The 261,292-nt window shown below is 50.4% G+C and overlaps 16 protein-coding genes and 1 long non-coding RNA gene across 32 annotated transcripts; 7 read left to right on the top strand and 10 right to left on the bottom strand.

The window, feature by feature from the left end:
• Positions 1-28,272: 28,272 nt before the first annotated feature.
• LOC122364555 (serine/threonine-protein kinase BRSK2-like) lies at positions 28,273-116,272 on the bottom strand. Its single transcript, XM_043335052.1, has 14 exons — positions 115,907-116,272; positions 88,309-88,403; positions 86,358-86,443; positions 85,893-86,033; positions 72,286-72,436; positions 56,217-56,432; positions 48,941-49,140; positions 45,776-45,871; positions 45,125-45,244; positions 43,888-44,129; positions 37,691-37,857; positions 32,328-32,502; positions 30,242-30,414; positions 28,273-29,733 (listed from the first exon to the last, which is right to left on the bottom strand). The coding sequence occupies exons 1-14, from the start codon at positions 116,016-116,018 to the stop codon at positions 29,509-29,511; spliced, it is 2,199 nt and encodes a 732-aa protein (XP_043190987.1). The 5' UTR covers positions 116,019-116,272; the 3' UTR covers positions 28,273-29,508.
• On the bottom strand, positions 60,244-62,134 carry LOC122364554 (MFS-type transporter SLC18B1-like). The gene has a single exon (XM_043335051.1). It carries the CDS (start codon positions 61,991-61,993, stop codon positions 60,539-60,541), a length of 1,455 nt encoding a protein of 484 aa, XP_043190986.1. The 5' UTR covers positions 61,994-62,134; the 3' UTR covers positions 60,244-60,538.
• LOC122364553 (vitellogenin-1-like) lies at positions 75,714-85,029 on the top strand. Of its 2 annotated transcripts, XM_043335050.1 has the most exons (3): positions 75,838-75,902; positions 79,877-80,447; positions 80,589-85,029. In XM_043335050.1, the coding sequence occupies exons 1-3, from the start codon at positions 75,866-75,868 to the stop codon at positions 84,880-84,882; spliced, it is 4,902 nt and encodes a 1,633-aa protein (XP_043190985.1). In that variant the 5' UTR covers positions 75,838-75,865; the 3' UTR covers positions 84,883-85,029. The 2 variants fall into 2 exon arrangements, with proteins under 2 accessions (XP_043190984.1, XP_043190985.1); XM_043335049.1 differs by having other exon boundaries at positions 75,714-75,902; positions 79,877-85,029.
• A 6,269-nt stretch (positions 116,273-122,541) lies between the features above and the next one.
• On the bottom strand, positions 122,542-147,308 carry LOC122364561 (tyrosine-protein kinase Btk29A-like). 5 transcript variants are annotated; one of them, XM_043335069.1, is made up of 17 exons: positions 147,123-147,302; positions 143,862-143,910; positions 142,541-142,739; positions 142,061-142,241; positions 140,753-140,941; positions 140,044-140,117; positions 139,310-139,405; positions 139,059-139,123; positions 138,647-138,712; positions 138,183-138,311; positions 136,349-136,548; positions 135,607-135,778; positions 131,863-132,031; positions 130,635-130,753; positions 130,165-130,283; positions 125,786-125,919; positions 122,542-123,811 (listed from the first exon to the last, which is right to left on the bottom strand). In XM_043335069.1, exons 3-17 carry the CDS (start codon positions 142,706-142,708, stop codon positions 123,710-123,712), a joined length of 1,983 nt encoding a protein of 660 aa, XP_043191004.1. In that variant the 5' UTR covers positions 142,709-142,739; positions 143,862-143,910; positions 147,123-147,302; the 3' UTR covers positions 122,542-123,709. The 5 variants fall into 5 exon arrangements, with proteins under 5 accessions (XP_043191004.1, XP_043191002.1, XP_043191000.1 ...); XM_043335067.1 differs by having other exon boundaries at positions 143,814-143,910; positions 147,123-147,263; XM_043335065.1 differs by lacking the exon at positions 147,123-147,302 and adding an exon at positions 146,866-146,999 and having other exon boundaries at positions 143,814-143,910.
• A 94-nt stretch (positions 147,309-147,402) lies between these two features.
• Positions 147,403-151,916, top strand: LOC122364560 (uncharacterized protein SYNPCC7002_A1628-like). 4 transcript variants are annotated; one of them, XM_043335060.1, is made up of 7 exons: positions 147,403-147,741; positions 148,040-148,207; positions 148,524-148,691; positions 148,948-149,107; positions 150,325-150,518; positions 150,849-151,116; positions 151,449-151,916. In XM_043335060.1, the coding sequence occupies exons 2-7, from the start codon at positions 148,046-148,048 to the stop codon at positions 151,616-151,618; spliced, it is 1,122 nt and encodes a 373-aa protein (XP_043190995.1). In that variant the 5' UTR covers positions 147,403-147,741; positions 148,040-148,045; the 3' UTR covers positions 151,619-151,916. The 4 variants fall into 4 exon arrangements, with proteins under 4 accessions (XP_043190995.1, XP_043190996.1, XP_043190998.1 ...); XM_043335061.1 differs by lacking the exon at positions 148,524-148,691; XM_043335063.1 differs by having other exon boundaries at positions 147,403-148,207.
• Positions 151,917-152,785: 869 nt separating this feature from the next.
• LOC122364559 (ethanolamine kinase 1-like) lies at positions 152,786-162,933 on the top strand. Of its 3 annotated transcripts, XM_043335057.1 has the most exons (10): positions 152,798-152,818; positions 152,932-153,005; positions 155,415-155,627; positions 155,934-156,053; positions 158,402-158,536; positions 159,166-159,446; positions 159,745-159,971; positions 160,639-160,805; positions 161,113-161,204; positions 161,568-162,933. In XM_043335057.1, the coding sequence occupies exons 3-10, from the start codon at positions 155,625-155,627 to the stop codon at positions 161,659-161,661; spliced, it is 1,119 nt and encodes a 372-aa protein (XP_043190992.1). In that variant the 5' UTR covers positions 152,798-152,818; positions 152,932-153,005; positions 155,415-155,624; the 3' UTR covers positions 161,662-162,933. The 3 variants fall into 3 exon arrangements, with proteins under 3 accessions (XP_043190994.1, XP_043190992.1, XP_043190993.1); XM_043335059.1 differs by lacking the exon at positions 158,402-158,536 and having other exon boundaries at positions 152,786-152,818; XM_043335058.1 differs by lacking the exon at positions 155,415-155,627.
• A 149-nt stretch (positions 162,934-163,082) lies between these two features.
• LOC122364558 lies at positions 163,083-164,858 on the bottom strand. Its single transcript, XM_043335056.1, has 2 exons — positions 163,553-164,858; positions 163,083-163,231 (listed from the first exon to the last, which is right to left on the bottom strand). Exons 1-2 carry the CDS (start codon positions 164,754-164,756, stop codon positions 163,083-163,085), a joined length of 1,353 nt encoding a protein of 450 aa, XP_043190991.1. The 5' UTR covers positions 164,757-164,858.
• Positions 164,859-165,381: 523 nt separating this feature from the next.
• Positions 165,382-171,979, bottom strand: LOC122364565 (ras-like GTP-binding protein Rho1). Of its 2 annotated transcripts, XM_043335076.1 has the most exons (6): positions 171,579-171,628; positions 171,073-171,354; positions 168,405-168,603; positions 167,939-168,139; positions 167,368-167,550; positions 165,382-165,898 (listed from the first exon to the last, which is right to left on the bottom strand). In XM_043335076.1, the coding sequence occupies exons 3-6, from the start codon at positions 168,558-168,560 to the stop codon at positions 165,860-165,862; spliced, it is 579 nt and encodes a 192-aa protein (XP_043191011.1). In that variant the 5' UTR covers positions 168,561-168,603; positions 171,073-171,354; positions 171,579-171,628; the 3' UTR covers positions 165,382-165,859. The 2 variants fall into 2 exon arrangements, with proteins under 2 accessions (XP_043191011.1, XP_043191010.1); XM_043335075.1 differs by lacking the exon at positions 171,073-171,354 and having other exon boundaries at positions 171,579-171,979.
• A 383-nt stretch (positions 171,980-172,362) lies between these two features.
• Positions 172,363-197,754, top strand: LOC122364566. Of its 2 annotated transcripts, XM_043335078.1 has the most exons (8): positions 172,363-172,397; positions 173,119-173,411; positions 183,865-184,061; positions 184,424-184,867; positions 185,400-185,560; positions 186,000-186,169; positions 194,225-194,359; positions 196,413-197,754. In XM_043335078.1, exons 2-8 carry the CDS (start codon positions 173,128-173,130, stop codon positions 197,167-197,169), a joined length of 2,148 nt encoding a protein of 715 aa, XP_043191013.1. In that variant the 5' UTR covers positions 172,363-172,397; positions 173,119-173,127; the 3' UTR covers positions 197,170-197,754. The 2 variants fall into 2 exon arrangements, with proteins under 2 accessions (XP_043191013.1, XP_043191012.1); XM_043335077.1 differs by lacking the exon at positions 172,363-172,397 and having other exon boundaries at positions 172,913-173,411.
• Positions 197,755-197,942: 188 nt separating this feature from the next.
• On the bottom strand, positions 197,943-200,180 carry LOC122364567 (juvenile hormone esterase-like). Its single transcript, XM_043335079.1, has one exon. It carries the CDS (start codon positions 199,872-199,874, stop codon positions 198,150-198,152), a length of 1,725 nt encoding a protein of 574 aa, XP_043191014.1. The 5' UTR covers positions 199,875-200,180; the 3' UTR covers positions 197,943-198,149.
• A 914-nt stretch (positions 200,181-201,094) lies between these two features.
• LOC122364557 (pyrethroid hydrolase Ces2a-like) lies at positions 201,095-202,855 on the top strand. The gene is made up of 2 exons (XM_043335055.1): positions 201,095-201,190; positions 201,443-202,855. Exons 1-2 carry the CDS (start codon positions 201,095-201,097, stop codon positions 202,853-202,855), a joined length of 1,509 nt encoding a protein of 502 aa, XP_043190990.1.
• Positions 202,856-216,647: 13,792 nt separating this feature from the next.
• Positions 216,648-233,764, bottom strand: LOC122364563 (protein AATF-like). 3 transcript variants are annotated; one of them, XM_043335072.1, is made up of 10 exons: positions 233,749-233,764; positions 233,483-233,644; positions 229,911-230,023; positions 229,639-229,780; positions 229,204-229,395; positions 228,618-228,904; positions 228,049-228,236; positions 227,279-227,680; positions 226,755-226,897; positions 216,648-217,041 (listed from the first exon to the last, which is right to left on the bottom strand). In XM_043335072.1, the coding sequence occupies exons 3-10, from the start codon at positions 229,996-229,998 to the stop codon at positions 216,756-216,758; spliced, it is 1,728 nt and encodes a 575-aa protein (XP_043191007.1). In that variant the 5' UTR covers positions 229,999-230,023; positions 233,483-233,644; positions 233,749-233,764; the 3' UTR covers positions 216,648-216,755. The 3 variants fall into 3 exon arrangements, with proteins under 3 accessions (XP_043191007.1, XP_043191006.1, XP_043191009.1); XM_043335071.1 differs by lacking the exon at positions 233,749-233,764 and having other exon boundaries at positions 233,483-233,698; XM_043335074.1 differs by lacking the exon at positions 233,749-233,764 and having other exon boundaries at positions 228,618-228,901; positions 233,483-233,698.
• Positions 233,765-238,167: 4,403 nt separating this feature from the next.
• On the top strand, positions 238,168-240,657 carry LOC122364564. Its single transcript, XR_006253572.1, has 2 exons — positions 238,168-239,143; positions 239,718-240,657. It is a non-coding gene; the product is annotated as an uncharacterized LOC122364564 (long non-coding RNA).
• A 2,030-nt stretch (positions 240,658-242,687) lies between these two features.
• On the bottom strand, positions 242,688-248,593 carry LOC122364573 (U3 small nucleolar RNA-associated protein 18 homolog). Of its 2 annotated transcripts, none has more exons than XM_043335090.1 (2): positions 248,516-248,593; positions 242,688-244,512 (listed from the first exon to the last, which is right to left on the bottom strand). In XM_043335090.1, the coding sequence occupies exon 2, from the start codon at positions 244,477-244,479 to the stop codon at positions 242,920-242,922; it is 1,560 nt and encodes a 519-aa protein (XP_043191025.1). In that variant the 5' UTR covers positions 244,480-244,512; positions 248,516-248,593; the 3' UTR covers positions 242,688-242,919. The 2 variants fall into 2 exon arrangements, with proteins under 2 accessions (XP_043191025.1, XP_043191026.1); XM_043335091.1 differs by lacking the exon at positions 248,516-248,593 and adding an exon at positions 244,966-244,981.
• Positions 248,594-248,877: 284 nt separating this feature from the next.
• LOC122364562 (mucin-5AC-like) lies at positions 248,878-252,206 on the top strand. Its single transcript, XM_043335070.1, has 2 exons — positions 248,878-248,957; positions 249,814-252,206. Exon 2 carries the CDS (start codon positions 249,848-249,850, stop codon positions 251,084-251,086), a length of 1,239 nt encoding a protein of 412 aa, XP_043191005.1. The 5' UTR covers positions 248,878-248,957; positions 249,814-249,847; the 3' UTR covers positions 251,087-252,206.
• A 1,153-nt stretch (positions 252,207-253,359) lies between these two features.
• LOC122364556 lies at positions 253,360-256,359 on the bottom strand. The gene has a single exon (XM_043335053.1). It carries the CDS (start codon positions 256,357-256,359, stop codon positions 253,360-253,362), a length of 3,000 nt encoding a protein of 999 aa, XP_043190988.1.
• A 118-nt stretch (positions 256,360-256,477) lies between these two features.
• On the bottom strand, positions 256,478-257,249 carry LOC122364570. Its single transcript, XM_043335082.1, has 2 exons — positions 256,578-257,249; positions 256,478-256,505 (listed from the first exon to the last, which is right to left on the bottom strand). The coding sequence occupies exons 1-2, from the start codon at positions 257,247-257,249 to the stop codon at positions 256,491-256,493; spliced, it is 687 nt and encodes a 228-aa protein (XP_043191017.1). The 3' UTR covers positions 256,478-256,490.
• Between the last annotated feature and the right edge of the window lie 4,043 nt (positions 257,250-261,292).

Genomic DNA, 261,292 nt, shown 5'->3' with positions numbered 1-261,292 from the left:
TTTTCTCCACGATACATTTTTTTAAAATTGTTTAAATTTAATCTACATTTGTTAAAATCGGGGCTTTGGTTTTGTGTAAACTAGATCATAAAGTTTACTATAGTTTTGTGTAACCTGATGGCTGAAGAAAATAGTAATTTTGCTAAAATGATGTGCGGAAACTTGTTGCTTTCCAAATCAAATTACTCATACCTATATTTCATTCAAAATTAGGAGGCATTATTACTGTTTTTTCTTGTAACATGAACTGAGTTTGGGTACGGTGCTCCGGAAACGTTGTGGAACTTTAAGCTAGCTAGAGCAGTTTCCATAAAAATTGTTTAGATAGTTGACATGGCTTGTTGACAACTCTTTTGCTGTTTCTAAAAAGTGAAAAAAATATTTTCCTGCATTAAGCACACAAGGCATGTTATTCTCATAAGCTATCGAATGTGTGTGTGTTTTTTTAAGCTGTTTTTTTTTAAGCTCAGGGCTGGTAAAAAAGCAAATTGCGTCCCCGACCAAAAAAATGAGAGCGAAAAATGACCCCGACCTTTTTACGATTCATGTATGCAGGCTGCATGCAACTACGATGCGCGTTTCCTTAGGTTTCATTTCTATAGGCCCGGGCAGCGCTTGTCGAACAGCTCTGCGGATCCGAAGGTTGGGACTTTAATTGTGAACAACCGCCCGCCCGCCGCCAAACGCAAACACCGCCAAACGCACGCCCAAAACGCAAACGCAAACTTCGCAAAAAACAATCAACCGCCCGCCGAAAACCGCAGAAAAAACGCAAAAACGCCGCAAAAAAACGCCCGTCCGCCGCAAAACGCAAACACCGCAAAAAACGCAAACACCGCCGCCACAAAAAACGCCCGCATCGCCCGCCGCCAACGGCGAAACGCCGCAAAAAAACAGCCGACCGCCGCAAACCGCAACAACGCAAATAACGCCCGGCCGCCGGCAACCGCAAAGCGCCGTAAAAAACGGCCGCCCGCCGCAAACCACAAAAAAAACGCTGCAAAAAACGGCCGCCCGCCGCAAACCGCAAAACGCCGCAAAAAACGACCGCTCGCCGCAAACCGCAAAACGCCGCAAAAAAAACGGCCGCCCACCGCAAACCGCCGCTAAAACGGCCGCCCGCCGCCAAACGCAAACACCGCAAAACACCCGCATCGCCCGCCCGCCCACCGCCAAACACAAAAACCGCAAAAAACGCAAATACCGCCGAAAAAACGCCCGCACCGCACGCCCGCCCGCCGCCAACCGCAAACCGCCGCAAAAAACGGCCGCCCGCCGCGAAACGCAAACACCACAAAAAAACGCAAAAACGGCCGCCCGCCGCCAAACGCAAACACAAAAAAACGCAAACACCGCCGCAAAAAAACGCACGCCGTCCGCAAAACGCAAACACTGACGCATTAAGACAAATATGGCGCCTTGCGGCAAGTGTGGTGCATTCATATCTGCTGTTTAAGCAACCAACCCTCCATCAGCGCATCCTAATCGTCCCATGTTCGACAAAGTTACGCACATTCTGCGCTTTGCGGCAAAAATGACGCTTTGAGACAAACGTGGCGCACTGCAACAAACTTGGCGCATTCGTCCCTGTCGCTTAACAATTCGTCCACCCATCAAATTCTAGCCCAATCGGACATAAACTGACAAAGTTATGTTTATTTGAATATTTCACTATAAAATATCTCCGCAGCGGAGGTGCCCATATTTGCACGTGTGCCACGTGACCACCGGTGGCGTAAACAGGACTTGTCCCCTCACCGACTGACCCAATTTAGTGTTCTTGGCTGGTTCTGTTTCCACGCTATACGGCCACAAGTTGGCCAAAACACCAATATGTGGGAGGTACTTGGCTCAAACACGTCGCCACGTGGCACGTGCCGGACCTCTGACAGCTTAACGGCTCACGCCACGTCATGACCAATACAAGTGGCCATCGGCATGTAAAAGATGACCCCGGCCGGTGTCACCGTCTCTGAACAGTGGACGGCTAAACTTGAAAAACGGGAAAATTGAGGGAAATTTTACCTTTCGAATATAAAATTTCCCCAGAATTTTAAATTTTCCATTTTACAAAAAATCCGAGATAGCAGTTTTTTAGCTCCCTTCATTTTGTGTCTTTACCCGTTTTCAGATCGATCCTACCATAAAAACTGACGGCCTGAAGGCTATTTCCCCCATTCCTTGCATTTCACAATGCTAGTATATTTAAGCACAAAAATTGACCCCGTGCCACGGCGCGTGCACTAGCACGTGCGCCACGTGACCAGCAGTGCGACAAGCTGGACTCATCTGCTCACCGGCTGCACTGATTTGGTGTCGCTAGTTGAAGTTGATTCCGCGCCATAGAATCCCGAGTAGGCCAATGTCGGATTTTCCCGGAGGTTCCCCCATCAAACACGTTTGCACGTGGCACGTGCTTTTCAATCGCCCCATATCTGACCCATACCATGTGGTAGCCGACACCCCGGGGCACAACATATTGGAACATTTTCAAAATCTAACGTGGAAATTCTTTGCAAAGTCGATTTGAAAATAATTTTTCGAATTCACCATAGGCTCAACATGGGGTAACTGTCCGTCACGATTACCCGAAATTTTGTCATTTATATTTTAAATGCTTACCACCATGAGGTGGGGTCCCGGCCCGGGAACCGACCGTAAAAATATAATTCATTTCTAACGTGGAGTTTTTGCGCAAATGGCATTTTAAATTTTCCCCCATGTTAACCCTATGGGAAAATGCACGTGCCGATTACCCCAAAACGGGCCCATTATATTTTATGCAACTTTGCCACAAGGTAGCTCCCCCATACGGGACCAAACGCTGAAAATGGCAAGAAAGTTGACCGTGCCGTTTTTGCGGGAGTCAAAATGTCCTAAATCGCGGCCGAAACGCTAAACACCCCCCTAGAGAGGTAGCTCAGGTTGGGATTTTCAATAGAAAATCACAATTCTAAAGAATAGTGATTGTCTAATTGAAAAGTCCCAACCTTCGGATAGGCCCGGGCAGCGCTTGTCGAAGAGCACTGCGGATCCGAAGGTTGGGACTTTAATTGTGAAAAACCGCCTGCCCGCCGCCAAACGCAAACACCGCCAAACGCGCAAAACGCACGCCTAAAACGCCAACGCAAACTTCGCAAAAAACAATCGCCCGCCCGCCGAAAACCGCAGAAAAAAAACGCACAAAATGCCGCAAAAAAACGCGCGTCCGCCGCAAAACACAAACACCGCAAAAAACGCAAACACCGCCGCCGAAAAAAACGCCCGCATCGCCCGCCGCCAACGGCGAAACGCCGTAAAAAAACGGCCGCACGCCGCGAACCGCAAAACGCCGCAAAAGCGGCCGCCCGCCGCAAACCGCTAAACGCCGCAAAAAACGACCGCCCGCCACCCGCCGCTAACCGCAAATAACGGCCGGCCGCCGGCAACCGCAAAACGCCGTAAAAAACGGCCGCCCGCCGCAAAAAACGGCCGCCTGCCGCAAACCTCAAAACGCCGCAAAAAACGGGCGCCCGCCGCAAACCGCAAAATGCCGCAAAAAGCGGCCGCCTGCCGCAAACCGCCGCTAAAACGCCCGCCGCCGCCAAACGCAAACAGCAAAAACACCCGCATCGCCCGCCCGCTCGCCGCCAAACACAAAAACGCAAACACCGCCGCAAAAAACGCCCGCACCGCACGCACGCCCGCCGCCAACCGCAAAACGCCGCAAAAAACGGCCGCCCGCCACCAAACGCAAACACCGCCAAAAACACAAAAACGGCCGCCCGCCACCAAACGCAAACACCGCCAAAAACACAAAAATGGCCGCCCGCCGTCAAACGCAAACCCCGAAAAACGCAAACACCGCCGCAAAAAACGCCCGCCGTAGGCAAAACGCTTACACTGACTCATTAAGACAAATATGGCGCCCTGCGGCAAATGTGGTGCATTCATATCTGCCGTTTAAGCAGCCATCCTTAATTACAGCGCATCCTAATCGTCCAATGTTCGGCAAAGTTACGCACATTCTGCGCTTTGCGGCAAAAATGACGCTTTGAGACAAAGGTGGCGCACTGCAACAAACATGGCGCATTCGTTCATGTCGCTTAACAATTCATCCACCCACCAAATTCTAGCCCAATCGGACTTAAATTGAAAAACGTTATGTACATTTGAATATTTCACTATAAAATATCTCCGCAACGGAGGTGCCCAGATTTGCACGTGTGCCAAGTGACCACCGGTGGTGCAAGCAGGACTTGTCCCCTCACTGATTGCACCATTTCAGTGTTCCTGGCATGTGCTGTTTTCGTGCTATAAGGCCACAAATCGGCAAACACACGATAATCTGGGAGGTACGCGACTTAAACACGTGGCCACGTGGCACGTGCCGGACCTTTGATAGCTTCACCGTTCACGCCACGTGATGACCCATCGACGTGGCCATCAGCATATAAAAGATGACCCCGGCCGGTGTCACCATCCCTGAACAGTGGACGGCTAAACTCGAAAAACGGGAAAATTTAGGGAAATTTCACCTTTCGAATATATAATCTCCCCAGAATTTTAAATTTTTCGTTTTACAAAAAATCCGAGATAGCAGTTGTTTAGCCCCCTTCATTCTGTGCCTACACCCGTTTTCAGGTCGACCCTATCATAAAATCTGACGGCCTGACGGCTATTTCCCCCATTCCTTGCATTTCACAATGCTAGTATATTTAAGCACCAAAATTGACCCCGTGCCACGGCACGTGCAATAGCACGTGCGCCACGTGACCACTAGTGCGACAAGCTGGACTCATCTGCTCACCGGCTGCGTTGATTTGGTGTCAGTAGGTGGAGTGGTTTCCACGCCATAGGACCCCCAGTTGGCCAATGTTGGATTTTCCCGGAGGTTACCCCATCAAACACGTTTGCACGTGGCACGTGCTTTTCAATCGCCCCATATCTGACCCATACCACGTGGTAGCCGACACCCCGGTGCACAACATATTGGAACTTTTTCAAAATCTAACGTGGAAATTTTTTGCAAAATCGATTTGAAAATAATTTTTCGAAATCGCCATAGGCTTAGCATGGGGTAACTGTCCGTCCCGATTACCCGAAATTTTGTCATTTATATTTTAAATAATTACCACCATAAGGTGGGGTCCCGGCCCGAGATTCGACCCTAAAAATATAATCCATTTCTAACGTGGAGTTTTTGCGCAAATCGCATTTTAAATTTTCCCCCATGTTAACCCTATGGGAAAATGCACGTGCCGATTACCCCAAAACGGGCCCATTATATTTTATGCAACTTTGCCACAAGGTAGCTCCCCCATACGGGACCAAACGGCACTGGCGGATCCAGACTTGCGTTTTGGGGGGGCCAACTCATGCAGGAGCCAAACCTAGGGTACCCCCAAATCCTGTTTTCTCATCGGATTTAGGCCACGTATTTTTCGTCACAGCCCTGACACTATGAATATTTTTTTTTTAACTAAAAATAAAAATATATAAATGGTAGCCCACCCGACCCATGCCTTTATATTACTTTGTAAACACTTACCATTGCTTTTGTCGACCAGTTAACCCGCTTCGAGTCAGTGCTTGGGTCCCTTTGCGGGCCGGGAGGTGGTAAAACGGGAGGTGGTCTAACTCGGCTCCTGGGCCAGGCACTGATTGAATTGTGCTTCATTATCGCTTGGGGGAGGGGGCAAACGGGCCACTTTAGGCCTCTGGGAAGGGGGCATGGCCCTAACCTAAATGCCCCCTCCCTGGATCCGCCAGTGTAAGAGACCATTGGAGCTGCAGTTGAGTATCTCAGACGTCAGGGTACGTCCTCAGATGTATAGGACTCGCATGGAGACCTCTTATGCTATAGTGGACTGAAAGGACCCAAAGGAGCCTGTCTAGGGCTCCCGGAGATAGACGTGGGCCCTCAGAAGCCCGCCAGAGCCCCCAATGAGGGATAAGTGAGGGATACCAAGTGCCTGCAATTGCATATTGCATAAGCCATAACGCCATTACAAATCAATATAATATGTACCAGTGGCAGATCCAAGGGGGGCCACATGGGTCATGACCCCCCTTGGTGCCCGGGGGCACCACAGGCCTGTCAGGGGCACCACCGGCCTAGCAGGGGCACCACCAGCCCGCCAGGGGCACCACCAGCCCGCCAGGGGCACCACCAGCCCGCCAGGGGCACCACAGGCCTAACAAGGGCACCACGGGCCTGTGAGGGGCCCCACAGGCTTGTCAGGGGCACTCCAGGTCTGTCAGGGACACCAGAGACCTGCCAGGGGCGCCGCCGGCCTCGCAGGGGCACCATGGGCCTGTCAGGGGCACCACAGTCCTGTCAGGGCCCAGGGGCACCAGCGGCCTAGCAGGGGCACCACAGGCCTGCCAGGGGCACCACCGGTCTAGCAGGGGCACCACCGGCCTCGCAGGGGCACCATGGGCCTCTCAGGGGCCCCACCGACCTCGCAGGGGTACCACCGGCCTCGCAGGCATCACGGCATCACGCAGGGGCACCTTGGGCCTGTCGGGGGCATCACGGGCCTGTTGGGGGCACTTTAGGCTTGTCAGGGGCACCACAGTCCTGCCAGGTCCCAGGGGCATCAGCAGCCTAGCAGGGGCACCCTAGGCCCGCCAGAGGCACCACAGGCCTGCCAGGGTCCAGGGGCACCACAGACCTACCAAGCCCCAAGGGCACCACGGGTCTGTCAGGGGCACCTCAGGCTCCCGTGCCCCCCCCCCCCCCCCCGGATCCGCCAGTGATGCCACACCACGCGAAACACCGCCAACTCCCAGCTACCACGCCTTAAACACGTGCCAACAAGTCTTTTTTGAAGGTCGACTCCACTCGCGCAACTTTTGACTGACCCTCACTGCTACCATATTGCTTCCATATACTGCTGTGGAAAGCTTTACTTCACCAAGTGGCTAAAAACCTCCATCAAGGTATATTTTCTTAGCAATTTTTCTTACGTTTTGGGGGGGGGCCAAACAGGCCACTTTAGGCCTTTGGGGGGGGGGGGGGCCATGGCCCCCGTGACCCCCCCCCCCCTGGATCCGCCAGTGCCAAACGGTGAAAATGGCAAGAAAGTTGACCGTGCCGTTTTTGCGGGAGTCAAAATGACCAAAATCGCGGCCGAAACGCTAAACACCCCCCTAAAGAGGTAGCTCAGGTTGGGATTTTCAATAGAAAATCACAATTCTAAAGAATAGTGATTGTTCTTAATTGAAAAGTCCCAACCTTCGGATATTATTTTTTTGCGAGCAGTCATATGTACTAAATTGCTTATCAGACTCGCGCTTCGAAATTTCCAGTTTGTTAATTAAATGTCACGGCATCACTCGGTCAGCGGGTAGCGTAACAGACGAAGAACCCGGAAGGGGTAGGGGGCGCTACGATCGTCGAACAGATGCAGTAGGTGTCGCTATTGTATCGGTAGCTCACAACGACGACGGCTAGAAACTATCGACCCCGCATGAATTTACCATGTCCAACCGGTCCGACCCCCGGTTCCGAATCTAGTCGTTTGTCTAGTCGTATAGCTGGCTACAACTGGTCGTCAATCAACCCCGCTTGAAATAGCACAGCCGACAGCGGGGTCGGTGTCTAAGCGTCTGTTAGTTTGTGTTTGATCATCTAGTTTCATCTAGTTTTCGTTAGCAACTGTCGACGGTAGTTTTGCTGTTAATGGAACGGAAGTGAGTTGTGGCTACTAATTGTTCATAACCATGTTGTAGGTATGTATTAGGTATAGGGTTTTTTATGTCCTTGTTAAAGGGGATATACGTTGTGGATTCAATGATATCTTTTACTTGCGTTTAGTTTCTGCTTCATTTGAAAGTTATTTACTACTGTAAAAGTTTACTAAATGTGGTAATTTTGACCCCGGGTACTTGAACTTTTACTGGTACTGTGTCCCCGACGACGTCAATAGGACATAACACTTTACCAGCCCTGTTTAAGCTTTTAAGCTGTAACTTCAGTTACTTCACTTTAGAACATATTGCCCAGAATGCGTCACTGATCATGAGCTGGTATATCATATCATATGTAGCAAATACATAAATGAGAATAGTGTGTCATGAATTTTTGTGCATGCTTCTGGATCATCTGTAATTACATCAAAGGCTCGGCTCAAGAGTGTCCTGCCGACCAGCTTATACCCAACCCTTTCTGTCCGCAGAACGTCGCCTGCGACTCCCGCACGCCGTTTGCCCCGGCCGTCCGTACTGGTCTTCGCGCTGCGAGCCGCGCTGGAGTTCGCGGCGGCGTCGTGGAGCTCCCATCGGGACGGCGTGTGATGCCCGCGTCGAGCTTATAAGCCGTGAGCTTCGATTGGCGGCTCACGCGGTCACCAGCTGTATGTACAGCCTCGGCCCCGACGACCCCGCTAATGGCCGAGACCGGCATACCCCCGGCATGGGTCCGCTGTCCGGCGCAGCGCTGGCCGCCCGCATGCTACTTTTGGCTGTATCGCTGCCCAGCGGGAGCGCGCTCCACGCTGCGGAAGAGGTACACGTTGCGACCCGACTGAGGACCGCAACCGGATGGTGATACGTCGGCCTCTGCGCCCTGGCCGGGGCAGGCGTGACCGACGTCACAGTGGAGGAACGCCCAAACAAGACCAGCCCACCGTCGGAGCAGCATGGAAATATCATGTTCTGCCTGGACGTCGGACCCGGCGGCCGCAGTGCACCTGCACACGTGCGGAGAGGGGCGCTGGAGGCTACTCTGGAGCTTCTGCCATTCCGCGGCGCGACTGCTGGCAAAACGGCGGCGATTGAGGCGGTTGGGAACAGCTGCAGCAATGGTGATGGCGGTGATGGCGACATGGCGGTTTGGGACTTCATCTCAGCGCGGCCGCCGCCCAGGCGCCGCTGCGCCCGGCTGCTCAGCCACCTACCGGATGGCGGGTGGCCCTTACGGCCCTCACGCCCGTTCGGTCTGCGGCCACGTTGTGGGGTGGCGGTCGCGGGGTTAGCGGCGTTGGACTTCGTCCTTTATCCAGACTGCACCGTACCATCTGAACGGATGGATCTGCCAAGAAAGATGACATCCAAGGCGGCTATGAGGCGATCACAAAGCTTCACCAAGAGCTTCTCCTTCATGGAGCCGGCCGGCCGTTAAGTCGCAACACCGGCTGCCGAGTGCCAACAGCTGCGTGCGCTGGCGCCGACGCGTTGTGGGCCGCGCTGCTGACGCCCAAGCTGCGATATCAACCATCTATGAATAAGTGGCAGCGGTGGCGGCAGGGTTGTATACCAATCAAGTCGATTGAATTGATTGATTTGATTCAACGCGTATTTTGAGTTGATTGGATTGAGTCGATTGACTTTTCGAGATGACTGGTTGACTGACTCGTTTGACTTTAGCGACTGGTTGACTGATTTGATTCCCGAAAATTAGAGTGACTCGTATGATTGAGTCGATTGAATGGAAAGTTCAAATAAGTTTTAGTTGACGAAAAATAATGACACCAATTGATGACATCAAAGATCACAAAACTACACTGAAAACTGCTTGTCATCACAACTGCAATATGGGGTAGATGGCCCAATAAAGAACAGGGCCTAAACATGAACAGCCAACTTTGACTTTCAACTGCAATAACTGCTCCAATCCTGGTGATAGAACCTGGCGATGCACCTACCTACCTTTCTGTACTCAGCAGGAAACGTTTTTTTAATCCAGATGATAAAGTGCAAGGCCCTATATACTAATAAAGTGTGATTAATTAATAATTCACATCTCCACATCTCCTCAGAAACAACCCACTGAACTCTATAAATATCTGAAACCCCTACAAAAATAACTGAAACAAAAGCGTCGTTTTCGTCTCGCTAAATTTGCTGCATTGTTTAATTTACAGCAGAACGTTTGTTGATCCTTTTCTCTTGAAAGCCTAAGCATAACATATTTAATATATTTCATTTTCCTTAAAATATTTTACCGAATATTATAAAGTGGTTTTATTTCAAATGAAATAATAATTAAAACGAAATTGGTGTTTTACAACCGATTTATTTCATGATAATCTACCATAGGTACTACATGATTATCAATGACGTCATCTTACCAAAAAATCAAAGACGTAGAATAAGCATTTATAAAAGCTTAGCATACTTGTTGGCAAAACGTTTTCTTTGTTTTTTCGCACTCGCACCGTGCAGTTTTCGCGTTTTAATTTTCCAATTGTTCCTACTTCCTTTGTCCTTAACTTATCCTGTGGTCCCAGAGTCCCTGTCCTCTCCATTTCCTTTTAAACATATTTTTAATCCTCATCCCTATCCCCCAGTCCTAACAGTTTCAAATTGTATTGCAATAAAATGTTTTGAATTCTTCACATATAACCTATCTTGATCTACCTTCGTTGGTAATGTTGGTAGCCAGTGACACATCTAGGCAGGTAAGTAGGTACCTACCTGCTTTCCTGCTGTCTTCATAAAGCATACCTAATGAAGTTGTCAAATTTGTAGCACATTTTCAACACTTTCATATTGATATGGTGTCAGTGTGGCATGAAACCTAGCTAGGTTCATTATGTTTAGGGTTCATTTCAGAAGAGCTCCGCATAACACACATAAGAGACAGACAGGGGCTTTACATGGGGTAGATGGCCTGATGACTTAGCTGGAATATGGCCAAAATTAAAATGACAACTTTTAGGTGAAAGGTGGTGATTTGGGTTAAGGGGCGAGTCAACTACTGGGTTATTTTGCACCCATTAAATGAAATTTCTGCTCCAATTCTACCCATTGAACCTCAATATCATGATCCACCTGTCCATCACTAGGTATCCTTCCTTATTACATAGAATCTTTGAATGGCATGGCAATTTATAATTTTAAATGACAATATTTTTATGTTTCTTCTGTAGGTAGGTAGGTAGGTAGGTAGGTAGGTACACCAGACTGCTATGGACACTTTTCCAAGTTGGTGGGGCAAAAAACCTAATGTATGTCTTGGTTTGAGTCGTTTGATTGAGTTGATTGATTCCTTTCATTGTCGCGTTTGAGTCGATTGAATCAATTCCCGAAAACTGCTCTGACTTGATTGATTTGATTGGTTTCCCAAATTTGTCGTGATTGAATTGATTGCTATTGATTGAGTCGTATACAACCCTGGGTGGCGGCTTGTCAGTTGTTAACGTGCCTTAACAGACGTTGCGAATAGCCCGCGTTGGAATCGCATGGTTGGCAACACAACGCAAGTAAAAATGGGCTTCCTTGATGAACCTACTTTTTAAGCATTGTAGCCTTTGTAATTTTGGATGTTTTGCTGTAGATATTATTTTCTACATATATACTATATAGGCACTCACGTGCTTTAAATCGCGCAATGCAATTGAACCATGGTAAAGACAATGATAAATGAACTGAGAGCTGACATGCCCCATGCTTTGTGTGTGTATGTGTGTGTGTTTTTTTGTTTTTTGTTTTTGGCGAGTCGATAAAAGTGGTTTTGGACACTGGATGAGTTTTTAGGGGTGTGGTGAGGGGGGATGTAATTCCACAGACCTTCTGTCAGATTCACTAATGCAGTAGGTCTGTGCGGTGTTTAGTTATCGGAGCATTCTTTGAAAGTCGTGAATAGGGCCACCGAGTACCTAAAGCCGTGATATTCCCCCACAAAAACTTCTTTTAAATAACAGGGGATAGGTACATGAGCAGAGTGAATGCTATTACGAACGCCTATCACAATGCTGAGCGAATAGGAAAATCCATAGATGGAGAATTGTGCCGCGTTACGGGTGCTCGGGCGCAGCCAATCCACCGTTACCCCAGCGGTGACCTTGACCCGCATCGTCTGTCTCGGCTCCAAAGCCAAACCGGCGTGGAATTGGGAGCGTTCGAGCACTCATGGTCCAGCGCAATTCTCCACCTAAATCCATTCCTGATACACATTTGCTTGCTCATAGTCATGTAACCCCGGTAAATTCACCCAACTTTCATATTGGTCGCTCCATAGACAGATGGCCACAGAGATCAACTTAAAAGGTCATTGTTGCATTCATTTAGTGTAGATTATTAAAGAGCCGTGACAGGCCACAAGTCGCGTGACATCATACGTGTAACGACCAATGACGTCGGCGTGCAAAACCCAATGGAAGCGGCTAGCAGCGTGCAATAAAACAGGGCGCTGCTTTCTAAATGTCTGTCGTGCGCCATAAATGAATATATTCTTTGCAGCCTGGCAACTCAGTATCTTTTTTAACTATTGTACTAGTATTTAATAATTTCATAATTTTATAATTGTGCTTACGCTTTATGTTGATACATAGACCACTATATATCTGGACTGTGCACGGATTTTGCCGACTGCCATTAGGGCCCTGCTGGGAAATTCGACGTGCGTTCTCCATCCGACTGTCATGCCTTATGTGTCTTATTGCGCCTGAAAGGCGCCGCGTAGCGACGTGAAATTTGGCATGCCGAATCGGTGGGTTGATGTGACCTCTGTAATAAAATTTGGGCGTGATCGGACCAGGGGTGCGCCGTCAGCACGCGCTCGCGTGCGCCATAGGGTTAACACAGGAAACGGTCGAAACGAACATCGGACGAAAACCGGCCTGCGGCGCCCGCTTCCCGGCTGTATAAATCGGCAACGGAGGGTCGCAGCGAGAAGCGGTTTACACCACTCGATAGAGGAGAGATGGGCCTAGCGTATTGACATGGTTTCATAGTATAGCACGCGTCACGTGCAAGACAGCACCCCCAGTTGTGAAAAAATGACCGATTTCGTGCATTGTGACGGGAAAATCGATGCCGTTGGAAAACGGCTTGACGGAATGAAATCGGTGTTGTCTTGTATCATTTTGCAGAAAAATGTACGTGTAATCAGAGGAAAGCAAATAAAAAGTGATGAACCGTACCAGTTCTTAAAAAATGAAAAAATAATTTGAAAATTTGATTCGCGCGGAGCGCGATGTCGTTTACAACATCAAAACGTATTGAAAACGCTGATCAATCGCTATGAAACCTACATATTCGGAAAGCGCACTCTTTTCTGACCAATATCCAACCAAAATATTATCGAAAAGTCAATACACTTTCGTGAAAATGACTCAAACATACAACCGTGTTTTGTTAACGTTACAGGTATTTTTCGACAAAATCCGATCGATGGCTTCGGCGGCCATGCCATTGAGCCTTTGACAACAAGCACTGACGGAAATTAGGGCCCTAATGGCAGGGCCCTAATTTCCGTGCACAGTCCAGATATATAGTGGTCTATGGTTGATATTAGTGATAAATCCTTAGATAAAGTAAATCGATGTGATATTTAATAGAAAAATAGCAAACTAACGCACCATTCTTTCGAAAGCTGGGGAACCTACTAAAAAGAACTACTAAAATTCCTGAGGAACCAAAGGATCAAATGGGGATTAAATAGATGCCTGCTATTCCGTCGTGAAAACGGCCCTCATGGCTCACTCGTGGAAGATCGGATATCTTTTCCTCGCGTGTTGCAGAAAAAACCTCTCTCCTTCGTCGCTCGGTTTTTCAGTAACCCGCTTGGAAAAGATATCCTTATCTTCCACTCGGAGCCATGAAGAATCCTCTGTCTCTTGTCCTTGGCCCTTTTAAAACGCCCTGACTAAGATGATGGCTAAGGTTTTTCATCGTGAATATTAATTTTGAGTTGAGATCTATCAGCAAATTCAGTCCTTCACATAGGTCTTCTACGCATTAAACATGCGCCAAGAGTGAGCCCCCTCCCCTCTTTCCCTTCCCACAAAAAAAAAAAATGTTGCGCTGGTTAGTTGGATCAACCTTAGATATTTGATTAAGCGATACATCAATAAAAAGCATCCATCACTTTTCTATTGCAATCGAGAAAACATAAGTTTACCTGCGCCTATCCAAACAAAAACCAACAACATTTAACCAAGTAGAATGTACCAAGCGCTCTGGCAGCAAGACCACGTTATGACTATGCAGTATGCATACCTTACCTTGTGATTTGGATGGAGTGTGACCTGGACCACGTCATACTCCTGGCTCTGACAGTCCAAATAGGTGGTTGTGTCAAACTCGCCCAGTCGCACCGACATGTCCTCCCTGTAATCACAGACAGACACACAGACACACACATCTTGGATGAAATAGCAGTTAGACACACTGAAGGAGGGTCCCGCATGCACTATATCCCGCGAGTTGCTGGGGGGGGGGGCGTTAAACGCCCCCACTTTTTTCGCCGGGCCATAGCATAAAAACGGCGCGCCGCAGGCGCGCCAAATTTTTAGGTACCTGTAGGGGATTGATTGAAGTTTATTGTGACAAAATTTCAAAAAAATCGGTCGGAAATTTTTTGAGATATCGAGGTTTTAGTGACGTCATGATTTCTGAGTTTTCGACCAAAAACGGCATATGTTAAAAAAAAATCATATAAAATCACAGAATAGACATACAGACATGCCGTAAACGCCATTAGACTGCCAATACCATGAACAATCAAATGGTTATCTTCGATTATTGATTATCGTTCCGCATTTCCCAAAATCTGGAACTGAACCTTGGCAATTTCTCGTGACTAGGTACTTCACGACCTTGATACATGCATTTTTTAAATTGAACTTTTTGAGCCAAACACGTACACATATGATAAAATGAATGTCACCATCGTGTTCTACGCCCCAAATTACCTATAAAACATGTGTCACAGGCTGCGAATATCAGTTTTGATTTTCGGGGATATGTGCCTACCCAGTTGACCTGACCTTGACCCTGACCTATGCTTTACTGACTCCTACATGGAGCTGACACTCTTGTAGGTCTTATATGATGGATTGTGCACCATTTTGACAGAGTTTATGACGAGAGGTGCCCATTGCGAAGTCCTGAAGTCCATGCTACTGAAAGCCCGATTTCAGGTGTTTGACCTGACCTTGACCCGACCTGTGACCTCAAAATTCAACTTTAAAGTACTCATCTGAACCGTCTCGTCGCGTTCTTTCGTTTGCCGCCTAGTGCGTTTCGCTGCGCCTATTGGTTCTCGAGTTATGGGCTGGGTACGTTTAACGCCCCCTCCCCCCCCCCCCAGCAAACGGTGGGTGGCGAAATACCCCAGCAACTGCCGGGATATATAGAAAATAGGCAACACTTATATTTAAAATGTTTGGAAGTGTCAGCACTAGTGACTAAGCATCAATATTTTTATCAGAAAGTCATAAAAGTTTGCATTTTGTCCTTAATATTTTTGATAGTACTGTCATGTTGGTACAAAGCAAACGATTTTCTAACTTCATAATTGACATAAAAGTGAAGCGTCAGAGTCAGACAGCACTCTTATTTTCACGTCACATTGACGCATAAAATGAAAAAAGCAGCAAGTTTTGGATAGTTCATCTTCAGTTCATTTATATTCAGTTTTTTTATATGATAATCGTTAGGCCTGATCTCTCGAATGCCCCACACATGTCTTCGCTTTTTCGTTCTTATTACGGAGCGAGCGAAGCGAGCGTAGTCTTTCCTTAGATTAAAGGTAGTGTGCCAGCTTTCCTGGACCGTATGGAGTTAATGGCCCAGATAAGGAGAACCGGATTTTTAGAACTTATCCATACCTTCAAAACTCATGGAAACGTCTTAAATTCTTCAAATTTTGAGTACCCCAGTGCGAAATTCGCCCCGACGGGTTGTCGGTCGTACCCCAACCGCATTTCACACCACTATGAACAATAAATGCACACACTGAAATCGCTATTACCGATATGCTCATCCAATCAAGTTTCGATAAACCCGTTCATCATCAGCTCCTGCGGTTTCGAACACGCCTGTTAGGTGGTGCGGTAGACCGCGCCCAAAGCCAGGGCCCCGGTAACGTGAGGTAGCCGAGTCAGGGCAGCGTGCGCTGACCCAAGCCGGAGCCGCGCGTCCTCCCGGTGTCATGTGATAGCCCGGGGCTGCCCGCGGGGATGCGGTAGACCGCGCCCAAAGCTGCGGCCCCGGCTTGGGTCAGCGCACGCTGCCCCGACTCGGCTACCTCACGTTACCGGGGCCCTGGCTTTGGACGCGGCTTCTGCTCATACTTTGTGGTGCGGTGGTGGTGCGTCGGGCTGCGCGCTCTGACTTCGGCCAAGAAAAATGCGTCAGCTGATCATTGTCATTTCTGCCACTTGCGTGTGGTGAAATGGGGTCATAACTTATGAGACGGCTTTTTCATATCAATTATTTTACATAAAATCATATTTCAAACCATAAATAATGTTCGACAGCCAAATATCAGAAACAATACCAATACAGGCTTACAGTTTAAGGCTCGACATTGTGTTGTCTACGATTAGACAGCTGATAACTCATTCCCGTACGTCGTATGGTCGTAACACTATAATGACCTTTGCTTATTGTCACATGTGCGCCGCATTCGCGATTGTTGCCGACGCCTGTTTGCAGGTGAGCCCACTACAGTTGTTATACATATCTAAAAACCGATAAACTTTTAGGCGAAAAAGGCACTATTCCAGGCCCATTTTTGATTTTTTTTTGCGATATTAGGTAAAAACAGAAGCTTCTTATCCTAGGAAAAATAAAATGGGAAATCTTTCAAAGGTGGCACACTACCTTTAACGGAAATTTCTGAGTATGAGCGGCCGGCCGGCCGGCCGGCCGTGGTCACGCTTTTGCGAGGCTTATATCTCAGCAACCACTTGACCGATTTACACGCGGTAATTTTTGTAGGGTAGCTTCATTCCTTCTACCAAGTATTAGACTATTCCTGATGCATGTGGGTGACCCCTTATGCACGTGCCACGTGCAAAACGAAGAGGTGTCCGTTTTGTAATTGTTGCAATATCTCGGTAACTACTTGGCCGATTGCGCTGAAAGTTGGCATGTAGGTAGGCACCCACTAGGCACTGCATATCCATGTGCCAGAGTTGGGGTGCTGCTGCACGTGCGCACGTGCAGGGGTCGATTCCAGATCTCGAGAACGGCTGGACCGATGGCGCTCAAATTTGGCACATGGGTAGGGACCGGTTAGTAGGGTGCCGTGCAAAAGTCAGTTGGGACCCATTTTGCACGTGCGCACGTGCAGGGTGCCGCTTCCAGATCTCGAGAACGGCTGGGCCGATTGTGCTCAAATTTGGCACATCGCTAGAGACCGGTTAGTAGGGTGCCGTGCATAAGTCAGCTGGAGGTACCCCCTCGAAATGTCTCACGTGCAAGGCTCACCCTCTCGCTCGCTCCGTTAGTCGCCCCAAAAGGCGTCATACTGGTAGGTACATTGCACACAATGTATGCATTTTCTTCAGTAGCATTTGAAGGAGTAGCTTACTTTTTGAACCGGTCGACGCAGTGGGCCGCGGTCAGCACGTGCCGAGGGCTGATTAGGGAGCCTCCACACTTGGCTTCTTTCCATACGAATCTTTGACGAATCAGCAAAAGCACCTGAAATATATCACCACCAACGATGTCATTTAATGAATACCTAGTACCTACTGTGATAAAAATAACAGTTGAATGGAATAAAAATGGCCAATATAACCTGGGCAACAGCAGAGCAAGTTGCGTGTAGGCGTGTTCATAATAAGAACACAGGAGCAAGAGCTTGACTTTTGTACGCCCCACCTCTATCCCCTCCCCGGAGGTTTTGCGCTGGGCTGGGATTCGTCTCTGAATAGATGGAAACAAAGTCATAGCGAATGATGGTGAGGGTTTCTTTGAAAATGAGCCCCATTATTATTAAAAGATAAGCAAGTAATAGCCTTTGGCTCATTGTATAATAGACAAAAGAAATGGAAAAGAATATATGTGCGATATTTCGTGTTCGACACTTTTTCATGCACTCAAAATGAAAAACTCAGTGCATGAAAAGGTGTCGAACACGAAATATCGCACATATATTCTTTTCCATTTCTTTTGTCTATTATACAATGAGCCAAAGGCTATTACTTGCTTATCTTTTAAAGTCATAGCGAGTACTAAAGTGAGAGGTCAAAGGTTATTTGTTTCCTTCTAAATAGTTCACGAGCGACTAATTCCCTGTTGTGTGTGCAAACTTACAATCCAATGCCATTTCTTTGGTTTTGATATGGTTCCACCAACAATGGAAACTACCAAATCCTTGTCTGGTGGTGGGGCGTGTCTGGTAGAATCTCCAGCCGCTGGAACGATCACGTCACTGTTAATTAATGAAAAAAGTGTGAAAGGGCTTCGCGGTGAAGGTCACATTCTTTCATAAGTGAAGTATAGGGTTCTAAAGATCTAGATATGCATGGTAGATATTAGTGATGTCCGTTACAGAAAATCAGAATACCGATACCAAACCAAATACCAACTAAAACCATCGACAAATACCGAAACCAAACCAACTTCGGAATACCAAGAAAATACCAACTTTTTACCAAATTCACAGCCTCTCATACATAAGTAAGGATTCATAATCATAATCGTGCCCGCTTCTGGCTTCACCTCTGGGATAGCTGCGGCCGACCCTCGCTGTCAGTTGTGACCTGAGGGGTGTTCACGGGCACCGCACACTGCTGCGTGCGCTGTGTGCGGTGCGTCCAGCAGGCGTGGGGGTAGGGGATGGGTAGGCGGTTCTGACGTCACGGCTGCGTGCGGTGGACGGTCCGCTGTGGCCAGTCCCGACCGGCCACAGCGATCGCTGTGTGCGGTGACGGAAGGCTGACGTAGGGACGCAGTGGGCGGAGCTTGGAGGCTATGTGCGGTCCGACCGCACACAGGGCCCGTGAACAGCCCTCCGGTGCTACCAGTCAGCCAGATCCGAGTACCGACGGGCCCGCAGGCGGGCAGCGAGTTACCTAAGTGTGGAACTACAAGTCGATTCTAGGGCTCTGATTGGTGACTTTGGTCGGGGGATGACGCTTATAGCATGACGTCACTTGCGTACTTGGCCGGACCAACGGCGCAGCGCAGGCGCGCCGAGCCAACCCAGAGGCTCTCAAACTCAATTGTACAGATCCTGCGCATTGAATGGCGAAACTTCGGCGAGTTCGCTTGAGTTTGGAAGCCCCTGCCAGAGGACTGGAGACGGCCGGATTATTTGCTGGACAGTGGGCAGCGCAGATGGCGATTGACGGTGCCAAAAAGATGATAGGGGAAAAGGAGTTGAGACTTTAGCAGTGAATTATAAGCCTGTGGCATAGCTGAGTGGTAAATTGTAAAATACTTAGGGTTTGAAGAGACGCAGTGTAGTTTAGCCGACTCAGGGGCATTCTGCCGAGTTATGTAAGGCGGAAGGGTCGCAACTCGCAAGTCGTTTGTTTCCATGATTGCCTGATTAAAATGTAAAGCGTATCTAATGTTTAGTTGATAATACAGCGAGGTTGGGCATCTGCTCAATCCATTTTTTCTCTGCAATAGGGCATTCGCCACTGTAATTCATTGTAAGAGGCACTGGGCTGCGCCGCCTGTTAATTATTCCGAAACCACCAGTGAATTCATTTGCTGTCGTCACAGTCACTCGCAACAATACGAATCGTTCAGTCGTGCGCTGGGGGTCCGCCAAGTTTAATTGTGCTGCAGAATGCAGACTGGACCGCCGAGAATATAACACTTCCGTCTCCCTGGGCGAGCGGCGCATTGGAGCCGAAGGAAACTGCTTCAGTTTTTTTGTGGGGAGGATACCCATGTTTGAAAATTATGTTATGGAATGGTGTGAAAGGAAAAGGACGGTTTCTTGAATTGAGGGCTGTGGAGAAGAGGCAGACTTTCTCATTTGCTACCCGATGCAACGCGAAAAGACGCAAATGTTGCACATTGGGCTTAATAAGTCTAATAAAAGATAAGGGACTTCGTGAATCATGCCTAATTGACCGCGAGTCGCGACCAAGTTATTTGCCAATGCAGGTAGGCACTAGGTAGGTAGATACTCATTTGTGAACAGAACGTTCCACCACCCCTCGCCAGAAATTCAATCAGCAGTTGCTTATTAAAACGTTTGAGTGCACCTGACAACCTTTAAAAATGACGTCCTCCCTTTCAATGGTTCGTGCGAAGACACAAAGCCAGAATCAGCCAAGCAATATCGGAATCCATTGCGCAGTGTGTTGGATGTGCCCCCAGTTTTCAATCCACATAGCATAGCACACACTGCTAAATGCAGGTACGCTCACTTACACATTAGGTATTCGAAGGACTTAATAGCTCATACACATGGAAGAAACACATGAAATGTGATTTATAGCTGCAGCAGAAGTTTGGCGTTCGATGCCTCTTCGCCAAGTTAATACCATGCCAATCTCGGCCAGTCTGCCGCTGCGCCGGCACTGGCCGGGGTGTGACGTCATCCGGCCGGCTCGGCGCTGGGTAGTTCCACACTTAGGTAACTCGCAGGCGGGCAGCAGTATCTAAGATTGAGAGCGAGGCCAATGCCCTCAGATTGCTGCGACGCGACAAGAATTTGTCGGCGTTTTGGCGGCGCGTCCAGTGCATTCGTCGGGGCGGTTTGAAGATGGCCTTGGAGTGTCACAGCTCCGAGTTCCGTGAACACTTCCTCGCCGTTCACCAAGACAGCTCCAGCCAACTGACTCCTGGTCAAATTCGGATACGTGAGTTTGTAGAGTCACGCTTAAGAGAAGCTCGCGACGATTCCCGCACCATAACAGTCACAGCCGACCAGGTGGCCGGCTTCATCTCACGGTTACACCGGGGGAAGGCGCCAGGGATAGACGGCATTTCGGTGGAGCATCTGGTCTTTGGACAGTCACCTGAACTTCTGGCTGCCTTAGCACACCTCCTATCAGCCTGCCTATCAACCTGCAGTGTGCCCGCCACCTTTGCAGACAGCATCGTGGTGCCACTGCTGTAGAAATCACAGCTAGACCCCAACTGTATGGATAATTACCGGCCAATATCAATCACGACTACCGCTTCTAAACTATTGGAGCTTGCGATACTGGATGAGCTGCATGCCTCCTTTTCACCGCACCAGCTGCAGTTCGGGTTCATCTCTCACCGAGGTACCATGCAGGCATCGTTACTGGCCGGTGAGACCATACAGCAAAGCAGAAGTAAAAGTCTTCCCGTCTTTGCCGCCAATTTAGACGCTCGCAAGTGCTTTAACAGGATCTGGCACGACGGCCTCTTCTTTCGGCTGTTGAGTTATTTGGGCGCAAACTGCTGGCAAACCATTGTCAATTGGTATCGCCAATTATCTGCCAGAGTAACTTTTGGTGGTAACACGTCCGCGCCGTTCAACATTTGTAGAGGCACAAGGCAAGGTGCAATTTTATCGCCGACTCTGGCCAATGTCTTCCTCTTCCCTCTAGTTGAAGCTCTTGACGATAGCGGCCGCGGGGCCTATCTGCACGGACAGCATGTGCCTGCCGTCTGCTACGCTGACGACCTCCAATATCAATATCAATTTTTTTTTTTCTACTGTCAACCAACGCGCGTAACCTGGATGGTTTATTACAGTTAGTGGGAGAATTTGCCGCCAGTTGGCGTCTCGACTTTACACATCACGACCCAGACAGGACCAAAAGCCACTGCATCATATTCGGACGTCATCTCCTCGCAAGTACACCATCGTGGACTCTATCAGGACAGGTACTGCAAGTCCGGCAGACGTCCGAGCACCTTGGTGTAGTGCTTGACGAGAAGTTCCGCGCGGAGCACCACGTAGCTCAACGGGTCAGGCGCGCTGGCGTTGCTTTTTATGGCCTCACTCCATTAGGGCTACTGACCAACCGTCTGTCTGCCGCCGACAAGGTCTTCCTCTGGAAGTCGGTCGTGCTTCCAGCCAAGGCCCTATATACCAGGTAGGGTCGTCCGGCGATTCTACCTTTTCGTGACGTCAGCTCGTGACGTCATTTGGAGTCAAGTCTCGAAGCCCCGTTCAATCCCCATGTAAATGAGCGATTTTCGAAGCACTGTAGAATGAAGTCTGCACAAGATATATCAAACCTAAGTATCTTATCTGAAAGAGCAGACAATTTTCTGCAAGTTATCTCTTACGTGTTTTTCGCTAAATCTTTTGCTATTTTCACAAAAGCGTAAAATGTCCCCCATGTCTCCGCAGCCTCCCTGCCGCCGGCCGCCGCGCGGTCGCGGTAGTGTAGTGGTTAGCGTGCCCGCGCAGTATTCCAAAGGTCCCGAGTTCGAATCTATGCGGTGCGGAACTTTAATTGCAATTCCAAGCTGAATATACGCACATCCATAATAAATTATTATTCGTATAGCTAAACTGTCACCAAGCTATCCATATAAATTGACTTCACCCAAAATATCGGCAAGATTCTATTAAAATATAAATTCAAATATGGCGGCTTGGACTGCCGCGTGCGTTAGGCTCCGCCCATAGCTCCGCCCACATGCGTGACGTCATTCGTGTTAGTGGACACACGCGGAGATAGGGGACGACATGGGCCTGCTTCCAGCACTGGTGTTCGGATGTGAGACCGCCCCTCTCAGCCCCTCGGACATTGACCGTCTAGATGCACGACAGACAGCGTGGATCAAAGCAGCGCTTGGTTTGCCCCGTTCCTCGCACCACACTGCTCTTCTACGTGCCACTGGTACTCCTCGGATCGCGGAAGTGCTCCGCCGCAAGGCGTTCCATGCATTTTCAAGCATTTTCCGCTCGGATCACCGTCTCCATCTTGCCTATATCTCAGGCCTGGCTAAGTTGGCTGTGTTCCCAAACGAACTGGATGGCTCATTCCTGGCCCAGCTGTTCGCTATGTGCGGGGGCGACTTTGGGGCTCTTATGAGGATTGCTGCAGGAGAGCTGAATGAGGACATGGTGACGGCACCGCTCGTGGATGATGGCCTTGTTGACAGCATACGGCTAGTGTTAGCTGGAAACTGCCAAGCCTCAAGGCGTCTGTTGAGACTACTTGTTTGTTGATTGTGGGTATTGTGGGATGTTCTCTGCATGCATTGTCGCTTGTCGATGCTTAATACATTGATTGATTGATTGATAATACCAACAAAATACCGAAAATATCAAGATTGAAATACATAATACCGATACCTGAAAATACCTAAAAAATTATCAGGTATCGGTATACCAAAAAGTCGGTATCCGATTGACATCTCTAGTAGATATTAGCCGTTTTCACGGCGGCCATCTTGTACACGGTTGGTGCAGATTAGGTGCAGATTTGGTGCAGATTTGTTCAAATTAGGTTCGCTGTGTTTCGTAGAAGTCATTAGTTTGGGTTGTACAGATGCTTAAATTTCTCATTTTTTCAAATTATCAGGCATTATTTTTTATCAAAACACTGAACTAAATTTATGATATGAAGATATTTGTTGTAAAAGAGATTTGGTGCAGATTTCGTCAAATTAGGTGCAATCGCCAGATAGCCCGTCCTGAAAACGGCTAAGCCGCTTTCACGACGGGTTATCTAGCTTATGGACCAAGCTTGATCAAACATAACCAAATTTTTACAGAAAATATCTTCATATCATGAATTCTGAACGTTTTAACCCGCGCCCTGGTGGTGGGGAGCTTTTTTGTCCCCCCCCCCTCCCCTCCAGACTTTTCGATATATGATTGGTCAACGCGTAATGACCTTCCGCGTCAAACAATATTTTGTATAGAATATAGTTCCTCCTATATTAAGATATAGAAAATAATATGTTTTATAAAAATGTTTTATATTCTTTGCTGATCATTTTGAGCATAAAAATCATAAATCCACTGCAAAAAAAAAACAATTTCGGCCTTCGGGAAAGTGAACTTTTTCCTTCAATATCCCTCAAGGGGTTGGGCCCTCTCCCCTGATAATCGTTTATTTCTACCTGTACTTACCTGCGGCCGTGACCTGATCCGTCGGTGACGCGGCATGTGCTGCCCGGTTCGCCGGAGGGGCAGCGTTGACCGTCGCTATCAGAAGCAGCAGCAGCTGCAGCAGGCTCATGAGCCGGGAGTTGACCATCGCTGCACAGACGGCCGGCGGAGCACGGCCACAGCTCCGGTCAGAGGGGTGTCGGGCGACAGACTGACAGTCGCCCTGATAGACTGACTGACAGACGCCCCCGCCGGTGACAGGTGCCGCTGTCTGTGACGCTGACACTGACACTGACACTCTGACACCCTGACACTGACACTCTGAAACACCCTCCCTCACATCGTAATCCCATAGTATTGTCATCTGGGCAGCTCTTTCACCGAAGTCCTCCGGATTCTGATCAGACATTTGACCACGACAGTCACCTCGTGTGATCGACGATATTCGGCCGACGACGACCACAGGTACCCGCTATCATATCCTGGCAGTGACATTGACGGAGACATTTGACATATGTCGGAGCTCGCGATTGTGAATGAGCGGAATGGCGTTTGACGGGTAATCCCAGCACATCGGGTAAGTATTAGGGCGATGGTCACCTCGACAGGGGCATGGGGTGTTATGTATGTAACTGCATCCGTTCCCGGATGTTTTCTTGGTCAGCTAAACTCACAATTTTTAGGGGACACTGAGCTGCGATATATCTACGAAGGAATACAATAGGCGTCATTAGCCGACACTGGTAGCACTGCATTATTGCGATGACAGGAACTCCGCCAGAACCTTAATCAGGAGAGGTCAAATCACATATTGTCATGACAACCAAATACATGTTATTTAAAAGCTACATTATAAGCTAAACTTCACGCATAGGGGAAGCCGGGGGAAGCCCGGCATAGTAAGCTCTTTTTCATTTTTATTACACACCATACGTGCTGTATAAAATGTTGATATCCTGTTAGCTAGCTAAGCTCATTGGTCGTGTCTTCCCAAAAATTCGGTTTCGTGGAATAAGTATAGGTTTGAGAAAATCGAGTTTTAAAAAAGTGTTGATTTTTCTGGGGTAAGCCCGGCATAGGGGTAACGCCGGCCACCTCCCCAGCGCTTTACAACGAGTTGATGAAACCATTATGTGTCTTCCAAATATTAACGGAAAGTGAAACATTAACCCGCGCCCCGTAGGGCTACCGGCGGACCCTACCACCCGTAGGGGGGGGGGCCGTTTCGGCCCCCCCCTAAGATCTCAGAAAGTTACCGGCCGATTTTTAAAATTCAAACGGCGTTCGATAGCCCCACCCGGGAACTACCTTGTGACCAAATTTCATTGACCTAGGTCAAACCGATGACGTCACAGGTCAGGTCAAAGGTCAGATTTTCACCGTTCACAGGCAATTCAAGAAATGTGCTGTGAAAGCGAGTAAATTGGTAATTTATTGAAAACCATCGATGGTATATTGTTCGTCAAACACATACTTTGCTATCTGAGGTCACTGATACCAGGTCAGGTCACAGCGAGGTCAGGTCACCGGGGGTCACAATATGAATGTGTCGTGTGATGCATGTTTTATGGTCCATTTTACATGACAAATGCGATTATGTGGGTTAGGCAGCCTTTGGGGCCAGCCTAGGTCACGTTTTTGTGAAGGTCAGGTCAAGGTCAGGTCAAATTAGGTCAAATTTCAAAGTTGATATTTTTGCATAAAATGGGTATCGATTCGATGCAGCTCGTCACGGGGAGTCTAATGGTGGTCTTTGTTTTGCTCTACGAGTTCTAGAATTGCCAAAAATTGAGTTTGAAAATTTGACGTCATCATTTTTGAACAGTTTTTTTCGCTATAACTTGGCCAAAAAACGAGGTATCGATCTGAAATTTGGTATATAGATAGAAGACGGTAGGCACTATCACATATATTCCGGTTTTTTCGAAACTAAAAAAACTTTTTGGATTTTTTGGCGAATATATCCAAAAAATGCTTTTTTGATTTTTGGGGGTCAAAACTCAAATATTTCAAAAATTCGAGATAGCAGTTTTGTAGCCCTGTCAATTCTACACCTTTTATGTCTTGATCATTTTTCTGTATCTTCAAAGCTGTAGTCCTGACAGGTCTTCTAGCGAAGGTCTTTTTTCGATCGAAAATGACAGAACATGACGTCACTCTGACGTCATTTGTGGCCAACCTATCATAGCCTCTGAAAAAAAAATTTTGGTCACAATGTGTAAAATTGATGCCCGGAGGGGTCCTGAAAGTTTGGTGGCGATATCTCCAGCCGCTTAGGAGATATCGACCGAAAAGGACAGGGGGGGCCGTTTCGGCCCCCCCCTACGGGGCGCGGGTTAAGGTACTGATTAGCTCTGGACATACACCTTTTTGCACTCAAAATAGGCATCTTTTCATTCAATTTCGGCGAATTGCATTCAATTTTAGCGATCTCTCTATTCGAAGCAAATGAGAGATCGCTAAAATTGAATGCAATTTGCCGAAATTGAATGAAAAGATGCCTATTTTGAGTGCAAAAAGGTGTATTAGAGTTTATGTCACTACTGGTATTTTAGCTAGCGTGTACCACATACAGTACAGAGGCCTCTTGCACCAAAATCCTCTTGCACCAATGCTTGGATTATTTTGCATCGTATACCCAGTCCAAGTCTCAAATGTAACAATTTGCGTGCAAAATTTAGCAAGCACTTGCAGGATTATGTATTGGGCTATTGCAAACAAATTTACCACCTTTAGATTCGCTTATTCTGAAACCGGTTTTTCGATTTTACCTAGCTAGGTAGTTTGGTTCAAGAGGCCTCAGGTCGATGAAAATCGTGATGCAAAATTGACAAAAAATGTGTATTTCAAAATTCCTTAAAATTTATTTTTCTTTTTACCTTATCTTAATGCATCATATTGCATATCATTCGACTCGGCTGATGAAGAAGAACACAACGACACCATTTTTGAAGCTCTAGCTTCATTGTCTGTCGCGTTATCTGCAAAAACGTAGTTTGACCCTTGTTGACCTTAAGTGACATGACTGGCTTTGTCTATGATAAACATGTTTATTTTCGAAATTTATCTTTGATCTAGGTGTAAACCAATCCTGCTCAGTACCTATTATCTCATGGAAAACAGTGGTTTAGTGGCATTGCTCTCGGTTGGGGGTAAGCTTGGCCACTCGCCCGGGTTTACCCCAATGTGCTAATTTTCATTTTAGAACAGCGATATTCGAAAAAATGTCATACTTAAGCCAGCCTGCCTCGTCACCCCTCACTACAAACACTTAAACGGTCCTTACATAACATTCGTATAAATATTAGTACTGTATGGTTTAACATTAATCAGTGCAACATATCTCACTTTTTAGCTAAAAACCCTTAAAATATCATTTTTGCGCTATAACTTTAACAATATGCAATTTTTGTTAGCCTTAACTTTTTGCTGGCGTTACCTTAGCTGCCACGCTGAAAGGACAAACAGTTGAGCATTTTATTGTGAATAATTTAGCCGGAAACGGGGTGGCCGGGCTTCCCCCGCGCCCGGGCTTCCCCCGGCTTCCCCTACCTCTACAAAAGCACAGTTAAAAAGACGAACTGAGGCCTGAAGTGAAACGGACGGTAATTTGGCAAATAAGAAATACGAGATTATCTTGGAATTGACGTTTAAAATTAAACGGTGTTTTTGTGTCAGAGCCCTCAGGAGGAGCCATGAATTCGAGGCACTCCCCATGGTTGTGTCCCACGTCCCTCTGAGCTGTCACTCCCTGATCCTTCATCCAGTTTGGTCACCGTCGACAGACCTCAGACGCATCATTCTGCTGCAGTTGTCTATTTTCACCCCGATCCGGTCTCCGATAGCGCCGCATCACTTAGAAAATAGTACACGGTCGTACACAAGGGCGGACGAATCGCTCGCCCGAAACAACGAGTCAGAAACGAATTCCGCTGTTGAGATCTCATAGCGCTGGGATAATCAAATCTTTCGGCTCAGTAACACAGCATAACAGATGAGCAGCAGACAACAGTTCAACATGTTGACAGTGGGTGCAAATTTATCAGGACAAAACAAATAACAAAAAGAGTATTATTTTTGATCGTGTTATTTGGAAGTCATCGCAATGTTTTGGTATCGGACTTTATCGACCACGGGATAACCAAGAAAAAAAGTAGTTTCTTATGCTCCAATTGAGCTCAGAGGATTGAGAAAAAAAGATGATGACGCTGGATCAAAACTACAGGAGCAAAACTAAGAACAGTTCGGCGTTGGCTTTTGTCTGAATTCATGAGCTGTTGAGAGGCGATAAGTTGGCCAGGTCAGACGGAAAGCAGCTTGCGTGGAGCGTGAGATTGCGTCAACGAATTGATAAAGACGCGCATGACAGCGCCCGGAAGTTGACAGAGCTGGTCAAATGGTTGTGAAGAGTTCTTAGAGAGAGGACATTATCAGAGAGATCGTCGAACAGCTGGGGAGTCGGGACGTCACGTTCAAGAGATAAGCTGCGTTTGAAGGCGAGTTGTCATGACTACCTGTTCTGACGTTCTGTTTTCTCCAGCGCAACAGTTTGCACATGCTCGCCAGTCACCACTCTAGCTCGGAAAGCTACAATCTCTGAAAGATGAGTATATAGAAACAGTGTACGGTACAGTACAGAAAAGGACATCGAACCACATTGAGACAGAAAAGATTATCACAAGACACGCGTCTCAAGCATATCGGTCAATCCAAAGATGATGGTAGATCAGTAATACTGAAGCAGACGCCAGACTGGCAGGTAAGATCGAGCAACGTTTGGCCGCCGCGGCTGAAGCTAAACTTTTCTGTCTTTCGGACCCTTCCCGTCGTATTCCTTTCTTGAGATTACGCATTACGCATCCAGCCAACGATCGCAATCACCCGATGAAAATAATGTGCTCTGTTTTATCTCTGACCATGAAATTCAGGCCCTTCTGTAACGATTGACGACACAAAGAAGAGAGCAGCTTCTTTGAGGAAAATCGAAGGGACACGAAAACGGGCGTCGGGCTTAGTGACTAGAGAAGACGTCTATCTCAGCTTTAGAAAGGTACGAGATATAGATGAATGCCAGACGAGAGCATGGATTATTCGTCTATAAAGTATAAGCTGTTGACAACAGTTACAGTGGAGTCAAGTAGATAGAGCCATCAAATAAAAATGTAAACAAAGATTAAGCAGCAAACAGTCGAACACGCCAACAAAGATCGATATTTTGATGTTGATGTTTTTATGAGATCTAATCCAGGGACACAGCAGCACATACACAGCAGAACGGCGGCCGGATTTCGGCGGGCCGTGCGGACCCCAGCCGGAATACTGAACGCGCCCGGTGGGACGGGCGGACCCTGCGTCGACGAGCGCGGCGCGCTGGTTTCGGACGGACGGCCACCGCGGCCGGCAGACAGCGGGTCGCTAGCAGAATACTGGACTGGCTCCACCGACAACACACCCCGCATACACAAGCAACAAGACGGACACAGAGACAGCGGCCGCTGCCGGGCGGCCGCGCCACCGCCGGGCGCCGGCCTACCAGCCGACCCCGAATATATAGAGATTTACCTATATACCCGGCAACACTGTTTGGCGCCAACTACACTGGGAATGTCGCGATCTTCAGAGGCGGGAGGCGGCTCGACGGCCGGCCGGCGAGACCCACCGCCCGGGCCACAGGCGGGTCGGGTCAGGTCAGGTCAGGCCAGCCACCCTGCGCCGCTCCGCCCTCACTCATTGCACGGTCCCTGGCAGGTCATTTCGACACCAGCCGGCCTCTTTTCACCCCTCCGGCCACTGTCCCCCTCACTGGCGGCGGAACACTAGCGCCGCGGAGATCATAGCGCCGACACGGCGCAGCTCGAGTTCGGTTCCGAGTCGCTAGGTGTCACTGTTGCAGTGGCTGTGGCCGAGTCGTCGCTGGCTGCTGGCGAGCCGCTGTCGGAGCGGGGTGGCTCCGTGGCCGCCGGCGGCTCCTGCTCCGAAATGAGCGGCGGGTCAGCCGTCTCGTTGGTCGGAGTTTTCATGTCGAGGATGTTGTCTACCTCAGACTCGGCGTCCACCTGTCGATCGAGGTCAGCGGAGGTCAACAAAGTTCACCGGGGTTCAGCAGAGGTTATCAGATATCAGCACCGGTCAGCAGTGTAAGCAGAGGTCTGCGAGGTCAGAAAGAGTCGGTAGTCTGTAGCAGAGGTCATCTATGATCAGCAAAGGTTAGCAGAGGTACGAAAAGGTCAGTTGAGTCCTCAGAGAGAGGTACAAACTCGTTCGTAATCACCAGAGGTCAGCGAGGTCAGACAAGGTCAGTAGGCTTAGCGGAGGTCAGTGGGGCCATGACAGGTTGCCCGAGGCTAGCCTGGTCTCTTACCTACACGTTTTCTCTGGCCCTGGTGCTCCTGCTCTATGAATGTACCCCTGAACCTCCCGGACCAGACTCTTACATATCCCTTTTTTTCTGGCTTGGATGCCCTGTCATATGAATCTACCCCTGACCTCCCAGTTCCCCTATATTTACCCCTGACCTTCCGGCTCCCCTATACGCACCCCTGCCCTCCCAGCTCGCTCGCTCACCTGCCGGGGCGGTACGACCGTCTGCAGCCGCTCTGACGAGTCGGAGCCGGCCGAGGAGCTCTCCGACAGGTCGGCCGTGAACTTCCGGCCCACCCTGGGTGACGGCGGTGGTCGGCGGGAGCATACCTGACAGTGGATGTGCTCACAGATCCGGCGGAACCGGCGGATGTTACCTGTTGGGCGGACGGGGGGGGGCGGGATATGTCATCAGTAAGGGTTTAAACAGCGTTGCAAGGTTGGTTCTGACGGACGGCGTCTTTCGTAGACCAGCTAAGTGCTGATCAACTTTTGTCGCTGTCATTCGGTAGCCCATGGCTTCACCAATACATTAGCTATCACTTGTTGAAGAAGGCCCTGCATTCCGCAATCAGCATTACGGAATATCCACGGTGGAGTGATACACATAGACAAGCCACAGCGATTTTGTATAATGAAGTTGGCACTGTTTTAGATGGAAATCCAAATCGTCCCGTCCAGAGGAGAAGTGAAATTGGAGCTCAGAACGGTTTCTCATCACACGCTGCAGTAATCCGATTAAAGGGGTGGGAGGAAAACGAATTTAACCCGCGCCCGGCTGGGGGTCCTGGATTTCCACGCCCTGCTGGGGGGGGGTGTTTGAACACCCCCCCTTGTAACTCGGCTCCTGGGCCACGTAGCGATACGCGGAAGGCGGCGTTCGAAAGAGCGTCAAAAATAATGAGGAAATCACTTCAGTCAATTTTTTGGTCAGGTCAAAGGTCAGGTCACCAGAGGTCATGAAAGGCAAAATTTCGCCGATTTCCAGGTCGAATGTCGAAAATTTCCAAGAAGCCAACGCATAACTCGAGAACCAATAGAGCTACAGCGCCGCAGAAAAGCGCATTCGATAGCCCTATTAAAGCCCTTTCTGTGTAATTCTCTCAGATTTGACCTAACTTCAACGGTTTTGCCTGTAGAGGGCAAAAATTGCAAAAATAGCCGAATTTTTCGGAAACAGTTTTTCTGCAATAACTTTTGACCCAAGCCTTATACGAGCTTACTTTTACCAGCATTGTGTTCCTCTCGTCAAGACGCATCGAATGAACTATAAGTTGACCTTGAAAGGTCAACTTGAAAATTTGACCTCAGGTCAAGGTCATGACCTGACCGGAAAGGGTCATGTTGCATATCAGTCGATCCGTATCGTCAAGCTGAACACATCTAAGGCATTTTCATCGCTCTAGTATGCCTCTATCAAAAGTTATTTGCGAAAAACTGTTAGATACCATTCGTGACCTAAGATGACCTCAGGGCATAAACAAGGGTCACGGACACCATTTTCATGTTCAGTGTGTCTAAACCACTTGTAATTCGGTGTTTGGGAGTGTTTATAATGTCTTTTGTCCAAAAGAGGCGCATTTCAATTTTCTCCCATTGACTTATAATGGGGAGGTCGCAAAATTGACCTGACCTTAGGTCATCGATATCAAAATTCTGAGATAAACATTTTGTACATGCTATTGCTCTTAGCAATCGCTGAAAGTTTCAAAGCGTTCGGTCACTCGGTGTAGCTATGACAGACATTGAAAGTTTTTTATGAGGTGAGGTCACTTCAAGTGACCTGGTGACCTGACCTTGAATGACCTTGGTCTGAAATTTTCACAACATGTGTAGAATTGATGTATGATAAGGTGTACCAAAAACGGCGGCGCGGAGCGCCGCCGTTTTTGAGATATTTGCGAAAAACCACAAGGGGGGGTGTTCAAACACCCCCCCCCCCCCAGCAGGGCGCGGGTTAATTTAGAATGATTATGCCACCAGCTGCATTAAATTGAAACATCCGTGACACCACCTCCTCTATGGTGTGGATACCAGTAGGAAAGTGGGAAAATTATATCATACCAGCGATACTCTATATTAAAGTTGCTAGTTACTTAGCATATGTTTCGCTTTTTTCATCCCACTGCAGACGAATGGTCAGCAGACTGCAGACGAATGGTAAGCAGACTTTGAGTACAAGGGACAATGAGGACAAGGGACGATCCAAATTGAGTATCTCACCGCAGACTGGAAATTAAATTACGTTATCTTACCGTCAACAGGCATCTCACTCCGTTATCTCACTCACCGGAGACGAGTGAGAAGTTGATGGCGTAGAGGCACTCGTCGTCGCCCTGTGTGACAGGCGTGATGTCCACCTGGAACCGGACCTGGCGCTGGAAGACGGCCGGTCCGGCGGCGCCGCGCCGGTACTCGACTCGAAACGACATCGGAGACGTGACGCTGTGGCTAAGATCGGCGATCTGAACGCAGAGACGGGAGGCAGGTCAGATGGAGGAGATCATAGGCTAGATGGAGCAGGTAACAAGGTCAGAGGGAACCTGCCACAGGTCAGATCGAGTACGTCAAAGGTCAGACAGTACAGCGCTTAGAGATGGAGGAGGTCACAGATCAGACATGGAACCGTTATGGTCTGACGTTCAAGAGCAAAAGTCAGACAGAGCAGATTCTCGACAAAACAGTACATATATGTCACAGTCCAGACAGCAAGGGTGGTCAGACACCCGACCGGCCAGTGCAGTGGCGAGACACGGGCATACGTATAAGACGGCACGTGTCTGCAATTTGCCTTGAAGAGACGCTCTTAGGCCCGGTTGAAGGTCGACGATCCGCGCTCAGTGTTTTATTAAGGAAAACTAGCCGAACCAGATCGATCTAATTCCGCTGAATCGGGTCCGTCTCGGTCGTAAAGTTCGACTGGAGGCTGCCATCCTCCAAGTTGGATCGGCCGGTCGCGGAGCATGGGGTTTGATCGTAGTCTTCATGCAGAAGGAAGGGGCCGATACCATGTGAATCTTCACCTGCACAAGCCCGGGACGAGCAGGAGAGCGTATAATGGGCTTATTTATAAATATCTATTCGAGCATATCACTTATCACTGGTCACTGATCAATCACGAGACAAGTATTTGGCGCTCTGCCTAGCTCCTGGAGCAGTACTTTAGCTTCATCGTCTGCCAACTTCAGCAGAAAGGAGAGCCAGCCAGCCAGCCATTTAACTGACCAAGTTCGCAAGCACCGAAAGAAAGTCTCACAGGCCGTTGGGAACTCGTTTCCCTCAAGCAACTGGCAAGCTTTCAATCTGCACAGACGCTTTTAATGCAAAATGCACGAACAGTTGAGTCGAGCTTACGTAATAGGTACTTGGAGGGTCATCGGAAACAGTTGCGGTTTAATTTAATAAGTGTCGCAAACGTCTGCGGTAAGTTTTGGCATCACTTTAGGAATGCCTAGTTAGGGCCGAAGAAGACAGCTTGGTTTGAATGCCCGGAGAGCGCCAGCAGCGGTCTGGTCTGCGGCGTCCGGAAGGAGCTGTTAAACTGATTCTACATAATGCCCGGAGGAAAACGATGCGGCTTGATGAGAATATGCCAAGGGAGGTAGCGCTCTAGTCCGGACGACCAGAAGAATACAGCAGCCTTGTCGACACACCTTTCTGTATGCATATTGTACACGAATGCCAAATTCTTCAGGAGTGAATGGGCTCTTTACCATCAGATTTATTTGATATACGGATCTCACCCGGCTAACACGTCAAATCCGGGTCATAGCTGATGATGTTTATGGCAGGGCCGTTTGGCACACAGATCGTGTGTCGGTGTCGGTACTGCTTACATGCCCATCTATATGAGCGCAGAGCACCACGTTTCACTGACAGGAATTCACCAGCAAAACGGATGTCTGCCAAATATAGCAGCGAGCTGTGCGACCGGTGAATCAATAAAACAGCGAATCAGGCGACTGATTAAACTATGTAAATGCGAATATGTTACCGCGCTGTTACGTTTTGAAGCGATGAAACTTTCATAGATAATACTTATATATTCTTATCCGATCCATTGCAAACGAATCCTAGAAATTATTAATCAATAGGTATCATATTGCATTGGCAGCTTATCGCTGAATGGCTGAACACCAAAGAGTAAGATATTTGATAACGGAGCCATCTATTCACATATTTTGATAGCAAAAAGAAAAGATACCTATAGGAAAACAACCAGACAAGGGCTCATCCGAGCGGGGCTGATTTGTTGTAAGCTGAAACTGGTGCTTCCTGTGTTGAGATATTTATCTTTTCGGAGACGATGCTGTGCTGATAAATTGCTCTGTCGGCCTCAATCTCGAGTTTGATGGACATCAGTTACACTGGAACCCTGTCTCTGACAAATGGTGGCGGTGTCGGTGTCAGACTTTTATATTCCACAACATTTTTCATTCATCGCTGTCCATCAAAACGTTGCACAAGGAAATATTGGTCTTCCTTTTAGATCAACATTCAGCGCTGCTCAGCATGTCATAGTTTTATCTCCATCCGAGGCTCATCTCTCCTTGATAAATCCATGTGAGCTCAGATCTTATTTTGTCTCGGCCCTACTACCATCATTTCAGCCCACCTACCGATGATTGACTGATGATCGATGGGCCAGATAAGCATTAACTACCTTCTTCAAAGCTAGCTCATGCAGTCATGCTATAGTACGTCTCCTTGCTACCATCTGCCTTCGGATGCCCTGGCCCATCTGCAGTCTCGCGTATCGAACCCCAGATTGGCTGTATGTTGCTGACGCCACCACCGCCTGGGACCCATCGCCATCCGCCATTGGTCCAGCCTCCAGTCCGTGTTCCGGAAGTGACGTCATCACTTCCGGGCGGCCGCCGGATGACCGCCGGAAGACCCGGGATCCGGGATCGGTCGTTGTTGGGTTGCAGGGAGACTGCTCGGGTGTGCGTTCTCGCTAGGACTGGGACGGGAGCGCCGCGACGGTGTGGTGGTGCTTTTAGTTGAGATCGTCTTACTTGATGGGTGGTTTCGGCGTAGTCTATTCGTTTTGTCTGAGAGTGTGCTCGTCAACATGTGTCTCCGCGTGACAATTCGTTTCTCTGTTGTCTGACTGTCCATCTGTCAGACTGCTCGTCTCCCCGTCTGTCCGTCTGTCCGTCTGTCCGTCTGTCCGTCTGTCCGTCTGTTCGTCTGTCCGTCTGTCCGTCTGTCCGTCTGTCCGTCTGTCCGTCTGTCTGTCTGTAGATCTGCCCGTCTATTAATCTGCCCGTCAGTTGTCTGCTCGTCTAATCTGTCCACCCATTGAGCCTTGCGTCAGCCTCATGCGGCCCACATTGCTCACTCAGCCCATCCACCCAGCCCCTATACAGTCTCAGTCAGCCCTCTGACAGCCCGGATCCACCGGAGCGCTCGCTGCGTGACTGCTCTGTTTCCAGTTCCGGGAGGACCGTCACTGTCACTCCTATAAACTGATGTCGACAGTGTGGAATGGGATGGCCATCACCAGAGTCGGTACACATCAGGTTACATCAGGCAAACGTCCAGGCGCTGACCGGCGGGCGCCGCCCTCTACCTCCGGATGACCCCTACGCATTAGTGGGATCGAACTGGACTGAACTGTGATCACTTTAGTGATCGCAACGGACCAATCCGGATAGTACAGGGTAAACCAGGGTGAGTTGACTGTATCGGTACTTTGGATACTTCTGCAACGGGGTACAGCGCACTGTGCAGCGCGCCTTGGACAGTGAACTCTGGAGCATTCTCGTCGTTCTACGGTCCACCACATGATCGAAGTTTGCACTACGCCCTTATACAATTTACTAAGCATCGTTTCGATACCGTGCTGTCCTACCACCACCATTTAGGTGTGTCATGCCACTGTGCTGCCGTTGTACCGTACCAAAACGGCTCGCCGCGGTCGGAGAAGGTAACCACGAGTATACCGGCCAGTCGACCGACGGACCGCCGCCGCCTCTCCATCGTCAACGAAACACGAAGCCAATCGGCGCCTACATCATCAGCGACGCAGTGCCGGCTCCCGTCCCAACGACCCGAGACCCCCGGAACGGACCGAGACTAGCGCACCAGCGCAGTCCTAGCGACCACTTCCCTGCGAACCGACTGTACCGAGGCCGTCCAATCTGACCTCACGGGAGCGATACAGCGCAGCAGCATTACCGTAATGACGCGACATGGATATAAATGGCGCCGAAACCGACTGTATTAGATTGGCTTCTTATTTATGAACGCCAGCGGCGCGCAGCGTAGCACATAGTGGGTAGTGGGTACGCTGATGGTATCTACTTACGCAGCAGACCGGGGAAAAAGATATGATGTGACAAAGTTAGTGGATCTTTAGCTAGAAATCATATGTCTTTATGCAAGCATACGTGCGAGGGAGTACATCTGGCATTCTGGCAGCTCTTCCTGGAACAAACGGCCTGCATCCAAATAGCAAGCAGAAATAATTGTTAATCAATCCTGCCATCCAGTGAAGGAAAGCATGAAAAGGTCATCCTTTCATCCTACATCAAATGGGTTTATTACACCGAACCAGTTCATCCTCTGGAATAAATAGAATTGAGAAGTGCCAGCTCACGTCGGGACTCGGGCTATTTGAATGAAACATTTTTCCTAGCTTGAGTCATAGATAACAGTAGAACTACTGTTATCTTTGCTTGAGTCAACAATTGCATGAGATACGGTATATGCTCTCTCATCGCCCACCTAGCTAACGCCCTCACTGACACGTTGGAACCGCCCATCGATTGCTGATTTGAGGTGTCCGGCGGACGATTGCACCAGTGTAGCTGGCAACGCCTAAATCACACATCCGGAATTCAGAATTCAGTAGGTCCGGGTCTGGATCCGGTCGTATCAAATACGGTCGTCGGGTTCCTTCTTTGCTGACCTAATTAGTAACCTTACAGTACACACGCTTTTTGGGACACATCTCCATGGTAGACCATCCAAAGTCCTAGCTATCTCATTACCAACAAACGCACCATTTTGCGTAGTTAAATGCATTGATACCGTCCCCGTAGACGCATGCCTGCACTAACCGTTTTCAATGAATTTGCTAATAATACCCACGACTTTATCATAAAATAATTACCCGACAGTACAGCATTAACTGTGCGACTCGGCAGCCTGATCAAAGGGTTCAGTTGTGTGGGTGTTCACTTCTCCGTGGCGACGTATCACATCCGTGTGACCTAAATACGTTTACACGTATGTGCGTTTCCTCACCCTACGCGAGAGGGCACACTGGAGTACTAATTACATTTATCCGGTAATCGCCAACGGGTAAACACTTTGATTGTGCTGAGAGCTACAAATACATGCATAACAGCACACAAAAGTATGTGCTGCATCGTGGGTATGAGCGTAAACTGGCAAGAAAGTCGTCCTCCCAAGGGCAAAATGCATGTCACATCCCAATTAAGCATTTTTAAAAGCGTATGTGAGACACTTATCTAATTATTCAGAGGTGATAGGAAGAGGGCTACTCACATGCTGAAAAGAGCATCCCTTGCCTCTCCGCGACCACGCCGCAACTTACCGAGAGGAACGAGTAAATGAGGTCGGCATTGACATCACTCACCGAGAGGAACGAGAGGATGAGGTCCGGGCCCCGCAGTATCTCACCGAGAGGAACGAGTGGATGAGGTCGGCCTTGACGATGGCCAGCGGCTTGTTGCGCATGATGACCGTGTAGCTCTCGTCGCGCTCCGAGCCCATCAGCGTGCCGAACCACGAACGTTTAGTTAGCTCCGGCGACGACTCCGGCGTCAGACGCGTCTCGTCGGACGGTACTGAAACGATCGCGAAACGGTCAGACCGAGTGCCACGTTTCTTCGGACGGTACTGAAACGGTCAGACAGTGGTCAGACCAATTGTTGCGTGTCGTCGGACGGTATACTGAAACGGTCGAGGAATGGTCAGACGCGTCTCGTCGGACGGTACTGGAACGGTCAGACAATGGTCAGACCGAGTGTCGTGTCTTATCAGATGGTAATTGAACGGTCACACAATGGTCAGACCAATTGTTGCGTCTCGTCGGACGGTACTGAAACGGTCGAGGAATGGTCAGACGCGTCTCGTCAGACGGTATACTGGAACGGTCAGACGATGGTCAGGCGCGTCTTGTCGGACGGTACTGGAACGGTCAGACAATGGTCAGACCGAGCGTCGAGTCTCAGATGGTAATGAGATGGTCGCGAAATGGTCAGACCAATCGTCGCGTCTCAGACCGTACTGGAACGGTCACACAGTGGTCAGGCCAATTGTTGCGTGTCGTCGGACGGTTCTGGGATGGTCGCGAAATGGTCAGACCGATGTCGCGTCTCCTCAGATGGCACTGGGATGGTCACAAAATGCCCAAGGAAATGGCCACCACTACGGTCAGACGGGTCTGTTGCGATTAAACTGAAATCATGATTGGTTAAATTGAAAGATTAAAAGAAAATGCACACACAGAAGGTGCCCTTTGTAATTGGTTTATTTTCTGGCATAATCATCTGTTTTATCTTTATTTGTATTGCAACACATCCGAAAATAACGCCACCCTTAATTTCAATTCGAGGAACATGTGACGCTTCAGACTAATATGGCAGGATGTGATGACAATAAGACAACTTTCCTAAAAACTGCTGCACAAATATTATTCTGGCGAAACGGAAATTGTCGGAGATGCTGCGGGATTCTGGCATCATGTAACACAAAGTTCCAGATATCCGCTAGACATCGCATCTAATATGTCCCCGCATCAGCCGCGGTCGTCCGAACATATTCAGACCCGGTGGTGCATTCGGTAACACGACTCCGACCCACCCAGATGTGGTGTCAGTTCCGACGACCGCCCACACGGATCTGACGGCGCAAATCCGACAGTGTAAGTAACAGCGTGGGCTGGCGACATTGCGAGGGTCGGGGCTAGTGATATTACGAGTGTGGGCTCGTCACATTACCAGTGTGGGCTAGTGGCATTACCAGTGTGGGCTAGTGACGTTACCACTGTGGGCTAGTGGCGTTACAGAACAGGCGGAGGATGGTCAGATGACGACACATTATAACAGCAATCGGCGACACACGTCTCTCAGTGAGACAGCAGCTACACCTGTGTCGCCATTCATCCCCAATAAGAGCGACGAACTAGCACAGAGGTTCTGTCATGACCGTGCCGGTGGACGCGCAGATACTTATTACTGACCTCAGATGAAATGATTTTGGCCGGGTCTGACGAAAGCTTGGCTATTGCTGATGAAAACCGGCCGCCGAATTCAGCGGCCCACTCGGCCAGAGATGTAAGGCCGTGATCTGTTCTACTTACGGCGGCGTCCGCTCGACAAAAACAGTTCGCTCGGGAGACACAAATGAAGATGGAACGAGGCTACCAGAACACTTACAATTTCACAGAGAGGCTTTCTGCCGTGGACACCCCAGAAAACACAACAGCTCACAACAGCTTATTAATGGTGAGCACACATGTTTTACATACAGCTACATGGATGTTCACTATTCAGTAAAGCATGACCGGAGCATTTCATCCACCGAGACAAATTGCTAATTCTCGGGTATTCCGAAGTTGCTGACAGCAGTCATAAAAACTCGCCTGAACGGTCATCAGTCATGGCTTTCAGCTGGGCCATGAATAATGGCAGCCCGGGTCCATCAGCATAAGATCTGCATCAAAATTCCATCGTGTTCGAGCACCGTCTCTCGATTTTCGTCTGGCCGGCGCGGTGCCAGGCGGGTCACTTGGTCAGGGGCGGGGCAGCGGTCTGATGGGCGGGGCAGTCCACCGGACCGGAAAGCCTCTGAGGGCGACGTTTCCTCCACTATTGTCTTCGTTTGTCCAGAGCTGGTTCCGCCAGAACGGACAGAACAGAAGTGAGCATGGGACCGTCATCGCGGTTCAGAGTCAGATAGAGGCTGGGCTCCGCCCTACCATCAGTACCAGCCGCTGCTGGCGGGGGCGGCGGCGGCGGCGGGGGTGGGGGCGGGGGCGGCGCAGAGCGACCCGGCAGGACCGGCGGGCGGGGGCGGGGGCGGGGGCGGCCGTGACCGCGGCGGAGGGCGGCCCGTTTTGGGCGGTGGCCAGCCGAGTGGGTCAGGATCAATAGCAGCAGCAGCGCCGGGACAGCGGCCCCATCGGAGGACAAACGGTCTGCCGGCCTGTCCCCTGCGACCGACACACGGGATGCTGTGACCGACGGCACTGATAGGACAGTACGGAGAACAGCGCAAAAGACGGCGAGTCTCCGAACAGTGCCGGCCCGGCCGACGTCGGCCTCCAGGTATATTAGACACAAAAAGGCAGCCAATACCGCTTTTTATGAGCTAAAAGCAGTAAGCACCATGCAATAAAAACGCTGAACGATTGAGGATGTAAGTGCAGCAAGAAAAATAGCATTTTATCTTGCAGATGTATATAGGATCAGGGAATTGTAACAAAGCAAACACGAAAGCACTCCGAATGTTGCTTACCAGAACATTAACTAATATTCATTCCTAGCAAGTTCCCTCTGTCTGTTTACGACAGGGCAAATGTCCAACGAACCGAAACGGCGATTAATAAGCCCTTGTGGCTGTCATATTAATGCCCTCTGGGCGGCACAACAACAGACGGTCTTTGTCGTCACTCTGAGTGGATGAAGAATTGAGCCGTTTCCCAGGCCAGCTCATAGGCCATAACTGAGGCGGAATCTCAGCGACACTAGTGTAACTCTGGTCGCTTGGCTGTTCTCTCTCTCTCTCTCTCTCTCTCTCTCTCTCTCTCTCTCTCTCTCTCTCTCTCTCTCTCTCTCTCTCTCTCTCTCTCTCTCTCTCTCTCTCTCTCTCTCTCTCTCTCTCTCTCTCTCTCTCTCTCACTCTCTCTCTCTCTCTCTCTCTCTCTCTCTCTCTCTCTCTCTCTCTCTCTCTCTCTCTCTCTCTCTCTCTCTCTCTCTCTTTCTCTCTCTCTCTCTCTCTCTCTCTCTCTCTCTCTCTCTCTCTCTCTCTCTCTCTCTCTCTCTCTCTCTCTCTCTCTCTCTCTCTCTCTCTCTCTCTCTCTCTCTCTCTCTCTCTCTCTCTCTCTCTCTCTCTCTCTCTCTCTCTCTCTCTCTCTCTCTCTCTCTCTCTCTCTCTCTCTCTCTCTCTCTCTCTCTCTCTCTCTCTCTCTCTCTCTCTCTCTCTCTCTCTCTCTCTCTCTCTCTCTCTCTCTCTCTCTCTCTCTCTCTCTCTCTCTCTCTCTCTCTCTCTCTCTCTCTCTCTCTCTCTCTCTCTCTCTCTCTCTCTCTCTCTCTCTCTCTCTCTCTGCTCTTTATCTTTCTCTTTCCTATTCTGTCTCTGTTTCCTTCTCTGTTTCTTTGTCTGCCTCTGTACGGCTCTGTCTGCCTCTGTCTCTGTCTCTTTTCACCTCTCCTGTCACAGTCAGCCGCTCCATGTCAACTACAGAGGACTGCTTCTCTCTGGACCATCCCATTTGAGACCCGCCCGCGCTATAGCTCCCTCGTACAGGCGCAGTGACACATGGCGCCAGACCCAACCAACAGAATCAGCATCACTAGACTTGTTCCTTAGCTCGTCCAGCTATGAGCTGGTCAACCATACATGTGACGACTAACCTCACTCCGGCAATTTAACATGCTTCATTACAAAAGCGTCCGGAAATCTGAGCACAGTTGAAATCTGAGCACAAAAAATAGCTCGGGATATCCGTTCGGTGTAATTTTTAAGTTATCTATGGCCAAATGCATATCAAACCACTTAAAGGGACTATCCCACCTTTAACATGGGTTTTGAGTTGAGATAGCCAAGTTTGCGGCGAGGTTCAGAAACCACTATCTATCTAGGTTGCAACCCCCGCGGCCTCTTGGTGTTGAAGAAATTCGTTCCCTTCATTTGAAAATGGGCCTTGCGCAAGGCCCTATCTTCAACATGGAGCGACCGTTAGTGTGACGTCACCTCGTTTAGTCATTCTGATTTAAATGGTTTTGTTCGTTGAAAAATCGCTTAAAACTTGGTCTGAACTTTGTTGTGGTGCCTACAGAGTAAAAAGAATCAGCTTTATGACAGTAATGTGGCCTGGGGAAGGAGGTAATTTTGGGCTGTGACGTCACATGTTTGAAAGTTTGTGTTTGGAATATGGGAAGCCTAAGATGTTTAATGAAAAATAAATATCAGAACCGTGTTCCTGGTCATCCAATCTATAAAGTCGGGCACAATTTAACTGGTTTTAACAACATTTTAGAAGGTGGGATAGTTCCTTTAAGGAGCTCGGCACATGGCTCAATCGTGCTCGCCCCAGTGATAACTTCCTTGATGAATAAAAGACAACTTAATTGATTCAGCTGAGTATGGTCTGTGGTTCAAAGCACAGCCATAACATACATTAACGTTACCATTGTTGCATCGTGAATGGTCCATCCATCATAGTTAGTTCATGGCATTCAGTAAGCAAAGCCCGAGCTTTAGGTGGTCCATTTACGATGCTTCTGCGCAATAACCATCTATATAACTGTGGACGGTGTGTGAGCCTTCTTATTACCAGATACGGTTCATCACATTCGGCGCCATTCGAACGGCCGCGGCTCTCAACTGACGCCATGGAGGGCCATTGCCGTCCGGCCCCAGTCCTCACCACTCATTCCGAAGAGGCTCAACGCCAGCATCACAAACCAGCGTGGCTTCAGACGGGTAAGGCTGTCGGTAGGCACCTCGCCAGGCTCAGCTCCAGCCACCGGCAAATATTTCGTGAAATATGTCCCGTCTACTGAAGGAAATGAGCATGTGAGTTCATTGGGTGGTGTGGAGAATTATGGCACTCATGACGCCTTAATCAGAATGCGGCCGACGTCATCTAGCGTTGGGTTGAAAATCCAATTACTGGCCGAGAGGAAAGCCGGGGCAATGCCCTTGTGGTGAATTGTTATCACATCGGTTTAGTGTAATAACTTGTAGATCGTCCCTAAATGAACGTAGACATACTTGTGTCGCTCAGAATATGAACTTTACATTACATACGGGCTGACAGCAGGGGCCTGAATCACCCGCTACAGGCACGCCGCCTTGCTACGGGTTGCCGTATCACCGTATCACCAAGGTATCGCTTTGTCGAGTATCGCTGTATCATATCACACCAGCAGCGCGCTATGAATTTCATACCTGTCTTACAGACTACCTAGCTCAGTCAAAGCTGTCGGCTTTCTCGATTGCGATCACTCCTGCCCTATGAGGGCAGAACGATCACAAGTTTTCAACTATTCCAAGAAACTTTTTTATTCATTGCCTGCGATGTAAAACTGCATATGAGCCCTCTGGGTGATCTTTGCATACCGTTCGCCGAGGTTGGGGCCATTTAGAGGCACAACAGCATCATCGCAGCGCACGCCGGGTGAATATTGCCCGATATGATAAGGGCCAGAATCCTCCTGAGAGCGGAGATGTTACACGCCCCGCTGGTGTAGCACGGTGGCAAATATTTACACATGTGTGCCCGGATATTGTGGACATGAGGCAGACAGGCCCACTAAGCCTAATCAGCGACAGACTCACGGCAAAGAAATGTTTGTACAACGGTAGAGTATGTATTGGGTCTGGAGCTGAGAGCAAAAAAGAAGAGACAAGGAGGAAGAAAGAAGACAAGAGAGATGTGCTCCTACGCTCCGGATACTGCGGCGCAGATCAGTGGGTTTCTCGTTTAGCAGATTTATCGAAGATCGGTTTCCTTTGATGTCAATCTCTTTCGCCAAAACAAAAAACTGTCTAGGCAATGAGTGCCATCAAATCTCTCCATAATTACCTAAGTTGATTGGTACTGAATGATATAAAGATGACTTGACAGAACGCTCTCTCGGACTGACCTTGCAGTTTGCGCCGGTGGAAGCGCGGAGATCCCATCAGCGAGTTCTTGATGGTGTTGAGTCGCGACCGCCAGTAGGCGGGCGCGCCGTAGGGCGAGGCCGGCGGCGTGGCCAGGTCGTCCGAGGCCGGCCCCGGCGACGGGCGCGTCAGCAGCTTGGGCGACGGCAGCGGCGACACGGTCGGTGTCACCGTCGATGACGACAGCGGGCTGAGGCCGGAAGAGCTGCTGGGCCGCCGCCGTCTGCGGGTGAGGCGGGGACGGTGCGGTCAGGTGCCGGTGGGTATAGTTGTGTGTGAGCCACCGTAGATCACCTCACCCTTTCTCATTACCCCTTTACCAGCCTCCAGAGACACAGCCGGTGGGGAGCGATCATTGAGTGGTCCCCGGGCTCGTCCAATCATATAGAACAGGCCCTATAACCCAAATGGATTCAAAACTGCATCCTGGATGATGGAAAATAAAGCCAACCCCAATCCTTCATAAGTGAGCATGATGTCAGCCAAACATCAATAACAAAGCAATCGTAAATGAGAGCACAATAAAAACAGGACATATATGGCTCTCAATCAGCTAATGGATAAGCTAGCATCAAATGAAAAACCACTGCTTACATTCGAGATGAATGTCGTCAAAACTACTCGTATAACTCCGATGAATTTGGTTGTGCTCTACATTTATCTACATGACGTAGTTACGAGAAATTGTTTAACGAGATTCGGCAAAGTAAAACTGACAATATGATTTTCCCAAAGAAGTGGCTTGTCAATGAGTTAACATTCTAAAAGTCATAAGCGCAATCATATTTTCTTATTTTTTACACATTTGCAACGCAATTAAACCGTTTTACTAACGTTTTAATAACATTCGCCAAGGTAACTTAGATTCACCATAAGGTACTTCATTACCGTCCGAAGCAACTGTCTGCCAGAAATGATTAATTACAGCCATTAAAAGCCCTCCAATCAAACCGGTTGGCGATTCGGTGAGAAACGGGTAATGAGCACTGAACTTGACTGCTTCGGGCGCTATTGGAGAATGGAAAGTATTGGAAAGAAGATCAAATAGGCTCCGTATTGCACTTGATAGGAAGTAAGGCCGTGAAAGTGATCAACGTATGTAAGGTATCGAAACACCAGTGAGTTCAATGCACATGCAATGATGAAAATATAACTATGCGTGAGTCCGGTATGGATAATTGGGAAGCGTAGCAGTGTCTGTATGCGCTCGGTACGTACTGGTGGAAGTGTCGTCGTGGTATCACCGGCGAGCCCTCGCTCAGCTGTTCGTACTGGTGCGTGGAGCCGTTCAGTTTGTACGAGTCGACCCTCTTCCGCGGCGGATCGGCCGACTCAGACCTGTTAGTATAAATCAGGGTCAGGTCGGGTCAGTTGGCGTATCACCTCACATAGGCGCACGAACTTCAGACGGCACGTGAAGGAAACAGCAAGACAGGCTGCAGCGAGTATATAAGTAAACTATAACGCGATAGTCTGTGATTGGTTCGGGGCGATAGCGACCGACTAGTCCACCAAAGCTCACGTCCACTCCGAGCAAACGCCAGCTTAAAAGGACTAGGCAAAACCGTCCGTTCTTACTTATTTTACAAGCTATTGGCGAGAGAAATAATTGGAGCATAGGCTCCAGTTATAGGCCCGTTGTCTGATTGCCCAGTTCCCGCAGCCGCACGGGGGTAGTCGCGCAGAGGCGGATCCAGCTCAGAGGTTTGGGGGGAGGGGGCAAACCATAAAAATTTATCGATTCTTTCCATGCATCGTCCATAGGCGTAATGTTAAAATCATGCCGTTTGGGGGGGGGCAAATGCCCATTTTGCCCCCCCCCCCTGGATCCGCCACTGTAGTCGCGAATCCCACCGGACGCACACCCACCTGGCTCTCATCAGCGCCTCTGCGTCATCCTCGTAGGCTGGTTTGCGCCGTTTCCGCTCCAGCAACAGGAAGTAGATGACCTTTTCGGTGTTGTGGCTGCAACGAGAGATGGAGTGGTTCCCTTAACATTCGCTACAGTACCGCCGCCAATCAAAGCATGAGTGCACTGGGGGCAGAAACAACAGTAGCCCTGCTTCGGCGAAGTTGAAATGTCAGTAACCATTTATCAAATAGAAGCCATACTGCTGGCTCACATGCTGAGTGCAGAACTACAGACAAAAGCTAGAGCACAATGAAAGTAATGGAAGTAAGTCCGGCATCGCCAATTTTTTCAGTCATCTACGCAGGTATAACAGCCGAAATATCGATGTTTTTAGCGGCGCTATGCAGTACCTTTGAGTAGCTTAGCCTCTGGTATAGCATACTGCACAGACGGGATGTGTGGTATGTTTCTCCCGGAAATAACACTAATGGAATCGCGACCGACTGATCCACCTCAGTAGCCCTGATGGTTCGTCTCCAGGATCTGACCAGCTCAGCCAACCATCAGTTGCTATTTATCTGTTGTGAAACTCGAACCCGGATTTAGTCCAATACACCCAATGTCAACAGGAACATAGTCGACTGCTGCCTTCACCGTGATTTAACAATATGGACGTCGGCACTGAGTTGTGTTCTGAAAACAGTGTAGAGTAGTTCAGTTTTGAGGCTTGTATTGAGATGTGTCCTGTTGTAGAACGGAGCTATTAGAACCTTTACTGGAAAGTGGAAAATTTCATATATTCAGTCATCGGAATACTTGTATATGTTCCCGAGACTGCAGCACGCAGGACTGAAGAAACCTCCCAAGTTTAACTTTGGATACGCAATGCAACTTCTCAGTGAGACAGTCAGGAATGCGAAACAATTTCCAGCGTATATTTGTTAAATCTGTTTTATGGCAAGAATCTGTAAAGTTCTCTGTTCATGAGGCAGGCGTGGACCATCTTCACAATTGTGTGGAAAGCCGAAAGTTTGAGATCAAGCGACACGCACGCTATCAAAACGCACGCAACGGCACTATTATATAATTAAATAAGAACCAGTGGCACTCTTTCCTCCGTTCTGAAGACACTCAGCCTCAGAACTTGGTCAACTTCCAGAGGATTCAGCTGCCCTCTCTCCCGTACCAGGAGGACAAAGAGGCACTCTCCCTACGCTACCATGATGATTTTGCGACTCCGCGACACACGGCCGCCGCCGTAGTGCCAAGTTTGTGATAACACGGACCGCGTTCGAGAGGCGCTACCAGTATTTACACAGAACACAGTGTCCCGCCAGTCCCGTCCTTCTATTTATCTGGCATACGGGAGAGAATTGTCCTGAATTGCCCCATACGCAGCGCGTCAGCCATCGCCTGCTTTATTGCAAAAAGGTTGCCGATACGTGCGTGGTTAATTTTGATCCAGTGTCCTCCTCGAGAGAAGTTCAGAAGAGAGCCTTCCCACGTCGCGGTCGATGCTGACGCCTGAAGAGGGTGGAAATTGAACGATGAGAGGTGGCAAGTGTCGTTGCGGCTGGCAGTTTCCCAGAAAGCTGCTCATTTCCCCTGATATTCCATGAACATCTCGGGGCCGACCGGCTGGGGAGGCCAGAGGGGTGGCCGGGATGGAGACGTAGGGGAGGGGAAGAACTAGCTAACGATGGCGACGTGATGATGTCGGGTCGACGATCTTTCTGACCGGCCATCGCCGTATGATTGCCGATCGGTGGTCGGAGGAGGGGCCGAGCAGGCAGAGGGAGGGATGAGGGCAGGGGAGGCGGGGAGAGCGCTGGGGAGGCCGGCAGGGGAGCGCTGGGCGGCAGGAAGGGGAGCGCTGGGCGGCAGGAAGGGGAGCGCTGGGCGGCAGGAAGGGGAGCGCTGGGCGGCAGGAAGGGCCAGTGCGTCAAGGATGGTGGAGCGCGCAGACTCAATATCCGGACCGAGCCGCGCCATTTCCCGCGAGACCCGCCGAGAGGGAGAGAGCGGTAGTGAGAGAGTGAGAGGAGAGAGAGAGGGGCCGAATTGAGAGAGTAGGCGGAGAGCCTGAGGCTGTATCGAGCCCCCGTGGCGCTAAATGGCAAACTTTGCTCATTAACCCGCGGCCGACGTCCGAGATACATCGGCAGACCGGGGCGCCGCCCAGAGAGCCGACAGAATGGAGCGAAGTTATATCATTGACGACACTCGAGTTGAGCCAGCCCAAACTGGTAGAAGTGCCCCTATTCAGCACACTATGCTGAGCTCACGTTAGCACACTTCTTATTTAAGCAATTGAATTAATTAGGACAACTTCGGCGTCCTATCCTGGTGTCATCCAAGGTAAAAAAAAAAAAAACAGAAGAGTTAACATAGCATTAAACAAGACAATAATTGTCGCATCTAAGCTTTCTCTTGAAAAAAAAAACGCTCGTTAATCTTCGCTCTATCACATCATTATCTCACTATTTGCGCCCCATTCGTGCCCGCTAAACCCGGCACCGTTCGTGGGCGTCGCACGGGAATCTCGTGACCAGCTCGGCCCGAATCGGACGGCCCTCAGAGACTGGCGGGATGATCAGGTTAGATGACGCCCTGAATGCAGCGCCAGAGTTCTCTCTTCAAAGTGCCCAACAAAGAAAATGGCCGCCCACATTCAGCACAGCTGGCGGCACCATTCAGCACGGAGAAATTCGCCACTGTTGACTCGTCCAAAAGGAAAGAGGCTTCATCTTTTGTCCAAGTAAAAGGATTTTTAAGCCGTCGAGCTGCCCCAAATTCTTTCTTCAAAAGGAATTCACAAAGAAGACGGCACATTCGTATAAATGTCTTGACACTGAGCTTTCTGGCGTATTCATTTCAGGTATTCATTACAGTAGGCATGCACCACAACCAACATGAGATAAGACATTGTTCGTAAATGGGTCTCTAAAACAAAATCAGCTAATGATGTCTTATCCTAGTCCTAGCTTGAGCTCGTTCCCTTCGTGCCAATACCTAGAGCAATGCTGATGTTCAATGACTTTTTCTATACTTTTTTAGAGAGTCGTTACAAGCCCGTTGGCAGTCGGTATAGGTACTGAAAACCCGTCCGGCACGCAATCGACCCCATGACACACGTAACAGTCACACCAAACTGATAAATCTCTGAATCACATGCCACTCACGTGGGGCTGAGCAGTTTCTGGACGAGGACCTCCTTGTCTTTGAAGCAGCCTAAGTGGGACATTGCTCGCAGTACGTCCGTGTCCAGCCGCTCCGAGCCGGGAATCACGTGCGTCTGCACCACCTCCATCATCGGCGGCTCGAGCTCCAGCTCGCCCTTGGAGCCGGCTATCACCCACGGATGTCGGTTGATCTCCCGCAGCTGGCAACAGACAGGTGCGAACACAGTCACATCAGAGGCGTTACAACTGTGCAGCAACATCGGTGTGCAAGGAGTCAATGCCAGTAGCAAGTTCAAGTATGTAAATGTTGCACGTTAGGCGGCACGGGCGGACATCGATAGCAGCGCCTCTATCGGTCACTAGGGAAAGCTGGGCTGTAGGCGACGATATACCGGCTGAGTTGTCACACGTTGAATAGGTTTATAGCCATCCGTCTTGTGAAAAAGTTGAACTTTTGCCTTTAATATTTCTACAGGCAATTTTAGAAGTGTCTTCACATGGATTACAAAACCGTTTAGGTTATTGTATTCACTTCAAGCCTTCCCTATTGTTCTTGATGATGCGGGAACTATTTCTAATTAGTGTTTCTAGCTTAGTAAAAGAACATACTGTGCAAACGATGAAAAAAGCATAAATGGAAGATTTTAAATGCAATTTTCTCTAACAATTAATGGTAAATTCTCTACATATCAAGGAAAAGGTGCATGCTATTTGATAATTTAAAGTTCTTGGGGCCAGTTGTTTTCTTCTTTTCTTACGTCGCCCCAATGGCCGCGAATACACTTGTGATAACGCCTATCGAACCCAACTGTAAGCTACCAATGTCCTAAATGTGCGTGACGTCGACGAGTGACGACTTGGATTCACGCTCCAGAGTGAATTTCCAGCGCGCAGTTCGGCAGCCCGCCAATGCGCGCTATGCGGCACAGCCTACCTGCAGGCGTAACTACTACTCTGCCATCTATCGGCGGGGATTACAAGCGACTCAGGGCTGGACCGGAGAATTGCAAGGCAGAGCGCTGCCAATGTTCAACACACTTTGATCACTAGAATTTTTCAGAATACTTATATAGCAGCAAATAAAGAAGATTTTCGTTGCTCACTGACATGCCCCCACTCATACACATTACAAACATCCAGCCAACGATGCTTCACAGCGCTTATCAAAGATCAATATTCAATCAAGAAAACTTAACGATGTGATGATACGCGCTCGATTAAAAAATAAAATAGACGTGTTTATATAAAAACACTTTCAGTTGAAAGTAAATGACATTTAATTGGTAACTGTTCCTAGTACTTCGAAAAATGCGTTTCCTTTCCGAAAACTCCGTCGATTAAAGAATCGAAATTGCTCGATTTGTTGACGTTGTCATTTCCATCGCTGCTAAAGCCGCCGACATCAGATCAATACCCCTGGACGCCTCCTGAGCCAGCAGGCTTAACTTGGATTTCCGCAGATGCCTATCAATGCGAGGGAGAGGCAAAACAACAGTCCCGCTCCAACTGATCAACACCGCATCGTGAAACTTTTACTGCGTCCGGAAACTCACGTAAGATGCAATATTCTAAACATGAAAATCACTGAGAAAAGAGCAATGAATATTTTAGACATTTTGAATTTTTTAAAGTCATCAACCAAAAGATGTTATGTTATGTACCTTGGAGTCAAGCAGCCATGTCAGGAAATTGTAAACATTTATCTTAACCAAAAACTCTGCTTACCTTGTATGAAAGTTTTTCATGTCAACAACAGAAGTATGATTTGAACAGCTGATGTGTGGGGACGTGTTCAAAGCCAGATGTCGCCAGTGCTATCACAAGAAGTTATAAACAATGTCCATAGCATAGCCCTCCCGACCATTGGACTTTCTGCCACTCTCTATCGCACAAAGGAGTGCCACTCCTCGCGCGCTCGACCATAAAGGACAAATTGCCAAACATAGGGCAGCTGTCCGTATTGTAGACACAAAGCGTTGTGAAAAAGCACGAAAAATCGAGTTCCCTGAACGCTTTTCTTTTCCCTTAAAACCAGAAAATACCAAGTTTGCATTGATTTGAATGTTTGCATACAAAAGGCATCGATGCTTTTTTGTGTCTACATACATATAATTGCTTGAAATGAAAAGACACCTTCAGGCTTCGAGCAAGATTGTCACCAACGAGTGTCTGAGACTGATGCCATCCCTAAACAAATATCACCTTTCATAAATAGGTGGTCACTTTCCCTTATCACGTCGCACCTGAGCAGCTAGGACGCCGAGACACCTCGATCGACACCGTTGCTAGCCGGAAGTGGGTCAGTTCCGTCCGCGTCGCGGCGGGTCGTTGGTTTAGGGCGCCGCCAATCAGCATCACGGGAGGCGGTATCACTGTGTCTGACACTAACTGAGGCGGGGCGCCGACGATAGCCGGCTGAAGTCGTCTGTCACCACAGCGAACACCGTCGAACCCGTGCCGACGAGCGCGACGAAACGACACCCATTTGTGGAGCAGGCGTGATGGGCCGAGACCTGTGCTTCAAAGCCACTTATGTATACCATAGCAGTTACTGGTGCAAGAGCTTTACAATCACATTTGTATCCAGCTTAACCCTCGCCCGCACATGCCATTTTCCCATCCTAGAACGCACATGGGGGGGGGGGGGTTGCCACCCCCCCGCGCCATTTCGCTCCTGTTGGAGATAGAGCTTCGCGGTAAGGACCAGAAAGATTCTTTGGGAAGAGACGAATCCAATGATACCCAGTTTTACCTTCTCAGGTCAGTCATTGACCTTCCAGGTCAGGCAAATTAAAAAATGTTGCTGTTTTGGGTCACCGTTGGATATCAAGTGCGCTGCTTAGCATTTGCCGATGACGATGCCGTTTTCTGGTGCCAAGCCAGCTAGAACCTCTTTGTAACACTACCCGACCAGATTTTTGCTGCTGAGGTCATTTCAGGTCAAGTTAGGTCAAGGTCAATTATATGTGTTTGTATGTCTGTGTGTGTCTGTGTGTATACTGATGTATGCACCGAGTGTTTATGTGTCCATATTACATGAAACCATGATCTGAGAAGCTTTTACCAAAAATGCAGTCAAAAAAATTCACGAAAAGTAAATTACGCTTGCCTAAAACGCAATTATTTTAGATGACCTAGGCTGACCTTGACCCTGACCTTGACATCAGTACATCGTCGAACAACATGTTCCATGATAGGTGGGAGGTAAGACTGGCAAAAAAGGCCGAAATCAAGGTGTCACAAGCTCACAAGGCCCATAGCCAACGCAAGATGTTGAGAATTGGTCATTTGGGTCATGAGTTCATGACATGACCTGAAAAATAAGGTCATATCTCCGAAACCAAAAACCACAAAAACTTGAGACTTTCAGTGGAAATCAAGAAAAGGTTAGAGGAGCAGCTATACGAAAATCAGCCCTCTAGCTCTAAAAATGTTGAGTGCAGAGCAGAAAGACTACCTGGGGGGGGGTGGCAACCCCCCCCCCCATGTGCGGGCGAGGGTTAACCCTCGCATGTGTAGGGGGGGGGGTCGGATGGACCCCCCCCCCATGGTTTTTCGCGAATAACTCGCGTAAAAAGCGGCCGATCGCGACGAAACTTTCAGTACCCTCGCATTGATCAATTTTACACCTACCCTGAAAATTTCATGACCCTGACCCAAATGACCTTTGACCTGTGACCTCTTTTCCGAGACCATGTTTGGCCGGAATCGCGATTTCGCGTATGTCGGCTCGCACTAGCCGCGTGTTTGCAAGCTTTTCGTGGTTTCAAACGTTCCAACATGTGATTTGATGTTACTCCCGTGTGTGTCAAGGTCACCTGAAGGTCAGGTCAGGTCATTGACCTTTGGTGACCTCGGGTGACCTCGGGTCACTTTTTCGAGTTTTACATGTTTCTAGGCTAGTTTTTGGAGCTGAATTCGAATTTAGCAACCATTTGAACATTTACGAAGTAGTTTTGGTGACTTCGTAACATGTTACGAAGCTGTCAGAGGCGGTTGACACGTACTACGAATACCCGTCACGACGCCTACTGGTTGACCTGACCTGACCTGACCTGACCCGACCTGGTCTAAATGCTTCAAGACATCATCTGTGATCAAAACTAACACGATATTCGTGATCAGCACCCCGAAAAACCCCTTAGCAGCCACACTTTACGACTTTCTAACAGGTCCCGATTTTCCCGACTTTGGGTCATTGACCTGACCTGGAAGGTCAACCAATGACCTAGGACCTTAAAATTGGGTATCATCGGCTTCCTCTCGTCACGGGCAACACGCTCGTTTTTTCCGCGAAGCTCTAGCTCGATCAGGGGCCAAACGGCAAGGGGGGGGGTCCAACCGACCCCCCCCCCCCTACACATTAGAAGCTGGCAAACGCCGCACACATGCGAGGGTTAAGCAAGCGGTGACTTATGATTTATGAATTACATATTATGTCCACCGGGCACTTAATTTTCCATAAGCCAATATGCATCTTTCAATAAGGAAAACGCGCATCCTTGTACAATTATTGTCTTTGACGAGACACCCATATTTGTAATTATATCATGACTTTTCCAATTCCGACGAAAAAGGAGCCTCACCATTCTGTCCTTGCGTGTAGACATATGGATTGTAAACCTACCACATCATCTATCATTTCAACTAACACTATCAAAGAGGAATCGGAGTTACTGGTTCTTTGGCGGCCTTTATGTCTATCGAAAAATGTAGCATCGAGCTCAGCCATCTCAACACTCAACAGGGAGATTTTTATGAGTGCAGCTGAATGAAATAATGATAGGAGTGCCGTTAAGCACATCAGCACCTCTCTGAAGCAATGGCAGTGATCGTTCTTTGTGTGTTTTCGAACAGTGTTTTCAAACGAGAAAGAAGAAAAAACAGTCTTCATCTGTAAAGGATTGAATCTTGGATTGATGACCTAGTTTAGGTCTCGATTGTATGGGAGGCAACGCAAATTTCGTCGATTTACAACGCTTCAGCCGCCAGGGACAGAAGTCATTCGTTTCAATTCGTTTTAGAAGGCCTATCGAGGAGTTTCGGAATACCAGCCAATTTGTAGGAGATCTGTGCGCCGTGAAATGGAGCGAAAATTTAGCTTCGTGTTCAGCTGCTCACTTCCTGCTCACACAAACCGCTGGGCATGGAGTACAACAAATTAAATGATCTTTTAACACCACCATTTAGTAATTGTATTATGACGAAATTAGCATTCTGGCACCAGTGACAGCTAAGGGTGCGTGAGTTACCACTTCAATTTGAAAACGTGGCCGCACCCGTTGACATTTTTAACCTACATTCTGTGGTAACACACCACATGAGCCGAAATTGGCGCCTATCGTCTGCGCCCGAGCTGCCATTGACCACGACTCTGAGTATTATCCCATGCTCATGTAACCGAAATACATAGACCAGCTATGTAGCAATTACCGCGGTCAGTCAGCGGACGTCCGCGGTCGCACTTCGGGGAATACTGATCCCGAGGGCACAGTTGGTTTAGCTAGTCAGATTTGAGTTCGCAGTGATCGCTGTGGGCATTAAACGCTTCCTGGAACTTGATTCTATGCGTCGGTCACTACGGAAATTATTGCATTCCACGACGGACCAGTTCCGCGCAGAGCCTACAGCGGCGACTTCGTCTCCGCTGAGCCGCTGAGCGACTGAGCGGAGCAGAGCCACGGCTTCCGGTCCCACGACGGCTGTAATACCAGCTCAGACGGGCGGCGCGACAGGGCGGAAATCGGACAAGCGCCGCCCGGCCGGCCGCCCAGTCAGACGCGTACGCCTCTTCGCCGTCGCACGCCAGTAATGAGCTCATTCAGTTTAATGCGGCTCTGAATCGGTGGCGCGCCGGCCGCCGCCCACTAATTGATGTGACGCCTGGTCTCCGGCGGGTCCCCGCCTCCCCCAGTGGCATTGATTCTGGCCGGCCAGCGGCGGCCCAACCAGGCTAAATCCATTACTGCAGCGGCGCGCCGCCTTCAGAGCTGACTGGCGCGGAGGAAAAACTCGCTGAAGATCGGAGCTAATGTTTGTTTTCGGGATGCCGAGTCAGGGCAGGTTAGCGCTGAAAACTCCGCCAAAGGCTTTAGAAAGCGAAAATAGATGAGTTGAAAACTAAAACGTTTTATGATCAGTTGCTCGTAATAAGCATTTACTTCAAGAAATGAGACACCAAAATTTTCGTTTTACTGACTCTGATTACTTTAACTTCCTTCTTACGATTTCAAGAAATGCACTTAAATATTCATAGCAATATAATTATGGAGTTATCTAAGGCTTCATAAAATGATTGAGCTTTTATAGGACAGCATTATGTCAAGTATTCGCAAGCAATACAACCCATACCAGTGTATCCTCTCGGGGCTCGCCGTTACAGTATCTCAACTGCTGCACTACATGTAACTAAGTCCGCCCGCCCGACACAATCCTGTTTTTGCATGGGTACTGGACAGGGATCCTGACACATCCAGAAAAGAAAAATATTCAGAGGTGCTGTTATATCTCACATACTCTAGCTTACGGTAAAAAATCTTCAGAGTATATTATGATGAAAGAGAACAGGCTTCATGCAAAACACAAAAGTCCCAGTGCTATGGCATTTCAGCATTCTTATGTTCAAATAATGAGAGCGTTTATATAATGGCCTCGTAGTTTATATGAACCAATAAAAGCAGTCCCATCTTCGTGACCTAATCGAAAATTTGTCCGACCCTTTCATTGAAAACTCGATTACCTTTCGAATAGTTACTACGCGACCACTTCGCTTTCATCCTCGAGGCTTTGATCTTCAGCTATTTATGTGAGTCATGTCTTCTGCCGACTTATAATTACGTCTCGATTGTCAGGATACTCTTACTCCTTTAAATTTCTAACTATGTGCACTGTTCAGCATCCAACTGTCCAGCGCATGGCTTATTAGTTGTTGATGTGTTCATTTGTTGCTACATGATTACAATACAAACTACTTCTTACTTGTCGCTACCTTGAACCTCAACCGACCACCAAGTACCGGACTGCCTTCCTATACGACCTACGCAAGGTGATCCACAACCTGCTGTAGGTGGCCGTCGACCTACGACAGATAATCTACGACTCACTATGATGATCGTTGACCAATGGCAGCGACCAGTAAGACCTACAGGAGACCGTCACCGGCTCGCGAACCTTGGTCGCGTGCATGTATGTATGTAATATGTATGTATGTATGCGTGTCTGCATCGACATCACAAGTCTTCCACAAACAGCGTGGCGATCACGGCTTGTCACTCACCTTCAGCCGGGTCTCGGGATTGACGTCGATCATCCCCCGCAGCAGGTTCTGGCAGTCGGGCGGCACAAAGTGCGGGATGTGGAACGTGCCGCGCTTCACCTTCTCCAGCAACTGCCGCAGGTTGTCGTCGTCGAAGGGCAGCGCTCCGACCAGCAGCGCGTAGAGGATGACGCCGCACGACCACACGTCCGCCCGCCGGCCGTCGTACTTTTCGCCCTGTAGAAGGGAGGAGTGACAGTGAGAGGTGGGCTTCTTTGTTTTCATCCTGTGGGGAACGAGGGTTGAAGACACAGTGAGACATTGAAGGAAAACTTTTTACCCTGTGGGGGTAAGAAGAGTGAAATGTGAGCTTCCTCATCTCAGTGGGAGCAAGGAGCGATATCGCAGTGAGAGGTCTGAATCTCCTATCTTTCGATGTCACAGACAGCGACTGTAAGACGTGAGTTTCTCGCAGTGAGCACACACACATGGCACAAGTAGAGCTGCATTGCCAGCATAGATCCTACCTAACATCTAGAAACACATGTCATTAGCAGTGGTGAGCAGAGGTAAAAAAAAACTTCCTACTCGCTTACATTGTAGGCGACAGAAGCTGACAGGCACCAGAGACATTTGGTGACAAAGTCACGAAAATGGTGAACGCACTGCATCGCATTTGTTGACGGCGTTTTCGCGCACTGCTAGCGAACAGACTAACCAGCCAATCCGCGGCGAGAATAACCCTGAGCGAACCAATCGGATGCTGGTGACACGAGGGGACAACGCTGAGCTAACGCCCCAGCCGCAAGGGAGCCTTCACTGTGGATTTTGTAGGCCCCAGGAGCCAACGCATCAAAGATTTTGAGCGGGCCTTTTCGGCGCACGTCTATGAGAGGTATGCCGTGATCATGAACACGTAGCAAAACAGGAGTGGACTCTCGCGAGTAGCGCTCAGTGCTGTCCGGTCCAATTTTCAAACAAGTTTGAATGCTTTCAAGAAAGGGACTGGCGCTGTGATGAAAGCTGCGTTGTTGTATTGTGGTTTGATTGTGGTTATGATTTTTTTTTCTGTTTTAAGCAAGGCAGGACATAACACTGGAAGTAAGGAATCTTGGGTTGTCTAATTTTGCTGATTTAGGTACTTGTAAGTTGGATATAACAACGCTAGCCCGGTGGGCATCAAAAGCAAGGCTGTGTGGATTTGTTGCCTGATTTTGAAACACTTGCCAAAGTTGTCAATGAATAGATGTTTTTACTGTAAATATTGACACAACTTTCATTTTGATTTTAATTTGTTGAGCCCTAGAAGAGCACAAATTTCAATTTTCATGAGCTGGTAAAAGTATACCAGTCCAAGGACTCCGAAAAAATGTAGGGTGGTATGTAGATTGTAAGCTGGGAGGTTGTAGGCTGGTAGGTTTTCTGCTTTGTGTTGGTATGTTGTAGGTAGGTTGTAGGTTAGTAGTTATGTGAGTTTGGCTCAGGCTTAATTGTTTTTACTTCATTCCGACTTCTACTCTTTTACTCTTGCGTAAGTGTTAAAGAAGTCTGAATGAAAGAAAAACATCATTACCTAACCTAATCTTACTTTCTACCCTACCACCTATTACCTACCAGCCTACAGCCTATCTATACCTTCTACCTTATACCTGTACCTACAAGTTACAACTTCCTTCCTTAAACCTGCCAACCGACAAGCAGCTCCGAAGCATACAAAGCATACTACCTAGCACCTACACCTATTTTATTTTGACTTATTGTATACTAGTACCAAAAATCTAATGATTAGAATTTTGGTTTAACAATATTAGTGGCCTTGATGTGGAAAAGGAACCTTTTGCAACATGTTGCATAGGTAGGATATTGTATTATACATAGGCACCTATTATTTGTTATGTCATAACAGGTGTGAAATCCGACCATATAGAACACAAATGTAAATGTATTATGGAAAAATGTAAAATAGAATGTCAGCAATTCTTAAATGCATCTGCACAAGATTAGTTACACATGCATTCAGTGTCCCAAAGTTGAGTTTTGGCTGGGGTGTCAGAGGGGGATATTATCCACCAAAAAGGGGTAGAGGGTGGAAACTGCTGGTTAGAATAGATACAAAAATAGTGAGAAAAGATCAATAGCATTTATTTTTATCCATGAGTATCTATGATCATAAACCAACTCCAAGTATCCACACAACTCAGTCCACCACACCTGTCCACTTGTCCAAGTCCACCACACCTGAACTGCCTTTTGAGGTAACAAGGTGTTTTTGGCTGAGAGTGGTTAATTGCTCTTAGAAATTGGTGGTGAGAGTGGCAAATGAATCTCAGTATTTCCCACCCAAATCAACAAATTTGGGACACTGTAATACATTATCCAGGTTTAGGGCCACACTAACATTGGTGACGCTAACATTAACATTGGCCTTATGAATCCTAGAATTTTTCCAATTTTACCACCCTATTGCAACACTTATCTGGCCTCCGGGGGCAGGGGACACAAAGGGGGTTGAAAAATTTTGTAGGTGACACAAAATAAGTTTTTTTGACCTCTGGTGGTGAGATGCATCATTTTCAACAGACTTTCGATGCCGAATCGGGAAAACTTCGATACTCACCTGAGCTAAGCGAAAATTATCTCACTGATCGAAATATACGAACCGGAAATTATGCAGGTAGTTTGAGAACCTTGAATTGATCGGGCATACAAACCAGTGACAGTGGCAGTGACCTGTAACCGTTAGCAATCCAAGGTGCTGTGTCACCAGCCAGGTCAGGTCGCCGGCAGTGGCTCCTGTCACCAGCGCCCGCGGGTGGCTGCCCGTCTGGCCGCTGTCACTGCCACACCGATTAGCCCCATACCGCCACTACGTGTCATTTAGCGGGCAAACAATTAGCCGCAATGCAGGCCGCTGCCGATCTCCGGCGGGCGGCTGGGACGGGCGAGATGGGGCTGGGTGGTGAGAGCGGACATAACATTCTACATAGAGCGGTGTTTATTACTGGGAGCAGAAGACAGGATCAACCACTTCTGGTCGCCGGGCATAGAGGCAGGTAATGCGTTTATAGTTGGGAAAGCTTTGCTTTATTCGTTATATCGCTCAAAACAATCCGATAATTCTGAAGCTGTTGTTTGGCGCAGTTACACTAAACAAAACAACTAAAGAAGCCGTGCGTCGTGGTGCTTTGACCCTGACCTTGGTGAAACGAGAGTCTCCATAACAACCACACTGCCTCACCCAGTAATGGCACTCCTACCCCATACACACAAACACACAGTCTCACTCAGCGATCGGGTTGTGGCGTGACCGAGGACTTGTTTACAGAGCCGGGACCGGCCAGCGGGAGGGAGGGCAGGGGAGGGGAGGGAGGGGAGAGATCACGGTCACACGCGGACCACACACCGGTCGGCTCCCAGACTGTTTTCCGATTTGGTGGCCGCGTATTGATTGCAGTCGGGCCGCCCGCGTCGGTGGTGGCAGGGCGGATGTCAGCCGCGCTTTGTCAGCGACAGGCGGGAAGTATCGTGTCCCTGACCGAAAAATTTATCTACGATATGTAATTATTGCACGATATCGTTATACGGTAATTCATTATTCCATTAACAGCACAGCCATCATGAATATAAGTACCTCACGTTGTTTCGAATTGACCGGACTAAAGAAGCAAAGCTGGAACTATCCAGCATGGTACAGGCTGGTAGGCCCAAACACATATGCCAGAACTACAAGGACTATCAAAACAGAAAGAAGGCTCGTATCAAGCGCAGATGTCAGACGCTATGGAAAGAAAGCAGGTTCAGGAAATGGTGCGTTTGGTCGGCCGTGCGCAGGTGGGTACTGGGTATGTTTGTTTAGACAAATAAAACAGACAACCACTTGCTTTTCGATATGTTCTTTTTTACATATGCAGCCTATGTGTATGTACAAAGGACGTTATAACATGCAAATGTGTTTTTTAAATCAATTAAAACCTGCAAAGAAATCGCGACAGATCGGAAAAGCCTTCTCTTTCAGCCGTGTACATACAGTGAACAAAATGACAGTCTCCGCCAGCCAAGGCGACGAGAGATGAGTTTCATGTATTAGCATCCAGTCGTGATTTAACCCACTGGGATCCATTCCGAGGGCTGCAGGTCAGAGAATATAGCGCGAGGGAGTCAGTATACGGGCGCAGTCAGACAACAGAACAGGAGATGCAGAAAGCGCAACAATGACGCAGACAGTATGATAGCAGCAACTACGAAGGGCTCATTGATATTTTCCCACGAAGGTTACCGATGCGGTAACTAAAAGTGTGCGCTTTGCGTGCCGTTAGCCGTCCCGTCGAAGTCTTCTATGGCTACTACACCAGCGGGGTGCGATCTGTCAGCTCTGCACTCTCGTCCACTGCAGACTTCTCCCCCTCAGTGTCTGCTGGTGTCTCCTTCAGACTGATGGCCCGCCGGCCCTGCGCGCAGGCCATCGCAAGCGCCGGCAGTGCCATCAGCAGCACCAGAGCGCTGAACACGTCCACTGCCGCTGAGAAGCCGGCGGCGTCCGTGAGCAGGCCACCGGCCAGCGGGCCGACGACACTGCCCACGGAGAACGATGCCGCCCAGACGGCAGACACCAGCGCCTGCGTGGCCACGGTGTCGGCAAGGCCGGCGGTCAGCGCCGCGTGAAGGAGGTTACCGAACGTCGGGATGAGCGCGCCGCCGAGGAACAGCTCTCGGACCGTCATACCGGTGACGAGCAGCGGCCGGCTGGGCGGCAGACCCGGCGGACAGAACAGCGCCAGGCCTACCGCCGCCAGCGCCAGCGCCACCGCCATCAGAGGGTAGGTGCTGCCCAGTCGGTCACAGAGCTTCCCGACCAGAGGACCGGTTAGAGTGTACATGCCGCCGGCTAGCAGGAAGTAGAGACTCAGCTGCTCGGCCGAGACGCCGAGCCGGGCGGCGGCGAACGGCGCCAGACCGGGACGCAGCGCCGTGTAGCCCGCAGACACGGTGATAACAGTGGCCACGTTCAGAGCCACCTCGGGACAGCGCAGCAGGCGCAGCAGCTGCGCGCCGCCGGCCGGCTGCTGGGGGGCGCCGCTCAGCGCCGGCAGCGAGCACCAGCTCAGCACAGCAGCCGCTACCGTGACGCCGCCCAGCGCGTAGAACGGCGCGCTGTAGCCGCCGGCGGCGTACAGGAGGCCCCCCAGCGCCGGACCGGCAGCCATCCCCACGCCCACCATGGTCTCCCCGAGTCCGAACAGAAAGTGCACCCGCTGCGGGAACTGGTTGGCGATGATGGTGCAGCCGGCTGTGTACGCAGCTGCCGTGCCGAGCGCCTCCGCTACGCGTGCCGCCGTGCTGGCTGCAATGAACCCTGTCTGGGAATCAATCCGGTCAACCAGGCCGAACCCTACAGTAGCCACGCCGGTCAGTGCCAGTCCGAGCTGAAACACGCGCGCCACGCCGAGCGCTGGGACAGCTCGACCGGCCAGCGGCGCCGTCACCAGCATGGTTACGGCGTGTGCCGAGAACACGGCGCCCACCCAGGTCTGCGGCACGTCCCGCCGCTCGGCCTCGGTCGGGAAGAACGGCACAATCATGGAGGCCACGCTGCTGAACAGCAGGTTGCCCGTGACGACGTTGGCGATGACGATGACGTCACGCCAGCTGAGCCGCGAGGTGGCGCGGCCGGCCGGCTGGGTGACGTCAGGCTTGGAGTCGGCGCGGTGTGGTGCACTGTTATCGGGGCCGTGGCGCGGGTCGGAGCGGGCGGCGCCACTCGTCTCGACCGGCCCGGGCCCGTCGGATGCGCCGTCCATGGTCACTGACAGCACCGGGTCTCACTGACAGTCCGTGTCAATCTGCTGACCAGTCAGGCACTCCACTGCAGACACAGAGCGCACCGGTCTCTCACTCTGTCCACTTTCTCTCTGGCACACAGAGACCCCTCACTGCCCGGGCCGTCACTGGCCGCCTCTCCCCGCCCCGGCGGTATCTGGGTGAGGCTGGCGCGCCGCCCGGGGGCGGTGACTCGTGATCTGTTCCCGTGCAGACTTTGACCTTGTGAGCGGCGCCACTAAGAGGCTCTGGTGTCAGTGGCGGAGCCAGCAGGCAACATGGGAGGGTCATTCCGTCAAGTACTTTTTCACTTCTAGTCTGGGTATCAATGGCGTATCCAACATGAATTGGATAGTCAATTGCCCCTTTCTCTCAAAGGAGTGTAGAAAATATCCGCCATTGTTACCGGAAGTGGGGGACGACCGCCACGGTCACCGGAAGAAGACCTCCCTATCCCTGGCCTCCATGGGTGTATGGAATGGATCAGCGAGGGACACCTCCGCCCAAATGCGCAGCCCCGCTTGGAATGGCTCAGCCGGGGGCAGGCTGCACTATTTCTGGCCAGATTAAATTCGTCGGAACGTCGGACATCAGCCATCTCTCTCCGTTGAACAAATGATGAGAAATGCCACTGACAGCCGGCACGCCCTGTGGGCTGCCGTCATCGTCGTGGGATTTCGGTTGCGATCGAGCCGCTCGCGCTTTGGGTGGGGGGTGAGGAAGGGGCTAGCAGCAGTTCCTTGCAACGTTCAGGCGTCACAGACGCACTCATTATCATTTGCTCTCTGCACACGTCACGCGGCCAGACTCGCCGCTCCGTACTGATTATTGAGGCAGCTATCGCGGTGCTCCGACACATCCGCCATGTTTGTTATCTGAGGAACACAGCAAAGAGGGGTTCCGCCAACTAAGTCACCCCATCACCGTCTTGTCGGTCGCTTCTCGTTACCCCAACCGCCGTCGTCGTCGCGCGTCGCCTCGACTCCGCAATCACCTACAGTATCGGGAAGCCCCGCTCACGTCGTCGTTATTAGAGGCACACGCGAGCGGCGCCGTCGCTGCCGTCGCTACCGTCGTCGGCGGCGACGCGGGGTGCTGTTTACCATCCGTGAAGACGGCGGCGGCCAGCCTCGGGGGAGGCACCGGCCGAGTTGGGCCTTATCGAGCCGCTCGGAGCCGACCGGAGTGCCGGCCGAGACGGCGCCGTCATCAGTCATGTGACGACGTGAGGGCGCCGGCGGAGCGCACCGCGTCACACCGGACGAGCGGCGGCCGCGCAGCGCGTGAAACGAGCCGCACGTGCCCGAACGGGAGTGCCGCGCGCGGCCGCTCTTCCCGAGAGGAGGGAGAGCGTGGGAGGAGAACAGTGGTGTTATTCAGGAGAGAGACGGGGGGAGGTTATCGATCAATAACATATTGCTGGTAGTACCCCTCTGATACCTGTCTAAGTGTCTAGCCAAGACAGACCGCCAAGAGGCACAAGCATCCCACACCATCTCGTGCTTGGTAACTCTGCAGAGAGTTTCCTAGTCGATTGATTTTCTCGGCAGAGTCGGCCCCTCGGAGCCCAGTCAGCTTTGAGATGACTCATCGGGAGGCCAGCCGAGACGCTGTGCGCGGCACGGCAGGGGAAGCGGACCAGCTGCAGACGCCGAGACCCGTCCGAGGGTGGGGAGAAGGCTACTTTTCAGACTGAATGTTGAGAGTTACTTATAGAGCCGGTGACTTATAAATGGTTAAGTGAGGTGGAATGCTGGAATACTTTGTCGCTTTCTTCATTGGAAGCAGCAGAATTCTACGCACTGAACTGTGAGCGGCAGACCTGACTGAACGTCGAAAGGCTTGCGTTGATGCACGGAACGAGGAGCGTAGCATCGATATTAGCGCACGGATTTCCATAATCTATTCGTGGGGCGCCGAACGTCGGCACCATTTGTGAAGGTCACGAGGGAAAATCAGTTACACCAGGTGCGGGAACAATGAATTATGACTTCAACTATGCCTTATAAATAGGACGCTGCAAATGAATGGATCAGAAAATGTAAATATCACTTAAGATGTACATAGACAATGCGCATATAAATAAAATTCGTCATGTTACAGACAGACCTTCAGACAATGATAATAAAATAATCGAATAATTGGCCAAAGAATGCATCCACACACAGAAAAATATTAACACCGTTAGCGGTGTAATTGCACAGTACATATCTGAGCACTTGAGGAAAGTTAATTTAGTCCCTTCCCGCTTAAATTACTCGCGCTTCCAAATGAACACCAGGAAGAAGGTAATAGAACACTGTTAGGAGGGTTGGGTGTTTTGCTACATGTAGTAAAACACCCAACCCTCCTAACAGTGTTCTATTACCTTCTTCCTGGTGTTCATTTGGAAGCGCGAGTAATTTAAGCGGGGAAGGGACTTTCCTCAAGTGCTCAGATATGTACTGTGCAATTACACCGCTAACGGTGTCAATATTTTTCTGTGTGCACAACTAGTCAGCACTGGGGCACATCACCAGCCACAAATTGGCTGCGTCTGCCCCTCAGCTCTCTGCAGGCAGACCCGTCACAGAGGCGGCAATGCCTACCAGCGGCAGCAGCCCTCCTCCTCTCCCCATCCCCCCCCCCCCCAACACCTCCATCCCGACCCCGCGCAATCAACCCGCGCCCAGCGCTGTCCTAAGTAGATACGGGCGTGCCATAAGCGCCCGGCGCAGGGGAGCAATCCGGCCCCCATTTGGCGCAGAGTTGGCCACAAAGCGGCCACCGACCCGTGCCACCAGACAAAGCCAATTTCCGGCGCGAGCCAATGGTCTACCGGATTCAAAGACCACGCCACATCCGGTGGTCGCCGTAAATGACGTCATCAGTCACCCACGTCAGTCCACGGCCTTTGGTGACTTAACTTGGTCCGACCACCAGCCGTGCCCGCCTCGGCCGCCCCGGACAGTGTGGTACGGTGTCCCGCCCTTCCGGAGTCGGTCATTTTGCCAAGCCGGAAAATTATCTCCTCCATTTGACTCACAGTGGCACTTCAGCTTGACTGACGGCTCCTTCACACGTGGTGGATCATTTCGCATAAGACAGACCGACAGGCAACAGCGGAACGATCTCCCTTTCCCCTCTCTCTCTCTCTCTCTCTCTCTCTCTCTCTCTCTCTCTCTCTCTCTCTCTCTCTTTCTCTCTCTCTCTCTCTCTCTCTCTCTCTTTCTCTCTCTCTCTCTCTCTCTCTCTCTCTCTCTCTCTCTCTCTCTCTCTCTCTCTCTCTCTCTCTCTCTCTCTCTCTCTCTCTCTCTCTCTCTCTCTCTCTCTCTCTCTCTCTCTCTCTCTCTCTCTCTCTCTCTATCTCTCACACTCTTTTGCTATTGGCAAACTCCCCGGAGTGGTAAAGCAGCATACTCTCAACACTGTTCCAGCCGCATGAGGATGCCTTGTAGTTGCAGAGAAAATAATGGTGTTGGGATATGAAAAGTGAAATAAGACACCCCGACGCAACCGCAGTCCGCAGCACAGCACCAAAAAGGCAGACTCAATCAAATATCGAGCCAGTCGCCGCATCTAAAAGCGCCACTTAGGGGCTCTACCGGTGCCTAATGACGCGTCACAAGCAGTGCGTCTGAGTTTGGCGTCTCTCCTTTCACTAGATTCCGTTCGTCAACGCGGCACAGCCTTCAGAAGGCGTGGAAAGGCGTCTCGACGGCCAACTCGGGAGCCCTTTCGCGCGGGGCCCGTCCTTCCCTTCCTCTGTCCGGCTCACTCGTCTCCTTTTCGTTCTCTTTCTCTCTTCTATTTTCTTCCTGCCTCCCTCTTCTATTATTTCTCTCCCTCTCCTTCTCGTTATTGACGAACTCCCCGGAGTCACGCTGCACAGGACGGGCCATGGAAGGATGGTTGTTCCTTGCCGACGGTCGCCCCGCCATGTCACTCCCTATTCTCAGCAGTGACGCAGGCGGTCGTCGAGATGGCCATGGCTCGACAGCTGCTCATCTGCCATGCCGCAGCGGACACCCTTCATAACAGCTCATGAATAAACCCTGCCGCATTATTGGCGATAACAGTGCGGCGGGGTATGCATGTGGCGGCGGCTGAGTGCCGTCCAAACCGCGCCGTGTCGCCGAGTGAGCCGTCACTGGGCTCAGTCCAACTGCTGGCAGTACAGAGTCATCTCGGACAGAATAGGTTTGGTCTGAGGTACCCGGTCAGGGTCGCGCGCGGTGCAGTCCGCTGCGGCACGGGCCAGCAGTGGGCGGCGGCTCGCCGGCTTCCGTCCGGCTCCGGCCGCGACTCCGGACTGAAAAATGATGGCGGCCGGGCATGAATAATTCAGGCGGTGTCGCCGCCAGCGATTGTGTTTCCGTCGCTGCTGTGTGGAAGGGCTGGCGACCACGTTCCGCAAGACGTTAGTGGCCAATGTATTGTTCTGTTAAGGTCTGTATGAGAGTAGATTTCGTCGTAATGTTGGTGCCTTTGTTTCCAGGCTTAGAGATAAGCTTGGAACTTGCAGCAACGACGGCGCTATTGCTTCAGTTCATTAAGATTTTGCTTCAGCGATATTTGAGACTTTTTGTTCAAGAAAATAGTTAGGGAGCAAACCTTCATTAGTGAGCAGACCCACTCGCATCTCTGGCAATTTGAGATTAAAAGCAGAGCCCCTCACTGGGCACATGGAGAACCAAAACATCGCCAGTCTCTGAGCAAAAACAACACCACGCGACACTGGCGTGACGGTGTCCGAGCAGATGCTGCTGCTCCTATCACCACGGTGCATGCCGAGTGTTGTGCGATCGTAGCACTGGCAGGCTACTGTGGGCATCAGCGATTCTGGTCACCAGTCGGAGACAGGGGGCCACCCTGCCAACCACCAGCCCACCGGAGATAGAAAACGTGCTCCCCCTCCCTCCCCCCGGAGAGAGGGGCCTGTTGTTGCCCACCGCCCCTGGCCCTTCCCCTCCCGCCGAAGCTGTGCTGCTGCTCACTGGCCATCCCCACCGGAGACAGACCTCGCGCTGCTCACCGCCACTGCATTGGAGACAAACCACCGCGACCGGGGGAGGGCGGACGCGACTGTCGTCACTCGGAGACCGCGGCAGCGGCCGGTGTCAACATGGGCCTCCTGTAAACAAGCGGCCAAGCACACCTCGCCAGCGCACTCACGCTTGTTATGATCCTGACTCACCTTATATCGGATTTGTTTATCGGCACTCGACTCGCATTGCAACATCACAGATTGAACATGGTGACCGTTTCAGCACCAAAACACGTGTGTTGTCATCGTAATGAAACATTCCATGAAATGTTGGTTACATAATGACAGTATCCGAGAAAATGCGGCCAAACGAGCTGTAAACTTATCAGTTTTATATCATAGGAGTATAAGTCGTCCCTGATTAAAACACTCCATTACGGATCATAAACAAGTGATCTACTATTCCCCAATGAGGAAACTCTAGAAGAAAAGTCTCCTCTCTAGAAGCATCTTTAGGATGGAGTCTAAGACCTCACTGGAACACCGTGTTCCAGGCCACCGCGCCGCTCGCTCGGGCAGACAGGTGACTGGAGTGGTAGACTAGCCCGCACAGCACGGCCGCCCTGCGGCACAGCCTAACCAATCCCCGAGGCCCGACGCCGTCGCTACCGCAGCCTGGCTGACGGTCGCTCCTCGCACGACGCACATCCAAAGGTCGGGCGGGAGCGACATTTACCGACTCCTATCCAGACTGGTGACTGTCTAGTGTCTAAAGTCACCAGTCGAGCCCGCCTAGTAACCAGTTCGGTCGACGACACCATCGCGATGGTGCCAGTCAGCCGGCGCCGGAGAAAAACCGACCTCCAGCGCCGCTGGCGGGCGCAAAAACCGCGCAGAGCACCGCCGAAAAACGCGTCCAGCTGAGAGCAGAACGAGCAGCGAGCAAACGATGAGGTAGTTCTGGTCCGGGCAGAGATGGGACGGCCTCCGGCAGCCGAACAGAGGACTGGGATTTATCTAGTCATTACAAAGCACACGAGAGAGAGAGAGAGAGAGAGAGAGAGAGAGAGAGAGAGAGAGAGAGAGAGAGAGAGGGGGGGGGGAGAGGAAGGGAGGGAGAGGGGAGAGAGAATATAGTAAGGCCTTTTGAAAATAATAATTGAGAACGAAAAAACATAAGGCAAGCGGATGTAAACATTGCGGGCAGAAAATAGTTGATGTTTTAAAATAGTAGAAAATTAATTATGTTCACTGAACAACTTAAACACCAATCGATTTCACTCGATTGTTTACTCATGAGAAACAAAATATTTTGACGGGATCGTGAAAATCAAAGACACCTTTAACTGAATATTATGCGTCTAACCAGTCCAATAAACATTTTGATGCTGCTGACTTTTTCCCACAAAAAAGGTATATTTATGAATTATGTGCTTTCAGCGTCAAAAGAGATAGGGATTCACCGAAATAAGCCATTTACAATAAATAATTACGAGCGAGCGAGCGCAGCGAGCGAAGTGAGTCTTTTCAATATAACGGAAAAATCTCAGTATGAGCGGCCCGGCCCGGCCCGGCCCGGCCTGTAACGCTTTTGAGAGGCTTATATCTCAGCAACCGCTGGACCGATTGGCCTGCGGTCTTTTTTGTTGGGTAGCCCCATCCTTTCTACCCCGTAATTGACTACTTTTGATACATCTCAGTGACCGTCGTGGCACGTGCCACGTGAAAAGTCAAGGGTGTTCAAGCTGTTTTGCAAAAGTAGTGATTTTGAGAGGCTCATATCTCAGCAGCCGCTTGGGCGATTGACATGCGGTAATTTTTTTAGGGTAGCGGCATCCCTTCTACCCAAAATAGGATACTCTCAATGCATGTGGGTCACCCTCAGTGCACGTGCAAAATACAACAATAAGAGGTGCCAAATTTGTTCCCATTTCAGTAACTCGGTAATTACTGGGGCGATTTCGCTAAAACTTGGCATACAGGTAGGCACCCACCAGGCAATGCATTCCCATGTGTTGCGGTTAGGGTGCTACTGCACGTGCGCACGTGCAGGGGGCGTTTCCAGATCTCGAGAACGGCTGGGCCGATTGCGCTCAAATTTTGTACACGGTTGGGGACCAGTTAGTAGGGTGCCGTGCAAAAGTCATTTTGGACCCCGTTTGCACGTGCGCACGTGCAGAATGCCGCTTCCAGATCTCAGGAACGGCTGGGCCGATTGCGCTCAAATTTGGCACACCGCTAGCGACCGGTTAGAAGGGTGCTTTGCGCAAGCCCGTTGGAAGCACCCTCTCGCCCTTCCGCAGGGCTCACTATCTCGCTCGCTCGTTCTTCGCCCAAAAGGCGTTTTACTGGTTTAGGAAAAATTCAGACATTTTCCCTAGACTCCATGCCATGGGCCTCTGAAAAGCACCGCTTCTTATTAAATCAGATAGATAGGGTTCATCTTTTGTGTGTAATAATTTCGTTCGTTTTATTATTCTTCCCTGATCGTGAAAACACAACGCCCAAAACGATACATTGCACTGTGTCGCTGTGGACCTCAGTAAAATATGTATTGTGCACAATGAAAAATTTAGTGACAAGAGAGACTTGAACCTATGTAAATATACTGATGGTTTGTATCTGGTGGAAATGAATGAATACGTCAATATCATGACTTCCTGGAAGCCATTATATACCTAAACTTATCTGATTGGAACACTTATAAATTCGCAATGCTTAACAACAAAACGTTATTGAAGAAAGTGTAATTACACTGTAACTGTAATTTAACAAAAAAACAAGCACAAAAATACATCCTACACAAAATAATAAACAAAATGGTAGCCACCAATAGGTATGTAAACGCACTGATGACATGTCCAGTTAAAGGTGATTCAGGGGCGTTCAACCGAGACGGTCATTACCTAACCACGAACACTGTTATCAGATGTAATATACCCCAAAAGAAAAAGAAAAAACACAAAGACCTCTGCATACCGAGGCCTCACCAAAAGCCTTCGCCTCAGGACAAAAGTCTCGCCCCGCGAACCAGTGCACTTTCACCTTGTACTAAGGTCCTTTGGTCCGATGTGACCTCTGTTGGCAGGACAAGCAGCACGTAACCAGTTGGTTACAAGTCACCCAGACCACAGCAAAAAGTTAATATCCAATTCAACGCCCCGCGACGTCACCTTGACAGCATCAGTGAAAACGGCCCCGGCCCATGTAACAGCGCTATGCAACGCGGTTTCTCCTCACGGCATATCACCACTCAGTGCTACTTACATCATCCTATGACCTGACAAAGTGAGCGTCTGATAAACAATATCAAAATAATGTCACAAAAAGCTCCGCGCGGGGTGGCGTGGCTCCATCTGTGTAGGATCTCTGACCCGAGCCCGGCTCTGGAGAGGGTCACCAGCCGTCACGGAGGGTCAGTTCTCTGCGCCAGCTGCCCTGTCACGATGTGCCGAGGGACGACCAGCGTCGCCGCCCACTCTCTGCCCTGGACGCCGCCCACTCCCTGCCGTCAGTTTTTCAGCCGTCCGGCGCCGTCTGCCAGGTTTTTGCAGCCGTGGCGCTACGTTTCTACGCGGACCGACCGACCAGTCTGGACGGGTTATGTGCGTGCTACTGTCTCCCTGTGTACTAAAGGCAAACAAAGGTGCGGCGGTGGCGGACATTTAAAGGTCACGGCACGTCAAACTCACCCACGCTGCGCTGACCGATACAACAGCGTCAGACGGGTAGCTTGATGAACTGATCGGCAGCTGAGTTATCAGCTAAAGTTATGATATATCATAATTTTAGTTCATGTCAGCGTGAGCATTCTGGTTCAGGTTATGTAAGTAAGCAATGTAAGCAGACAGGCTTACTCATCACAGGACGCAGTTCTCTGTGATTTAATTTCATATGGTTGAAAGTAATTCAAAATATTATTGTATTTACCAATTTCAGGCAAAGAGGGTCGAACCGAAGCTTGTGCAATGTGCAGGCAAATCTGCCTGTCGCTGGAGCGAGGTATGATGAGATCAAAGGCAGAGAAGGATGCCTGCATCAGGCGTATCAGATGAACATCCTGGCGAATGCGGAATGTGGATTGCATGAGGACCACATCAACGTGCTGCAACCATATTGGATGACAGATGCCAATATATAATCATCTGTACTACAAGTATGCAATATGGTAAAGTCCAGACTGAATCAGATGTGATTTACTGGACAGTCGACAGTAACCGAATACATCCTCAGTACTTAGTATCTTCACGCTCCCCGTACCCAACGATTGTTTGTGACGAGTGCAGTAGGTGCCAGGTGGCATAGTTTCAGGCCCGTAAACGACTAATGTCGGCCCTACAGATGAAAAAGCGCATCACGATGTCATTATCAAGCACGCGAAGTGCACCTGTGATTTTAGAAACCTCTGCTCCGCATCACATCCAGTGCATCTTGCACTGTTGACTGTTTCAGCTTTGAACTTTGTTTAATATCCAAAAAAATTTAAGAAAATATGAGCTATTCATTCATGGAATAATTGTTAATAATTCGTTTAACACAATTATCATTTATAATTGTCACGCTTCCAGGTTAACTGAGACAAATGGCTGGTGTGGGCTGGCAGACAATCAGCCACTGGACATTAGTCAGCGTGTGTGCTTGCGTCTCAGAAATCACGCACCATTTGCCCGTCTCATTTCCATTTTTGCTGCCGCCGCGGCCGGCCGCCGCTGCCAGCGGTCGTTTGGACAAGGCTGAACCGACGCCTACCGAGGGTTGGACCTCGCCTGAATGCTGATCATACGCGCACACTGAGGATGACCGCGGCACGATGGACGACCCGGACCGCGGCCGTCAGTGAAATGTGCTCCCAAATGATAGCTGGGAGATTGCCTAGACTACTGTGATGACCAGGAAAGATATGTGGCTACAGACCTGACAGGCTTCAAAGAGAGGATAGCATGCTCACCTCTAGAAAATTATTGGTCAATGTGACATGAGTATGCCTTCCGCACTTGAAACCGGAGAATGAGACTTAATCTTGATTGGTTAGCGTCCAGGATAACTCAACATATTTAGCAGTCGATATGTAAGACGAGAAAGGTAGCTAGGTTGTCCCGTCGGTACTCTGATGACCTCTGTACAGTCGTTTGGTGACCTCTGGATGTCAAAATCTAATCGCAATGACCTCTGCTTACCCTGCTAGCCTCTGCACCTATGTGTGACCTCGGATGACCTCTGGACAGTCAGTTTTCACCCGGATGACCTCTGGACAGGCGTTTGGTGACCTCCGGATATGTCGGTACACATGATAACCTCTGTACTCACCCGGATCACCTCTGGACAGGCGTAGTGCGGGCTCCCGCAGCTCGTCTCCAGCGTATGACCGTCCGGCTGCAGCGAGGCCATGCCGAAATCGGCCACCCGAATGTTGTTCTTCTCGTCCAGAAGCAGGTTTTCCGGCTTTAGGTCGCGATGGCTGAAACAATAGGTAAAAGGGCTTCACCGTGGCTGCAATGGGAAGGCTCACGGCGGATGCATTAGCAGACAAAAGGGTTCACAGTGACTGAAATGGGGGATCACAGCGGCTGTAATGGGAGATAAAGGGAGTCATGCTAGTTCCAACGGGAGATTGAGAGGTCCGTGGTAGCTGCAATGGGGGAAGAAAGCAGGGCTCTCGATGGCTGAAGTAGGAGGAGAAGAGCTCACGGTCGTGGAGACGGGAAGCGAAAGGGTTCGCAGTGGCTAGCTGGAATCGGGACGGCTCAACGAGAGGTAATGTTGAGCTATTAGATACCGAAACATTATGCATCAGTCAGGTGTAAGAAAAACGGAAACAAGAGTATTCAATGCACCAGCTGAGAGCAAGGTCTCCCTCCAGTACCTACCGCACTGAAAAGTACACACTACACAGTACATAGGTTTAAATAAAAAATGAAAGGCTTCAGCTCCATAGTTCCTGCTCAGGCTTGGCAATCACCAAAGTACAAATGAAGGGCACTAATCAAGAGGCAAGATCATAGTTAAATGTGCCTCCCATCCTGACAGTTTATCCATTCGGCCAGTCAACCAGGTCAATCAATATAGGTCGGTTCGTTCGTGCCGTCGCCATCGATTTTCAGCAGGATTCTGTGAGGCCGGTGCTATTCTGGGCCTACGCCCCGACCACGAGCAGCCTACTCGTACGAGCACATTGTTCCACATGGGTTTTAGATGAGGCAAGAAGCACGCACAGTGCACAGTGCACGCCGACGCATTGCTGTGGTCTGGTGTGGTAAGGATATTGGTTCGTAAGCACTGTCAGTTCCCGTCTAGTGTGGTTACATATATTTAACGGATATGAGCAGTGCCAACGTCGGATGAACCTTCAGTGATTCGTGCTCCCGCCTACAACCACCTATTGGTATTAAATGCATATAGGGCCGTGGAAATTCATGCCTTTGTCTACCAGCGACAACTACAAGGAAGTCTGTCAGCTCCAATCTTGTACCTATGTAGTTCCAGGCGGAAAATTTGGCCTTTCTGCACCACTTTGAATACGTGAGTAGTTCATGTGAGCACCATTACCTCGCGTGGGTGGATGGACGTGGGTAGCAATATCTCCATCTGGGTCGGTCTTACATCCGCGTCCGCTCACTCCGTTAAACACAGCGCTGCCTCGGGTGTGACGGGGTAGCATTGACCCCGTGGACCCCCTCCCTGCCGTCTTTGTGTGTCGCCGACCACGTGCTCGGTCGGTGAGGTGACACGAGCCTCTGTCGTAGGGGGAGGGAGCGCCGTCACACTGCCCATCCCAGCCGAGTAGCCCTGATGGATGCCCTAATATAGCGCGCCGACGCCGACGGCGACGGGGACGGGGAGGCGCGGGTCGCGGCAATCGGCAGCGACGGCCGGCGTAACGTTTTCTACTGACGGAAGGGTAAACCAATCTAGACCAAAACGCTGGGGGGGGGGGGGGGGCAGGTTTTTCCTGAATAGCAAGACAAATTTTCAGTACCTTACCGGGCACCAATCTGACACCTCCACACCAAAATTTCAAGTCTTAGGTCACCTTAGGTCAGGAGTAATTGAGGTCAAACTGAGGTCATGTTCGAGCAAAAATGAGCAAAAAACATGAAATTTTTGAAACGCTCACCAAAGCTACAGTTACTTAGCAATTTCAAAGTTCTGTATATGGTCATGTAAAGAAAAAAACGGTGCTACAAAACTGCTATCTCGTATTTTCATTTTTTCCTATTTTGACCCGAAAAAAATCAAAAAATTGATTTTTTTAGAAAAACGCAAAAAAAACAAAAGTTTTTGAATTTCGAAAAAGCCGGAATATATGTGATAGTCCCTGCGCTCTTCTATCTACATACCAATTTTTAGATCGATACCTCTTTTTTGGCCAAGTTAAAGCGATAAAAACTGTTCGAAAATTGATGACGTCAAATTTTTGAACTCACTTTTTGGCAATGCTACAGCACGTAGCGCAAAACAAAGACCACTATTAAACTCCCCCGTGACGAGCTGCATCGAATCGATACCCATTTTATGCAAAAATATCAACCTTGAAATTTGACCTTATTTGACCTGACCTTGACCTGACCTTCACCAGAGCATTATCGAAACTGACCCCAAAGGCTGCCTGACCCACATAATCGCATTTGACATATAAAATGGACCATAAAACATGCATCACATGATATTTTCATATTGTGACCTTCAGTGACCTGACCTCTGTGACCTGACCTGGTATCAGTGACCTCAAATACCAAAATATGTGTTTGACGAACCCCATCAATGATCCCATCAATCAATGATCAATGATCAATGATCAATGAACCCCATCAATGATTTTCAATGAAATGCGTTTTACTCGATTTTACAACGCAGTTCTTGGAAATGCCTGTAAACGGTGACAATTCGACATTTGACCTGACCTGTGACGTCATCGGTTTGACCTAGGTCAATGAAATTGGGGCACAAGGTAGTTACCTGTTGGGGCTATCCAGTATCCAACGCCGTTTGCCGCTTGTCGCTATGTTGCGTGGTCCTCGAGATCTAAAGGCTGAAACAGACTCTTTCCGCGTTCAGGAAATCGCATGCGAGAGCCTATTCAAATATATAATTAAAAATTATAATTCTTCCCGCACCAATCGCATTCGGGAGGTGCGTGCGATTGATGCGAGCGTGCTTCCATGTATTGGAATAGGCTCTCGCATGCGATTTTCTGACTGCGGAAAGAGTCTGTTTCAGGCATTAGGGGGGCCAAATTGCCCCCCCCCCCCCCCCCAGCAGGGCGCGTTGCTCGGCAGACCCCAACGGGGCGCGGGTTAATAACGGTTAAGACTTTACACTCAAGCACACATTTTTGTTCGCCTATCATTTTCTTGATTTTATCCATTTTCTTTCATTAGAAGACGCGGGCAAGAGTAAATGAATTGAAATGCTTTGTTTATCAGGTTCCTAAATCAGAATTGGACCATTGATAAGGGTAAAACAACAGACATCGTAGTCTTCGTAGGTATGGGAAATAAGGAACAACTCCTTTCACCTGTCGCATCTTATTTCCAGCTCGGTTACAAATGCTGCCAAGGATAAAGCCAAACACTGACTTTGCCACGCCCGCTCACAACCCTTTCCCTGCGAGGCAGATGAGCCGGGCTTTGTCTGCCAGCCTAACTGGCCGAGATGAGTCCAACTCTCCGCTCGAGGGTCTGGTCGGGGGCAAAAACGGGTCAGCAACAGCTCTGGCGGCCGGTTCGGGCCGCCCTGTCGCCGGGCCGGCCGGCGAGGGGTGCGCTGCACTCACACACACACACACAGCGAAACGGGCCGTTTTTGCCACCGCCGCCCGCCTCGGGGCCGTATATAAGCGGCCGTCCAGGTCCTCCCGGCATGACAGAGGGGCACACCAGCTCCAGTCATGAAGACCTCAGCCTCCCTCCTGCTGCTGCTCTGCGGTAAGTCAGTCTTCGGCGCTGCCCCGACGCCGTCCCCGACCGTTCTGTGCTCAGCTCGGTAGATATTAGCCTTTTTCACGACGGTTTATCTGGCGAACGCACCTAACTTGACCAAATTTGCACCAAATCTCTTTTACAAAAGGTATTTTCATTTATGAATTTATTTCATTGTTTGATTGAAAATAATGTCTTGATAATGTCAAAATCAGGCATTCAAGCAACGGCGCAACAGAAAGTGATAACTTCTAAGAAATTAAATGAACCTAATTTGACCAAATCTGTACCGAATCTACACCTAATGTGCATCAAAAGTGTCTCAAATAGCGGGAAATGGTGGGAACGGCTTTTATAGCACGAGCTCAGAGATCGAAACTCGGATACTGTCGATAAAATCTAGTTCTGTAAATATGGGTAGATTGTGTCATTGGGATAAAATATTCCTAATTGCCAAACGTTGACGAAATCGAACTAAATTTGTATTATTCAAAAGTAGTAGTAGCATGCATCTCCCACCCAACAGCATTTATGACTTGAAAGTCCTTATTCAATATAATTTCACGGGACATAACCAAATGAACTGTATTTTGATGTGGCTTCAGGGTAACGTTTTATGATTTGTTTGGTTAACGTAAGCATTGTCACATTTGGTCATCTTCATTCCAACTTTATAACCAAACTTGCTGTCCACATGCTCGGAAAATAGTAATTACCTTAAGTTTAGCTTGATTGAAATCAGGTGATCGCGTTGCAAGCCTTTTCATTCATCAAGAAAGAACTTCAGGTTTTATGGTTCCTATACCTAGTCCATTGCTATAACTAATGCTTTTTCAATGTCGAGCTTGTTCAATCGTATTTTGTTTGAACTTCATAAAAGTCAATGTTCCGAGCGCTTCCGAGAAGTCTAATAAACTAACTTGCAAATATTCTAAAGATGTGGTACATGTTTTTGATAATCGTGCTGATACTTTCATTTTGATATTTATTAATCTCTCTTATTTCACTTTAAATGTCCAAGCGCTATATTCATATACATCCAGGTTTTAACTTTATCTAATCTTTACTGCATTATTACCTAGGGCATATTGAAGAAAAGCAAATAAATTGCATATATCGCTGACTTATTATGGCGAATTTAACCCGCGCCCTGCTGGGGGTCCTGGATTTCCACGCCCTGCTGGGGGGGTGTTTAAACACCCCCCCCCCCCTTGTAACTCGGCTCCTGGGCCACGTAGCGATACGCGGAAGGCGGCGTTCGAAAGAGCGTAAAAAATAATGACGAAATCACTTCTGTCAATTTTTTGGTCAGGTCAAAGGTCAGGTCACCAGAGGTCATTGAAGGCAAAATTTCGCCGATTTCCAGGTCGAATGTCGAAAATTTCCAAGAAGCCAACGCATAACTCGGGAACCAATAGAGCTATAGCGCCGCGGAAAAGCGCATTCGATAGCCCTATTAACGCCCTTTCTGAGTAATTCTCTCAGATTTGACCTAACGTCAACGGTTTTGCCTGCAGGGGGCAAAAACTGCAAAAATAGCCGATTTTTTTCGAAAACAGTTTTTCTGCAATAACTTTTGACCAAAGCCTTGTACGAGCTTACTTTTACCGGCATCGTGTTCCTCTCGTCAAGACGCATCGAATGAATTATGACTTGACCTTTAAAGGTCAACTTGAAAATTTGACCTCAGGTCAAGGTCATGACCTGACCGGAAAGGGTCATGTTGCATATCAGTCGATCCGTATCGTCGAGCTGAACACATCTAAGGCGTTTTCATCGCTCTAGCATGCCTCTATCAAAAGTTATTTGCGAAAAACTGTTAGATACCATTCGTGACCTAAGATGACCTCAGGGCATAAACAAGGGTCACGGACACCATTTTCAAGTTCAGTGTGTCTAAACCACTTGTAATTCGGTGTTTGGGAGTGTTTATAATGTCTTTCATCCAAAAGAGGCGCATTTCAATTTTCTCCCATTGACTTATAATGGGGAGGTCGCAAAATTGACCTGACCTTAGGTCATCGATATCAAAATTCTGAGATATACATTTTGTACATGCTATTGTTCTTAGCAATCGCTGAAAGTTTCAAAGCGATCGGTCACTCGGTGTAGCTATGACAGACATTGAAAATTTTTATGAGGTGAGGTCACTTCAAGTGACCTGGTGACCTGACCTTGAATGACCTTGGTCTGAAATTTTTACAACATGTGTAGAATTGATGTATGATAAGGTGTACCAAAAACGGCGGCGCTCCGCGCCGCCGTTTTTGAGATATTCGCGAAAAACCACAAGGGGGGTGTTCAAACACCCCCCCAGCAGGGCGCGGGTTAAAATAGTGTTCATTTATGGCATAACTTTGTTTTGAAAGGTAAATAACCAAGCTCATACTCGTAATGTTAACAATAAAATGTATGGTTTGATTTTCGTATATCCAAGGTTCGAAGTGTTTCTTGCGATTAGCAGCAAAAGGAAAGTTCGAAGTTTCACCGATATGCAATACAACGCTGGCATCATTGATTAAAGTTTCAAAAAGTAAATCTGCTGATAATAGAGTAACAAAGATGTTTAACCCTCGCCCTGGCAGGGCATTTTTCATAACACGGCCTGGCAGGGGGGGGGTCGATGCGACCCCCCCCCTCGCGATTGGCTCCTATGGCACCTAGAAACACCAAATTTGGTAGGTAGGTGGGCCCCCCGGAGTTCTCGCCCCTGTGCAAATTTGGTTGCTCTAGGTCAATATTTAGGGGGGTTTTGGGGGGTATAAATGTAAAAATTTCGCTAAAAACAGGTCAAAAGTTTTTCGCTTATAACTTTTGATCTAATTAAGATAGAGCAAAAAGAAAAGCACCAGTGAACTCAGCACGTCAAGCCGCGTCGAATGATATACTTTTTAGCTTGCTTAAGTGTACTTAAAGTTTTTCTTAAATTTTAAGTATACTTAACTTAATAAACTAAGTTCAAGTTAACCAAATTGCATCATATCGCATATCATTTGATTCGGCTCATCTCCAGGAACACAATGATACCATTTTTTAAGCTCTAGCGTCATTATGTGCCAAGTTATTGGCAAAAACGTCATTTGACCTCAGTTGACCTCATTTGACCTGACCCATGGATAAGTACACCAAACAAAGAAGCACCAAGTGACCTGCTGTTAAGTACCGTGGTTTCAAAGCACAAAAGTGATAAAACGAAGCGGATATCTCCAGTATTTTCCGAATTTAGTATTTTCCCATAGGCTTAACATTACGACGTAATGACCTCTAACTGACCTCAGGTCAGTGACCTAAAAAAAAACGGACTATATGTTATACAACTCGGTGAACTTAGCACATCCTGAAAGTTTGAAGGAAATCAGTCGAAAACTGTGAGTTGGACAGGTGCAAACAGAAAATTGAAATTTGACCATGACCTTGTACCGGTTTTTCTGACCTGGTGACCTGATCCAAGGTCACCCGGACCTGAAATTTTCCGGTCATATGTAAAAAGGTTGCCCCATAGGCTGTGCCAAATTTGGCGGCGCTGCGCGCCGCCGTTTTTACGCTATCTTCGAAAAACCTTAGGGGGGGGGTCGCATCGACCCCCCCCCCCTGCCAGGCCGAGGGTTAAGACCTTGATTACTTGCATGACATCTGATAAATTCTTAGAAAAAGATCATTAAACCATGGTATCAGAGCATCTTATTTTATCAATGCTGGCCTTTGCATAGAACATCGTTCACGCTTTTCCATAAATGTCTACGGACTATTTGAATGCGGTTTGCACCTGTGTCTGTACCTCACAGGGTTAAGAGAAAACGGGGAACATTCAATATCCTTTCTTAGCTACAAAAAGTTTAACTTTGAATGAGCTGATACCGAAGCATAGGATTAAAGTACACTTCAAATATATCATTCAGTAACTTTTATGCCTCTGTCTGTCGAGCTTTACTCAATATAGTATGGTCACTGACTTCCGACTTCTCTTGTCTCTCCCGCAGCGGCGGCGGCCGCCAACAACTATGGGTTCAAGCCCAACAACCAGTATGAGTACCGGTTCGTGGCGAAGGTGATGACGGGCATCCCGGAGATCTCCTCCCAGTACTCGGGCATGGGCCTGCGCGCCACGCTGCTGGTCCAGGCGCCGGCCGCCAACGTCCTCCAGTTCAAACTGCGCGACACCGAGATGGCCGAGCTGCGCAACAAGCAGGTGGAGCTGTCCTGGCACGAGAGCGTGCCGCTCCACTGGCAGCCCGTCACCGAGGTGAAGCAGCTCCTCGAGCAGCCCTTCATCGTTAAGCTGCAGAACGGCAAGATCGTCGACCTGATCGTGGGCGGCAACGAGCCCGAGAACATGGTCAACATCAAGAAGGCGATCGTGCAGCGCTGGCAGATGACCATGGACAAGGAGATCGTCTCCGAGTTCCCCACCGGCAAGTTCTTCGAGGACGTCAAACAGCCGCTGTACTTTGAGGCCGAGGAGCAGTCGATCGGCGGCCTCTGCCTCACTGGCTACACGGTGACGCCCATCCTGGAGCCGCAGACCCAGCTGGAGACCATCAAGACCTTCGGCGTCAACGTGATGGGCGACTGGAGCTGGACCGAGCAGAGCGTCCCCAAGGAGGTGAAGAAGCCCCGCTTCCTCATCACCAAGAACATCTTCCATGACAAGTGCAAGCGTCGCAACATGTTCCAGAGCATGAGCCCGGCGCCCATCACCTGCCGCGAGAACGTCACCGACTGCTTCAACACTCAGGCAAACACCACCACGATGGTCCGCTACCTGGTCCGTGGCAACCGCAAGGCCTTCGAGATTGAGGCGGTGAACTCCGAGAGCATCCACGCCATGTACCCGTACCAGGCGGCCACGGAGCAGATCATCACTGACACCAACCAGACGCTGATCCTGCTGGCTACCAGGCCAGTGACGTCGCCGTTCCCCGACCCGCCACAGAAGCGCGAGCTGAAGCTAATCAGCTGGGCCGTGTCCATCCGCGACACCATCACTCCCGAGAAAGAGTTCCTGGCTAAGCCGACGCTGACTGACGCCCCAGTCTTCAACATGGCACGCCCCGTCGTGCCCCTGCACCGCCTGCTGGAGAAGGTGCCCGCTACCGAGCTCAAGAAGAAGGTCCTCGATGTCCTAGCCAGCCTTGACTCCAGCTTCGATCAGGTGCCCGACCCGACGACCCGTGACACCCCGGGCATGGTCAACGTCCTCCACTCGCTGCTGAACATGATGTCTCTGGCTGACTTGGAAGACATCTACAGCAAGATCTCGACCATCCCCGACCGCAACGTGGATGTCATGAAGAAGCTGTTCCGTGAGGCAGTGGCGATGGGAGGCACCAACCCTTGCATCATGATGGTGAAGAAGTGGATCGAGACCAAGCAGGTTGTCGGTGCCGAGGCTGCTACCCTCGTTATGTTCATCCCCATGCACATCAAGACCCCCACTGTCGAGATCCTCCAGGAGATGTTCAAGACGCTGAGTAACGGCATCGCGCAGAATGATGAGCACCTCCGCCAAAACAGCATGCTGGCCTTCGCCAAGACGGTCAACATTGCTTGCATTCGCCGCGCCACCACCACAAACGCCTTCCCTGTTACCATGTTCCAGAAGTTCTGCAGCCTCGAGACTCAGCAGATTGAGCAGCAATGGATTCCCTTCTTCAAGAAACGCCTGACCGAGGATATTTCTATCCGTGAGAAAATGGTGGTTCTGAAGGCACTTGCCACCCTGCAGCACCCGGCTGTGGTGCCGACTCTGATGGAGATCGCTACGAAGAAGGATGAAAACGTGCACGTTCGTGAGACTGCCATCTATGCCATGATGAAGTTCCGCGAAATCAATCCGACTGTTGTGGAGGAGGTTGTCAAGCCCATCGCCTTTGACCGCAACGAGTTCCACGAGGTCCGGATGGCGGCCACCACTGTGCTGATCACCCTGAACCCTTCTCTGGCAACCTACCAGACCCTGGCGATGCACACCTGGGTCGAGAGCGACCAGCAGATCACTAACTACATCTCCAGCTTCCTGGAGCAGGCTGCCAACTTGACCGACATCAACGTCCCGTGGGTGTGGGAGATCCGTGAGAAGGCCCGGTCCGTGTTCCGGCTGACCCGCCCGATGCTCCACGCCGACCTGTTCACCAAGAACATCCTGGTCAGAAGCCAGATTGATCTTCTCATGGTCACTGCCGAGATGGACACCGTCATCAATAAGTCGCCGTTCGACGTTTCCTCTTTGACCTACCGCGGACACATGCGCAGCTACAACAGCCTGACCTTCTTCCCGATTCAGATGTTTAGCAAGTTCGTTGGTCTGCAGAACGTGATTGACTTCCTGATGGCGCCGGACAGCACAACCAACATCAACCGTTTCAACCGCGGCTCTGAGCCTCTGCAGGCCGCCATTGGAGAGCTGGCCGAGATCAAGAACCTGCTGAAGATGGTGAAGCGTGAGAACGAGCCTCTCATGGTCTGGCTGCAGGCAAACATCATGGGCTCCATGGAGCGTCTGTTCGCCTTCGACCAGCAGGCCATCCAGAACACTCTGCAGCAAATGCGCGACGCCGATACCAAGAAGTACGAGGTCAAGAACTTCCAGAAGATCATGAACCTGGTGGATCACGTCATCGGACTTCCGACCGATGTTGGTGTGCCAATGATGGTCATCAGGTCCGCCCCCGCTGTCCTCTCCATCCGTGGTGATGTCGTCTTCGAAAGCAAGAAGTCTGCTGATGGCAGCCGGCTGATCAAGCTCGATACCAAGAACCTGCAGCCGTTCATTAACGTCAAGATGCTCTCTCTTGCTGGTGCCGTCAACCCGCTTACCATGCGGTTCCTCTCCGCAGGCGTCAGCCGCAACATCATGATGAGCTTGCCCCTCACCACTAGCACTGAGTGGGACACCAAGAGTAACCGTGTCGAGGTGTTCGCCAAGTTCATCAACAAGCCCAGCGAACTCAATCTTCTTCGCATGGAAACGTATCCGTTCACATCTGCTCTGGACCTGACCAAGATGACAACAACCATGCGTCAAAACTCGGACACCAAGCCCATCCACGTCAAGACCCCGACCACCACTGAGATGAGGCTCGGCAAGGCCATGTTCGGCATCGACATGACCATGACCGTCAAGAGTGAAGACGACTTCGGTGACATCTGGAGTTTCTTCCGGAAGATCAGCGCAACCAGCAAGCTTGGCAACATGTTCACTGTCCTGCCGACCATCCGCCCGAACCTGATGAAGCTCACGCTCGACACCGCCACCGCCACCACCCAGAAGATGATCATCTCTGTGGCCAAGGATGACTTTGCCCGCTACCACACTCTGGATACCGTCAACAACCCGGAGGCTGAGCCTGTAGAGCACATCGAGTGGCTGGCCGACAAGGCGCAGTACCGCGATGAGAAGCATGCCGCTATCGAGAAGGACGCCCGTCGTGAGGTGATGAAGCGATCCCGCCGCGTGCTGCAGGATATCCACACCGGAAACGTCCTCGGCTACACTGTTGTGGTCAGCGCCATGGGCATGAAGGAGAAGCGTATGGCCCTCAAGACGATGCTGGTGAAGGATGCCTCCCGACTCAACACCAAGGTCGACGCGCGCCTGCTGATGGTGCCTACCGACGATGTGCCCATCAAGCGTGAGCTGATTGTCAACGGACACATCACCTGGCCTCACGTTGGTCGCACCCTGAACGAGCTGCTTGCCTCGAACATGATCGCGCCCATGGAGATGACCATCAACGTTGGTATCAACGACACCATGACCAGGGTGGCAACCGTGAACGGTCTTCTCCGTCAGACTGACCTCTACAAGATGTATGCCAACCAGAACCGTGTTGTTCGTGATTGCCGCGAAATGAGGAACAATGGCTTCGAGCACGCACCTGTCTGTGAGATGGCAAAGATCAAGGCGTCCCGTATGAACCAGGCCAAGATCACTGTGGATATGAACACGCACCTGAAGGACGAGCTGACCTCCGTCGGACTCCTCGGTAAGGAGAGCCTCACCAAGAAGATGGATTATGACTCTCCCTCCTGGATGGAGCTCATCGGCAACTACTTCCTCAACCGCCTGGCAAGCTTCCCTAAGACCATGTGGCCATCTAAGCTGCACAGCATGAACCAGCGTAGCATTCAGCTTGAATTCAACCCGTTCTCGAAGTGCTGGAAGCTCATGTATGATGATGCCAAGACGATTTTCAAGATCAAGAAGATCCATGCCATGGAGTTCCCGTGGAAGAGCAACGGTGTGTACAACACCAACAACAACTTCGGCCTGTCAATTCCGTTCATGCCGTTCCTGAACATCAAGGAGGGCATCAACGCCTACGAGGATAGCTGGGAGATGCGCAACCGTAAGATGATGGGCATCAACATGCACAAGTGTGTCATCGACGAGCACTTCATCAAGACCTTCGACAACGTAACCCTGCCGGAGAAGATGGTTGATTCGTGCTGGCACCTGATGGCCAAGGACTGCTCCGAGGTCACCAAGCTGGCCATCCTCGTCAAGCAGGTGGGCTCTCGCCGCGCCGTCCGCATCATCACCAGCACGCGCATCATCGAGCTGATGCCCACTGGCCTCGACTACCACCTGCGCGTCGACAACCAGGAGACTCGTCGCCTGCCCATCGGCGACCTGGTCGTCATCGAGAGCGAGACCGCCGACAAACATCCCGAGGCGCGCATCCTGAAGTGGACTGGAGAGCTGCTGGAGCTGGAGCTGCCCCAGTACCAGGCGCGCGTCCGCATCGTCGGCCCGGCCGTCAAGCTGATGCTGGAGCCCATGTTCCTCCGCAACCGCGTGTGCGGCCTCTGCGGCGACATGAACGGCGAGTCCTCGCAGGACCTGGTCGGCCCGAAGCGCTGCCTGTTCTTCAGCGCGCGCGAGTTCCAGGCCGCCTACATGGTGGACAAGACCTGCCAGCGCGACCCGCTGCCCAACTACGGCGACGACTGTGTCAAGGTGAAGCGCGAGTCCTGGATGCTGTAGGCGGCTGGAGTCGAGACCCGGCATCCACCGGAACAGGGCGGGGTTCAGACTAAATTGGGCTGTGTATTTGAGTGATGGCGGTTGTTAATTAGTTTGGATTGTATCTGACGCATGTGGTGCGATTAATAAACGGTTAATCGTGCTAAAGTACCGATTTTGGTGGCGGAAGTGGCGAGGGTATGGGATGATGATCAGTGATCACACATAGAAAGCACTGAGTAGTACAAAACACACTCAACACTAAGTAATGGAGTTCACTGAGCGTATCTGCAAACGATATGACACCACTCAAAACTGTTGAAAATAAATAGTCCAGCCAGGGTACAAAAATATTACATTTAGAGTCCTTTCATTTCAATATATACGAATGTCGTCAACCGCAAAAATAACTCGATAGAAGTACAATTATCGTGATGAAAAATGATCTTATCCTCATGATATAATGTGATTAAGTTGAATTGACATATGCCCAAAAAAATCATTAATGATTTTTTGGTATTATTTCAATTCAACTTAATCATATTACATCATGAGCATAAGGTCATTTTTCATCACGATGATACTACTAACGATGCTCAAACATACCATTGCTTACATTCAACGATAGGAGGAGCGATAGGATAACTTGATCTGCAGAACGCAACGAACGCCTCTGAAAAAGACTTTTGCTTTTTGTCTCCAGGACATCATTGAGATTCTCAAAAGTTGCTACGATCGTAGCCACCGGTCTAATTTTTGTTCGCATCACTCCAGTGGAGAACACGCTCCATTGGTCTCTCGACCGTCGCCAGTGCCACCATCACTGAGTGGGCTGCTAACTTCCTCTGCGGCTGATCAGCGCGATGGGGTGCAGCGGCGGGGCTGCTGGGAAATGTCCAACCACACTGTCGGTATTGATCACCGACTGCGCCTCCGATGCTGACAGAGAGTTAATCCTCCCTGAAGCATCTATCCGAGAATAAACTGAAAGCCTTCCCTGAGGAAATGGATGAAGCACAGACGGCACTTACCATATTGAGTGGCTGTGGCAGAAATCCAGAGCGGAGATAATCTGCCGGAAGAATCGCCTCGCCTCCTTGGGTGTCAGCCTTCCCTTCTTCACGAGATAGTCAAACAGTTCACCTCCGGACACATGTTCCAACACTAAATATCTGCAACAAGAGCCACGCAGTATTGACAGATGTCACCGATAGGAGAGCATGTTTTACAGACATGACGATCCACTTAGGTAAGGTAGACTTTGCTTAAGAACCTCCGCGATGCCTTTTGTTCAATTTTACCACAAGAACTCGCGGATGTAATTCATACAGAATATTTTTGACAAAGCGCGGGAAATCAATCAAAATTGATAACGTTTGCAGTTAATGACACGTAAAAAACAAGGCATGCATTACTTGCGATGCATGATCATGTGTATCGCACACCAAAAGTTGACCCTTCTTGGCGCCCCATTCCATTTGTAGCAGCATACTTACAGATATTTCTTGTTATCATACACATCATATAATCCTAACACATGAGGATGATCGATCAGCTTCATGATGGCGATTTCTCTTTCCACCTGAGGATAAAAACAAACCCTTTCAGGTACAGTAAAAGCAGCGAAGCATCTCCTCGAAGGCTCCTAACAAAACGCATTCAGCCATCGACACCGTCTCTTAATTTACACTGAGAGCGGACAGCCTATAACCCCGCCCGGTCTATACTTGTTACCCTAGTTAGGCCCAGAATGACTTGTGGTGATGGTTACTCTAGGTGCTCTGCAGGGTTGCCACTAGCATACACACGATAAACGATAACCCACTGCTCGACTGTCAACATGTTGCAATAGCCTGTATTTCTCTGTTGACATCACGCACGGAAAGGGTGGTTAGTGGCTTCCATGTATATGACGTAATACGGATATGATGCACCACCCCAAGATACTGAAGCAATCTCATTAACCTTCGCCCCAGTGGGGGGGGGGCATATGTTACCACCCTGTCACGTTTTTTGCGTGTGAATAAAAAACCGCGGCGCGTAGCGCCGCGCCACTTGGGGTAGCTTTTGGTACATCAATTTTGGACAATGTGTGAAATTTTTGACCCCAGGTCATGCCAGGTCAGGTCACCAGGTCAAGTTAACTGACCAAGCCTTAAAAAAAGTTTGCAATCATTTCCAGCCTGCAGTGTTTGTCAGAAAGGTTTGAAACTTGGTGGATTGCATGCTGTTATGGATGCCTACAATTTGTATATCTCGGATCTTTTATATCCGTGACCTAAGGTCAGGTCAGTGGCATGACCTTTCCATTACAAGTCAATGGAGAAAAATGAAAATGCCTCTAGATCCGTGCGTACGCATAGGAACAGTCCAAATATTTCAGAATCACAATGATTTAGTCCACTCGTGATGACCAAGGTGTCATTTTTGCTTATAGCCTCTAGAAAGGTCATCCGAGGTCATTTGAGGCTACAAACAGTTTTTTGCCAATAACTCGTGATTGGAAAGAGATAGAACGCTGGGGATGGTCTCATTGTGTTTGTCTTGTTGAGACGCATCGACTGATATGCAACATGACCTTTTCCGGTCAGGTCATGACCTTGACCTGAGGTCAAATTTTCAAGTTGACCTTTCAAGGTCAAATTATAGTTCAATCGACGCGTCTCGGTGAGGGGAACACGATTCTGGCAATAGAAATGTCGTGGCTTTTTGTAGTCAAAAGTTATTGGCGAAAAACACTTTTCGTAAAAACAGCTATTTTTGGAGTTTTTGCCCTCTGGAGGCTAAACCGTTGACCTGAGGTCAATATTTATAATGACCTTTTCAAAAGAAGAGTTCAAAAGCTATAGATTGTTCTATCATGCGTTTTTCTAGCTACCATAGTTCCTGAGATAGCGGCATGTTTTCTGAAAAATATAATGACAATTGGCAAATTTTGACCTTTGATGACCTCTGGTGACCCTAATGTTGCTCTAAGGTGAAAAATGACCAAAATACTTTCAAACGTACGCATTGAGAGCTATCGACTGCTTTTTACCGCGTCTTTCTAGCCCTCTTAGTTTTTGAGTTAGAGGTGGGTGGTAACATATGCCCCCCCTCACTAGGGCGAAGTTGGCCGAGACCGCCACTGGGGCGCGGGTTAACGCAGCTGTCGGGGCTGGGGAAGCCCCAGCAACACGAAGGATTACTTCTGGAGCTTAACTTGTACACGATAATGTCAAGGCCGGCATGACGACAGCGCGACGGTTGGCTATCGCACATAAATGAGCCAAGGAAAATAAAGGAAATATGTTTGCATAAGCACTTCTACGTTACATTGTAATTTTGTACATTGTAACTTACAAGAAAGTGGCACTATCAAGAAAAAAATGCAAATAAAAATGCTAAGTTGCTTGGTCATGTGCCTACTGCCTACATCTACGATTTGTATAGCTCTTCATTTCCCACCTTCTGAAGTACCGACTCGCTGAGTTTCTCCTTGTTGACTATTTTCACAGCCACCTTACGTCCTGTCATACAGTGTACGCCGAGCTTCACCAGACCTGCAGACAAAGCGGCACTGATCAGACACTCTGCGCGGACCATCAGCGTGAACAGCACTGGGGCACACACACATCCCTGTGAAACACTTTATCATACAGTAACAACCACACAATCACAGACCTCTGTCAGACCCTGCAGAAGTGCAGCGAGAAATAATCAATAGGACAGGGCATGCGTGCACTGGTCAGACACTGCAGTTTGGTTTGTGCACTGATTTCCTTTGCTTTGGTCAGATGGCTTTGACATGAATTGTGAAGTAGGACAACCTATCAACATCGACAAACTTTGCACGTAAGTATCCACTGCACGTCTCACGCACACATGTGACACGCAATCAAAACCTGACAAAGTCAGCATTGCCCGTCCCCTGGACTGCATATTGCATCATCCATTGTAAGTTTCACTACCCGAGTCTTATTGAAGCACCATGGCGTAGTACGCTGGCGAGGGACGCGGGTGGCTCCCCGATGGCTGGAGCGGCTCGTGACTAGGGTCTCCTCAGCTCGATATCGCAGCATTGACTGCCAGTGTGACCTACTTTGCCAGCGGTTCCTACCAAAATGGCCCCAGACGTTGGCTGCAGATTGACATCAGGGACTGCCGTCGACACTCAACGTTTCAACAGGAGTCAGGCCTGCGATGTTGAAATATTGTGCATTTATCCAGATTGCTCACTTGCAGACTGCAGAGGCTTCAGGCGACGAATCGGTTTGATATCAGGCCAGAGAGGAATGCTAGAGACAAGGCTGTCTAACGAGTAAAAATAAGTTAAATTTTCTTTTTTTGCCAGCAATTTCCATGCAAGTGACCCTCATCAATTAGCTGCCTGTTTATCAGCTACCCACCTATCTAGGTGATGGAGTACGCGTAACTGAAAAGCTCCAGGCCAAGGCCCTAAAACATATTCCAGGCCTCGACTCTGGGAACTCGGCAGTCACTACAGCCTCGGCACTGGCGTAGCACGACTTTCCTCTTCGCCAGCCCGACGAGCTGTCCGCTCTCGCTCGAACAGTTTACCGGCTCGCCGCTCGCCAACCGTGAGAGAACAATTAAAGAGATGCCAAATGACACCGCACAAGCCGACCGAAATCAGAGTCCGCTTACAACGGTTTGTGAGAGCCAATGCAGACAAAAAGTGCGTGTAGAATTGGGAGAAAACTGGCAAAGTGAGACGCTCTGCACAGCTTCACGTTGCCCTGCTGAATGCAAATAGCAAGAGAAAAGTGATAGTAGAGTAGTCGTCACAGAAAAGCAGCTTCACGGCAGTAGCTTTCCCTCCCACTGGGAAGGGAAAATGCGACTTAAGCCCGCGGGTAATTGTCAAAGGAACAATACGGTACAATGGAAATAGCTTTATGGTTCGCCGCATGAAGGCGAATTACTCGTATACGGAAACGGAGATATCTGCCGTTGTTAACCACTTGCACGGCTTTGATTCTTTATAACTAATGTTCCACTGCTAGAAAACGTAAGCTGGCTATCAAAATGTATCGTATTGAACAATCATGATCGATCCACATTCTCAAATTGCGTGACGATTATTGCTAAGAATCCGTATCTGCGGTTATTAATTTAAACATTAACAACATTCACACATTCACTCACGTCATAGCATGGACAAAGACATTTCCGTGGTACAACCCCACCCCCAGCCACCCGCCCATCACCCCGTCTATTAATTGAATTTATGAAATTGAAATGTAAAAAGAAAAATAGGTGGAAGCTATTTAAATAGGAAATACTGCCTACTTAAGAAAAGAATGTCAAGAAAACACTCCATCGAAGCTAAACAGGCCCTCCATTAGCTTGATTCGGACTAATGTGTCAGAGTTCGCAGCCCAAAACAAAGGATGGGGATTTCGGAGTACCTTAGTTAGCGAGGTTCAATCAGTTAGTTGACGAGCTGACATTTCGCACCCAAGTACAGCTACCTCAATCACCAAGTGCAAAGCTACTATTGAATATTCCTTCCGAAAGGCATTGATAGGAAGTTACCTAATACTTTTCGGCAAATGTAGCGGATATGTTAACTGTGACAGTAGCTAACTAGCTAAATATATCTGCAAGAGAGCTCTATTCATTGTATCTTGTTTAACTTTAGGAATTCAGCGCCTGTAAATCATTACGTTGCTGACTATTTACGTGCAATTAGAAAGATATGTGTGGGTATGTAATTAAATTACTTTTTTGTTTTGACCGATAAGATTACTGTTATAAATGAACACAATGAAAACTTCAGGCTTACTATTTCAAACACAGAAGCTGTAAGTTAGTTTAGTGGAAGATACAAACAGCAGTAGTGAAAAGCCTCTCTCCGTTTTATTTGTGACACGGGCAGGAGCAATAACAATAAATAGACGTCGTCATACTATTCGTTTATCGCGACATTTATTAGTGCTGGCTCAGTTGAAATTCAGATTGGGTGCCGGCGCTCGGTTCTGGGTCCCCCGGGGGCACTGCTGCCGGGCGGCGGACGCTCCCGGGCCGTATACAGAGGAACTGCCGGCTCACTGGGTAAACATAGCGCAGGACGGAGACGAGGAAAAAACCCGAGCGGCGAGGCGTGGCGCGGCGGTGACAAATACGGGGACTCCAGGTGAGGATTTCACAGCAGGAGCAGGGCAGGATTTTCAGTTCAGCTGAGCGCGCCGCCTCGAGCGGTCGCGAGCGCTGCTCGCTCCCACCTACGCCTCCCCTTGCCTGGTGTGTGCGTTCTGAGGACTGAGTGCGAGGACTGAGAGGACTGAGTGCGTGATCAGAAGACAGTGTCTGCGTCTGGTGCACTTGCGTGTGTGCATCCGTGAGTGTCTGAGTGGCTGAGCGACGGTTGGACGGCGTCTTACCTGGATCGACACCATGCACCGAGACATCACCCGACTGCTGGTGCTGCTCGCGATAGTGCGTGCGCTCGCACTCGCCTGCGTTCCAGCACCTGCACCGTCACCTGCAGAACTACCACCTCGTCGAGAGCTCGATCGGACGCTGCGACAGCACATCACCCTGAGACGGGTCCCGGCTCCGAGAGCGCCCGGTCCGCTCGCGGCGGCCCGGCACTCCCGACTCAGCGAGGCTTGTTTGTTTGTTTTGTTGTTTTGTTGGGTTAGGCCCTTTCGGTCGACAAGACCATTGCAGAGCCGGAAGGATGATAGGAATTAGGGGGAGACATTGGTCTGGGCAGGCACCCTAGTGAGTCGCCGGGGCTGAGCCCGTCCAGAGGACAGGCCACCCAGCCCCAAGGCACTCACTGCACCCGGCTACGGGGTGCGCTCCCTCGGGAGCAGCGGTGCCGCTCCAAGGGAGCAGCCCGCATGAGATAAAGTTGCCTGTCCAGCCCGGAGGGGGGTTGTGGCGCGGAGGAGAAGGATTTCAGTTTCCTGAGGATAGAAGCACGGATAGGTGCTCAGCGAGGCGGTGACCGAGCCTGGTCACCCCACTCCGCCTCGGGCCGGCCGCGGTCAGCTGAGCGTCCGGCCGGCAGGTGACCTCCCGGCGGCCGGAGCCGCCGTGACCTACGGCGGCGTGACTCAGCCCGCCGAGCGACCTGCTGCGAGACTGCCCCTCCCCGCTGCGGGGATCCTGCCACCCCAGCCTGGCCCGGGGCTGCGACCGGCTGACGGGGACCGGAGCCGGGGGCGGCCGCGGCGTAGCGGTGGCCGGAGACCGCAGCGGCGCGGGGCGCGCGGACGGAGAGCTGGGCGCCGCCCGCGGACTACGCCGGCGAGCCCTGGTCTACTGATCGGCTCGCTAAACATCCAGTCGATTCGACCCAAGCTTTTAGAACTGTCGGACCTGCTACACCGTCACAAGTATGACGTCATGCTACTGACGGAATCCTGGCTCCGACCGTCCGTGCCCAGCCGACTACTGGTCATCCCGGGCTACGCCATTTATCGCGTGGACCGTCCTGACGGCCGTGGTTACGGTGGCGTGGCGGTCGTTGCCAGGGACGACCTGACTGTGGCACCCTTCAAACCGACCGCCCAGCACCCGCCGGACAGCCGACTGGAAACTATCTGGTCGCTGCTGAAGTTGGACCACGGGCGCCAGCTGGTGCTGTGCAGCATTTACCGACCGCCGCGCTACACGGCGGCGGCGCTGGACGCCGAATTTAGAGACCTCGAGGCCCAGGTACAGAGTGCGGTGCTCCGATACCCGGCACTGACACTTATTATCTGTGGTGACCTGAACTGTGACCTTTTAAAGAGCGCCCCAGCGCCGGCCCGTGTCCGTCTGGAAGAATTTTTATCTGATTACTCGATGTGTCAACTTGTGAAATCGCCAACTTTTACCTCTGGTTCACTTCTCGACGTATGTATGGTGACTAGTCCCAGCATAGTTTCTGACTGTCGGGTGACTTTCTGTGATTTTAGTCCGCACCACATAGTTCGTTTACATGCTGCCGTGCCCCGTGCTCGCCGCAGGCCTGTCATCACTCATTCGCGCTGTCTTAAACGTCTTAACCATGATGACTTCCTTCTCGACCTGTACCGTGCTGATTGGAGTAGAGTGTTTAGTTTACCGACCGTGTCTGAGAAGTGGAATGTCTTTTTGTCGATTTTTATGCCCGTACTCGACAAGCACGCGCCGATGCGGTCGGTTCGGGTCCGTAACCCGACTGCCCCTCCCATCTCGGCTGCTACACGAGACCTGATGTGTCGCCGCCGCGCCGCCCTGCGCGCGGGTGGACGGAGCGCGCCCGAGTACCGCCAGCTTAACCGTGCCGTGCGAGCTGCCATCCGCCGTGATACCCGACAGAGTATCGAGGAGGGTATCAGGGAGCGCGGGCCGCGGGCCGCCTGGCGGAGCGTGCGGGGGGTTGTGGCTGGCAAGCGCTCTGGCACACCGGTGCTACCTCAGCTACCCAGCGAGGAGCTGAACCACTTCTTCGTCTCTGTCGGACCGCGAGTGGCCGCCGAGGTGGCGGACCGGGACCAGGGTGCTGCTCGATCCGTCGCGTGCCGTTTACCGCGTGTGGGGGCGTGTGGTTTTACTGTATCACTTATCGATATTGACACTTTGACCAGCACGCTGCTCAGCATGCGCAACTCGACCGCCCGCGGTGCTGATGATATCTGTATCAGGGTGCTGAAGGCCAGTTTCCCCGCTGTCGGCGCCGTACTCCTTCACATCATCAACTCCTGCCTGACCCAGTCTGACTATCCTGCTTCCTGGAAACACTCCCTTATCCACCCTATCCACAAGTCCGGTGACCCTTCCGACCCATCCAATTTCCGACCAATCTCAATCATTCCAGTCATCTCAAAGGTGGTGGAAAAGGTGGTTCAGCACCAACTTTACCACTACCTATCCTCAAACCACCTCCTCTCTCCCAACCAGCACGGTTTCCGTCCACACCATTCGACGGAAACCGCGCTGGTGACAGTCACCGACGACATCCTTAGTGCCGCCGACAGCGGGGAGATCTCTCTTCTGTGCCTAATAGATTTAAGCAAGTGTTTCGATGTCATTGACCATGATATACTACTCAGCAAACTGCACTTGTACGGCATCGACACTGCATGGTTTGCGGCCTACCTGAGCGGTCACACTCAGAGCGTGACTCTGCGTGACTGCGCCGGCGCCCAGCGTGTCTCGCCCCCGCTCCCCAACTCTATGGGCGTGTTCCAGGGCTCTGCCCTGGGGCCATTGCTGTTTACGGTGTTCTCAAACGACCTGTCACTCCATGCAAACGATGCCAAGGTTCTGCAGTACGCTGACGACACCCAGGTGATGGTCTCAGGCAAAAAGAGCGAACTTTCGGCGCTCATCTCTCGAATGGAAAATTCTCTCGCATCTTTGGATAACTGGTTCTGCGCGAACGCCCTCAAGGTCAACGCGAACAAAACTCAACTCATTGCTCTTGGAAACCGTCAAAATTTGCGCAAACTACCAAATTTCACAGTCGCCTTCCGTGACACAAATCTCGTGCCTTGTAACGAGGTGAAAAATCTGGGTGTGACTTTCGACTCAAACATGTCCTGGGACTGTCACGTGGGTGCCGTCAGCCGCCGCTGCACTGGGACCCTCATCGGTCTCTCACAGGTACGACACGTCGTGCCCCGGGGCATATTCGTCTCTCTTGTGACAGCCCTGGTTCTCTCGCAGGTTCGCTATTGCATATCAGTTTATGGCAACGGCTCAAAAAAGAACACAGCTAGAATCCAAAAAATCCTTAACTTTGCAGCAAAAGTTATTTTCGGCCGGAGAAAATTTGACCATGCGAGTGACCTGCTGGAGAACCTGGGCTGGATGGGGGCTCAGCAACTCGCTGAGTACAGTACGCTCTGCCTCACGCAGAAACTGCTCTCGAGTGGCGAGCCAGTCTCCCTCGCGGCCGTCCTCCGCTCGAACTCGGACGTACGTGAGCGCACGACCAGGCAGGACAGTCATCTCCATGTACCACGGTCAAGAACCGAGGCGGGGAAACGGCGTTTCTGTGCGAGAGCCCCGAGGCTTCACAACCAGCTGCCACCTGAGACCGTTTCCCTCAGAGGGAAACGCTTCCAACAAGCCCTGAAGCGACAGATGCGGAGCCGGACGCTGTCTTTAAACTGAAGTAAGGTCGTCTGACTCAGTGTGTGTGCGTGTGTGTGTGTGACTTGGTATGTTTCGGTTGGATGACTAATTGTTTTGTACACATCTGGTATCTACCCTATTCTCTGACTCGGAGCTTGAAAAGCCACTGTTGCTGTGGAGTGCTCTTCAAAATAAATACAATACAATACAATACAGGGGCTGTAGAAATCAAACATCAAGCAAGTCACGTGTCTTGTGTGTGTGTCGTAAAGCGCGAAACTTTCCAGAAAACTAATCTAAGTTTTGTTTGATGTGCTATAATGAATATGAAATACCGACGTTGTAGTTATTGGTTTACCTACTTCCATCAACCTTAAAGATTACCGTTTATTTTTGTTTCCCTCGGCTATGTTGAAATATCAGCTAAGCCTCTTCCTTTCGTTTGACCATGTCGTGATAATTGCGTGCATGCTATGTGGTGGCATTTAAGGCAATTGTGTGTATCAGAATGTCATCAGAGGCATAGGCGGCGGAACGATTTGAGACAAGGGGGGGCACCAGCTCAAGGAGCCAAACCTAGGGTACCCCCAAATCCTGTTTTCTCATCGGATTTAGGCCACTTATTTTTCGTCACAGCCCTGACACGATGATTTTTTTTTCTATTTTTTTTTTACTAAACGAAAATGGCAGAACACTCCCGTATGTGTGGTTAACTTGAAGCTGATCCTCAAGTACCTATGTGTTTGTCTCTTTCTTATTCTCGTTTGATAAATTCTATTAACCCTCGCCCGACGAGGGGGGTTGATGCAACCCCCCCAAAGTTTTTCGCAAATAACGTAAAAACGGCGGCGCGTAGCGCCGCCAAATTTGGCATACCTTCTGGGGCAACATTTTCGCACCTTTCCTGAAAATTTGAAGTCCCAGTCATTTCAGGTCAGGTCACCAGGTCACAAAAACCGGTACAAGGTCAGGGGAAAATTGGACTAGCTTAGCGGCAACTGAATTCCTAAGTTCACTAAAATTGGTAACAAAGTATACCATTCGATGCGCACTGACGTCCTGAGTTCACTGGTGCTTTTATTTTTGCTCTATCTTTGCTAGGTAAAAAGTTATAAGCGAAAATTTTTTAACATGTTTAAGCAAAATTTTTGCATTCATACCCCCAAAACCCCCTAAATATTGACTTAGAGTCACCAAACTTTCCTAGGGGCGAGATCTCCCATGGACCCACCTACCCTGTAAATTTGTCGTTTCTAAGTGCCATAGGAGCCAATCGCGAGGGGGGTCGTACCAACCCTCCCCCCTCGCCGTCCGTGTTATGGAAAAGGCCCTCGCCTGGCGAGGGTTAATCCTACATGTATCAAATTACCAAGAAGCCATTGCAGTACTAATCAGTGGCGAATCCCAGAGGGGGAGGTCACATGGGTCATGACTTTGGGCCTGGGGTCACCACATGCCTGCCAGGAGCACCACAGGCCTGACAGCCGACAGGGGCACCACAGGCCCGCCAGGGGTACCACAGGCCTAGCAGGGGCACCACGGGCCTGTCAGTGGCACCACAGGCCTGTCAGGAGCACCATCGGCCTAGCAAAAGCACTACAGGTCTTCCAGGGGCACCACAGACCTGCCAGGGGCACCAGAGGCCTGCCAGGGGTACTATCGGCTTCGCAGGGGAACCACCAGCCTCGCAAGGGCACCATGGGCCTGTCAAGGGCACCACAAGCCTGTCGTTGGCACTTTAGGATTGTCAGGGGCACTACAAACCTGTTAAGGGCACCTGCGTTCTAACAGGGGCACCACAGGCTCGCCAGGGGCACCACAGACCTGCCAAGGCCCAGGGACACCACAGGCCTAGCAAGGACACCACAGGCCTGTCAGGGGCACCACGGGCCTGTTAGGACCCATGGCACCCAGGGCCCACCGTGGGCTTGTCAGGGGGCAGGGTAGGTAGGTACCACAATCTTTCCAGGGGCACCAGCGGCCTAGCAGAGGCACCAGTCATCACACGACTAACCAAAAATAAAGAAAATAGAAAACTGAAAATAGAGCACCACCAAAATTAAGTGGCCGAAATCCGTTGAGGTTTTCATTTTGGGTATAGGTAGGGGCACCACTTCGGTTCATGACCCTTCCCTTGGAGTTTTCCCGAATCTGCTCCTGGTACTAATACATCAAATTTAAGGGGGGCACCTTGCTATTGGTGCCCCCCTTGCAGAATTCAAGGGGGGCACGGTGCCCCGGTGCCCCCCCCCCCCGTTCCGCCGCCTATGATCAGAGGAGCAAACAGATCAGATGATACGTCCATGTGTGCGAGAACAAATACATCGAGCGTTCTCTCTCTCTCTCTCTCTCTCTCTCTCTCTCTCTCTCTCTCTCTCTCTCTCTCTCTCTCTCTCTCTCTCTCTCTCTCTCCTCTCTCTCTCTCTCTCTCTCTCTCTCTCTCTCTCTCTCTCTCTCTCTCTCTCTCTCTCTCTCTCTCTCTCTCTCTCTCTCTCTCTCTCTCTCTCTCTCTCTCTCTCTCTCTCTCTCCTCTCTCTCTCTCTCTCTCTCTCTCTCTCTCTCTCTCTCTCTCTCTCTCTCTCTCTCTCTCTCTCTCTCTCTCTCTCTCTCTCTCTCTCTCTCTCTCTCTCTCTCTCTCTCTCTCTCTCTCTCTCTCTCTCCCTCTCTCTCTCTCTCTCTCCTCTCTTTCTCTCTCTCTTTCCCCTTCTCTCTCCCTCTCTGTCTTTCTATTCTTTCCTTTCTCCCCTCTCTTTCCCTCTCTCTGCCTCTCTCTCTCTCTTTCTATTTTTTCCTCTCTCACACACACTCTCTGCCGCCTAACGCTCTGCTCGTCCGTCCTCTACCCAGTCCGTAGTGCCCCGCGTCCATGACCCCACGGTGAGCGACCGCGGCAGTGCCTGAACGTGACCTTTGTGCGAGCCCGGCGTCGCCCGCTGGGGACCGAAGCCGCTGTTCAGGTGAGCGCACACCCTGTAAACCCAGGTCACGAGACCGCTACTACGGCGCCTCACGACACTCGGCCACGCCATGGGACACATTTGCCGAGCCTTCCTTGGCGTTACAACCGGCGCCATCGCGGTCCGGCGTGCACACTTCAATCACAGAGCGGAGAGGTCGTCCGCTGTAGTCCAGTCGGAGTGCTGGAAGTTGGTGAGATCTCCGACACAGACCGCGCCGAACCGCTGGGACTGGGACCGTCAAACAGCGAGCGAGTTTGGATGGATTTGTGAAGAAGTAGCTTTCACCGACAGGGAACGTGTCTCTGGGTATGGAACTTTACCGTTTGTCCGTGGAAGTTTGTCGTGCTTGGTGGTGGTCTTCCATGAATGAGATGTAAAAGTGATTAAAGTGTCACAAAAGCTTGTCACTGAGCAAAGCAGTGACGCGTTTGATAAGATATGAGGGTCTTTGTCAACCTTTTCAGTCCATGAATGAATTCCAATCGTGGACCAATGGACCAAATTTTATCCTGTCAGCTCAGTGCCCAAAGTCTACCATTGTTTTTCATTGTTACCTTTGAAACTTTGCACCTTGGTGCAACTCTGCACGTTAAATACTTTATATTTATTTGAATGAGTCTGAGACACAGAGTTGTTATGGTGCCGGAAGGAAATGTCACTGAGCGTCTGAGCGTGAGAGTAGGTATGTCTACCGCCATGGGAGCCGCCGTCTGACCGTGGGAGCCCCCCCCCCCCCCCCCCGGTGCGCTGGCCACTCCGGGGTGGGGCGGGGTGGCCGGAGCCACTCGGGACCGACCTCGGCTATTGATCGGTGCCGCTCGGAGCCTTGTCGGCGACGCTGATTGACAATCAGACGCCACTCGGCCGGCTACGGTCGGCCGCGGAGTAGCAGCGGATCGGGCAGTAGGTACAGTATCTTACAGGTCCCCCAGCCAAGGAGCAGTGGGTCAGACGGTGAAGAAGCAACAGATCTGATGGACAAGAGAGTATCTTATAGGTCGTATTAGCCAGGAAGCAGCGGATCGGACTGGCAAGAAGCTAGGAGCAGCCGATCGGATGGTAAAGGAGCAGCGGATCGACTTCGCAAGAGAATGCGCGAGGCGGACAGCCGGGAAGCACCAGATAGCCTGGTCACTGGATGGTCAGGGAGTGTCCGCTTCCAGGTGTCATCTAGGAGTCAGATGTCTTTCAGGGAAGCATGACGGCCGGTCAGCGATGTCGGCCAGGGAACAGATCAGGTGCCAGCAGGAGAGCACGCCGATCGACATGGCATGACAGATTGAACGGTCAGGACAGCACGGTGGTTTGTCAAGGAAGTAGGTCGATTGATCAAGGTATCGGATTAGTCGGCTATGAAAGCATCAATAGCACACCACAGCAGGTCAGCCAATCAATAATCAGGTCGACTGACACTAAAACGGGCTTGGTCGGTTACCACCGTAGCAGGCGGCGTGCAGCTCGAAGTCCCAAAGGGCCTATTCCTGGTACGCGAGGGAAGGGGTGGCCATAGTGCTGGGCTCGGTGATCCGCGCCGATCGGTAATCGATCGCAGAGGCCGGCGGCTGCAGACCCTGACCAGAGTGACGAAGGGGTCACTGACCAGCCAGCGGACCAGGAGAACACTGACCAAGAGTCACTGAGCAGAGGACCAGGGGACTATTGGCCAAGGGGACGGAGTACAACTTACCTACCAGAGGGACGAAGGACTACTGACCAGATATGTAGATAGGGGGCTATTGGCCACGGAGGAATGGGAGTCGGGAGACTACTGGCCAACGGGACCAGGGGCGGCACTGGCCAGAAGACAGAAAGAATAGGGAACCAGCGGTCATTGACCAGGAGAACAGTAGCCAAGCGACCAGAAAAGCAGGTTACAGTTTTCATCGCTCTATCCATATGGTTCCAAATAAAATCTCTGCAACTGGCCAAAGGTAACTAAAGGTATAAAAGCCAGCTCCACTCCATCACATGTTCAAGACGTGACACGTCATCACATACATTTTGTCTTTGAGGTGAAATGCGAGGCGTAATAAAATCGACGTTAACTTAACGGCTCACAAAGCCTCGTCTACGACAGGCACACTGTCAACGAGCGTCATTGCCAGCGACAAGAACGACGTCTGAAAAGACATGGTTACCAAGGAGTGCGAGCACTGGAAAATTGAGAGAGAGAGAGAGAGAGAGAGAGAGAGAGAGAGAGAGAGAGAGAGAGAGAGAGAGAGAGAGAGAGAGGGAGAGGGAGGGAGGGAGAGAGAGGGGTGGAGAGAGAGAGAGAGAGAGAGAAGAAGAAGAAGAAGAAGAAGAAGAGGAAGAAGAAGAAGAAGAAGAAAAAGTAAATCGCATCAAAAGAGTACAAATAAGAATAGCATAATGCGTAACACATATCACATTCTAATTATGCCAATAAGCCGGTGATAATTTTTATCTACGTGCAGTTTCAACTTTGTCACGCAGTCAGAGTTCCTCCTCAGACAAGGAATGCAATATGTCTCGTCCATTCGATCGACTGCCGCCAGCTGCGTCTTCCGCTCCGTAGAGCGCATATTTGTTCCCGGTCTGCAATAAGCCGTCGGTCGCGTCGGCGCCGCGTGTCCGGATGGCGACGGCCGACGGGGCGGGTCTAAAGGTGCCAATACGCCGCCGATTGTCGACCAGACGGTAACTGAAGTATACCGTGCACCGTTCCAAATTGGACTAGGTATGTCAATGTGGTTCACCGATCCGAGTTGCTGGGACAATGTCCTGGGGTAAGGGGTGATGAAACTACAGCTCCGGGCGGCGGGTAGCCGGGATGGAGAGCGAGAAGGGAAATAGATAGGTACCGGTAAGATAAATGAATTTGAATACCTAACTGACGAAAAGATTGAAACGAAGAAGACAAAGAAGAATGAATGCTGCGGGAGAGACCTGTTAGTGTGCAGTGAAAAAAATAAGTACCTAAACGAAATAGATAAATAAAGCTAATTATGTAGGTAGTACGAAACTGGCTAAGATATGAACGAATGGGTTGGAACGATAACAGAGGAAACGAAAAAGGGGGAGATGGAAAGATAAAGACGAAGTGGAAAAGAAGACAAGGAAAGAGAGAGAACGAGAGAGAGAGAGAGAGAGAGAGAGAGAGAGAGGAGAGAGAGAGAGAGAGAGAGAGAGAGAGAGAGAGAGAGAGAGAGAGAGAAAGGAAGAGGGAGGGAAGAAAATCGGAAAGAAAAGGGAGGGAGGGAGGGAGGGAGAGGGATGCTTTGAAAAATGAACCACATCGGTACCGGAAGGGAGCGTGCAAGTCATAAAAATAGTTGTGGAACCTGTACATCACCCATCCATTTTCAGAAACAGACTTAACTTTCTAAGCTGCGAGTTCATACGGCACCACATTGACTACGAGACGACATCTCCACAAAGCAGTCGGAAAACGGTCAGTATTGCATGCGGATGGCAAACTTTCTCATTGTTTCTATGGAGAAATTCCTGTAGCCTGCCAGCCGACGTTTTGCGCGATGGAAACCTTTTAAGATTGAGGGAGATTTGGCACAAGTTTTTGTTTATTGCATTCCTTGGTTATTGCACCCAGTTTAACCCTCGCCGGACCTATTGGTTTTCTACATACGCGCCGGCCGAGGGGGGGGGGCGGGTACGACCCCCCCTCGCCGTTTCGCCCCTGGTGGAGCTAGCGCGTCGCGGAAAAAACGAGCGTGTGCGCCGTTACGAGACGCAGAGATTGGTACCCGATTTTAAGGTCCTAGGTCAACCGGTGACCTCTGAGGTCAGGTCAAGTGCCCCAAGGTACGGTTCAGTTTTTGGTGAATAGCTTCGCAAAAAACGGCCGCAGAGCGCCGATTTTGGCAGCATCGTGTTCGTCTCGCTCAGGCGCGTCGAATGGTATACTTTTTGTCCGGGTCAGGTCAACTTGGGGTGTTGACCTCAGGTCAAGGTCAGGTCAGCACCCCCAGGTCACGAAGTTGGTCGAAAGAGGTCATGTCGCATATCATTCGATTCGGCAGGTCTTCCTGAGTCCATTGGTGGCTTTTCCGACTCGCTAGCTCAATTTGATCAAGAGTTATTGACGAAAAACTAATATGACCTTGATGACGTCATAAATGACGTCACGCAAGGTCAACATTGCAAAAGTGACGCATCTAACCTTGCAAGGAGCGCATAAAATCACGATTCTGTGTGCTTGAGATAGTTGGAGATCGTTCCCGGCGCCAGAATAGCAGTTTTCATTTTTCCCCATTGACTTATAATGGTGAGGTCACGAAAATGACCTGACCTCATATGACCTTTAGGAAAAATCCGAGATATACAAGTTGTGGGACTCATAATGGATACTAGATCCTGCAAGTTTCATTTCCTTGTGACATCTCCTCTGGCAGTGAGGGCGTTGCGAAGTTGCGACATCTGAAGACCGTGCAGAGGTTCACTTATGACGTCATAGGTCAGTGACCTGACCTGACCCAAAAATGCGGTTGGTGTCAAAAGATGTGGCTTGGATCAAAGGTCAGGTATGCCAAGTTTCAGCTCTCTATCGCCAGCGTGTTCGGAGCTATCGCGAAAAAACCCTATGGGGGGGGCGGCACCCGCCCCCCCCCTCGGCCGGCGAGGGTTAAGAAACTTCAATAAAAACAGCGCAAATGTTTTAGGCCTACAGGCTACAATCCTTGGGTCTCAGCTAAATTTGCGACGTGGCTTTTTCACTTAACCCTCGCGGGCCCGGGGGGCGTTTTTCGCCCCCCCCCCCCCCTGGCGAATATTTGCGATAGCTCCTGAACGCTTAAAGATAGGAAGGCGAAACTTTCAGTACCTTTTTTCCCATCAATTTGACATCTTCTGAAGTAAAAAAAATGGAGCTAGCCCCCTTGATGACGTCACAGGGTCGATTTTTCTAGACCCCTGCACGGCAAACTGCGGCGTCACAGACGCGAACTTCAAATAGCTACCAAAAATAGAGTTGTAGAGATAAAGACAACTTACGAGCACGGTTGTGTAGCGTTTGACCTAGAGAAAAATAGGAAAATATTTTTGGTGACCTGAGGTCAGAGGTCAGGTAAACGACCCCGAAATGTGGTTTTAGTTTTTCCGCAAATAACTTCGACAAAATGGCCCTAGAGCTACGGCAGTGGTACCATCGCATTCGCCTGGTCAAGCCGCGTCGAATGACATATATTTTGTTTGGAAAAGATCAAGTTTATGTTGACCTCATGTGACCTCGAATGACCTTTGGTTGACCTTGATATACGAAAGGTTTATGATGGATTCGTACCCGCTGATCACGAATCTGGCATCCATTTTCCTCCAATCCTACATTTAGAGCCTCCGGATGGCAAAATTGTCTTATATATTATTACTAACTTGAATCAGTGAAATAGCCTCTAGCAAGGATACTCTTCTGTGACCTTGACCTTTGAGCAGCCTTGTATCGTAAGATGAGCCACAAATAGGGACCTGATAAGCCTCAAAACATTTCAAAATATCTTGGAACTTGGCAGGCAAGATGTACAAAAAGTGCAAAATTTGAGGTCAAGTTTGAGTATGACCTTGACCTTGAACTTTGATTTTGAGCAGATTTCCGGAATAGTCTCAGATTCTCTTCTTTCGTTTGACACCCAATTTTGCCGGTTTTATGCATCCTGCCGTCCTCTAGAACGTTTATTTTGAGGTAACTACACATGTGCCGGTATTTGCCTTTGACCTTGACCTCTGACCTTGAAAATTGACCTGTGGTCAAAAATTTTAGGCGCTTTAGAATCGTCTTGTAAGGACCTTTCGTTTGGTATCACTTTTGTTTCCGTAGCTCCCTTATTTACGGAGTTAGACAGGGGGCGAAAAACGCCCCCCGGGCTGCAGTGGTTGGGATTACCCCCGGGCCCGGCCGGGTTAATTAAGTTGCCTCAAGTCAGTGGAAATTTGTGGACTTGACTCTAAGAATCGTTAGTACCTAATGAGTCGATGGATTCATCTTTGACCTTGGCTCCAAGAATCGTTAGCAGTGAGTCGATAGATTCGCCGGTGTCTTTGACCCTAAAAATCGTTAGCAGTAGATCGATGGGGAGATATATGACCTCAAATCCAAGGTGGACCATGGCCCTGCCCGGTCCGGCGCGGAGTGGGCCGTGGACCGTGGACCGTGGACTGTGGACTGAAGACTGAACCGTGGACGTGGACTGTGAACCGTGGACTGTGGACCGTGGACTGTGGACCGTGGACAGTGGACTGTGGACCGTGGGCCATGGACCGTGGACCGCGGTCCGTCCTAATAGCCGCCTGGGTGGAGTGTCGCTGCCGACAGCTGCTGCTGCTGTTCCGCTGCTCCGACGCATCCCTGTCCGCCCCCTCCCCCTCCAACGATAGAGTGCTGAACCTTAGACCATATGCGCAGACTATTGATGAACGATGGAATGGTTCGATGGATTGGTTTTTAGGTAAGATGGAACGAACGATATTCATCTTACCTAAAATGGATAGACCTCGCCTTCTATCGAGCAGCAGGCAGCGTCAGTCACACATGCATCACTGTTTGCCGATGCGGCAAAAGTTAACCCTCGCATGTGTGCGGCGTTTGCCAGCTTCTGATGTGTAGGGGGGGGGGTCGGTTGGACCCCCCCCCTTGCCGTTTGGCCCCTGATCGAGCTAGAGCTTCGCGGAAAAAACGAGCGTGTTGCCCGTGACGAGAGGAAGCCGATGATACCCAATTTTAAGGTCCTAGGTCATTGGTTGACCTTCCAGGTCAGGTCAATGACCCAAAGTCGGGAAAATCGGGACCTGTTAGAAAGTCGTAAAGTGTGGCTGCTAAGGGGTTTTTCGGGGTGCTGATCACGAATATCGTGTTAGTTTTGATCACAGATGATGTCTTGCAGCATTTAGACCAGGTCGGGTCAGGTCAGGTCAGGTCAACCAGTAGGCGTCGTGACGGGTATTCGTAGTACGTGTCAACCGCCTCTGACAGCTTCGTAACATGTTACGAAGTCACCAAAACTACTTCGTAAATGTTCAAATGGTTGCTAAATTCGAATTCAGCTCCAAAAACTAGCCTAGAAACATGTAAAACTCGAAAAAGTGACCCGAGGTCACCCGAGGTCACCAAAGGTCAATGACCTGACCTGACCTTCAGGTGACCTTGACACACACGGGAGTAACATCAAATCACATGTTTGAACGTTTGAAACCACGAAAAGCTTGCAAACACGCGGCTAGTGCGAGCCGGCATACGCGAAATCGCGATTCCGGCCAAACATGGTCTCGGAAAAGAGGTCACAGGTCAAAGGTCATTTGGGTCAGGATCATGAAATTTTCAGGGTAGGTGTCAAATTGATCAATGCGAGGGTACTGAAAGTTTCGTCGCGATCGGCCGCTTTTTACGCGAGTTATTCGCGAAAAACCATGGGGGGGTCCATCCGACCCCCCCCCCCCCCCCTACACATGCGAGGGATGAATGAATATGTGAAAAAATCAACAACGAATTACCTAAAAAAAAAGAACAAAGCTTCCTTCCTCATGGTTTAGAACCTGAGAGTTCTTATTTTCACTTCGGCACTCAATCATTGGAGCAGTCAGGGCGTATTTTAACATGTTAACTGGGTCGGCAATTGCCGACCCAGTCACGGAGAATGCCGACCCAGTGACAGCCGTTTGCCGACCCAGTTGCCGCCCCCTCTAGGATGCAGCACGCACATGCAGGCTAGGTGCCGTCATTCATAGTGAGGCTGCTGCCCTCCGAAATGATAATGCCGCCTCTTAAAGTGAAGCAGCCGTCTATAGAAAGTGATGATCCCACAACTCAATGTGACAGTGCCGCCCCTAAATCTGTTAGTAGTCCCACTCAATGTAATGGTGCCGCCCTTCTAAGCATCTGTGGAGCCCCTCAATGTGATGATACCGCCCCTCAAGAAGATGATGCCGCCCCTTTCAGTATCGGTGGCGCCCCTCAATGTGATGGTGCCGCCCTCAAAGGGCCGGTGGCGCTCCTGAATGTGATGGTGCTGCCCGCCAACGAGTCGATGGCGCCCCTCAAAATGATGCTGCCGCCCCTTAAAGTGTTGGCGCCGCCCCTTATAGTGTCAGTGACGCCCTTCGAAGTGTCGGAGGAACCCACTAATATAATGGTGCCGCCCCTCTAGATATCCACATAGCCCCTCATTGTGATGGAGCCGCCCTCAAGCAGATGATGCCGCCCCTGAATGTGATGGTGCTGCCCGCCAACGAGTTGGTGGCGCCCCTCAAAATGATGCTGCCGCCCCTTAAAGTGTTAGTGCCGCCCCTTATAGTGTCAGTGACGCCCTTCGAAGTGTCAGAGGAACCCACCAATATAATGGTGCCGCCCCTCTAGGTATCCACATAGCCCCTCATTGTGATGGAGCTGCCCCTCAAGCAGATAATGCCGCCCCTCAAGAAGATGACGCCGCCCCTTTCAGTATCGGTGGCGCCCCTCAATGTGATGGTGCCTCCCTCAAAGTGCCAGTGGCGCCCCTAAATGTGATGGTGTCTCCTGTCAACGAGTCGGTGGCACCCCTCAAAATGATGCTGCCGCCCCTAAAAGTGCTGGTGCCGCCCCTTACAGTGTCAGTGGCGCCCTTCAAAGTTTTGGAGGAACTCATCAATACAATGTTGCCGCCCTCTAACTTTCTGTAGCGCCCCTCCATATACATAATGGTGCCGCTTCTCAAACCATCCGTGGCGCCCCTCAAAGTGATGGTGCCGCCCCTTACAGTGTCGGTGGTGTCTCCTGAAAAGTCAAGGTGCCGCCTCTCAAAGAAATGCTGGTGTCCCTCGAAGTGTCGGAGGCGCTCCTCAATGTCATGTTGCCGCCCCTCAAACCTTCCGTAACGCCCCTCCACGTCATGGTGCCGCCCCCCCCCCCCCAATGTGCTCACGGCGCCCATATGTGATAGTAACGCCGGTCAAAGTGCTCCTGGCAGTGTCGGTGGCGCCCCTTAGGGGAAGTTGGGGCAATGCCGGAGTTGGGGCAAAGCCGAAATTCGAGATATTTCGAAAACCGTAAGACATGGATGCCACCTGTCAGTGATGCTCTGAAGCTTAAGTGACTACAATTATCGCATGTTTGTTACGAGTCGTCATTCGGAACACTTCGGTTGTGAGGGCGCCAAGAGCGTTTTCAAGGTACGCGTTCCTTGTACTACATGCGCCTTTGAAGCTGCATTTCTTACTCATTATGCTACCGTTTGTCTGGCCAATTCGGTCAAGTAATCTTCAGCATGTCTTTGCATAAGTGTGCTGCCTATTTGAAATTTATACGGCACGTTGAAAAGTTATGGGCCTGCAAATGAAAGTATGGCTGGCTGGGGTAATGCCGAAAACGTGCAATTACGCACGTTAAAGCACGCTACGTGGACTTTACTGCTGTAGAATAGCAACGCGAATTTTTAGTCACACAAATTACACTTTCAACCGACACAACGGCCTGTTACCTATAAGGAATTATTTACCTGGCATTTTCTTATTATATCACACAATTATAACTTCCAGTGTGCACCAAGCGTCCTCAAGCTCTTAAAACGCGTGTCAGCTTTGATAAATTCTGGACAAAGTTTGAGATAAAGTGGCAAAACATCAATTTTGGCATTCCCCGTAGATCATTTCTCCCATTTTCGGCTTTCCCCGCAGTCCGGGGCAACGCTGAAAAAGTCACTTCTTTGATATTTTTAGTTTGTGCGCTTAACGGTATGCGAATTCATCAAATGCGCCTGGTATGTTTGAAAGGCAAAAGACTGGCCTCTCGAATGACGCCAACAAGAATAGCTTATGTTGTCTACCTTGCGTGCTACGGGGGTCAGAAAAAAAGTATTCGGCGTTCCCCCAACTTCCCCTATAGTGTCGGTGGCGCCCCGAACAGTATCGGTGGTGGCCCTCAAAGTGATGATGTCACCCTCAAACAAACGGTGGCGCCCTTCGAAGTATCGGAGTCCCTAAATATCATACCTATTGCCGCCCATTAACGATCTGTAGCACCCCTCCATATGATGGAGCCGCCCCTTAAAGTATCCATGGCGGTCCTTAAAGTTACAGTGCCGCCCCTTACAATGTGGGTGGCGTCCTCAAAATAAAAGTGATGTTGCCCCCCCCCCCCCCGAGTAATGTTGGCGTCTCTTTCTTCTTTTTAAGCATCGGAGGCGCTCCTCATTGTCATTTTGCCCCACATCACTGCTCACATGGCGCCCTTCAATGTAATGGTGCCACCCCGCAACGCTCAAAGACATAATTGCGCTCCTCACAGTGTCGGTGGCCCTAAAAAAAAATTGGTGGCGCGCCTCAAAAAACAAAATGATGCTGTCGTCCCTTAGCATATCTGCAGCGCCCCCAAAATGATAGTGCCTTCCCTTAACCGGCGCCGGGCTGAGTTTGTTTAAACCCCCCTCCCGACCCCTATAACTTGGCTACTTAGGCCACGTAGCGACACGCGGTAAGCGGTATTCGAAAGAGTGTCAAAAACTGCTTGGGTTAGTTGGTTAACCGTGCTTTGGTTAGGGCAAGTCAAATGTCAAATATCAGGTGACCAGAGGTCATCAAAGGTGAAATGTGGGTGAAATGTTGTCTGTTTCAACATTTATTGACAAACTGGCGCATAACTCGGGGAAGAATAGAACTACAGCACCGCGAAAAAAGCGCATTCGATAGCTCTTCAACGTTCCTATGAAGTCTTCAGACTTGACCTAACATCAACGGCTTAACCTACAGAGCACAACTTGTTTAACCCGTGCCGGGCCGGGGAGGGTTGGAGGGGACAGTGGACCCCCTGCGCCCCTCTACTGAGCTGTTTTAATGAAGAACCTTTACTGTAATAATTATTGACTCACGAAAGTTATGACATTGTTTTTTCAGTACTGTGCTCCTCTCGTCGAGATGCGTCGAATGAACTATAATTTGACATTCAAACGTCATTTGGGAAATTTGAGCTCAGGTCCAGGTCATGACCTGGCTGGTAAAGGTCATGTTGCATATCAGTCGATTTGTATCGTCAAACTGAAATCATCTATGTAAGGTGTTTTCATCGCTCAGGCATGTCGCATGTCTCTATCAGAAGTTATTGGAAAAACTGCTGGAGGCCTACCATGACCTGACATGACCTCAAGGACATAACGAGGGGTCGTGGGTGGCAATTTTCCGATTAAGTGTGTCATTTTTAATTGTTTTCTGATGTTTAAATTCGTTAATTTTGACATTTGTCTACCTATAAAAAGAGGCACATGCCCTGATTTTCTCCCATTTCCTTTTACCTAATGGAAGGGTCGCAAAATTGTCCTTACATTTGGTCAGAGACATCGCAATTTCGAGACTTACATTTAACCCTCGCCGGTTGATGCAACCCCCCTAAGGTTTATCGCGAATAACTCGCGTAAAAAGCGGCCGATCGCAACGAAACTTTCAGTACCCTCGAATTGATCAATTTTACACCTACCCTGCAAATTGATGACCCTGACTTCAATGACCTTTCACCTGTGACCTCTTTTCCGTGACCATGTTTGGCCGAAATCAAGATTCGGCGTATGTCGGCTCGCATTAACCGCGCGTTTGCAAGCTTTTCGTGGTTTCAAACGTTCAAACATGTGATTTGATGTTGCTCCCATGCATTAGGGTGGGTGTCAAGGTCACCTGAAGGTCAGGTCAGGTCATTGACCTTTGGTGACCTCGGTTCACTTTTTCGAGTTTTACATGTTTCTAGGCTAGTTTTTGGAGCTGAATTCGAATTTAGCAACCATTTAAATATTTCCGAAGTAGTTTTGGTGCCTTCGTAACATGTTACGAAGCTGTCAGAGGCGGATGACAGGTACTACGAATACCCGGTACGACCCCTACCGGTTGACCTGACCTGACCTGACCTGACCCGACCTGGTCTAAACGCTTAACGACATCATCTGTGATCAAAACTAACACGATATTTGTGATCAGCACCACGGAAAACCCCTTAGCAGCCACAATTTACGACTTTCAAACAGGTCCCGATATTCCCGATTTTTGGGTCATTGACCTGACCTGGAAGGTCAACCGATGACCTAGGACCTTGAAATTGGGTATCATTGGCTTCCTCTCGTGACGGGCAACACGCTCGTTTTTTTCTGCGAAGCTCTAGCTCCATCAGGGGCCAAACGAGGGGGGGTCGTACCAACCAACCTTGTGCCGTCGAAGGACTCAAAATGGCCTGTGCCGGCGAGGGTTATATATACAGTTACACACTGTTTGTCTTATCAATCGCTGAAGTTATAAAGGGATCGTTCAGTCGGTATATCTATGGTGAGCATTTGCCTGTTCCGTGGCTCAGTTGGTAGAGCACCGGACTCCCCGCATTGTCTTCGCTTGCGTTTTGTCCGCCGGCCGAGCCGGAGAGAAAGTTACCGAGTGAAGGTCATTCAAAGTTCAAAAACTCAATGACAATGTCACTGGGGTCACGAAAATGTTTGAGTAGGTAGGTATAACATTCATTAACCTGGGGGGGGAGGGATGAACGTATCGTTGCAATACGCTGTTCATTACGCGAGTAACTAATAAATAAAAAATGTATGAGTTAATCCTTACTCCACACGCTCTCCCTCTCCATAAAAAAGAGAGTTAATTGTGTTGCATTTTATCTATATGCAGAAAAATAGAGGCGTCAAAGGATATGGCCGAATATCAGCGACCCTTGCTGTGTAAGCAATGGGGTATGACAAGTGGGGGTAATGGCCCCGTCCAGCGCCCATAAAGTGGGCACACTCGTGCGACCTGCCGACCACTGTTCTAGATAGCTGATAGAGCCATAAAACGCCGTGAATATTTTAAGCTTGACGATACGAATCGACTGGTATGTAACATGTTTACCTCGGGTAAAATTTTAAAATTACTTTTTGTTAGGTCAAATTATAGTTCATTTATCGCATTATGATGAGAGAAATACTATATCCCGGAAAAATAAACGTAATACCGCTGAGCTTAGGTTGAATCTGAAATCATTACTTAGGAAGAGTTATAAAAGAACCGACGAACGTGTCTTTTTTGGTCATTAAATATCAGTAGGTATGCCGCCCCCTCAGATGCCAAGTGCCGCCCCTATGAGTGCAAAATGCCGCCCCTAATTGTGATTGCCGACCCAGTGAAAATCCCTTAAAATACGCCCTGGGAGCAGTGGCACAAGAACCCGGGGCCCGGGGTCAGTGATCAGTCACAGATCAGTGATCAGTGATCAATGACCACACAAACAGTCTATCCCACTGTCGCCAACGACGTCTTCGTGCCCGATAACCCGATATCGAGGGAGGGACATCGGTCAATATTCACCCATGCAAGCGATTAGCGCCAATGGCCATCATCACAACCCCGTTGGAAATAAGTCCTAATGGGATTGGTGATGCAAATTACGAGCCCACGCTCGGGTATTCACGGATTACCGGTGGATATGCACCTCGAACCGGTATACGAGGAGGAAATCACAAGTACCTAGTCTCTGAGGTGTGGTATGAGGCTTAGCCTGGAAACGTCATCACCGCTGGAAACGACACGCCGGTACTTGGACGACCTTGTGCAGTGGTGACTGATAGCGTTATATGTCCTAACGGATCTAACTTAACCCCACCATAACGCCGGAATACGAACACACTCAAAACTTTTTTACTATCTCCTGGAGGGTTCATTTTCATCAAACCAGCAAGATAAGAGTATATTGAAAGGGTAACTCTTTGCTACCATTATGTGCATAGTAACGGTACGTGGTCAATATGAACTTATTCGCCAGCAAAGAGTATTATTACCATGTAAATATCAATATTACTCTTGCGATCCAGAACATCACGAAAACTCTTTCCTTCTGGGTATCGTGACTCGTGTACAGATAGTCGTTTCATGCGTGGATCTTGTTTACCCTCGTGAAGATGATATTTGAAATGGAATCACTCAGCCAATCAGAAACGAGATCGGCCGTTTGCGGTTTGAAGGCCGCGCGCATCTGTCAGTTTTCGGCCGTTGGTCTCCGAGAGAGGATGTGAGCAGTGTCGGTGCCGCGCGGCGTGGCCGTTGGTGATTGTGCTTGTGTGTTGTTCATCGCCTATAGAGCCTCTGTGGACATTTTATTGTAAGTACCAATGTGCTAGAGCATTGCATGCCGTTGAGTGGTGCTAATTTGACCTTGTTAACAGGACCCCGTGCACGGCCACGTGGCCTAGGTTGTGAGTACGTACATTAATTTTGTTGTGATGCTACAGGTTTATGCATTTTGTTGGTGACATTGAAAAAGCCTTGCACTGTAGTGATCCATGGTCTCATTATCTCATGCAGACGGGCGACCACCCAGGAACGCCGTCGCTCTCTTCAAATATTGTGCGCTGTGCCTTATCCAATATGAGGGCGCTGAATGTCTTGTATTCACATTCAAAGTGCATTCAAGTTGTATCGTGGTGTTTATTTACCGCTTGTGCATTGCTGAACGCTTCGTATAAATTCGTATGTATAAGTGAAGAGTCTCACAATGTTCATGGCTGGTGTGCCCCTCGTATTGTTTGTACGGAAGCCAAATATACATTGTTGCTCTTGAAGCATGTTTTTTTAGTTGGTGAGCTCCGGTTAACAGAAGCTTCGTGAAGCTTCTGAAGCAAGCGTCTGTGAGTCTGTTACCATCCTCTGGGGGGTTTACACTAAAGGAAAGAGTAAACATTACCATGTGACAAAGGGTAGGCCAGAAGAATATACTCTCTGTAGGAGGGTAAAGCACAGAGTAGATGATGCGATACTCCCTAGAAAAGGGTTCCGTTTAAGATTTACCCTTTCAAAGAGTGTAACCCAAAAAATGTTACACTCTAGACAAGAGTAAATCAAAAGAGTTTACCATTCAGAAGATGGTAAAAAACGTCTGTGTGTCATGATACCCCTCCCTGGCGAGTTTACTCTTCATGAAAGAGTAAAATTTACCATCTGGAAGGTGGTAAAAAACGTCTGTGTGTCAAGCTACCATGCTATGGCGGGTTTACCCTTCAGGAAATGGTAAAAAAGTTTTCAGTGCACTTACCGATTAAGTAGCGATTACAAAGAAACGCCATAACATAAAACCAGTAAAACGCCTTTTAGGCGAAGAACGAGCGAGCGAGATAGTGAGCCCTGCACGTGCGGAAGGGTGAGAGGGTGCTTCCAACCCTTCTAAACGGTCGCTAGCGGTGTGCCAAATTTGAACGCAATCGGCCCAGCCGTTCCTGAGATCTGGAAGCGGCATTCTGCACGTGCGCACGTGCAAACGGGGTCCAAAATGACTTTTGCACGGCACCCTACTAACTGGTCCCCAACCGTGTACCAAATTTGAGCGCAATCGGCCCAGCCGTTCTCGAGATCTGGAAACGCCCCCTGCACGTGCGCACGTGCAGCAGCACCCTAACCGCAACACATGGGAATGCATTGCCTGGTGGGTGCCTACCTGCATGTGCCAAGTTTCAGCGAAATCGCCCCAGTAATTACCGAGTTACTGAAATGGGAACAAATTTGGCACCTCTTATTGTTGTATTTTGCACGTGCACTGGGGGTGACCCACATGCATCGAGAGTATCCTATTTTGGGTAGAAGGGATGCTGCTACCCTACAAAAATTACCGCAAGTCAATCGCCCAAGCGGCTGCTGAGATATGAGCCTCTCAAAATCACTACTTTTGCAAAACAGCTTGAACACCCTTGACTTTTCACGTGGCACGTGCCACGACGGTCACTGAGATGTATCAAAAGTAGTCAATTACGGGGTAGAAGGGATGGGGCTACCCAACAAAAAAGACCTCAGGCCAATCGGTCCAGCGGTTGCTGAGATATAAGCCTCTCAAAAGCGTTACAGGCCGGGCCGGGCCGGGCCGGGCCGCTCATACTGAGATTTTTCCGTTATATTGAAAAGACTCACTTCGCTCGCTGCGCTCGCTCGCTCGTAATAATTGCATGGAAACATTTTGACCTGTCAGTGCATACAGTGCATGTGGCTATAATTGGGCATGGCTACAGGTTATCATAATACCATTGACCTTCACGAAGCAAAATGAGCCACGCCTAATAGGTATGCATGGGTTCGAGCGATAACAAATTCAATTAAAAATATTTTGACAGAGTTTGGATACCTAATTAATATGTACAGCATAACATAACAGGATAATGCTTAGCACTGCAGCCTGCAGAGGGTGCTTGTATAGAATAAGGGCTGATTGAATTGCTCATTTCATCGCAATATGGAATCAGCCATCGAATCTTCTTCGCGGTTTCGCTGGATGCCCTGATATGCAGTGGTGCATTTAATTCATGTTAGATCAAACGGCCTCTTGCTCTTCAGCCTTTGATCAAAGCTGATCTTCAGCCAGGCTAGCTTTGGGATGGTAAGTACCTACAACGCTTCTCAGAGCGTAGGCAGATAGCGGGTAGGCACTATGGCAGGCACGATTTCACTACGATAGGATAGGACACACTTAGATTTAGAAAAGAATCCAACAATTGTATGCAAAAAGCATTGTAGCATTCTAAATTGGCGATGAACATGATTGAAAAGATTTCATAACGGAAACATTCTTAACCCTATTCCTGGCGGGCTCCGCCGGGACAAGAAACTGGCGGGGGGGGCCGATTCGGCCCCCCCCCCCCCTGAGATCTCGAGAACGAAGCAAGATAGCGACAAACGGTAAACGGCATCGGATACGCACGGTCAAGATCTACAATTTTTACAAAGGTCATTTTCAGGTCAGGTCAAAGATGACGTCACAGGGGTCGAAAAAGTCAAAATGGCGGCGCTAGATATGGAGAGAGTTTTTCTCGAATAACTTTCGAATTAGTCAAGATAGGAACAAACTAAGGGCATCATCGTGATCCTCTCGTCAATCCGCATCGAATGATATATATGTTGACCTCGCAAGGTCAAGGTCAAAGGTTGACCTCAGGTCACGTGACCTCGAGGTCATCATGTATATCATTCGATGCGTCTTGACGAGCTGAACACAATGAGACCATCCACGCGTCTGTATCTTGTTCCTGTACGGAGTTATTGGCCAAAAACCTTTGGTGACCTTTGATAACGTCACATGACCTCACAGCTGCCCAACAGCAAAACAGACCTCAAGGTAGTGAAGGTTGATCGTATATGAAGTCATGTATGGTATATGGGGCCATTCCGACCCGTTTTAGTGGTAAAAACAGGGAGTTGATTTTTCCCCCATTGACTTATAATGGGGAGGTCGCGAAACTGACCTGACCTTAGGTCACCGATATCAAAATTCCGAGATATACAAATTGCACATACTGGTACCCTAACTAAAGCCTGAAGAGAAGAAATTGATCGGTCAAAAACTCTAATTCTGGCGTGATTGCAAACTTTTCTGAGGTAGGGTCACCAAACCGCCTCTGGTGACCTGACCTGAGGTCAGATCAACTCAAAATTTTCAGACATGTTGCGTAGAAGCCTTTTAGGAAAAGCCAGAAAATTTGAGCTTCCTAGCTCAACGCGTTTGGGAGAAATAACCAAAAAACCTCAGGGGGGGGCTCCTGAGGCCCCCCCCCGCCAGGAATAGGGTTAAGAGCCATGAAACCTTTGTCCTCCTTGGTTACGTAACTGAAGCGTTATGTTACGCTCCCCACAGACCACCGGGGGACACAATTATATGGCTTCACGGGTTCGTGCCTTGTCGCGGTGTCCTCTGCACCCCATCGCAGTTCCGTCTCCTTTATGTAAAGGGACTGCGCGTCGGATCGATGGCGGCTTGGTCTCCAGTCCGCGGCCATTTCTACACATACCGACGCGACGGCGACGGTAACGTGACGCGCGCGCCTCCCTCCCTCCCTCCTTCCGCCGGGCGGGCAGCGCCGTGCGAGGCGCGGGAGCAGCGGCGCCCAGCGCGGAGGGAGAGGAAAAGACTGCAAGGAAGTGAATGGACGTGACAGGAAGGTGATTGATTGAGCCGGGTTCGGAAATCGACCACGTGCTGCCTGTGGAGGAGACAGGAAGCCTGAAGAAAGTGGCTACTGCTGTTTGAGAGGCTGCAGAAGGACCTTTGGTCGCCGACCAGCTGACAGCGGTGCACCCAGCCGTTCCCGACGGCTACTCACCAGTCTGACCCTTCCCAAGCGTCTTCTCCAGCCGGTACGGGCCCACATACTGGAAGAACTCGGACGCGTGTCCGTCCCGACTGCGGATCCTCTCTGCACGCAGCTCCGTCATGGTCCGGCTTCTCGGAGACGTGGCGCCGTGCGGACCGCTTCCCACCACACTCGACACCGCCTCACCGCCCCTCAGAGACGACCGGTCACTGCGCCACCCTTAGCACCGCTTCACACTGCTGTCACTGGTCACCGAGCCACCGCCGGCCGCCGGTCCACACCCAGTCACCACTGACAGCCGCCGTCGGCCCGTCCAGTCGCCGCACGCCGCGCCGTCAGGCGACACATCGATTCGACGGACGGGCACCTGGCCGGCGGGCGCTTCACCAACTCCTGGTTCGATGCCGACTCGGGCCGCGCCGGAGCGTCGCGATCGATGGAGGCCAGCGCAGGCGCGACGACGGCGACGACGGCGGCTGACCGGCGCCGCACGGTCAGCCGACGGCCCCGCCCGACACGGCCAGAGCCGCAGGCGGATCTGCGGGGAGGCGCCACTGACATATGGACCCGCAGACAGCCCGCAGACGGATCTGCGTGGACGGTTCACCGACCCGCAGGGCAGTCTGCTGACGACCTTCAAGGACACATCCAGTATCTACTTACATAAGGACCTACAGGAAAGCTTAAAAGCAACGGATCTACGAGGAGAAATCTAACGGGCGCAGCCAAGCCCGCAGACGAAGACAGCCCAGCCTCCAGATGGGCCTTCAGGGATGGATCCAGTTGCTAACGGACCAGCAGGGCAGCCTACGAACGGGTGCCGCATACGGATAGTCCTGCTCAAAAGAGACATACTCGCTCGAAGATTCGCAGGGCACTCAGGTAGCCTTCAGCTGACTTTAGACTAACGGATCTTCAGAAACAGTCCAATCCGACAGAGACGCTCTGACATCCAGGGAAAAGCCCTCATCAACCCACACAGCCCTACAGAGACGGGACCTTCCGACTCAACGCAGACTTATTGGAATGGGTAGGTATATAAAATATGAAGATGCATGGATTCATCGAGGAAACACAATAAGTGCAATTTGAGAGAGGAGATAGCGAGAGAGAGATAGAGGGGGAGAGGGAGAAAAACTGCATGTCGACATCGCTACGTAAAATATGGTCAGATTTGATTTCAGTTCTATGTTTTCGCTACCAGAGGACACAACTTACGTACAAAAGATACGTAGGTACATATACACACCTACTTACGTGTTTGAATTTTGTACATACCTAATAGTTGCCAGTTGACGTTTAAACAAGGGCGCACACAAGGGGGGGCACACGGGCCCGTGCCCCCCCCCCCATTCGAGTTGGGGGGCCCAACTCGAAGGAAGGGGCCCATTTGAGGCGGCCGAAGGCCGCCTAAAATGGGCCTCTAACTAATCCTCAGACCACCGAAGACCGTGTACAACGGGCCCTCAAATGGCCTTAAAGGGCCCTCAGATGGTCTCAAAAGGCCCTCAGATGGCCTCGAAGGGCCCTCAGTTAGCGTCATAGGGGCCTCATCTGGTGTCAAACGGCCCTTAGATGGTGTCAAAAGGCCCTCAGATGGCCTTAAGGAGCGCTCAGATGACCTCAAAGGACTCTCAGATGGCCTTAACGCGAGTTGCTGGGGGGGGGTGGCGTTAAACGCCCCCACTTTTTTCGCTGGGCCATAGCATAAAAACGGCGCGCTGCAGGCGCGCCAAATTTTTAATACCTGTAGGGAATTGATTGAAGTTTATTGTGACAAAGCTTCAAAAAAATCGGTCGGAAAATTTTTGAGATATCGAGGTTTTAGTGACGTCATGAATTTTGAGTTTTTGACCAAAAACGGCATATGTTCAAAAAATCATATAAAATCACAGAATAGACATACAGACATGCCGTAAACGCCATTAGACTGCCAATACCATGAACAATCAAATGGCTATCTTCGATTATTGATTATCGTTCCGCATTTTCCAAAATCTCGAACTGAGTCTCGGCAATTTCTCGTGACTACTTCACGACCATGATACATGCATTTCTTAAATTCAACTTTTTTAGCCAAACACGTACACATATGATAAAATGAATGTCACCATCGTGTTCTACGCCCCAAATTACCCATAAAACATGTGTCACAGGCTGCGAATATCAGTTTTGATTTTCGGGGATATGTGCCTACCCGGTTGACCTGACATTGACCCTGACCTATGCTTGACTGACCCGTACATGGAGCTGACACTCTCGTAGGCCTTATATGATGGATTGTGCACCGTTTTGACAGAGTTTATGACGAGAGGCGCCCATTGCGAAGTCCTGAAGTCCATGCTACTGAAAGCCCGATTTCAGGTGTTTGACCTGACCTTGACCCGACCTGTGACATCAAAATTCAACTTTAAAGCACTCATCTGAAGCGTCTCGTCGCGTTCTTTCGTTTGCCGCCTCGTGCGTTTCGCTGCGCCTATTGGTTCTCGAGTTATCGGCTGGGGGCGTTTAACGCCCCCCCCCCCCCAGCAAACGGTGGGTGGCGAAATACCCCAGCAACTGCCGGGTTAGAGGGCCCTCAGATAGCCTCAAAGGGCCCTCAGCTAACGTCAAACGGACGTCAGAAGGCCTTCAAGGGTGTCAAAGGTCCCTGAGCTGGCGTCAGAGGGCCATGCCCTTGCGTCAAATGGCTCTCCGAAGGCTCTAAAGGGTCCTTAGCTGGTGACAGAGGGCCCCCAGCTGGTGCCAGATGGCCCCCAGCTGGCGCCAAATGGCCATCAGAAGGCTTCAAACGGTCCTCAGTTGGCGTCAAGCGGCCCTCAAAAAGCCTCAAGGGGCCCTTAGAAGACCTCAAGGGGCCCTCAGAAGGCCTTAAAGAGCGTCAAAGGGCCTTGAGCTAGCGTCAGAGGACCCCCCCCCCCAGCTAATGTCAGAGGGCCCTGAGCTAGCGTCAAACTTAAAGTGCCCTTAGCTGGTGTCAGAGGGCCCCAGTTGGTGTCATAGGGTCATCCATTGGCGTCTAATGGCCATCAGAAGGCCCAAAAAACGATCCTCAGCTGGCGTCCAACGGTCCTCAGCTGACGTCAAGAGACCCTCAAAAGGCCTCAAAGGCCCCTCGACTGCTCAAAGAGCCCTTAGAAGGCCTCAATGGGAGCTCAAGAGACGTTAAACGGCCCTCAAAAGGCTTGAAAGGGCCCTCTGCTGATGGCAAAGGGCTCGCACCTGAGTCAATAAGAGCCTTGTCAAAAAACGGACCTGAGAAACCTTGCCGGCCCTGGTTATCTGCGGGACTCCTACACTTACCTGAGTGGCCCCCGTTTACTGAGGGGCCCTGGTTATTGATGGGGTCCCTGTTTACTCTAGGGGGTACCAGAGGGGCCCATGGTCACCTGGTGGGCCCCTGGATCAATTGAAAACCCATGATCATCTGAAACGCCCCTGATTACCTAAAGGGTCCCATCACTTGGATTCAGTGACATAGCAAGGGAGCGAGGGGGTACGTGCCCGTTCTCGGGTTTAGGGTTCCTTCGAAACCGAGGGGCCCTGCGGCGCCAGTTGGTAGCAGAGGGTTCGCGCTGGCCGCACTTCAACTTGGAAGGACACCACAGGGCTTGTGGGGGGGACGTTATTGGCTCCTATGTAGCCACAATTATCTTCATAAAGGCCCAATGCCGGTTTCTGAGAGACCTCGCCGGCCGCTCAGGGCCCTAAGTAGTAACGGCCGTCGGCCAACGAGGGATTGGCTGCTATTGCTCCACATCCGTCTGTGATAGACACACGGTCCGCACCAGTGTTTTAAAGGCACCCACAACGGCAACTGCGAGGCCCCTCGCCCCACCTCCAAGGGACCCCCACCAGCGCATCTTAAGGGCCTACATCGGCGGCTCTGAGAGTCCCCACTCCCCACACCGACGCCTCTGAGGGCCACGTACCAGTGACTCTGAGGGCCTCTTACCAGCCTCCGAGTGTCCTTGCCAGCCTATGACGGACCACTTTCCACTTGCAGGCCATTTTGCAGGGCCACACACATGCCAATGATGGCCCCACCAGTGTCTCTAAGCCCTAAGACCCCGCAACGGCGCCTGTGAGGACCCAACACCAGCGCATCTGACGGCCTTTCACTGGCACCTCTGAACGCGCCACACACCGGTGACTCTGAGGAGCTCGCTCGCTTCGCTCGCTCGTAAAATACCATGTAAATTAGGCATTAGTGTACATTAGGCACACTCCTCGGGCATAAATGATACTTTCGCTTGACAATTTTCCACATTTTCTCATGCAAAGACCGTTTTAAAGAGACCCGTCTGCCAGTGAGACTGGACCCACCGTGCCTCCCTCCTCCCATCGAAAGGTCCTCGGTACCTATATCCTTGCCTGAGCTGACCCCGGGCGCCCGGGTGACTCGCGGGCCCGAGGTCAGGTGACCAGCAGGTAACCCCCTCTTGGGCGAAATTCTGGGTACGTGTCCGACATGCATCGTACATAGTCCTGTTGATTTGATTCAATGGTTAAACATTAAATATAAGTTATAAGCTGGATCTCTAGTCTGTGACCCCGCATCGTATCAGATATAGTGACATTTCATGTCGATGTGCCTAAAAAATATGCGAATATACGTGAAAAAGGAGTGCTGCTCCTGCTCCTACACATCCGGGCCAAACAGTGACCGGCCCCTGCTTCTAGCCACCCGGGGCCGGTCGGCCGGCCGGCAGTCAGTCGCTGCCCGGGGCTGATTTCTGAGGGACCTGCAAAAATGTTTATTAATGAAATGTTTTACGTAATAAATTAGATGATTAGGTATATGTACCGGCTCTGAGTCGCATTTGAGAAAAAAAACCTAGCGTAAAATATATATGATTTGAAAATTAAGCTGGTACCGAAATAATTGTTTTACCATGCATTGACAAACCAATTGCTCAAGCTTCAAACCAGCCGAAATATAGCCCCGTGGGCCGTATTTTTTTGGGGGGGCCCTTCGGCATGGGGGGCCCAGTTCGAAGGTCGTGCCCCCCATTCAAAAATCCTGTGTGCGCGCCTGCGTTTAAAGTTATTAATATCAGGCAGGGAGATAAGGTAACACAATTAACTACCTACATATTCATCGTTATTTTCGTCCTTACCTTTTTTATTATAAAATTATCGCCGTCCATAAAGGGTACTGAGCAAAATGAAATATTACGGTAACTTTTGACGAAGTCCCGTTGGACGATGAATCGAATGAGTGAAATAAAAAAGCAAAGATGCGAAACCAATGAATGAATGAATTAATGGTCGGCTGATTAATTAGATACAGTAGTTTCGTGTAGCTTTGACCACCAAGGGCAACTTTGGCCCACACCCGGAAAAATAATTTGTTTTGCTGTAGCTGTATTTACCTAGTAGTGCACTTAGGCCTAGTGCAGAAAAGCTGTTGTTATGGTTTGGTAAGACTGTTCATCGGTTACCTTTGGGACCAATCCTGAGTTGGTCCTAAGGCCAAGTTGAACGGCTAGGAGGGGTTTTATTGAATTTGGGCCAAAGTTGCACGAAGATATGGTACCTTTCAAGAGGAAATCCATTAATTTTACGTGAATGTTTTTAACATGTTAAAGATACATAAGCTGTTAAGTGTTAAACGTCGAAGAAACGTAAAATATGAGTAGGCATTAGCAACTATAAGTATGTATAGTGAACAGTCCATTGATGTCCAAGAGACTCGGCAAACGTCTGCATGCGAGATAACCGAGCTCGGCGCGTCCAAGGCCCTCTGACGATACAGCATCCGGCTTCCAACGTGCTCGCCGCGGTGGGCAGCCGAGTACGATCGACCGTCCACTCCACTCCGTCCGTCGGTAGGAGGGGGGGGGGGGGGGGCACGCGCCGTCCCCTAATGACTGGCCAATCACAGCTTAGTGCGGCACCTGTCAGCAGCAGCCCCGCCGGCTCGTCGGTCGGTCGGTTGGTGGGTTGGTCTCTCAGGCTGCTTACTGGGTCGGACGGGGCTCGACCGAGCCTCAGCCCATTGCCTGGGGACCCTGTGGGCTGCTCTCTTCCCGGGCTCCCTGGGGAGGCGTTATCGTAGTGGGAAGCGAGGAGCGACCCCCGCAGAGTCTCTGGTGACGGCCGCTGTCGTCTTGCCAACGTCTTTCCAGGCGACGTGGGGTAGGGGTGGGAGCGGGACACCGATTGCCAGGGCGCCGCCGGATGGATACTCGTTTGAGAGATGGAAGGAGGATGATACGCCAAATTCTAAGGTCCAGAAAATATAGAAGATAGTTTCCCGAAGATCGAATGTTCCACCGAATGGTAATGGTTAACCTGCCAAATGGTCGACATGATAACATTTAATGACCCAGCGGCCGGCCACCATCATTCCGATCGGTACGGACTTCGAGTACGGACGACCCGACGGGACGGCAATGTCCGAACCAACCGACCGGACGGCGCCACTCGACCTCAACCGGTCGGCGTCCTACACGAGCCCGCTACCGGTAGTTAATTAACGTGGGGAACGCTTCACTGGTACCCATGGCATTGGCATAGGGGTCAAATTGGACACTACGGATGATGGTTTCATAGCATGCAATTGCAGGAAGACCATCATCTGTCTGTACTTGCAATTCAACCAACCTTGTATCGCCGAGACAACAGTCCAACACACCATATTTGTCATTTGTTTTATTTATTAAAATCGTTATAAATCCATGCACGAAAACGGGCTATTCGGAATTATGCGTGCGATAATGTCTTCATGTTGAAATAGATGAGTCATCTAGCAAGAAAAAGTCGATCTATGCCATCTAAGTGAATAAAGTGAGAGTTGTCCGAAGATCGGTACTCCGATTCCTAAAGCAGAGTCTCATCCTGCACGGTACCAGTAACGGTCGCTCAGGACTCGAATAGAGTATCAGAGTAGAAGAAAGAATATCAGAGTGAATATCACAGCGGATTGGCCAACAACAGATAAAAGATAGTGCATCGCACAACAGTACTGCGACATTGGGAAGGCACTTGTAGCGGCGCTGGCGTTCCAGCATTGAACACTGTAAGGCACGTCCATCTGACAATAATAGTGAGCGACCTCCAACAGCCAACAGAGCCTCGGCTGTCCAATTACAGCTCAGACGGATAAAACACTGTCTGGGCCGCCGCCGGCGCCCTGACGCCGCACCGGCCGACAACTCTGAGATACACGGATACGGTATATACTGTATAAAACACCTCCAATGGTTCCGCCATGCTATCGTAGCGGCGACCGAGCACACGCACATAACCAGTATTCACAAACGCTTGATCGACACAACCTCCATAATAACTATTGACACGGACATCGGAGCGAGAACAAACAACTGACCCTCCTGCAAAATGCGCACGTCACAACCATAAAAGTCCTCCAAAAGGCGGCACGTCAACTCGCGTCAGTTCCAATCGGTATCAAGCATCCCCGTTCGACCGACCGTCCGTCCGTCCGTCCTGTCCCGTGTAAAACCGCCCGGCGGCGGCTCGGCCGGACCCCGTGCCAGGCCGGCCGCCACCGCTGAAAGACAGGTCGGAGTCGGCGCCGCGCCGCTCGTCCCCACACACTTCCGTCACAAACCCGACAGTAGGAATCTGAGTATTTCCAGCTCTCTCCCCGTGCGCGCTCGAGGTAATGTCGTTGGTCTCGGCTGGTACGGCCCTCCGCGGCCGGTGCGCCGCGCCGCCCTCTCAGAGGACAGCCAGCAGGACACGCCGGCCGGGCGACTCGGTGTCCGAGCGCCACGAGCCGTCCTCGGAGGGCGAAGAGCTGCCGACTGGGCGCGGCCGGCGCGCCTCGGGCGGCGACAGCGGCGCCTAGTCGGCCACCACGCTCTGGTAGATGGTGAGCAGCACCTCGCGGATCTGCCAGAACGCCGGCCGCTCCTCGGCCTTGTACTGCCAGCACGACCGCATCTCCTGATGGACGCAGAAGGGGAGCGTTATGGTCAGCAAGAGAACATCACAATTCACAATAGCTCCAATTGGGTGACAGTTTCGAATTCGATTACGGCAATTGGGAGCACCGACCTTCTCCCACCCCATTGACACACCAAACAGACACCAGGCGGTGATCCTAGCCCAGTGGACTATCCCAGAACGAGCAGCCAGAACGGTCGAGGGACGGACGCCTCCTCTCCGTAGCGTCCGCCACGACTGCCGTGACCTTCTCATCCCTCCTCTGGCCGTCCTCAGCCGTGACCCATGACCTTCTCAGCCGGGTCCGGGAGGTCTGATCGGCGGTCCGTCTGGCCCGACTCTGACCGTACTCCGCCGCAGCTCGGGGATGTGGCTGTGCCCGCCGCGGATCTCCCGACCGGTCACGGTGTTCCAGAGACACCGGATCGCCGCTCTGAGATCTCGGGACCGACCGGCAGTCCCAGCCCATATAGTACACCATAAATTGTCCCCGGCAAAGAAACGCACTCGAAACCAGTCCCGGTGGACATAAATTCCACCGAAACTCATACTTTTAGCCGGTGTGGCGGACCAGTGCGTTATTTGAGTGTGATCCATACGGGGATTAATACAGGGCTGTAAATCAGCCGGTGCGGAGCGGAGGCCCGGCTGGTGGACAGCCCGCGAGGCCGGCCGATGGGCCATCTCTGTATTGGTCGTAACTCAGCCGGCCGATGCTGTGTTCCATGTAAAACAGGATCGCAGTGTTAGCCCGCTCCCAATATGGCGGTCAGGGTGCTGAGACGTGTTCCCTATCATCCCAACAGTGACGGAGACTGATGAGGATTGCTTATGAACCTTGTCCGTTCTGGTCGTCATTCTCCATCACATTAAAACCTTTGTTAGCTTAGGTAGGTGTACCATAAGTAAAGTGAAATATAACAATGAATGAGCTGCTTCCAAAATACCACATAAATGCACGGCGTTCGCATTGGCCTATTTAAAATTAAAATCGATTGAGCACCAAAGTAAATGGATGACTTTTGCATTTAGAAACGGCACTGGCCGTGGAAACAATTCTCACTGAATACGACTGAAGGCAGTGGTTACTCACGGACTCCACATCGCGTGACACTCGGGTTCGAGGACGCCATGGAACATTCAGAACCCTCTTCCGACGGCGGGTGTGACGCTGTCAAATATTCACCGGTCGGGCGGCCGTTCCAAAGCGCGGTATACTGTCCGTCCCACAGCGCATGACGTGGGATAGTTCCTCGGCCGTGGCGTACCAGAGTTACCATCACAGGGCATCGCAACCGGCGTACCCTAGTCGGAGTGGCACTCCAAAGTACTACGCGAGTGGTGTACCCGTATACCCGCTGGGGTGGTTTACTACAGCACCACAGCGATTGGTCTACCAGATTACCACATCGCATGGCACACCAGCGTACCCCAGCGGGTCGCCTGCCGCCGGACACCACATGTCGAGTCCGTCAGCTGTCTGATCATCTCACTCAGACGGACCCTACCACCCCGACACCGTTATCTGTCGGCGCTGCGGCACATCTTTGCCGCAGTTTCGTCCCTGGAGACAGACCAGATGAGCGTCCCAGCCACTCCACCGCAGTCTGCAGGGCTGCAGTGGACGAGGGCTACTCTCTACAGGGTTACTCTTACGGTGATCTGTTCTCCGGGGTGTGGTGACTGGTGGGACGATTCGGGGGACGTATGACGACTAGTAAAGGTGCTATTTTTGGCTGTCACTCCTTTGCCCATTTTATTACTGCCCGACCATATTGTAACCTCCAACTATACACAAATAGTTACGGCGCCCAGCAAATCTCTATGGAGAAGCGTCTGCGTTCGGTAATGTTGATCAATACCATCAGTAGCATTGAGCTAGCAGTTGTGGTAGTGTCATCACTACAAATACCATCACTTCATCACTGATGAGTCGAGCAGCGGACAGCATTAGGCAGTATTCGCAGCACTCACCTCATACACGTCTTTAGCGCAGTACTTTGGCCGTTCGAGCACGTGACCCCGCTGTACCCGCTCCACCACTTCTGCGTTCTTCATTCGGCTGTAGGGCATCTTCCCGCAGGTGAAGACTTCCCACATCAGAACACCTGCGCAGAGGGAGAGATAGAGCGTCAGACTACTGGTACTTACCGGACAGGGGAGAGGGATAGACGCGCATCAGGCTGCTTAAGAATTGGGGTAAAGGAACGAAGGTCGTGTCAGGTTACCGGTAATACATACTAGAGAGAGTTACAGGGGCGTATTATGCCGGTGGTACTCCATTACAGGGGAGACGGACCGAAAGGGGAAGTAAGATGATACCATATATTCAGCCAGAGCTGTAACATGGCAAATAATACGGCACCAGTCCCACCGCAGTTACATTAGAGGCAAAACAGTTTGCAATAACGTACTAAGAGCGCATCCCACATAAGCAGCAAATTTGACATATCGCAGTTCGACGATGAGGTGCTAACGACGCTCGATAAGTCAGATCATGTCCGTTTGATCGTTTGGCAGGGCTGACTGTGCCGTGCGCCACTAAAACCGCACCTGACGAGCCGTGTTCGGACGACAAGCCACCCCGCTACCGACAAAAACCAGGCTTCTGCAGCGGGGGTGAGGCTCAGTGACTCCTCGCCGCCGCCTATTCTGGGAGCCCATTGCCGCCGGGCTGCCGCAGCTGACGGGAGCTGCGGCAGCCATTACGGACTGAGCTGCGCCAGCTCTCAGCTCTCCGGTGCCCCGGCCGCCGCCACTCGGCCGCGCGCAAAAACGTCAGGCGCCGCCGCCACCGGGGACACCAGCCGTCCATTCAGCGTCCGAGCAGCCTCCTCTGAGCCGTCAGAACGTGTCCGGGAGAGAGAGAGAGAGAGAGAGAGAGAGAGAGAGAGAGAGAGAGAGAGAGAGAGAGAGAGAGAGAGAGAGAGAGATAGAGAGAGATAGAGAGAGATAGAGAGAGATAGAGAGAGATAGAGAGAGAGATAGAGAGAGAGATAGAGAGAGAGATAGAGATAGAGATAGAGATAGAGAGAGAGAGATAGAGATAGAGAGAGAGAGAGATAGAGATAGAGATAGAGATAGATAGAGATAGAGATAGAGAGATAGAGATAGAGATAGAGATAGAGAGAGAGAGAGAGAGAGAGAGAGAGAGAGAGAGAGAGAGAGAGAGAGAGAGAGAGAGAGAGAGAGAGAGATAGAGATAGAGATAGAGATAGAGATAGAGATAGAGATAGAGATAGAGATAGAGATAGAGATAGAGATAGAGATAGAGATAGAGATAGAGATAGAGATAGAGATAGAGATAGAGATAGAGATAGAGATAGAGATAGAGATAGAGATAGAGATAGAGATAGAGATAGAGATAGAGATAGAGATAGAGAGAGAGAGATAGAGAGAGAGAGAGAGAGAGAGAGAGAGAGAGAGAGAGAGAGAGAGAGAGAGAGAGAGAGAGAGAGAGAGAGAGAGAGAGAGAGAGAGAGAGAGAGAGAGAGAGAGAGAGAGAGAGAGAGAGAGTGTGAACACAGCGGACGGCGGGAGTCTGCGGCTGACCACCCATGAGTAGTGGGTGGAGAGCGATGGAAGACCTCATGCTGGGATATACGAGCCGCAAACTTATCGTCGCCTGCAGTGAAGCGCAAGCGGCTCGATTCTAGTCAGAGGGACGTATTGTGGAATATGGCAGCCAACCGAGGACGCTGCGAGTCCCACAATCCGTTGAAGTGGATAGAGCTGACCCAAGCGAGCTCAGTGGAACGTCCCGGGCAAAGGGACGACCCTGTATCTCGCAGTACGGTAGTGTTCGACACAGATTACCGTAACGGTCTGCCGGGGGCCAGTCCCGGGGTCATTTTCCCGGCCAGCTAACGCAGACTCAACAGGCCACGGGTTGGCCGGTCACATTCGGCATTGATCTTGGATTTCGGGACGGATGTTAGATATCGACGATTCGCTGTTTATCGGTTGAAAGTTATCAATAGCGCCAATTCATCCGGCTAACCGAACATACAAAAACAACCATCAGCTTCAGAAATAGAGTTGAGTCGTAGAAACGTAGTTGTTGCTCATACTCTCAGAAACTGCAATTCATAAGTTCCCATTGGATAGCTTCGTGGAAACTTCGTGGAACAGTTTTCCAGAGCATTTTAGCTTTGGAAGGAGATGCATTTTCAGCTAGTTGCCCTCTAACAAACGCTGTTTCCGTCTAATCTAACTAGCCCCGAGTGCTGGAAAGTTGGTAGTTCCGAGTGAATGATGGTGGATTATTCAGAGGCTGTTTGCGACTCTTCGGCTCAGAAAGGCCACCCTGGACGAATCTCCATCACAATTAAATATCCCAAGCATGAAGCTCTCCGTGCATGACCAGTGTGACCAGAGCACTATCGCAACTATCCCAATCACTGAATATACGCTACGGCTATCCAATCACAGAGCCTCCCACGGCCATTATCATCGGCGATCGGGAAGCACAAATCGATCACCCAGCGACGGTGAAATCAGTCCCATCAGTCCCAGTCTATCGCCACCATGAATAATGATTATATGATTACTGAATAAATAAAACCAGTCACTCGTCAAGTCTCCCTGAGTCACGGTCAATTGTAGTCAGTCCCCACAAATCTCACTCCGTTGTAGTCTGACAGCCTATATCTACAGTGGCTGTGTTATTGTCGTCAGCCGCGTCAGTTCCAGTCTATTGTAATCAGGTAGCCCACAGTGACCCTGGCTGGTTGTCGTCAGTCTCTGTCAGTCTCAGTGCATTGTATCCAGGCGGACCGCAGTGACCCTCCCCCCCCCCCCCCCGCGGCGGGGACGGGCGGTTTTCCGGTCGCCACCCGGGTCGATACTCCCGGCCGGGTCCGGTCGGGAAGCCTCCCTTCCTCCCGCCGCCCGCGTCGTCAGCGCGGCCGGCCGACATCAGCCGCTAATTGGGACGAGCGTCGGAGCCGGCCCAGCGAGCTCCCGGAACCAGGCGCGCCGCCCGCCCCGCCCACACGGCGAGCAGGCTCCACACACGGACACACGATGAGATTAGGCGAATCCTTTCAGACGTGTCTTTTTACTCGCCCGTCCCTCGTTTCCATTCTAAAAAATGCTCTCGAGAACGAGAAAAGTGGAAGAGCGACAGGAATAAGAATTAATTATGGAAAACTAACAGCTCAGAGATAACCAATTGAGAGCACCCTTGGGCACGGCAATTTTGTTTAAAGCGAATCAGATTAACACAGAGCACAGACACCAGAGTCGGGGCTTCCGTAGCATTGGTATAAGCGCTAGGACACCAGCTGGCGACACCGGGGGATGCTTCATCGACTCAGGTCTGGGTGCGGCTCAAGCTCCTGCCATTGGGAGTCGGATTACCTTCGTCAGCCACGGTGACCAGTGAAGGATAATATTACACGGTTCATGGCTCGGCAGATGCCGGCGAGGGTCGTCTTACCGCGCCCCCGACTCGACGCGGAAAATAAGGACACCAGACTGACAGATAGATGAGGAATATCGAGAACGGACGGAGTCTGTCATCTAATCGATGCACACTGCACAGGCACGTCGCGACCTGAGTATGATATAACATACCTACCCCCAAAAGGAAAGATGATCGAATATACCAAGAATAAAAGAGCGTCGGCAGTCAGCACGAGTCGAATTGGAAGCGATGTCTAACAATGCGCTCAATATCAAGTCCAGTTTAGGATGGTTAGAAAATCCCACTTGAAAAGCACAATAGCTTGGTCAAATTATATTCTGCTTTTTGCATCATCGGAAACTGAAGGATAGCGCTACCCACAAATAAGTTACACGCCTGATTAACCCCAAGAACCTGCCGATCACTATGCCGATCAGTCTATCCAATCAGACACCTCAGAACGATTGATGGACCCGAACTGCCTGTTCAACTCTACCTCACCGGTTCCCCAGCCCGTTCTCTCAGCAACAGTCCTACATTACCCTCCTGTCTCCAGCGCCCAGAGGCAAGCATCTAGTCCCTTAGCCATCCCCTCCCAATGTTGGAATAATAAATTTTAGTCCTGATCCCGGATAATAAAATCTGTCCGGAGAGCCGGCCAACTTTTAGAACACTCAACAGGAAAATCCTATGTTTGGCGTAATGTGACAGTTGATAAAATGTGTTCTCTCAATGCTATAACTGCTGCATGTTTTAGGCGTAATAATAGCAGTTTTTCGTCACACAGGCCGGAAATTTAAGAGATTTCAGGTGCCGGAGTATAAATTTGTAAAGGAGAACAAAATCGTTTGGACGCGACTGGGACCAGCAAAAGGTCTCATTTCCAACATTGCCCCCTCCACGTCTCTCATGCTTCACCCACGAGTCACAGTCGCCGTGCACTCACCGAAGGCCCAGACGTCCGACTTGGACGAGAACCGGGTGTAGTTGAGCACCTCGGGCGAGGCCCACTTGATGGGAAACTTGGCGCCGCCCGAGCTCGTGTACTGGTCATCCAGAACGTACCTGAGAGGAGATGACGGGGACGTCACTGACAACCTTCAGTGGAACACGTCGTACATAAATGCTGAGACAAGGGAAATGCACTTAAAAACATACGATAGAATGGTAGGGAATGGTATAGATCAAGCATAGTGCCAGCGTGTGGCATGCTGTCCTACAATATTCGGGCCAGGAGTAAAGTTTTTGAGTTTTGATCGAGGTGAGAGTTACACGCTAAGAAACATGAGCGTTCTGACGCTATCAACAGCGGGAGGAAGGGAGCAGTCTGGAGCAGTCTGGAGCAGATCAGCATCGAATCAAGAGCAGGCGAGGAGTGGCCAGCTCATGACAGCTCATGACTGTCTCACGACTCACCTGGCCAGTCCGAAGTCGGCCACCTTGATGTTCATCTCGGAGCCGACCAGGCAGTTGCGCGCCGCCAGGTCTCGGTGGATGTAGTTATGACGCTCCAGGTAGGCCATACCCTTACACACCTGGAGATGGGGGGGGGGGGGGGCGGTTAGTTCTAACCCCATAGCGCCCGAACAGATCGAGAATGATGTGTCGGGTGTTGGGAGATCATCAATTGGTATGATTCGGAACGGTCCCGTTCTTTCAGCCATCGGAGGTGTTCAGATAATTTTACAATAAACACAGTATTATCTTACAACACAACGCAATTGATGTTGACCTAAGCTGACAAAGATTGCTTGGCATGAACAAACTAACGAGACTATACTTATACCTGTGTAATAAACGCGTGATTAAATTAGCATTTATTTTAAAAGAATTATGGAGCAAACGCAAATGACGTCTCTGTTCATTTCAGGCATTCACAAATTCGACATAAACGAAAACAACCCTTTGGGGTCAATGGTGCGCGCCTGAGACCGAATCAAGCTGGTAAGACGATAGGGTGTTAAGCTCGGGTAATGAAGCAAAGAAACTTCTGGGTTTTCATTAAAAATAGCTGCTTAAAGTGCACGTCAAGCATCACAGGAAAACACGTGAGGAGGCGTCCAAGAGTCGCAAACATATCCTGTATTTTAAGAAACGTGATTCACAGAACTAGTTCTAGCTCAGTTACCAAGCACTCCGCTCACACCGAATGTTCTCAGTCGGAAGAGCGATCTGAAATAGAAGTGCTCCAGCAGGGCAAACAAATGGCCAACTCCATCGAACTTTACTGGCGGCGTTCCGTCGGCAGCCGACGATACGGCCTTGCAATGAATTAAGCCGTGAGCGATACTGGCCGCCATGAATTACCCATCCCGGTACCGGCGGCCGCGCCGGTCCGCCGCCGGGGTGAGCGGAGTCGGAGGGCGTCCGGTAACGGTCACACAGTCCGTCCGAGGCTGCCCCGGCCCGGTGACAGACCGATAAGCAGCAGCGTGAAGGTCCCGACAAACTAATGAGCGACAGCCTGACTACGCACAGAGTCGCAGCCCTACAGGCTACAACCCACATCCAACAGTCACACAGTGTGACAATTCGACAAACCACAGGTTGACAGCCCGACAATGCACCCAGCATCCTCCAGCACCCCTGAGTTCCAGCCAGCGTCCGATGTCCCCTCGCCGCCCGGACTCCAGCCACCTCTCACCTGAATGCACATGTGCAGGAGGACCTCGATGTTGGCGATCAGCGTGGCCTCGTTCTTGCGCAGGTAGCTGTGCAGAGAGCCGTTCTTCATGTATTCGGTGACGATGAAGATGGGTCTCCGTTTGCTGCACACGCCATACAGCTGCACCAGGTTCTGGTGCTGTAGCTTCCTGGGGAGGAGCAGGCGGGCGTGTCGGGTAAGAATATGGGGAGGACATCAATGTCATGTTGCACTTAGCTCTGGAGACGCGATGGTAGTACACAAGGATACAAAAATACAGTTGACAGGATACAGGGATACAAAAATATTTGTACAAATTTGTAGAACACGTTTGTAGAACTATTAAGAACACATTCCATCTTTGAATCACCCATCTATGAAGTCCACGTGCTTCCTCAGACGGAGACGGAGAAACTAACACCTTTTCGACAATTGGATCTGTTATCTCAACCCACCGACCAGCGCCCTGCCTTCACCACCAGCCGGTAGACAGACCACGTCACAGGGTCCACCCACTGGGCGGGGTGGGGGAGGGGGCGGGGGGGGGGGGGCGGGGCGGGGCGGGGCGGGGCGGGTCAGCCCAGACAGCCGACGACATGACGGACGGCGGCGCGTCACCACTGAGGAGACAAATGGCGCCACCCGAGACGAGACGAGGGGCGCCGGCGCCGCGCCAGATTCGTCACAGGGGCAGTGGCAGCACACCATTACTGAAGACGTCGTGTTAGATAGTGGAGCGACGTATGATGGAGAACTACAGCGACGGGAGGACAGGAAGATGAGCCCATGTGTGAATTATATGTAGGTCTAGCGGCATGCCACATACCCCAGAAAAGGCACACTTCTAATACGAAGCAGTTTAAGTTTTAAACTCGTTATGGTCATCATTCACAGATTAGCTACATTTCGAGACCAGAATAAGATGAGCAGATAGGGCAAATGGCATCTCTAGAGACAAACCTCAGACATAACGTGGGCACACTATCCCACAGAGCTAGTAGCGGAAAACTGATAGGTACCAGCCTTGACCGGTAATGACTTCACAAAAGAATGAAACCTTACAAAACACAAGGTATCAAGTCAATATTATGCTCCCGGCTTTACAAAAACAAGAAGTTCCACTACAAAAGATGTCGCTGCATTAGATTAAGCAGCCGTAGCAGGCTCCAGCAAATTTCTTTTTGCAGTCAGGGCTCAAAGATGTGCGAGGCGCAATTCAAGGCTGACTATATACAATCAAACATTTCTAAAAACTCCGTTAGTGGCCCATGTTCTACAATTAATCGTGACAATTGACTCACAAATTCAGAATCAAAAGTCTGAAGTCGTACTGCCCCGGTCCTAACCCCATTTGCCTCATGCTTATTGTCCCCCTGCGGTGCGGTGGCCCACCAGGAGGGGACAACAGCCGAGCCCCACCAGTCACCCCGCCCTCTCCGTCCCCTCTGACGACCGCCTGAGAGGGTCATCAGATCAGGGTCAGTCTCTGGCGCCTGCCATCGACCCGGCTGCTCCGACCCGGTCGGGTCACTGAGGGCTCACTAATGAGCCGGGCTGGGCGGCAAAAACGACACTCAGACCAAGCCCGGCGCCACCAGTGCCAGACTCGGCGGCAGGGCGGCAACAGAGACAGGGGAAGGGAGAGGAGATGAGAATGGATAGAGGGAGAGGATGGAGCGGGAAAAACAGAGCAGATCGGGCAGAGTGGGAGTGGTGAGGAGGAGTCGAGGAGACAGTGGAGGGATGAGATGAGGGAACAGTGGACAATGCGAAACGGAACCGAAGCCGGAACTCGGTCTGAGAACAGCGACCACTGCCATCCATCTGGACAGACAAAAATGCTGCACCAGACAGACCACTCGCTACTGTCATGATCAAAACATCGCTGAAAATGGCAGACAATGCTAGACAGATCGGCCCAAATCAAACGGACATTTCAGCCATCAGTCTTGTTCAAGAATACTGTCGGCCGATTTCCTTGGACGGCCGGTCGTTTGGTGGGTTTTCACGACCATGGGCGGGCTATACGGACCGAAATGGCGGTCGGGTCACAGTTTACGCCCCGGCCGAGACGCGACAAAGCCGTCGCCTGTGTAGGCCAGACAGGACCACACCCCACTATTCAGATAGGACAAAGCCACCACCGACAGCACAGACCGGACAAACTACCGCCCTCTGAAGCTGATCGTACATGCAGCCGGAACGGTTATGTCTCATGAATCTTGTGGTACGGACTACCTAAAACAAATGCAGACAGGACCAATATATTCTGGGGCCCGGCATTTGCAGCTTCAGTACAATACAGACGGAGCCAGGGATGCGGAGCCGGAGCCGGAGCCGCCGGAGCCGTGAAATAATACAGCCCGGAGCCGGAGCCGGACTCATCAAAAAAGGCGGCGACTCCGGCTCCTTCTTTTAAGAGAATAAAATATTTGCCAGTTCGTTTTGACAGTACAAGGCGTAAAACAATGTCGTATTCAAAATAGCCTTGTTATACAAATACATACAGAAGCAATGTGTACCAATCCCATCGCCTTTTTTCTTCCACCCGTATTTAATTGATCGCATAGAGAATGTACTGAGTAGAAGCCGGAGCCGGAGCCGCCGGAGCCGGAGCCGGATCATTTTACTCGGAGCCGGAGCCGGAACCGGAGCCGCCATGACATTTCACCCGGAGCCGGAGCCGGAGCCGATTTTTTCTCCGGAGCCGGAGCAGGAGCCGTCTGAAATTTCCACGGCTCCGCATCCCTGGACGGAACCAATTAGAGCGGACTGGGTTTTGAGTGCCACTGGTCCACGCTGCAGCCGGACCCGTCTATGTAACACACTATTAGATGTGGTACACGAGAGTCGGACACATCGCATTTGCAATTTGAACTCCACTGATCATCAAAGCATACGGTCAACGAATTTTCCATAAGCCATGTGCATATCGGAAACCATACACCCATAGTAATTGTGTGACGCTGTATCGACTAATAATCTATCCACACCTATCCATGCTTCTATCCTCAGGATACTGAAATCCTTCTCCTCCACGCCACAACCCCCTTCCGGGCTGGACAGGCAACTTTATCTCATGCGGGCTGCTCCCTTGGAGCGGCACCGCTGCTCCCGAGGGAGCGCACCCCGTAGCCGGGTGCAGTGAGTGCCTTGGGGCTGGGTGGCCTGTCTTCTGGACGGGCTCAGCCCCGGCGACTCACTAGGGTGCCTGCCCAGACCAATGTCTCCCCCTAAATCCTATCATCCTTCCGGCTCTGCAATGGTCTTGTCGACCGAAAGGGCTTAACCCAACAAAACAAACAAAAATAATCTATCCAGCAGAAGCCAGCAGTAGTCAGACATAGCCAGACCCACACCGACCCTCCCCGGTCATTTGCAGCCACCCAGTCACCGCCGGCCACCGACGCCCGACTCTGACGTCAGATAACTGTGACGTCACTGGTTCAAAGGCTTCCGCAGCAGGTATGGCGTCAGAGGGTCGATACGTGCTTTAGTTACGTGGACAATGGACAACTAGGGAAACCATACAGTACCTAGGGCGGAAGAAAAAGGTCGGTAAAAACGCATTGCGCCATATAGACCAAAAGTAATTACTTCCCTAATTGCAGCAGTCAGGCGTCAAGGCTCAAGCCGTCATGACTAGGGATCTGAATCCTTTATGATCCGACCAGACCCAAACTATGGACACCCTACAAACCCGACTAGCTGCAGCGGATCACCATCCTCTTCCCCGTCACTTACGTCATGACCTTGGCCTCCTCGATGAAGTCGTCCTCGGACATGGTGCCCTCCTTCATCATCTTGACGGCCACGTCGATGGAGCCGCGCCACTTGCCTCGCCGCACCACGCCGAAGGTGCCCGAGCCGAGCTCCACGTCCAGTGTAAGCTCCCGAGGCTCAATCTCCCACTTATCTGCAGGTGTGGAGAGGGGGAGAGGTTAACGAAGGTAGAGGAGAGGGGTGGCCAAGGGCGGAGGGAGCAGGCGGCAGGCTGGGAGGGCTGGAGAAGGCAGCAGCAGATAAATGCCGTCATTGTGTTACACTCAACGAGTTTAGAGAAGCTCAGTGAATCAGACGCTCTCGAACAGCAGACAGAGTCCCACTGAAATTCCATTCCAGCCTCCCGCCGTGAGTGCACTCCGGGTTCCTCTCCACCCCTTCCTTATATGTGACAGTTGGGGTCGAGTAACCAGGCATGACTGAGCCTCCTCGTCTCCCCTTCCCCTGTGACTGAATCAGTCGCCCGTGTGACTGAATCTAGACACCCACCGTGGCTGAGTCCGGCGGTGGCCGGCGCAGAGCGGACTGAGTTTCTGTCCCTGTCACCCCAGCTGTGACTGAATCAGTCGCCCGTGTGACTGAATCTAGACACCCACCGTGGCTGAGTCCGGCGGTGGCCGGCGCAGAGCGGACTGAGTTTCTGTCCCTGTCACCCCAGCTGTGACTGAATCAGTCGCCCGTGTGACTGAATCTAGACACCCACCATGGCTGAGTCCAGCGGTGGCCGGCGCAGAGCGAACGGCGGCCAGCGGCGGCTGTTTGAGCCGCGTCGCCAGGCCGCCGCTGTTGTGCTGGTGGTAGTGGATCAGCTCCGGCACGCTGGCACACGTGTGCTTCTCAGAGAGGTAGAACTCGCCCCGGGCCGTCTGCTTGATGTGGTAGTGCTTTACTTGTGACCGTGGCCTGTAAGAGAGAGGGGAAGGGTTAGAAACGACGCCAGACAGGCAGACCTACAAGCATCGACACACCAACAGACATACAGAGATTTGTACTGACGAGAGAGAATAGAAACAACTGACAGCCTGTTAAAGTCAAGCATCATGATACATACAGACATAAATACACAAAAACAAACAACTGAAGACTTTCAGACCACTCTTCCATCAACGTACGAGTCGTGAACGCCAGATACTATTCCCAAAATATCCCACTGAAAAATAGCAAAGGGAAAACCCGGATGCTCCGAAGTTGATAATCGCCATGAAGCACGCGATTCACATCAAACTGAGCTCCGAGATGTGTCCGATAAAGAAAATGTCGGCCCACATTCATGCTTAACCGAGCGTGACGATTCCCATAGCCACGTCGGTAAATCTTGCCATCACTATCGTTTCCGATCGTCTGGGCACAGCTCTGAGCCTCATTGGTATCGTCACGTCATAGCAGCGCGGCGGCGTCAGTCGGTCTCGGTCCCGGCGTCCGCTCTCTGGAGGACGGCAAGCGAGAACGGCTGGATGGTCCGTGGGGATGGAATGCTGGCACAATAGACAGATATCGGGGATCGAGAAATCGGGGATAGTAGAGGAGGGAAAAAGGAAGATGGAGGCAAGATAAGGGACATCCCTGGACCCAAACATCTCTGCTGCTGTGGGTGGGATCATCAAGTTCAGTGGACATCGGAAGCAACTATCAATCTCCTATCGCACGTGACTGGTCCTGAGTGACGCGATGGCTAGTGCTAACGTTCGGGCTAACGTCTAATGGTACCCAGTGGCCAGCAGAGGCCCATGGGACGATTGAGGGACGATTGACGATTGAGCCCGACGATTGAGGATAACAAGGTGCTGTCAGCGCCCATACCGATTTAGTCAATGTTCGCTGTTCTGGGGCTGTAAGATCATCTGTTGTCATTGCTCGGACATGTGCCAGAGCCAGGTAGCGATGACCGGTGTCCAGCCTGCCCAGACAGGTTCTACATTACACACCAACGGCCGAACTAAGCCTATGGCCTGACTGATAATCCTCGACTGACGGCAGTAACTTGTGCAACATGTGTGACAAGAAGGAGACTGCTATAAAAGAATCACGCGGCGGAAGTATCCACCGGAAACTATGATATCAGAAATATATGCAGCGTTTGTAACACAATATCCGGACTTTCCATGTCGTCCGACGTCCCTCACACGACCTCTGACAAACAAACCAGTGGTGGTAAACCTGTCCGCACGGACGCCCCGACCGCAGAGCCACCAGGAAAACCGGCACCCTGATCGTCGCGATACACATCGCACCGCGGGGCATTCGGCCACAAACACGACTGGGTAGGCACAAAACACACACACACACGAAAGCACGACAGGACTGAGACAGGACAGACAGGCAGACTAGCTAACAACATAGTACAGAAGGTCTACAAAATAAGTTCTCTCCGCATGCGTGTCACCAGCGGGCAGTTAGCGCCTGAGCGATACTCAGGCACCACCCTGCCCGGATACGGAGAGGACTTATTTTGTAGACCTACGAGTACTGTACAGTGTACAGTCCCAACAGTTTACGTGTTCTATTCCTACTCAACTGTCTGATGTGGCGATACTCACACTTTGGTGAAGAGCGACAGCGTGTACATGCCCTTGGAGGAGGAGTTGCGGACCACGAAGCAGCCCTCGCGATCTTCGTGTTTGAGAATCGACTCGGAACGCTGACGACTCATGTCGACTGCATACCAGCTGAAAACGGGTGGACAGTGGGTCAGCGGTGGGTCAGACGGAAGTCAATCGTATTCAGATGGGCCAATAAAACATCTCATCAGGTCAGGGGGCGGAATCAACTGCTGGTCTGATAGGGTCCGACGGAGTCTCAAGACGGCGGGAGATGTTTGCAAATGGAATATTTTAGATACGCTGACGGAAGACGGTATGACACAGACAGATACCGTATCCAGCCGTAATCATCTCGCCGATACGGCCCACCTAACGCAAACCACCGTTCATGCTTCCACCGGGATTACACCACGGGCCGACGGGCTCCATATGTGACCTAAATGAGCTGGAAACATACTCACTCATACTGTTGCAGGCCGATTTGTTCCTTCTCCTGCACATAGTTACTGGGAATGTAGCCCACCTCACTGTCGGCAAAAAGGGAAGATCGTGTCAAAACCTGGTCCATGACAGCACAGGTGGAACGTTTTCGTGACAACAGTAGGATTTACGGGCACGTCGCGTTCGAGGACATCTGTGCTAGACAGTGGTAGTCGGAATAATTAACTTAAACTGTGGAATATCATAGTATGGTACAATTATTTCGACTTCCACTTGCCATGAAACGACAGAAAGGAGAAAAGCCTCGAAGGCCGAGCGTAGTTCCAGTTGCTGTTCCCAGACTGGCCTCGCTCCCTCTCTGTTCCGGCGGTCCTTTACACCCTAGCCTGTCAAATGGCCTGTGTTTACAGCCGATCTCCGGCAGTTACGTACCCGGCAGCGTTTCGAGCCTGCCACCAGTGCTCCTTCGAGTCGTCAATCACCTCGTACTCGGCACCCTGACGGCGGAGGGAGACCCAGACAAGGTCAGAGCGGGGACACATCAGACAAGTCTCGAGTATTAGAGGTAGCTTCATTCGCTCCCCGAAAGCGTTCCGCTATGGCCCCTTCCTTCCTGACACGTCTTGTCACATCTCTCGCGCTTCTCGAGCCGAGAGGGACACACTCTCGGTACAGCGACATACCTTTGTGAGCGAGAGGTCGCCATCCTCTATGGCTTGGTAGGAGTAGAGCGCCACCACAATCTTCGGTTTGGCAGGGGTGGGCGTGGTGGCCTCAGCCTGCGGTTAGACAGGAGGGATCAGTGTGATCCATAGAGAACAGAACATTGACAGGGGTGAAACCCCAAACGGCCATCAGCACGGAGCCGCATCAGTACGACCATATCCGACTTTTTCCTGTTATGCCAGCGTAACAATTCAACGTCAATTTTTTATATGACTAAGCATAATAATCAGCCTAGCATACGAAAAGGTGTTACTTGTCCACACTTGAATGAGTGACTGTAGGCAGACTGCATTGGTTTTAATGTCGTCACCGTCGAGACAGTCCGCTGTCTGGGCATTGTGCAAGTCACGATTCACCACCGATGCTGTCCGTCAGTAAATGCGGTACTGACATGGTTTCGAACTCACCATTGAAACGGTCTGTATGAGCGGCTGTGTCAAACTCACAATTGATGCAGTCTGAGTAAGCTGCTGTATTATTGACACGGAGTATGTAGAACTCACCATTGAAGCTGTCTGTGTGAGCAGCTGTGTTTAACTCACCATTGAAGTCATATATGTGTGCGACTGTTCTTGGCAGTTGGCACGGAGTATAACTCACCATTGAAGCGGTCTGTGTGAGCGGCTGTGTTTAACCTCACCACTGAAGTCATATATGTGTGCGACTGTTCTTGGCACGGAGTACAACTCACCATAGAAGCGGTCTGTGTGAGCGGCTGGCCGGTGAACGGGACAGGAACGCCGCCCGGCGCGCCGAGAGCACCCACTGTAGCCACCGCACGGCGGGAGGAGACGACGACACAAACGGGCCGGTCAGAGCAGTAACACACAAAACACGGTCACAGGCACGCAGAACAGGCAGACAAACGAGAAGAGGCTGGTTCAAAGAAAGAAAACGACGGGCAGACACAGACAGGCAGTGCAGCAGATATGCAAAGCAGCAGAAACTCGCATGAAAGCAAGTGCATGACGGCAAGCTGGTTCATCAGATGTTATAACTTATAAGTGTGTAGGATACGCCGAAGGAATATAATAACATGGGCGGACACCCTCCGTGGATTGCCGGCAGTATTAACTGAGTAGGTAATTTCAACGGACAGCTGTCCTTGTAGATGAACGTAGATAAAGCAGGACAATATGACGAAAGCATCAAATCGGAACCAAACACAACCGCTAACGAAGAGACGGTTCAAACTTAGCAGGAGGCATCACTCGCATTGCGCATACAATGCGAAAAACGATAAGCAGAGAGCAGCAAACGTTAGCCAGATACAAACAGCCCAACAAAAGCGAAAGCAACACTACACACTAAACACAACACTGCTGTAAACTGGCATAGACACGTCTTTCAGCAAACAAACACCCACACACACCATAAACTGCAGACGCGTCGCACCGCACCTGTTGTGGGGCCGTCGAAGGCCACTGGTTCGGGGTCCGTAGCGGTGACCTCCGGGTCAGCCGAGCCCATGGGCGTGGCCTCCTCACAGCCGGCAGTGGCCTTGTTGATGTGTCCACAGCACTGCCAGCGTCCGTTCTGCCAGATGGAGGGGTGGTAGCGCGGCAGCAGGCCGCTGTTCACCCGGCACACTGCCGGAGGAGAGCGGGCACCGGGGGTCAGCGAGCTATCGGCACCGTGAGTCAGTCGGAGCCAGTGATAACACGGGAAGGTGAGGAGGTACGAGCGGCGGATAGGCACTGGTTAGAGGTGGCAAAAGGTGAAAATTTTGGGAACCAGACTCGAACCGGACCCGACTGCACATTTCTGGAACCAGTCGGACCCGGTCTAAGTTGGAATCGGAACCAGTTGGACCCGTTCCCCAAAAGTCAATTATTGCGAACTATTTTTATGTATCATTAGTTGCATCATGTAAAACAGTTTTTTCCACTGGGAATACTCATGAGCTACAGTGACCAAAAAACATACATGAGCAAATGTTTTCTTTCCATTCACTTCATATTTTGCAATCATGTGTAGTGTGCAATATGTATGGTTTATGGTAGGACCCGGTTGGTCCCGTCAGAAAATTTCCAGGAACCGGTGTGGACCCATATGGGCCCAGACTGGTTCTTTGGACCGGGTCCTCGGGTCCACATTTTGCCACCTCTAGCACTGGTGTATAGCACCGACGGGAAGAGGATGTGGTTTATGTCGTCATACTGGAGAGGAAGTCCAGTTGGCCTTGACTGGAAGGAGAGGGGAGAGGGGACAATGCCACGCCTGAGGGAATTGAAGAAAGCTTAAGTGAAAAGGAAATGTAGGGTTCCATGAAGATAAAGCGGACTACAGAAGCTGGGAGTCTACAGGAAGACAAATAAATGATGCCGGGGCATTACAAAGCCGACTAACAGATGACTATGATAAGACGTTAACAAAAGGCTAATGGAACTAATCGGAAAAAGGACATTAATTACTAACCCCCAAAATGTATCACATCGAACAGCAAGGCATATGGCGGAAAGGGGGCAGTGCATTGTGTGGAAATCTTTTAGGACATAAGATTCTTTAAAACAGGAGACAAACACCCTGATAGCTGCAGCACTGTTTGATATGATCAGTTGGGTTACTACCGCCCGAGTTCCCTGGAGTTCCCCCGCCGTCACCAGCCCGCAGCGCCCGTCCCCATCCCGCAGCATCCACCCCAGCCCGCAGCATCCGCCCCCTGCCCGCAGCGCCCGCCTCATCCCGTCCCCTCCCCCTCCACTCACGTTCCCTGAGCGCGCGCAGCCACTCGTCTCGCTCAATCTCTGACGAAGCCGACACGTAGAGCGTGTACTCGCCGTAGCCCAGCTGGAAGCTGTGCGGTCGGCTGTCGAGCGCGTACTCGCTAAGTGGCTCCACCACGCGCACAGCGCTCAGCTCTACGCGGCCTTTTTCCCGACCCTTTCTCTGCCGGACACAAGAGTGGACACGGCGTCACACACACGGATACACAGCGGACAAGGACATACAAGTCGTTACAAACACTGAAACGATGCGTATACCGTATCGCAGATTCGGACAAGACTCGAACATAGCACAGCAGTCTGGGACACAGCGCGGAAACAGCGTCACAGAAACAGACACAGTGGACACCGCTTCGCCGTAGGTATGCGCCTTCTCTCGACTGCTTTACTGTCTGTCTGTTTGCCACCCCATTCATCAAACACACTCTGTCCTATCCCATTCTGTTCGATCACCGCCCTCACCTCCGGGTCTCCATCGTGATACGTCAGCACCGTGGACGTCAGCACGAACCAGCGGTCCTTGTAGTTGACCGGCCCGAAGCGCTTCTTGTTCTGCGACCGCTTCACCATGAAGCTCTCCTTGATGATGGGACCACTGGGCTTGGTGCTGGACTGGTCCAGGAAGCCCATGATGGCGGGCAACAATCTGGCGGCCAGCTCTCTGCAGGCGGAACAGCAGACATCACTGGATTTGGCACAGCAGAACAGAGAACAAATTACCACAGAACTTGAGTGCAGAACACAAACTGACACTGTACATGCTGGTTTGTTCAAACTGACTTTGTATCTATAGTTGGGTTCAAATTTTGTCCTGACATGAGACATTTATAATTCATTTAATTGATAGACTTAGGAAAGCAGGAATGCAGCTAAAGTAAAGAATAAACCAGCATCCCTATTCCCTGCTCCATGTCAACATCAACTAAGCCGTCGATGCCTTGGTTTAGTACTCTAATAGAAGCTGTTGTTCTAGCCTCTAGGATGTAGCTGTGGTATAGTTTTTCACAAATCTGAGCAAATCAGAGAATGTGAAGAGAGTTAAGTACAGCTATCAGAGCTTCTGCCAAAAATATTGCTCATTACAGCCCATTTGAGACATTTATTTCTCAAAGTATCGTATTATTAGCAGAGATAGGCACTAACATATCAATCATCGCTTGAACCCAGTCTGCTGATCAACCAAAATTGGAAGATAATAATCAATGGTTGCTTTACTAGTAACAACAGAGCCATTCTTGAAGTTCAAGATATTTTTTAAATTTAATCAAAACAAGATTGAATGTACAAAAAAGCAAAAAAAAAATTGAGTGATCACAGTTGTAAAATAATATTAGGTAGAGGCAAGTTTCAAAACTAGTTATTAGAGATGCATTATTCAGAGGTATTATGTGAAAAACTTACACAGATGTGAAAATACACATACCAAATTTTTAAATAACATGTGAGAGATAAGGTGTTTGACAGTTTCTTCTCATGTCAGTTAGGAAATAAATTTGTTTATTCAAGTCCCAAGACAAATTGTCCTCATGCATGCATTATATTTAAAAAAAAAACATCAAATTATCCTTTGTTTGTTAATTGGGGCTTCAGGGCGCGCCGACTGCTAAGGTCATTTTGCGCCCACATCAAATTATCCAGAAAAAAAAACTAAAAAAACAAGAAATATTAGGTAACACAATAAGGATTGCTATGTCACAAAATAGACAAACAATTTTAACAGTAATTGTTTATTTACCTTATAAATTCCCAGCTTAATGGTGTTATAATGCAATGTTTAACATACCTGTTTGTTTGAATATCATTCAAGAAAAAAGTGAATGATGATTGATAACCTAAAACAGAAAAGGACTGAGTAAGATGAAAGATAGTGTAATCCAGTAAGAGAATGTAATGTAGCAACATAACTTAGCATGGATATTTTATCAAATCCCAAAGCATAGGTATTACATCAAACATTTGATGAACAGTGCGATGAACAATGAAATACATAATATATTGAGCTATTGACAGAAAGATTTACTTTTAGTCAATTTTACAGAAAACATACAATTTTGTTTTACAAAATGTCATGCATATTATGTCACACAATTGCTTTAATATCAAACCATGGAAGGGTATCACTTTATTAATGCTTATTGCAAACACCACTAGGCACTAACACTCATCTCATCTATTTAGTTCTCACTTCTCATTACCTACTAAAATGAATAGGTTCATAGCCTAGAGCAAAATGATTAGGAATCTGTCACTGATTTTACCTACCGTAAAATGGGGTGTTAACCCGCGAGTTGCTGGGGGGGGGGCGTTAAACGCCCCCACTTTTTTCGCCGGGCCATAGCATAAAAACGGCGCGCCGCAGGCGCGCCAAATTTTGCGCACCTGTAGGGAATTGATTGAAGTTTATTGTGACAAAGTTTCAAAAAAATCGGTCGGAATTTTTTTGAGATATCGAGGTTTTAGTGACGTCATGATTTCTGAGTTTTCGACCAAAAACGGCATATGTTCAAAAAATCATATAAAATCACAGAATAGACATACAGACATGCCGTAAACGCCATTAGACTGCCAATACCATGAGCAATCACATGGCTATCTTCGATTGTTGATTATCGTTCCGCATTTTCCAAAATCTTGAACTGAATCTTGGCAATTTCTCGTGACCACTTCACGACCATGATACATGTATTTCTTAAATTGAACTTTTTTAGCCAAACACGTACACATATGGTAAAATGAATGTCACCATCGTGTTCTACGCCCCAAATTACCCATAAAACATGTGTCACAGGCTGCGAATATCAGTTTTGATTTTCGGGGATATGTGCCTGCCCGGTTGACCTGACCTTGACCCTGACCTATGCTTCACTGACCCCTACATGGAGCTGACACTCTTGTAGGCCTTATATGATGGATTGTGCACCGTTTTGACAGAGTTTATGACGAGAGGCGCCCATTGCGAAGTCCTGAAGTCCATGCTACTGAAAGCCCGATTTCAGGTGTTTGACCTGACCTTGACCTGACCTGTGACCTCAAAATTCAACTTTAAAGTACTCATCTGAAGCGTCTCGTCGCGTTCTTTCGTTTGCCGCCTCGTTCGTTTCGCTGCGCCTATTGGTTCTCGAGTTATCGGCTGGGGGCGTTTAACGCCCCCCCCCCAGCAAACGGTGGGTGGCGAAATACCCCAGCAACTGCCGGGTTAAGGGACAGTTTTGAGGTGTTTTGTTATATAACTCAAGAAGGGTTGGAGATAGAAGCATCACATTGTCAGCATTTTATGTGGAATTTGGTGCTTTACATGCCTGCCACATTAAAGTTTTTAAGATTTATACCTGCATATTATTTTTTATTATTTTTCATCACTGTCCCTTAGCACCCCAATGTGGGGTGTTAAGGGACACCTATATTATTCCAAGAAATGGTCATCAAATGCCCACAATAGGGGTGTGGAAGGGCACACAATTTATTTATTGAAGTGTTTTGCATATTCTGTCACAAAAAAAGTCAGGTTCATTCACCACTAATGACCTTTTTAGCCAATTACGTGTAATGCAGTTTACGCTTGTGGAAAATGTGCTAATTATAAGGTAAACAGAACCAAAAAGTAATCTTCTGTCATCAATAAAAACCCATGTTGAAGCTTGTCACTTGTCATTATGTTGCGCTCTTTGTTTAAGCCTTTTTATGATGACATCACATTTACTTACATCAGCCTCTATTGACCGGTCATTGTAAAAGAGAGTGTTGAGATGTTTTGTTACATAACTTAAGATGTGTTAGAGATAAAAGCATGAACTTGCCAGCATTTTATGTGGAATTTGGTGTTTTCCATGCCTACTTAATTAAATTATATTTAGATATTATTTTTTTATTTTTTCTTCCCTGTTCCCTAGCACCCCACATCCACCTCAAAATATGCATGTATCCGGAAAAGATGAAGAGGATGATGAATGAATGGGTGGATTTCCACAAGTTTTTCAGGAAACATGTGCAATACATGGGACAATACACCTATGCATTCATTTTCCCTGTACACCCACTAGTTTATGTGCTACACACAGAGTTTTGGAGATGTTTCAATTTTGTGAAAATGTAGCATGATTTTCAAATCCATTTTTGAACCAAATCACTTGCATGAAAAACCATACCATTGTCTCCTATGGTCAAGAGCAAAACAGTGTCAACTACCACACTGAAGTTTTTATTGAACCTTCTCAAATTAGGAAGTTAATATGACTCAAAGTTTTTCCCATGCAACTGTCCCTTAACACCCCACTGTCCCTTAACACCCCATTTTACGGTAATACCTATAGCATCCTCATGTAAGAAGTGAACATTACATGTAAGCACTCATGCAAGGTAATGGAAGCTACTGCTGGTGTTAAGAAAATGTTGATAAAAATAACAATAGGATGAGAAATGATAAGCCTGTTCCTGTTCTCTAGCTCAGTTGGTAGAGTGCTGGACTCCAGGACATGAAAGCCTGTGTTTCAGTCACACCAGCACCCAATATTTGAGACTCCTGATGGGAATGGTCAGTCTGTGGTTGGTGGAAGCAGCCACAGCCAGTTAAGGTCAGTTGAGTGGGACATGCAAGGGCCAGCTTTGATGAGCACATTAAACTTTGGCATCTTAATTCTCCCAATGGTGCCCAAAATAGCATAATTGAATGGTAGGGGTTGGGGTCTATGCAACAAGTTCTCCTTACAGCTATTCGCTATGGCACTGTCAATCTGTCCATTGAAGCATTCTAGTATTTTTTAATAATTCATATCCAGTAGATCACGTACACAAATCCCTGTTCCGAGAGGCCATCATGTGGCAAGCACCAAGGTCACTGTTTAGTGTTTCCAGCACAGGACTTGAACCAAGATGACTGACCTCACCAAGAAGCAAAGAAATTAGCTGAAGACTTAAATATTCCCAAACAAATTACAAAAACCTTTGAACTATACGATACAACTGACAAAATACATTTATGACGCGGCAAATTATAACAGCTTACCGGCCTCTGACCGCTTGTTCGCCAAGCAAACTACAAACTTACCGAACAGGACGTAGAATTACGATAAATAATATACCATTAACAGGCCTCCAATTGGCTGTAAAATATTAAAATTATGAGTTCGATTCTGGGTCCAACTCACACCGCGCCATATAAAACGACAAATCGGACGAACACCGAAACTGGATTTGGTAGCAATTCTTTTTTAGAGGTTTTCCTTCATTAGCAAATAAAATATTGACCTTGAGTGTGGTTCATCTACTGCGCAACTACTTCATTTGTAAGAGCTCTCCACCACTAAATTGATGTTGCGGGCCATGAACATGCATCTGAGCAAGCATCTGAGTCGTCCTGACGTTTGACCATAAGCTTTTAACACCGCCTGACTTGGAACTCAGTATTTGCTTGGCTGCTCAAAAATTACTTGTTGGCTTGTGAATCGATTTTGTTGCTTTATCTTATCAGTGTGCGATACACTGTGCTGAAAAATGATTAGCCGAATCACTTGAAATTGTGTCTATCGGCCACGCTACTGCTGCTTCGAATTTGCTAATTATATATTGCTAGTTTTTGTCTCACATACCTCATTTCTGAGAGCTGTCCTGGGTACAAATCACATCACAGTTACGTATGCTGGGCACCTAATTGTAACGGAACGTTATATTGTAATTCAGGGCTGCGGAGTCGGTGGATTTTCGGCGACTCCGACTCCGACTCCGACTTTAAAAAACCAGCTCCGACTCCGACTCCGACTCCGGGCAGAATTGTCGACTCCGACCGACTCCAACTCCCGACTCTGACTCCGCAGACCTAGCAGGGCTGCAGAGTCGACGGATTTCCGGTGACTCCGACTCTGACTCCGGCTCGGGTTTCTAAAATCAACTCCGACTCCGACTCCGGTCACAACTGTCGACTCCGACCGACTCCGACTCCGACTCCGACTCGACTCCGCAGCCCTGTATTGTATGACTACCCTTCAAAGCCATTATGCATTAGCCATGATGCAAACGGGTAGAAGTACGGCATTTATGGTGAAACTGCAATCTAAAAACATCAAACATATCAGATCTTGTTTGTCAAGTCTTGCGTCAGTGCTCAATAATTCCCTCTGCAAGCAACATCAGCATGTAGGTTTGGAACATTTTTGTTTATGCCTTGCAGCCAGTTTCCACATTTGTAGAACTGCCTTGTTTTTTTGTGTTTGAGTTGACCAGCACTGCTACCCGAAAAACATGAACTAATAGTTAATAAGCATTGTTGTGGGTCAGGATAATTAATTACTTCTAAAGCTAGTTTAAAACATCTACAGTTGTTTTACTGGCCTGTCTATTCTGCTGAGTGCTCATCCGTCATCCAGAGTAGAGTAAAACCTTGCTTTGCCACTCAGTTTTCTTTGTATGGCCTGGAAGGTCTGTGGTATCAATTATTGTTCCATTCCTACAGCAGCTACAGAATGGTGGTTTGGATCTTGAGAGGATCAGTGGCCTTCCCATTGTCCACCACCCTGGCTATGTGTGCCAGCTGCCTGCTGGGCACAGCTTTCCAATGGCAAAGTTCAACATGATCTTTGATCTGTTGGTGAAAGATGGAGTAATTGACAGCTGCAAACAGGTGTGTTTACCAGCATTCAGGTTGTAAATATGTGTGCAGAAAGGGTCATTTGTTGTTACATTGCTGTTGAACAATTTGTGTGATGGTATAGAAAACTCTTCTTTTAGGGTCATAGGTATGGAGACATGATCTTCTACCCTGCCAAAAGGCAAAAGGAATGTTTTTATGAACAACTTTGATAGGTAGGTATTTGACATTCTAAGTAAAAAATTATAGAACCTCTGCACAAGTGCACACCCTCCCAATGTTTCCACAGCTGCTTACACCAGAGGCTGTGTCCCGGGAGGTGGCGTGCCTTGTCCACTCTGAGGAGTATGTGGACAAGTTCTTCAATGGACACACTACCAGCCAGGAGCAGAGGGTTACCGGTATCCCGTGGTCGCCGGGCCTGGTCTCCAGGGTTCGATATGAAACCGGTAAGCTGCCGGTTTCCCGCTTCCCAGTGGAGACTATCCTATATTCCTAGTTATGACGAATGAAGATGGTTTTATTTCAGATGTGAATGCTCGTCAAAAATGTGTGATATTGACCGTTCTGCAGTCATAATCGTCACTAAGTATGACTGCTAACTGATGGTGTGACGATGACCGGTCGGTAAGTGATATTCCCCGACATGCAGGGCTGCGGACAGGGGCGGCGCTGACCTATTGAAAGTAGGTAGGCACTTGGTAGGTAAGGCAGAAAAGCTGAATACGGAATATGTAGATAAAAGGGGGAAAAGACAGTCTTATTGCTCAGTCGGGATGCGTCAAGCAGCGACAGCAGCGTCATCTACAACAACCATTAACTTAACTAGAGCTTACACGTCTGCCGCCAGAGACAAGCTAGTCTCCCAGTCGGAGTCTAGTTTGTCCAATATAGTTTTTAAGAAACAATAGAATAACACAACAGGCATAACAACGCTAGGTACCATAAACTAATGATAAAAAATTGATAACGTAAAATGTGTTTTATTTTATGATAAATGGACTTAATAAAAAGTCAAGTTTGAAAGTTAGAGGGTAGCACCTAGTCGATGTGCCGACCATCTAAACTTTTTCTACCAAAAGGCTCAATAGCCTCAACATGGCAATAGTCGGTAATCTAGTAGGACGAGGTAGGCACAATTAGGCAAAGGTTTTTGTCAAGTTGTTGTTATAATACGATCTTTGTTTGACGTTTTTTTGAAAAGTTTGGGCAATTCTCTTTCGTTTCAACCCATTTTAAAAAACGAAGAGAAAAAGATCTTAAACAAAAGCAATCAAACAATCAAAAGCCACAGTCTAGTGAGGGTGTAGACGCAGGGGAGACGACAAATGACGTAGGCACTGCCTACCTTGCCTATATGGGAGAACCGCCCCTGGCTGCGGAGTCGATATTTTCAGCGACTCCGACTCCGACTCCGGCTTTCACAAACCAGCTCCGACTCCGACTCCGACTCCGCAGACCTGGCAGGGCTGCGGAGTCGACGGATTTTCGTTGACTCCGACTCCGACTCCGGCTCGGGTTTCTAAAATCGACTCCGACTCCGACTCCGACTCCAGTCACAACTGTCGACTCCGACCGACTCCGACTCCGACTCCGACTCCGCAGCCCTGCCGACATGTTTGTCGTTAGACAGAGATCACTCGCCGCTCCCCGTCCCGTCCGCCAGGTGGGACGGTGCTGGCGGCGCGCGCGGCGCTGCAGCGTGGTCTGGCGTGCAGTACCGCCGGCGGCACGCACCACGCCTTCCCCGGCCACGGCTCGGGCTACTGTTTCCTGAACGACCTGGCGGTGGCGGCCCGACTGCTGGGCGCCGGCGATAACCCCCGTCGGGTGCTCATCGTAGACCTCGACGTCCACCAGGTGAGGAGTCGTCGGTGACCTCAGCTGACTGCCACATTGGGCGCCAGTGTCAGCACTGACCGAATACTGAATACGTGTCGGTTTCCGATCATCGATAAAACCGCTACCGGTGATTTTTTTATCGTCAGTTGTGATCTACCTATGTTATGCAGTTACCCTCAATAAAAAATTGGCTTCTTAGATGTTCTGTTTCAGCCAATTGCCAAGCAAATATAAAGCTAAAGAAACCAATTGGAGGAAAACCGACAGCCTTAGCCATCTCCCCTCCTCTAACCGGCAAACATCACCGACGTTGGGTGTTTCCCGACACTGACCGTCTTAAACCGACAGGGAGACGGCACCGCGGCCATCTTCGCCGGCGACGAGCGCGTGTTCACCTTCTCGGTGCACTGCGAGAAAAACTTTCCGCTGAGGAAGCAACGCTCAGATCTGGATGTCGGCCTTGACATGCACACGGCAGACGTCGCCTATATGGCAGCACTGCGCAATCATATGGCAGCACTGCTCGACCTCTTCCGGCCAGACTTGGTCCTTTATGACGCCGGCGTTGACCCCCATGTCAACGACGTGCTCGGCAAGTTGGACCTCTCCGACCAGGGTAGGTGTTTCAGTTTGACATACATCCGGGTGCTCTGACATAAGTTATTGTGGGTATATGTGCAGGATCTAATCCAAATAAGGTGGGGAAATAGCGCAGTTGGTAACTTTAGGTGCGGCATTAATCATTGTTGTTATCCCGGATCGTAAAATGAATGACATGAAAACGTAGGTCGTTTTCTTTCCGTGGTGTTTTACCTGCGTATCGCTGGTTTTACTTTTGTTTTTGATGGATCTGGTGATCGCATTAGGTTGACTAGTGACTACCCCTGCAGCTGTGTTTCGTTGACGGTGGAGTTAGCTGATAAGTGACTGTGTGTCTGACCCCGGCAGGTCTGTTCGACCGTGACTATTTCGTGATGAGCGAGACGGTCCGTCGAGGAATTCCGTGCGCTACCGTGATCGGTGGAGGCTACTCCCGAGACCTCTCCGAACTGGCCCGGAGGCACACGATAGTTCATCGCGCCGCTACTAGGGTGTACCAGGAGAGACTCGGCTCGTAAAGCCACTGGAGCATGCTCAACTCATCACTGCCTCGACCTACGGCCGCTGTGTACTTGGGGAGACTCAGTTATAACCTCATTGGACCGTGGCTCGCTGCGCCAAAAGCGCCTTGTGCTGGAAGCTAGTTATATGCGAAGTTCACAAAACCTGCAATCTGAAGATTTGGCTATTATAAATTCGGTCCAAGAGGTTCTGCTAATGTGACGTTATCAAAGTAATCCTAAGTGTGCTATTCTTGCATCAAAACTCGGCACCAAACGCTGCTAATATTTGGGAGCTCTAAAACTTTGAGGTCGGGTGCATGTATTTTGCTTGTGTTATTTTAGATCAGCGTTGTTGGACTCCGTGGGCTGTTTATCTGACGGAACTTTTTTTGTATTGACATGACAGTTCTCTCATTGTCAGTATGATAACATATAATGCTCCAATATTTTGAACATGTTTGTTGTGTTTGTTATTTTGTGAGGCTTGTGTGTTAGTAGATGGTATCTACCACCCAATATGTGCAATAATTGGGACAATTTTCCCTATTTCATAAATGGGATGGGTTTGACATTTACGACCGTAAGGCGTATAGATGACGGCTGTTTATACATAAGCAGTAAGCACGGCTGGAACGGTATCCGAGTCGGAAATGTGCGTGGTGTGCCTTCTGAAGCTGTTATCACAGCTTTTAAACCGTGTACCAGTGAAGTGTTTAATAGAATAAAACGAAGTGTGGTCTATTCCGTGCTTTTTACAAGTGTACAAGTGATTGCAAAGAGCATGACGTTCGTTGATATTGGCATCAGTGGGTGGTGACTTGAGATACGTTTATTTGGTCACACGAGTTTTGTTTTCAAAATGCTCTGAAGACCTTTGACCGAGACCTTAGTCCCAGTACCAATGGATAGCCTAAATGTGATTCTCATAACGGTAGGGTAGGTCACGACCTGTTCTTTGCACTAGAGCGTTCGGGGTTAACTTTTGAAATTTGAGATTGAAAGTGAACATATCGAAAAGACAGGCAAGGCCTACAAGGCACGTTCATTACAATTACGCCACCATTTACATATCGTTGTCTTTAATCTTTTTAATTGCTCGCCGATACCTTTGCTGCTTTATTACATTTCCTGCGCACCTTAGACGTACGTTTTTATGCTCGTTCTTACCTCATTTCAGTTTTTGCTATCCCAATCAGCGAATCAACTGAAGAAATCGTAAGTTTTGCTCGCGATCAGCTCTGAACAATCATTGGAGAGAACACAGCTTACTGTGCAACTTATTGAGGTAGGTGGGGTAGGTGGTAATTTGTTATTTTTTCTGTTTGCAGCAAGCTGAGAAAGGGAAGAAGAAGTGCAAGAGAACGACGAATTGACGCTGGGTCGATAGTTCTGCACGGCAACTGTAAGAATTAATAAATTAATTAATTAAACTGAATTGCAGCATGATGGGAATAATTAATAACAATTGATAAATGACTGCAATTTGAATTGTTGCTAAATAACTTCATGTTGTGACTTGTGAATTCAAATTGTGCAACGATAAACGATAGACTATAGTTAAGGTTGAATATCTTAAATAAGACCCTCTTGCAGAAGCTGGTCCCATTGCTTGGTCGGTAGGTACCTACTGGTAGAGCATTGGACTCTGTGTGGTGAGAGCATGTGTGGTGTTCCCTGTTATAACAGTCCGGGTTTGAAGCACGACAGGTGCTTGACGTTTATGAGCCCCCTGACAAGTAAAGTTGCATTTGTTGGCACTTGGTAGGGCCTTGTCAGGTGAATTCAGTTGGCGAAATTCAGTACAAATTCAGTATGGTCAAGCGTGCCCATTTTTGAGAACGCATTTGCATTCCATGTTTGGGAACAAACAAAAAAAAATATGGGAATGCTCTGTAGGCATTATTTAAAACAAGAAGAAGAACCATAAAAAGATGTCCAAAAATTATAAAACGATCGTGAACTGCCTGATATTTGTCTCAATATTGTTGGGAGAGAGTTAAATATTGTTAAGCTCAGCGTAGTTTCAAATTATTCCCCTATTTCTAAAACAGTCCACCGTCCGGACCATGTGCCCAAATTTGGGAACGCTTTTGTACGCTGGCATTGCCAGCGTTCCTCGTTATGGGAACGGCGTACCTATCCAAATTCCAAAATTGGGAACAATTTGGTAAATGTCAAGTTTAAGTCCTAAGAAGATTTCATTGATAAATTTTTCATATTTTTACATTATTTGACATCCTGAATCCAAAAATGATACTCATGTCTCGCAAATAAAAGAAAAAAACATAATCAAACCTGACCTAACCTTACCTACTTACCTATAACCTACCAACCTACAACCTACAAACCTACCCTAACCTAACCTAACCTACAAACCTACCTACCTACAACCTAAAACCTACAAACCTACAACCTAACCTAACCTAAAACCTAAAATTTTTGCTATTTCATATTTGTATCAACAGTGTCACAATTGTAGTTAGGACCTAAACTTGACATATACCAACAATTTCACCGACGCCTTTTGCGGGCTGTTTTCATCAACACGCATTACGTCCGACACCTCAACCCCGACACCTCAACCGCAACAATCATAAGATGACCTTTCCAGCAGCCGGCAGGACGGCCGCTTGCTTCTCCAAAAGTCGAAATCGCCAGGTCTTCTGCGCTCTCACTCCCGTCGATCCCGCAGTGGGCAAGCCCCCCTCCCCCCCCCCCCGGCAGGATTAAGTACTGCGCAACGCTAAGCGATGTTTAGCAAGGTCTTCCATGCCTAAATATCCGCCGTCCGCGCTGAGGGTGGAGGCATGTCAAACACCTGTCTGTTTAAAGGGACCCTCCCACCTATAAAAAAGTTAATGAATTGACATAAAAGTGATGTCACATGGACATGGTTCGGATTGAGCAAAAATGAATATCTACGAAATTTCGTCTCGATCGGCCCAGTGCAGTGGTTCCTGAGTTATAGAATGACAGGACTGTCATAGGCGACAACAGTCATGTGACCTCCCAAAGTCACCAAGGTCACCTGAGGTCACCATATTCGAAAGTTGAAATGGCTGATGAAATCGCATACGCTGAATCGACTGGTGGTGTTTTCGTCGCGATCGGCCCAGTAATTCTTGAGTTATAGAATGGCTGCAATATGCGACAACGGTCCCGTCATGTGACCTCCCAAGGTCACTGAGGTCACCTGAGGTCACCATAATCGAAACGGCTGACGAAATCGCATACGCTGAATCGACTGGTGGTGTTCTCGTCGCGATCGGCCCAGTAGTTCCTGAGTTATAGAATGGCTGCAATAGGTGGAAACGTAAAGTTGATCTTTCGAGGTCACCGAGGTCGCCTGAGGTCACCATATGCAAATCGGCTGATGAAATTGCACACGCTGAATCGACTGGTGGTGTTTCCGTCGCCATCGGCCGAGTAGTTCCTGAGTTATTGAATGGCTGCAATAGGCGAAAACGGAAAGTTGACCTTTCGAGGTCACCGAGGTCACTTGAGGTCACCATATTCGAAACGGCTGATAAAATCGTACCCCTGATTCGAATTGTGTTTTGTTCGTCCCGATCGGTTCAGTGGTTCCTGAGTTAGAGAATGGCTGCAAGGGTGGCGGTCGAATAGTGTTGTCCTGCATCAGCCGACTCAAGGCCTAGCTGACAAGTTGTGTTCATCTTGCTTTTTTCGGCTGTGACCTCCATTCTTTCTTTTGCTTTTCCTCCTTCCTCTTTCTTCTCACCATGCACCTGCTGTTCAATAAAGGTGTGACACTGACATCGGGCGCCCGGCCGCGCCATCTGCACATCGGTAGTACACAGCCGATAAATACGCGTCCGCTCGCGCCGTAAACACGGGTTCACGTCATGCCGCCCTCTGTCCGACCTCGCCGGGGGCGGCGGCGGCGGGCAGTCGGCTCCGTGTTTGTTTCGCCACCGGTGCAGAGCAGGCAACAGTGGCTCGGCAGTTTAGTACGGTGGTGTCCGGACTGCCTCACGCACGGTGCACCAGCTCATACTGCGGAATGGTGAGCGGCACCGCCGAGCCAGTGAGGGGTGGGTGAGGAGTGAGACGGATGGATGGGGAGCTGTCTGAGTCTGACTATAGTGATCTTGGTTCGGCTCAGCGGTAGGTTGCTTGAACCCCAGACACGTAATCCTGTCTCCTGTAGGCTGCCTGCTTTGAATTCGTCACTCCAGCCAATCAATTTCAGAGCGGTGCCACAATCTATTTGATGACGAGTTACATTATGTGTGGTGGTGACAGGTGAGACTACCAAGGATGTGATGTGGTGTCGTGACTCGTGGACTCAAAATTACTTTTGCTGTTTCAGGAAACGGTGACGATGAGGTCGTTTGAGATGGAGCTCGACCCGGCTGACTATGAGGCCGGCCTGCGTGAAATTGTGGCCGCCCTCCGTCCCGACTGGAACCTGGACAACCTGCGTCTGAAGGTGAGTCACGGCAGCTGGAGCCCGGATCAACTCACTATACTAAACACTATATCAACTCCTTTTGAAGGTAATTAACGTTGGTCAAAGCCTAGACAACATTGGTCTGAAGGTAAGTTACAGAATATCTGGCCAATTTCCGTCTGAAATTGAACAACGGCAGTTGGAGCTTAGACGGTCTCCGTATGAGGCCCGAGGCTGTTTTTTTCGCGACTGACCTAACTAAACACCTAAACCTAAACATAATATAATACAACTTTATACAATGCAGTGACGAGTTACATCCAGGCTCCACGAAGCCGTGACCCGTATGTCTCATCTCTCATCTCATATATTTAACACATTCATTCGAAACAGACAATCAGTGTCGCCTCGATTGGCGCAAAAGTGCCGGAGCACTTAACTCGGGGCGCCTCTCGAGTCCGCACAATCACACTGGGTGCCGCCCACAGCCTCGCAGCCACTGCCCGCCACCGCGCAGACCGCTCTCAATAGATGTAAAGGCGCCGGCGCCGAGGGCAGCGCTCTGTGACGACCGGTGTCAAAGGACTGGGCGCTAGGGATAGGTGGCAGGATGGGAAGGAGAGGCAAAACGTTTGGTGGCATGGATGAATTGGTACACCGCTCGTGCTACCTCGAATTCGTCCCCGGGTCGTACCGTATTACCGTGTAGTATGAAGTCTAGTTGTTCCTTTTGTGATAAATTGTGTATGTCAATGCCTGTTATACCATTTATTATGTTTGTCATTCTCTCTCTTTCTTGTGTGTACTTTGGACATTTTAGTAAGTAATGTCCTGTGTTCTCGTTAGTTCTGCCTTGACAGTGGTTGCAATATGGAGATTCAGTTTTTTGTATTTGAAATAAATGGGATTTTAACTCTGACATCCCAACCCTTAGACGTGTTAGAAGTGTATTTTCCATTTTCGAACCATAAATATAATACTTTGGTGGTTTTTCTATATGTAAGTGAGACTTGAGATGTTTTTTAAATGAAAATAAAGTTCTAGTCTCTCTCAAGTTCTGTGGCAGTTCATTTATTACTTTAATTGTACTGGGAAGAAACGAGTTTTTCAGTAGACAGGTTTTGGGATATATTTCCCTTCTGTTATTAGAGTTGCGAAGAAGTCGGTTGTTATTTCTTCGATCAGGGGGCAATAGTTGTTTGATATATGTTGGAGTATCGTCGAGCGTCAGTCGTTGGAAAAACACTATCTTATGCATTTCACGTCTTTTCTTTAATGAAGTCCATCCTAGTTCTCGTCTGAGATTGTCTGTCGGAGTTCTAAATAATGTCGCAGTCACAAGTCTGGCCCCTCTGTTCTGAAGTGTTTCAAGTCGTAAAATATCGTGTGCTGTTAGCAGTCCGTCGTAAATGATGTCCGCGTAGTCAAAATATGGCAATACATGTGTCGTATATATTTGTTGCAATAAGGTCCTGGGCAAGTAGGAAGCGATACGATAGAGTGGGCTAAGGGCAATGTTGACTTTTCTGATGATGTCGTTGATGTGCTCGTGAAACCTAAGGTCGTTCGATATTGTCAATCCCAGGTGTTTATGATTAGCAACAACTGGGATGGGCATGGCTGCAAATGTTAGTTTTGGTGGGATTTTCTGTTTGCGTTTTGTGAAATGCTGTTGGAGAGTTTTCCTTGGGTTAAATTGTATCATCCAGTTGTCACCGTACTTGTGGATTTCATTTAGATCTCTTTGAAGTGAGCTTTCAACTGTTTCTCTATTATTAGGAGAGTGTGGGGCTATCAGACAAGCATCGTCGGCGAAGAATAGCATTTCATTTTCGGTTTTTGTTGAAAGGTTATTTAAGTACATTAACGCTAAAAGGGGGCCCAAAACTGAACCCTGAGGGCATCCCGCTTGAAGTGGTCGGAGCGAAGATGTGGAATTGTTTATTACTACGCGTTGATGTCGATTTGTTAAGTATGAAGTTAGCCATGGTATAAGGTTTGCCAGACCGAATTCATGTTCACATTTGTGGAGAAGGCCCTTGTGCCAAATTTTCTCGAAATAGCGGCTGATGTCCAGATAGATAATGTTATGGTCCTTCCCGTCGTCAAGGTTTTCATATAACGAATGGGTTAAGTAGAAAAGCTGCAACTACTGCAATGTGATAAGATCCATTTGAATATGGGTCATTCAGTCGGTCCATGTGTTTTCCGTCAGTGCCGGTCCGTTTCAGATTCTGTCCCTGACCCTGTTTTGTATAGTGGGTACGCTGTCGCTGATGTGCGTGTGTTTATTCTGACGTGCCTGTGCGTCTCCATGTATTTATTTCGACATGCGTGTGCGTCTCCATGTATTTATTCCGACATGCGCGGCGTGTCCGTGCCGGCAGCCGTTCGCCGGTCTCACCAACACTCTGGTGAGCTGCTGTCACGCCGGCGACCAGGAGTCCACGCTGCTGTTCCGACTCTATGGAGACGGCACCGATCGGTTCATCGATCGGGACGCAGAGAAGCGCAACATGCAGGTCAGCAGGAGAGCGCTGGGGCCATTGTGGTGAGCCGGAATCATTAGTTAGTCACTGTAGTCACTGAGAGAGTCAACTGGATCACTGAGGAAGTGACCGGGGTCACTGAGAAGTCCCTGAAGCTACTGAGTGGAGCACTATGTAAGTCGCTGGCCGTCGAAAGCTATCCTAAGCCTACCTTTTCAACAACCCAAGGCTATTACGTCACTATCTTTGCGACCGATATCGGCCTGCAGCATCTATTGGTTTGCTCTACGTGGCCACAAGTGATGGCTTAAGATCAATTGGTTCTAATCCGATAATGCATCGTAAATAAACATCACTCGTCCATTGCATGGTGACTTGGCTGATAAGCACATCCTGACTGTTGCTGTCTGGTTCGTGGCAGTGGGTTCATTTAAAGCTAATTTTAGCAACGAATGTGATTTTTGAGATCGCCACGTGAACATTATCAGGGTCCACCGGGTCCCATCATTTCAACGTCTGGCACTTGGCTGTCTGCTGTTTATCATTAACATGCGACCTGTGTGAACCTGATCTGGACTAACCGGTGAGCCGGTTTCCACTCCCCTCCCCCTCCCCTCCCACTCCCCTCCCCCCCCCTGACATCCCTATCCGACGGTCGTCAGATGATGCACCGGGCCGGCTGCGCGCGTCCTCTAGTGGCCACCTTCTCCAACGGAATCGTGTACGGCTTCGAGCCCGGTCACACCGTCACCAAGCTCTCCGTACGAGCGCCGGATGTGTTCCCTATGGTTGCCGCCGCCCTGGCGCGCGTACACCGGATCACGCCGCTGGGACCGGACGCCGGCGACGGCAGCAACCCAGGCCGGTCCTGTCTCTGGGCCTCGCTGGACAAGATGATGGCCCTGGCGCCCACACAGTTTGATGATCCCCGACAGCAGAAGAGGTGAATATTGGGGAGAGGTCGGAGGAAAGGTTGGGGTGGGATGTGAGCTAAGGCGTGATGAAAACCAGTAGGCTGTAGGGTTGTGCTTGGTGCTATGCGGGACTGGTGAGAAGTATCAGCTAATGGACAATTTTGTTGTTTTTTACGTCCACTTTCTCGAACGATATGTTTCTGAAATGACATTTCTCTGCCAAGCGAGCGACATTTACAAATGTTTCCCTTCTGAACGGCTGTTTCCCCACGACTGTAGTGTGCCCGTGTGTCCCTTACTGACCCGTGGTCGGTGTCTCGCCCCTAGGTTCGTCTCGGAGCTGCGGTCGGCCGCCCAGCTCCGAACCGAGCTCCGCCAGCTGCGGGAGGAGCTGGAGGAGCTCGGCTCTCCCCTGGTGTTCTGCCACAACGACCTCCTGCTGGACAACATCATCGTGGCGGCCGGCGGGCGCGGCGTGAAGTTCATCGACTTCGAGTACGGCGGCGTCAACCACCAGGCGTTCGACATCGGCAACCACTTCAATGAGTTCGCTGGTGAGCCGCCGGCGGGAGGACGTGGGTCTAGTAACAGGATTTAATACATACTTTACGGTGCGTTCACTGGAGATTAACCGTGCGTTAATTCGAAGGTAGCCGTGCACCAATTTAAATTGGTGCACGCTCGTGCAGTGATGAATTTCTCGACTGAAGTTTTACTCGTGCATTAACACACTCGTGCTCCAATCCATCCACGTTGTGCGTTAAAACCATTTACACACGGGAAACCATGTGTTAATATATAATAATTTTTTCTTTTTTAATATGGCATGATGAATGGGAGCATGAGGGATATGCTGCAGACTCAGATGGCGAGATGGTGGCAGTTTGATACGCAAGCGTGTGCTGATAAAGCAGTATTCAAAGAGAGTGACGGTTAAATCGTCAGTCTTTTATAGAACGTGTCGTGTTTCTTAGCGCTAAACATTTCAGTGCTGAATGAGCTCTCACCTGGGAGCTATCATTCATTTTTGTGTTTCTTGGTAAATAAAGGACGCAGTGAGTTTCCTCCTGATCAAGCCTTAGACTGGAACACGTCTCAAGAGAGTGAGTTCCAACTAAATTGACCCGACCCCCCTACAGGCACTGAGGACTTGTAACTACCACAGCCTTTGATCTCGGATCAGGAGTGTTAGCTGATCTGACCCGACAGGTCCCTCCCCAGGCACTGAGGACGTCGACTACAGCCTATTCCCGGACCGGGAGTTTCAGCTGCGCTGGCTGCGGTGCTACCTCGCCACCTACCTCTCTCTGAAGCCTGGAGAGTCGCCTCAGCCAACTGTGGAGACAGTGGAGCCCACTGATCTGCAGGTGGAGACGCTATACGTGCAGGTCAGTACCGTTACCTGAAAGTGTGATGAATGGTTTGGGTGCATAAGGAAACGCTCTGCCCTACCCATGGATCAGCTAAGGTGCCATGATATGGAATATGGATGTATCGGGGATGGCTGTCTTCGAAACGCTCGAACCAAGGTCAGGAATAAATTTCGATTACAATGTTAGCGAATTAAACAAATCTGGCTTGGTGTCTCAAAAAAGCAGAACCACATTTATTTTGGACTTTCCTGCTTATATCAGCCAGGGTTTTACAACGCATGAAGCACTTCAGTACGTATGACATTGTCGTGCACTGTTTCAGGCCAACAAGTTTTCGTTGTTGTCGCACTTCTACTGGGGCGTCTGGGCGCTGGTGCAGACCCGTTTCTCAAACATCGACTTCGACTACCTCGAGTGAGTATGCCCTCTCTGGGGCTCTGGTATCGAGAGACTTTCTGAGGTACGGTGTTCTAGGATATTAATAAAGCTCTGATCATTGCTCAAGTGTACCAACCTTGCAAACGTGAAGTTTATCTCTTGAATTGCATATTCACAGACGTCTTGTTTTGCTTCTGCGTCGTGGCTAACCCTTGTCTTGCTTCTTCAACGTCTTTGCGTCTTTCTTTGAATCAACGAAGAGTTTTGTTTAAAAAGTTTTAGTGCACCAATGGGCAATGTCCATAATCCCTAGCAGGTGGTCTCCTAACTTGACCACTCCGTGTCGTCCCCCCATCAGCCGCCATCTTTGGTCCAATGACGTCATCATGTTGTGGCCAGGTACGCCATCACCCGGTTCTCCGAGTACGACCGGCGCCGGGAGCAGCTGAGGTCGCTGGTCTTGCCGGTGGGGAACGGAGTAAAACAGTCGTGAGCAGGCTCTCCGCCCCGGTACAGTGGGAACTGGAACCGGAGGATAAGCTGGGTGTAGGATAAGCTGGGTGTGAGTACTGTGCAGCGCGCGTGCCTCCGCGGACAGACAGCATGATCCCGGTGCCCATGCAGCAGTGGTGTCAATGGTACGCGGACCACAGGTGGTTCTACTCCGCTCTGGAGATTGGCCGAGTCGCCATTTTGCCGTTCGAGGCCAGTATCGAGATACACCGGGTCTGCTAGCAGATCAGACTACATACATCAGTCGTCTTTTGGGCAGTTGTATTATGCAGGGGCCCGGTGTTTGGACCAATCACAACTCGTTCGATTCGTGATAAATACCTTTTAGCTTGAGTTGTGCTATCCTAGGATGCGCTGTATCGACGAGTGTTTTATGTTGTGAGACCAATTTTATTCGCCTTCGGTTGTTTTACCGTGCCCTGGGGTACTTCTATTGGACCTAGGGACCTGCAATACACACCAGGGCATTGTGACTCTTGTCTGGCCCTGCTGATCTGATTTTCATGCATGATGGCAGACCGTTATCGAGCTCTGATCCGCATATGATTGCATGATAGGAGTGCAATATTTGGTGCAGAATTATTATGGGGCATGCCTTTGGCGTTTGTTGGTTCATCGCCTCTTAGTTTGTTGACGGCAATTGTACGATAGGCTGCTAACTCGAACGAGCCCAGACCCTGATTTGTCACATAATGTTGGAGCCTGGAGGGACATGATTCTGCTCAGGTGTCAGCTGCCAAAATACAGCATAATTGCTTCAGTACAACCTGGCCTGCGAAGTTATCTTGGGCGACATATCTTGTATAACTAAGTCGGGCTTTTATTCATATTAGCGTGCTTTCTTGTGCATTTTTAATTACTTTTATTAAAAGAGAGTGTCACATGAAATGATTTTGACCACGATCTTCACTACTGTCAAATAATACTATTTCAAATATGAGTTACATTATCTTGAATTGATTTAAAGTGTCCTGAACAACTGACGGCCAAAACCTCTGTGGGAATCTGCGTTTTAATGTGTGCCTCCATTTTTCGTTGGCCGTTGCTAAGATGCTACCTGTGGGGCGTGTGTTGTGTGGCTATTGATATTACTCAGCGTAGTTTTAGCTGAAGTGGACGGCTGGGGCTCAACCATTCCAGTGGAATTCGGCACTCGTGTGATTGACTGTATTGTGGAATGCACCCAGTGACCAGACCAGGGACTCATTCGTGATCCGATATTCTTGTATCAATACAAGGTAATGATCGACAAGTGGTTATTATCATCTGGTTGTTACTGATCATCAAGGTATCACCGGCATTCCCCCTTCCTATCAGCACACCTCGTGGCTCTATCGTCTATTGATTTCATATCACGTGACGTCATTCTTCACCGTGACGTCACCTACAGCATCTCTCCGGTCAGAGGACGCCCGCCTCCTCCATCTCGTCCAGCAGCTCGAGCAGCAGCGTCTCCAGCTGCGTGTCTGAGGTGGGCACAGACATCGCCGCCACCAGTCGGTCCACCAGCTCCTGGGGTGTGGCGCCCTCCGGTGCTCCACTCGTAGCGTCTGCCGAGGAGAGGGAAGGGGTTACTGAGGGTGGGGCAGCGGTCGGTTCCTAACAGAGTTGAGGGGAGACTGAGTGGTGCGTACTACAGCATACCAGACTAGACAGCTGGAGCCTGGGTGAAAAATGCAAACATTGGCGAAGTCTAAAATACGACGTCGGAGAGAATTGTATGCTGGTTGCCTAAGCGGACCTTGCAGTGTATCATTTGCAAAGTGGCTCAGGAGCACTGCATTGCACTCATTGCACTCATTGCACTCATTGCACTGCACTGCAATGAGAAAATCGTGAGAGCTTAACAGGCCAATTGGACTTCGACTTACCGGCATCAGCGAGCGGCAGCACCACGTCGAAGATGACCCTGATGAGGGCGGCCTTCATGGAGCTCCGGTAGTCGTCCCGCAGCCGCTCCCAGCTGCCAAGGCCCAGCTGGTCGGCGCTGAGGCCGGCTGCCTCCAGCGCCGCCGCCAGTCGGCCGTGGAAGTGACGCAGCACGCCCTCTGTGTGCCGCCGCCGGAACTGCCGGTCCGTGTTGTTCACCAGAACGGAGAACAGATCCACCAGGAAGTTACCGAAGTGGCAGTGCTGCCAGTCGAGCAGCATGACGGCGTCAGGCGCGCTGTCGTTCTCAGACGGGTAGCGGAACATCATGTTGAGCTTCCAGAGGTCTCCGTGGCAGATGGAGCGGAGCCGCCCGCCCGCGTGCATCCCCTCCACCATCAGTTCCCGTGCAGAATCCAGCAGCGTCTCCAGCTTGGCGGCTGCGGCGCGCCGCTCCGGGTAGTGGCGCAGGAAGCCGATGTAGCCCAGGAGGCCTGCGCGGATCAGGTCGACCTCCATCCGCGGCCCGGCCCACATGGAGCCGATGTTGAGCAGTGGATGACGCAGCAGATCGGCCGGCGGACCGCCGCGCTGCTGAACCACCAGTCCGGCGGCCACCACCTCAGCCAGAGCGGACACCACCAGTAGCACATGGTGCTCGTCCAGCCGACTGGTCGCCGCCGGCATACGGTATCCCAGCGCGCGCAGGTCATCCATGGCCATGACGACACCCCCTCGGCCGTCCGTAGCTCCGTGGTAGTAGCGCGGCACTGCCAGTTCCCGACCCAGTGCAGACTCCAGCGCCGGCGCCAGCCGATCGTAAAACAGAATCTCACGCTCGTAACAGCGCGTGGCGAAGCAGAAGAAGCGGCCGAACGGGTCGTCGTGCGGGAGTTTGACGATTAGCCTCCTGTCGTCCTCTTTCCGCTCTCCGTCAGCGGGATCAGCGTGTCGGGTGACGTGCACGGCGTACACAGCAGTGGCGTAGTTTGTCCCCGGCTCGGCACCGGCAGTCACTGAGAACTGCAACTTACCGGGGGTGGACGGGCCCGAGCGCCGGCTCAGCACAAACTCCAGCCATTCGACGGTGATGTCCTCTCGACCGGCGGGAATCAGAAGAGCCAGCGTGCCGTCTGGATCAGCAGGATCGGGGCGGTCTCTTGTAGTAAGGTCGGTGACCGTGTCACTAGAGTCAGGGAGACCCATGGTGGGTGAGATGATTTTACGGGATGTGATCGGGGCTCACTCAGTAGCTGGAGCGGACAAAAATGGCTAACAACCTCCAACGAGACAGTACCAACGGAGGACTGTGGGGTGAAATGAGCAGCTGGAGGAGTGAAGTCGGACCCCCTAATCTGATTGACGTCACGAAGGGGCAGGCGGCACAGCTGGGCAGGTGGTTGGTCAGGGGCGGACCCAGCGAGGCACCAAGAGGACCCCGGACAGCACATCCCAAGCTGGGTGATGAACAACGCTAGCCGTTCTTCCCATCCGACCGTTCTCCACCACCGTCACACAAGACCGTCCTTCCACTGCGTGGATGGATAACAACTGTTACGACTGGTACTTATATCATTCGCCGTAACAAAAGTGCTAGTTGCTACCACTGCCGCCTCTGAGTGATAGCCTTTCATTACTGTGATTACCCCGGACCAAGTGGCTCGATGTGAACGTAATCATTCAGATGCTCGTGAGCAGCGCCCCCCTCGTTTGACGGCTCCGACAGCTGCTTCGGGCGCACGCATCGAAATGCACCGAAACCCTAACGGTATATGTGGTGTTAAGTGATAAATCAATGCAAAGCTTCCACAAAAAAACACAACACATTTCATGGTTTTAAAATAAATTTATTGGTACGAAGGATCCATGGAAATATCAAAACATCTCAGCATCTCGCCGCAGTTGTGACAAAGCGCCGCATACGACTAAACGGTAGTTTTGGATATATACGGAGGATACTGATTACACAATGCCACATGCGCGTCGGTCGTGCGCGGTGCGGAGACAGCGGCTGACTCGTGCTCCCGGTTCTCTGCCTTCCTCCCTTCCTTCCTCTCTCTCTGTAGCTCGCCGGACTTGGAACAGGTCACAGCGGCACTGCGTGTAGCTGCAGCGCCTAAGCAGCGGACAGACAGCGCGAGCGAGCGGGCGGGGCGGGCAGCGCGCGAGCCACTAGCGCGGGTACAGATACACGCGGTACGGGGCTGGAAGCGGCGGCCGCCGCGCGCACTCGCCGAATTATTGAATCAGAGCGCGGCCCCGGGCGGCGGCGGTGAAGGCGGCCGAGCGAGCCACGCACACAGCAGCGCCTACAACAGCCTACAGTGGTTCTTCTTCTTCTTCTTAACCTGCAACGACAACGGCGGCCGGTCAGTGAGTGGCCAAAGAGGTACCAGCATTCTGATCACACGGAAGAATGTCGGCGGTGTATCATACAACCGAGTCAATCCAAGCAATTTGAAAAGACAAAGTGCTATCAAAATTTCTGGATGAAAATAATGAACTGACGTGTCACGAAGAAAGCCAAACAATGTGAGCAATGAGCGTTCCCTACAACGTTACTCAGCATAATACACGCTCAAATACGAATTAGGGTGTGTTAACCCGCGCCCCGTAGGGCTACCGGCGGACCCTACCACCCGTAGGGGGGGGGGGGGCGTTTCGGCCCCCCTAAGATCTCGGAAATTTACCGGCCGATTTTCAAAATTCAAACGGCGTTCGATAGCCCCACCCGGGAACTACCTTGTGACCAATTTCATTGACCTAGGTCAAACCGATGACGTCACAGGTCAGGTCAAAGGTCAGATTTTCACCGTTCACAGGCATTTCAAGAAATGTGTTGTGAAATCGAGTAAATTGGTAATTTATTGAAAACCATCGATGGTACATTGTTCGTCAAACACATACTTTGCTATCTGAGGTCACTGATACCAGGTCAGGTCACAGCGAGGTCAGGTCACCGGGGGTCACAATATGAAAGTGTCGTGTGCGGTGTGATACATGTTTTATGGTCCATTTTACATGACAAATGCGATTATGTGGGTTAGGCAGCCTTTGGGGCCAGCCTAGGTCACGTTTTGGTGAAGGTCAGGTCAAGGTCAGGTCAAATTAGGTCAAATTTCAAAGTTGATATTTTTGCATAAAATGGGTATCCATTCGATGCAGCTCGTCACGGGGAGTCTAATGGTGGTCTTTGTTTTGCTCTACGATGTCTAGAATTGCCAAAAATTGAGTTTGAAAATTTGACGTCATCATTTTTGAACAGCTTTTCGCTATAACTTGGCCAAAAAAACGAGGTATCGATCTGAAATTTGGTATGTAGATAGAAGACGGTAGGTACTATCACATATATTCCAGTTTTTTCGAAACTCAAATTTTTTTTTTGGATTTTTCGGCTAATATATTCAAAAAAATGCTTTTATGATTTTTGGGGGTCAAAACTCAAAAATTTCAAAAATCCGAGATAGCAGTTTTGTAGCCCTGTCAATTCTACACCTTTTCTGTCTTGATCGTTTTTCTGTATCTTCAAAGCTGTAGGCCTGACAGGTCTTCTTGCAAATGTCTTTTTTCGGTCGAAAATGACAAAACATGACGTCATTCTGACGTCATTTGTGGCCAACCTACCGTAGCCTCTGAAATAATTTTTGGTCACAATGTGTAAAATTGATGCCCGGAGGGGTCCTGAAAGTTTGGTGGCGATATCTCCAGCCGTTTACGAGATATCGACCGAAAAGGACAGGGGGGGCCGTTTCGCCCCCCCCCCCCTACGGGGCGCGGGTTAAGATCCTGGAACCACCCCGACCCGTGAGATTCTGACCTGCAAGGCAGCTCTGGTGGCTGTCTCAAACACCTCTCGCACGCCCTCCTTGCTCTTGGCCGAGCACTCGAGGTAGGCGAAGGCGCTGATCTTTTCGGCCATGGTGCGGCCGTCCTCCGACTTCACCGGCTCCTGCTTCATCTTGCTCAGCTCCTTGATGGTGTTGGGGTCGTTTCGCAGGTCCTGCCGGCCAGCGCACACACGTCAGATCAGGTTAACGGGGAGTTCGCCGGAGAATATGTAATCAGCGGGGCGGGAAACATTCCACCGTGACTGTGACTGACCTGGCAAGAGCGACAACAAAAAAGATTAAAAATTCATATTCAGAAATTAATAAGTACCTATGATTTATGCAGATGACAGGCTTCATTCCCTTTTTACGCTTCCGAATCGGTACGCGAGAGAAACTGAAAAATATGCACTGAAACTTCATGACTTTCAGCGAAAGATTTTTCCATAATTTCAATAGGCGATCGTATTGGTGAGTTTTCCATAAGGGTAAACATGTGGTGCCTGCTTCAACACACATTGAGTATTGACCATTCGTATCAAATCTCGTTCGCGTTCCCACCTTTTTGTTTCCGACCAGAATGATGGGCACATTTGGGCAGAAGTGTTTGACTTCTGGTGTCCACTTTTCGGGTATGTTCTCCAGCGAGTCGGGCGAGTCGATGGAGAAACACATCAGGATGACGTCCGTGTCCGGGTAGGAGAGCGGCCGCAGCCGGTCGTAATCCTCCTGTCCGGCCGTGTCCCACAGCGCCAGCTCCACCTGGTGGCGACACGGAGAACTGGCGTCACGGGCGGTCCGCGGTACACACAGCGACGGTCACGGTCGGTGGTCCACGGTAGATACATAGCACCAGTCACAGAGCTTGAACGTAACCATACGTCCCGGGAGCAACCGAGGGGCATCCGACCGTCCTGGGCGATACTCGCTACCTACGTCAGAGACACGGACAGCTGGGAGAGTAAGGCAGGAGACACAAAACCCCCCTCCGGATAAAGCCAATGACACCGGGTCCCAGAGCACGCACCTGTTTACTGTCCACCTCGATGTCGGCCACATAGTTTTCGAACACGGTCGGCACGTACACCTCGGGGAACTGGTCCTTGCTGAAGACGATCAACAGACATGTCTTTCCGCAGGCACCGTCGCCGACGATCACGAGCTTCTTACGAATGGCGGCCATCGCCTACAGCAGGAGGCTGCCCGGGCGCCAGGTGCGTGCCAGCCTGTTGAACAATCAGTACCATTAGACCATGTTCCTACAATTAGACCAAACTGTTGTTGAACATCCATGTTCCAGATTAGACCATGTTCCATGTTCCTGTAGCAGGCACTGATGCAAAACTTCCATGCTGGTGTTGGGGTATAGGTATCATCATCACTGCACCTTTTAAGTGAATATCATTAATTAATTCATACTTGTTCCAAACAGCACCTCATTAAAAACGTTTACCGACGCCCGACAGTAGGTAATCAAATCAAAGGTCACAAAAAAATTCCTTGAAAAGTTGCATAATCACTCTGATCCATCCTACTGCGCCATTTTAGTTAGCACCTATAAGTACCTGTGCTTCTGCTTCAAATACGTCCTACTGACCCACTGTTTTCTTTGACATCTTCAGCTAGATGTAACATGACCTCATGTGAAGGTACCAAAGAGTGGAATGACTCAGCTAGGTTTTGATTTAGGCTAAGGCAAGGTTTGGCTAGGTTTTAGTTCAGGTCAGGTTAGATCAGGTTAAGTTAGGTAGGGTTAGGTTAGATTTAGTACAAATTACATTAGTTGTTTCATGTTTGTCCACACTAGAATCTTAGAACACATGTGATTGGCTGTAAAGCTATTGGCTAGTGATACTATTTTATATTCAGTTTGTTTTTAGATAAAGTAGTCACGTAGTGAGCAATCTTCATTCACTGTTTATGCCTCCTTAGTTTGTAAGCATGACTGCCAATTTTGCTAAATATGGAAACTAATTACTAGTGTATATCAGCATATCACTGGAGATTAGCATAGTTCACACAAATTCAACCAATGTAAAGATTGAAAAGGAACTGCAGCATGCTGATAAAAGAATATTGATAAGCAACAGCACTGAATCATTTATGGAGCAACAATGCACCTGTAATTTCACTAGAACAGTGTCTGTTTTCCATCAATAATCAATGCAATATGCATCACTTTTTGTGGTATTTGAGCTTCTTCAATCAGTACCTAGGTAATTAATAATTATGCATGCTTTTTCTAGTAACTGGCCATATAAGACACAGCTTTGAGCTTTTTACTCCTCAAAGGGGCTGTATTAGTGATTGCACCTCATAAGCTACATTCCAGGTAGGTATGCAATGAGATATGCAGCAGTTATCAGTATGCACAGTGCTTCAAACAATGCTTTTGCTATAAGTTGTTTGCCAACAATGCACTCTGGATTTAGAACAAATAGGTACCACATCAGTAAACTACTGCAAAATCATATCCCTGTTCCTCTGTACAAAACCAATCTACTTTATTGAGAGCATGCAGCCTGTTTCACTGTGAAATATTTTGAAATATTATTCCACGATGCTTGCACAATAGGCAATAGGCATCATTGCGCAAAACAAGGGGCACAGCTTCCAGAGTAAGATGTCACAGCAGAACATTTTGCCACAAAATGGCATGATGTATTTTTGTGATTCTGATTGTTTTGCTACTCAATATGGTGCACCAAGCCATTGAACTGTGGCATGTTTCTTCCTTGAGCAGATGTAATGGAAGATGCAATAATGTGAAAAAGGCAAGATGCCACCGCACGGACACACAATACATTTAAGAAACCAATCGCTGTGCTGAATAATGTATTGTAGTGGTATTTGTGTGAAATCATTCCCCATTGATGATAATCAAATATATATTGCTGCTCTGCAGAATACTCTGCACTCAGTAGGGTGGACTGTGAAAACAGGGCACCTGGAGGCTGGAGCAATTTGATCAAGGCTTCATTCCTTCAAGGATTCAAGGCTCATGAAATTCCCTGGCACAAAGCATGTGATTATTAGCCTGTGGAAGGCACGGGAAGGAGGGGAATTTCTTAGTCATCATGTGACTAGACATCCCCTTGGGCGCACTGTTTTCACTATCCACCCTCTGTAGGGGCATTTCACAGAATATCCTGCCATCACCATTTATGGTCTGTGACATCACCAAGATGGTGATGTCAGAGCTGTCTGCCAGGGTGGTGTTTCACTGTCACTGCCAGCGCATTTCGCTAGCTGACGTCACACTTGTGGTACCTAAGGCCTGGTCGGAATCGGCTGACAGAACTTTGTCAGCCGAGAATAAGCCCCGCCCACACCGCGCTGCTGATGGGCTTGTTCATAATCGGCTGACAGGAAACGTCAGCCAGAGATGGCGCTCGACAGATAGGGTTGAGACTTGAGGAGAGGTAGCATTTTCGCGCTTTTTTCAACGACAATCTTCCGTTACATAATATTTCTGAGGTTTATTTGCAGAGGCTATAGAAAAAAATTGCAGGATTGATAATTGAAGCGGTGCTGGCATTTCGATTTGCAGGTACTGTTTTCAGGCTGACTCGCACATTGCGCCATGAAAAAGAAATAATTACTATCTTTTGCGAAAAATATTAAATACAAAATACGTCAAAAACATCGTATATAAAAACTAACCATCTGCACTATAAAGCTGCGCTTTGACTTACATGCGCCACTTTCGAGCCACTTTGAATTTCGGCTGACGTGCTGCTGCCCTCTCCCAGCAGCCGAAAAGCCGGCTGTCAGCAGTGGTATGACGTCACAGTGCGGGAAGGTGTGATACGTCATCAATACCTCAACCAATCAGGGGCTTGGATCTCAGCTGACAACAGCACAGCAGCCGATTCCGACCAGGCCTCTCGTGTTGGAGCTATGGGCTTGTTGATGTTTCCATGGAAACCCAAATTGCCAAGTGTGCTGGCTGGCAGCATCAGTGAAACACCACCCAGCTGTGAAACAGGATCATGATATTAAGACCTAGTTTCGCCAATGCTCCGACGATCTCAGTGTGGAATTATACCTACATGAAACCTATGACAATGAATCATCCATCTCAGAAGAGGCGAAAACGGCGCAACAAAAATAGGCGACCACCATAAACCGGAAGAATTCCGACACCGTCAAAACGTGTCTCATACAACGTTTTCATTTGATGTGATAAATTCAAACTCACCAGTTTCTATGAAGACCCGATAGAAACAAAAAAAATATCGGCAATCCCACTCCCAAACAGTTCACAAAAGCCACACCTCAACAATCAAGGCTCATTTTCCGTTACCATTAGGTATGTGCCAAAAGCATTAAAAGCCAGTGACGTCATTACACAAGTGACGTCAATTGAAAAACTCAGTCGAGAAAACTCGACAAAATCATGTAGTTATGATTTGCTTCATATATTTTCTTGGCTTTTCTCTAGCTACTGTGCCTTATTCTCCCTGACACAAGAAGTCTTAAGATACAAAGTTCATTTAATTTTTCAATGAATTACGTCATATACGGTGTCACCATTTAAAAGGCTGAAAAATCATTACATCATAAGATCTGTGGGCTCGTCACAAGTTTGATAAAAGTTTGGAATCAAGAGTTCTAGTTTGCAGAGTCCCTAGCGGCGTTATGCGGAACTAGGTGATAATTTGTTCAAAATCCCTTGCATTTATATATATTTAGAATCACAATGGCTTTATTGTTTATGTACAAAAAATGTTTAACTTTCTTTTTTAATCAAATGAAACTGCGATCTCGTACCAACCTAAACTAGTAAAATAAATCGCGGACGCATGGGGAAAGAAAGATCCAGCGGGCTTGATCTAGCGTGAATCTAGACCGTGGGAGGAGAGGGGGTGGGGTGAGAACTCAATATACCCTGGGGTGGACTTGGACTTGGAGAAGCGTGCGTGCCGCGTGCCGAGCAAGGCTATAGAACTCCGAAAACTCCGAACTCCTATAGTGATAGGCGCCGAGCGTGCCGTTTATCTTGGAAGCGTGGGAAAATGCAAGAAGCATGAGGATTGTGGAGTTGTTCTGTTTGTTTTGTCCTTTTGTCTTTGGGCCTGTTCCAGCGCCTCCAGAAGAAATTCTTGACTGGAGGCTCTACCAGAGGTTTTACTGGAGGCGCTGGAACGCAATCTGGAGATTTCTGGAGATTGGCGTCATAGATACCAAAAGAATGACGATTGTTCTCTCTTGAAACGCAAAATTTGTTTTCAATTTTAGTTAAAAAGATAAATAAAATTATAGCAATGTAATTTTCTTTACATTCAAGTTGTAAAATAATCAGTCAGATGTCCTTTGTTTACATTCGTGATTGTCACATGTGCGCCATAATTGTAGACCAGAGCCTCCAGAGAAATTTGGACCTCTCAACTCTCTGGAGGCTACTGGAGGTTTCTGGAGCTTTGGCGAGAGCTTTCTGGAGCTTTCTGGAGGCGCTGGAACGCTCTCTGGAGGATTCTAGAGCTTTCTGGAGGTTTCTGGAGGTTTCTGGAGGCGCTGGAACAGGCCCTTTGTCATATAGGAAAAATAGGAAGTGTCATATAGTGTTTACGTAAACCAAAACTGTTGTTACGGGGTCCGGGGTCGTCGCGCGTGATGACTAGTGACGGCTAACTCAAGGCTGACTGCAAGTTGCCTTCTGGTCAAGACGGCGTTTACATTTTGTTAGGATTAAGTAAAGGCAGAGGCCAAGGCTGTAACATAAAGGCGAGGTGTTTGAGTCGAATGAGATGCCGCTTTCAGTGGAGGAAGCGGTTTCGTCGCCTGCCTTCAAGACCCAAGGATTTGTGAATGTTATAGGCACTAAAATTGACGATGAACTGAGGTTACGTGTAAACTTGTTTGAAAGGGAGGACTTTGAGAAGTGGAAAGTAATCTTCTCAGAGCTAACATGCTCAAGCTTGAATTGTGAGAAGCTATTGCCTGCTGGAAAAGGTCGCAAAGTAGTGTTTGGGCAGCGCCTGATATGCCAGCATGGCAGGAGACACAAAGGCATTAAGAAGACATATACAGGGTGAGTACAAAGGCAAACTGTTCATGTTAAAGCAGATTTTAGGCTTTGTGAAGGTATCAAAATCAAAATGACAGAAGACCAAGGGGTAGTCGTAAAGCAGGCGTCACACTTCTTTTTCCAACCAAGGAGAGGCGCTGTAGGTTAGGTTGTAGGTTTTAGGTGGTAGGCTTTAGGTTTTAGGTTGTATGTTTTAGGTTTGTAGGTTGTAGGTAAGGTTAGGTCAGGTTTGGTTAGGTTTGGTTATGTTTGGTTTGGTTTAGTTCAATTAGAAAGCATCTCTGGGTATACCGCCTCTCCTTGGTTGCAAAAAGAAGTGTGACGCCTGCTTTACGACTACCGACCAAGGCAGGTTATCAGGCATATTCTGGACTTGAGGCAGATGCCATTGATGTCACCAGTGCCAGTGGTAGGTAAAAAAACTCCTAGTAGGTTAACCCGCTTCCCGCTGGGGATCCTGGATTTCCACACCCTGCTTGTTGGGGGGGGGGGGGATGTTTGGACAGTGGACACCCCCTGCTAACTCAGCTCCTGGGCCACGTAGTGATACGGGAACGGTGGCGTATGAAAGAGTGTAAAATAAGGAAGAAATCACTTCAGTCACTTTTTTCGTCAGGTCAAAGATCAGGCCACCAGGGTTCATTGAAGGCCAAAATTTGTTGATTTGTAGGTTAGATGTCGACAAATTTCAACAAATCGATGCACAGCTCGAAAACTAATAAAGCTACAGCGCCGCGGAAAAGCGCATTTGATAGCCCTATTAACGCTCTTTCTGAGTAATTCTCTCAGAGTTGACCAACCGTCAACTGTTTTGCCCGCAGGGGGCAAAAACTGCCAAAATACCGCCAATTTTTTTTCCGAAAACCGTTTTTCTGCAATATTTTTTTTGCTCAAACCTTGCACAAACTTTCTTTTGCCAGCATCGTGTTCCTCTCGTCAAGACGCGTCGAATGAACTATCACTTGACCTTGAAAGGTCAATTTGAAAACTTGACCTCAGGTCAAGGTCATGACCTGACCGGTAAGGGTTGCATATCAGTCGATCCGTATCGTCGAGCCAAGCACAACTCCGGACACCGGAACCCGTTCCAGGCGACGGGTTCCGGTGTCGCCTGGAACTCGACGACACCGGTAATGAGATCGCGGGCTGGCTAGAACGCTCACGTTGGACAGCCCTCAACAACCAACGGAAAGCCCACCCGCGCCGGCTACGGGACCGGGCCGCGTATTCGCCAATAGTATTACACGAATCGGCCCACCAACTAGCGACATCTCTAGTGCGACGTCATAGCCATCCGACGTGACAATCATGCATTGAGGCCAGATTTGAGTTGAGACTTTTTTAATTGTATATGGCAATTCAATTAACAGTGTGTCGTCGTAGCCGAGTGGTTAGAGTCTCGGTGTGATGAATGAAAGGTCGATGGATCGATTCCTGCTTTAGCGGTTCTTTTCTAAGAAGTCTGTTTTAGACACGCATTTTTGGCCCTTAGGCCCTAAGTTCGCACGCCAATATCGTACGCCCAACAAATCTATGACAAGTATTCATCTGATTAAGGAATAAGTTGCAAAAGAACTGCAGTTGCAGTCTGTACCTGAAATACGAATTGTGTTACGGTACTGTCGATACTGTCGATCCCCTGGTGGCAGAAATGTTAAAGTTATAGTTAAGGCATAGCTCCTATAGATGACGCCTTTGACGGCTGAAACTGATAATCTCGTCCCCTGATTACGCTAACAGCTATGGGCCCAACTTTTTTGTGCATGGTGATTCTTACATGAAAACTATCTAATTGCATGCTAACCAGCGTGCGATTTTTAGCTTAGTTTTCGCTACTTTTAGGTACTTTACCTTGCCAAGTGCCACCTACTTTCAAAAGGTCAGCGCCACCCCTGTCATATCCAGCAGGAGCTGCGTGCTCGGTGCTATCACCCATTGGCAGTGAGAAATATTGATCAATGGTCATCGCCCAGCACCATTTGTCTTTCCATTGGCTACGTTCGCATAGTATGCACTATGCATTAGTGATGTCAATTGTCAATCACAGAAAAGCAGAACACCGATACCAAACCAAATTCAAACAAAAATCATTGGAAAATACCGAAACCGAACCAATCGGTTGGACTGCAAATATTTCTGTTAGGTATGCAACATATTCATTTGAAGAATGCTTACCTCTGATTTCTTAGGTGCACGCCGTTGCAAATGTATCCAAAAAAACGCACAATGACAGATAACACGAAAATTGATGTCGCCGAGTGGATTCGAACCATCTACCTTCTTATCACCATTTCGGTACTCTAACCACTGCGCCACGGCGGCAACCCATACGTCGGAGTTTAAATGTCGTTAATCTAAAACTTAGCTTCAATAGACTCCACCAAGGGCGATGACCGAACGTATGACGCCACGCTGACGTCACTCAAGAGGCACGCTATTGGTCGGGCCGATTCGTGTAATACTATTGGCGAATACGCGACCGGGCCACTGACTGCCCAGACGTTGCGCTCTGCCACCAGAACCTGGCGCTGCGGAGCACCTGAACCATCGGCACAGATCTCGGCAGTGATCACCTCCCCCAGGTGGTCCAGACCGCGACGAGCGGCGCCCGCCCTCGCCGCATCAGAAAGACCAGATGGTCCTGGCAGAAGGCGGACTGGATACAGTTCACCAGCGGCTGCGAGGCGGCCTTCTCTGCCCTGCCTCCTGATCTACCTACACCAGGGCCTCGTCTAAGGAATTTTCACTGGGGGGGGGGGGGGGGGGGCAGAGACTTAAGGAGCCAAACCTAGGGTACCCCAAATCCTGTTTTCTCGCCGGATTTAGGCCACTTATTTTTTCATCACAGCCCTGACACCATGAATATTTTTTAACAAAAAAAAAGAAGAAAATAGTAGGCAATCCGACCCATACTTTTATATGTAGGTATTAGTTTGCAGCCTCCTCACATTGCCCCATCAGACAGTAATAATCACACTTATCGGTGTTGAGCGTTTGTTTGAGTGGTGTTGAGCGTTTGTTTGAGTGGCAGTGTCTTGTCTAAGGAATTTATATGCCGAGCCTTATGTCGAGGGCCCACACGCATATATTTATTTTGCCAACCACATCGGTTTCTGATGGGCCCCGCCGACTTCTGAGCGCTCGATGCCGAGCTCTGAGGGCTTATACCAGCTTCTGGACCCACGTCTTCCTCTATGGTAGCCCACACTGGTTTTATATGATTCATACCAGGGTCAAGCTGAGTGGAGACCGTATTTTTCCCACGTAGGGCTCCCTCAGACCAGTGTAATGCCGGTGTATCAACTTTATCGACTTGGAGACTGATGGCTTCTCAGGTGGATTCTCCGTCATCGCCGTGGATCTCCGACACAGCCTTAAGGTCGTCAGAGGCTATAAACTAAACAAAAATGAAGATTTTCCCGTGTAGTAGTGCAATTTGAGGCGAGGCCCGTCGGGACCCTAAGTGGCTGGTATTTGCCCTCCGGGACTCCATGCCGACTTCTTTAGATAATCCAGCTGTCAGTTCCCGTCCCCACAGACAGACCACCAATCTGCGCCTACGTACGACCACCACGGGATCCTGCTTCATTACGATTAGGAGCTACTCTAGCCGCACACCGGTGACCGTCCGGCGTCCAGCCAGAAGTTGGACGCCGCATAGTGAGGACGACGATAGGCAAAAACAAGAGATTGACGCCCCGAGGACAGAAACAACAGATTGATACTTAAAGGAGAATTTGTCGGTAGAGCGTTGGACTCCGCGTGGTGAGGGCACGCGTCCCGGTTATAACAGTCCGGGTTCGAAGCGCGACAAAGTCGCTCGATGTTTCATAATATGAGCCTCCTGGCGAGTATGGTTGCGGTTGGTGGCAGGCCGTAACCAGTCGAAGTCAGTGAGGGGACCGGCCGTGCGCGGCTATGTGCATACGTAAAACTTTGGGCTCTAAATTCTGCCATAGGTCAGGAATTGCGCGATCGGAGGGTAGAGGGCAGGGCCAACGCAACAAGCTCTGTTTGTGAATCCTTCCATTCAAAAGGTTCGGACTAAATTTATAAAAAAGAATATCCGAGACACGGAGTTAGGCGCCTGAAAAGACGAAATGTAACGTACTGCTGAGCGAAAAAAATGGTGAAGGTCAGGTAAACAAAATAAACACTTGATAACAGGCCTATAAGTAATCGGGTAGGCATCAATGTGCTCACATTGCATCCATGTTTCGTTTACACATTTGCTTTTATGTGCTCTGACGCCTCGAACTAAAAATTCGTTTGGCTTTTGGCTTTTGCCGGCCCCCCCCCCCAGTAGTGACTTTTTGCCCTGACTGGGGGGGGGGCAGGCCGATGACTGCGGGGGTTCGGCCCCCCAGTTAACATGTTAGACGAGGCCTTGACCTACACTCACCCTCGCCGAGAGAGTGGCAACCATAATCACGTCAGAGAGCACGCGTGCCATCTCCCACGGCGCTCGCGCCGACCCGAAGCCCTGGGCCTGCGATCCTGAACTGATCGATGCGATCTCGGCAAGGCGAGCAGCACGGGCAGAGATGACTTCTAATCCCTGTCCTGCAACAAGAGAGAGGTGGAAAGATGCAAAGAGGGCGGTCGCCGCAGCAGAAGAGTCGGCCAGAACCAGGACCTTAAGAGACTTCGTCTCTAAGGAGCTAAACCGGCCCACGAGCATCGGGCGCGTCTCCAAGATTCTTGGGAGGATGGAGGGCGCCGTACCTGAGTCCCGACCGGGACAGGCAATCAGCGGGACTGTGGCAAATTAGCCATAGAGGACCGTGCGAAAGCCAACGCCTTCGTCGGGACATGCGCAGCGGTGAGCAAGCAGGTCCGCTGCCCGAAACGAGACCGGCCCGTGAAGAAGGAACTGGCATCCCTGAGGGACAACGGCTGCACATGCCTCGACACTAAAGAAGAGGCGTGCGCCCCCCTTCAGCATGAAGGAAATGGGAGCCCAGATCCGGGTGCTGAAGTCCAGGAAAGCGCCCGGCCCGGACCAGGTGTGCACTGAGCATATGCGGCATCGCGGCCCCACAGCCAAGTCCGTACTGCTGCGCCTGATCAACCAGACCTGGGTAGACGCCACCATACCAAGCGCGTGGCGGAGGGCCACCATCATCCCGATCCTGAAGACCGGCAGGAACCCACAGTCCGTGACGTCATACCGCCCGATAGCCCTCACCAGCCACGTGGCAAAACTGGCAGAACGGATGGTTGGCGCTCGACTCAGCCAGATCGCCGAAGCGAGGAACCTGATCCCTGCCGAACAGGTGGGCTTCCGGCGCGGAAGATCGGTGGAGGAAAACCTCGGCCGCCTTGTGGAGACCGTACAGGACGGCTGGAACCGACCCCGCCCCGCTGGTCGCCCTACCGAGGGGAAGACGGCGGAGAACGCGCTGGTAGCGCAAGACTTCAGCAGAGCCTATGACAAGATCGACCACCGCATGCTACAACTTAAACTGCTCCGTCTCCAGCTCCCCCTATGCATGGTAAATTGGATCTTCCAGTTCCTCCGTGACCGACGCGCCAGGGTCGAAGTGAACGGCTGCCTCAGCGAGGAGCGCCCCTTCAGAGCGGGCCTCCCTCAGGGTTCGGTCTTGGCACCGACCCTGTACACCCTGTGGTCGGCCGACCTGGTGAGCGACCTGAGGAGCGTCCCTGGTACCAGCGTATTCATGTACGCTGACGATACCGCCACACTGAGCGGTAGATGCCGGATGGAGACGGCAAGAGAACGAGCCCAAATCGCAGCTGACACGATGGTCAGATGGGCCAACAGGTGGAAGGTGGTGATCGCCGGGGAGAAGACCCAGGCCCTGGTCCTCTCCCAGTGGTCCCATAACGCCAAAGACTTCCAGATCAAGGTGGCCGGAACATCGGTCAAAGGATCCCCGCACCTGAGACTCCTAGGAGTCACTTTTGACAGACTCCTCCACTTAGGGGAACATTGCAGGAACCTGCGCCGGAAAGTGAAACCCAGGACGGCCCAGCTGAGGAAGCTGACTGGTCGCAGCTGGGGCCTCCAGGAGGCGCAACTACGGACCGTTGCCAACGGATACGTTCGGGGCGCCCTGGAGTACGCGGCAGCGGCGTGGCTCCCGGCGGCGTCTGAAGCTCACGTCGAGCTGATCGAACGCGAGCTGCGAGCGGCGGCTCGTGCGGTCACTGGCTGCACGGCCTCGACCCCGACTGCGCTGCTGATGGCCGAGGCCGGCATCCCGCCGGCGCGAGTGCGATGCCCGGCGCTGGCCGCCCGCATGGTGGGCTTGGCCGCCTCGCTGCCCGGCGACGACCCGCTCCGCGCCGTCGGAGAGATGCACGTCGCGCCCCGCCTGAGGACGACCACCGGATGGCGTGAGGTCGGCCACCGCGCCCTGGCTTGGACAGGCGCGGCCGACGTTAAAGTGGAAGGACGCCCTACAAAGACTATCCCACCGTGGGACCACTATGGAGAAGCTGTGACTTTCTGCCTGGACGTCGGCCCCGGCTGCCAGAGAGCGGCCCCTGCGCACATACGGAGGGGAGCGGCAGAAGCCACACTGGAACATCTGCCGCCCCGCGCCACCTGGATATGGTCGGACGGCTCGGCAGAGGGAGGCGTCTCCCAGGGCGGGGGCGGTGCCACAATCACTCTCCCGTCGGGAGAGACTTGGGAGGTTCGAGTCCCATGTGAACAGGCATGTAAAGATGTGTACAGGCAGCGTGAAATTGGTGCAGAAAAAGTCGCAAAAAAGTTTCAGGGCGATTGCATGCATGCACTGCATGCACTGCAGGGCGTATCATTGGTTATTGAAATCGCGAATCGTTGGCAAGAGGAAGCTTTAAAGACCAAAACCAACGGAATCTTCGATTTCCTCGCTTTGCGCCCGTCCACCATAAGGAAGGGGCTCAAACTGCCGTCTCCCCCCCCCCCCTTGGTTGTGCCCTTGGCACACCGTCACAGTCATTGGCTAGCATTTTATTATTATCATTATTATTCCAACCATAGGCGGCGGAACGGGGGGGGGGCCGTGCCGCCCTTGATTTTGGCACTTTAACCCTAGCCGGCCGAGGGGGGGTGCCGCCCCCCCCCATAGGGTTTTAGCGATAGCTCCGAACACGCTGGCGATAGAGAGCTGAAACTTGGCATACCTGACCTTTGGTTCAAGCCGGATCTTTTGACACCAACCGCATTTTTGGGTCAGGTCAGGTCACTGACCTATGACGTCATAAGTGAACCTCTGCACGGTCTTCAGATGTCGCAACGCCCTCACTGCCAGAGGAGATGTCACAGGGAAATGAAACTTGCAGGATCTAGTATCCATTATGAGTCTCACAACTTCTATATCTCGGATTTTTCCTAGAGGTCATATGAGGTCAGGTCATTTTCGTGACTCACCTTTATAAGTCAATGGGGAAAAATGAAAACTGCTATTCTGGCGCCGGGAACGATCTCCAACTATCTCAAGCACACAGAATCGTGATGTGATGTACGTACTCCTTGCAAGGTAAATGCGTCACTTTTGCAGTGTTGACCTTGCGTGACGTCATGTATGACGTCATCATGGTCATATCAGTTTTTCGTCAATAACTTTTTATCAAATTGAGCTAGCGAGTGGGGAAAGCCACCAATGGACTCAGGAAGACCTGCCGAATCGAATGATATGCGACATGACCTCTTTAGACCAACTTCGTGACCTGGGGGTGCTGACCTGACCGTAACCTGAGGTCAACACCCAAAGTTGATCTGACCCGATTTAAAAGTATATCATTCGACGCGCCTGAGCGAGGCGAACACGATGCTGCCAAAATCACGGCTCTGCGGCTGTTTTTTGCGAAGTAATTCACCAAAAACTGAACCGTACCTTGGGGCACTTGACCTGACCTCAGAGGTCACCGGTTGACCTAGGACCTTAACCCGCGCACCGACGGGGGGGGCGGATATCCGCCCCCCCCCCCTGAGGTTTTTCGCGGATAGCGGGAAAACCGCGGCGCTACGAAATTTGGTATGACTATTCTCTCATCAATTTTACACATGGTGTGCAAGTTTGAACCTCTTAACTTTTAAGGTCAGGTCACCAGGTCACTTTGAATGACCCAACCTCAAGTCACTTTTTTGCAACTTTGTCACCGTGCCAGAGCTACAGTAGATGTCGGAGGCCTTTGAAAGTCGCAGGATGTTATTAGGTCATTAGTAGCTACAATTTGTATATCTCGGAATTTTGATGTCGGTGACCTAAGGTCAGGTCAATTTCGCGACCTCCCCATTATAAGTCAATGGGGGAAAAATCAACTCCCTGTTTTTACCACTAAAACGGGTCGGAATGGCCCCATATACCATACATGACTTCACATGCGATCAACCTTCACTACCTTGAGGTCTGTTTTGCTGTTGGGCAGCTGTAAGGTCATGTGACGTCATCAAAGGTCACCAAAGGTTTTTTGCCAATAACTCCTTACAGGAACAAGATACAGCCGCGCGAATGGTCCCATTGTGTTCAGCTCGTCAAGACGCATCGAATGATATACATGATGACCTCGAGGTCACGTGACCTGAGGTCAACCTTTGACCTTGACCTTTCGAGGTCAACATATATATCATTCGATGCGGATTGACGAGAGGATCACGATGATGCCCTTAGTTTGTTCCTATCTTGACTACTTCGAAAGTTATTCGAGAAAAACCCTCTCCATATCTAGCGCCGCCATTTTGACTTTTTCGACCCCTGTGACGTCATCTTTGACCTGACCTGAAAATGACCTTAGTAAAAATTGTAGACCTTGTCCGTGCGTATCCGATGCCGTTTACCGCTTGTCGCTATCTTGCTTCGTTCTCGAGATCTAAGGGGGGGGGGCGGTCATCCGCCCCCCCCCCGTCGGTACTAAGTTGGCGCAGACCCCCGTCGGTGCGCGGGTTAACCCGCGCCCTGCTGGGGGTCATGGATTTCCACGCCCTGCTGGGGGGGGTGTTTGAACACCCCCCCTTCTAACTCGGCTCCTGGGCCACGTAGCGATACGCGGAAGGCGGCGTTCGAAAGAGCGTCAAAAATAATGAGGAAATCACTTCGGTCAATTTTTTGGTCAGGTCAAAGGTCAGGTCACCAGAGGTCATTGAAGGCAAAATTTCGCCGATTTCCAGGTCGAATGTCGACAATAACTCGCATAACTCGGGAACCAATAGAACTACAGCGCCGCGGAAAAGCGCATTCGATAGCCCTATTAACGCCCTTTCTGAGTAATTCTCTCAGATTTGACCTAACGTCAACGGTTTTGCCTGCAGGGGGCAAAAACTGCAAAAATAGCCGATTTTTTCGGAAACAGTTTTTCCGCAATAACTTTTGACCCAAGCATTGTACGAGCTTACTTTTACCGGCATCGTGTTTCTCTCGTCAAGACGCATCGAATGAACTATAACTTGACCTTGAAAGGTCAACTTGAAAATTTGACCTCAGGTCAAGGTCATGACCTGACCGGAAAGGGTCATGTTGCATATCAGTCGATCCGTATCGTCGAGCTGAACACATCTAAGGCGTTTTCATCGCTCTAGCATGCCTCTATCAAAAGTTATTTGCGAAAAACTGTTAGATACCATTCGTGACCTAAGATGACCTCAGGGCATAAACAGGGGTCACGGACACCATTTTCATGTTCAGTGTGTCTAAACCACTTGTAATTCAGTGTTTGGGAGTGTTTATAATGTCTTTCGTCCAAAACAGGCGCATTTCAATTTTCTCCCATTCATTGACTTATAATGGGGAGATCGCAAAATTGACCTGACCTTAGGTCATCGATATCAAAATTCTGAGATATACATTTTGTACATGCTATTGCTCTTAGCAATCGCTGAAAGTTTCAAAGCGATCGGTCACTCGGTGTAGCTATGACAGACATTGAAACTTTTTATGAGGTGAGGTCACTTCAAGTGACCTGGTGACCTGACCTTGAATGACCTTGGTCTGAAATTTTCACAACATGTGTAGAATTGATGTGTGATAAGGTGTACCAAAAACGGCGGCGCTCCGCGCCGCCGTTTTTGAGATATTCGCGAAAAACCACAAGGGGGGGTGTTCAAACACCCCCCCCCCCAGCAGGGCGCGGGTTAAAATAGGGTACCAATCTCTGCGTCTCGTAACGGTGCACACGCTCGTTTTTTTCCGTGACGCGCTAGCTCCACCAGGGGCGAAACGGCGAGGGGGTCGTACCCGCCCCCCCCCCCCCCTCGGCCGGCGCGTATGTAGAAAACCAATAGGTCCGGCGAGGGTTAACACGGTCTCCTCCTTGGTTGTGCCCTTGTTCTATGCTCAATGGGGGGTTGCATGGAAAGAATGTAACCAAAAGTCGGGGGTGCTAGATTCCAACGTAGTTCAATGTCTCTGATTATAGTTGTTGTTATGAGTTGTGGTATTTTGGTTGACATCGCATATATTGTGTCTAATTTAATATTTAAGCCTTATTTTCATCTTCCCGGCAGATGTACTTTCCGAATGATTGTCACTATCAAGCCCGTGAACAAGCACACCCTCAAGAAGGACGAAACAGTGGCAACCCATCCCGGTCTCATTCGGATAGTGGGATGCCACAACCACACCACTACGGGCGAAGCGGCTCTGAAGGAGCTGCGTGTCCTGCCCAGCGTCGCACGCAGCTTTAACGAGTACTTTGAGCAAGGTGGGTACCGAATTAACCCGGGGGGGGGGGGGGTTATAAGTGTTATACCTAGATCTCGTATGCTGATAAGTAATAAATGTTGACATTTGTTGGCTGTGCCGTCTTACTTGTAGAATATTTTGTCAATACCATTGAAAAGTATGTAAAAGAAAGTGTGTTTACTTTCTCATCGCGCCTCAATATAACATTAACTGTCATGTTTATTGAGCCAGCTTATGAATACACAAACTAAAGCAAATACATGAAATGCATCATTCCTTTTCCTGTTTTGTTTTCGTATCCATATAGTGACGCAATAAACATACCTTTCTGTCTTTTATAATCCATATGAACTGCCAGTTTGCCCGTTTTTTTTTTCTCAGGCATGGGTGCTACTGAAGCCGCTCGCCATCACAGCAGGAAACGGGCGGCTGAGGGAGACGCACTAGAGGTGGCTCGGAAGGACACGAATCCAACGAGAAGAGCTGTGGATTACATGCTGCAGTTGTGGAAAAAGAACAAGCACAGAGGGCAAAACGACGCTGACGTGATCCACTCGCTGAAGAGATACGCCGCGGCCCATCCCGAGCTCTCCATTGACATGCTGCAAACTGACGAGCATTTCTGCGTCTCGCTGGTCACGCCCTTCATGAAAAGAGCCCACAAGGAGATCAGAGAGGCGGGGGAAGTGGTGTACGTGGACGGGGCCGTGTCGGTGGACGGACTCCACACGTGTGTCCGTCCGCTGCTCTGCGCCACTCCGGCCGGCGCCGCGCCCCTGGGCGTCATCTTCACATCAGCACAGGATGAGGCGTGCCTAACAGCAGGTGCGTTTTAATCGGTACACTTAAGTTAGAGTAGGAAATCACAGCTTTAATTTGCTCGTGTCTGTTTCGATTTTAGTGTGGCTTGTTTATGGATAAACAACTAAATGTTCACCGCCGTCCGAACGGGAATCTCAGGTTATCAGGGGAATTCGGATGCGAGAAGTTGGCGCGTTCAACAAACTCGACACAGTCAGTCCCAATCACTGACTTCAATTGGCTGCGGCTGCTCCCACCAACCGCAGATCAAGCCCGTCAGGAGTCTCGTTTGTCGAGCACCGGAGCGACTCGAACCCGGGCTCTCGCCACAGTGAGTCCGATGCTCTAACCAGCTGAATTACGGGACACAGGGATGTTGTAGTCTAAAATGGACCCGTCTAAGTTATAGCGACAGATGGGCATCCACTGCGGGCTATAGCTATTACATAACAAATCGAATGGAATGACATGTCCCTTGAATTTTATTATCCTTCGAGAAAGACAGTTTTTCACACCCCATCATTTTGCGAAGATATAACAATTCATTCTCTTTTAGGGTTCAAGCTGCTGCAGAAGTCGTTGGGAGCTGATAGCTTCTTCGGCAAGGGGAGGCCGGACTGTTTGATGACGGACGACTCCGCGCCGGAGTGCAGCGCGCTGGCGGCCGTCTGGCCCGAGTCGCGGATGTTTCCGTCTGTCTGCCACACGCTGCGGCAGGTAGGGCCACTTCGTGAAACGCTCTAATGCCATCGGGACACGTGAAAAGCTCAGAGCTTTTTTAGATATGCTTGATTTAGAGATGACATTTTCTGACTTGTCATGGGAAGGTCGCGAAAAGTATATAAGTATGTGTGTATGCATTAGCCTATGCCTAAAGCCATTTTGATTATCTGAAACGGGGAGGCTGTATGAGTAATAAATTCGCAGCGTTTAGCTCATGAATTTTGTTAGAGCGGTTCAACTATAATGCAATGACATAATGACTAATGCAATGACTAATGCAATGACATGTAATCATGGTAATATTGCATTGGTGTGTACCGTGTGCCTTCTTAGCGACGAAGTCCCTGTCAAACGAACAAAGTTGTAACCGTGAGGTTTATGAATAGGTGTCAGGTGTGGTACCAACATGGCAAGTATTTCTTTGTGCCGTTAGGTGTGGCGATGGCTCCAGGACAACAGGCACGGCATTGACAAGGATCAGCGCCAGCAACTGCTCAGTCTGACCAGGAGCCTTGTGAACGCCGGATCGCCAGCGAGCTTCTCGGCCATCTGGGAGACATACCTAGCAGATTCGATGGCCCAAAGCTGTGATTCCTTCATAAGGTAAGCTAGTTACGAGCGAGCGAGCGCAGCGAGCGAAGCGAAGTCTTTTCAATATAACGGAAAAATCTCAGTATGAGCGGCCCGGCCCGGCCGGGCCTGTAACGCTTTTGAGAGGCGTATATCTCAGCAACCGCTGAACCGAATGACCTGCGGTCTTTTTTGCTGGGTAGCCCCATCCCTTCTACCCCGTAATTGACTACTTTTGATACATCTCAGTGACCGCCGTGGCACGTGCCACGTGAAAAGTCAAGGGTGTTCAAGCAGTTTTGCAAAATTAATGATTTTGAGAGGCCCATATCTCAGCAGCGGCTTGAGCGATTGTCGCGGTCATTTTTATAGGGTAGCTGCATCCCTTCTACCAAAGGTCGGATACTCTTCATCTATGTGAGTGACCCCCACTGCACGTGCAAAATACAACAATAAGAGGTGCCAAATTTGTTCCCATTTCAGTAACTCGGTAATTACTGGGGCGATTTCGCTGAAACTTGGCATACAGGTAGGCACCCACCAGGCAATGCATTCCTATGTGTTGCGGTTAGGGTGCTACTGCACGTGCGCACGTGCAGGGGGCGTTTCCAGATCTCGAGAACGGCTGGGCCGATTGCGCTCAAATTTGGTACACGGTTGGGGACCGGTTAGTAGGGTGCCGTGCAAAAGTCATTTTGGACCCGTTTGCACGTGCGCACGCGCAGAATGCCGCTTCCAGATCTCAGGAACGGCTGGGCCGATTGCGTTCAAATTTGGCACACCGCTAGCGACCGGTTAGAAGGGTGCTTTGCACGAGCCCGTTGGAAGTACCCTCTCGCCCTTCTGCACGTGCAGGGCTCACTATCTCGCTCGCTCGTTCTTCGCCCAAAACCCCGCAGGGGGCTGACCGTGGTCAGAGCTGCTGCTTAGCCGGGGTCATCTGGCTCCGGCTGTGCGGCGGCTGTGACTTCGGCCAGTAAGGGGAGTAGCGCCCCCTCGGCCCCAGCTTGACGCGCGTTTTGACCTGGACTTGCCTTGCTTACTGGATGGATTGTCTGCAGGATTGGCCCCGCAGGGGTTGGCAGTGGCCGGGGTCGCTGTTGGACTGGATTCCTTGGGCCTTTGCCCCGCGGCGGCCCTGGCCTCGGCCTGCAAGGGGAGTAGCGCCCCCTCGGCCCCAGCTTGACCCATGCTTGCTTACGACTTGCTTTGATCGCTGGATGGACAGATGGTACGGTCCGACTTTTCTTGGTTTTCGTGGTTTTGTTTCTCTTGAGCGGTCTTTGTCTGCTTTTGCTTGCTTCTCACTGGATGTCCGCGTTTCGTTCGATCACAGCTTTCTGATTCTTTTCCTACCTTTTTCGTTGTTTTTGCACCCGCAGGAACACAGCCGAGTTGGGCTAGGGTAAGGGGAGTGGCGTCCCCTCGGGTACCAGCCGGTTTTACTAGGCTAGGCGAGCCGACCCGTACCCCAGGACAACGGGATCCTGGAGGTTGAGCCCCCCACCGCGCGGAGCCAGTCGCGGTGGCTGGGCAACACGCCTCTTTGGCCCTGAGTTCTGTAAGGGCGGGATACTCAGTGGGGCGCCGCACTTGAGGAGCCATTCCCAGTCGTGATGCCGCCGGGGGTGGTGTCTGAGTGGTGTCGCCGGCGGGGTTCGGGCACTTGTGCTCGTCCTCCGTCGGTGGGAATGATCTGGCGCTGCCCCTGGCGGTGACTCGGCGAGGCGTCAAGGGAGGAGGCGGTATCCGACCGTGGGGGGTGGTGAGTCTCTCTCTCCCCCGCGGAAGGTGCCGCCAAGTCCCGTACAGTCAGCTCGGCCGTCCCAGGCCTTGTAGCGGCGCCGTTGCGGAGCGTCGGCGGCCGAGCTGGCGGAGACCAACTCACACTGCATGGATTCTGAACTCCCTCCCCCGACCCCTACCTCGACCTCGACCTCAACCACGACCACCTCGACCTCGGCGACCACTTCGACCTCGGCGACCACTTCAACTCCGGCCCCGCCCGGATGTCCTCGCCCCCAGACCTCGACTGAGGCAACCCCTCGGCCACCCGGTGATCTTGGGAGGCCGCTGCCTCACTTTCTGCTCATGAGCTCAACCGATCAGGATGAGTCTGGCCAGCCCGTGCCGCTCAAACTCAATCCGTTTCAAAGAGAGCAGGCACTCTCGCCTCACTGTCAGCCTCAGCGTGTAACCCAACGCCCAGACGGGACCCTGGAAATCCACCTGACGAACCAAACTGAGATCCGGAATATGCTTGCCCTCAAAGAAATATCATTCAAGGCACGTGATAAGCAGGTCCGCAAAATAGAGGTCAAAGTTGAGCCACATCCGTTCAAAAATTCAGTGCGGGGAGTGATCACATGCCCGGACCTCCGCGGCGTGGCGGACGACGAAGTCGTGGACGGAATGGAAGGGCAAGGTGTCACCCATGCCCGCCGCATCCGCCGTAAGGTGAAAGGATCTCTTATGAACACCGACTCAATCGTTTTAACTCTGAACCGCCCCACCCTCCCGCGGGAGGTCAAGGTTGGCTATCTTGTGGTTCCCATTCGTGCCTTTCTTCCGGATCCAGTCCGATGTTTCAAATGCCAGGCCTTCGGGCACGTCTCCTCGAAGTGCCGGGGAACACAGCGCTGTGGGGTCTGCTCAGCTGAGGGGCATGGCTCTGACGCTTGCCAATCGGACAGTGTCAAATGTGCCAACTGCGGTGGCCAGCACCGGGCATGGCACCGCAAATGCCCTAAGTTTGTGTTCGAGGCTGAGGTGCGCGCATTGATGACGAAGGAGAACGTCTCCTTTCGCGAGGCGCGGGACAGGGTGCGACAGCGCACTCCCGCACCTTCGCTTTCATACCGAGATGTGGCCGCTCGGCCACCCCAACCTGCTGCAAGCCGGGTCGCCGTCGGACCTGGAGTGAGTGGTGCCCTCAGGAAGGCCGGCAATCTTCGCCAGCTTTCTGTAGCAGAGCTGATCCAGCTCCTCTCGGGGCTCATTGAGGATGACACCCCGCCGGCTCCCGCAGCCGATTCTGTGCCAGCAGCGCCTGCTGCTGATACACGTTGCCGGGCAGAATCTGAGGATGACTGGACCGTTGTTCACCCACGGCGCCGCCCGTCGAGGCGCCAGTCTCCAACAGCCACTGTACCACCATCTCCGGGATCTGACAGGGCGATCAGCCCAGCAGTGCTGGAAACCCTGAAGCGGGGAGAGGAGGAGCGACGGGCGAGGGACGCCAAACGTGCCAGACTGGCCGAGAAGGCCAAGGAGGGGAGGCCGTCCCCAGTGGTGAACGCCCCGGCCGGCTCTCCGGCCATGCCCCCTCCCCCTCCCCCGCCTCTCCCGAGGCGGCCCCCTCCGCCGTCCCTTGGGGCGGCATCCGGAACCCTCAGCGTGCCGGATCCTGCACCCAGCCCCCCAGGCTCGGTGCTGGCCGAACGCAGGCGTTCGGCCAAGCGTGGTCCCCCGTCGCCGCCAGAGCAGGGCCCTGGCCGGGTGCGGTTTGGCAACCGAACCGTTTCAGGCCCTGTGGGACCTCGGTCCCAGTCTGCCGACGGCCGACAGAGAACTAGCCACGCGAGGATTCAATACGAATCCTCTGGGGAGGTGATTTTCTAGTCGTCTTTCTACTCAATCTTTTAAACAGTTTTATCGCCTTCTTGGGCTGTTTTACGTCTGGACGGGCTTTTAAAGCGCTTCTGCGCCTCTTTTACTGTCTTCTCCATGCAGAGTTTCTTACAGTGGAACTGTAGAGGACTCCGCAGTAGCCTTGTTGATTTACAGACGGTGATCCGTCGCGACTGTCCTCTCCTGGTCTGTCTACAGGAGACGAAGCTGAAGCCAGAGCATCACCTACATTTCAAAGGGTATTCCATTTTCAGGAAAGACCTGGATACCGACTCAGTTGCTCACGGTGGTGTTCTCGTGGCTGTCAGCCATAGAGTTTCGACGAGACCAATCCCGGTCAGATCCCCACTTCAAGCGGTCGCTGTTCGGGTGGCTCTCGGTCACCGGGAGCTAACCTGTTGTTCACTGTACTGCCCACCAGGGGAGTCTCTCCCTGTGCAGGATCTTCGTATGTTACTGGCAGAGCTACCTCAGCCAGTTTTGATTCTAGGCGATTTTAACTCTCACCACTCTGCATGGGGATGTCAGACAGTTTGCACCCGTGGTCGACTTTTAGCATCTTTTATTGGCGATGAGGACTTATGCGTCCTTAACTCCGGTGCTCCAACTCATTTTACTCTACCTTCTGGCCAGACATCAGTTCTAGATCTCAGTCTTAGCAGTCCGCAGCTCGCTCCTCTTCTCACGTGGCGCGTTGCTGCGCACCCAATGGGCAGCGACCATTTTCCGATCTGGCTGGACCTCCGGGAGCATGGCTCAGTTGGCTGTCGGCCACCCAGGTGGAACTTAACGAAGGCAGACTGGACCGAATTCGAGGCGAGACTGACAGAGTCATTCTCAGATGTTCCAACATACAGTTTGTCAGTCGATGATTTCACGTCCAAACTCGTCGAGGCTGCCGAAGCCTGCATACCCCGCAGTTCCGGTATGCCCCGACGACCACCAGTTCCGTGGTGGAGTGATGCCTGTTCTGATGCAATTCGTGCCCGAAAGCGTGCCTACCGTGCCTTTCAGCGGAATAGTTCCACGGCCAACATGATAGCTTTTAAGAGAGCCAGAGCGGTTGCCAAGCGCACTATCAAAGAGGCCAAGATCTTATCTTGGAAACGATATGTCAGCACTCTTAATCGTTTTACTCCAATCGGCGAAGTATGGTCGCGCATAAAGCGCATCACGGGCCGGCACTCCTCTGTACCCTTACCCGTGCTGAAGGTGGATGGAAGGGACATCATGGAGCCAAACGCCGTTGCTTCGGAGATAGGCCGCGCCCTCTATCGGCGGTGTGGTGATGAGTCCCTCGACGAATCCTTTGTCAGGCACCGCTCGTCTTGTGAAGCTTCTGGGGTCAATTTTAGCACCTCCGACGTTTTGAGCTACAACGATACTTTTACAATGGTTGAGCTCAAGTCAGCTATAAGCTGTCTTAAATGTGTCGCAGAAGGCCCGGATTCTGTCCACAATGAGATGCTTCGCCATCTCCCTCCGGTTGCTCTGGATGCTCTCCTTCAGCTGTTCAACCTCCTATGGATGACGGGTGTTTACCCAAACTCCTGGCGGGAGGCAGTTGTCATCCCTGTTCTAAAAGCAGGGAAGAGCGGTTTGGACCCTCTGCACTACCGCCCAATTGCGCTCACATCCGCCGTTGGAAAGCTGTTGGAAAAGCTGGTGAATATCCGACTTACCTGGCATCTGGAGCGGCACGGACTTCTTGCCAATTCTCAGTGTGGTTTTAGAAAGCACCGGAGTACTGTCGACCACGTTCTTACTCTTGACTCAGTTGTCCGCTCGAATTTTAAACAAGGTCGTCAAGTAGGCGCCTTGTTCTTCGACATTGAAGCAGCGTATGATACCACTTGGCGATTCGGTATCTTACAGAAGCTGCATAAGCTAGGCATTCGAGGCACGATGGGTCATTTTCTAAGCAGTTTTCTTGGTGATCGTTTCTTCCGTGTTCGTGTGGGCAACCAGTTATCTGAGCGGTTCGCCCAGATTAATGGAGTCCCACAAGGCGGTGTGCTCAGCGTGACGCTTTTTGGTGTCATGATCAACGACATTGAAAAGGTCCTCTCTCCAGCCATCGGCCGCGCTCTTTACGTCGATGATTTCGCTATTTGGTGCAGTGCGGCGTCGACTCGATCAATGGAGCGACAGCTGCAGATGGCAGTTGCTCGAGTGGAGGCATGGGGCAAGGAGAACGGCTTCCGGTTCTCCTCTGCAAAGACGGTAGGCATGCAGTTTTCCCGTAAGCGTCGCCCCACTGCACCCATGGTGGTGAGGCTCTACCGTGAAGCCATACCAGTGGTTGCGGAGGCCAAGTTCCTTGGCATGACTCTTGACTGCCGACTCACATACCGAAGTCACATAAAGTGTCTCCGTGACAGATGTCTTAAAGCTCTTGACATTCTGAAGTGTGTCGCTCGCATGTCCTACGGCGCTGACCGTAGTACGCTACTCCTTCTTTATCGGTCTCTGGTGCGGTCCCGTCTGGACTATGGATCTTTTATCTATGACAACGCTGCATCCTCATCCAAGCTTATCCTTGACACTGTCCACCACGCAGCGATTCGCATTGCGACTGGTGCTTTCCGAACTACTCCTGTCGTCAGCTTGTTAGCTGAGGCGAACGAGCCCCCTCTGGCCTTACGAAGGCAGATGTTGGGCATGCGATACGCCATCAAACTTCGTCAGTTCCCTTCCCATCCTGCTCACGGACCGGCTTTCTCCAGGTCGCTCTTAGCAGTCTTTGATGGCGACGAGAGGAGCCGCTCTCGAGTTTTCTGCACCCGAACGGCCGATCTCCTCCGAGATTGTGGCCTAAGCACTCGGGACATCATGCGAGTTGTTATCCTGCCTGAACCGCCTTGGAGGTTATCTGTCCCCTCTGTGGACCTAACCCTATCAGGCACACGGAAAGACCAAATTCTGCCTCTGGCCTTCAAGGCGAAGGCATTGGAACATATTGAATCATATTCAGGCCATGCCGTGGCATACACCGATGGGTCCAAGTCGGACCTCGGTGCTGGCTGTGCCTTCGTCTGCGGCGACGCTGTGCGATGTTTTACTTTATCTAAACATGCATCCGTTTTTACCTGCGAATTGGTCGCCGTCCTCAAACTTCTATGTTTTATCCAGATTCATCCCGCTCGGTCATATCTTGTCCTCTCCGACTCATTGAGCGGACTCCAGTCCTTGACACAATTCTATCCACTTGACCCCCTCGTACAGGAGATTCTTCTCCGTTTGACGGCTCTCGACCGAGAGGGTACCTCAGTGACTTTTTGCTGGATTCCCAGCCATGTTGGTATAGCTGGCAATGAGCGGGCGGACCGTGCTGCAAACCATGCGGCGCGGCAGCCCTGCTCCCGCCGGTTCCCTCTACCGGCCAGGGACTTTTTCCCTACGGTGAGCTCACTCTTCCGCGGAAAGTGGCAGGAGGCTTGGAGCAAATGCCAGACAAACAAGCTGCTACGCATCAAACCGGGTTTGGCAACCTGGCTGTCTGCGTCACGCAAGTCGCGTCGAGAGGAGGTCATCCTCTGTCGGCTTCGCACAGGACACACTTTCGGTACCCATGGACACCTTATTGGCGTCGGCCCAAGACCTGTTTGTGCGAGATGTGGCGACAGACTTTCCGTCCGACACGTTTTTCTGGAGTGTCCAAGACTGGAAGCTGAGCGGCTGAAATTTCTGGGCCTGCGCGGGGCCCAGCTTTCTTTGAGAGCAGTCTTAGGTGACGAGTCCTCTTTGCTTGACTCTTCTCGCCTCTTTTCGTTTATTGCGGCCTCCGGCCTTCAGGTGATTTTTAACGCCCGACACTGAGGAAGTCAAATAAGAAATGGGCGCGATATAGCCTCGCAGCTGGTGCGCCCTGTCACTCCAAATCATCATCATCTTCGCCCAAAAGGCGTTTTACTGGTGTTATTATTATTACGAGCGAGCGCGAAGCTTACATCGTCTCACATTCTCAACCAATTCCGATAGCACTCCATTCTTTGAAGGCCTGCTGTACCCACTAGCAGATCGCGCCTGCCAGCTCCGTCCTGAATGCGTAGCGCCGTCCTTCAGGGCTGTCCCTCCGGTTTTGGAAAAAAATCACATAGCGCCAGATATGGTGAGCGGAGGATTTCAAATCGTTTCAATGCTACAAATGCAGATACAAATGCAACAAAAAAAGCAGACTCTGATGGCAGCCATTTCGTTCAGTGTGCTAACAAAACACTCCGATGGAGCGACGAACATGTTTGTTAAATCGCGTCCACTCACCGCATGGAGGTTCAGGCCCAGCAGGTCGTAAGAGCGTCTGACCTGTACATGAGTGTTAGCAAGCAGGCCATGCGCGTCAATGCCGCTGTCAAGAAGCGCTCTCACGAGATTGAGTTGTCACACTCAATCGTGAGGGCCTGTGTAAATGCAGTTACTTTCTGAATGCACCACTTACCCTGTGGTCTGCCCCAACAGGTACATGGGAGAGCTCATGGAGCGACGAGCAGAGTGGGCCCTGGCCTTCAGAAGCTGCGAGGTGCTCCGAGGACACCGCAACTATAACTTTGCGGAGGCTTCAGTGTGTGTGCTCAAACACATCGTCCTGAACAGGTCAGAATAACTCTTGACTCTTGAGGGTCAGGAATTCTAAGTGTAACTTGACCAAAGGTTACGAGCATAAAAATCCGAGATACCTTTCATGACTCATGTCCTCTGTTTCTTAGCATTTAGCAATTATTAGAAGGTTTAACCCGCGCCCCACTGGGGTCTGTGTATAACACGCCCTACTGGGGGGGGGGGCTATTCATAGCCCCCCCCCCCTCCTAACTCCGAAACTACTGGGCCGATCGTCAAAATTCAAACGGCGTCTGATAGCCCCGGAAAAACTGTCGAGCGAAAACTAATTTCATTGACCTCGAGGTCACCGATGACGGCACAGGTCAGGTCAAAGTAAAAATTATTAGCATCTTGGCTTGTTCACATTTTGGGCTCTGGCCGCCGTCTTACAAGTCAGATCAGGCTGATTTTTGGTTTCCACACTCGTGAACAGATGCTCTAGATACGTTGAGGGTACCAAACTTGTACTTTGATTTTCAGGTCAGGGTCAGGTCATCACAGGTCACGAAAATATTATATCATGCGTCGGTCACGTGACACATGTTTTATGGTCCATTTAGGCCATATATTTCGAATTTGATGTCGTCTGTGTCATTTGAGGTCATTTTGAGTCGAATGCAGCTTAGGTCAGGTCACTTTCAGGTCAAAAAAGGTCAAATTTTGAAGCTAAAATTTTTCAACAAAAAAGGTGTCTATTGGATGCAGTTTGAGCTCAGGAACACGATGGTGCTATTTATATTGGCGTACGATGTCAAATACGTGCTGAAAAATTGATTTGAAAATTAATACTTGTGAATTTTTTACAATAATGCGTAAAACTTGGCCATTTTTGAAGATATTTAGCTAAAACTTGCTAGAGTTAGTCATAATAATGCGTTATATCACATATATTCCGGTTTTTTCGAAAAGTCAAACACTTTCTGAAAAAAAAATGTAAAATTATAAATTTTGAATATTATTATATAAAATTTTCGAAATTTTCCAAAATTTTGAAAATCCGAGATAGCAGTTTGATAGCGCGGTCAATTCTGAGTCCCTTCATGCAAAGAAATTGGATCTAGCTTAAAAACTGAGCTCTTGGGAGCGATTGCCGTGGTTCAATGTTTTGCGTCGAAATCGGACGAACATGACGTCACTCTGACGTCATTTCCGGCCGACCTATGGTAGCTACGAAGTTCAAATTTTGACACAAGGTGTCAAATTGATGCAGCCGAAGGTACTGGAAGTTTGGCGTCGATCCGCCAAGCGGTTTGGAAGTTATTGCAGAAAAACGGGAGGGGGGCTATAAATAGCCCCCCCCCCCCAGTGGGGCGCGGGTTAATGCATTTGTTCATTGTACGTATATAAGAGTGGATGACCTTGCAGCTAAAAGGGGTTTTCATGAATGAGGTGACGGAACTCATGGCACCAGTCAATGAGCTTGAATTAGTGGCTGCCTAAGGTAAATTGTGGTTAAAGATCTGCCTTGTGCTGAGCAAATGCATCATCAACCACTGGGGGGGGGGGGTGACTTCCCCTAAAGACCCGATCATTGACATAACGCCGATGACAGTTTGTATGGGAAGAAATGCACACTTGACCCTCGGCTGTCCCGCCCCCCCCCCCCCCTTCCTGGCCTGTCTTTGCGCCTTTTAGCACCGGATAGGTTCACTACTCGCTCGAATTAACCAACGTCATCTACTAACGCCTCTGAGACGGCGACAGACACAGACTCGGCTCGCCCAAAAACCCCATTAAACATACAAACAAACACCTCAGACACGACATGCTTTCTCGTTCATAATGACGATGATTTGCAGTGGCAGGGCACATCAGCAACAAGCTAATATCGCGATTCTTCTTGTCCTTATCCTCGTTAATAAGATAATCAAGGTTTGTTAATAGAACATAATAGAGAGGGAGGAAAATGGCACGCCATAACAGCGAATTTGGTAACAGGGACATGTTCTACACTGCTGGTTTGGATCTTTGTACCACGTACCATAAGGGTAAAGAGAGAACAAATTATATTGTAACATCACTTCTCAATTATTTGTCATTTTCACAGGTCGTCGAAGGCGGAGAACGCCTGTCAACTCGTGCTGTTAACCGAGGAGTGGGACGCCCTCGTGCGGCAGCGGCTGGCAGACGTGGCCCTCGGGCGGCGAGGGAAGAAAGCGACCGCCTGCGAGGCCACCGCCGGGCACCAGGGCTATGACGTGGTGCAGACAGAAGGTGGGGATGGCAGCTTCAAAGTGAAGGGCGAGGGCGATGACACTCAGGTGTACGATGTGGACCTCCAGACCGGCTGGTGTTCATGCACCAAGGGCCAGACTGGAGCCGTGTGCCAGCACCAGACCGCGTGTGCCGAGCACGCCATGACGAGGCTGCCGAAGGGGTACGTGGGTACCAAGGAGCGTCTCCGGCGGCTGGCGGCCGTGGCCACGGGCGAGGAGGCGGCACCGACGGAGGATTTCTTCGCCTCCCTGTTTGAGCAGCATGACTCTGACGGTCCGAGTGACGCTGCTGCTGATCCAGGCACCACTGACGCTGCGTCTGACCCTCCCTCGGCCGATGAGGCCATGGATGCGGCATCGGAAGACGACGCTGTGAACGTCCAGCCGAATCCTCGTCAGTCGCTGATGGCACGGCCGAGCTCAGCTGTCGTGGACGCGCTTCTGTCGGCGTTTGGAGACAAAGTCCGGACTCTGGGAGACGGCATGACGGAGGAAGGCGCCAGACAAATGACCAGTAGGCTGAAACGGATGCGCACAAGCGCCCAACTGAACAGCGCACTGTCCCAGTTTGGCGACGGTGTTGCATGAACGATACCGGCTCACTTTTATCGCCAAAAGGCGGGATGGATGCCGAGGGGCGTCATAGTCATCGCCACTGGTCACCTGTCTGTCTTCAAGAGCAGTGAAACTGAGGAACAGGGCACAGAGCATAGTAGCCAGCATAACGTTACACCAAGTAAGTGTCGAGTTCTACGAAAGTACCCAATCAGTGAATATTCTCGCGTGGTTTACAGTGTTTACCAGACCAGATCATTAACATTGGTGCATTGCTTCCTTGTGTTTCTTAAACGTGTTGAGTCTTTCAAGTGTGTAACGTGGTGAATTTTGTAAGATGATGTTATGAGTGCAACCGTTTTGTGAACCGTATTCCACCAGCAGTGTAGATACATGAAGCGTAGTGAAGTGAAGAGGTGTAGACACGTGGAGCTTCTGTGTGCATGGTCCGTAAAGCATTGGGAGAGAATGCGTGTTGCATGTCCATTGTGCTATTTGCACATGGTCGATACTGGTGACTGAGGATAGTCGATATGTTATGCCATGCAACCATTGGTGAGCCTCGTATTCGTTGTGTTTCAATAAGGATGTGAATAAAACATACGTGACTATGAAAAAGCGTAAAAACGGCGGCGTATAGCGCCGCCAAATTTTGCATACCCTCTGGGGTATCCTTTTGGACATTTCCGGAAATTTTTTGGTCCCAGTTATTTCAGGTCAGGTCATCAAGCCACAAAAACCGGTACATGTTCGAGGTAAAATTGGATTTATTTACCGGCAACGGAATCACAAAGTTTTTCCCGTTAATAGCGTGGGCACCGTGGCACGTAGCGCCACCAAATTTCAGACACTGCATGGGGCAGAACTGGAAGATGCAATTTCTTACTACTGATTTGTACAATAAAAAGAGCATAGCCACTTAAGGTGAAGGTTGCCGTATAATACATTGCTATCCTGTTGCATTCCTCTCTCGCATCCATCGTGTTGAACCGACCATGGTCAAGAATCGGGTCTCAGAAGCACGGGCTCCTGTCTAGTAGGTGTCTCCATTGCTCGTTGATGCGCACCGTTTGCCAGAAATTTACCCGTTCTTCAAACAGTCTCTCCCCCAGCGCCGGGTGCGAGTTGAGCCTCATGTGGCGCTGATACTTTTCGGTGTAGATGGGCCAGTCTGGCGTTGGCAGCACATCCGAGCTGGGCCGACCAGTGCGCGCAAAGTTGGTCCACAGGTTGACCATAAAGCGGACCATGAAGTAGGCCGGAGTGCCGGGCTGCTCTCGGTCCCGGTTGGCTCTAGTGAACAGGTAGAGAGTATCCGCATCATGGCTGACGCCTAGCTCTGTGATTGGGTACGGCAGATTGTCAGGCTTCGGAGGATTGTCGCCAAGCGTCAGCCGTCCGGGACCCATGTGGTCCAGCACGTACTTGTACACAGGAGCATGCGCCGAGGCTAGGCGAATCTCTTCCGATATCTCGTTGACGAAGATTCGATCGGATAAGATATCCGCAAGTGCCTTTATCGTAACACTGCCGCTTCCGACGAAGAAGTTAATGGCCCTTATTGTTTCCTCGATTGGATCAGCTCCACAATCAAGGATCCTGAATCGGGACTCGCCGATCAGTTCGAGAAAGCTACTCCAAACAGTCAGATTTTTGTCAATGATTTCATTGACGAACTCTTCGGTAGGAAGTTGTTGTGGAAGAAACAAAGCGCCCTCCAGACTAGTCATGCCGGAAATCCACGGAACTAAGTTGAAGTTACCTGTGGCCAACAGCACTCTGGCATCATCCGGTAAGAATGGAAAGTTCCTCTCTCTATCGGCACGGGGACGAAAGCCGATGTTGTCATGTTCGCCGATGGCTTCCCATGCGTCTTGAAGAACCTGAGTTGGAGTCCGCTTGACACAGTCCACCAGGGCGTCGCTATTGGGCTGAAGGCATCCCAACTGTGTGGCCAATTTGACGGCCAGTCCCCTGCGCTTACCACTGGCCGCAAAGAAGGAGAAGGATGCACCTGATTGACTGATAGCGTGCTGAAACAATCCCTTTCCAAGGGGACTGAGCACCAGGAGCGAGACACTCGCCCCTCCTGCTGACTGGCCGAATATGGTGACCAGTCCCGGGTCGCCACCGAACGCCGCGATGTTGTCCTGCACCCACTGCAGCAGCAGCACCTGGTCCAGCATGCCGTAGTTGCCAGGAGCTGCCGCGTCGTGTGTTGTGAAAAAGCCGAAAGGTCCGAGCCTGTAGTTGAACGTCACCAGGACCACCGGCTCGTCCATGACGTAGTGCGGACCATAAATGTCACTGTCGCCAGAGCCGAGGTAGAACCCGCCTCCATGAACATAGACCATCACCGGCAGTCCGGTCAGAGTGCTCTCTCGTCCTGGCAGCTGGCGGGTGTAAACGTTCACGAACAGGCAGTCCTCGACACCAAGGCGAGTGTTGTTACTGTTGCTGTTGAACGCCTCGAACTGGGCGCACTTGTTGCCATGTTCTAAAGCGTCGACGATGCCCCGCCAGCCGGGGTGGCGAAGTGGCGGCTCGAAGCGCAGAGGGCCCACGGGCGGCTGTGCATACCGGATTCCCTTGAAGCTGAAGAAGAGACTTCCGTCGGCGCTTCTGTCGGTCGCACCGCTCACCGTCCCCTCCAGAGTGGTCACCAGCGGCCGATAGGGCGGGCTCAGGTAGGCAGCGGCCGCAGCCGCCAGGAACAGTGTCAGGAGCGCGGCTGCCATCCTACAACTGATCTTTGGCGGGGGCGGGCGGCCGTCTGCATCCTGCTCGACACAGGCAACAACCGGTCTCACGAGTATTAGCGGCGTTTTTTCAGTTCTTATCCATGACCCTGAGAAACGGCAGTTGCTGACACTCTTACATCTGCGTTGCTGGGGAAAGTCGTCCCGAATAGCTCACTTTCTGTGTGGGGAAGAGGACGGGCCTGGGAATAGGGATAGGGTCTTAGGCAGTTGGTCCGGCGGAGCTGCGTGGTAAGGTGAGGCCATTATGCAGCATATCGGTAACTTATGGGGGTTATCAGTCACATTAAGAGTACCTACCTACCTATGTTCCCTTTCCAACTTTCTCTCAGTTTATTGCGCCTTTGCACTCTCCGCCTACTGTTGTCGGGAAACTTGTCAGCCTTCCATAAATACGCATCACGTGTTCGTGCCGATCTCCGACAACAGTTAGACAACACTCGAGCTCAAGTTTTAGACAACAGCCGATATTTTTTCATTCATCATGGTCCTTTTCAAGCCTGTGTCTGCATTATTTCAGATTGTAATGTGATGCGTACGGCCCATTTTGATCGAAATGGAGCTCTTCATTGATGTTCATAGTTCGTCATTATTTCAACTATGAAGCTGATGTAGGCATTCAATGCATCACAAATAACCGTTCGACTGTTGATATTGATAAGGATACTAACGGCGGCGATTTATATGCCGTTTTGAACGCAATAGAAGGGGTTGTCGAATTTTACCTTCGTAGATTGCAGGGCGCCACGAAGACTCAGCTGAAATAACGATGATTGACTTGGACAGTGGGCACCTGAAATGTAGACTGTGGAGATCATCGGCGGTCTCATCTAACTCCGGAGACATTCTAAGTGAAATTTAAGGAAAATCAAACTGGAAAAAGAAAACATTTACATGCACGAGATTAACCTTGCAAACGGCTGATGTCGTGACAAATGGCCGTGGAGCCTAGGGCGTTCCCACAGACAGGCAGCGCAGTGATATAGAGGGATGGAGGGCCCTGGACAGCAATGACTGCGAGCACAGGAAACTTGGAGGAATGAGATAACAAGCATATAAATTATCCTCGCGGCACGATACTGCCATAAAACAGCTGAAACAATTATCGTGTTTAAAAGCCCAAGAAACCTGTTGTTGCTGGGATAGCGGTAGAGCGGAGCTGACAGAGCCGCTCGTCCCAGCCAACGGCCAGTTGCAGGATGGCGGCCAGGCTATTGACACTGTTCCTGGCGGCTGCGGCCGCTGCCTACCTGAGCCCGCCCTATCGGCCGCTGGTGACCACTCTAGAGGGGACGGTGAGCGGTGCGACCGACAGGAGCGCCGACGGAAGTCTCTTCTTCAGCTTCAAGGGAATCCGGTATGCACAGCCGCCCGTGGGCCCTCTGCGCTTCGAGCCGCCACTTCGCCACCCCGGCTGGCGGGGCGTAGTAGACACTTTAGAACATGGCAACAAGTGCTCTCAATTCCAGGCATCTAACAGCAGCAGCAGGAGCAGCAGCAGCAACAACAACCTCAACAACAACAACATTACCCGCATCGGTGACGAGGACTGTCTATTCGTGAACGTTTACACCCGTCAGCTGCCAGGACGGGAGAACACTCTGACCGGACTGCCGGTGATGGTCTACATTCACGGAGGCGGATTCTACGTTGGATCTGGCGACAGTGACATTTATGGTCCGCACTACTTCATGGACGAGCCGGTGGTGCTTGTGACGTTCAACTACAGGCTCGGACCATTCGGATTCTTCACAACACATGACGAGGCAGCTCCTGGAAACTACGGCCTGCTGGACCAGGTGCTGCTGCTGCAGTGGGTGCAGGACAACATCGCGGCGTTCGGTGGCGATCCCAAACTGGTCACCATATTCGGCCAGTCAGCAGGAGGGGCGAGTGTCTCGCTCCTGGTACTGAGCCCCCTAGGGAGGGGCTTGTTCCACCGCGCCATCAGTCAGTCGGGCGTGTCGTTCTCCTTATTTGCGGCTAGTGGTAAGCGCAGGGGACTGGCCGACAAACTAGCCGCGCAGTTGGGATGTCTTCAGCCCTACAGCGACGCACTGGTGGACTGCGTTAAACGGACTCCAGCTGCGGTTCTTCTAGAGGCCTGGAAGGCCACCGGCGAACATGACACCATTGGATTCATCCCTCGTGTCGATCAAGAGAGATTCTTACCTCTTCTGCCGGAAGACGCACGGGTTCTTTTATTAAGAGGCAGCTTCACCGTAGTTCCATGGATTTCCGGTATGACCGAACTGGAGGCTGCCACGTTTCTTCCCTTTGGGCTACCTGACGAGGAGTTTGTCGAAGCAATAGCGCAGAAAAATCTAGTCGCATGGAGCAGGTTCCTCCAACTGACCGGCGAGTCCCTGTTCAGGATCCTTGACTGTGGCGCGAACCCGATCGAAGAGACAATCAGGGTTCTCGACTTCTTCATCGGAGACCGTAGGGTCACGGTGGGAGCCCTCGCACGTCTTCTCTCCGATCGACTGATCGTGAACGAGGTTACGGAGGAGATCCGCCTCGCCTCGCTCCATGCGCCCGTCTACAAATACGTGTTGGACCACCGGGGTCCCGGGCGGCTGACACTTTCCAGGACTATGCCTGCGCCCGCCAATCTACCGTTCCCAATCACCGAGCTGGGAGTCGGTCACAATGAGGACATTCTGTATCTGTTCACTGGAGACACAAGGGAGTTCCAGCAGCCTGGCACTCGGGCCTACTTCATGGTCCGCTTTATGGTCAACCTGTGGGCCAACTTTGCACGCACGGGTAGGCCCAGTTCGGATGTGCTGCCTATGCCCGAGTGGCCTATCTTCACGGAGCGCACTCAGCTACACATGAGGCTCAATTCGCAGCCGGAGATAGGGGCAAAACTGTTTGGGGAACGGGTCAACTTCTGGAAAACGGTGCCCATCAACGAGCAATATAGGACTCTGTTGGACAGGAGACCCTGCTTTTGAGAGCGCTGAGAAGACGGTGGCCACAGTGGTCGATAAAACTTCCAACGTGCCAACGCCCGTTGGAGCAAGATATTAGCAATGCTTCGAAGAGCTGGAGACAGTCCGCCCGTCTACATGGATGCTTCCTTACGCCTAAAATACAGCATTGACTTATGACTTTCTAATCGTCCGGTGCTGTTATCGGCTGCTCGGTAAGTACCGCGTGTATGTTCCCTCATTCACTCCTGGTCACCCTTCGGTCACCCTCGCTGGGTCGGGCCAGTCGGCTATTTTTATCCTCTTTCCGGCTAGGCCACCCGCTGAGCTCTCGCCGTGCCGCGCCGTCTGCGAGGGACCTGACCCTTCTGCCGGGACAGGTTTCTCCAGGTGTCTCCAAGGAGCCATCATAGCGCTAAGGGTGTGCTCCGCATACACATACATTGATTTTCGCCCTTACTAGCAGGGCCGCTGGCACGCGTTGGCAGCGCCCTGCGGGCATTTTTTCGCTTAGGGTCATTTTGTGGTAAGGAGGATCAGAAAATCACCCTTCCAACTTTCTCCAGGCCTGGGCGTTTTATCGAGCGCGCCTGAAAACGCACAGTGGACCGAAATCACACTTCGATTGCGTTACTTCGCATTAGGTAATACGATAAAAAGTCCGCTCTTTTCTCAATCAATACGGACAAGTGCGTTAAAGCACAAATATAAACTTTTGAATTAGAAGCTTTAAAATGCTAAATTTCAACATCTCTAAGCTGATGATAATCGTTAGTTGTTTCAGACTTTGGCGCGCAAACGTAGGCATTCAGATCCACCGTGCGACCGGTCACCGTATGCAGTAGTGTGATCAGTGTGATGGTGTGAGTTGGGGAGTCAAGGCCGTGTGGGGAGAGGGTGAGGAGATACCGGTGTGCCGACGCGGCGGATGGCAGTGAATTTTCAGGATAGGTAGCAAAAGGCTCATTCCCAGACGTTGTGCCAAATTTTGCGGCGCTACGCGACACCAACTTTTACGCTATTCGCGAAAAAAAAAAACTTAGGGAGGCTGCTCCCCCCCCCCCCCGCCAGGCGAGGGCTAAGTTGGAGACAGTGGTGGGACTAAGATGTTCGTTGGAGCAACTCCAAGCATTTTATCGACCTCTGGGTGGCCAGACACGTATTTAGAAAGAGCACTGTAAATGCAACCTGAACCTTGTTTATCCCTTGGCAGTTATCGCGATATCATGCAAATATATATTTTCGTGGCATTCAATTTGCGTTTATATTGAATACAAATGACACGCTTTATTACTTAGTGATGCTTTTTCCTAGCTAATATCGATCCCTCGCCGGACCTATTGATTTCTACATACGCCCTGGCCAAAGGGGTGGCGCGGGTACGACCCCCTCGCCGTTTCACCCCTTAATTGAGTTAGATCCTCTAGAAAAACGAGCGTATGCACCGTCTCGAGGCGCAGAGACTGGTACCCGATTTTAAGATCTCAGGCCAACCGGTGATCTCTGAGGTCAGGTCACGTGCCTCAAGATACGGGTTCGGTTTTAGGTAAATAACTTCGCCAGAAATGGTCGCAGAACCGTGATTTTAGCACCGTCATGTTCTTTGTTCTCAGGCACGTCAAATGATGTACTTTTGTTTTGGTGAGGTCAGTTTGAAGGAGGTGACCTCGGGTAAACGTCAGGTCAGAGCCACTCAGGTCACAAAGGTAATCGAATGAGGTCATATCGCATATCATTCGATTCGGCAGGTCTTCCATAGTCCATTGGTTGTGTTCCCGACTCACTAGCTCAATTTGATCGGGAGTCATTAACAAAAAACTCATATGACCTTAGGGACGTCTAAATGACATGACACTTAACCCGCGCCCCACTGCACAGTGGGCCGATATGCCATTCTAGCGCGACAGGGCCTGAATCTTCGAACGGAACCCTCTGTTTTTCGCGACTAATTCGCGTAAAAAGCGGCCGATCGCAACGAAACTTTCAGTACCCTCGCGATAATTAATTTCACAGCTAACCTGAAAATATCATGACCCTGACTTTAATGATCTTTGACCTGTGACCTTCTTTCGAGACCATGCTTGGCCGGAATCGCGATTCAGCGTATGTCGGCTCGCATTAGCCGCGAGTTTGCAGTCTTTTCGTGCTTTAAAGCGTTCAAACATGGGATATTATGTTGCTCCCATGCATTACGGTGGGTGTCAAGGTCACCGGAAGGTCAGGTAAGGTCAATGACCTTTGATGACCTTGGTTCACTTTTTCGAGTTTTACATGTTTCTAGGCTAGTTTTTGGAGCTGAATTCGAATCTAGCAACCATTTGAACATTTACTATGAAGCTTTGGTGCCTTCGTAACATGTTACGAAGCTGTCAGAGGCGGTTGCCACCTACTACAAATAGGTTCCCGGCAAAACCCTTACTGGTTGACCTGACCTGACCTGACCCAACCTGGCCTAAATGCATGAAGACATCATCTATGATCATAAATAACATTATATTCGTGATCAGCACCAAAAAAAAAAACCATAGCAGCCACCCTTTACGACGTTCTAACAGGTCCCGATTTTCCCGACTTTTGGGTCATTGACCTGACCTGGAAGGTCAACCGATGACCTAGGACCTTACAATGGGGTATCGTCAGCTTCCTCTTGTCACGGGCAAAACGCTCGTCTTTTCCGCGAAGCTCTAGCTCGATCAGGGGCGAAACGGCAGGGGGGTCCAACGGACCCCTTCTATACGTTCGCGGCTGGAAAAACACCACTAGGGGCGAGGGTTAAGCCAAATCTGAGGGGTTATTTCAGAAAGACCTCTAAAAGAGCAATTGAATGCACTTTTTTTGCGACGATGTAGCTCTATTGGTCCCCGAAGTAAGGGCCGGTGTTTCGAGAAATGGTGATATACGCAACATTTTACCTTTGATGACCTCTGGTGACGCGACCTTTGACCTGACCTCGAAATGACTAATTAATCTATCTGGAATTTCGGGCGCTCTTTCGAATGCCACTTACTACGTGTCCCTATGTGGCCCAGGAGCCGAGTTAGAAGGGGGAGTGTTCAATCAACACCTCCCGGCTCGGCGCGTTTGACGCCGAGTACCGGTCCGGCGCGGGTTGATGTTTGACTGCTACATCCAAAGTCGCAAAAAGTCGCAAGAAATGACTGTTGGATCTTGTACTGCAATGACTCACTGACATGTAGCGAGATTTTCGAGGCGGTACTTTGCGGTACTTTTTTAAAAGTCTATTTGTGTGTGACATCAATTATGTGAAATTATATTTTCGTCTTTAAATCTTTGCGGTGCAAATACATCATAACCAAGTAAGAGTTCGCCATTTTCATGTGGTTATGTGTGTTCTGCAGAACCTGAGCTATTGTTTGATGTATATAAATGTGGAATTCCTCCTCAAATTGTGATTGTTTTCGTGGATCAAAGATACGTTGTCGAAGAGTGCGGGGGACGAGTTCGGTCCAAACGATTCCGAAGTTCGTGTTTAAGCTGAGTTTTCGCCATGAAATAGCAATTGTGTTGAAAAACAAAGACCACAGCAATGTAGTATGATCATTTTTGAACAAATTGGTATAGGTTTCATTGCACATCCACAAAGTTCGATTTTTTTACCCATGTCGTGCTAGACCTGGCGATCGGCCCAGTGTGCACTGGGGTCTGTGTATAACACGCCCTACTGGGGGGGGGGGGGCTATTCATAGCCCCCCCCCCTCCTAACTCCGAAACTACTGGGCCGATCGTCAAAATTCAAACGGCGTCTGATAGCCCCGGAAAAACTGCCGAGCGAAACCTAATTTCATTGACCTCGAGGTCACCGATGACGTCACAGGTCAGGTCAAAGTAAAAATTATTAGCATTTTGGCTTGTTCACATTTTGGGCTCTGGCCGCCGTCTTACAAGTCAGATCAGGCTCATTTTTGGTTTCCACACTCGTGAACAGATTCTCTAGATACCTTGAGGGTACCAAACTTGTACTTTGATTTTAAGGTCAGGGTCAGGTCATCACAGGTCACGAAAATATTATACCATGCGTCAGTCACGTGACACATGTTTTATGGTCCATTTAGGCCATAGATTTCGAATTTGATGTCGTCTGTGTCATTCGAGGTCATTTTGAGTCGAATTTAGCTTAGGTCAGGTCACTTTCAGGTCAAAAAAGGTCAGATTTTGAAGTTAAAATTTTTTAACAAAAAAGGTGTCTATTGGATGCAGTTTGAGCTCAGGAACACGATGGTGCCATTTATATTGGTGTACGATGTCAAATATGTACTGAAAAATTGATTTGAAAAATTAATAATTGTGAATTTTGTATTGTATTGTAGTGTATTGTATTGTATTGACATCGCGTCTCATCCACTAGTGTGGCTTTTCATGAGAACAAGTACAGATATAAAATGCTAACATGGATGAGTGGGAACAAAATCACATCACAATAACTATGCACTCCATTGACACACATGATGTTCAAACATTCGGTCGATCTATCATCCCTGTGATTGTACCAAGTATTCTTTCAGCCGTCTTTTGGACCCCCCACGAACAGACTGGGGCAGCGCATTGTACGCGGAGACAGTCCTGTACATAAACTGCCGCCGGCCAGTTTCTGTTCTGATCACCGGCGGTCGCAACTGTTGCTGATAACTGGCACGTGTGCTCCTGTCGTGGACCTGGCTGGTGGTCGTGATCGACTGGGCGATTGTGGCTGGCTCGCCGATGACCAGTGCTTGACGCAGCAAGCAGATACAGCGGTACATACATAGGTTGTGAGCGGAAAGCCAGCCTAACTGTGAGAGCACGTCACTGATGTGATCGTGTTTTCTGCGTCCAGATAAAACTCGGGCACAGAAATTCATAACCTTCTGAATGCGATGCATGGCCTGCTTTGGAGCGCTGCCATAGACGGGAATACAGTATCGAATGATGGAGAGCACTAATCCGTTGATGACAGTGGGCATGACATCGCCCGGCAGTCTATGGTTGGCGTGACGCAGACCAATCAGCAGACCATTACAACGATTGACAAGCTCATCAACATGCGGCTCGAAAGACAGGTATCTGTCGAAAACCACTCCTAGGTTTTTGGCTGTCTCCGACTCGACAATGCGCGCGCCTTCGACGTGGAGCGTGACGTGGGGGGGGGGGGGGGCAGACCACGAAGCATTTGACGGGTACCAATCACTAGAAGTTTTGTTTTGCCGGCGTTGATTTTCATGAGGTTCTGGCTAAACCATGCGAACAGGCCCCTCAGGGCGTTCTCCATACGGTTGACTAGCAGATCTAGTTCAGCTTTGCGACCGGTCACTAACACCTGAGTATCATCTGCGTACTGAGTAATGAGGACGTCGCTGTCAGTGTGCAAGCACATGCAGGGGCGGATCCAGCCGATCCGTTTGGGGAGGGCAAAAGTTTCCGACCTATCCGACCACCCCTATCCGCCCCCGCACTGGGAGGATTGCAAGATAAATTTTTGATGGGATGCAAAAATTTCTCAAGGGGCCCCACTGAAGGTTTTGGGCCCCTTTACCTTTTCAAGCTGTCAATCATCGATTTATAAAACCAAAAGTTAAGGAAACAATCCATACAGAAAAAGTTATCCAAAATGTTTGCATATTTCAGTGAACCTAACAAAATCACAGCATACCTAAATAAGTGAAATGCAACAAGTTTTTTTTTTTTACTGGGTGATTTTTCTTATGCTAACCACCACCCGCAAGCCTCAAACCACTTTTCTGGATCCGCAGTGGACCTTTCAGAGCCCTACGGGTCCGCTCTTACAAGACCGTTAAAAAACCTCTGGAAACTGAATGACTCAATGGAGGCTCCTCCAGAAGCCTTCACGACTTCTCAGATTGAATGAGTCCCCGACCAGGGTCGGTTCCTCAGAAGGTGCTGAAGGGTTTCAGAAAGCAGCGTAGGCTCGAGAGTCTGGAAAGTTCTCAAAGACCGGCATCGGACCCAAAAAGCCTGTATGGAGGCCCTCAAAAACCGGGATAGAGGCCAAAGGAGCTGATGTTTAGCCTAAAGAACCGGTGTGGAGGAAAGGGTAGGAGTCTGAGTGGGGCCTTCAGGGGCAAGCGTTAGGGCCCCAAAAGTATGTGTGAAGCTCTTGGAGGCAGGTAGGTCCCTGGAGCGTGCATGGGGTCCCAAGAGCTCGCGTGTGAGCCCAAAAATTCGGCTTCATGTCCGCGGAACATGCATGGGGATTCTTAGAAGCCGCTTGGACACATATTTGATGGGTCGTGGGTACCAAGATCGATGTAATGGTCCTAAAAGCCGGTGTAGGGCCAAGAAGTTCCGGTGTTGAGACTCTCAGAGGCCGGCGAAGGGGCACCAGGAGCGGATACAGTGTCTCAACAAGCCTACATGGGACCTGACAATCAGTGCGGAATCCCACGAGCCTGCGTAAGCCCTCAGAGACCTTTGTAAGGCCCTCAAAGGTCGTTGTGAAGGGCCTCTGAATCTGAAATCTTCGGGGGCCCCGAGGCCAGCATGTCCCCTGCCTGCGTTAAGGCCCTCCAGAGGCCGTCGTAGGTTTCTTCATAGGCCAGCGTGGGCCCTTGGAGCCTTCGTTACAGGACTCTCAGAGGTCAGCATGACCCCTGCAGTCTGCCTGCGTTGAGGCCAGATCAGAGGCCGTCGTGGGGCCCTCAGACGCCAGCGTGGGCATTTGAAGCTTGCATTGGGTCCTAGAGGTCGTCGTGAGGGCCCATAGATGATAGAGGTCGTCGTGAGGGCCCTCAGGGACCGTCTCGGGTGGAATCACTGTGGAAATCGTTGTGAGGGCCCTTAGAAGCCTTCAAGAGGACCATCAGAGGTCATCATGAAGATCTTTGGCCATCATGACGGTCTTTATAGGCCCTGGGCCCTCAGGTATCTTTGCAAGGCCCTCAGAGGCTGTGGTAAGGACATCAGAGTCCATCGTTAGGGCCATCAAGAGACCGTCACAGGTTCCTCAGATGCCAGCATAGCCCCTGCAGCCTGGTTGTGTTGGGGCCCTCAGAGGCCGTCGTGGGCCGTCTAAAGCCCGATGGGCACTCAGACCTGAGATGGGTCTAGGACCGTGTCACGAGAGCCATCAGAGGCAGCGTAACCCCTGGAGTCTCCGTGGGATCCTCAGATGCCGTCATGGGGCACCAAACGCGGTTCGGGACACTCCTAGCCGGTGAGGGCCCCAAAGACCAGCATAGGGCGCTCGTGACCAACAACTGGACGTCTGATGATCGGTGATCCCACATGATCGTTCGTTTCCCGATCACTGGTTTTTAGGATAAAATGCATGTGGTGGTGTGAGAGGCCTCTTATACGGCTTTTGGAGGGTGCAAAAAGCTATGTTTGCACTCCAATGTTTTCCATGGGTCTGGAGCTGAAACCTCTGCACCCTCTATCCGGATTTCCGCTGCCCTTGAGCACCGAGATGACCAAACGACTTTACAACGCCACACTATCTACATGCAATCAGTTCAGAGAGTTCGATCTATTAACAGCATTCTGGCATAAATCATCAGCAGCGAGCGTCCAGCTCCTTCCTTCGGAATGGCCGTCACCGAAAGTCCTGCTTTTCGTCCAGATAGTCCTCGACGCCGTATTCAATTTTATCATCTCTATATGCTTTGGGAGGGGCAAAACGACAGTCTTGCCCACATGATTTAGCTTTGGGGAGGGCAAATGCCCATTTTGCCCTCCCCTGGATCCGCCACTGAGCACATGTCGTTTACAAAAATCGAGAACATCAATGGCCCAAGGGCATGAGTACCCTGATACACACCGATCGGATTAGGTCGCTTCGCGGATAACTGAGGGCCATTATCCGGCGTGTCTAGACGAACTTGTTGGTGATGGTCTCGAAAATAACTTGCAAACCACTCAGTGTGGACACCGTACAGTACAAGCTTTTCAAGGAGCTTTTCGTGGCTGACAACGTCGAACCCCTTACTCACATCAAGCAGGACTAACAGTGCTATTTTACCGGCATCCATCGCGCTCAAGGCATGGTCGGTCACCCTGAGTAGCGCCGTCTCAGTTGAATGCCGTGGGCGAAATCCATGCTGAGTGTCACTAAACAGGTGGTTCATGGAGAAGTACGTGAACAGTTGCTGATGTACTACACGTTCGACAATTTTTGCGAGACATGGTACTATGGAGATAGGTCTGAAACTTGATGGATCATTCAAGGCGCCGGCAGACTTGTAAATTGGATAAACAATCGACAGCTTCCATGACTCCGGTACGATCCCCGTGACCAAACTAGTGTTAACTATTGACAGGATCACATGACCAGCCTGACCAGCCATTCATGTGATCACATGATCACATGAATTTTTTGTAATAATGCGTATAACTTGGCCATTTTTGAAGATATTTAGCTAAAACTTGCTAGAGTTAGTCATAATCATGCGTTCTTTCACATATATTCCGTTTTTTTTCGAAAAATCAAAAACTTTTTGAGAAAAATATAAAACTATAAATTTTGAATATTATTATATAAAATTTTCATAATTTTCAAAATTTTGAAAATCCGAGATAGCAGTTTGATAGCGCGGTCAATTCTGAGTTCTTTCATGCAAAGAAATTGGATCTAGCTTAACCCGCGCCCTGCTGGGGGTCCTGGATTTCCACGCCCTGCTGGGGGGGGGGTGTTTGAACACCCCCCCTTGAACTCGGCTCCTGGGCCACGTAGCGATACGCGGAAGGCGGCGTTGGAAAGAGCGTAAAAAATAGTGACTAAATCACTTCGGTCAATTTTTTGGTCAGGTCAAAGGTCAGGTCACCAGAGGCCATTGAAGGCAAAATTTCGCCGATTTCCAGGTCGAATGTCGAAAATTTCCAAGAAGCCAACGCATAACTCGGGAACCAATAGAGCTACAGCGCCGCGAAAAAGCGCATTCGATAGCCCTTTTAACGCCCTTTCTGAGTAATTCTCTCAGATTTGACCTAACGTCAACGGTTTTGCCTGCAGGGGGCAAAAACTGCAAAAATAGCCGATTTTTTCGAAAACAGTTTTTCTGCAATAACTTTTGACCCAAGCCTTGTACGAGCTTACTTTTACCGGCATCGTGTTCCTCTCGTCAAGACGCATCGAATGAACTATAACTTGACCTTGAAAGGTCAACTTGAAAATTTGACCTCAGGTCAAGGTCATGACCTGACCGGAAAGGGTCATGTTGCATATCAGTCGATCCGTATCGTCGAGCTGAACACATCTAAGGCGTTTTCATCGCTCTAGCATGCCTCTATCAAAAGTTATTTGCGAAAAACTGTTAGATACCATTCGTGACCTAAGATGACCTCAGGGCATAAACAAGGGTCACGGACACCATTTTCAAGTTCAGTGTGTCTAAACCACTTGTAATTCGGTGTTTGGGAGTGTTTATAATGTCTTTCAGCCAAAAGAGGCGCATTTCAATTTTCTCCCATTGACTTATAATGGGGAGGTCAAAAAATTGACCTGACCTTAGGTCATCGATATCAAAATTCTGAGATATACATTTTGTACATGCTATTGCTCTTAGCAATCGCTGAAAGTTTCAAAGCGATCGGTCACTCGGTGTAGCTATGACAGACATTGAAACTTTTTATGAGGTGAGGTCACTTCAAGTGACCTGGTGACCTGACCTTGAATGACCTTGGTCTGAAATTTTTACAACATGTGTAGAATTGATGTATGATAAGGTGTACCAAAAACGGCGGGAGCGCCGCCGTTTTTTAGATATTCGCGAAAAACCACAAGGGGGGGTGTTCAAACACCCCCCCCCCCCAGCAGGGCGCGGGTTAAAAACTGAGCTCTTGGGAGCGATTGCCGTGGTTCAATGTTTTGCGTCGAAATCGGCCGAACATGACGTCACTCTGACGTCATTTCCGGCCGACCTATGGTAGCTACGAAGTTCAAATTTTGACACAAGGTGTCAAATTGATGCAGCCGAAGGTACTGAAAGTTTGGCGTCGATCCGGCAAGCGGTTTGGAAGTTATTGCAGAAAAACGGGAGGGGGGCTATAAATAGCCCCCCCCAGTGGGGCGCGGGTTAACCCTCGCCCGCACATGGGGGGGGGGGGTTGCCACCCCCTCCCCAGGTAGTCTTTCTGCTCTGCACTCAACATTTTTAGAGCTAGAAGGCTGATTTTTCGTATAGCTGCTCCTCTATCCTTTCTTGATGTCCACTGAAAATTTCAAGTTTCTGTGATTTTTGGTTTCGGAGATATGACCTTGTTTTTCAGGTCATGTCATGACCCAAATGGCCAATTCTCAACATCTTGCGCTGGCTATGGGCCTTGTGAGCTTTTGACACCTTGATTTCGGTCTTTTTTGCCAGTCTTACCTCCCAAATATCATGGAACATGTTGTTCGACGATGTACAGATGTCAAGGTCAAGGTCAAGGTCAACCTAGGTCATCTAAGATAATTGCGTTTTAGGTAAGCGGAAATTACTTTTGTTCAAGTTTTTTGACTACATTTTTGGTAAAAGCTTCTCAGATCATGATTTCATGTGATATGGACACAAAAACAATCGGTGCACACATAAGTATACACACAGACACACACAGACATACAAACACATATTATTGACCTTGACCTAACTTGACCTGACATGACCTCAGCAGCAAAAATCTGGTCGGGTAGTGTGACAAAGAAGTTCTAGCTGGCTTGGCACCAGAAAACAGCATCGTCATCGGTATATGCTAAGCAGCGCACTTGATATCCAACGTTGACCCAAAATAGCAACATTTTTTAGTTTGACCTGACCTGGAAGGTCAATGACTGACCTGAGAAGGTAAAACTGGGTATCATTGGATTCGTCTCTTCCCAAAGAATCTTTTTGGTCTTTACCGCTAAGCTCTATCTCCAACAGGAACGAAATGGCGCGGGGGGGTGGCAACCACCCCCCCCCCCGCATGTGCGTTCTAGGATGGGAAAATGGCATGTGCGGGCGAGGGTTAAGGCTTATTGACGTCTAAATGGCATGACATACGGTCATCAGTTTTTCTTCTGGTCTCGAAAGTAGTCGTAGGAGGTCATATAGCATATTATTCGATTCGCCACGTCTTCCCGAGTCCATTCGTGGCTTTCCCGACTCACCAGCTCAATCTGATCGGACAATATTGCCGAAAAAATCCTTTGACCTTAGTGACGTCATAAATGACGTCAATAAGGACTTGACGGGATGTCATAAATGACGTCGCGCAAGGCCGACGATGTAAAAGTGAAACATCGCACTTTGTCAGGAGTGCATGGAATCACGATTCCATGTGCTTGTGGTAGTTTTAGATCATTTCTGGCGCCAAAATAACAGTCCGTATTTCTCCTGTTGACGTGGTTATGTCACGCGACTGACCTGACCTCATGCGACCCTCAGAAATATCCGAGTAGGTGTACCTACAAGTTGTGAAACCTCTGGGCTCTGGAGGGAGCTGGGTCCTGTGAGTTTCACCCCCCTGTGAAATTTCCTCTGGCACTGAGGGCGTTGCGAAGTAACGACGTTTTGGGACCGTGCAGTGGTTCACTTATGGCATCAAAATTCGGTTGGTGTCAATCATACCTGTTACCTAAATAACGGTAGAGACTCTTGACAACACGCATGTTCTGATCGAGATTATGTTTGAAACATCCTGTCACCCCTATAAATCGCTGAAAGCCTCAATGAATCGATATAAATAGGACGTTTTTTTTTTCGATGAGGCATTTTTCAGCCAACAGGGTACCTGGCCGTGACCTAGGTCTTACGTCCTTACATAATAAGCGGTAAAGATGTATGATAAGGCGTGCCGAAACGATGGTGCTACACGATCTTGAAAACACTGCCGGGCATAGGTAATAAAAGCAAGCTATCCACTATCCAGTCATGGGGCGGGCCACGGGCAGGCCACATTTATCCAGTCGTGAGCTCGGTGTCAGACGGACTTATTACGACTAAAGAAAGAGCAACCATCAGTGCAATTGTCTGCTTGTTGGATGCAAACTGGACGGTCACTGTGTCTATCCACAGCAGGTCTCACTCACTAAGTGGAGGAAAAAATGTGTGGTTTTCCACCAGAGGTCATTGGTCAAAACCTGTCTTCTAAAAAATAAGCTGCTGCATCTGTTCGTGTCCTTCAGAAGCCGAAAATAGGCACTGGCTAGCATTAGACAGTCATTTTTCATTATTTCAAACAGCCGCTAACCAAATCCCATCCTACCGCCGCATTCAAGGTTGGTTACATAGTTAAGAGCGTGACAACTGACAAGACCATTGATAAAAAAGCACTGCAGCACTGCTGGTATGATCAGATCACTGAAGAAATAACAATGGTCGTTGCTAAATTTATAACAAGTCTGCACGGTGCAAATGCCACATCGTGAACGAATCAAAGCTCTCTAGCATCTACCAATCGGGCTTTAACCCTCGCCGAACGAAAGTTCTCTAGCATTTACCAATCGGGCTTTCTAGCATTTACCCCCCCCCCCCCCCCCTCCTCGGCCCTCGCCGGCCGAGGAGGGGGAGGCCCACCCCCATAGTTTTTCTTTGCGATAGCTTCGAACAAGTGAGAGCTAGAGAGCTGAAACTTGGCATACCTGACCTATAATTCAAGTCGCATCTTTTGACACCAACCGCATGTTCAGGTCAGGTCACTGACCTATGACGTCATAAGTGAAGCTCTGCACGGTATTCGGATGTCGCAACTTCGCAACGCCCTCAGTGCCAGAGGAACTTTCACAGGGAGATGAAACTTACAGGATGTAGTATCCAAAGGTTCAACAACTTGAATATCTAGGAGTTTTCCTAAGGGCCACATGAGGCCAGGTTGGTCACGTGACCTCACCATTATGTCAATGGGGGAAAATGAAAACTGTTATTTTAGCGCCGAAAACGATCTCAAACTATCTCGAGCACACGGAATCGTGATTTATTGCACTCGTTGCAAGGTCCGAGACTTTGGTTTTGCAATATTGACCTTGCGTGACGTCATTGATGACGTCAATTGGGTCATAAGTTTTTCGTAAATAACTCTCGCTCAAATTGAGCTAACGAGCCGGGAAAGCCACTCATGGACTTGGGAAGGCCTACCGAATCGAATGATATGCAACATGACCTCCTTCGACCAGCTTCGTGACCTGATCTTGATCGAGGTTGTTGTTGACAAGTTGACCTCACCCGAACAAAAAGCATAACATTCGACGTGCCTGAGCGAGGCGAACACGATGAGCCAAAATCGCGGCTCTGACAGTTTTGTTTTTTGCAAGAAAACTGAGGCCGTGCCTTAAGGCCTGGCTACCTAACTACACTATGCGTCTTCTGCGTGCGTTTTTTGCGAGTTTGCGTGATTTGCGGATTATCGTTCTAGAAAGAAACGACATTACGTTTTTGTTATATGTTTTTCATATAAACTTTTAATTAACATAAACGTTTTATTAACTTTTATATAAATATTAAAGAAGTTTACGAGTAATTAATAATAACCTTTTTCTAAAACGATATTACGCAAAACCCGCAAACACGCAAAAAACGCACGCAGAAAACGCATAGTGTAGCCAGGCCTTTAGGTCACTTGACCCGACCTCAGAAGTCCCCAGTAATTGATCTGAGACCTTAAAATCGGGTACCAGTCGCTGAGTCTTGAACGGCGCACACGCTCGTTTTTTTCTGCGACGCTCTAGGTCTGCTCTATCAGGGGCGAAAGGCCGAGGGGGTCTCGTACCCCCGCCCCCTCGGCCGGCGCGTATGTAGAAAACCAATAGGTCCGGCGAGGGTTCATGGCACCACCAGGAGTCGGACATTATCTGTACGGGCGAATAAGGCCTTTTGACCGTTCGTCTTTCACGCCAGTAAGGAAGACTCCATTTCGGTCTGACCCGATCAATATATTTTCGCTCAAAATAGTGGGACTGTTCGTAGCAATAAACCACAAACACTCGAGCACCCCATCACGTCGTGTATCGTTCCCTAACTCACACGGATAGCCCGCCGTTCAGCTGCGCCCACGTGAGTGCGCCGTCCCCGTTCAGTTCGGGCCGCGCCGCGCCGCTGTCACCCCCGGCCGGCCGGCTGCGACTCCCGAACAGCGATCCGAACAGCTCGTCCCTGCCAGTGTCCGTCATCGAACCGGCGCGCTCCGAGGCCATGAAGTTGACCAGCTTCGGGTACACCTCGTACCTCACCTTGCGGCCTTTGCTGGCGCGGGTGTCCACCTTCTTCTTCAGTTTGGAACGCAGCTTCTGGATCTGGATCCATTGCCTGGAATCGGAGGAAACCCAGTCAGTATCATGAAATACATCGATCAAAAGCCCCTCGTCTACAAAACAGATGACATTTAGCCCGCATCGGACAAAAAGAACACCTTTGAAAATGGTGTAACTTTTTGTTTGTTATTGTTTGTTTGTTTGTTTGTTTGTTTGTTTGTTTGTTTGTTATTACGTCGCGTATTACGGGGCTGTGATGCTTGTGTGCCTTGTATCGCGTTGGTGGGCGCTCCGCCGGCCGCTGCCCGCGCTCGCTGTAGCGCCGGCCAATCGGAGGGCCGGGCCGGGCGGCTAGCCCCGGGCGCCGGCCGAACTGACCTGGGGTCGGGACTCGGAGCGGCAGTCAGTCGGCTCTCGATCTCTGCGCGGTACGTGCCCGTCCGGACACGTGCTCTCTGAGCTCGGGCGTCGCTCCGGCGATTTGAAGCCGTCCCAATAATCTAATACTGGTGGTTCGCCCTTGTGGACGACCATTTTGATGCCAGTATTCCCCCTAAATCTAATACGTTTTGCATCTCAACGGAGTATGGTTTCGGCCGTTCGGTCGAACCTACTCGTTAAATTTCCTTAGCAATTTTCCCATAGTTATCCTCTCGTAATCTGGCTTAGCTCCAGTTTAACTCCGGCCATAGCGCCGTTTCACCTCAGGGTTAACACACGACATACAATCGCGCACATCAGCGGGATGCGCTCATGTTCGACGGCTCGATGCGTCTGACTCGTTCTTGGATTCGTGTTTGTCTTTGCTGGCAAGTGTCTAACCAGCTCATGTCTTGTTCTTGATTTGTCTTGATTTTCGGCACGCATGAGTAAGACTTGTGCGGAGGTTTCTCCGACAAGGTTTCGACAATACATTTAAGACGTGCCAAGTACAGCTTTGACCTGGCGGTCGCGGTGATCAGTCGGCTAGTCCATTCTCTCAAATGATACAGTCCACTTAAAGCTCTCCACACCCACTTCGACTGCACGTCCCCCGCCACAGTAGGGTGCCAACGCGGGCCACTCTCTGTGGACAGCGGCAGGGCCGCTCCAAGTTTCGACGTGCAGGGCGACCTTTCAACATCAACACGGGGTAGCGGCCACGACATAGTCCTCCGGGCCGGATTTGAACCAGCGACCTATGGATACGCGACAGCGACAGCCCCGTAATACGCGACGTAATAACAAACAAACAATTAATAACAAGTAACAACACAAATACACTTCTCACGCGACGGCACACCAAAACACGCCGGGACTGTCGCGGATGAGTCCCGACGGGGAGGGGAGGGGAGAACGCCGCTGCCGCCTAGCACCGACCGCGGCGCCAGAGCTGCCGGCCCACTTCTGACACCATATGTCGTGGCCGCTACCCCGTGTTGATGTTGAAAGGTCGCCCTGCACGTCGAAACTTGGAGCGGCCCTGCCGCTGTCCACAGAGAGTGGCCCGCGTTGGCACCCTACTGTGGCGGGGGACGTGCAGTCGAAGTGGGTGTGGAGAGCTTTAAGTGGACTGTATCATTTGAGAGAATGGACTAGCCGACTGATCACCGCGACCGCCAGGTCAAAGCTGTACTTGGCACGTCTTAAATGTATTGTCGAAACCTTGTCGGAGAAACCTCCGCACAAGTCTTACTCATGCGTGCCGAAAATCAAGACAAATCAAGAACAAGACATGAGCTGGTTAGACACTTGCCAGCAAAGACAAACACGAATCCAAGAACGAGTCAGACGCATCGAGCCGTCGAACATGAGCGCATCCCGCTGATGTGCGCGATTGTATGTCGTGTGTTAACCCTGAGGTGAAACGGCGCTATGGCCGGAGTTAAACTGGAGCTAAGCCAGATTACGAGAGGATAACTATGGGAAAATTGCTAAGGAAATTTAACGAGTAGGTTCGACCGAACGGCCGAAACCATACTCCGTTGAGATGCAAAACGTATTAGATTTAGGGGGAATACTGGCATCAAAATGGTCGTCCACAAGGGCGAACCACCAGTATTAGATTATTGGGACGGCTTCAAATCGCCGGAGCGACGCCCGAGCTCAGAGAGCACGTGTCCGGACGGGCACGTACCGCGCAGAGATCGAGAGCCGACTGACTGCCGCTCCGAGTCCCGACCCCAGGTCAGTTCGGCCGGCGCCCGGGGCTAGCCGCCCGGCCCGGCCCTCCGATTGGCCGGCGCTACAGCGAGCGCGGGCAGCGGCCGGCGGAGCGCCCACCAACGCGATACAAGGCACACAAGCATCACAGCCCCGTAATACGCGACGTAATAACAAACAAACAATTAATAACAAGTAACAACACAAATACACTTCTCACGCGACGGCACACCAAAACACGCCGGGACTGTCGCGGATGAGTCCCGACGGGGAGGGGAGGGGAGAACGCCGCTGCCGCCTAGCACCGACCGCGGCGCCAGAGCTGCCGGCCCACCTCTGCAGGGGCCCACACTCCACATACTCCCCACCAAAAAAACTAAGTTTTTTTTTTCGAAACCACATTTTCCACATGTGTCCACCAGGACGCGTCGAGCGTCGAGAGACGCGCCACCTTAATCCAGGCGCAGCCACGAGGGGAAGGTGGCGGCGTCCGCCACCTTCGCGTAGCCACTAGGGGAAAGATGGACACCGTCCGTGTACCACTGTTCTACCCCCCAGATCCCCTGGGCTCGACGACCCATTCGTCGAGTCAGTCGCCGTCCCAGCGCGGCCACCTTCACCCGATCACCGTCGGAGAGAGTGAGTAGCGTCCGCTCCATCCGATAGGCCGCGGTGTGCGACCACTCCGTCCCCAGTAACTCCCCCTGAGGTCTCGGAAGCGGGCCCAAGATGGTCACACTCTCCGCCTGGTCCAGGAGCTGGGCAATTATGCGCTTGGCAAATCGCACCACCGTCTCGAGGTCGGCATCCGAAAACGAGGCCGTCCAAGTGTAGCGGCTGTAGAGCTCATTCGCGTTCTCCCAGATGATGACTGCTCCGAGGCGGGTGCCGCTGGCCGCCGCCGCCAGCTGCCATGCCTCGATGTCTGTTGTGAGGTTTTCCAGCAGACTGACCCACGTCGCGCCACCGCGCGCACGGTTTAAGATTTGGTCAGCTGGCGACCGAGGGCGCAGTCCCGAGCGGCGGGCGATGGAATCGCCGATCAGCAGGTGGAGTCGGGCGTCCGGGACAAGCGCCGCCTCTGGTTCCGCGGCCGCCTGCCGTGTCAGCCAGTCTCCGGCCTCGTCATCGATGAGTTCAATCACCTCCATTTTGACCTGCTAATGGCACAAAACATGGGTAAATAAACATTCAATAAAACACCTCTGGGGCTGGTAATGACGTAAGTCGGAGAACCTCCGCACTCTGTTGTAATCTGGGACCAAGGAGTCGGAGAACCTCCGCACTCAGTTTAATTCTGGGACCAGGGAGTCGGAGAACCTCCGCACTCAGTTTAATTCTGGGACCAGGGAGTCGGAGAACCTCCGCACTCAGTTTAATTCTGGGACCAGGAAGTCGGAGAACCTCCGTTGGGATGAGTATCTGAATTCCCCAGTGTGAGAGATGAACCAGGTTGCCTAAACTGAGGTGCCGTAGAAGTGGACTGGACGAACTACTCGACCAGCACGAGTGGTTGGACGTGGCTCAGTGCGGACGCCACTGAAATCTGACTCTGGTGCCCGGGAACCAGTGGTCGCTGGGGATGGGTCCGAAGAGTCGGATGATGCCTCCAGCCGGTAGAGTTTGGTTACGGGTCTGCGAGTCTGCCGACCTCGTAGGGATACGACCGCCGCCCTTGGAGTTCCGTCTCGACCCTTGATGAGATCCTGCACTCGTGCCAGCGGCCAGCGGCCACGGCTGCCCTCACCCTGCACCAGCACGACTTCACCGACTTGTGGAACGCGGACGGCCCGTCCTCGTGGGCTCGTGCTCCAGGCCCTCAGCGTCTGTAAGTACTCGTTGGTCCACCGTTGAATGAGGTGCTCAGCAACTCTCTTCCTGTTCCTCCAAGCTCGATCCAGCGATGCGATTGGATCGACCGACGGGGAGATGACGCCTTGAATGTGGGTGACGCCAAACAGAAAGTGAGCCGGTGTCAACAGCCCGTCAGTGATATCCTCCGTCAGAGGTCTCAGATTGAGATGCATGGCGAGCTCATAGAAAAGTGTGACCAGTTCTTCGTGGGTCAGATGACACTGGTGCAGTGTGATCTTCATTGCAGCCTTCACACTTCCGACCAGTCTTTCCCAAAAGCCGCCCCACCATGGCGAGGCTTCGGGGATGTAGCGCCATCTAACGCTGGTCGGCAACAGCCCCAGGATCTTGTGGAACGATTTTGCGTTGTCGCTCACTATGATGGACGGGGTGCCTCTTATCGCGAAGAAGCGTCTGAGAGCAGATTGCAGATCTTCCGTACTTTGGCTTTTCACTACTTCTAGGTGAATGGCTCTTGTCGTAGCGCAGGTGATCAGAAGACCCCACACCTTGCGCGCATCGTCAACGTGAAGAGGGCCGAAGTAATCTATCCCGATGTTTTCGAAAGAACGGGATGGCTGGGTCCTGAACGCGGGAAGAGCTCCTTGCGTCTGTGTGTAAGGCAGACCTCTGTACCGGCGGCATCTGGTGCATGTCTGTACTATACGTAGCACAGTTTTCCTTCGTACGAGGTACTCTGCAGACAGGAGAGCGAGTGTACTGCGGACACCCTGATGAAAGCAGAGACTGTGGGCTTGGTCGATAATCAGAGTAGTGATGTACCGAAGGTCTGGTAAGATGATCACGGGGGGCTCACCCGTGCGAGGTGTAGCGCGGAGCAAGCCCTCCTCATCGAGGTATGGTCGAAACTTTCCGATCGGTGAAGTGAAGGAAACTGGTTGTTGAGCTCGAATTTCCTCCAACTCCTTCGCATACGCCTCTTCTTGGGCCAGCCTGATCCACAAATGCAGAGCGTTGCGTCGCTCTTCGGGTCTGAGTGGTCCGATCGTTCGCTGCTCTCTTGGAAGGCGCAGGTTATCAATGAACCGCCGCACCCATGATGTTCGGTTGATAGCCTGCTTCAGTTTGGAACAGTCCGTCAGAGGGAATGGTCCTCTTGTTTGAGATATGTGAGTCGAGGTGACCCCCGCACTCGCACAGCTCCGTGGTGCACTTGTCTCATTCGCTGTGAGAACAGCGAATACCTGACTCTTGGCCAGTGGGGCATTGGTTCCCTTCAGTTCCTTCGCCGCAGCTTCTGACGCTTGGATCATCTGATTTTGGTCGCTGGCTCGGGTCAGATCCCGTGTCAGGAATTCTGGACCTTTCAGCCACTCTGTCGTGGTTGTGAGGCTCTTGAGTGAGACACCTCTTGTCCCCAGATCTGCTGGGTTCTGCTCCGTAGAGACGTGGTACCACTGCTCCGGTAGCGATTGCTTCAGGATGTCCGAGACGCGGTTCTGGACAAAAACTTTCAGGGGTTTGTGGCTCTTAACCCAGTAAAGCACGTCCATGGAGTCTGTCCAATACGTGACGTGACTTGTGCTGGCTTTGATTGTCTCCCTCACAAAGCTCATCAGCCTTACTCCCACCAGGGCAGCCATCAACTCCAGGCGAGGGATGGTGAGGCCGGGTTTCAGAGGAGCCAGTCTGGCTTTTGCCATCACCAGCTGACACTCCCCACCGTGGACGGCGTACACAACGGCGCAGTAGGCCTTGCTGGACGCGTCGCAGAAAACGTGGAAGTCTGTGTCTTCACCGAGAGGGTAGATGGATCTTGGGATCTCGACTTCTTTGGTTGTTTCGGTTTCCTGCCACCATCTGTCGACTTGAGTTTTGATCTCGATTGGAAGATCAGAGTCCCAGGTCGTGGATTCGGGTGAGAGCCAAGTCTTTTGGAAAAGTACTTTTCCCTTGATGAGCCAGGGACTCAGGACACCGAGGGGATCGAACGGCTTGGCGATGACCGAGAGCAGCTGACTCTTCGTTTTGGGTGAAGAACAGGTGGGTATTGTAACCGCAAGGGTGTCCCTCCCGGTGTTCCACTTCATTCCCAGGATCTTGGAGTCTTCAGAGGGCTCTCCAGTCAGTCGCATCTTGTGCATCTTCATACTGGCTTCTCGGAAGATGTTTTGTACGACATCCATCTGGGTGGAGGCCTCCTCGGCTGATGTGAATCCGATCGCTATGTCGTCCATATACAGGCCGGCGGCCAGTTTTCTGCACAACTCGGGGTGCAGTTCTTCATACAGAGAGAGATGCATCTGGATCGACCGCAGAAGCATGTAAGGTGAGCATGTCAGACCGAAGGGAACACGCTGGAACCGCAGGGTCTTGTTCTTCCAGATGAACTGTAGATATCGTCGGTCCTCCTCCTTCACCGCGATTTGGTGGAAGGCGGCCTGTATGTCGGCTTGACAGGCGATCGGGTACGTGCGGAAGTTGAGAAGCACCTCAACCAGCCGGCTCAGGAGATTTTCTCCAGGTTCCAAGTAGTCGTTAAGACTGACGCCATTTCCGTCCTTAGCCGATCCGTCGAACACGATCCTGAGCTTGTCGTGACGATACAGTCCCCGGTGAGGGAGGAAGAAGACGTTTTGGTTGTTGCCTTGGTCTGGTGGCGAGTATTCCACCACCCCGTCTTGCTGAAGCTTGAGGATGTTATCTTCGTACCTCTCCAGCTGTTCTTGGTTCAGCTTTCCAGTCATCTTGCTGACTCTGGTCGAGGAAGACAGCAGGTTGCTGACGGGCCGCTTCTGGGATGACCAGAGCAGTCCCATTTCGTAGCGCTCTTCCTGTGGGTTCCACTCGGGTTCGGGGTGGAGCTTCTGAGCCTCGGAGTCCGGAGTGATGCCAATGGAGTCGAGGTCCCACATCTGTTCCACTTGTCTGCAGTGGTACACATGACGGGTGGGCTGTCCTGTTGAAGTGCCCTTTCCATGGATCACGTAGCCAAAGATCGTATCCAGTGCTCTCAGGGATTCATCTAGAACGACGCAATCCCGCAGCACGACCTTGTAGTACTGGTCTGTCCCTATCAGGATGTCCACCTGGCCACCGCTGAAGTCGTCGGCCAGCTCGATGTTCTCCTCTAGTCCCTCGGGCTGCTCTGCCGGTGGTAGAGGTGCGCACAGGCGGTCACAACACCACAGCTCGAATCTCCTCGCTTCGCCTCCGTGTCGGTTTTGCAGGTCGACCGCGACGCGATCGTATGACCGTGGCTCCTCTGCTCTCTCCTGGAAGCCGACGCAAGCGAATGTGTCGGAGCCGATGACGTTCAGACTCATCTCTTCGGCGACCGTCTTCCTGATATAAGAAGCGTCGGACCCACCATCCAGCAGGGCTCTCAGCATCTTGGGTCCGCGTGGCCCTCTCCCCACCACCAGCGCAGTCTGAATGTAACACTGTGATGTAGTACGCTGAGCTGCGTAGCGCATGCTGGGATGGGAGTGCTGGCCGTGGCTGGAAGTGGAAGGTCCTGGCCGTTGATTTTGAGAGACTGATGGATGCGTGCTAACTGTTGGAGGTACCGGCGCGGGAGGTGGTACAGCAGGACTGTAGGGAACAGAGCTGGCGAGAGGAGCAGGTGCAGGCTCTGGCGCTGGGGCTTGGTGACGATGTAGAGATGTATGATGCGAACCCTGACAGTGCCTGCAATTGCCACTCCTACAGTCTTTGATGAAGTGACGTCCGAGACAGCGGAAGCAGGCCCTTACCCTTTTCACCGTCGTCCAGCGGTCCTCGACGGTCATCTCCAGGTACCGTGAACACTTGTCGAGGCGATGGGATCCCTTACACACAGGGCACGGTTTTTGAGCTGGCGTTGCCTGAACTCGCTGGGTGTTCAGCACACTTGTTGTCGCTTTCTGTACCGTTGGACAGCTGTCATCAGTAGCCTTGCTGCATGGTACTTGAGCGGCCTCTTCGAGATACCCCACTTCTTTCTGTAGAAATGCGAGAAATTCTGCGAACTCTCCTTGTTCTTGGCCCATGGTCTGTCCCCGCTGCCTCGCCCACTGAAGACGCCAGGGCGGTGGGATCTTCCCTTTCAGGACGGGCAGAAGAACATCACCAGTGTGTTCGGCTTTGAGTGTCTTCAAAGAAGCGACTCCGGTCGTCACATCATCCACCAGACGTCTCAGTGACTTCAGATTGTCGGTGCTTGCCACCGTCGGCAGGCTGAGCAGCTTGGCGATGATGGTGTCCTTCCTCAGGCTGTCCTTTCCGAACCTCTCCTTCAGTGTTTGAACAGCGATCTCATAGCTGTCTGCTGTCAACTGCAAGCCCTGAATTGACCGCGCTGCAGCTCCATCGAGATGCTGTCTCAGGTAGTATAGCTTCTGCACTGGGGAGTAGGCACTGTTTTGGTGTACTGACGCTTCGTACAGTTCCCAAAACTCTTGCCAGGCCATGAGGTCTCCATTGAACTTTGGAAGCGTGAAATTCAGTTTGAAATGGTTCTGAGGAGTTACGACCTGTGTCACAACAGGTGTGGTCTCGTTCCTCTTACTTGCGTCTGCGAGAAGACGCTTACCCAGGCCGACTGCTCTGTGAAGCTCCGCGTAGTGAGGGGATTCGTCCTCTAACCCCATCTCACTCAGCTGCGAGTTCAGCTCGTCCATCTGCGAAAGATGGCCTTCAGCGAGTTCTATCGTGTAGTCTAACTCATGTCTGTCTGCATTCTGATTGCCTTGATCTACCTGAGTGTAGAGGCGCTTTAGATCATTCGACAATTTTGTAGCTTTGCTTCGGTCTTTGGTGCGTTTCGCTTTCAGCGACTCAATGTCTGTGTTGGTGTCTGGCTTGCCCATCTCTTCCTATATATGCTGGTGATTGATCACTATAAGCAAACCTGGTGGAAATGCTCCCAGTGATCCGGCCCCCGGAGGACTGGCCAATCGGAGGGCCGGGCCGGGCGGCTAGCCCCGGGCGCCGGCCGAACTGACCTGGGGTCGGGACTCGGAGCGGCAGTCAGTCGGCTCTCGATCTCTGCGCGGTACGTGCCCGTCCGGACACGTGCTCTCTGAGCTCGGGCGTCGCTCCGGCGATTTGAAGCCGTCCCAATAATCTAATACTGGTGGTTCGCCCTTGTGGACGACCATTTTGATGCCAGTATTCCCCCTAAATCTAATACGTTTTGCATCTCAACGGAGTATGGTTTCGGCCGTTCGGTCGAACCTACTCGTTAAATTTCCTTAGCAATTTTCCCATAGTTATCCTCTCGTAATCTGGCTTAGCTCCAGTTTAACTCCGGCCATAGCGCCGTTTCACCTCAGGGTTAACACACGACATACAATCGCGCACATCAGCGGGATGCGCTCATGTTCGACGGCTCGATGCGTCTGACTCGTTCTTGGATTCGTGTTTGTCTTTGCTGGCAAGTGTCTAACCAGCTCATGTCTTGTTCTTGATTTGTCTTGATTTTCGGCACGCATGAGTAAGACTTGTGCGGAGGTTTCTCCGACAAGGTTTCGACAATACATTTAAGACGTGCCAAGTACAGCTTTGACCTGGCGGTCGCGGTGATCAGTCGGCTAGTCCATTCTCTCAAATGATACAGTCCACTTAAAGCTCTCCACACCCACTTCGACTGCACGTCCCCCGCCACAGTAGGGTGCCAACGCGGGCCACTCTCTGTGGACAGCGGCAGGGCCGCTCCAAGTTTCGACGTGCAGGGCGACCTTTCAACATCAACACGGGGTAGCGGCCACGACATGGACAGCATACAGCCACCAGCGACCCCTACCCTCCCGCGGGATGATGGGCACGCACCTGCCGAGCGCCAGCGGGTCGGTGACGTCCACTGTTTTCCGTTCGATGAGCTCTCGCAGCAGCTGGTGATAGAAGTCGCTGTCGTCGAACCGTTCCTCGTCGTACTCGCGGCTCTCGGCGCCTCCCGCCGCCGCTGGATCCTCCTGCAGGAGAGTACAGGAGGCAATGGTCAGTGGTCAGGCGCTCCTAGGCCGCAATGATGCGGGGTAATTATGAGACCATGGAAAACCGGGCGATGTAGATGGCAGCACAGCACAGGCTGTATTAGAATCGTGATTCGTGAACGTCTACGGTAAACGAACGTCTTGTGAAATACGTATGAACTACGGCGTCCTTATCAGTGCGATAACAATTCTATATAATATGATTTTGATAGATGAAGTAAATGATCGTAAAAAACCAATCGGGCCAAAATGGCACGTTGTTTACAAATCCGAATGTTTCCACATTCCGCAGCAGTGACTGTCACCAGATTGACTTCCAAAATACAGCACGTCTATCCTCAGCATCGTCTCCCTCCTTACCGTGGCAGCGCTGGGTGGCGGCAGCGGAGGCTCTCCCAACCGGGCGGCGTCGCTGCGCCTTAGCTGTGTTCGCCGCAGCAGCCGCCCTCGGTCAGACAGAATCTGCTCAATCTGGCGCAGCGTCGACTGCTCGAAGGCGGCGAAAGACTTGGCGGTGGCACGGCCGGCCGTCAGCCGCGTCTTGTCGTTCCACCGTTGTATCGTCTGATCGCGGTAGGGCCGATATGCGGCAAACCGCTTGGCAGGGTCGGTCGACGTCAGGCCAGAGCGCCGGCGCTTCCGCGTCCGCTGGTTGGGAGTCGGAGTCGGCTCTTCGTCAGACTCAGAGTTTGAGTCGGCCTCCGGCTCGGCGGCGCCCGAGGACAGTTTCCGAGTCTCCGGGTACTGCTCGGTGAGGAGGTCCTGTAGGCGCAGTGGTCGGGGAATGAGCGGGAGAGCGTCAGCATGAGCAGACTGTGGTAGACCGGGGTTCGACAGTACTCAATTCAAACAAAGTTGAAATGAACACGCAAAAAAAAAAAACATACTTTAATCAGACATATTAAGAATAAACATCTAATCTCGAGTACGTATAAGGAATTCGATTATTAGTCATACCGCTTCTTAATGTTTATTCCTGTATCGATTTTCCATGACACTATGATATCTGAGAACGATCCCGACCCGGATGCAGCAGCAGGACTGAACTTATGGCATAGAGTACAGACGACACACAGACACAGACGACAATCATGCAGCACTTTTATCAGCTAGCTGCCCCAGTTGCTGACCTGCAGCTGCAGCAGCTGTCGCATGAGCCGGTCGGCGCCGGCAGCTGCGTCCGTCAGTCGTGCCGCGGTGTCCTCGCCAGCGGCCTCCCAGAACTCTGTCCAGCGGTCACCGGGGGCAGGCAGCTGTCCGCACTGCTGCAGGCTCGGCTGGAGCTTGATACGACACTCCAGCAGCTGGTCCCAGACGCCTGGCCAACAGGGAAGGGGAGTCAATGCAGAGAAAGAGGTAAGTTGAGGGGCAGGCAAAAAGAAATTACGGTATGGAGGCTGAATGATCGGTGCAAACGATGGCAGATTGGTGAAAAGAGTGCGAAGTCTGTGAAATAGCCGGGAGGGTAGAGAAAACGACTCGATGCAAGGTATCGATGTAACAATTTTTAAAGTCCTAGCTGAATAGGTCAAGCCTTGTAAGCACTATCTGACCATTTTGTTGTAAGGAATACACTAGCAGCGATGATTGTCAATCTGAACATTGTATTGCCGTGTCGTACTCGTATTACTTCAGCCAGCAGCCAGTGCCATTCTCAGTGGCCTCCACCCCTATCGCCACATTTCCCTCGTCTACTCACCAAGCTGAGCCTTGACGGCAGCCCCCTTCTCTGCGTCGCTGCCGGCCGACCGACTGGTCAGCTCCACCCCTCCCTCCTCGTCCTCCTGCGAGTCCAGCGCGGCGCTGATGTCCTCCCCGTCCTCCTCCTCCTCCTCCTCCTGACCGACGTCCGAGTCCTCCTGTTCCTCCAAGTCCCCGGCGTCCTCCTGGTCCTCGTCGTCCTCCTCGGTCTCCTCCTCACCGTCCTCCTGACCAGTGCCGGTGGCCTCCTCTGAATCGGTCTCCAGCTCGCCGTCATCTGTACTACTGAGGAGAGGGGAAACACCGTCAGTAAGCCGGAAACGCCAAACGGAGAAGAAAGGAAAGTACACGTTGCACAGAAGCAGTTTCTAAGATGATCGAGAACACCAGAAAACGAAGTTAAGCCGATATAGATAAGACAATGGACAAAAGAAGGACGCGCATAAATTATCAGAAGGGCGCTAATTCAAATTAGAAGACTTAACGGGACGTAATTAAAGCAAAGTTATGCAAGATGCATTCAATCATGTATTTTTCACAGACTTCACACAGGCGCATACGGCTACGAGTTCGTTGGCACGCACCTGAGACCATTGGTGCCGGACTCAACGCCGTTCAGTTTGGCCTTGAAGGCCTCCAACTGATCCTCGTCCTCGTCCTCCTCGGAGGCCAGTTCCTCCTCCTGGTCCTCTTCATCCTCCTCCTCACTGTCCTCATCACCGTCCTCTGAGCCGTCCAGGGAGTCGGCGTCATCGCTGGCCTCCTGAAGGTTTTTCCTGTGGGGACAGGCTTCGTCAGAGGAGCAAAAGGACAAAGGTAGATAGCAGAATGATCAGTATGCTTGCATTTATGTTGCTTGTGCCTGTTCCCTAACCATTGCCGACAACCCAGTTTGCAGTTACATGTCACAACAGTGTCCAGAATCTGTTACGCTAGGATACGTCACATGACTCCCCTACGAAATGACACCCTGTCAGTCAGCTGTGAACTGGGGAGAGAAGTGGTGGGGGACGACTGACCGGGAGACGGCTCGTCCGGCGTAGCGGGGGTCCAGGTCCGGCAGCAGCGCGGCGGCCCGCTGACGCAGACGGGATGGTGTCGTCCCCTCATCACCAGAGAGGTCAGCCTCGGCCTCCCAGCCGGTCACCTGCGCGCGCGTCTCTGCAGCGGGACAGGGCAGCAGTCAGCAGCCAATCAACTGCCGGAATTCCGGCAGTTGGACAGTAATTTATAGCATCATGGCATATAGACACAAAAATATCATACCAGATACATGTTGCAAGCTACTTACCCTCATAGATGTCATCTTCTGGGTCGTGTGAAGTTGGTGTTGGGTTGGTTATCTCTGCCAGTTGCTCAGATAAAGACTTAGATGCCATCCTCGGTCACTGCTTGTCCTGAGTCCTGGCAAAAACATGCATTTTCAAATAAGCACGCTAAGCACATCAACTTAACCTCAAAAAGTGTGTTTTGTGACCATAACCCGCGCCCCGCTGGGGGTCCTGGATTTCCACGCCCTGCTGGGGGGGGGGGATTGAACACCCCGCCTTCTAACTCGGCTCCTGGGCCGCGTAGCGATACGCGGAAGGCGGCGTTCGAAAGGGCGTCAAAAATAATGAAATGACGAAATCACTTTGGTCACTTTTTGGTCAGGTCAAAGGTCACCTCACCAGAGGTCATTAAAGGCAAAATTTCGCCGATTTCCAGGTCGAATGTCGACAATTTCCAAGAAGCCAACGCATTTCTCGGCAACTTATAGAGCTACAGCGCTGCGGAAAAGCGCATTCGATAGCCCTTTTAACGCCCTTTCTGAGTAATTCTCTCAGATTTGACCTAACGTCAACGGTTTTGCCTGCAGGGGGCAAAAACTGCAAAAAGCCGATTTTTCGGAAACAGTTTTTCTGCAATAACTTTTGACCCAAGCCTTGTACGAGCTTACTTTTACCGGCATCGTGTTCCTCTCGTCAAGACGCATCGAATGAACTATAATTTGACCTTGAAAGGTCAACTTGAAAATTTGACCTTGAAAGGTCAACTTGAAAATTTGACCTCAGGTCAACGCCATGACCTGACCTGACAGGTTCATGTTGCATACCAGTCGATCCGTATCGTCGAGCTGAACACAGCTAAGGCGTTTTCATCACTCTAGTATGCCTCTATCAAAAGTTATTTGCGAAAAACTGTTTGATACCTACCATTCATGACCTGAGTTGACCTCAGGGGCATAAACAGGGGTCACGGACACCATTTTCATGTTTAGTGTGTCTAAATAACTTGTAATTCAGTATTTGGGAGTGTTTATAATGTCTTTCGTCCAAAAGAGGCACATTTTGATTTCAATTTTCTCCTATTGACTTATACCCCGCGTTCGATGTCTCCCGGACGGCAAAGATTCTATGCCGTCCGGGCCCGAAATGGCGTTCGATGTCGCACGGACGGCAAAGATTCTACGTGACGTCACGTAGAATCTTTGCCGTCCGCGCAGAATCTTTTGAGCGTACTACGGCGGGCAGAGAGGCAATGATGGCGCGTATTTCAAAAGCGGCGCAGCAGCTGTTTGCAGAAGTTGTTATTTGTGCGCAGTCTCTATGGAAACGTAAACTTGGGCCTTTTTCGAAACTGACGCACATTGTGTAAGTGGCGCACAAAATGGCCGGTCTCGCCGTCCGCCTGTGTGCTTCATCGAACGCAAAATAGAATATTCTGCGTAGAATGTTCTTCGTCCGAGGAGACATCGAACGCGGCCATAATGTGGAGGTTGCAAAATTGAGCTGACCTTAGGTCATCGATATCAAAATTATGAGATAAACATTTTGTACATTGTAGTGCCACTCCTTGGTTGCAAAAAAAAAAACAGTGGGACACCTGTTTTGCGACTGCCCAATTTTTGATATATCACAATTGTACTGACAGTATCTTGTTGTTGTTGTTGAAGACTTCAGTAGGCGGAACTATGGTCAAGCGTACCCATTTTCGGGAACGCATTTTCGTTCCCATGTTTGGGAACGATAAACCCAAATATGGGAACGCCATGTAGGCATTATTTAAAACAAGAAAAAGAACCGTTAAATGACGTCCAAAAAATAGAAAACGATCGTGAACCGCCTGATATTTGTCGCAATATTGTTGGGAAAGAGTTTGATATTGTAAGGCCCATCGTAGTTTCAAATCGTTCCCCTATTTCTAAAGCAGTCCATCATCCGGGCCGCCAGCCCAAATTTGGGAACGCTCTCGTACACTGGCGCTGCAAGCGTTCCTTATTATGGGAACGGCGTACCCATAATTGGGAACGATTTCACCGACGCCTTTCAGGGGCTCTTTTCATTAACAAGCATCACGTCCAACGCCGCAAATTATTGTTAACGCAACAATCATCAGATGACCTTTCCGGCAAGACCGTCGCATGTTTCGCCCGGTCTTCTGCGCTTTTATTCCCGTCGATCTCGCAGCGGGCACGCCCCCCTCTGCAGGTTTACGTAATTCACAACGCTCAGCGATGTTCAACAAGGTCTTCCATACCTATATCCACCGTCCGTGCCGAGGGTGGAGACATGTCAAGCACCTGTCTGTTTATCACCGATAGTTGACGAGTACAAGAAAGTATCCAAAAATGGGAACGCTGAATATGTTACACCCTCAAAACACCTAGTCCCAATGAAAGTCTAGTTTTTCCTTTCTTAATGAGTGTAAGTGACAAAAGGCCTGGTAGGATGGGCACGAGGAATGATCGAAATCAGCATAGAAATTATAAATAAGCCACCCAGAGCGACCTATATAAGAGAAATTCCCCCAAAACGATCATGCTTAGAAACACGGAAGACAAAAACCACGCTCATGACGCTCCTTATAAAATAATGCTAAACAGCTAGCATCCAAATAAAATATGTCTTTCCGGGCTGATAAAATACAGCTGAATAATTTTCGACCACTTAAACTGAGTTTACAACAGTAGTTCGGTAAAATCACGCACGTTCTACGCGGTCGTCCGCCTCGACACCAAATGTCAACAATATTACCTCGGGACTGTCCGCGTGTTCGCTTGCATATGTCAGCATCTGGTGTCGATAGTATGAAAGTTCATAACCAGGCGAAAATTATTATACTTTACCTCAAACTAAAAAATGCTTCATTTTCCTTAAAATTGCATGTTAAATGTCGTATAACCCATATTTCCACCATTCTGTCATCTTTAAAAAATCATTAAAAATATCATTCCACGGTCAATTTCCTTGTTCCACGGTCAGATTAAAGATAACTTTATGGAGATTTAGTAGATACTTAAATCAGCGTGCACTTTTTTGAGACGTGATGCACTTTTGAGTTTTAGTGGGCGAACGGCCGAAAAATTGCCTTCCGTTCTCATAAATGGGAACGCCCGTTCCCATATTTGGGAACTCCGTTCCCAAAAATGGGAACGTTCCTATATTTGGGTACTCATGACCATAGTTCCGCCTACTGACTTAGGGCGACTGAAAACATCAAGAGATCAAGATTTCACTTACGATGCCATTTTGATGTTAACACACAATGTGTGTGAAGTGCAGCAAAATTATTACTTTGATAAAATGCAGAATTTCATAAAATGACATTAAAAAAAGATTATATTGAAATAAACCCATTACAATAGCTATAAAATAAAACAGAAAACTAATCCAACCTATCCTAACATACTGGTTGCCTATCAGGGATTACAAAAAAAATTAATTGCAGAAATAGAATGCAGGTAAAGTGAATCAAACAATTTAGGTTAATTGGTCATGCAGTATGCAGTGTCCCCCACCAAACATCCTACACGTATGAGGTACACTGAATATCTATCGAACACAAAGCAGGAATTCAAGTACAGTTATCTAAATGACTTACCAATCCGCCGACCTGGGGGCACCACTAAAGCTAGAAATCCTTCAAAAAGTCCTATAAACTAATCTTATAAATCAAATATGTAACTGAAGTAAACACGTGTGCCCAAGGCCTACTCTGTTCTGCACAACTCCGCTGAAGAACGGAAGCTGCTAATTTTGCTGTCTGCAAAAAGTTTTAGTGTTAGGTTGTGAGCAAATCAACCTTAATTTTCTTTTATTTTTATTATTAAGCATTAAAAATCATAGATATAAAAGACTAGATGGGACATTGGCAGTGTTTTAGTGCGTGCGACTGGCCGCCATGTTTGTGAGGGCGGGAATCTGCGGCGCTGTGTAGGACATGCCTAAGAGCTGGACTTTTTGCACGCGTTCCCCGCCAGGGGGCGCCACTGAGGAAGCACCCTCTGACGTCACGATAAAACTGCGCGCACTGTGCGCACGGTTCTGTAAGCAAGTAATATAGTGGTGGTTTCATGGTGGAAATTGGAATAAGTATTTTGACGTTGTAAAATTTCAAGCCGTTTTTGTAAAATTAATTAGCAAATGCATTTCAAAAGTATTTAATTAAAGTGTGAAATGAGAATAATTAGAAGAACATGGATATTTTTGTTCCAATAGCTTATTATGTGAGACATGATCGGTACTAACGGGTACTTCTAAGAAGTAGTGAAGGAGTACCAAACAGCCTGCTCGGCTACGATCGTCAGCTGTCCTTTGGAGCTGGACTTCAACGCTGTAAAACAAAATATGTGCTGAATTAATTTTTAGTTTCACCAAAATATAAGCAATTTATCATTTCTTTTTCACTTTTGTAATTATTGTTGAGTGAAGAGACATGTTGCTAGTTCTGACAATATAAATTTTAATTAAAAAACCGAAATGCGATGGTAAGTATCTGCTACTAAATTATCACTGTAACCAAATACATGGAGAATCTTGCTGCCATTGCTTATAAAACGTGCTTATCAATACACAAATGTTTTATTTCAGACAAGAAGGATTTATTTGCCTGAAGTCTTGCGTCATGTGCTACTGCTTTGATTCCAAAGACGCTCTCCGGGTCGGGGTAATTTAGTTCTTCATCGATCGATAAGAGATTTTGATTCCATTGATATCCAAATTGATAAGCTCGGCACCATGGAGTAAGGGCATCCCCACAGGGGTGACGCAGGAAATATGAATGGCGTTTACACCGACAGTAGTTTCCCACAGCCGGTAATGGGAATCTCCTGTCGGTGTAAACGCCACTATAGTCCAGTCCCATCCAACTCAAACACTGGGGAATATCCCCGCACTTTTGAAGACGGAAATCTATGGACCTGCTCGAAAAAATAGTGGATAAAATACGGCGAGCTTTCAGTTTTATGGTTGGGTCTCCCTTCCGAGTTCCGAGGCACATATTTACGGGGGATATTGGGTCATATTTCCCCGGCGTCCTGATGATTGGCACCCAGCTCAACGTCGAAGGCGCCCTGATACGCGGCACTGCTATCTGTGAAGGTGCCCAGGTTGCTGCCGCTCGAATTTTGGTCGCCTACTTAACAAAACCTCCGTTGGTGCCATCTCAGTTTCCTCGAGGTCAGGCAACCTTCACACGCCGTTGGCTACCTTGGCTGGCCGGCGACTCGTTCCCCTCGTGGCGACGCTCTTGACATCCAGTCAAAAGTTGGAGTGGCTGGCGCCCCCAGTGGGGGCCGGGGAAGGGGCAGTGGGCCTCCACGTTGCTCTCTTCCCGAGCCTATGGTGACTTGGCTCAACTCTCCTCAATAGAATCTGGATTCTGCACGCTGTATTAACATGGGCGTAGACACCACTACGGACAATACGGACAGTGGGTGTGACAATCAGTAGTGCCATTCATATAGAGGGTGTCATATATGAGCGGAGAGGCAACAGTACAGCTGAGCGGAGAGACAACATTAAAACAACAGTACAGCTGGCGTTGCATGGAGCTGCAGGCAACCGGACAGCGGAGGCTTGCGAAAAATAAGCAATTCGTCACTTCAACGTATAAACAATAGTAAAAGCAACATAAACACATATTCTCATGGTCGAACCCATGCACTAGCGGCTCACGGCGGGCACAGGCACGCAGTGCGGTAGCGGTACCGGATCACACGACGTCATGGGCGTTGTCTCAGCATAGGTTGTTAAGAGCGGAGAGGCAACAGTGCAGCTGAGCGGAGAGACAACATTAAAACAACAGTACAGCTGGCGTTGCATGGAGCTGCAGGCAACCGGACAGCGGAAGCTTGCGAAAAATAAACAATTCGTCACTTCAACGTACAAACAATAGTAAAAGCAACATAAACACATATTCTCATGGTCGAACCCATGCACTAGCGGCTCACGGCGGGCACAGGCACGCAGTGCGGTAGCGGTACCGGATCACACGTCATGGGCGTTGTCTCAGCATAGGTTGTTCGCAATGTAGTTGAAGCCTAAGAAGACGGCCAGTGGGGTCTCACTGCTGCTGAGGCGACCTCGGAGACGATGCGTCGCCCCTCCTGTCGGCGACCTGCGGTGAGCAGGACTCCAGATAGCTGTCTGGCACGTTGCCGACACTGCCAGACGCTGTCAGCAGGCCTCACTGCTGCAAGTGATGTGCAGATGGACGCCAGGTGACTTCGTCTGCAGGCGATTCCGGAGACCGCGGCCTCACCAGGCAGTACCACCTGCATCGCCATGTCGGTGTTTCTAGAAATGGAAAAATAACAGCATCGGTGAAGGACAAGCAATACAATGTATTCTGTTTTCCTCTCTTGCAGGTATACGTAATCTACAATTATCATTGTTCCTATTTCATTCAACTGAACCTGAAAACTCCATATTGGCACATTGTTTGACTAAATTTGTGTAGTTGGGAACAGGGGCGACGCCACGGTGCGACGACTGGAGGGGACATTGACCATTTTGGAGGGGACGAGGACCATTTCAAGTCGATTCTTTCCATGCAACGCCATAGGCGTAATGTTAAAATTTTAAAAAGTGGAGGGGACGAGATCCCCTCCGTCCCCCCCCCCTGTTGCGACGCCCTTCACCCTTGGTTGGGAAGCAGATTGTTTGAAATACATGTTTGGTTGAACAGTGCGGAAAATATTTCATTGATCACTATAGCTGCAACAAAAATACACAGACAGAAAACATTTGCGCTTACCTGGCTCCTTAGTCAGTCCCGCACAATGGAAGTGGTACCATTTATTGCAGCCGTCGCATCTGACCATCGGTGCTGCACTGATGCTGCTGCACTCCCCACATTCCCAGTACCTTAGGAGCGTCTTGGCTGTGAAAAGATTACATGAGTCATGGCGCATACATGAATAGTCAGATGTTTTATATGTTTAACATCGCATAGCAAAGACACAACAGCTGGGAGTCAAGTGTAAGCCAAAGTGTAAGCCCTGCCATGTTTTGCAGACTGGATTTTAAGCAAGAAAAGCTTTGCTAAGAATGATGCTTGACGAAGCCTCATCCTACTGGGCTGTCTGACATGTCTCCCTGTAAAAGGCATGTGGCCCTTATATTGTATATATGATGAATATGTTAATAATGCAGAGAAAACACAGTATAAATTATACCCAACGTTTCATCTTAATCGACTTTGTCAAGGGTGTTTGAACAGCTTGAGATGAGTGAAGTGTAAGGGTACCTAGGTACATCTGAAAATAAACTGAATCTGCGTTCAATAAACATTGATTTTGATAATACATTTCACAAATCAACTGCTAATAACAATCATACTAAAATAGCACGACAGATAACTAACAATCGCATGAAGAACTTCTCGATTCGCCACGAATGTTGTCAGCATTATAGAGTTCAGTGGTTGTCAGTTACACATTTGTCTTTCCTGCGCAGCATTTGTGTTTGCCATTTACCGCACCAATGTTCGCCAGCGGTGGTGACTTTTCCTTACCTGCTCACGAAACGTCACACAGGACATGACGTCACCCGAAGACGTCATCAAAAAGTCCAGCTCTTAGGCGTGTCCCGCTGTGTAAACACTACGGGAGGAGGGGGGTATTTGAGACTGATTTTGTGGTATTTTTCGACCGAAAAGTGCTAATCTTTTTTGCTCACGGCATTCTTTGGAATGTGTAGATTGTGGAACAAGTGCTGAAATATGCTTATCTATTGTAATTTGGCTACGTTAGCCTTAGACATGTTGCACTGTTGACGCTGATGAAGAATAGGCGGCACTAAAGGTAGATTTGCTTGGCATGCCTGTTTTAGATTTAATTCAGTTCCCATGTTTTTTTTTGTGCACACCACAATCCTTTAATTATTCTTGCATGGATAGAGCATCAGTCATATGATTTTTGACAGAAAGCTTACCTAGATAGGTACCAGAACATTGGCAGCGGAAAGCAGACTCATTACCTACACTTGCTTTGCCTGCTCACTTTCTACTGTTGCCTTCAATGGAAATATTTATGAAGTAAGAAGGTTTTGTGATTATAGGTTTTAAATAAGTACTTTACTTAATGTCATCAGTTAGTATTAAATAGTAGTTCAGTGCGAAACGAAAAATCCATGCACTATGCCAGATGCCTCGGGGGCTCTTATCCGCTCTGGGTTCAGAGTGCAGTGGCATACCACGCTCACCCTCAACCAGAGCTGATAGATAGTGAAAATCAAGGCCATATATAGTAGGTAGCGACACTGAGCGATTTGTTTACAGCCAGTTTCGATCCCGATGACGCAAATGTGTCGTCACGAGCAAAACAATATGGCCACCTCTAATGAGAACCAAGTGCAATAAGTTCCCGGATGTAGACAGCACTGACGTCACCGGGATCGAAACCGACGACATCAGTACTGGACCTATGGCGAAGCAAAGTAGTGACATCCCCCTGGTGAAAATGCCAGACTTCGTGATATCTGCACCAGTGAACTGTGTCGCACATTTGATCCCAATAATGAACAGCACAGGGGTGACGTAAAAATGTGCGTTAGTTGGAGCACCTAAACTCAGATTGTCATTACCTAATTAGTTTTCACATTGTAAAGCTTAAACTACACTTCATGCTCTTTTGGCTCACCTGTTATCAGTATCAGTAAATAGGGTATTAGTAAATCTGGCGTTACCATCAATGCTAAGTGCTAACAAGTAAATATGAAGTCCAAGGAAGATAAAAATCATAATCTTACTTGACCTAACCTTACCTACTAACCTAACTAACCTACAACCTACAAACCTCAACCTACATACAACCTCCATACGTACAACCTACCCACCTACAACCTACCAACCTTATATGTGCCGACGGTGGCACCAGATTTATGGATACCCTTATTTGTTAGGTACTTCACTCCACTTCTCATTTTATTTGAAGCTCATTTAAATTCTTGTATTTAAGTCTGTGTAAACTATTATTTTAAAAACCTGATGCTTTTCCATGACTGTAATCTCACTGTTTGCTATGTGTATTTTGTAGTGTGTACTGTGTGCAAATCCAGTATCCTACACTTGTATGCTACAGGCCTTGTTTTGATCTGACTAACTGTTAATATGTTTCAGCTTTAAAGACTAGTATCTTTTGAAATTGAAATTTGCCTCTCAGTCTCTCAAGAATCAAGATGCCAAATAGATGTGCAGGATTTGATTGCTGACAAACCAGGGATGAGGCTCAAGAGTCAAGAGATCACCCTGCATTGGCAAGTAAAAGCTACAGACTCTTGATTTTTTATATTGTTACAGGTTATCTGTCACCGAGAGCGATTGCTGTAGTTCAATTTCTTGCATCAAAATTGGCAGAATATGACTTCACTGATCACTCTGACGTCATTTACGGCCGACCTATGGTAGCTACACAATTTTTATTTCTATAAAATGTTTCAGATTGATGCAGCCGAAGGTACTGCAAGTTTCGTATTGACACGTCTAGTGGTTTAGAAATATTGCAACAAATATATATTTTAATTTTTTTTTTCAATATATAAATGTAAATATTTTATTGCAGAAAACAGGAGAGGGGCTCTGTAGAGCCCCACCCTCCAGTCATGCGTGGGTAAAGGCCCATCAGTCACTAAAACCAGAATAAGTGCAAAAAATTATTACCAAATGCCCGGAGACTGCTTTACCATTGCCAACATGTGTATGTGTGTGTGTGTGCGTGTGTGTGTGCGTGTGTGTCAACAATGTGTTAACAACAAATACAACACAATTGTGCCTGGCGTATGTTAACACTAAACACTATTAGCCATATTTTATTGATACTAATCGAACCTTCCAGGTGGCTGGAACAACCCCAGTGCCGCACAGTTCTGCGGGATATTCCGGCACCTGCTCCACCGCTGCGGCGTCTGGCCCGGCAGCACAGGGAAAGTGGCAGCCCTCGACCCGACCAGCATCCTGGCAGTCGGTCACACGACCAGCGGACGGGGAGCCAGCCTTACTACCTCGGCCTCCACCACCTCAGACAACGGTGCCACGGCACTCCACATCATCACGGAGCGCGACTTCCAGCCTGGGCTGTCGTCTGGTGGGCAACATCGTCACCTACATCGCAGGGTTCGTGGTGAAGAAGGCGCTCGACTCTGTCAGCTGTAGCACCTGTCAGGAGGCCCTGGTGAGCGACATCCAGCCGGACGACATGACACAGCTTTACCACCTCTTCATCATCTCTGCCAGATGAGCTAAGGTGGGGACGGGTTACATGCCTGGGATCTGACTGAGACCCGCTCATACCCTGCCGAAGTGTTGGTGATTTCAGCGGTCAGCTGTCTCTAGCCGGTGTCAGTGAGTGGCGGCCAGCTGCCGCTGGAGTGGGTATCTACCGTCGATAGCTGCTGTGTGGCGGATAGCGTGGATTTGGATGGACACTTCATATTAATGAACAGATCAATGTCTGGCCGATAAAAGACGTATTTTGTCGATGATTGCTTAGTGACTGAGTGGGTCCACTGGCGACCAATGCAGTGGGCGCTGGGTTAACGCCTCGCCTCTTGTGACCGTGTCGATATGTAGCACTGTTAATTGCCGATTCGTTGCCGGCCGTCTCTGCTCCGTGGCTGGCTGATCCGGCACAAACTGGTGTTCGTGGCTGAAGGCGCGGCTACAGTTACACTAGCTCGCCACGTGCCTGTGCGACTATCGTCGGTGCTGTCTGCAAGGGCGATGTCGGTGCCTGTAGGGGGCGCGGATTGATTCAAAGTGAGGAATGGGTCATCGGAGCTCGGGTCAGGTCATGTTCGGCTAAAATAAGCGGATTTTGCGATTTGCCGCATCCGGGTGAATTTCCTTGCCTTCTAGTGCATGTTTATGCATTTTACATGCGTTTCTTTAGTGTTGATGTCTAGATAACGTGCATTTGCCTCGAGGTCAAGGCTGCGCTTCATATGGGCAGTTTTCGGAGCATCTTGCTCATTTTATTCGTAATCCTTAATTATATGGGCGCAAAATGACCTTGTAGTCGGCGCGCCCTTAAGCCCCAATAAACAAACAAAATCCTTAATTATGTTTGCGGATTTGTGCCCGCAAATCATTTTTTAAAGTAAGATTGACACGGGATTCGAGATCGGCGCCCATAAATACACTTCACATGACCCGCCATGTGTCAAGGCCATCCGAGGTCATCTAAGGTCGCTGACCTTGTATGACCTTATGTGACCCGGTTCGCTAGATTTCGAGATGAGGTTGATTGGGAATGATGTAACCCATTTCGCCGACAGTTCACGCGTTTTGGTCGATTTTATAGCGAAAGATCTCAAACTCCAGTGACTTTACTGGTTCGATTTCCAGTGTTTGACCCGACCTCTGAGTTCACCCGTTGACCTAGTACCCTGCAATTTGGTATCACTGGTTTACTCACATCGCGGACAGCATACCTATTTTTTTCCGTTCTTGCTCCGTCGAGGGGCGAACGGCTGGAGTTCACTCCGTTCACCCTGGCTTCCCCTACTCGTAAGACGCTGACAAACTACGAACGGGTGAGGGCTAAAATTGCACTTATTGTCGATCATTGTCCATTGCATACTGCATACATAGATATAAAGTATGGTAGCCATAATGGGAAACGAATTTTATCTTAAATTAGCATGCCAATTGCATCTACCTTCGGTGCCGCATATCCTTTATCAGCGTCTTCAGGGCTATATGTCTAGGGCTGATGTAATTACATTACTATAAATACACATGTTTCTGCCCTTGTTTCACAATCTACTCATTCCAAAGAATGCCATAGGTAAAAAAGATTAACACTTTTCGGTCGAAAAATACCACAAAATCTGTCCCAAACACCCCCCTCCTCCCATAGTGTTTACACAGCGCCGCAGATTCTCGCCCTCACCAACATGGCGGCCGCTGCTACGTATTCGCGAGTCGCTCCCGACATGGGGGTGCCCTATCTAGTCTTTATATCTATGTTAAAAATGTTCAAATTTGTTGTAAATTTTTATACTGGTAAAATGCTTATCACAAGGTGAGCGATAGCAGATTTATTATTGAACAGGATCTTCTTGAAACTGCTGCGCTATCGACGCCGCAAGAAACTGATACCATATGAGAAAAACTTTTAATTTGGTAGCATTTTACGAAGCCACTATTCCCCCCCCCCCCCCAAGTAAATCGATCAAATCAACTACCAAGTAGACAAGCTAACAACGCTTTCGGGCACCAGGCCGTATCCTCGGGCCAGACCAGCATGAAGCAAATAGCTCTACTCTATATAAATCCGGCAGAGCTAAACCCATGATCTGTCATTTCCAGCAGCTGGGGAAACACAAGTTACTGAGTCATGACCGAACCATCGTGATCGTGATCATTGAGAAGTGATCACACTTCCTGTCCCCGGTTCCACTAGCGGGGCCGGTCCGTACGGCCCGCAGTCGACCGGCCGGGCGGTGGGGTAATTCCGAGTTCCAACTTCCAACCGCAATAACCGCTTCAGCGCCCTTCCCAGTTCCCTGGCCAGTGGCCACGCCCCAGCGTGATGGGCTCAGCCGATGGCGTTCTAGCACAGCTGAAACAGCCGAACAATCCCCTATCCTTCCACACCTGACCACGTAATGAATCGCGGCGAAAACTTCTGGCTGCCTGGCTCAACCTCTTGGAAGCGCCAGACTGCGGTTTCGACCGTCGGGCCAGTCACATCCCAAAGCCACCACTTTGCACCTACTCTGCTTATTCGGCGTCAGACTGGACGGTGGTATTCTGGAATCATAACTGACCACAGTAATCATTCACACATCGAATCATTCGAAACTGAACTTTATGCATGGTGTATTTCACATGGAGCAGGTTACGACACCAGCAACAACAATGCTTGTATTTCAGTTTGATAAAGGCGGTCCACCAAGTCGTCCACCAAAACATCCCTCTATACCTCCCCCGCAGTTCACCACGCCAGCCCCTTCAAAAGACACACAGATGCGTCACGAGTGCACATTCAACTACGCGGCGCCCGTGGTAGTCTGTTCGCCGCTAGGGACACTCACTCAGTAGCTATCGTAGTGCTGTAGGCGGTAGAGAAGCGCGCGGCCCTTATTGTTACCCACGGTCAGGTAGCCACTGCTCAGCGAGAGGTCCAAACTATGCGGCTCCTGCACGGCAGTCGACCAGCCGGGGAAGTTGGAAAACACAGTCATCGACGGCACGTGAACCAGCTTGACGGCGTGCTCCTTCTGCGAGGAGGCCATCACCAGCAGCTCTGCAGTGACGTTAAAGCGCAGCTGGTCGCAGGTGGTGGTTAGTTGATCGAACACTTTAACCGGGCGGGGGTGGGAGGCGCGTCGCGCCGTCGCCATCTCGTACACGTTCACTATGCCGGAGGAGGAGCCGCACGCCAGCAGGCGGCCGTTGGGCGCGCACGCCAGAGACGTGCCCGACAGGCAGCCCTCGTCGTCGAACCGGTGGCAGCAGGCGCGCGTCGACATGTCCCACTCGTAGACACGGCCCTCGTCGGTGTGCGTGAACAGACGGGTGCCGTCGGGGGTGAAAGCCAGTGCTGTGACGCGCCCACTCGCCTGCAGCGTGTCCACCCACTCGTGGGTGCGGGCGGATAGCAGGTGGACGGCGCCAGCGCGCGCTCCGGGCACCGCCAGCCACCGGCCGTCGGGTGACATCGTGAACTGCGGCACGCCGCGCAGTCCCAGCCGCCTGCCGGCCTCCACGCGCAGCACGCGGCCCGCCATCATGTCGTAGCAGAGCAGGTGGGCCGCGTGCTCGGAGCCGGCCATCAGCTGGCCGCCGTCGCGCGTAAAGTGGGCGCACTGCACACGGAACCCGTCCAGGGGCACCTCCTGGATCAGCGGGTTGTCGACGCCGTCCACCTGAACGAGCGCCAGCGCCGGCCGGCCGCCGCCGCCGACCAGCGCCACCTGAGAGCCCGGGTGGAACTCGAGAGCGGTGACGGTGCGCGGCCGCCGCTGCACGGCCGCAGTCAGAGGCGCGCACGTCTTGGTCAGCACCGTGCCCTTGGCGAGTCGCGCCGACCGCGCCGTGGATAGCAGCCGGCCCGTCTTGGTTAGCAGCTCGCTGTCCTCTTCGTCGTCGCTGTCCCGGCGCCGTTTGCGATCGAGCTGCGCCCACTGCGGCGCGCCCACCACGGACGTGAACCGCTGTTCTAGCGCTGCCCGGTAGCGGCCAGCCGGCGCCACGGCGGCTCGGCGTTGGTCTTGCGCGAATGTTGCCTCTACCTGGGCCACTGTCACCTGCTCATCATCATCATCGACCCAAGCAGGTTGTCGCGCCATTGGCTTCTCCTCTGACTCCTCCTCCTCACCATCTTCATCATCAGAAGCAGTGTGACCACGCCTGTCCAGACACAGAAGGCCATCTGCTTCTGTTTCTGACAAATCCTCCGACACTGGAGATGCAGGCCGCTGCAGCTGTGACACTAAATCTGTCTCCAGTCCAAACACCAAACTCTCCAGCTTTTGCTCATCAGCATCTTTGTCTGCTTTAATTGGTGTTTCCATCTTGGCCAGTTTCTTCTTCTTTTTGGCCTTTATTTCCACTGGAGCTGGTGCCTCTGGTGATGATTCTCTGGCAGACATAGGTACTCCCTCTTTATGAGTTTGTCATGAACCCTGAAACAGAGGTCAACAGTCAACTTCTCAAGAAAAACATCTTAGGTACCTTTTAATTTTTTACATTTAGGCAAATATTGTGTAAAAAGCAAAACATTTGAACTTGCTCAACCTTATTGAATAATTGAAATTAAGCTTTGCACACATTAGAAACAAAAGAAGGAAATATTTACTCAAACTATCATCTTACAAAGATAGGTAGACCTCTCTTGCACAAAGACCAGCCCCGGATTTGCAGTCTCCTCGCACGAATGTCTATGAACTTGGCAACGTATTTAGATTCAGATTCCAATTCATGTTCGCTATTGATAGTCTGCAGAGGCAGACCATTAGGAATTACTTGAAAACGATTCTGACTTGTCTCTGTGCAAGAGGGTCCTATCCTCATCCAGACGATAGTGATAGGGCGAGTCGAAATGGTATATAGGGCCTTGGTCGAAATATGCATCTCACTCAATTTACTAAGACTGCTAAAACTTAGGCTGCAACTTCCCAGAAAACATGATGACTCATAAATATAATAGTCATTGGTTCGGGACAAAATAGTGATTGGTTCACCGTTCAATTACATGGGAATACCCAAGATTCTTATAGATAGGAATACCATCAGGGACACGCCTAAGAGCTGGACTTTTTGATGACGTCTTCGGGTGACGTCATGTCGTGTGTGACGTTTCGTGAGCAGGTAAGGGAAAGTCACCACTGCTGGCGAACATTGGTGCGGTAAATGGCAAACACAAATGCTGCGCAGAAAAGACAAATGTGTAACTTCAGTCTTCAGACAACATTCGTTCGGACGAAACCAAGGGACGAAACAAGAAGTTGAAGTTCTTCATGCGATTGTTAGTTATCTGTCATGTATGATTGTTATTAGCAGTTGATTTGTGAAATGTATTATCAAAACCAATGTTTATTGAACGCAGATTCAGTTTATTTTCAGATGTACCTAGGTACCCTTCCTTACACTTCACTCATCTCAAGCTGTTCAAACACCCTTGACAAAGTCGATTAAGATGAAACGTTGGGTATAATTTATACTGTGTTTTCTCTGCATTATTAACATATTCATCATATATACAATATAAGGGCCACATGCTTTTTACAGGGAGACATGTCAGACAGCCCAGTAGGATGAGGCTTCGTCAAGCGTCATTTTTAGCAAAGCTTTTCTTGCTTAAAATCCAGTCTGCAAAACATGGCAGGGCTTATACTTTGGCTTACACTTGACTCCCAGCTGTTGTGTCTTTGCTATGCGATGTTAAACATATAAAACATCTTACTATTCATGTATGCGCCATGACTCATGTAATCTTTTCACAGCCAAGACGCTCCTAAGCTACTGGGAATGTGGGGAGTGCAGCAGCATCAGTGCAGCACCGATGGTCGGATACGACGGCTGCGATAAATGGTGCCACTTCCGTTGTGCGGGACTGACTAAGGAGCCAGGTAAGCGCAAATGTTTTCTGTCCCAGTATTTTTGTTGCAGCTATAGTGATCAATGAAATATTTTCCGCAGTGTTCAGCCAAACATGTATTTCAAACAATCTGCTTCCCAACCAAGGGCGTCGCCACAGGGGGGGGGGACGGAGGGGATCTCGTCCCCTCCACTTTTTAAAATTTTAACATTACGCCTATGGCGTTGCATGGAAAGAATCGACTTGAAATGGTCCTCGTCCCCTCCAAAATGGTAATGTCCCCTCCAGTCGTCGCACCGTGGCGTCGCCCCTGTTCCCAACTACACAAATTTAGTCAAACAATGTGCCAATATGGAATTTTCAGGTTCAGTTGAATGAAATAGGAACAATGATAATTGTAGGTTACGTATACCTGCAAGAGAGGAAACAGAATACATTGTATTGCTTGTCCTTCACCGATACTGTTATTTTTCCATTTCTAGAAACACCGACATGGCGATGCAGGTGGTACTGCCTGGTGAGGCCGCGGTCTCCGGAATCGCCTGCAGACGAAGTCACCTGGCGTCCATCTGCACATCACTTGCAGCAGTGAGGCCTGCTGACAGCGTCTGGCAGTGTCAGCAACGTGCCAGCCAGCTATCTGGAGTCCTGCTCACCGCAGGTCGCCGACAGGAGGGGCGACGCATCGTCTCCGAGGTCGCCTCAGCAGCAGTGAGACCCCACTGGCCGTCTTCTTAGGCTTCAACTAGATTGCGAACAACCTATGCTGAGACAACGCCCATGACGTGTGATCCGGTACCGTTACCGCACTGCGTGCCTGTGCCCGCTGTGAGCCGCTAGTGCATGGGTTCGACCATGAGAATATGTGTTTATGTTGCTTTTACTATTGTTTATACGTTGAAGTGACGAATTGTTTATTTTTCGCAAGCCTCCGCTGTCCGGTTGCCTGCAGCTCCATGCAACGCCAGCTGTACTGTTGTTTTAATGTTGTCTCTCCGCTCAGCTGTACAGTTACCTCTCCGCTCATATATGACACCTCTATATGAATGGCACTACTGATTGTCACACCCACTGTCCGTATTGTCCGTAGTGGTGTCTACGCCCATGTTAATACAGCGTGCAGAATCCAGATTCTATTGAGGAGAGTTGAGCCAAGTCACCATAGGCTCGGGAAGAGAGCAACGTGGAGGCCCACTGCCCCTTCCCCGGCCCCCACTGGGGGCGCCAGCCACTCCAACTTTTGACTGGATGTCAAGAGCGTCGCCACGAGGGGAACGAGTCGCCGGCCAGCCAAGGTAGCCAACGGCGTGTGAAGGTTGCCTGACCTCGAGGAAACTGAGATGGCACCAACGGAGGTTTTGTTAAGTAGGCGACCAAAATTCGAGCGGCAGCAACCTGGGCACCTTCACAGATAGCAGTGCCGCGTATCAGGGCGCCTTCGACGTTGAGCTGGGCGCCGATCATCAGGACGCCGGGGGAATATGACCCAATATCCCCCGTAAATATGTGTCTCGGAAGGGAGACCCAACCATAAAACTGAAAGCTCGCCGTATTTTATCCACTATTTTTCGAGCAGGTCCATAGATTTCCGTCCTCAAAAGTGCGGGGGATATTCCCCAGTGTTTGAGTTGGATGGGACTATAGTGGCGTTTACACCGACAGGAGATTCCCATTGCCGGCTGTGGGAAACTACTGTCGGTGTAAACGCCATTCATATTTCCTGCGTCACCCCTGTGGGGACGCCCTTACTCCATGGTGCCGAGCTTATCAATTTGGATATCAATGGAATCAAAATCTCTTATCGATCGATGAAGAACTAAATTACCCCGACCCGGAGAGCGTCTTTGGAATCAAAGCAGTAGCTCATGACGCAAGACTTCAGGCAAATAAATCATTCTTGTCTGAAATAAGACATTTGTGTATTGATAAGCACGTTTTATAAGCAATGGTAGCAAGATTCTCCGTGTATTTGGCTAAAGTGATAATTTAGTAGCAGATACTTACCGTCGCATTTCGTTTTTTTAATTAATAATTTATATTGTCAGAACTAGCAACATGTCTCTTCACTCAACAATAATTACAAAAGTGAAAAAGAAATGATAAATTGCTTATATTTTGGTGAAACTAAAAATTAATTCAGCACATATTTTTTTTACAGCGTTGAAGTCCAGCTCCAAAGGACAGCTGACGATCGTAGCCGAGCAGGCTGTTTGGTACTTCTTCACTACTTCTTAGAAGTACCCGTTAGTACCGATCATGTCTCACATAATAAGCTATTGGAACAAAAATATCGATGTTCTTCTAATTATTCTCCTTTCACACTTTAAATAAATACTTTTGGAATGCATTTACAAATTAATTTCACAAAAACGGCTTGAAATTTTACAACGTCAAAATACTTATTCCAATTTCCACCATGAAACCACCACTATATTACTTGCTTACAGAACCGTGCGCACAGTGCGCGCAGTTTTATCGTGACGTCAGAGGGTGCTTCCTCAGTGGCGCCCCCTGGCGGGGAACGCGTGCAAAAAGTCCAGCTCTTAGGCATGTCCTACCATCAGCCGACAAGCAATACAAATACTTACAGAAATGCATTCAAAGGTACAACCACCACGTGTCTCTTTGCCGAACCTCTACTGCAAACTGCGTCAGAGTTTGTCGAAAATCAACATGTTCCTATTGTATATAAATATCGCTAGACGCTTCATTATAGTGACGTCACCAGTATAATGCACTTGGATCTATTTGTGTCCCACCCAACCCAAAGCGAGAAAATTGATAAGGATTATGAAGATAGTGTTTCTTAAGACAATAACAGTTGTTTTACCACCTTTAATAGCTTTGCTCCTATTTTAAATATCCACGCTCCACCCATTCATTGGCGTCATATTGTACCTTTTACGTCATATAAATTCCACAAATTTTTCAGTTCCTTAGGTCCGGAAATCGCACATTACGCAATTGTTGAAGAAAAACTACATTTTGTTGTAAAGCCGTTGTCATTTTACCGTATGTTGTTGTTGGACGGTAGGTACGATCTTTCTTGTTTCAATCATTATAAGGGATAAGCTGCTTATTTTCATTGTATTTGATTTCAATTTTGTTAGATTGTGGTTGTGTTCTTCTGTGTTTTTGCTCTGAAGGTCCAAAATACTGTCAACACCCTTGTCATATTTTTTTCCGAATTTCATGCAGTAGCGGCGGAACACCTTCAATTAAGGGGGGCACTGCCAACTTTTGGCCCCATTCTTTCCATGCAACGCCCATAGGGCTAATGTTAAAATGCCAAAATCAAAGGGGGGCACGGTGCCCCGGTGCCCTCCCCGTTCCGCCACCCATGATGTCTGATGTCAGGTGTCCAAACGAATGTGATGAATGAATGTCAGAATGTGATGTCACCCTCTTCCCTTCCCTTTGTTTCAGTCTGATTTGCACTCTTCTTAGGAAATTGAGTGTGAATGGTTGAACAGATGGTTATCAGTTATGGTCTGCCTCTGCTTAGTTCAGCTTGTTACATAGCTTTACAGGCTCACCACCTTGACCTGACCTTATAGGTTGTGAGTTTTGACACTCACAATATGATAGTGTTTTCATTGTGGTGTGATTTGTGATGATCTCACACTGCGTTAGTGTTTCCAGTGTGATGTTAGTTGTGATGGCCTCATACAGTGATGGATTTCAGCACCATGACGTTATCTTGTCCAGCGTTTGGAGTGTGGCAACTTTCAACAAATTATCCATTTGCTGTGATACCTATATTGCCAATTTGTGTTTAGTTTATGAATGTGATATTAGGATTCTTTTTGTGGTATTTTCTGTGCTCTTAAGTGATATTTGGAGTCAGGTATATGCAGTGCACCGTACTAACGTGTATTGCGCTCAGTGCCGCAGGTGGCGCCATCAGACGGACTCCACCGATGCTGCTGCTCGCCCTGCTGGTGTGTGCGGCGGCGGGCTCCGTGCCGGGGGCCCGGGCCGGCGAGCCCAGCCGCTTTGAGCGGCCGCTCGCCGTCAGCGGCAGCTCGCCGGCCGCCGCTGTCGACACCGTCACCCTGCCGCCGACGGACGCATCTGACGAACCGGCGGCGCCCGGCGGCCGGGAGGGCGGCAGCGATGTGCAGGTGGTGACGGAAAGCTCAGAAGACTACACCACCGCCGCCTCTGCTATCGTGGCCAGCTCGGCGACCACCACGGTAACTCCTGCTATCACCACCACTGGCACCAGCACCACCACCAGCTCTACCGCCAGCACCACTGCCCGTCCGAGCAGTGACACCACGGAGCCGGCGGTGGACAACGCCGAGACGACCCCAGTGACGGCGGAGGACGGAACGAGCGGAGACTCTGCCGACTCTACCACAGTATCTTCAGCAGACGCAGTTCCAACGACCGTAGCGGCGGAAGAAGACGAACCGACTACATCGCCGCCCACAGTCGCCGTCGTGACTACGTTGTCCACGCCTGCCTCTACCGTGTCGTCTTCCACAGCGGCGGCTGTAATGACCCCGGCCACGGAGCCGGCTTCGGTGCCCACCACACCCGAGCTGCCAGTCCGACTGGTGAGCGGGGTGGCGCTGCCGCCGGGCGAGCAGCCGACCCTGAGCCGACACCGCCCCGATCCCGGTCTGGCCCCGTCCGAGACCAAGCCGAGCAAGGCACGCACCGGCGTCCCCGACCCGGAGATGCTCGACAACCCGTCCAAGCCGCGGAAGGGCGCGCCGCCTCCGGACGCGCCGGCCGCCACACCGCCTCCGCCGCCCCCTCCGCCGCCGCCGCCAGCGTTCTCAGGCGGCCTGTCGGTAACAGAGGGCACTCCAGTGACGGGAAGCATTTCATCATCCTCCGGTGGAGGGGGATTCTTCGCCGAGAATACTCTGAACTCGTCCTCGCCGGTGAAGAGCTTCGGGTCTAGCGATCAGCCGTCTCAGACGGAGTCGCCGGAGTTGAAACCGAAGCCCACCGAGGCGAAGGATGCCTCGGACAGCGGCCCAGGCAGCGGCAGCGGGGTGGGCGGCTCGGCAGTGGCCGGCGTGGTGGTCCTGGTGATACTGCTGGCCTTTATCGGATTCTTCGTGTTCCGGAGAGTGCGCGAGACCTGGTACCGGCGGCACTACCGCAAGATGGATTTCTTAGTGGATGGTATGTATAACCTGTGATCGCGAAGAGCGGCTCTCACGGCCAGCATAATTGGCTACACAGGCTGACACACAGCAATAAGCTGCAAACGTATGTGATACGTCGATCTGACGGAACGAGATTGTGTCCCAGCTCTAGGTGTTATTGATATATTTACACCATTCCAACCAGTAGTGAATTGATAGTGAGCATTGTCGTTGGGTGACCGGGCTTTTGGGCTACTCCAGTAGTGCTTCAACTTTGACGATATCCATTGTCTTCCTACGGGAGGGCCAAGAGCTTGCCTTTCTTGTTGCCTACGGTGGTGGTATTCCTTACCGTCCATTTCATCTTTTATACAACGCACGCTGTGCTCGTCACTGTGCGAAAGTAGTGAGAAAATGTCCACCTGTTTGTATCTGGAGAGCGTGTGAAACTGACCGAATTGTGATGGCTCAGCGACAACACGTCGTTCTAGCACCTCTGTGCTGCAATCGTGCTGTCGATTGTGATGGGAGCTTGCCACGGAGCTCTTTGCTTGTTAGGCTGGAGACGGAGCTATGATGGTTCATGTTCCGAAATTTCTGGTGTGTCACCAGGTATCTAAGCGCTCCAAGGAGCATATTCTTTTTCAGATAGAATAGGGTGGAGCTGATCTGTAGCCTTATACGGATGCGGTTCGAATTGCAAATATGTTTAATGTAATGGATCTACTTAATGTAACACCGTTCGGCGGATGTACTTTGTTTTTATATATGAATTTACACTGTTGTTGGCTAGTTGGGTAGTCTGCTGCGTCACCACGTCACCGAAATGCTCGTCACTATCGGGTCGTGTGTTGCATCCAGAGGGCGGGACTCAGCACTGTCTGCGGAGACACGTCGGTCGTGCCTTGACGTAGGATGGCGCTGCAATCACATGGCATCGCCAGAGCCTGAGCGAGTGACTGCGAATCTGGCTGAAAAGGGGAATGGGCGAGTAAAGATGCTGGCTTGTTAGAAGACTACCGATGGTCGAATGACGTGAAACGGTGTCACGCACGACGTCCAGGGGTTGGGGCTTTCCGTGCGCGGTGGTGTGTCACATAGGCCTTATCGCACGCAGATTGAACGGCGTCTGTCGTGTATCGGCTAACAGCTAGAATACAATTTTGGAAATAATTGTTATTTTGTATTTGCGTTGTAACCCGCGTTTGTTCCGTTCATTGCGCCGTGATGATACATTCCACAATCTCGGGTTATGGGGTTAGATTGAGAAGGATGTTTGGTCAGCTGCCGGTGATCGTAGGTGCGTCGTCATTAGTGTTGATGTTTGGAAAGTTAGACTTACGAACTTGCGAAGGTAATCATAGGAGCCAGACGGCCAGTGAACGGTTTGCCAGTGGTCAAGTTTCGTTGCGATATTAACAGCTGGAAAGAAAACATGCACTTGAGGCCGGGATAGACGAAAACGGAAATGTATGACAAAAAATGGCTAGAACCAAACCAATACCGACACTTATTCGGACGCTGACAGACCGTCGTGTCAGATGGACCGAGGGTCGCTGGTGACAGCCCGTCACCTTTGTGGGTCAGTCGTGTGACAACTGACAGGTCGTGTCAGCCGGATCGCCGGCTGGTGACGGCCGTCGCCCCCGTCGGTCTGTAACTCGACCAGTTCCTCACCCACGCGCCCAGACATTTCCGATGACCCGGGCTAGATCGCCTATCGGTTCGTCGTCGGATATAGTACTGAACGAGTGGTTCCGATCGCAGCGTTGGGGAACACCTGTAGGAACCCTGGGAGACGGGCGGGGAACCAGCCAACTCTGGTTGATGGCAATCGAAATTCATTTGCGTGAGCATGACAGCCGGGTACGTAGAGTGATCTCTTCTCAAGAAAAGGTGCACATCAGGGTTGGCAGGGGGTGGCAAAAACTGGTTTTTGCCAGTGGTTTTAACCGGTTTAAACCGGCTGGCAGAAACCCTGGTGGCAAGAACTGGCAAAAACTGGCTAAAACTCAGATGGCCAAACCTATAACTTTACTAGTTAGGAATGAATTTGAAATGTGTAGTAATGCAAAAAGTCCAGTACACTCAGATGCCTCTATTCACACCCGTACCCGCTCGTGTCCCGGAGCGCACTGCCCGGCTTCACCACATTAGCCTAGATCATACCTCTGTACACGTCATATCACGTCATATCACGTCATTCTGAACCCTAGACAAAGGCTGATCAATTTCTCCCTCCGCCGACTCACCGTCGCCATAAGACCCTGGCTCGCAATACGACGCGCACCATCATCGCTCGAACCACGCAATGACTAAGACACAGACTACACCTCACCCTGATCCTCAAGATCATCACTTCCGCTGCTGCTGTTTAACGCATCAATCGGCACCACGTGGCCGAAGAAGTCAGGCGGCCGCCGATTACGCTGACCTCGGCGCACCACCCTTTCGCCGCTGTCGCTCTCAGACCGGCCGCATTCACCACCCGCATCATCAGCCTCCTCCACCGGGCGCCCCGGCGCGCCATCGCCCTCATAACCGAATGTCATGACGATCGGGGACCCGGCACGGTCCTCCTCCGCTTCCTGTGGGCCCCCGCTGCCCCGGTCGGGGGTCCGAGGGCCTGCTGCTGGTCCCCCGGTGTCACCGCAGTGGCGGAGGTCTCTGATGTGCCAAGGCACGCCGCCCACTTCAACCACCTGCGGCGACACCACGCCAGACACCGTTCCTCGAACCGACCGCTCGGTGCAGCGGGTGCCCGGCCGCCTCACCCACACGGCGTCCCCCACCTGGAAGTCGCCCTCCCGCCGGGCTGGCGGCCGTCCTATCACGGCCTCCTCGGACGCTCCGGCGGTAGCTCTTTGTCTCACGGCGTCCCTCACAGGGTAGCGGTAGATGCCGTTGGCGGGCGCCTCAGCCGCCGTCCCGCCGTCACGGGGCGTGATATTGTACAGGTGCACGGCCTCTCCGATGCCACACTTCTTCCGCGCCGCGATCACTTTGACACTGCGGTGGTTCCGCTCCACGATGGAGTTCCCGCTGGGGCGATGCACTGCGCGGAAACGCAGCAGCACTCCCCAGCGGGCAGCGAAAGCGGCGAACTGACGACTGCGGAAAGCGGTGTCGTTGTCCGCCAGAAGCTCAGCCGGTGCGCCTCGCTCCGCGAACACTTGTTCGAGTTCACTCGTGACTGTCGCCGCGTCCGACCGCCGCAGCAGCCTCCACACACAAAACCGTGACGGGCCACAGTCTATCACCGACAAGTAGGACTGACCACCGTAGTGCGTGACATCGATGGCCAGCCGGTCCCACGTCCCCTCCACAGCCAGCGACCCGTGCCTCCAGGTCACCGGCGCCGGGTCAACCGCGCGGCAGACGTCACAGGCCGTCACCACTTCCCTGACCACTTTCCGGGAAATCGACGATGACACATCCCGACGCGCGAAATACAGCGTTCGTCGGACACCCGGGTGACCCGCCCTGACATGTACGTCAGTGACGGCCTGTCGGAAGTCCACGGTAACGGCGCCGCCGCCGTCTCCCACTTCCGATCCAACCACTGCCGCTGCTGCCACTGGCTGTCCATCGCTCGGCCGCTGGTCCGCTGGCTGCGAGTCCTGACGCAACCACAGGGACGGCACTCGGGTCAGCGTGTCCGAACGGTTCTGAGACGAGCGGACTAGAGACACGGTGAGAGAAATGCCCAGCTCTGCGACCAGCTGCCTGATGACGTCGACCCGCCGGCGGATAAGCATCTCTCCATGTGCCTTGGTTCGCAGTCTCGCGCGCCCGCTCAGAGCGTCGCTGACCCACCGGTGAACAGTGGCGGAGTCCGTCTTCAGCTCGATGGTCTTCATGTCCCACGCCAGGGCCAGGTTGATGCCCCGCACGGCGGCGTCGAGCTCCGCCATGTTGATGTGGGTGGCCTCGTCCCGGCGGAGCCAGCACGCGTCCTCGATGACGTCACCTCCCTCGCTCTCCAGCACGACGCCGGCGGCTATCGAGCTGGCGTCCGTCCACAGTACGGCGCGGTGCCCAGTCACGCACCACTGCCCACGGGCCGGGTCCTCGCTCGCCAGTCGCTCAGCCACGTGCTTCAGCTGTTCCCGCAGGGCCGCGTCGTGTGTGACGTCATCCCACCCGCGTGTGAGAGAGTTGACACGACGCTTCAGCCACGCTGTCGCTGGTCTCAGCCAACCGCAGACCGGCAGGTGCGCCACGATACGACCACACCATGAAAACACGGAGCGCCGCGTCATTGCCGCGGGCGGTGAGCCGACTGGGTTGTCACGCCTCCAGGCCAGCCCACCCCCGACTGGCTCCACACGCAGTCCCAGCAGCCGCGCTCCGTCCGCAGCCCGCTCCGGCGGCTTACACTGGAGCCCATAGCTCGCGAAGTGGGCGATCACGCGCTCCGCGCTCACCACGTCCTCATTGACGCACAGATCGTCGACGTACGGTATGACGGCGCCCTGCATCACTGGGTCCTGTTGCAGCACCGTCCGCACCACCGCCTTCATGATGAGAGGCGCGACGTTGAGCCCGAATCCGACACGGGTAAGAGCGTACCTTTGGCCATCAATCACGACTGTCTGAAACGGCCACAGCCGACGATCGGTCCTGAGCTGCAAGTACGCCCTCTTCAGGTCGACGACGGCGACGTTGGCCCCGTGCCGCCGCCATTTCCTCAGCGTGTCGGCACATACGTCAGCGTCGGCCGTGTGTGCCTCCACATGGCTGTTGAGCTCGCGGCAGTCTAAGACTGGTCGTACTTTAGTCTTGTTCTGCTGTTCAACAGCCATGAGAGGGATCAGCCCGCGCGGCGGCCCGTCCACCGTCTCGTCGTACGGCTCCAGCCAGCCGTTGTCGATCCATGTACGGAGTTCAGCATCAAACTCCTGCCGTGCCTCGGCCGGCACGCCGTACTGGGGGACACCGTTCCTCAGGCACCCTGGCTCCGCCCCGTTCCGCCACTTCCACGCCACCGTCCAGTGTTGACTTTTCGCGTCATAAGTGACCGTGAAGTCTCGCTCTTCCACGGTCAACGCCGGGGGCGTCACGGCGCTGCATCGCGGCGGCACCCCTCCCGGGCCCGGCACGGCCACGTCGGGCCTCTCGCTGGCACCGAACACCACATCGTCCGCCGCCCGCACTGTCACCCCGCCCAGCGCCGCGATGCCGGTCATCCCCACCAGCATATCCACGCCCAGTGGTTTGTCCGGCACTACCACGGCGCTGAGCGTCACCGCGGGCCCGCCGCTCTTCAGCTGAACCGCCACCTCCGTTACTCCGCTGCTTGGCAGCCGGGACCCGTTGACGGCCATTACAGTCACGCCGCACCGTCTCCAGCTCGCGCAGCACGACTCGTGGATGATGGTGCAGCTGCAGCCCGAGTCGATAACAGCCACTCTGCGCTGCCCATTCACCAGCAGCTGCACCGTCGGTAGCGCGCCTCTTACTCTTGGGCTGCCCGAGAGGAGGTTGGCGCAGACACCGCCTCTCCTGACGCGTTTCCCGGCATCCGTTCCGGGCAGCGTGCCGCGGCGTGTCCTGGCTGCTCGCACCGGAAACAGATGATGTCCGCTCTCCTCTCCGCCCGGCAGTCACGAGCGAAGTGACCGGCTCGACCGCAGCGGTAACACCGTGATGACGCCGGCGTGTGGCGGGAACGGGCCGGCGCAGCGGCGGCAGCGGCTGCAGCGACGGCATTCTCTGCCATCAGCGCCCGAGCCCGCTCCACCAGCTCGGCCAGCGTCAGGCTCTCCATGCGGCAGCCGGCCCTCAAGGTATGCCTCGCCGCATCCGGGAGACCGGCCACGAAGCCGCACATCAGCGCCGTGTCGCCGAGCCCGCCGAACAGGGAGGCCAGCCGCCGCAGGTCTGCCAGGTAGACGTCGACGCTCTCGCCGACACGAAGTCTTCTCGCCGTGAACTCCTCGTACGCCTGGAACTTATCCACAGCGAACGCCCGCAGCAGGGCAGCTTTGACGGCAGAGTACTGCAGCTTCTCCTCGGGCTTCAGCTGCTGGTAGACGCTGAAGGCTCCGCCGGTCAACCGTAGGGGGACGACGGTTTGAATGTCGGACACTCCGCGCAGCTGACAGACGAGCTCCGTCTTATCCAGCCACTCTTCCACAGAGGCGTTACCGCCATCGAACTCGGGGATTAGCCGCATGTCCAGCGCCGAACTTGCCACAGCGCTTTCCTGTGACATGGTTGCCGAAATAGCTTGTAGTAATGCAAAAAGTCCAGTACACTCAGATGCCTCTATTCACACCCGTACCCGCTCGTGTCCCGGAGCGCACTGCCCGGCTTCACCACATTAGCCTAGATCATACCTCTGTACACGTCATATCACGTCATATCACGTCATTCTGAACCCTAGACAAAGGCTGATCAATTTCTCCCTCCGCCGACTCACCGTCGCCATAAGACCCTGGCTCGCAATACGACGCGCACCATCATCGCTCGAACCACGCAATGACTAAGACACAGACTACAAAATGTACAAATGCATTTCAGGTAGTTATATAGATGCACTAAACATTCTGAAGTTGCCTGATTACTTATCCCTGCGTAAAATGTCTATGCATGTCGGTAGACATCCACAACGTAATGTATTTCCATGTAAGGGGAGAGTGGGACAAGGCGGCCACGGTAAGTAGGGTGTCATGCGGTGCCGTGCGCATATCAGTGGCAGATAGGTACCTCTTCGCACTTCTGATTGTGCAGGACTCACCCAGTCACCCTTGCACTGGCTCATTTGTCACCCCCAAAAGGGATCTTACTAGCTCCTTATGGATAGCCCATGAAAATGTTTCTGAGTTAGGTATGAAACATTTCAATGGTTAATGTCACTTCTGTTTGAAAGCATAGAGCTCATAAAGCTTTCACCGAATTCTCCTTAAAGGAAATAGTTCACATTTTAACATGGGTTTTGAACTGGAATAGCAGTTCCGTAGCTTGGGCTGAGACGAGCATAAATCAGGAGCTTTTACAGCCCAACGATCACCCTAGGCAAAGATATTCTATTTCTCGTCCCGAAAAATGTGTCTTGCATTGAGGATGTGTGCCTTGCATATATTCGCATCCAGTATGAAACGAGCATGGGTCCCGAAAATTCTTCAGAAACTAGAGAAATTATCTACGAGAACTCTAGAGAAATTCGCTCCAGTGAGGCGCTCCAGTAACAAAAGCACGAGCAGATCGCCCAAATGCCGGTGGCCGCGATAATTTCTCTAGTTTCTAAGAATTTTCGGGATCCATGCTCTTTTCATACTGGATCGCGTGTGCCTTACAGAAACTGAAAAGTTCTTCCTATATCAAAAATATAGAAAATAATCTTTTGCTGTAAAAAGGTTTTATTTTCTTTGCTGATCATTTTGAACATAAAAAATCACAAATCCATTGCAAAAAAAATAATTTCGTGAAAGTGAACTATTTCCTTTAAAATGTTTCCTGTTCAAAATCATGTCTAGGCATAGCATTGTGATATTTCTGAGTTTATGCCAGTTTTTGCCACTTTTTGCCGGTTAAAACCGGTTTAAACCGGCAAATGGCATAAACTAGTTTTTGCCGGCAAAAATGCCAACCCTGGTGCACATGATCGCTATGCATTTGGTATCAACGAGCAACAAAAAGTTAATGCAGCTCGTTGCTGTCACACGACACAGCCATTTTTTTGTCACAATCCACCATGGCAACAGAATACATCGTCTTTCCGGTGCACACCGCACACCTCATTCAGCAAGTCGAGTCATCATCCACAGTTCTCTGAACCGTCCACTATTCTGGTCGGCTCCTGGTACGCCATTTCACCGGCTTATTCTAACTACCGGAGCGTCGCGATTCTCGCTCATTGCGCGCTCAGCTGCGGTACTAAATTGTCCGTGTTGCGGTGCTGAGGAGCCGTGTCGCGTGGCGCCCGCCACAGGTGCGCCGGGGTGGACACAGGACACGGGACACTGTCCGCGGACAGCACATCCGCTGTCCGCTGGCGTACGCCGCGGAAAGCCGACCGTGACCGGCCCTGCTACCGGTCTTTCTGGACGGCTGTTCCGTCTTTTGCCACGTCATGCGAAGATATTGATACGGCCGGTCCCGGCACGCAGCCTTCGTGACGGAAGCTGAGCTAAAATGCGACTCATTGTTGGAATTTTGATAATGACGAGACTTCACAGTTCACACCAGGGTATCTGTAAGGATTTTGACCACGGGGAGCTGAAAGGTAGACAAGAATAATGTCCTTTTTTTGTAAAGTGCAAGATGTAACGTCTGACGAAATCGTATAGCAGGTGGCCCTCTCCCGAAACGTTTATAGCCGAAAGTACTGTCGGACTGAAACTTATTGGAGCGCTCCGACTTTCGCCTTTCGCATTTATTTTTCTTAGGTATACCTACATTTTACAACATGGTCGTTACGGATATCCTCGTCCTCACCATCCATTCGGATGGACCTTGCGCTCCTCACGTTTCGAAAAATCTCGTGAGCAGCGTGCCTGCCAAGTTTTTTTTTAGAAACAAAAGATAAAGATAAATTTAACGTGGCTTGACACCCCATCGGCCATCACCGTAAACTGTGAAGCGCAACAACTAAATGTAAAACACATGTCGCACATTTGCTCGTCGCGGCTAATAGCGGCTACCGAAACAACCTCGAGAGAACCACGGAGGTGGGTTCAGTCGATGGAACCTCGCACACGCACTTGCCACTGCACCGTATCGTCTACACGGACCAACCAAGTCAAAATAGTTCGTGTCGCTTCTCCGTGTCAGTCTTGGTGGACTGTGGAGTAACGAGTGCGGCTGACCGCGTAAAGCAGTATGATAATTAAATACAAAAGAAAACCGCGCCGAATGAGCACCTTTTTCTATTCTTTAACGTCTTTAATGACCACGTATTTGCACAAGTGCGCACAATTTGCGTATTTGTGCAAGAGTAAGCGCCTCCCAGTAAACATGCCGACGTCAGCCCAACGTCGGTTCAACCTCGGCCCGACATCGGCTGGACGTCGGATATGCCCGCATGTTCCGACGCCCAGCCGACGTCGGGCCGAGGTCGTTTGCCGAGGTTGACGAGATCGTTTGTCGTTGGACCGACGGGGCCGACGTCGGCATGTTTATTGGGACAACGCGCCAAAAATATCAACCGGCGGCGGGATTCGAGCCCCCCAGTCGCCGACGTCGGCATGTTTACTGGGACAACACGCCAAAAGCATCGGCCGGCGATGGGATTCGAACCCCGTGTCATTTTACCGCGAGGTTAGTTCGCTAACCACCCTACACCACGCAGCCAGATGGCGGTTTCAGTTTGTTTTGTTGGGTTATGCCCTTTCGGTCTGACAAGACCATTTCAGAGCCGGAAGAATGATAGGATGGAGACATTGGTCTTCTTGGCGAGCACCCTGGGACCCTGGGTCCAGCTCCAGTTCATATAGAGTCCCTGGTCCCATTGCTGTTACGTGACACTTATTGGAAAGGGCGACCCCACAATGTTTATGAAACATGAAACATGTATTTTATATTATTTTAACGGTCAAAACAGCGGCCGATGTCGGTCCGACGTCGCCCCGACGTCGGCCCGACGTCGGCTGGATCTCAGCAATTGATCTCGGTCCGACGTCGGCCCGACGTCAGCTGGACCTCGGCTGGACGTCGGTACATGCGGGCATATCCGACATCAAGCCGACGTCGTGCCGAGGTTGGACCCGACGTCGGCCGATGCCTAGTTGCCGACGTCACCCCGACGTCGGCCGACGTCGGGCCGACGTCGGCATGTTTACTGGGCTAATAATATAAATTGCTAATGAAGATAAGATCTGAGACAGTGATAGGCATGACTGCTAGCAAGACTGTCAGCTATCATGTTTAATAGGGACAACATCGAACTGCTAAACTATTTGAATAGACCTTTTGAGAAAGAAGTATCCTAATCCGTTCCAAAATTAGTGCTATGCGTTCCTCTCGGTGCATGAGGGCTGAAGGTCACACGTTAGAGCAGATAGGTACTTCTCGTTTGGGACGGTAATTCCGACTGTGCCGGATGGGAAACTCGCAGAGGGCACTGAACACGATCCTTTGTCCCAGCACTCACCGGATCTATGATTGCATCGGCAAGGACGTTCCTCACCAGTCCAGACACCTAGCTAGCTGCTTCAAAGAAATCTGTCTTTGGAAAACACTTGTTAGGATCTAAATCATTATGCTGATACAGCTTCACTCGCTTACCCCTACTAAAGCACCTTCGAAAATAAGAGC

This window comes from Amphibalanus amphitrite, unplaced genomic scaffold (genome assembly GCF_019059575.1).
Source record: "Amphibalanus amphitrite isolate SeventyFive unplaced genomic scaffold, NRLGWU_Aamphi_draft 000683F_arrow, whole genome shotgun sequence".
Classification (NCBI taxonomy): domain Eukaryota; kingdom Metazoa; phylum Arthropoda; class Thecostraca; order Balanomorpha; family Balanidae; genus Amphibalanus; species Amphibalanus amphitrite.
This window is presented reverse-complemented; position numbering and strand designations above follow the sequence as displayed.

Bases quoted from the DNA above. Each gene is read 5' to 3' on its own strand.
- LOC122364563 (XM_043335072.1), bottom strand. From the start codon at position 229,998: ATGGCATCTAAGTCTTTATCTGAGCAACTGGCAGAGATAACCAACCCA. The intron at 229,396-229,638 runs GTCAGTCGTCCC...CTGTCCCCACAG, and splicing joins GCCGGACGAGCCGTCTCCCG to GAAAAACCTTCAGGAGGCCA. The intron at 217,042-226,754 runs GTGCGTGCCCAT...CTCCGATTCCAG, and splicing joins GACCCGCTGGCGCTCGGCAG to GCAATGGATCCAGATCCAGA.
- LOC122364556 (XM_043335053.1), bottom strand. From the start codon at position 256,359: ATGGCCGTCAACGGGTCCCGGCTGCCAAGCAGCGGAGTAACGGAGGTG.
- LOC122364559 (XM_043335057.1), top strand. The intron at 159,447-159,744 runs GTGAATATTGGG...TCTCGCCCCTAG, and splicing joins GATCCCCGACAGCAGAAGAG to GTTCGTCTCGGAGCTGCGGT. The intron at 161,205-161,567 runs GTGAGTATGCCC...TGTTGTGGCCAG, and splicing joins ATCGACTTCGACTACCTCGA to GTACGCCATCACCCGGTTCT.
- LOC122364554 (XM_043335051.1), bottom strand. From the start codon at position 61,993: ATGGACGGCGCATCCGACGGGCCCGGGCCGGTCGAGACGAGTGGCGCC.
- LOC122364567 (XM_043335079.1), bottom strand. From the start codon at position 199,874: ATGGCAGCCGCGCTCCTGACACTGTTCCTGGCGGCTGCGGCCGCTGCC.
- LOC122364557 (XM_043335055.1), top strand. From the start codon at position 201,095: ATGGCGGCCAGGCTATTGACACTGTTCCTGGCGGCTGCGGCCGCTGCC. The intron at 201,191-201,442 runs GTGAGCGGTGCG...ATCGGTGACGAG, and splicing joins TGACCACTCTAGAGGGGACG to GACTGTCTATTCGTGAACGT.
- LOC122364555 (XM_043335052.1), bottom strand. From the start codon at position 116,018: ATGACGGAGCTGCGTGCAGAGAGGATCCGCAGTCGGGACGGACACGCG. The intron at 45,872-48,940 runs GTGAGTGGCATG...CTCTCGTTGCAG, and splicing joins CAGAAACTGCTCAGCCCCAC to CCACAACACCGAAAAGGTCA. The intron at 44,130-45,124 runs GTACGTACCGAG...CCTCACCCGCAG, and splicing joins CCACGACGACACTTCCACCA to ACGGCGGCGGCCCAGCAGCT.
- LOC122364560 (XM_043335060.1), top strand. From the start codon at position 148,046: ATGACTACCCTTCAAAGCCATTATGCATTAGCCATGATGCAAACGGGT. The intron at 149,108-150,324 runs GTAAGCTGCCGG...CCCGTCCGCCAG, and splicing joins CAGGGTTCGATATGAAACCG to GTGGGACGGTGCTGGCGGCG. The intron at 151,117-151,448 runs GTAGGTGTTTCA...TGACCCCGGCAG, and splicing joins GTTGGACCTCTCCGACCAGG to GTCTGTTCGACCGTGACTAT.
- LOC122364566 (XM_043335078.1), top strand. From the start codon at position 173,128: ATGCCGCTTTCAGTGGAGGAAGCGGTTTCGTCGCCTGCCTTCAAGACC. The intron at 173,412-183,864 runs GTGAGTACAAAG...TCTTCCCGGCAG, and splicing joins ATTAAGAAGACATATACAGG to ATGTACTTTCCGAATGATTG. The intron at 186,170-194,224 runs GTAAGCTAGTTA...CTGCCCCAACAG, and splicing joins AGCTGTGATTCCTTCATAAG to GTACATGGGAGAGCTCATGG.
- LOC122364562 (XM_043335070.1), top strand. From the start codon at position 249,848: ATGCTGCTGCTCGCCCTGCTGGTGTGTGCGGCGGCGGGCTCCGTGCCG.
- LOC122364570 (XM_043335082.1), bottom strand. From the start codon at position 257,249: ATGTCACAGGAAAGCGCTGTGGCAAGTTCGGCGCTGGACATGCGGCTA.
- LOC122364553 (XM_043335049.1), top strand. From the start codon at position 75,866: ATGAAGACCTCAGCCTCCCTCCTGCTGCTGCTCTGCG. The intron at 75,903-79,876 runs GTAAGTCAGTCT...TCTCTCCCGCAG, and splicing joins CCTCCTGCTGCTGCTCTGCG to CGGCGGCGGCCGCCAACAAC.
- LOC122364573 (XM_043335090.1), bottom strand. From the start codon at position 244,479: ATGTCTGCCAGAGAATCATCACCAGAGGCACCAGCTCCAGTGGAAATA.
- LOC122364558 (XM_043335056.1), bottom strand. From the start codon at position 164,756: ATGGGTCTCCCTGACTCTAGTGACACGGTCACCGACCTTACTACAAGA. The intron at 163,232-163,552 runs GTAAGTCGAAGT...TCTCCTCGGCAG, and splicing joins GCTGCCGCTCGCTGATGCCG to ACGCTACGAGTGGAGCACCG.
- LOC122364561 (XM_043335065.1), bottom strand. From the start codon at position 146,893: ATGATGGCCTCTCGGAACAGGGATTTGT. The intron at 140,118-140,752 runs GTGCGGTGCGAC...CGGTGGCTACAG, and splicing joins CTTCGACGGCCCCACAACAG to TGGGTGCTCTCGGCGCGCCG. The intron at 139,406-140,043 runs GTGAGTTGTACT...GTCTAACCGCAG, and splicing joins TCACACAGACCGCTTCTATG to GCTGAGGCCACCACGCCCAC.
- LOC122364565 (XM_043335075.1), bottom strand. From the start codon at position 168,560: ATGGCCGCCATTCGTAAGAAGCTCGTGATCGTCGGCGACGGTGCCTGC. The intron at 167,551-167,938 runs GTGGGAACGCGA...GCTGGCCGGCAG, and splicing joins TTCTGGTCGGAAACAAAAAG to GACCTGCGAAACGACCCCAA. The intron at 165,899-167,367 runs GTCAGAATCTCA...TTGTCGTTGCAG, and splicing joins CCACCAGAGCTGCCTTGCAG to GTTAAGAAGAAGAAGAAGAA.